Source organism: Macrotis lagotis, chromosome 1, assembly GCF_037893015.1.
Source record: "Macrotis lagotis isolate mMagLag1 chromosome 1, bilby.v1.9.chrom.fasta, whole genome shotgun sequence".
Lineage (NCBI taxonomy): Eukaryota > Metazoa > Chordata > Mammalia > Peramelemorphia > Peramelidae > Macrotis > Macrotis lagotis.
The window spans coordinates 802,477,607-802,765,964 of NC_133658.1; the positions used below are offsets into that span (position 1 = coordinate 802,477,607).

The window sequence follows — 288,358 nt, forward strand, 5'->3', positions numbered from 1 at the left end:
GCTTTCTGTCTTTTATTTATTTTAATTATTCTATCTTTTATTTCTTTTTACCCTGTATATGGCTTGTTTTGTATATATATTTATTTGTAAATATATATCCTTATTAGATTGTAAACTCCTTGAGGGCAGGGACTGACTTTGTTTCTTTTTTTATCCCGCCCCCCCCCCCAAACACTTAGAACTGTGCTTGTTACAAAGTAAGCACATAATATGTTTATTGATTGACTGGTTGATTTTTTGACTGCTACTAGAGTTGTCCTGAGGATACTTTAAAGTTAATCTGAAGATAAGTTTGTATCCAATAATTTTATTCAACTTTAAAGTAGTCATTTTATCCATTTTACAAAAATCTACAGACTATTAAGCATACAAGAATAATAGCAGAATAATGACTTGTCCTGGAACCATTTCTAGCCAAATCTGATCAAAAAAGATAAAAGCAAGATAATAACAATAATCCCTTCAGTGGTCAATCCATCAACTATATTATAAGGGGTGAGCAAATGCAAAGTAAAATAATAGGGTGTTCCTTGAGGTGGATAAAATAGTGATGAAGGCATTGCAGGAAGTTTAAGATGCAAATTAGGCTCTAGAAATAGCACTTATTGGATGAACACTCTGGATAATGTGATGAAATTGCTCTTAAGACTCTAAGATAGGCAGAGAACCAAGATGGTGAATTAGGGGCAGCAACTCAGTTTAATTATCCCAACATATTCCTCCAAATTCCTTAAAAATAATTACTCGGGTCAAATTTTGGAATAACAGAGCCAATAAAAAGATGGGGTTATATAGTTTTATGGCCTAAGAAAACTTAAGAGATTAGAAGGAGAATTCTAAAACACTAAGGTAGGGTCTGTCCAGACCCCACACAAGCCTCAGTGGCAACAACAGGGACAACATCAGCTTTGAGAACTTTCAGCCCTGAGACAGTAAGGGGATCATACAAATTGGTCAGAGATTAACAGGACCCTTTTTTTGGCCCTGAGGAGAGCTAGCACTGATTGGCAACTCTTATCACCCAAATGCAGTTCTGGATTATAGTTCCAGAGTAGTTTTAGGGTGGAGAGGAGTGCTAGGTGGTAGTCACAGGGGAGCAGGGACCCTGTTCACAATTCTAAGACAAAGATGAGTATCAATACATTCAGCTACAGTAAAGAAGAACCTCTTCCTTGGCAAAGACCAAAAAGCAGACCAGAAGAGCAGTGACCTTACCTTTCCCAGGATCATATCACCCTGGAAGTACTCCAAACTTTGGAAGTACCCAAAACTTGCAAACCCTAAGAACTGGCTCTAAAAACGGCAATACAAAAAAGTTTGAAACTTGGACAGGCCCACCCCACTCCAAGGTGAAAACAGTTCAACTTGAAAATAAAGTTAAAAGGGCAGCTAGGAGGTGCAGTGGCTAGAGCACCAGCTCTGGAGTAAGGAGGATCTGAGTTCAAATGTGACCTCAGACACTTAATAATTACCTAACTTTGTGACTAGACAAGTCACTTAACCCCATTGCCTTAAATAAATAAAAAAATTTAAAAAATAAAAGTCAAGAAATAGACTAAAAAATGAGCACATAATAACAAAAAATTAATCATCAAAAGCTTGGAACACCAAGACATAAACGTAAAAGAACAACATGGAAACAGTTACCAAAAGAAACCTCAAAGGAAAATACTATTTGGACCAAGATCAATAAGAATTCCTGGAAGAGTTAAAGAAAGTCTAAGAGTGGTAAGAGGATAATTGGGAAAAAGAAATGTGTGATGAAAGACAATTATAAAAAAGAATTAAAAGCTTGGTAAAACAGGCACAAAAATATTGAAGAAAATAATATCTTAAAAAAAACAGAATTGGCAAAATGGTATGAGAGGCCTAAAAATTCTCTTTAGAAAAGAATTCCTTTAAAAGCAGAATTGGCCAATTGGAAAAGGAGATCAATTGGAAAGAAAACAATTTCTTAAAAATTGAAGTAGAAATTAGTAGAAACTAATGATTCCTAAGAATTCCTAAGAAACAATAAAACAAAGTCAAAAGAATGAAAAAAAATAGAAGAAAATGTGAACTATCTCATTGGAAAAACAGTTCATCTAGAAAACAGATTAAGAAGAGATTATTTGAGAATTATTAGACTACCTGAAAGCCATGATCAAAGAAAGAGTCTAGATATCATATTTCAAGAAATTATAAAAGAAAACTGCCCAGATACCTTAGATTCAGAGTGTAAAATAGAAATCAAAAGAATATACTGATCACCTAAAAGAGATCTAAAGATGAAAACTCCTAAGAATATTATAGTCGGGCAGCTAGATAAAGTGGATAAAGCACCGGCCTTGGAGTCAGGAGTACCTGGGTTCAAATGCGGTCTCAGACACTTAATCATTACCTGGCTGTGTGGCCTTGGGCAAGCCACTTAACCCCATTTTCCTTGCAAAAACCTAAAAAAATATATTAAAGTCAAATCCCAGAACTCCCAGGTCAAAGAGAAAATACTTTAAGCAGTCAGAAAGAAACAATTCAAATATTCTGGAGCAAGAGACAGGATAACATAAAATTTAGAAGCTTCCACTTTAAAGGCACAGAAAGCTTAGAATATGATACTCGAAGGATGAAAAATGGATGTTTAATGAAACAGAGGACTCTCAAGTATTCCAGATGAAATGAAAAAAAAAACTTCACAGAACAAAAACCAAAAAACCCTGGGCTGAATAGAAAATCTAATTTTCAAACACAAGATTCAAGAGAAGAATAAAAAGCTAAACAGGAAACCACAAGAAATTCAATAAGATTAAATTGCTTACTTTTCTATATGGGAAGATTATATGACTCCTAAGAATTTTATAAATTTTAGGGTAGTTAAAAGGAATTTACTCAGTGGGCATGTGTGTGTGACAATTATGTTGGAATGACCTCCAAAAATAAACTTTTAAAGGAATGTGAACAGGATGAACTCACCTATAAAAATGGAAGTAGATAGCAGAATGGATTAGAAATCAGAATCCAAAAATGTATCTACAAGAAGCAGCGTTTAACATAGGGTCAAATACAGTTTAAATAAAAAGTTGAAGCAGAATCTATTATGCTTTAGCTAAAGTGAAAAAAAAGCAAGAGTTGGCAATCATGATCTCAGGCAAAACAAAAGCAAAAAATAAAAATAATCAGGGAAACTACTAAAATCTACCATAGTATTTAAAAAATGTAACTGAGTAATAAGGAAACATGCTTTGCATGATTTCACACATATAATGCATATCATTTTGCTTGCCTTCTCAGTGGATGAGGGAATGATGGGAGGGAAGGAGAGAGAATCTGGAATTCAAAATTTAAAAAAGAAAATAACATCTTAAATAAAGAATAATATTTTTAAAATTGAGTAAGTGAAAGAGACACAGAACACATGATTTCAGGCTAATCTTACTCAAAAGTCCTGATAATCAGTTCAACAGGGAGGAGTGATGCTCCTTCATATTCTGGTACCACAAGAAGGCAGGATAACTTGGAATCAGAAATAACCATACCCTACCCACTGTAAATGCTTTAGTAGAAATGGTGCCAACTATAAACATGAGTGAGGCAAAGTGCTCATAAAATAGGCTGAAGATATGAATGCCTTCTTTTTGTACTAGTCCTATATCAGAGAAAATTGAAAACATTTTACCAGGTAAAAACTACATACTGTGATTGCTACCATTACTCTTAACTCTAAGTCATATAATAACATATGCAGACCAATACAGGGTAATCATAAAAAAATAATTTCTTCCCTTAACTAGATGAACTAGCAACTAAAACTGTGGAAAAATAAAACCTGAGGTAACTGAAAATCTTTACAACACAAACACCAGAAATTGGGTGGGTGGGGAACCTTTTTAAAGTGCTTATTTGTGTCTGATAATGAAATGTATGATTAAATATGATACTAATGTCTCAAATGATTTTTGAAGGAGAAATTGTCACACTCTAAAGTGTGTCTGAATTTTTGATTAGCTTTTTTTGAGTTTGAGGGCAATAAACCAACTGGCAGATCAATTATGCATAAAAGAGTAATTTTAAAGAACTATTCTTTGTTAGATTAGAAACCAGCCCACAGGGATTCTTTATAAGAATCAAATAAAATAACGTATGCAAAATGTTTTGCAAACCTTAAATGCTCTATAAATGCCACTAGCTATTATAACCATCATAAAAACTCATGCATTCTCCCATACTATTTGACAAAACTATTAAAAAAAAACTTTTAAGTCCTAAATTTCATATTGTGTGACTTCATTCACAATAAGAATTATAGGAGAAAAAGTAGAACTTTGTTAAGGATGGACATCAAATACCACTAGGGCACAGGTGACTAAAAAGCTAGTTAAGAACTGCAAGAAATAATCAAACATTACATAAATTTTGGGCCCAAGATGCAAGAGAAAGAAAGCATTTCTTGAACAAAGTACCAGATTTATTTTGCTTAACTATGCAGTTTTGTTACAAGGGGTTTTTTTTTTCCTTTTTTGATTGGGAAGAGGTAGAAGGGAGAGAAAATAAATTTTTGTTAATTAAAAAAAACCTAAAAATTAGATTAAAAATGTCATATGATTATTATAAAGTTAGGTGGAAGATGCATAGACTCAAGGAACTGTACATGATTTTAAAGACCTAGTCCAAAACTCTTGGAGTAGAAACAAACCCAGGGATCAGATAGATAGCACAGTGCATAGAGCACCAATCCTGGAGTCAGAAGGACCTGAGTTCAAATCCTGCCTCAGATACTTGATATTTGGGCAAGTCACTTAACCTCATTACCGCACAGAAACAAAAAAAAAAAATGAACCCAGGTCTTCTTATCTAACATCCTTTCCACTGAATTTTTTCCCATCTTCAGATGTTAGTTGATCCTCAGCTTCAGCTGTTATTTCATCTAATCTGGGCTAAGGGGTGAAGTTATTTCTTATGATTGCTCTGCCAACATGTGGTTTTTGTGTTTTGGAGATGGAGAGTCAACAATAATTCTAGCTTGCTTTTTTTTCCTCTGGTAGTGCTATTTCATCCACTCTTCTACTGAGCACCTTCATATTAACTATTTGGTGATGTGATTTATTTCTTCAGAATCACTTTATCTAAAGTGTCAATAGCTTAGTGTGGCAGCATACCCACAAAGTTCAAGTTCTTGTGCTTCTGCCATTTATTAGTTGTCTTATCTTAGAAAAATCACTTCACAACTGAGTCTCTGTTTCTTTAATTCCACAATAAGGATATTAAGATCTTTCCAATTCTACATTTATCTATTTTAAGGTATGTATTTATCCTAGCCCTCTCAAATTTCCTTTAAAATAGGCTAATGCTTAACTGTGGTATATGTATGTCATGGAACACTATTGTTCTATTAGAAACCAGGAGGGACGGGATTTCAGGGAAACCTGGAGGGATTTGCATGAACTGATGCAGAGTGAGATGAGCAGAACCAGAAAAACAATGTACACCCTAACAGCAACATGGGAGTGAAGTTCAACCTTGAAGGACTTGCCCATTCCATCAGTGCAACAATCGGGAATAATTTTGGGCTGTCTGCAAAGGAGAGTAGCATCTGTATCCAGATAAGGAGCTGTGGAGTTTGAACAAAGTGCAAGGACTATTCCCTTTAAGTTAGGAAAAAAACAGACATCTTATTGTCTGATCACACCCAATTTGGATCAAGGTACAACATGGAAACAAAATAAAGACTGACAGAGTGCTATCTGTGGGGGGTGGGGGGAGGGAAGCAAGATTGGGGGAAGAATGTAAAATTCAAATAATATCTTTAATAAAAATAAATTTTAAAAATAGGCTAATGCTTAAAATGTAAATAGTTGATGTCCATTTATGTACTGATATAATATTTTTATCTTTCTATCTATCTATCTATCTATCTATCTATCTATCTATCTATCTATCTATCTGTATGTGTGAGACAGTTTCCATTTGTTTCCAATGGTAAATCCCTGAAGAGCAAGGAACATGGCTTTGTAGTGTAATGTATAATTAAGTTATCAATGAATGCTTAATGAGGAATCAAGCTTTGTTTGAGCATTCAAAATTGTGGGATTAAATGGATGTTTATTTTAAACAGATTTTAAAAAGATTACCTCAATATTTAGCGGTTCTTGTGGCAGAAAATTTTAATACTACACTGCCCAATTAAAAGTAACCATTAAGAAAAATGAAACAGAATCTGGAAAACAAAATTATATTAGGAATTCTATATTCCCTTAATTAACAATTAAGAGCAAGAATTTTAAAATTATGATGATTCTCAAAGCATCATAAAGAATATAAACCAAAATTAATTTGTAAAAACTTTCTATAGAGGGTTGAGAAGTAAAAAAAAATAGGAGAGGGTGATGGGAAGGAAAGAGGGAGGGAGAGAGAGAAACTGAGAACCCCTGATGGAGGATGTAGAAAAATGACTTCCATCTGAACTCCTTTTGAAAAGACCTCCAATGAGGTTAATTAACAATAATATCATTAATAGTTGAAACTAAATATAGCCCCTTTAGATTAAGTAAATATTTTATATATATGATTCAACTTGAGCCTCATAACTATGAGGTAGGTATCATAGATATTGTCCTCATTTTAAGATTAGGAAACTGAGAAATGGATCAAATGCCTTGTTTATAATCACATAATTTGTAAATGTTGGAGATAACATTCAAAGTCAATAAGTTTCCATACCAGGAATTCCCCATATTGATGAAATCATAGGTCCAAACCACCAAAAAATGTTCCCTAAGTCTTTTCTTCACCAGCCTAAATGTCCCCAGTTCTTTCAAATGATTTTGATATGGAAACCAGGTTCCATATCAATAATAATCCATTTAAGTCAAACTAAAATAACTCTTAGATTTTACTTCATGTCCAGGAAATTGGCAAAGTTGCCAAAAGATGGAAATAGTGCTGGAAGGGGTATGAGGAAATAGGCACACTAATTCATTGTTTGTGGATCTGTGAATTGATCTGCCCCTGGAAAAACCATTTGAAATTATTCAAGAAAATGCCAAAAGTTTTTGTACCCTTTGATCCAGGGAATCTATTCCTAGGTACCCTGTGGATATAAAAGACAGAAGGAAAGTTGCATGGCGTGGTAGATAGTATATGAAATTTGAAATCAGGAAGTTCAAAGACTGCTTCAGACATACTTGCTATGTGATCCTGTGTAAGTCACTTAACCTAATTCAGTTTCCTTAGCTGTAAAATAAGGATAATAATGGCACTTACAGAGTAGTAAGGAGAAAATAAATGAAAAGTTTTTTTTTGACTGCTGCATCACACTTTCCAAACACAAAATGCCTAAGGTTTTTTTTTTTTTACATTAACTGCTATCTAGGATCATCTTCATTTTGTAGTTGCATGGCTGAGTTTGTTTTTATCCTTATTAATTTTCATCTTAGCCTCATCCATTCTTCTAATCTAGTCTTTCAGATTCCAGTTCTGTTATCTAAAATATTAACTATCTTTTTCAACTGTCATTCACTTGAAAAAATTCAGATTTCATCTAAACCTTCATCCAAGACATTGATAAAAGTGTCATGGAGAAAAATAGAACAAAATCATATTCCTGCCAGGATTCTACTAGAAATGTCCTTCTCCATCTTAAGATTCACTCACTCATCTTGGAGTCAGTCAATAGATTTCAGACCCATATAATTGTTTTATTACTTGGTACATTTCTATATATTTTCCAAAAAAATATTTTGAGGAACTTTGTCAGAAAGCTTCCTTAAATCTGGCTGTAATTGAAGGGGACACTTTGTCAGGTGAAACCTTTTTCACTGGCACCAACTCTGATTCCTGATCTTCTAGCTGTCTCTCCTGGCTCTCAGTTTGTTTTTTTGTCTCCTATCATCCTGGTTTTTTCTTCACTTTGTTTAATGGGATGGAACTATTGCTCTACATTTCATCCTTTAGAATAAGGTTTGTGTTTGATTGCCACACCTCCCTGTTCCCTGGAAATTAGGGTGTTCTGACTACCTTCAAAATTAACAGAATAGGGGGTGGCTAGTTGGTACAGTGGTTAGAGCACTGGCCTTGGAGTCAGGAGTACCTGAGTTCAAATCCGGCCTCAGACACTTAATAATTACCTAGCCTTGTGGCCTTGGGCAAGCCACTTAACCTCATTGCCTTGAAAAATCTAAAAAAACAAAAAAAAATTAACAGAATAACCATTGCTGTTATGTCACATGCTATTCTGTAGCAAATCTTAGCCTTTTATGAAAGAGTTTTTGTTTGTTTCCAGGAACCCTATATTTTTGTATTTAGGATGCAGGATCAACATTTCATGGAATTTTAAAACGAGGAATGTACATATCAATGAAATCAAGTCTTCTGGGAGCTTGTGGTTTGGGATGGTGTCAAATGGTATGTTACTTAGGATCACTGTTCCCAATCTCTAATGCTAATATCATTGACAGTATACTTTTACTATAAAAATGTGTAATGAAATTTAAAATCAATCAGCATTATGTCAAGGCACTGCAATTACAAAGATAAAGATGAGCTATTCTTGAGGAATTTAATGTTCATTTGGAAGAGATAGCATGTCGTATATTTTATAGATATATACACATGTTCATGCATTATTTGTGCACATGTGTATACATACATATATAAACAACATGTACTGTATATAAAAATAATAAATAGGGGGAGAAGCCCTAATAACCAGGGAGAGCCAGGAAAGGCTTAATATAGAAGGCAGTTTTTATGCTGAGTTTTGAGGGAAATAAAGAATTGTAAAAGGTGGGAATAAAGAGGCCTGCATTTGGGGCATGGGGGACAGACTGTGCAGAGATATGTGAGAAACTGCATGAAAGCCAATTTGTCTGGGCTGAGGCCTACTTGAAGGGAAATCATAACTAGCAAGGCTGGAAAGAAAAGTTGCAATGACTTTTAAATGCCTGATAGAAGAGTTTATAGTTGTTTCTAAGGATGATAGGGCATTACTGGAGTTGAGTAAGGGAATGACATGGGCAGACCTATGCTTGAAGAAAATCACAAAAGCAGTTGTGTGAAGGAATGAATTAAGAGTGGGAAAAGACAAGAAAAGGTGACTAATGAGAAGGCAATTGAGAGGTTTTTAAAGGGCTGAACTAGGGTCAGGGATGGGGCAAGAGAGAAAAAGGAGACATTGTGAAGGTAGGAAGTAGGTATTATTAAGCACCACAATATCTAAGCTATTGAGCTAAGCACTTTACAAATATTTCATTTATCCCTTACAACCCCAGGGGATAGTTTGAGACAGTGGCACAAAAAAGAGGTAAAAGGACTCAATGAAGGTCACACAGCATTACCTAGTTGCCTCAGATTAATTAGAGGGGAAAATGAGGAATCTTAGGGATGACCTTGGGCATCTGGAAGGATGGACTGGGAGAATGAATTTGTGTACCAAGGAGAGAAGAGGAAATAGCCAGTGATGGGGAAGTCTGGCCAGTTTGAGGAAAAAGGCTGGGGGCTGATGCAAAGGATGTGGTGTGGGGACAGGCAGGAGATTGGTATTTGTTTAGGTCCTTGGCAATAAAACCAATATTAAAGGTCAGTCTGAATGGCAAATCTGAATTCTCTCTAGGTGACCTGTAGAGATGTACAGTTTCAGGAAACTCAACTGAGTGACCTGTCCAGTCGAAATGTTGCGCACAAAGAGAACAGCAAGAGGATATTGGGGTGATTCAATGTTAGAGTCATGGATTGACTGAGTATACTCTATGTTTGTGGGGTGACTTGCCAGCACATATTCTATGTATGTGCTCATTTTCTCACCAACACTTTGTATTTATGGGAGATTATAGCCCAGGTTAAGGGGAGAGGGGGAGGAAGAGGTGTTTTGGAATCACTGCTCTCATGTACTATCTCAGTAAATACCTTTGATTTGAGCTAATTGTGTCCTCTGGTTGACTATTAAAGGTAAAAGTGCTAATTGGGGTTTATGAGCTATACTTATAGGAGTGCAGAGACAGAGAATCTTGAATCTTCCCCTCCATAACTAAGCTATGTGGGTGGAGAGAGAGCTCCCAGAGGGGATACTATATTATGTTTAATATTTTTAAACTTTGTATTGTATTTTTGTTTTGTCAATGTTGTAGGCCAGGGGTTCTTAACCTTTTGTGTATTACAGATTTCTTTGGCAGGCTGAGAAGCCAAAGGACTCTTCTCAGAATGTTTCTAAATGCAGAAAATGAAAAAAAAGTAAGATGACAAAGGAAATCAATTATATTGAAATACAGTCAAAAAATTAAAAGAAATTTTTTTTAAAAGTTCATGAACTCGAGGTTAAAGACCCTTTTCTAAAGAAGCAAAGGAGTCCTAATAAAGCTCTCAAAAAAGCTCTTATCTGTGTTTTCTCATTTCTGGGTGTGTTCATAACACAATCTGCAGTCATGAAAGTCATCCCATAATGAGAACATTTCCCAAGGCATCAGCTCATTTCCAGATGTCCTGAAATTCATCTTTGTACTTCATTTATATATGCCACTGGGCTATGCCTCTGTGAGTGACGTTTCCATAGTAACAATTGTATTTCAGACAGGAAAACAGAGAAAGACCCTAGGGAAAGAGAGAAACAGTTTTCAAATGCAAATAGCAATAAAATGAGGTTAAAAATAAGACATGTAATCTATGGGGTAAAGTATGACTCTACTGTCATTAAGTGATACAAATTTATTGATTAAAATCCGTTTCTCTGGATATCATTATTCAAAATCTTTCTTTGGCACAGAGGTGACTATTCTGAGATTAATATGATGAAGTACAAGTTCTGGTAGTTTCTCTTTAAGATGAAAAGGCTTTGGGGTGGCTAGGTGGCGCAGTGGATGGAACACTGGCCCTGGAGTCTATAGAGTACCTGAGTTCAAATCCACCCTCAGACCCTTAATAAATTACCTACCTGTGTGGCCTTGGGCAAGTCACTTAACCCCTTGCCTTGCAAAAACTTAAAAAAAGTTTCTTGTAATATGAAAAGGCTTTAAATTCAGGCGCTGTGATTACTGTCAATCATATGAGGCCCAGTCTAGGTAGAGAAGCATTTGCAGAAAGGCTTTTCTTTTTTTTAGGTTTTTGCAAGGCAATGGGGTTAGGTGGCTTGCCCAAGGCCACACAGCTAGGTAATTATTAAGTGTCTGAGGTAGCATTTGAACTCAGGTACTCCTGACTCCAGGGCCAGTGCTCTATCCACTGCGCCACCTAGCCGCCCCTGCAGGGAGGCTTTTCACCAGAAGGTAAACTACCAGTTGATGAATTTTTTCAGATAGTGCCTCCTACTGAACCCGGATTCTTAACTGTTAGAGGCTACAATCCACACAAGTGAAAGTGTACTGGAATAAAATCCATACTACTTAAGAAAAAAGAATGAATTCACAAAACCTGAGTTGAATGCAACTCTATCACTTCAAATCTTGTGTCAGGAATCAGGGTTAGAAAGTAACAGTTTTAACTAGATTATGCAGTCACTGTTACAAGTAAAGAAACTGATACACAGATTGGTTTCCTTTATTATGTCAATAAATATTACTTAGAGCAATGTACTGAGTAATTGGGAAAGACCAAAAGTTTAGCTAAGATGTAAACCTGCCCTTATGGAGCTAGCAGACCTAGTTACAAACCAGTATCAGAAAAAATATATTGAAAAGATCTAGGGGGAAAAAAAAGTGCTATAGGAGGTCTAAGAGGAAGGCATTACTAACCAGGGCAGTGAGGGAGAACTTCCCTGGATGGATGGGATATGAGGTCTTTAAAGGGCAGTATAAATACCAATTACAAAGAAGGAGTGAGCACAGGTATGGAAATAGGAAAGTATAAGGCAAGTTCAATGGGGGCAAAAGTGGTTCATAGGAGCATAGACCTATTGCTTCAAAGGATCTGAAAGGGCATCTAATCCTATTCCCTTATTTCACAGGTGGGGAAATTAAATTAAATGATTTGCCTGAGGTCATACAGATAACAAGCACTGATATTAATACTATTACTACTAATTCCACTTCACAGTTAGAAATGAGTTTATAAAGTTCTGAGGATATATCAGACCTGGAGATACTGATGAGGACCAAACTTCATAGAAGTGGTAGCTGAAGCTATGAGAGTGAATGAGATTGTCAAGGCAAAGAGGAATAGTCCAAGGATGGAACCTGAGCCAGACTCATCTGTAAGAGGACAATGAGGACTGTGACAGCAGAATCACCTGAATGTGTAGATGATGGAACAGGGGCTAGTTGCAGAAATCAGATAGCAAGAGGCTAAGGAAATTATAGAGAGTGCAAGGAACTGGAGACATGGGGTACTGGCAACTTTTTGCAAGGAGAAGAGGAGAAATAGGAAAATAGTTGGGTGGGTTTAGGAGTATCAAAGAAGAATTTTTAATTTAGGATTGAAAAAGTTGACTATTTGTAGGTAACTGAAGAGCAGCAACAAGAAGAAATTGATATACTAGAGAAGGAGTTGCCCAAAACCAGATGATAAATACATGGCTAAAAATCTCTAGACCTCCAGTTTACCTCAATTTCCATAACATGCTTCCTCTCAAGATTCATTGAATCATAGACTTAGAACTGGAAAGGGATCAGAGCCCATATAATGCAACTCCCTCATTTTATACACGAGGAAAATGAAGGCCTGAGAAGATTTTTGTATCCATCAAGTGTTTTAGAAATCTTAAAGGACAGATTTAATGTAGTTTAAAGTAGTTTCGATTCACTTTTCTCATTAAACTATGCCCAGGTCTGCAAGGCATAACCATAATTTAACAAATCTATAAGAGATCATTTCCTTGGGTGGACAATCTATAAGAGAAAAAAAGTAATTTGCTAATACCATCAATAAATAACCAATTCAACAAACATTTGTTAATTACTTCCTTTGTATATTGTGCGAAGTGTTGGAGACAAAATGATTAAAAAAATAAAGTACCTAACTTTGGGAAACTTATTTTCTATTATAAAGATATGACAAGCACACAATTAGTTATCCTATAAGGTAGAGTCTGATGGGAACAAAAGAGAGACAAAGTACTCTAGGAAAATTTGAGCAAGGAGGAATAGTTGCAGTTGGGGAGGGAGGAGGAGACTATAGTCACAACCATAAACAAACATTCATTAAGTGTCTATTAAAAACTAAGGATTGGACTAAGGTAACAAAAAGAAGGAGAAACTAGTCCCTGCCCTTAAGGACCTCCTAAACTAATGGGGGAGACTACAAGCAAATAAATATGTGTAGACAAGCTTTATACAGGATAAATAGGAAATAATTAAAAGATAGAAGGCACTCGAATTAAGTGTGGTTAGAAGAGGCTTCCTTCCAAATTTTATTTGGAATTCAAAGGAAGCCAGGAAGATGAGATGAGGAGGGAGAGCACTGGGACAGCATCAGGGCCAGCCAGAGAACATGCCTTGGGGGCTGGAGAGGCCAGTGTCATTGGATTAATGAGCTCTTGTCAGGGAATAAAGTATACAAAACTGGAAAGGTAGAAAAGCACTAGATTATGAAGGGCTTTAAACACCAGAGAATTTTGTGGTTGCTCCTAGAAGTCATAGGGAGCTACAGGTATTTATTGAGGAGAGTGATATGATTGGATCTCCCCTTTAGGAAAATTACTTTTGTGGCTAAATCAAGTGAGTAGAGACTGGATGCAGGCAGATCCCTTAAGAAAGCTAATGCAGTCTTTCAGAGATAAAAACTGAGTTCAGGGGAAAATGGAGTTGTATGTATGCAATGGAATGATGAATTTGGGAAATTAGGTCACAGCACTGAATAAGGCTGAAGGTTCAGAGAGGGATAAACTGGCCATTATCTTGAGTCAAATATAGTGTTAAGATTACTAGATTGGGAATCAGGGAACTATGGTTCTAATCCTGATTCTGCCACCAAATGACTGTCTAACTAAGCGAAGGAGTTGAATTAGAATAACTAAGCTCTTGTCCAACTCTGACATTCTATACCTTCCTCTCAGGGCAGGAGGACGGTAACTACTGAGCAATAAGGTTTTTGGCTTTTAAAAGGTACCCCCCAATTGATGGTGACCATCTCCTCCTAGAAGTCCTCTGGGGTGGACATACCACTACTTCAGACAATGTTGTCACTGCACAAAACATTCTTGGAACCTCTTGGGGAATTTGCCTTGAGACCCAGTTTATGAACCACATGAAAAATAAATCAAAGTAATAGGATGTCAGTGCTGGAAGCAATCTTTGGAGATTATCTGGTCCAAACTTCTCTTTTGACAAATGAGAACTCTGACGACCAGAGCACCGCAGCAACTGGCCAAGGGTCACGCTCTGAATAAGTGGAAGGGTTGGAACTAGGATAAAGTTCCCCTGGAAGTCTCATTATTTCATATTCACCTTATTTTTGATCCAAATACCAATTCCCAGATCAGTCACCCAACATATTATAACCAAACTTGCCTTTGAAAGACTTTTGATTGTTTTGAAAAATCGAATTTGCTCTCAAAGGTCAAACATTCTCCAGCACTGGAGAAAGGCGAAACAATATGTTAGAGGCCTAAGGAGGAGTTACAGAAATATTTTGAGCAATGACAACATCATGGGAATAATCATATGGCATCCCAAAGGGAGTAGTTTGGAGGGGGCAGCACTCACTTGGAAGTGATTTCTGGTCTTGTTGACTTGATAGTTCCACTTCATGTAAAAGTCCATCTATTTCTTCTTGTCATTTTCCAATGGCCCTGGATGGGAAGCAGTATGGTCTGAACAACCACACAGCCATGTTGCAGCAGCACCACGAAATCAAATTAGGCAGTGAAATATAACCAACTGAAGCAGTACATTCAGGCCAGTAGAACACCAGTTTGTTCTGGGATCTATTTAGGTTGGGCAAATGATACTAAACTCTGATCTTATGTCTCTGGTTCTGAGTTATGTGAAAATAAGCAACTGGAAGGATGATAAGAACTCAGAGTATCTCAGGACTTATAACAGGAAGTAGTGTTTAAAACACCACTACAAACTCCAGATTAAGTAGAGAGGAAAGCAAGGAACTAGGAACCAGGGACCAGGGCCAGGAATGAGAGATGAATGAGTGTTTGCTAGGCAGGGAGCAAGACACAAATATTCAAGGGAATTGGGATAAAATCTTATGCAAAATGGGGAGTAGCAGTTGGAGGAAGCTAGTTTATATTTAGTGCCTCTTCACAATTCCATTTTTGTCTGCCCCTCCCCTCCTCTTTGGTGATGTGCTCCTTAAGATACTTAAGAGATGCCCCTGGGGTGGCTCACTCCTGCCTACCCTCTCCTGGCAGTAACTTAGGTTCTGAATTAAAGAGTCTTGCATCACTAGATTGGATTTTTCAGAAGCTAAAATTGGACTCTAAGATGATATGATGATATTTGTCCTTCATTCTCGAAGAAGAGCATGATATCAGGGAGGTAAGGCCATAACAAACACATGAATTGGATTTGAGTAAGGTGGTGCTATGCTAAGTCACCAGCCTTACTTTCTCCTCCAGAGCCATCTGGGTCCAGTGGCTAGATGTGAATCAAGATGACTGGAGATGGCCCTGGATGCAAGGCAATCAGGGTTAAGTGACTTGCCCAAAGTCACACAGCTAGTTTCTGAAGTGTCTGAAGCTGACTGGAATTCCTGGCCTCCCGACTCCAAGGTCAGTGCTCTATCCACTATGCCACTTACTCATTCTCTCTCCTTATATCTCCAAAGTCAATCAATAAACATTTTCTAAGGACCTACTAGAGATCAAGCACTGTGTAAACACTAGGGAGACAAATAGGAAAAAGAAGTCAGACCTTGCCATCAAGAAGCTTAAAGTCGAAAAAAGGAAGACAATAGTCAGGCAACAAACATTTATTAAATGCCTCCTATTTGTCAAGTACCCTTTGCTAAAAACTGTGGATACAAATATGAAAAAGAAAGATGGGACCTGTCCTTGAGAAGCTTACAATTGAATGGTGGACAATAATCTACAGAAGGAAGCTGCAAGTTAAGTGTAAAGTCAAATTCTCTGGCCCTAGATTTAAAAGTCAAGAGGTCATTGACTGGAGGGAGCAAGGGGCTATAGTGATTTGAGTGCTCAGACACTTGCAAATTATGTGACCCTGGACAAATTGGTTTGCCTCTGTAGGCTTCTACTATGAAATAAAAATGGTGTGAGGATAAAAGACAATATATTTGTAGGGTGCCTTGCAAATCATAAAGCACTATATAAATGCTCACTTTTATAATAGGAAATGGTGTGTCAAATGTCCTTGCAGCCTCTAAGTGGTTAGAAGGAACATTTTGGGAAAAGACAGTGAATGTAACAAGAGCGAAATATTTTTAGGGGAGGGAATGGAGTGGAACACTTCTCGAAATCAAAGACTGATTTAAGGCAAATTGGGGTTGGGAAGGAAACAAAATTGGTCTTTAGTGCCTCCCCACAATTCCCTTCCATGCCTCTCCCTGACACCTAGAATTATGCCTGTTGGAGGTAGTACATTGCGAAAATCAAGTCAATTAGCTCTCTCTATCCCCCAAGGTGATCCAGGTTTTTTCCAGGTACCCCCAGCTCTAAGTCAGGTTAATTCAAGCTGATTATCACCCATCACCCATCTACATTCCTTTTTTATCTCCAGCTCCAATGTTTTGTCTTCTGCCATATTACTATGTTGCTATATATCAATATACTTCCCCATCACCCTCCTAGTCATATTCAAGAAAGCAATACAAGGCTGCTCTTCATTGACTGGCTATGGAATTTTTCTTCACCCTTCTCCATCCAAATTTCCCTATTATATGTGTCATTCCTTCAGAATTCAACTAGGACACTGAAGTTTAGCTAATAAGACTATTCACAACAAGGTTATCAAAAGGCTTGTCTACAACCCTACTTTGGGAGAACACATAGCAAATAAACATGAGAAATGCTGGAACAGGAGCAGGGGTGGGGTGAGGCAGTTGTTCTGGAAACAGCCCATAAATTCTGTGGACCAATGATTCAATTATTTGGACAAACATGTAAAAATCAAATAAGAGAATGAACTCCATTGATGTATGTTTTGATCAGAATAAATGACTAGAGATTAAAATGTGAACAATGAACATGAATAAGTTCCCAACAGTCGACAATATATAATTACTACTTCCAGATATATTTGCATTTTAACATCTTCAATGTCATAACACAAAGGAATGACTTCTAAGGATTATAAGTTCTGTGGTAAGGGCCAGCTAGGTGGCGCAGTAAATAAAGCATTGGCCCTGGAGTCAGGAGTACCTGAGTTCAAATGTAACTTCAGACACTTAATAATTACCTAGCTGTGTGGCCTTGGGCAAGCCACTTAACCCCATTTGCCTTGCAAAAACTTAAAAAAAAAAGTTCTGCGGTAAGTCTAAGGCAGTTGTCTCAAACCATTTTTGTTCATCCTTAACTCACACTAGTTACTTTACCTTCTGTACTGTTCCCTAAAACCATCCCATTCTTTTCTACTTCTCAGTCTTTACCCCATATCAGGTCAACCAATGTATAATTTGGACTGTCCATCCATCCCCTGGACATTTCTCTATCTCTCAAATGTTACTTATTCTTCAAGGTCCAAATCAAATGTCATGACTTCCATGAAGCTTCCATTGATTCACAGATTCATAGGGTAGTATGAGTTAATTGTCATCCCTCTTTTAATTATCATCTCTCAAATTTATTCAGTAAATATGGAGAAGAAAAATATAATCTTCCCTTTTTGCTATTTATGTATTTTATGGGGGTCTTAGAGATCATCATTTTGTCCAGAGAGGGGTCTCAAGTCACACAACTATTCTTTGGTGGGTCTGAACCTTCACCCTTGCTTCTCTAATTGCTAGGTTAGTGCTCTTTCCCTGTACCATAGGGCATACTAGCCCATATGTCAGCTAGAAGGTCCCTCTCCCTTCTTTGAACTTTCCTGACCTCCATTCATAAATGTCTCATCCATTTATAAAACACTGACTTAAATAAAAATTATTTTTGCATGTATCTCACTTACTGGATTATAATGTTCATTTAAAGACAGAGAGCTAGTTTCATGCAACATTCTGTCTCCCCTTTCAGTTTTGAACCTTGCAAATAAACAATAGGTCTTTGATAAATGTTTGTTGATGAAGTGTCTGGTATGAAGAGTAAAGGAAAGGCAGTTAGTGATTCTTAGGCTATAGCTCCCAGGGAAAGACAACTGAGTATGTAGTGTTCCAGTGGTCCTAACAGCTCTCCTCCCTGCAGCATCCTACCTTGGCCCTACAAGCTTAGCCCTGACTTCTGTGGCAAAGGCTTTGTCTAATTCCACATATCAGCAGTAAACTGTGGTAGATATGCAGGGGAATTCTCAACTGTTTTCTTATCAAGTAGCATCAAGGAGAATTGGTTTTCAATTATTAAAGGTAAAATTTCATCTGTTCTTCTCATTCTTCTGCAAATGCCATCTGATTACATTTTTTCCCATTTCTGGATGACTTATCCTTGAGGGTCTTAAGGATCACCTTGTTGAAATACTTATATTTTACAGATGAGGAAACATGTCTAGAAAGGAGTTAACATAGGTCATTAGTAGCAAGGAAGGGCTGGAACCTTTATCACCTGAAATTCTCTGTTAAAATTCTCTATTCCTAATTTTTCATCGGCTAGAAGACAAAGAAAAAAGTTGTTTCAGTTTTTAAAACAAACTCACACATAGCTTCACCATAAAATACATAAATAACAAAAAGGGAAGTTTATATTTTCATCTCCATATTTACTGAATAAATTTGAGAGATGATAATTAAAAGAGGGGTGACAATTAACTCAAGCATAAAATATAGAAATAATAGAACTTATAGAGCAATCTATCCCAATTCCCTTCAATTACAGATGAGGAACCTGAAGTTTAGAAAGGTTATGCAATTAGTTTGAGATCCTACATCAAGAATGCAGCAGAATCAAGAAACAAAACTCAGAAGTTCCACTACATGCATTCTAATCCTCTTTCTATCATGTAGTAAATAGGTTTTCTGTTCTAAAGCATTTGTTGACAATGAGGGTGGGGAAGGGGATGGGGGGAGTGGAATAATGGCATCATTTATACTCCTGGGAAAGATCAATATATTCAAACTTCACAAAATATTTAAAAGGCACAGGAAAATGCTTGTGCTCTCCCTTTCCCTTTGCTTCTCTCTATATTTAGAGAATCAAGCTTCTCTAGGGACTTTTTTTAAGCTGTAAAATGGACAGTTTTTATTATATCATATTTTAAAAGTTTTTGCTCAAACAAAAACAATGCAATCAAGAGTAGAATGAAAAAAATCTGAGAAACAATGTTTTGCAAGAAGCATCTCTGGTAAAGGTCTCATTTCTCAAATATAAAGAAAACACTCAAATTTACTAGAATACAAGTGATTTCTCAATTGGTAAGTGGTCAAAGGATATAGACAGATAATTTTCAGATGAAGAAACCATAGCTATCTATAGTCATATGAAAAAATACTATATATTACTATTTTTTTAGGTTTTTGCAAGGCAAACGGGGTTAAGTGGCTTGCCTAAGGCCACACAGCTAGGTAATTATTAAGTGTCTGAGACTGGATTTGAACCCAGGTACTCCTGACTCCAGGGCTGGTGCTTTATCCACTATGCCACCTAGCTGCCCCTCTATATTACTATTGATTAGAGAAATACAAATTAAAACAATTCTGAAGTACCAAATCATACTTGTCGATTGGTTAATATGTCAGAAAAGGAAAATAATAAATGTTGGAATGGATACGGGAAAGTTGGTGGAGTGGTGAACTGATCTAATCATTCTGGAGAGCAATTTGGAACTTTGCCCAAAGGACTATAAAACTGTGCATATACTTTGATCCAACAATAGCATTGTTAGGTCTGTTTACCCAAGAGAGAATATTGTGGGAGTGGTGAGGGGAGAATCTATGTGTTCAAAATTATTTATTGTAGCTCTTTTGTTAATGGCAAAGAATTGGAAATTGAGGAAGGGATGCCATTAATTGGGGAGTGACTAAGTAAGTTGTGGCACATGATTATAATGGAATATTACTGTGTTATAAGAAATGATGAACAACTTCATTTCAGAAAAAAAAACTTGTAAAGACTTTTATAACTGATGGAAAATGAATTGCAGAACCAGGGGAATTTTATACAGTGTAACAGTAATACTGTATAATAACAAATTGTGAATGATGTAGCTACTCTCAGTAATAAAGTGATTGAAGACAATTACAAAGGACTCGTGATGAAAAAAAAATTCTATCCATCCCCAGAGAAAGAATTGGAGTCTGAATCCAAAGAATACTATTCTTTATACATTTTTTTTCCAGAATAGTAAAGACATTCATACATTTGTGAGTCTGCAAATTCTGGGGAAAAGGCACAAGATCTGGAGTTAGAAGACTCATACCTGGATTTTTGGTTTTACTATCTGGCACCTGTGATCAGTTACTTTACTCTGTATTACTCAGGTTATAATAATACTTCTACTATCTACCTCAAAGGTTCTTATAAGGAAAGCACCTTGTAAACCATATAGTATTATTATTATTAAGTTGTTTTTATTAGCATCATAAAAACACCCCATTATATATTCCCTCCTTTAGTGCCTCGATTTCATCTTCATTTTAGTAACAAGAAAGCATCTCTTTATAAAATGATTTCAAAATTGTCAACTAAGAATGATCAGTTATCTTATTTTTGCCCACATATAATTTTTAAGGTAATAAATTCCACAGATTGGACATTTTCACCAAAATACATTAAAAACATGAATTTAAGGAAAAAAACAAAAGGCAATTTACTTTTATGCCAACTTACATTTACTAAATGACTCAGTGAAGATTTACTGTCCTTATTTACCTCTCCTAGAAGAGAGAAAATGCATTGATATTGAATTGACTATAAAACAGTATCAGTAACAGTACATTATAGACAGCAAAGTCATTCTCACCTTCATTCCTCTTTCTCATCTCCTATTCCTCACAAATGCCACTACCCCTATCTCCCAGGATGAAATGGCTTCACTCTGTACCAAGGCTAACCCCCTGTACTTGTCAAGTGATTCCATTCCATCCAATATTCTTTAGCAGATCAGCTTTTCTGTCATCTCCACTCTTTTGCTTACTTTCAATCTCCTCCCCTGGCCTGGTTCATTTCCTTCTGCCAATAAACATCTCATGCCCAAGCCTCTCCTATTCTGAAAAGACTTTCTCACTGGATCTTTCCATTCCCTGTTATAGTCATAGCTCTACTGTACTTTACAAGGCTGTCTGTTTTCTCTCTTTTCACTCTCTTCCCCTTAATCTAGCTTCTGACCTTACCATTCCACTGAAACTACTTTCTCTAAATTTATTGATGTTTGTCTTTCATTCTCAAAGAAGACCTTGATATCAGAGAAGTGATGGCATGAGAAACACATGAATTGAATTTAAGTGAGGGGGATGCTGTCATAAGTAATCAGTCTTACTTTCTCCTCCAAAGTCATTTGGGCAGTGGTCAGATATGAATCTGATGTGAGGCAATTAGGGTTAAGTTATTTGCCCAAGCTCACACAGCTAATTAAGTATCAAGGTGTCTGAGGCTGAATTTGAACTTGAGTCCTCCTGACTCCAGAGCCAGTGCTCTATCCACTGTGCCAATTAGCTGCCCAAACTTACTAATGATCTCTAAGTTGCCAAATTCAATGGTCTTTGCTCAATTCTCATTTTCCTTGTTTTTTTTCCCCCACAGACTTTGATACTATTCATCATTTGCTCCTTCTTGATACTCTCTTCCCTCTAGGTTTTTGGGATACCACCCTCTCTCCTGATTCTTCTCCTACCTCACTACTCCTCTATTTTCTTTACTTGATACTTTTCTAGATCACATCCTCTAATTATAGGTGACCTGTAATGTTCTGTCATGGGTCCTCTTCTTTTCTTCCTCTTATCAATTTAATGTGGCAATCTCACCAGTTTTCATTATCATCTCTATGCTGATGATTCTCAAATCTACCTTTTTTATCTCTCTCTTTCTCTCTCTTTCTGCTAATATCACATTTTCAATTGTCTTTCAGACCACTTGAACTGGATATCTCATAGACATTTTAAATTCAACATCTCTAAAACAAACATTATCTTTTCCTTTTAATTCTCCCCGTTCTAATTTCCCTAGGGCATTACCATCCTTCCAATCTCTCAGGCTCTCAACCCAGAGTTCATCCTTGATTCCTCACTGCTCCCTCTTCCCCTCAAGCCAATTTAATGGCCAAGGCCAGTTGATTTCACCTTTGCAACATCTCACATATATTGCCCCTTCCTCTCTTCTGTTATTGCCTGGATTATAAAAGGTGGCTCTGCCTGAATCAAGTCTCTCCCCACTCCAAACCATTCTCCACCACTAAAGTGATTTTTCTAAAACAAAGGTCCAATAATGTAACTCTCTTCTGACCCTCCCCCTTCCCCCCCTCCCTTGGTAAGCTCCAATGGTTTCCTATTGTCTTCAGGAGCAAACATAAAATATTTTGCTTAGCATTCAGTCCTTCAAAGTCCATTCAACGTCCTTCAAACCTAGTCCTTTCTACCTTTCCAGTCTTCTTATAGCTTACTCACCAACCCATACTCTTCAGTCTGGTGATAATGGCCTCATGAACGCTCCACAAATAAGAAATTCTAATTCCTGGGTCTGGGCATGTTCTCTGACTCTCCCTCAGTCTGGAATGCTGTCTACTTCACTCTGATATAAGTTCCCTGGCTTCCTTTAAGACTCAACTAAAAATTCCATTTTCTGCAAGAAGACTTTCCTAACCTTTAATTACAGTGCTTTTCCTCTTTTAATAATTTCCCTATTTATCCTGCACATAACTGGCTTTGTATATTATATTTATTTCTGTACTAGCTTCCACATTAGATTGGAAGCTCCTTGAGGACAGGTACTATCTTTTGCCTCTTTTTGTATCTACAAAGCTTAGCAAAGTATGTGGCACACAGTAGGCACCTAATAAATGGTTACTAACAAAGTACGGAGATGCTTGGAGTAGAGTGAAGAATACCATCTAAGACTGTGTAAAAGTCACCAAACCATGATTCTACTACTGGGCAAATATTTTCAGAGGATTAAAGAAAAGAAATCATTCATATATATCAAAATATTCATGACACACCTTTGTGGTAGCAAAAAACTAGAAAAAATGGGTACCTTTTGAATGAGAAAAGGTTAAACAAATTATGATATAGAAATATCTGAAAGGAATTCAGAGAAACATGGCAATATGTGCATTAAGTAATGCACAGAAAGAAAGCAAGACCATGTGATTTTAGTCTAATAACCTTTCTTAATTCTCATTAAAATATTATAACTATTCCTTCCTTCAGAGTCCTTCAAACTCTTAAGGAAAAGAGAAGTTCCATGGAGATTAAAGAATTTCTTTAATAAATTTGGGTTTCAGTTTCCTCATTTGAAAAATGAGAGAGTTGGAATAAAGTCTCTAAGATTCCTTCAAGAATTAGAAATATTATAAAATTGTACAAAGAGACTATATTACATGACTTCATCTAAATGAAAATAATACAAAAAAAGCAGTTGAACTCAGATTAGCCCACTTAATTTTTCTCAGATTAAATATAATAATAGTCTTGATTTCAGAGGATGAATCTCATCACACTCCTCTAAGAAGAGATGGGAAACCTTGGGCATGGAACTCTGGCATATGTCTATGGAACCACAGTATCTCAGAGTGGGAAGCAATTTTAAAGGTACTAAATCCAGTCCAGTCCAGAACAAACAGGACCCCCCATGCAACACCATTGTTTTGGCCTTTGCTTCAAAACTTACAGTGAAGGGGAAGCTTCTACCTCACACAACCTGCACACTTCATCTCCCATTCTCCTTTGTGACTTGCCCAAGGTCATGTTTTGATGTCAAATTTGAACTAAAGTCCTTCTGACTCCAGGTTGGTTGATGCTCTATTCCACCCAGCTTACCCCACTCCTTATTTTTGAAAATAAAATTATTTTTTTAAGAAATCACATAAAACTTCAGGTTTTTAATAGATAAATATATTCATAATCCAACTGACAAATAAAAAGATAAAAAATGCAAACCTTAAGAGTCTGGCACACAATCACTCAGATTGGTAGGAATGCGGGCCTTTGCTAGGGCTGTTGGCAGAGGGAACAGAGAGGAGGATTAAGGTCTTTACAAATCCTTCCAGCTCTAAAGTGATGATTATAAAACTTCATTAGATAATTTAAAAAATGCTCTATGTGACTGCAGAATCATTACAGAAATGTCAGCTAGTTACATACTTTGATCTAAGTTCTCTTTCCATCTAACTCTGCTGCCAACATTAACCTTGACTGACATCACTTCCCTCAGCCTTCTCTACTGTCAACCTGAAGGGCTACAGGGTGCCATACCAACCCTCTCTTTCAGCACCATTACTTATGGAGAGCAAACACTGGATTTGTGGCTCACTCCATGTTATACCTCCCAGAAACAAAACTCCCTCCTGCCAGGTGCCCCTGGAAGGACCCCTCTTTTTCTGACTCCTTTTGTGTGTTATCTTCCCTACTCTTTATTCCTATGGGTTCTGCTTCTGATTAGTTGTTTTCTCTCAGAACTTCCATTTTAAGGACTCCCAGTCTACCCATATTTTATTCCTCTCCAGCTGCAGTCCTGATTCTCCTCCTGCACCTTCTTATGACTATCTTCTTCAGCACCTTTACTCATTTTCTTTCTCTCCTCCTTTTCAGATTTTTTATGCTTTGTTCCCTCTCTCCTTCCACATTTCCCCCGTCCCAGTTTTTCTTCACTTCCCACTCCCAGCAAACAATATGTGACCAAATAAGAGAAAAGATAAAAATGCTGAAGAGGGAGAGTGGAAAGAGGGAGGCACTAATCTAGTTATTTGTAACCGTTTTTGTGCCATGGATCCCCTCTGTCAGCCTGGAGATGCCTAGTGATATCTTCTCAGAATCATGTTACAATGTAAGCTCCTTACTCTCATTAGTCTAAATTCCAACCCCAATTCCACAGGATTAATGATGAAACATCTTTCTCATATCCTGATAGAGAGGTGAAAGACTCAGACTGCAAAATGAGACAATTTGACAGAAGGGGGAGACATGGCCTATGTGGAAACTTGTTTTAACTGACTTTACATCGATTTTTCTTTTGGTTTTAATCTGATAGGGCATGGGCTGTCTTTCTGTCTGTATTTGAATTTCCAGACCTTAATCCATAGAAAAGACTAGAATACATGCTTGTTGATTTGATCCGATGCAAAATGGGACCAAACTTCACCCCCAATTCCCAATCATGAAGAGGGATGATCTAACCAAGTTCCCTCTGCTGGAGGCGTAAGGATTTGAGACTGCTCCCTACGCGGCTGCCGCAGCACCAGGACTGCGCGGGAAACGAGGCGCCGCGCACGTGAGCCTCTTCGCTTTGCCCCGCCCACCCCTTCGCTTCCGCCCCGCCCTCCGCACCTGCGCACTCGCTCTTCCTGCGGGCGCTTCCTCGCGGGGCTCCGGGTTTTCCGAGGCGCGAGAGCTCGTGGCCGGGATGAAAGCACACACACACACACACACACACACACACACACAAACACACTCATCCCCAGATCCTTGACCGCGGGAAGCTGAAGACCAGGTTCAGTTGCGTGCTGCTTGGGGCTTCGAATGGCCACCAGCCCCCCGTTTTAGGAGAAGTCCGCGGGCTGCGTTGGAGGGAGGCCCCCGGCCTGGACTGGATCGGGAAGGCCCGAGAGCTGAGGATGGGTGACGTGTCTGGTCCTTCCCATGATGCATTCCGGCCTCGCTGTGGGAGCGCCCTCCCTCGCGCGAGTGCGCATGCTCCGGCTGGGGTTGAGGGCAGCAAGTGTGAGCGTGATTGGGCTGAAGAGCCCGCACGCACGTTGCGCAGGCGCACGGACTGGTTCGGAGCCAGCCGAGGAGAGCACGCGCCTGGCCCAGGACCTTTGCTTCCCGGAGGCATCAGGGCTTCCGCGGATCTGCGGGGCGGGACCTCCCAAACTTTTCCCCTCCCGGCCGGCTTTTTTTTGTTCTGCTTTTGTCAGTGCTTGAGAAGTTAGCCCGGGGCTCACCTGGATCTTGGGATTGTGTATTCATTCCCCTTTGCTGTTATCGCACCTTGCAAGGGCCACTTGGCATCCCTCTGAGGAAGAAACTATAAGGAAAGCTGGATGGTGTGACTAACTTAAAGAGGGAAGAAAAAAATGGAATTGGAACTGATTGTAATCTGGGCTGCCTGGGGTCACCCTGAGACTCCTCCTCTTTCTAATTCTTCACCCTCCACCTCATCTCTAGGGGCCTTCAGTTGGATCCCTATTGGAGAATCCTGTGGAAGAGATTTCTGCTCAAGGAGCGGGGTGGACAAGATGCCCTCCTTAGGACTTTCCAATGCTGGGATTACAGGTTTCTGAATTCCAACTGGATACAGCCAATTTAACAAAGTTGACCAGTTCATATTGTGCTGGGACCTGTAGCACAGTGTCTGATGTAGTAAGCATTTAATAAATGGGCATTTCTTTCCTTTTTTTGAGTGACTAGAGAAGTGCCTATTAATTTCAGGTGTCCCACACAAAAATGAGTAACCAATATTTAGAGCAAAGGATTAGTATCAAATTTTGTGCGAAGTTAAACCTGTAAGTGAGACACATGATATGGTTTATTTTTTGTTTTTTAGGTTTTTTGCAAGGCAACAGGGTTAAGTGGCTTGCCCAAGGTCACACAGCTAGGTAATTATTAAGTGTCTGAGGTCGGATTTGAACTCAGGTACTCCTGACTCCAGGGCCGATGCTCTATCCACTGTGCCACCTAGATGCCCTTACACATGATATGTTAAAAGAAGCTTATGGAGATGAAATAATCAAAAGCAAGGGTTTTTGACTGGCATAAAAGGTTTAAAATCGACAGGAAAGATGTGCAGGATGATTTGTCACTCATTGGACCAAAGAAAATAGTAAAAAAGTCAGATATTTGATTCATTCAAATAGATGCTAAACTGTAAGAACCATGTCTGAAGAGTTACAGTTAGATAAGGACAAAATCAGACTCATTCTGAAAGATAACTTGAATATGAAGAAAGTGTCTGCAAAGTCTGTGTCAGACCTTTGGAGGGATCAACAAAAGCAGCTAAAGCTTGATATTTCTTCTGAGAGTTCAGGGGAAGCCCCACCAAATGATGCTTTGTTGAGAAAGAATGTTCCTGCTTCTGGAATACAAGGTTATCCAGCGGGATTGTGTCAGGGAACTACCTCTGCCTCCTTCATCCTCCCTCCTTCACTCATCTGAAGGTCAGCTGTGGAAATCATCGCCAGTGAGCCTCCCAGCAAAGTTCACTCAGGATTGGTTATTCCCATGGTAAGAAGAATAGAAAAGATTATCTGAAACTTCCTTCCTTAGTCCCTTAGTAAATCCTTCCTTAGTTGTGTCCCAGTTCTGATGGCTGGTCTTAATTTTTTCCCTACTGCTTCCTCAAGTCCTTTGGACTTCCTGGTTACCTCCTTTTTGCAACCGTGCATCCCATCCCAATTTGTGTTATCTCCTGATTGTTGTTTATTTTAATGAATTTTGGGTGTCCATTCAGTAGGGCCCTTCTGATACTTGTATACAATACTCTTGATAGCTTTTGCTTATTAGACTACCAGTGCATCACTACTTGCCTTTATATTGCTGTTCTAATTTCGTCATCTTTCCTGGTGTTCCCCAGATCACTTGCCAGTGTTATATAGTCTGTATAAATGCAGAAACCATCTTCATTCCTGCCACCATACCTCTTCCTTTTATTTCTGGGAACCTCTCCCTCCCCAGACTGAGTATTCATCAACCAATATTGTTTGTTCTTCTAGCTCTTTCCCTTAAAATGCAATTTGGTTAGACTTAAAATTAGGGCATCAGTTGCCTAGGGCCTCTACTTGCTGGAAGGGAAGAAAACTTAATCCTAGGAAATATGGACCAAGAATTGGATGTTTGAGGAAAAGGAATTGTTTTTCTTTTGTTTGTTTGTTTAAGAGGAAGCATTCCAAGATCTGCAAATTGGAAAATGTTTAATGTTATAGTACATGTCAGATGTTCTTGTCTCTCTGTAGATAACAATTGTAATAATTATGTGAACTCTTTTGTTGTATCTGACTCTTTGTGGCCCCATTTGGTATTTTCTTGGCAGAGATACTGGGGGTAGTTTGCCATTTCCTTCTCCAGTTTATTTTACAGATGAGGAACTGAAACAAAAGGGATTAAGTAATTTACCCAGGGCCACACAACTCCTTAAGTGTCTGAGATTAAATTTAAATTCAGGTCTTCCTGACTCCAGGGCCAGTGAGTCACCTAATTCAGCCTTCATTATAAATGTATTATAAATATTATAAATATAAATTATAAATATAAATAAACAAGGTTCTCCCTGCCCAGATTAGAAATTTTTCCAATAAATCAGTAAGTGGCCAAGTGAATCTATGAGAATCTAGACCAAGAGCTGTTTAAGTTTTCCAGCTATACCAGCTTCTAGGGTCACTGTATGACCTAGCTGATATGGTGAGACTCTGCAAGTCAGTCCAACCTGACCAATATTGAAAGCTACATTACCTTCAATATATCATGACTGCAGAATCGGGATATTATTTAGCAGGTGGTCCCATGAGCTCTGCCTAGGAAAGCACTTTGTGGAAGGGAAAAGGGACACTTAAAAATAAGGGTGGAAATCACAAATAAAGCAGAAAGGTTATTCCTGATAGGAGCAGTGATAAATTGGCAGGTACAGAGGAGAAAATGCAAATTATAAGCATAGGGAAGAAGGAATAGAAAATTTGGCTACTGTTGAAGGTTTGTATAGTTGGAGATTATATAAGAAAATTATATATAAGTCATATTGTGGAGAGCATTGATATCACTTTGTCCTGTTAACCTTAGGGATCTGTGGGATTTTTTTAAGTGTGACAGTGAAAATGGTGTTTGAGGAAAATAAATTTGGCAATGGTAATGTAGGATGAACTGAAAGTTGGGAGACCATTTAGGAGACTTACAGTAGAGGTGATAAGGATTGAGACTAGAATAGTGGTAATGGACAGGTGAGCTCTACTATTTATTTATATGCAGGTATCTATAAGACTGGAACTGAATAATATTCATTTATAGAGAAAAGTCAAAGATGAATTTAAGTTTTTAGATCAGGGTAGAATAATGGTACTTATTAGCAAATAGGGAGATCCAGAGCAATTTGGGGAGAAAGTCCTTTGATCAGTATAATATCTTGCTACATTTCAGATAGAATTTTTCAGCATCTAATATGGAGGAACCACTATCAAAGCCGAGTGAAGCTTAATTGTCTTCATTAAATTCAAGAGTTTTGAGTGACATAGAATCTATGACTTGTCCTGGGTTACATAACTAGTCGTCGTCAGAGGTGACTTTTGGGCAGTTTACTTCATTTGAATAACTAAATCCCACAGAAAAAAAAAAACATAATATGAATTAAGCAAGTACTTATTAAGTATCTACTGTGGGTCAGGTAGCAATTAACTGGGGGAGATAAAAATTTAGAAGACATGTGCCTGTACTCCCATTCTTATAATTACCAGTCATTTAAGCTATGTTTGTAGGAGATGAGCACCTTGTTGAGAATGCAAAAAGGAAGGAAGAAAATAGTATCTATGAAGGCTTTACTATGTGCCCTTCAGAAGCTTATGTCCTAAGGCAGTAAAGGCAACATACATAAAGAAGTGAAAAGGGGGCAAGGAGAAAGTAGGAAGGTGGATCTGGGGCCCTCCACAAATTGAGGCTTTCAGAATTCTTACCAATGTGCAGAGGGCCTGGGTTTTGGCGGATATTCCAGGAGTGGTGGCCAGGCAGCAGAGGAGGCAGTTTTTGAGGTGGGGGAGGTTCAGCTTATATTTGTGGGAACATTTATACCTTAGAGAATCCTTAAATCCTATACTTTTGATTCCTTAGTTCCAACAATTTGTGACCAAGGGAACAAGATTCTTGTCTCCCAAGAATGAAAGGGATTTAAGTTGTAACAATTTTGTCAGTTTCTAACATGCTGGATCCAGATTTCCTTTGGGGTGTTTCTTACTTCAATGGTTCAGCCCCCATCCAGAAACTCAATCACTACTTGATAATATTCTGTATGCTGATATTATCTCCCCTTTGCAAGTATACAGCTCACAGAATTAATGCAAGAAGATTCTATTAAAAGAAAAAATAAAGACATCAAACTAGACACTATTCAGTGAGCAGCTCTATCCTGAAGATCTATAGAGCATCTCAGTCCAATCCTGAATAAGGTTCTGCTTTCAATGTGTCAGTAGGCAAGGCTTCCCTTATCAAATATTCCCAGCTATTGCTGTGAGTAGCGGGCTCCTCACTCCTCTTGTTTCTTTCCAGAAAGTACATATGTTGGTGTCTCAGATACTTCCCTCTCTGTGGTCTGGATGGCAGTGCCATGTTGTCTTTAGCAGGTGATACTTCCCAGTTATTGCTTTGCCTTCTCTTCCATGAGGCTCCTTTGAGATGGTGTTAGCCATTATTCTAAGGCAAAGCTGAAATCCTCTGCCAAGGAAAATCCCCTGCCTGGGCATAGCACTCACCACCATAGAGGGGAATGCTACCAGGCAGACTTTTCCTTGTCTGGAAGAAAATAGTCTCTTTTCATTACACACAGCTCTAATGATGCAGGACCATATTGGGACTTCCTTTCTTATGCATTGCCAACACTGGTTTCACAAAAGCCTACCTTTAGGTAACAGGACCCAGTTACCAAGTTTTTAAATGTTTCTTTCTCCATTTCTGGGTTAGCTATGCTAACTACTGTCCTTAATCATTTTTTTGGTGACTTGCATGAAGACATAGATAGTGTGTTAATCAAGTTTGTAGGGGCCACAAAGCATCAGATTTTTATTCCAGCAAAGAGCATGCACCTTTCAGGAATGTAGATCATCTAGACCAGAGGTGTTACACTAGGGCTTAGGCTATAAAATTATTGCATTCGGCCTGAAACAGATTAAAATGTAATTGGGAAATATTTAACAAAATTAATAAAAAAAAATAAGGTACAACATAAATAATGTTAATTTGTAGTTTTCTAAATAAATATGCAGCTGCAAGGATGCCTTTTTATTTGAGTTTGACACCACTGGTCTAGGACATATTGTCTCCTTAGAGATTTCAGATAAATGAGGGACCCCAGTTCACCTATTATTTTTGGAGAATATTATTATCACTGTCATGTGTCCAGAACTGCCTGTGTACAGGGTGATATTATCAAGCTGAAAGCAGATCATGCCCACATAAACAAAAAAAATCACAATATCTTACAGGTTTCCTGAATTGCTCAATTACTCATTACTCAGTTACTGAATCATGTCCATCCTAGCATTGCCATGTACCTATATACTAAGGCTGCTTTACAAAGAAATCTATTTAGTATTTTATTTTTCCCCAGTTACCTGTAAAATAATTTTTAATGTTCATCTTTAAAGCATTGAGCTCCAAATTCTCTCCCTTTCTCCCATGTCATCCCACCTCCATTGAAAAAGCCAGCAATTTGATATAGCTTATACATGTATAGTCATGTATATGTCTTTCATGCAAAAACTTTCCATAACACTTAAGTACAAGGGTTGCTTGACATTACTTCACTTAATCAGTCAATCACCATGAATACCACTTCACCTAATCAAGTGGCCTGCTTTTATGCTTCCAACCTAAATTATGCTTTCATCCTAAGTTACTTTTTTTTAAGGTGTATTTTTTTTTTTTGCAAGGCATTGGGGTTAAGTGGCTTGCCCAAGGCCACACTGCTAGGTAATTATTAAGTGTCTGAGACCGGATTTGAACCCAGGTACTCCTGACTCCAGGGCCAGTGCTTTTATCCACTGCATCATCTAGCCGCCCCTCTAAATTACTTTTTGAAATTTAATCTAATTTACTTTTTGTTACTTAAGTTCCCAACTATCTTCCTCCCTCCCTGTCTCACATTAAAGAAGGCCATTATTTGATACAGATATATAAATATATGTGAAACCATACTATGCAAACCTCTAAGTTCTTCTCTGGAGGTAGATAGCATCTTCCTTCATAACTCCTTTGTAGTTGATTTAAATATTATATTACTCACAATAATTTGGTTATTCATAGTTTTTCTTTGAACAAAATTGTTGTTACTATATACAAGAGGTAATAATGACCATGCCATCCTCTGGAATTGCCAGGTTCTCTGTCTTTTTTCCTCTAGTCAAATCTATCCCCACCCCCCAACCCAGATGGCAGAATCCCCAGTTTCAGTTCTACCAGTAGCAGGAATTTTGGTTTTCCAAGAGAAAGCAGAAGTTAACCATGTTTCCTATCATGAATCAGAAAGAAGAATGTAACATGTACTCACTTTGGAGAAAGTTATTATTGCAAGATTTTTACTCAAGGAAAAGAATAACATTTTAAAACTAACCACCACAGATCCCATAATTAGCCTAGCTTGCATTTCTGTCAGGGAGATAAGAAGGCCATTGTATATACCTATTTTACAGATAAGGAAAAAAAGCTCAATGATTTAGGATCCTTAGAGAATTTAGTGCTGCAAAGAGCCTTATTCTCATTCATGAGTAAGTTGAAGTCTAGTGATTTGACTAAGGATTGGGTATTCTTTAGGCAGTTGGGCTGCAGCTTTCTCTGAAGAATTTAAATCCTGCATAAAAATTACATAAAATAGAAGACATCCTTAGTTGGGATAAATCCAGTTTCCCGGATCCTTGAAAAGAACCTGGGTTCAAGTTCTATGCTTGCCATAGACTGACTTTATGATCTACCAAACTCCTTGCCTCCTCTGAGCCTCAGTTTCCCCATCTTCAAGATGAGATGTTTGATTTTTCTAAAGTCCCTTCCAACTCTGATAATTTATAATTTCTGATCCTTCCCTATTCCAAAACTACATTATTTTAATCCAAAATTTCAGCAAGTTTGTGTCACAGTTTTGGAAGAGCAACTATCTAGGTTGAACCTTGTTATGACAATGTGAGCATCATAAAATAAAATTTTAAAAAACCCAGTGAACAGTGAATCATCTTTGTTTTTATTCCAGTTTATGTAGTTGCTGAACTTCAGTACTGGTAGGTCTCTTAGAGACCTTCAGTACCATCCTGCCATTTCACAGATGAAAAAACTCAGAGTAGGGAAGTAATTTGACCAAAGTATAAACTAATTCAAACTTTTTTTCATATAAAAACATGATAGTAATTTTTCTGTGATATTAATTTCATAGTAGAATATTTCCTATTTAAACACAAAATGCATATGTGAAATTTATTTCCATTTAACATATATTTGTTAAGTTTCTTTATGTCAGAAGCAGCTTGGCAGAAAGGAAGAGTAGAATGCAGCAAGACTTGGGTTCAGATTCTGCCTCTAACATCCAGTTGTATTTCCCTGGCAAATCACTCAACCTTCAATATTCCAGGTGACTCTCTACAACTAATAGTTGCAGGGAAATATTGACTTCCATTGGCAGAAGGAATTCCCTCATCTAGAAATCCCACATACCAATAAAATCATAGATGTGATTCTTCTCCCCTTCAGCTATTGGTAGAGCCTTCCAAGCACCTTGTGATGCTATTTTGGTCTTCTTTGAAATGAAGGATAACAATCTACTAACAGGGTGATAGGGTAGGGGGAAGATCCCTTCCCTCTGGAAGGTTGTTATCTAATAGGGAAGATAAAACATGAATCAGAAGCCATCAAACAAAAATGGTAAAGATCTCCCTTGTCTTCAGAGAGATTGTATGCCACTTGTCAAGCAGATTAAATGGGGATTCTTTATTTTTTTTGGTATAAATTGAATTAAGATAATCTTTGAGGTGCTTTGCAGCTCTCATATTCTGTGATTCTGGTTTTTTTTTAAACTTAAGTGTAATTTTGCTTCTCTGGAGAATATACTGATGACATTGCTTTTGTGCTTTTTCAAAGTAAAGTATATTTCTTATTTATTCAATTGGTTGGTTGTCCTTTGTTCAAGAAGGGTCTACTATATGTACAGTACAGTAGGACTAGGGGAGCTAGAACATACAATAAAGACCTCCTCACTCGAAGAGCATATTATTACTCCTGACTTCTTACTGTTAGGTAAATGAGACAGGGAAAGACAAAACAAAAGGAAAACAGAAAAAAATTGTACTGAGATGACCTGATATGATCCTTGTTCCTAGGGAGTTAATCATCATTCATTCATTCGACCACCTCTTTTTATTATCTATGTTCCTCATAACTTTCATAAGTGAAAAAATAAAGTGGGCCAGTTATCCATAGCCAAAGTCATGTCCATTGGCAAACGTAATTTTTAGTGAATCAGAAGCTCTGGTTTTCCATTTCTTTTTGATTATAGAGATCTGACCTGATTTTGTGTTTTACCTGGAGCTGCCAAAATAAAGGAAAATAGAAATAAATAATAAAAAGTGCCACAGCCATGTTGATGGATCTGCCACAGAATTCTTGGATGTCTTAGAACAAAACTGTATTTGCTTTATCATCTCTTTTTGGGTCTCTTCCCATTTATGATGGCATCAACTGGTTTGTGCCCAAAAAGCTAAAAGATGTTGCACAGGGTGGTTTTCTGTTTGACCTTTGCAGATGAATTAGGGTCTTAAAACTGGCCAAATGGCCTTGAGTCCTAAAGCTGGGCCATTTGGCAGCTTTTGGATCCAGCCTAAAAAATGTGCAGTAAAAGAAATAGAGAATGTGAGAATCATCTTGCAAGTACATGAGCTTAAGCAGGTGTCTGAGTCTTGGGGAAGGAAAACTGAGATAAACAGGTTTTGTGAAAGGAAACAACTTGTCTTCCAATGGACTATGCCAACTGTCAGGAGAAAAAACATTTCTATTTTACCATATTAGATTGGTGGTATCTTTACACAGTGTGAAAGGGACCCTTGATTCTCTGGGGAATATCTAGCAAAACTGGAAGGATCTGTAACATAAATTTAATGATAGACTATATATGTTCTTTGTCCTAGTTCAGTTCAGAAAGTCTCATCACCACTCCTACTTCACTCCTTTGTATGGGGTGTCTTTTTTTTTTTTTTAGATTTTTCAAGACAGTGGGGTTAAGTGGCTTGCCCAGGGCCACACGGCTAGGTAATTAAGTGTCTGAGGTTGGATTTGAACCCAGGTACTCCTGACTCCAAGGCCAGTGCTCTATCTGCTGTGCCACCTAGGTGCCCCATGGGGTGTCTTCTCTCAATAGAATATAAACTCTTCAAGGTCAGGGAGTTTGTATTTGTACTTCCAGCACTTAGCACAGTGCCTGGACACATAATAAGCAATGTTTTTTTTTTGTTTTGTTTTTAGAAAGCAATGTTTCTTGACTGACTGATGGACCAAGTTGGAAGTAGTTTATGTATGTTTACACACATCTGATGGCAGTTTGAGGGGTTGTCTCTGTGCTGGGGAAGGAGGGTCACACTGAGAAATCACATTCTTCAAATTAAAAAATGTTAGAGATAGGTAGATTGTGCAAATTCTGCATTGGGTATGTAGTTTTCATGAATGAGCATTAACCATCAGATTGGAAGAAAAGGATTTAATTCTACTTTTTTATGGTTTCATCATCATTAGAAATTAAGTTAGTTTCTTATGATGATTTTTCTAAAACTGCCTTAAAATCTGTTCTCTTGGTTTCTATGACACTTTTAAAAATGTTGTTTGTCATACCATAGAACAAAGCAAGTTGAAGGCTTATTTCTATGTAGGTGCTTCTCCTACAGTGTTGAGGGTAGAAGTGACCTTCTAGGTCATCTAATCCTACCCCTAGATCCCATTTCTAGACCAAAAAAATTGTAACCAGAGAAGAAAGCCTCCTTCCTCAAAAAATCTACAACTAGTTGGGAAAATTATAACAAGTGTCTCTAATAAAGACCTTATTTCTCAACTATATATAGGACTGAGTCTAATTTATAAGAATCCAAGTTATTCCCCAATTGATAGTCAAAGGATATGTCTAAGGACAGTCAAAGGTTTCAGATGAAGAAATTAAAGCTATCTATAGTCATATGAAAAAGGTTCTAAATCACTGTTGATTAGAGAAATGAAAATTAAAACAATTCTTGAGGTTTCTAATATGGCAGAAAAGAAAAATGATAAGTATCGGAAAAGATAGGAGAAAATTGGGACACTAATCCACTGATGATGGAGTTGTGAACTGATCTAACCATTCTAGAGAGCAATTTGGAACTGTACCCAAAAGGTATAAAACTGTTCAGAACCTTTGATTCAGCAATACCATTACTAGTTTATCCCTAAGATATTAAAAAAATGGAAAAGGACCTATTTGCTCAAAAATTCTTAGAGTAATTCTTTTTAGTGAAAAAATATTGGAAGTTGAGGAGATGTCTATCAACTCAGGAATGGTTGAACAAGTTGTGATATAAGATATACTATTGTGCTATAAGAAATGACAAGCAGGATAACTTCAGAAAAACTTGACTTACATGAACTGATGCAAAGTGAAGTGAGTAGAACCAGAAGCACATTGTTCACAGGAACATTAATATCCTATTGTAATCAACCATGAATGACTTAGCTATTCTCAGCAATGCAATAATCTAACACAATTCCAAAGGATTCCTGATGAAAAATGTTATCTGTCTTTAGAGAAAGAACTGATAAAGTCTGAATGCAGATTGAGGCATTCTGTTTTTCTCTTTATTTTGTGTGTGTTTTTGTCTGTGTCTTCTTTCACAACATGACTGATATGGAAATATGCTTTCTATGATTGCATATGTTTAATCTCTGTAAAATTGCTTACTGTTTCAGGGAGAGGGAAGGGAGGAAGAAAACTTGAAATCAGAAAGAAAAAATTGTTAAAATTATTTTTGCATGCAGTTGGGGAAAAATAAAATAAATGAAATTGAAAATTTTCTTAAAAGATCATAGTCAGTTGGTGTCAGATCTAGGAGTTCTAACTCCTAGTGCATACTTTCCCTCTCTTCTTATCCCCAACAAAAGAATGCTTTACAAAACTATTCATTATAGAATATTTTTATCAAACTCCAATGGTGCATTTTATGATTTCTTTAACTAAGAAAACTTAGATTTTCATAAAACTTTTCAGGAAAATATTTAATGCACTGAATGATAGAATAATGGAGCGAGAGTAGACTTGATAGGTCACTTTTCCAGCTATTTCATCTTTACAGATGAGGAAACAGAGGCTCAGAACTCTCAAGGAGGTTTCTTGTCCAAAGTCACCCAGCATGTCAATGATGAGATCAGAATTAGAAGCTAGGTCTTCCCCCTTGCAATCTAGTATTCTCTCCTCAAAACCACATCTCCCCATATTTTCCTAAGGTGTATTCTTGTTTCATCCAGTTGCTTTGTGTTTAAAAGGATATTCTGGCATCCAGTTTTGCATTTTTCCAGATGTTCCTCCCACCTTGTTGAATGATGTTCCCTTCTGTATACTCTATGATGTATTTTAATCCTCTTCTCCTGTCTCTGCTCTGTGGATGATCTAGGCTTAGGAGAACCAATAAAGATCGTAAAGCTCTCAGCTGTTCCATCTCTTATTTCTGGGTGTGTTTATATTCATGACACAGTGTCTGCAATTGTGAAATTTACCCCCTAATGAGGACATCTATTTCCTGAGCCATATTCTTGGGTTTCCAGACATCCTGAAAATGGCCTTTGTACTTCATTTGTGGCCACCACCAGCCTTGCCCCACAAGAGTGATGTTTCCATGGTAACACATGCTCCTCAAATGGGAAAACAGAGGGAGACTCAGGGGAAAAGAGGGAAGGGGCTTTCAAATGCAAATAGCTAAAAAAAAAAAGGGACATAAATAAGACACTTGATGGTGTGTGGTGAGATCACATTCCACTATAAATGACATGGATTACTGACTCTCATCCATGCTCCAACTTAAAGTGTTCTCTCAAGTTTTCCTAGCCTGTTCCTCCTTCCTCTCCCTCTCAATGTACCTTTCTACCTTCTGTCCAATGGCTTTATGCATATCATCCCTCTCATTTGGCAAAGCAAAGGCAAGGACTGCATCTTGTTCTCATGTTTTACCAGAACTGAGCCCTTCACAGAGTGGGTGCTTAAATTTAGTCAGTTAAATATTAAGGCCCTACTATGTGGCAAGCACATCCAAACACTGGGGATATTTTTTTTAAAAGGAAAAAGACAGTTCTGTAGAGAAATTCACATAGCATATTGTAGCTATGTACAGAAAAACTATGTGCAGGATAAATAGGAAATAACAAAATCTAATTGTATAGCATTATGTATCAGACAGTGCTGTAAACTCTTAGGATATCTCTTTTAATACCCCCAACAAACCTGGGATTTAGGTTCTATAACTCTCTTTTTAAATATTTTTTTAAGGCAATGGGGTTAAGTGACTTGCCCAAGGTCACACAGCTAGGCAATTTTTAAGTGTCTGAGGCTGGATTTGAACTCAGGTATTCCCGACTCCAGGGCCAGTGCTCTATCCACTGTGCCACCTAGCTGCCCCCTATAACTCTCCCAGAAGTTGGGAAGATCTGAGTCTAAGACACATTTGTGGTTTTGAGCCTCAAGCTGGGATTTGAACTCAGTTCTCCTAGATCTAAATTGAGTACTCTTTCCATTAGCCCATGTTGTCCCTTCCCCAGTATCCATAGATATACATAGACTCTAGGAAGGAAGCATCACCTGAATAGCCACTTTGCATCAGGGCCATGAAACCAAGTTAGGCAGTGAAGTGAAGGCAGCAGAGAATCAGGCCAATAGGATACTAGCTTGTCCTGGGGCCCATCCAGGAGACATTGTTTGGACAAATAAAATTTCTCTCCCTGTCTTGTGCCTCTAGCTCCGAGTCATGTGGTGATAGCCCCCTGGAGGTTTGATTAAAAACTTGGAGCATCTCATAGCATCTTAGGTCTTATAGCCACAGAAAATGGTATGTAAAATGTCTCTACAACCTGAGAGGAGAAGGTATCAGAACATGGCAAGAGATGAAGTCTTTCAGGGCAGGGAATAGGACACATTATCCCTGGAAAGGAGGATCTGACCCTAGGCAAAATGGGGGAAGGACAGTAGAAGAGTGCTGAATGTGTCTTTAATTACTCTCCATAATGTGCCCCTCCCTAATACCTAAGAAACCTGAATTTCCCAGGTATCTTACTGTGGTGTCCAACTCATGCCTACCTTCTCCTGGAAATATCTTAGGTTCTGCATTGGGGTCCTCAGACATCAGTTTGGATTTATGAGTACAGTTTGAATTTGTTCTTCAAATTAGGTGCTACTCATTTTCTCTTGGTACTACCTTCCCTCTCCATATCTAAGGCTTTACTGGTAATCTAATGGTGAAATGAAAAATTCACTGAATATAGATTTAGAAGTCCAAAGTTAAGTACCAGGTAGACCATTTACTAGATAGAGGCTTCTAGGTGGTTCAATGGCCTTGGAATCAGAAAAACCTCAGTTCAAATCTACTCTCAGACACTTACTAGAATATGTAACTCTAAGCAAATCACTTTATCTCTGTTAAACTTCAGTTGCTTCATCTGTAAAAATGGGAATAATAGTATTAATAATAATTCTTATCCCTGAGAGTTGTGGTGATGATAAAAGGAGATGTTTGTAAATTGTTATACAGAAAAGCTACATCTTGGGGAAATTCATTCACCCCTCTGAGCCACAGTTTCCCCATATATAAAAATGGGGGAGGGTTGAACTAGATGATATCTAAGATTTCTTAGTTCTAAATGCTGTGATCCTTTTCTGAACTATTTTTTTAGGGGTTTTTTTTGCAAGGCAAATGGGTTAAAGTGGCTTGCCCAAGGCCACACAGCTAGGTAATTATTGTCTGAGACCAGATTTGAACCCAGGTACTCCTGACTCCAAGGTCGGTGCTTTATCCACTATGCCACCTACCCGAAGGAGAACCTTCTAAAGTGAAGACCAACTGTTCTTGACTCTTTCCACCATCAAAACTTTTCTTCTAGGAAACTCATCAACTTTCTTGAATTCAATAGGAAATAAGTAGATAGCCATTCAAGTTCTCTGAATAGTGAGTGCTACATGTAGCTCTATATTTAGAAGACTTAGGTTCAAATCTCACCTCTGTTTTTGATGATTTGTTGAAGTCTGGTAAGTCACAACCTCTCTGGACCTATTTATTTGTAAAATGAGATGGTTGGACTAGATGATCTGAGATCCAGTGATCAGACTGAGATATTAGGAAGGTTATCAGAAGCACTGGGGGATGATGCCTTGGAAAAGAAATTGACTACTGACAGGGAAACCACTTAGAAATATAAATTCAGTAGAATCTAAGCTCCTTGGAGGCAGAGGCTAGTTTTGTTTTTGTTTTGTCTTTGTATCTCCTACACTTAGCAGAGTGCCTTGCTCATAGTAGTTAACATAAGAAATGTTTTTTGGATTAGCTCAGAGAAAGCTAGGTAAAAAGAGCTGAGGGTCCACTAAAAATTAGATAAATGCAAATGAAAACAACTCTGAGGCTTCATTTCATACATATTAGATTGGCAAAAAAATGACCAAAAAAGGAGCAATGGCCATTGTTGATGGAACTGTGAGAAATTTGCTGTTGGTCTTGCCATTCTGGAAAGAAAGTCAACTCTCTATCTGAGAAGTCACTAAACTGGGACCTTGATTCAGCAAATACATATGTGCCCCAGAGAGATCAAAGGAAGAGGAAAAGGATCTCTTTGAATACATTTATTTTTGGCAGCTATTTTTGGTTTATAGAAAAGAACTGGAAAATGAAGAGAGTGTGCATCAATAGGGGAATAGCTGAAAAAAATCTTTTTAATGCCTTAACCTAATGAAATGAATCTCTAATGCTAGAATTTCAGACGCTGGTGACAGATTTGGGAGTGGGGAAGATCTTTTGATCTTTTGAAGCAGGAGAATCTTCTAAAATGAAGACCTCCATAAGGCTCATATTCCCCAGTGATATTGCAATCCCATAACTTTTTCAAGGAGCTATTACTTCATTGTGGGGAACCACTGATACAAATCCCAACCCCCTTCAAGCTCTAATAGTTTTGTGAACTGCTGTGACTAAAACAGTGTGACTGTCCCTGCTGGGAAGTAAGGAGGTACCATTCTAGTGATGAAGAACCTCTCAGAACTTAGCTAGGTTGGTCCTTGGAGGACAGGGATATACCCAAACCATCACCAGGCCTGTGCTAGAAAAGAAGACTTTCCAGTCAGGGGTGCTTTTCTCTATTTGGCTAGTTGAAATCTTTTTCTTCCTTAAAAGCTCAAATAAGGTGCTAACTCCTCTTTCTCCCCATGATTCATTTTTTTTTCTGTCCTCAGATTTTCTAAGATGAAGTAATAATTTTGTTTTTGTTCAGTTATGTCTTATTCTTCATGAGCCTATTTGGGGTTTTATTCAAAAAGATACCGGAGTGGTTTGCCATTTCCTTCTCCAGCTCATTTTACAAAAGAGGAAACTGAGGTAAACAGGATTAAGTAATTTGCCCAGGGTCACATATAAGTATCTCTCAGGCCAGATGTTCCATCTACTGTGCTACCTATTTGTTTCTACATTATGATGATGATGATGATGATGTTTGTCCTTCATTTTTGAAGGCCATGACATTAAGGAGATGATGACATGAACAAGCATGTGGCATCAGTGTTAAGTGACTTGCCCAAGTTCACTTAGCTAGTCTATCAGGAAGAATTGAACTCAGGTCCTGCTGACTCCAATGCTCTATCTACTGCACCGTCTAGCTGCTCCAGGATTCAATCTTTATATTCGTGTGTATAAATCATTTTCTTCTTCCAGTAAACTATGAGCTTCTTAAAAGCAAGGACTGGATCATTTTTCATGGATGAAAATGCCATTGTTTATTCTGTGTTAAGCACAGGCTAAATTCTGGGTATACATATAAAATGCTGGGGATACATATATCTTGCCTAAAGGACTTATATTTTAATGGGGGAAATAAACATATTAAGGAGTGGTGACCCAGAAGGAGAACTTTTGTCTTCAAAGTTCCAAGGCTAGTGATTGAGTCCTAGGGCACAGTTTAATGTAACCTATCCAGGAAAAAATGGCAGGATTGATTTGCAAATAGTTCATGTTTCCAGAACTGAAGGTATTCTGAGAGAAGAAAGGGTACTTTCAAGGAAAAGAGATGGCGCAAGGGGGCTATGGAAGAGTTGGCTAGAGAGAAAAATACTGCAAATTTCTTAGAGGCAGGGATTAAATAATTTTTCACGATTGTATAATACCAACATCAAGCTGGGGCCTTGGTACTTCATTAGGTGTATGTTTTTTGAAATGAACTGAACTGAATTGGTCGAACCTGCCAATTGTTTTTCAGAAATTCAATTAAGTTCAATTAAAAATATTTCTTTTTATTTAAAATTTTTTTTAAAATAAAGGCAATGTGGTTAAGTGACTTGCTCATGGTCACACAGCTAGGCAATTATTAAGTGTCTGAGGTTGGATTTGAACTCAGGTCCTCCTAATTCCACCATCTGTACTCTGTCCACTGTGCCATTTAGCTGCCCCTAAAATTTATTTATTAAGCAATTATGTGCCATAGGTCCTAGATGTATAATGTTAAAATAAGACCTCAATCCTGCTGCTTTCAATAGACATGGGGGAGGGGAGTATTTAATATTTTTAGTTATTTCAGTAGTGTTCAACTCTTTGTGACCTAATTAGGAATTTTCTTGGCAAAGATACTGGAGTTTGCCATTTCCTTCTCTAGCTCATTTTACAGATGAAGAAATGGAGGCAATCAGGGTTAAATGACTTGCTCAGGGTCACACAGTGATTGAGAGTAGATTTTTTTTTTTGGTAAGGCAAATGGGGTTAATTGGCTTGCCCAAGGCCACACAGCTAGGTAATTATTAAGTATCTGAGACCGGATTTGAACCCAGGTACTCCTGACTCCAGGGCCGGTGCTCTATCCATTGCACCACCTAGCTGCCCCCGAGAGTAGATTTGAACTGAAATTTGATGAGTTTTCCTGATTCCAAGTGCAGTGTTCTAACCATTGTACCACCTAGCTGCCAGTATAATTGGGTTGATTAGTTATAAAACATGTCAACAAGAAATTGTTATGAAAGGCAAATTTAGAATGTGTAAACATAAAAGTGTAAACATAAAAGTATAAACAGAAAACATAAAAAGTAAACATAAAAGGAATTTGTGGTTTCATAGGTACAAAGTCACCTTAAAAACTGTAGGTTGGGGTGGCTAGGTGGTGCAGTGCACCGGCCCTGGAGTCAGGAGTATCTGAGTTCAAATCTGGCTTCAGACACTTAGTAATTACTTAGCTGTGTGGCCTTGAGCAAGCCACTTAACCCTATTGCCTTGCAAAAACCTAAAAAAATAAATAAATAAAAAACCCTGTAAGTTGATACCTCTGTGAAACTTAAGTTTAAAAGAATTTCCTAGAGAACCCAGAGGTAGGTGACTCTCAGGGTCATACAAACTTGTCCCTAGATTTTCTTTGCTCTAAGGCCATTTCTATGATCATGATGGTTTGTTAGAAATCATGCTGGTAATATGAGCCTATACCCAGTTTGTTCGAAGATGTCCCTAAACTGAGGATATTCAGTCCTATCACAATTTCAACACTATAGAACCAGTTCACATCTAGGCTCCTGCCTGACTTCTTCTGGACTCCTCTGTTTTTGGAACCAATGTTTCACTCTTTCTCCACTGTCTCTGTTGGCTTTGGTCCTCTGGAGAACTTGTGGATCCACTGTGGACTCTGATTTTTCTTTCTTAGATTCTGACCAGAACCATGACCCTTCTCTTCTCCTCCAACCCCAACAGAGTTTTTTCTTTCTCCCCCATCCACTGCACCCTCTTTAATGTCCTGCTGAATACCTTTAAGTGTTGTTGTACCCTTTGTTGCCTGACCTAGGGGTCAGGTATTGATTAGAAATCCTGTCTTGAGTTTGCTTCTGTATTCTTTCTATTTTGGTCTGACCTAGTTTGGGAACTTTTGGTGGAGAAACATCCTCCCCTGGTGAAGATCAACAACTCTTCTGAAACTTAAGATCTTAGTAAGTTACCTGGGACCCTTGGGAGGTTAAGAGACTTATTTGCCCATCCATGCAAGGTAATGGAGAGAGACTTAAGCCTTGAGACATCTAGCTCACAGATTAACTTTTTATTTTTGTTCTTGCCTTGTGATTTCATCAGGGGGAATATCTCTCTCCGTCTATACTAGGTAGATTCAGCAATTCATTTGCAACTAAATCTTAGAGAGTTTTCAAGGCACTGAGAAGTCAAGTGACCTGCCTGTAGTCACATAGTTTATGTGTGTGTATCACAGGCATGACCTGAGCAGAGGTCATCTCAACTCTGAGTTGGTGCTTCTATCATCATCATCATCATCATCATCAGTAATCCTGCTCTTTCATATTCCTCCTTCTCATCACTAATGGTACTATGTCCACTGCTTTACAGCTATCTCATCAATCCTGGGAGGTAGGGACTGGTTTGATTTCCTTTTTACAGATGAGCCAACAGGCAAACAGAGTTTCAGTGACTCTTCCAGGGTCATACAGTTTGTGAGTGTCTGAGGTCAAATTTGAACTCAAGTCTTCTTGACTCCACTCCCAAGGCATTTGGGAGTCATCTTGCTACCCCTGGATCTCTCCCTCTCTGTCTGTCTTTCTTTCTCTGTATCTGTCTGTCTATCTCTTTCTGTTTTTTCTCTGTCTCCATTCTTTCTCTGTCTCTTCTTTCCCTTTTTTTCTCTCTCTCTTCTTTCTTGTCTCTGCATCCCCCCCTCTGTCTTTCTTTTCTCTCTCCCTCTTCCTTCCCCCTCCATATTTCTCTTCTTTCTCTCCTCTCTCTGTCTCTCTTTTCCTTCCCTCTCTTTCTCTCCCCTCTCTCCTTTCCCTCTTCTTTCCTACCTCTTTTTGTCTCTGTTTCTCTCTTTCCATCTGTCATTCTTTGTCTCTCATTATTTTCCTCTCTGAATAAATTATAATTATGCCTTAGAAATCAAAGTTTTTATACTGTTCTTCACATAGTAAATATTTATTAGTAGTAGTATTATTATTGAGAAAGCATCCTAACTTAAGAGAATCAGTAAGACCTGTGTTTATTTATGTCTTGCCTCTGATGCATATACCCAAAGCCACATGAACCCAAACGCTGTAGAAATCACTGCTTGGAGGCCACTCTGCCCATAGTGGGTCCTTTAAAACTTGATCAAATTATAATTTACTGCAGTAGTTAGGGACTCATGGCCTTGGGTGTACAGAGGAGACCCCTGCACAGCTTTGGAGAGCAGAAGGAATGGCTTCAGAGTCAGTCAAAATGGAGATATTTGTGTTTTCTGGGTCTTCATGGTCAATAAATTTTGAACTACAAGTGATTCTTTACCCCATCTTTCATGATTTTATGTGACTTAAGGGAATGAAAGCATAACATCCTGCTTCCCCATAAGCTCTCTGGCAGTGATGTTGGCACCAATTAAAGCTGAGTCTGTGTAATTAATCAAAACCAATTTGGAAACACTAGTGATTGGTTGGTCTGTTGTGCTGCCTGCTGCACATACAGTAGTTCCTCTGATTAGATGAGGAGACAGGCACATATGAACTTTTTACGGGTTTGTGGTGCTGGCTGAAAGTGTTGGCTATGTCATCCGAAAATGACTAATGAGGCCAGAAACTTAATCCTTGTGAGTGAGCTTATGAAGAAGGCCTGCTGTCTATACTTGGCTCCAGTTTTGTAATACAGATGGAAAAGAGACTGAATGGGTAGTGGAAAAAAAAACATGGGACTGGGGAGTCAGGAGACCTGCCTTTTAGCTCTGGTTTTGCTGCTAAGTAGCTGTGTGACCTTGGGTAAGTCCCTCCCCCTCTCTGAAATTCACTTGTTCCTAGCAAACTAGAGAAGGGCACTGTAGTGGAGAGTAGGCTTCAAGGTTTTGAGGGTTGATGAGGAAGCTGGGGGAAGCCCTTTCCAAGGTGTGAGACATAAAGGGAAGCCATCCTTAAGTCCTGATGAGACAGACTGAAGCCTACCCTTGCAGGGAACAATGAGCTGCTGTATCAGGAACAGCTCTGTGTGGACCACCAACAATAGTCACAGGCAGCTGCCATCAGAGGAGGCTCACTGTTCTGGACCCCAAACTCAGTCCAGGAGGGGAGACCCATTGAGAGACAGCATGTAGGCCCTGTTTAAGGGCTTTAGAAATAGTATCTCATTGGAATCTCACAATAACTCTGGGAGGTAGGTACTGTTATTATCCTTATTTTACAATTCAGGGAACTGAATCAGAAAATCAGTGACTTACTCAGGGTCTCACAACTATTAAGGCAGCTATCTCAAGATCATATATTTAGAGCTAGAAGGTGCCTTAGAGGTCATCCAGTCCCATTCCCTCATTTTACAGAAGAGGAAACTGAGGTCCAGTTATGTTAAATAATACATAAGTAATAAGGTTGTATGCATGGGAAACGGACAGAGCTGAATTTTAAACTATGGTACTCTAATTTCAAATCCAGCACTGACAAAGACAGCAAAGGTTTTATATAACAGACCTTCAGGAGTGGAGCAATTTCTGGGGCCACAGTAAGCCAACTTGTAGCTTTCCTGAGCAAAAGCCACCTCTGCCCCCTTCCTGACAAGCTACCATCCAGGTTTTACTCCTCCAGGGGATAATGGGGGAAAGTGGCCAAGATGGCAAAGGGTCTCAGGACCATGCTGGTTGAGAAGCTGTCTTATTCAAGGAACTGTGCATGTACAATCTAGAGAAGAGAAGAGAAGATTGGGGAGGACATGATAGTCTTCCTTAAGCATTTGAGGGACTGTCTTGTAGAAAAGAGATTAGCCTCATTATGCTTTGCCCTGGAGACCATGGATGGATGTACAGACTGGCAGATTTTGGATGAGTGCAAAAAACCAAAACCAAAAAACCCTTCCTAACAATTAGAACCATTTAAATGTGGAAAGAACTGCCTGGGGAAAAAACTGAGTTTCCCCTCACTAGAGATTTTTCAAAGAAAGATGAGATGATAATTTATCAGGTATAGAATGCCTCCAGCTACTAGAATGTATGCTTCTTGAGGACAGAGACTGCTTGCTTCCTTTTATTTTTTTTATGTTCTATTCAGGGCCTTCAGTACCTTGAAAATGTGTTCTCTCCTCCCTTCCTCCTCCCTTTGCTCCTCCTCATTTATCTATTCTTCTATCTTTCCATTTAGTTATCCATTTATTCTCTATCTTTTGTCTGTTCTTTCATCTACTTTCTATTCTTCCATATATCTCTCCATCTTTGCATCTTCTATCCATCCATTCCCCTCTTTTTACATCTTCTGTCTGTTATTCTCTCTCTCTCTCTGTCTCTCTCTTTCTCTCTGTCTCTCTCTTTCTCTCTGTCTCTCTCTCTCTCTCTCTCTCTCTCACTACTACTAGTCCTTCGGTATTGAAGAGGATCACACCAACCAAACAAGTTATTGGGGACATGAGTTGCACAATTTTGTTTATTAAAGTGAGGCATATGCTGGGCAAGGCATTCTTATCATTTGCCTTTACTAGAGTAGTTCCACTCCATGACCTGATTGATAGAAAACAGGACTATGGAATCTCTTGGCCTTAAATTGGTTTGCTTCTTCCTGGATCATGAAGGCACCACAGCACATCAGTATTGATATCTGGCAACTGGGTGTGATGACCCAACACATCCTAACTTGTCTCTTGATGGACTGCCTAGCCATTTTATCTTTCTGTTTTCTTTGTAACCTTGGTGCTTAACATAACTCCTGGCCCATAGTGGGTCCTTGTTTACTAACTTGTTCTGATATGGGTTGGACTTCTGTAGTCAAATCTGATGACAAGATTTTGGGCTTTTGGGGCAGAGCTCATAGCCTGCTGAGTTAGTCATTGGACTTTCAGATAATTTTTAACAGAGGTAACTCTAACTCTTCCATAGAGAGAAAGAATATATTCCAATCATGGAGAACATAAATGTGTTCCTAGGTGTGGCCAGACACACTCTAATTTCTCAATTTTGTTGTTGTTTTTGTCTCATTTTGAAAGTTGAGTTAGCTGTTCATTTAAGAACATTGAATTTAATTAAGTTTCAGATTTTTTAGTCTGATGAATAAAAATTAATGTTGCTTGTAATTGAGTAGTGAATAAGTACTCATCCTAAAAAACCCTCAGTATACCTTATAATGAAATGTGATAACAACAGTTAGAGCTCACATTTCTATGGTTCTTTAAGATTTTTTAAAACCATATATACATATATATGTATATACATACACTTTTTTTAATGACCTCGGGAGGTAAATACTATTATTATCCCCATTTTACAGATGAGGAAATTGAGGCTGAGAGGTCAAGTAACTTGTCCAGGATCACACAGCTTGTAAGGATCTGAGGTCAAATTTGGACTCAGGTCCTTGTATCTTCAAGTCATACCCTCTATTCAATGTTAACACATTGCTGCCTATGATAGGAAATCATGTGCATGAAAACACAAAAGCATGATAGCACAAGGGACATCTGGGAGACAAGGAGAGATCCCCTTTTGCCTAAAGCATAGAGTGTGCATGGGCAGGGGGGAATAATATAAGAAAAGGTTTGTAAGGTAGACTGATATCAAGTTGGGAAGCCTTGAATGTCAGGCAGAGTCATCCCTCTATAAAAAGTCACCTGAAAAAGTATATGCCCCAAATGTGGTGACCTAAGTAGATGTCTGTCTGGTCTGTCCTGCCATGGTCTAGTTCTGGGACTTATTGGAAGACTTGGCCCAATAACTTAAAAGGTGTATGAACTTAACTTATTTCCCCTGAGTTGTTTGGTTCTGAATCTCAGTTTTGTTGTTGTTGTTGTTGTTGTTGTTTTTACTGAAAAATGGCAATACGACTATCTTTCTTAGAGAATTGTATGACTCAGGTAAGACAACATGGAATCATCAATTACTAAAAGAAGGTGAACTCTCATCACAATTATCTTCTTTTTTGTAATTTTATTTATTTTTTTCTAAAAGAAAGATTTTATTTATTTTGAATTTTACAATTTTTCCCCTAATTGTGCTTCCCTTCCCCCACCCCCACAGAAGGTAGTCCGTTAGTTTTTACATTGTTCCATGGTATATATTGATCTAAGTTGAATGTGATTAGAGAAAAATCATATCCTTAAGGGAGAAAAATAAAGTATAAGAGATAGCAAAATTACATAAGAAAATAACTGTTTTCTTTTAAATTAAAGGTAATGGTCTTTGGTCTTTGTTCTAACTCCACAATTCTTTCTCTGGATACTGATGTTATCCTCCATCACAGATACCTCCAAACTGTGCCTGATTATTGTACCGATGGAATGAGCAAGTCCATTAAGGTTGATCATCACCCCCATGTTGCTGTTAGGGTGTACAGTGTCCTTCCGGTTCTGTTCATCTGGCTCAGCATCAGTTCATGCAAATCCCTCCAGGCTTCCCTGAATTCCCATCCCTCCTGGTTTCCAATAGAACAATAGTGTTCCATGACATACATATACCACAGTTTATTGAACCATTCCCCAATTGAAGGTCATTCACTTACTTTCCAATTCTTTGCCACCACAAACAGGGCTGCTATGGATATTTTTGTACAGGTGATGTTTTTACCCTTTTTCATAATCTCTTCAGAGTATAGACCCCCCCAGTAGTGGTATTGTTGGATCAAAGGGTATGCACATTTTTTGTTGCCCTTTGGGTGTAATTCCAAATTGCTTTCCAGAAAGGTTGGATGAGTTCACAATTCCACCAACAATGTATTAGTGTCACAGATTTCCCCCATCCCTTCCAACACACAATTCTCTTCTTATGGAGCCTAAGAGCCCTAGAAGAAATCATGTGTCTCTGAAGTATAAAATGGGTCCTAGGAAAGCCTCTAAGCCTTCAATGGGGCAGTATCACTTTTCAGATCTTGCCAAGGGTGTCCAAAGACTTTGTCCAGGATTTGGCAACTGAATATAGGACTGGGAACCTTTACACTGCTTTACATTGCCTTGTAAAAAAACAACTGACCATGTGTCTGCAGACTTAAGGCATAGTATCTAAGTTTCCTAAGATATAGTTCTGGGAGGATCTTAAGAGATCATTTAGATAAACTCTCATTTTACAAGTGGGAAACTGAGACCCAGGTTTTAGGGGAGTGACTTGCTGAAGATCCTGTAGGATGTGGGCAGGAGAGACAAGATTCTAGTCCAAAGTTTCTGATTTCAAAGCTTTACTCTTTCTTCAGTGTCCTGCCTCCCTATGCTTATCATAAGGTCAGAGTCAATAGGTGCAGGGCAGACAGGGAGTAAGGGAGTGGGAGTGGGGCAACAAAGAAAAATCCTTGAGATTTTACTTGGGAGTCCTGGCATGGATGGCTTCTTTTTTTATTGGACTCTTTATTGGTTGAGTGAAAACTGGCCTGTCAGTCCTGTACACAGTCAATCCCAAACTGGTCATTTCCTCCAGAAATGCTGAATGTAAGCCTGAGCCAATACTGCTGTCAACAGCTGACCTAGGAAAAAAAATCATCACAAAAATCACCCTCTTCCGAGTAAAATTGAAAAAGAATTGGGCCAGGAAGTACGCTGTAATTTCAACTCCTCAATGGCTGTCTGCTCCAAAACAGCTGATGTCAATGATGTGGCTAACATCTGGAGGACAATTAATGAGACCTGAAAGCTTTTTGGCCTTGTCTCTAGGCTGCATTTTCCTTTACCCTTCTAGTCTGTCCCAGGTTAAGCCAATTTCTTCCCCATGAGGTTCTCCTAAAAGGTCTCACCAGTCATGAATTGTTGTTTGGAGTTGAGGTGTGGTCATGTTTTCATGCTTTGGATTTAATTTGGCTCATCTTTTAAGCAAGGTTCAAAACATTTTCTCAGGCAGACCTTGGAGGGGTTCAGTGTTTTTCCCAATGAAAAATGGTGCTGTTTCTGAGCATCTTCCACAAGTTCCTTTGGAAGTGGACAGCATTTAAATGAGGAGGGAGTTGCAGTGACATTCCTCTAGTCTGTCTTCTCAAGAGTAACAAGGTTAGATCTGGAAGGTAGAGGTCATTTTATATCACCCCTTCATTTTATAAGAGAAAGCTTAAACTTTTTTTTTTAAGGCTTTTGCTCCAGTAGCTCCCTATTATCTCAGGGATCAAATATAAAGTCCTTTATTTGGCTTTTAAAGCCCTTGGCAACCTGACTCCTTCCTCCATTTCCAATCTTCTTAAACCTTACTCCCCTGCATGTACTCTGTGGTCCAGTGATACTGGCCTCCTATCTGATCCTCGAACAAGATACTCCATCTCCTGATTGTCCCCCTCACATGGAATAACCTCCCTCCTTGTGTCTCCTTCCTTCACCAGACCTCCATAATCTCAACAACTTCCTTCTGACGCTGCCCCAGTTTCTATTGTCTGTATTTTCTACATCTGCAGTTGGCTGCATATTGCCTCCCCCATAGACTGGTGAGCTTCTTGAGAGTAGAGACCGTTTTAACCTTGGCCCCTGGTAGGAGCTTACTCATTGTTAGCTAGATGATAGATTAGCTCAAGGCAGCCTGGCAGAGTGGATGGAGAACTGGCCTGGGAGCCAGAAAGACATCGGCTCAAGCTCAGACGATGTGACATACTCTTTGTGGAACACTATGCAGTACATGGAAACTCTTGGCTCTAAGAAACTGAGACTCTAGGTCAAGAGAGTTTCTTCAGCTGGGAATGAGGATGATAAGCTGTTGGGAAGAATTTCTTGGTGGATGAGGACAAATGGGGGGACTGCAAGATGGTGAGGATCTCCTGTGAGGCCAAGGGAATTAGAGGGCTTAAGAAAGGGCATTTTGGGTGTGGAAAGAAATACTTAGGTCAGATAGTCTAATGATTTAATCTTGCAAAGGATGAAACAGGAGCAATGATAGGCAAGGAGGTGGTTGATGCACAGGGGATAGAGTGCCAAGCCCTGAAGATCTGAGTTCAGGTGCAGCCTCAGACACTTAACAGCTGGCAACCACCATTTGCGTCCCACAGAAATTGTGGAATTGGGGATAATAACAGCTCCTGCCTCCTACCTCATTTGTGAAGATCAAACAAAATCATCAATGGAAAGCGCTTAGCACAGTGACTGGCCAGAGCAGGTGCCATATGAAATGTTAGTGATTATTACAACAAGGACTGCCTTGTCATTTCCTGTCCTGGGGCTCTTCCTCCTGCAACACCCTCACCACTTGTGCCTTTGGGATTTAACATTTCTCATGAATTCCTAGAAGGTCACACAGAACAATTTTGATTGTGGCGAGCAAAATGTGTATAAAGTGCTTTGCAAACTTTAAAGCACCATCTAAATGCTAGAGATTATTATCATCATCATGAAGTCCCCAAGGGCAGCTGCAAGTGTGCTGTCACCCATCTCTGGTGGTGACAGTGACCAAGAAGAAAAGCAGAGAAACTGGTAAAAATCAGAATTACTCTGTGTGACTTTCTAGGAATTTAGGAGAATTGTTAAATCCCAGAGTTACAGGCAGTAAGGATATTACAGAAGGAAGAGTCCAGGACCGGAAATGAAGAGTCAGATCTCATTATAATAGCCACTAACATTTCATATTTCATCTACATGGCTAGTGCTCTATCCCCTCTGCCAACCACTGTGCTGAGCAGTTTATAATAATGATTGCATTTGATCCTCACAAGAACCCTGAGAGGGAGGACCCATTATTTATCCCTCTTTTACAAGGTGAAAATTGAGGCAAATGGATGTTAATGAGTTGCTCATGGTCACATACCTTATTAAGTGCCTGAGGCGGGGTTTTGAACCCAGGTTTTCCTGACTCCAGATCCAGCACTCTGTCACCTAGCAATGGTCTGAAGGAGAACTAAAAAGGTTTCCATAGAAGAGGCAGTCTAGGCTGAGGTTTTTTTGATTGGAGAGCATTTTATCTCATGCAAAGGCATGCGTCCTAACTTGAGAAAGGGTCAAAGGAAGAGAGGGTTTGAACAAAGCAAAGGATACAGCTTCCATAGAGATAGATATAGCCATGTCACATTTGTTAGAGGAATGGTGCACCTGGATTTCAGCTTCGGGTACCGATGATTTTAGGATCATAGCAGGAGAAAGGGGATTGATGATGTGGTGGGAAGCCAGATGCTTGGATTACATATAGTGGTGTGCTATTAACTGTTTAACAGTTGATCTTATGGGGAGGGAGGTGATATATTCCTGACACACCTTTAATTTTTATCTTCATTATTAACATGTTCTCCATCACTTTCCTTAGCCTAGACATCAACAGAACAGTAAATCAAGCCCTGATCTGCAGCATTTGTCAGTATCCTAGATATAAATGCTCACAGTGAAAATTTAACAAACAGATCACAAATGCTCACAGATCTTGTGAGATCTGGTAAAATCCTTAGCATACCCTGGATACAAGACTTTCATCACTCTCCCTTTGGGTGTGGAAATACCTTGGTCCCATTCTTCACATAACAGGGCAACTTAGCAATGTGAGGGAAGGACAGGGGTCTTATAGGGAGAGGCAAGATGGTTTCCCACTTCTGACAACAGAACCAATGGATTGCTACCTAATGGCCCTTCAACTTTCCCCTGCTCTCCATGGAATATTCCTCTAGAACCACCACCATCATATTGGTGACTTCCTCCTGGAGCATCCATTTTGTGAAAGGGCCCAGGCTGACCTGACTTCATTCCCTTCCCATCCCTGTTCAAGACTTTTTGGACTTCCATGCAGGGCTTAATATCCACCCCCATCATCTTTTTCAGTTCCCTTTTGTGTGATGTCTTCCCCTATTAGAACAAAAACTCCCTAAAGATAGGAACTCTTTACTTTTTTCTTTTTAAACTTTTTGTATTCTCAACATTTAGTGAAATACCTGGCCCATAGTAAGCTCTTCATAAATGTGTGTTTTCTATTTTCCTTCCTAAATAAAACCAGTTATATTGAAAAATTTATCAAAATATCTCTTCAAAAACCACAAGTTCATACACTCCAAATTAAAGACCCTACTTTACATAGATTCTTCAATCATGCCTGTCAATTGTTCTTAGGTGATCTGTGGTGGTGATGATGATGATGATGATGATGATGATGATGTTTGTCCTTTATTCTCAAAGAAGACCATGACATCAAGGAAGTAATGCCATGACAAGCACATGAATTGAATTTGAATGAGGGGGTGCTGGGCTAAATCCTCAGCCTTACTTTTTCCTTCAGAACCATCTGGGTCCAATGGCCACAGACTGGAGGTGGCCCTGGATGTGAGGTAATTCAGGGTTAAGTGACTTGCCCAAGGCCACATAGTTATTAACGCCCATCCTCCTGATTCCAAGGGTCAGTGCTGTAGCCACTGCATCACCTAACTGCCCTACTTATCTGAATAGCTCTGGTTTGTACACTTAGCATGTTGTCTCTTTGAGGGAAGTCTTTGTCTTTGCGTTTCTTTATAGCTTTAGCCCTTAGTACAGTGTTTGACACTCAGATGATGCATAATAAATGCTTATTGACTTAATTCCTTCATTCTACTATATTGTTTCTCTGTTTTTAGTAGTGTTTAGACTTCCTCTGGGCATTCAAAAATGAATAATGATCACTCCATATACTAATTAGTATTTTTAATAAAAATAATGATTATTTACTTAGAAAAATCAAATCCCCTCAAATTCCTTTGTATTATTTGGTTGTTAATCAAAGAACATTCCTGTTATTTAACTGTTATCTCCTTCCCTAATATGATTATTTTGGATATTTGTTCACCATTGCCACCATTGTTTTGTTATCACTCTATACTCTATACTGTCTCCATCGTGAGAACTAATATTTAATCTCATAGTACCTTTTACTTTTCATTTCTAAATGAGACTTCATTCTTGTTGGATTTTTATGTTAAAAGCTTCCTTAAAGTTGGTTTTCTTCTTCATGATTCTTGAAATTTCTGTGGATTTTTTCTTTTATATTATAGATTCTTAAATATACATGTATATGTACATATGTGTATATAAATCCACATCTCTACCTATCTATCTATCTATCTATCTATCATCTATCTACTTGTCTATAAGTCTGTTTGCCTCTCTTATCTGTCCATCTATATCATCTGTCTATCTATCTATCTATCTATCTATCTATCTGTCTATCATCTGTCTATCTATTCACCTGTCTATCCTTTGAAGGAGGTGCAATTATTTCCCTTTATTATAGATAACAAAACTGAGACACTGAGAAATGATTTGCCTAGGATCACAAAGGTGATTAATGTCAATAGCAGGTTTTGAACTTAGGTCTTCCTTTGTTCACTATACCACTTCACTTGGGAGAAATAATTTCTCCACATTTTTGGTATGTGTGTGTGTGTGTGTGTGTGTGTGTATCATATTTCAGCTTCAGTCATTTCCCAAAATCACAATCACAGAATTTCAGAGATGGAAGAAGCCTTACTGGCCTTATCACAAATGACAAAAAACCATCTCCTGAAAAGTGGTCACCAGCTTTGCCTGAAGACTTCCAGGGAGGAAGAACCTACTACCTTTCAAAGAAGTTCAATTTTCTTTTGGACATCTCTCAGTGTTATAAAGTTTTACCTTATATTCAACCCAATTTTCCTCCTTGTAATTTCTATCCACTTTATGTAGATAAAATTGTATATAATATGTCTGGAGAGATAATCAACAGATATCCTGCAAAGTCCATTGATATTCATGCAAAAAAATGTCTAGAGTAGGTGTGTCCAATCTGTCTATGTGACCCTCAAATGTAATCCATTCATGCAGCATTTTATTATTATACTTATAGGTAATCTGTGTTGCCTTTTAGTTATAAATTCTATATGCGTCCCTTAACAAGTTTTTTTGTGTGATATAACCCTGAACAGACTACCCATTATCTAGAGCAAGCCCCCTGGCACAAATGTAAGGTTTAATTATCCTTATTCCTTCCTTAAAATCTTGTTCTATAATCTTATCATGATGTATGCCAGTGACCCCAGACTCTTGGACACTCTCCCTAAATCTCAGATTAGGAAGGGATTCCCAATGGCTCATGTTGTTTAGTTGTTTTCAGTTGTGTTTGATTCTTTGTAACCACATTTGGGATTTTCTTGTCAAAGCTACTAGAATGGTTTGCCATTTCCTTCTCTGGCTCATTTTACAGATGAGAAAACTGAGGCAAACAGGGTTAAATGATTTGCCCAGAGTGTCTGAGGTCAGATTTGAACTCGGGTCTTTTTTGTCTCCAGGTCTGATATTCTATACACTGTACCACTGAAAAATGACTCAGCAATAAAAACTTTATTTTATCACTTTATTGACACAGTCTCTTGATCCTCCATAACATACACACAGTATATTTGGTGCATTGGACTCTGAAGGCAGGGACCAGGTCTTGAGAAATAGACTTATAATCAGGAGATCTCAGATCAAATCTCTATTGTAACACTTAGTATCTGTGAGACAAAAATCACTTGACCTTTCTGAGCCTTGGTCTCTTCATTTGTAAAAAGAGGATAATAATATTTGCATTACCCACTCAACTTGATGGATTAAGGAAGGTGCTAAGTGAAGCATTATATATCTGACACTTCTTTTGTGTCATAGACCTCCTTGGTAGTCAGGGAAGAAAAGAAAGGAGGAAATAACCCTCTATTAAGTACTGACTATATGCCAGACCCTGCTAAGAATTTTACAAATAATTTCTCATTTTGATCCTTCCAGCAAACCTAAGAGGCAGATGCTATTTTTAACATAATTTTGCAGTTGAGAAAAGAGGATAAGTGACTTGGTCACATAACTAGTTAAATGGCTGAGGCCATATTTGAACTCAGGTCTTCCTCCTCACTAAGAGAGTTGTCCAAGAAAGCCTACAAACTACTCTTAGAATCATGTTACATAGGCTACAAAGGAAATAAATTATACTGAAAAAATTAATTTGTGAAAAAATATTTGAAATTTATTCATCTTGGGCAAAGAGTCTGTGGACTCCAGATTAAGACCTCCTGCAATATAAAGGTAAATTACCATTACTATTATTATCATTATCATTATTAATTATAATACTACTGTTACTATTATTCCATGTTCCCTTTTCCCTACTGTTTTCAAAGAATCCAATAGAGTGATCAGTTGACACTGTGTACTCAATTAATGATGTTGCCTGCCTAACTAGCTATATATAGCATCAAATGAGCTATTATATACATAAGGTTGCTAGGATAAGAGAACTATTTTAAGATAACTCAGAACACCACAGTCACTGTGGTATATGGAAAATAACATTGAATTCTAGTCCTGATGCTGCTTTTTATTGGCTCTGTGACCTGTAAGTGGGGCAATATGACTCAAAAGAACGAAGCTATATTATTGACTTTGAGGCAGGAAAGGGCATAGGAATAGGTTTAGAGTTGTCAAGCCCAACTCATCATTTGAGAAATGAGAAAAGTGAGTCATCCCAGCTCATAAGGGACTGAGTCCAATCCTTTGGCTGAAATCCATAGCCCTCTTCATTAAACCACATTGCCTTTCTTCTTGGTGAGGTCAGGTGGGGACGGAGGTTGAGGAGAGAGCCAAAGAGAAGTTGATTTTAGCTCAATAAAAGAGAAAATTTTCTAACAATTAGAAGCATACTAAAGTGAAATAGGTCAGGGTAATTAAAACTGTGTTTGTAAGAAAACTTTCCTGATCCCCCTTAATGTCAGTATCTTCCCTCTGAGATTATCTTCAATTTATCTTGTCTAAAGGCTGTCACAGTTGATTGTATGTTGTTTCCCTTATTAGGCTGTGAGCCTCTTAAGGACAGGGTCAGTGTTTTTGCCTTTCTTTGTATCCCTTTTGATGGTCCACAGTGAGTTTTTAAGTGCTTGTTGCCCAAATGAACAAATCAAGTGGAGGCTGAATGACCACTTGTCAGATATATTATAGTGGGCATTCCAATTCAGGAGTCCGTCAGATAGGTAGCTATCCAAAATCCATTCCAACTCAGACACTTCAGATCTGTGAACTAAGATCTCTCCTACCCAAATCCAAGCATGGCTTCTTCTATTCCAGTGACTGGAAAGGAAGGAAGGAAGGGACATATGAATCTGAAGCCTAATATCACCTGCTCCACTGATTCTGAGGAAGAGAAAGTTCACACTCCCCTTCCTCTTTACCAGGCAGCCTAGCTGGAGGTATTCTGGAGGGCTTCATCTCTCCCAAGAGGCATTTAAAGAAGGAGATGCATATGTTGAAATGAATAGTAAATAACCCACATCTCCCCCCAAAATGATCCAAGACATCCCATTTTGTGGTCAGCATGTGCAAACTCTGGAATGATTCCAAGTCAAATTAATCTTGGCCCCTGCTTCCCCTCTTCTTCCCCCAGCCCCCAAATCAATCTGGCTGGATTTCCAACATGGGCTGTTAGTATTTAAGTCAGTATGTTAGGAGGCAGACAGCCATCCATGGGGAAATTGAAAACGCCCCTACCATAAATTTAAGTGTTTTGGAGGAGTTCACAGCACTTGCCAAATTGGAGTCCAGTCTCTTTTTGGGGGGCCCAGAATTCCTTCCCACTTGTTCCATGTTTTTTTATTTGAATCGTCTCTTTGCTGGAATGGTTTCCCAAGGAAGTCATCTTGCCTTTTGCATGTTGGGATCCTGAGAAATGAAGGAAAGGAATAGGCATTCTGCCATTTTAGTGAGGTCAGTGTGGGGTTGTAAAAAAGGGTCATGTTTGGACTAGGCATGAGAGAAAATGGCTTTAGAGACCTGGCCATCTGACCTTGGGCAAATTATTCTTCCTCTCTGGACATAGTTTCTTCAGATGTAAAATAGGGATAATACTACTTCTATTAATTCCCTTATGCTATCGAATAAGAAAATGGATGGTAAATAAACAAGTATAAATTGTGACATGATTTATCCAGAGCTTATACAGTCAATTAATGGTACAGCACTATATGGGGTTTTATGATATATTATGTGAAGTGATAACATGTTATATTATGTGACATGATATTATCCATTCAGAGGGTCCCACTCCAGCAGCAGAAATTGGTTTCAATTCACTTGACATTCACTGGATTTTAGAACAACAAAAAGGATGTTGAGCAGGAGATGTTCCTTTTCTCATCTTGGGTTCTGCTCACCCTACTTGATAACGAATCAAGAGATCTAGGACAAAATCCTAACTGACTCTTACCAGCTCTATGATTGTGGACAAACCTTGTTAAGCTGCTTAAACATAGGGGTAAAATGAAGATCCGTGACATTGGTGCCAGAGTTTTGTAAAACTTAAAATCTGTCAAGGGTAATGGAATCCCAGCCAATTAGCTTCATTCTCAGAGCAAACTCGACCTACTCTACTTGCTACTAGTCCATGTAAGACTGGAGAAACTCATGATGACATATAATGGAAGGGCCCCACTCCTTGAATTGGGGCATGGGTCACTGACATTTTGGCTATGGTCTACTAAGTGTGGAGATGGACTGTGGATTGACTGCTAAGCTGGAAATGGGGTACGGTCAGGAAAAAGACCTTGGGCCTACCCCTCCTCCTTGAACTGATACCATGTGACCTGTGAATACATGGCCTTGCTATTCCTCTATTTCTGATGCTCATATACTTCCTTGATTTTAAGTGAAGTATTGGAGATAAATACAGTTCAAAATACATTTATTGATTGGTTGCTTCTTGTCCTTCGTCATCTAAGAAGGCCAAAATGATCACTATGTTAGAGCTGAGTTACAATATGTCTGACTGTGGCTGATTAGACCAAAACGAGCTCGGAATGTTCGACAGGTCAGACACAAATAGTCCACGGGAACATCTGTGGGTTTACTGTAAATTTATATATCTCATGGGTCTTTTGTGCTGCTTCCATTCTACCTTCCACATAGAGTGCAGCACTCTCTCTGATGAGGACATGCCATGCTGGTTAGTCCTGTACCAGTGTCTGCCATGCTGCACAATCAATTCCAAAGTTGTTAAGAGAGAACTTCAGGGTGTCCTGGTAGCACTTCTTCTGAACCCTGCCCCCTCCTCACTGTGAGTGCTTACACTGTGTGAGTTCTGGACAAAATAATCTTTTTGGCAAGTATACTTCTGTCATTCTAACAACATGACTAGCCCATTGTAGTTACACTCTCTGTAGTCATGTTGGAATGCTAGGCAGTTTAGCTTGAGAAAGGACCTCAGTGTTTAGTGTTTTCTGCTGACAGGTGATCTTCAGAATCTTCCTAAGACAATTCAAATGGAAGCGATTCAGAATGAATCAAGCACTGTGCTAAGTGCTGGGGATACAAACAAGAAAAAGACAGTCCCTGCTTTGGGGGAACTTACAATTGAATGAGGGGAGACAATACACAAAAAAGAAGCTGGAGGTGAGAGGGCAGGCATCACTGGGTATCTGACATGTTCTATGGAGTTAGAACAAGCAGAGCTGCAGTTAGAAAATGGCAAGTGACCTGGAAAGACTAATGTGACGTGAACTTCAAAATTCAGGGAGACAGAACCACTCAAAGTTCAGGGAGGTGGAGGAGTCCATCTGGGATGTGCTAGGAGCCCAGTGGTGGCCAGTGGTGGCCAAGCACAGAGAAAATGTAGCCAACAGGGAACCCCAGCAATCCACCCACTGTATTCAGAAGTAAGCTTTGTTAGAACCTGCTTTCACTTAGTGCTTAGTCTTCCCAGGGAATGAGATAGGATAGGGGAGAGAATGTTAAAGATGAGGGGGGAAATGCTTTGTTGCTTCTGTTCTTGCTATAACTTTACAGTGAAAATTCCTTTTGTAGAACCCACATGTGTTCCCATGGACTATTTGCTTCTGACCTGTGGTAGAGCATTCTGATCTCATATTGGTCTGATCAGCTATAGTCGGACACACTGTAACTCATCTATAACATAGTGATGTCATTTTGGTCTTCTTCAATAATGAAGGACAAGAAGCAATAATTGATATTAATTGGTTAAATGAAAATGGGGTGCTAATCGCTGGTGGTGAATGCTGGAGAGGACACACAGGAATGGGGGCTTAAGTTGATAGCATTAGATAAGTATCAATCCAAGCCCTAGTACCCTGGCAGAAGCAGAAGGCCATAGTCACTCTGGCCCCAGGACAGTAGGTTCAGAGTCTTTTTTTTTTTTTGCTACATGAATTTATGATTATTATGGAGATCTCACTGTTTTGGAATTGTTGACCATTCAGGAGGTGAAGGGGTGGGGATTGAAGCTTAGTTTTGCTGTAGTTATTAAATGGCTTACATTTCTGTAGCATACTAACTGTGAGGCTGGGGTTCTATCTCCTGTGATCTTCTAACTCACTGCTGGGACTTTCTCCTCTTTCCACTTCAGTTTTCTCATCTACAGACTGATGACCTTAAGATCCTTTCCAGTTCTGAAATCTATGACAGTGACTCTCTGGTGGGCTGTGGGTGACTATGCTGCATATTGATGTGGCTCTGTGAGAATATTGTATGAACATGCACAAATGTGTCTTAGTTCAAGATTATCCTGAGCTCTTGTAGGGACATCTCTATGCTGCTGTGTAGCTTTAGAATCTTTTGGTTCTATGGATAAATCTGCCTGGGAGAATGTGTCCCATCTTGGTCTCCACAGACTGGAAATAAATTTAGTTTGTTGTAAGGGGAAAGTGGCAACCTTGAGATACAGTCCTGGTGAATGACACAGTGGTGTTACATGCCAATGTCAAATAAGGTGGTGAGAACAGGTTGGTGAGAGTGGGGAGTCAATAGAGTAGAGGTAAATCTGGGCTACCTATGGTAGCCAAGAGTTCTCTGTGTAAGTCCCTCCATTTGGTTTGTAAAGGCTTCTCCAAATGAATAGCCATTCAGTGTCTACTAGGTGGGGAAAAAGGGAAAATGTCCTATCCATTTATAAGACTCATTAAAAAAAAGATTTATCAAAGGATATTCTGAATAGCTAACTAAGCTATCCTCAACAGGAATGGATAAAGGAGTGAGAGGGATACTGTGCTTTTCCATAGCCAGGTCTGAATTGGGATGGCAACTCAAAAAGACCATTTCCCAGCTTTCCCTATTTTAACAGGAAAAGTTCTAAATCTGACTTATGTTGAAAATGCTTTTACTTTTTTAGAGGGAGACAAGGTGTTATCTGAGACCTTTGCTTCTAAATCGATGAATGTAATAATTGGTTGAAGGGCTTCAAAATATAAGGACTTGAATGTTTTCCCAATTTATTCAAGGTTAGTTGTTAAGGGAGATATGGAGGATCTTGTCTATGGTGCTAGGGCTATTTGAACCTAGATGGAAACTTGCTTAAGAAGATATTTTGGGGAAGAGGGAAAGGACGTTGGCTGGTTTTAGGAGTAAAAGAAAAAAAGCAAAAAAAGCAAGAGATAGTGAATACCTACAGGATACTTGTCAAGTGATATAATAATAATAGTAATAAAAATAATTAGCATTTATATACTGTATTTAAGATTTACAATGCATTTTACCTCTACTACCTTATTTGATCTTTGTAACAACCTAGAGAAGGAAAGATCATGCTACATTTTACAGAGGAGGAAAACAAGGTAGAGAGAAGCCGTCTGTGGATTTGAACTAAAGTCAAATTCAACATGCTCTCTTTTCACTGTACCTCATAGCTATCCATCTACATGGGCAAATATCTTCCTATGGAATTTTGTCTCTTTAATAACCTATCAAATGACAGAAGAGTGGTTTGGGTTTTTTTTTACTCTAAAGTTAGTAATCAAATGCTTCTCTGGGCTTGTGTATTTCCAGTGCCTCTCCATTCTTCTCCTCACCCTTCTAATCTACTTTCCTTCCCTCTGTGATCTCCACATTTCAGCATCACTGACCTAATTGCTCATCTTCACATGTGATGCTCTACAAATGTTTACTTAGATTTCATAGAGGAGGCAGAATCAAATTTCCATGTACAAAGAGCTTGACAAAGGCTTATTAATTAATATATAACTATGTATAAATGTGTATATTAATGTATCTATTCTGCAGCAGGCAATTTTCATTTATTTCCATTCCTCAGATTGAGGAATGATGGCACTTGCAGTCACAAAATTGTAAGGAATATTCACATTATGAGCACAGGTCAAAGAAGCAATAAACTGGATGCTATAGAAAATGAATCATGGCAGTCACCATTTCACAGTTCTATGTCAAGGCTTATGAGGGTTGTGACAAGCTTTTAACCTTGGCAGAACTTACCCAGTACAATATTTTCTTAGTTAATCTATCTTTGAGTTGGCGCTTGAAAGGTGAACATTACTGTTTGGGCTTCTGTGTCCAGAAAGTTTCTCTTCCAGGAGTGCTTTGTATCAGATTGAAAGAGTAAACCTTTTCCATCTGAATTTTAGGGCTGCTGCTGCTTCTGCTGTTATTATTCATTTTCAGTTGCATCTGACTCTTTCTGACCCCCATTTGGCATTTTCTTGACAGAAATACTGGATTGGTTTGCCAGTTTCCTCCAGTTTATTTTACAGATGAGGAAACTGAGGTAGGCAGATGTTAAGTGACTTGCCCAGGATCACATAACTAATAAATAACTGAGGCTGGGTTTCATCTCAGATCTTCCTGACTCTGGGTCAGTGCTTTATCCATGAAACCTAGCTGAAAGTACATGGTTGGTCTTAAATACATATTTGTTGATTGTACTTGTCAGATCTTTCCTGTTAAACTGTAAGCTCCTAAAGGCAGAGTCTATACTTGTTTTTCACTTTTGTATCTTCATTGCCTGGCACAGAATGCACAGTAGACACAGTTACAAAATACCTGGAGAAGTCAGTTGAAGATTGATTTATATATTAATGCCAAATGAATGAACTAAATAAAAAGTAGCAAAAGTGAAAGAGTGCTGAACTTGAATCCAGAGGAGCTGGATTTGTTATCCATTAGTTATCCATTACCTGTGTAATGATCACATAGTTAACAGAAGTTAAGCCTTTTTTCTCATCTGTAAAATTGGAGGAGTGGTGTCCCAGGTGCCTCACAAGAGTAGAGCACTTTGTACCTGTAAACCACAGCACACATTGAGTGGTTGTTGTTATGGGAGGTCTGGGGAGTGAGACAATGCTCTGGATAGGGTTTCATAAGGGAAAGCTTTAACAGAATAGACAGAACTAGACAAGATGAAATTCCCTCCCTTTTGGTGCTTTTGTGACTTTTTACTCCAATTCTGGCACTTCCTAGCATTGATATGGTGATTCTTGCTAATGAAAAAAATATGCTTTATATGACTTCACGTGTATAATGGATATCATATTGTTTGCCAGTCAGTGGATGGGGGAGGAAGAGAAGTTAGAACTCAAAATTAAAAAAAATTAATAGATAAAAAAGGTTAACATGATGATTCTGTGAAGTGAAAGAGTCAGTAGGGATTTATTAAACTCATCACTGTACTAATCACTCTGGAATGGAAGTAGGAAGTAATCCTGCTTATTTTAGGAAGGACATTGATATGCTATAGTGTATCCATCCAGGGCAGGATGATTTGAATGAAGAGAGGAATGGAGACCAGATCATATGAGGATCAAACTGGGGATATTTAGTCTGGAGTAGAAAAGATTTTGGGAAGGGGCACAGAATCATCAGAGAAGGTCACGGTCTTCAAGTAATTGAGGAACATTATAAGAAATACATTAGACATATATTTCTTTGACCCAGGGGAGAGAATTAGGAACAAATCAAAGGTGCAGAGAATATTTCAGCTGGACATGAGGGAAAGCTTGGAAATAACTGGAGCTATCCAAATGTGGAACAGATGCCCTCAGGAGGTGGTGGGCTTCCCTTTATTTGGGTGTGCTATAGAATGATTCCTGCTCAGGTGTGGGAGCAGATGGCTTCTTCCAATTCTGAGAGTCTGTAAAATATCAGACATAGTCTTGCCTTGTTTAATCATCCTGTAACATGGTGCAAGCTCAGTTGGTGACCTCATCCTGTCTTCCCACAAGATTTTCGGAATTGATGATTCTCAAAAAGGAGCAGAAACAAAATCACTCCATTCCTTGGTGAATTTGAATGAAAATGGGCAATAAAGTCAAGTACAACTCCATTACCCTGGATAAGAAGAAAATGCCTATTTTGGAAGCTAACTACCCTGGACCTCACTTTTCCTATCTGGAAGAAGGGGAAGGAAGAGAGATTGTATCAGGATCTTACAGGTCTTCTCCAGTTCAAAATTTAGTAACTCAGTCTTGCCCAGAGAAAGAATTAGATCAAGGACTAATTAACTGTTATCATGAATATTTGATCATTGGAAGGAAGGCAGCTTTAGCAAGAAAAAGGCACAAAAGGTCCTGCCTAGTTAGCCACAAATGAGAGGCAGGAAGAACCAGAGGGGTAGTGTGCTACAGTGACTTAGGGTCAGAAGTCTTGGGCGCAGTTTCTGGCCCTAGCAATGGCATGTAGGATTCTTGGCCCTGAAGACCCTTTCCAGATGACACAGGATTGAACTAAAATGCAAAAAAAAATCACATACAACATTGGCTCTTTGCCCAAATCTGGTCGACACAGCAGTAGTTCCTACACCTCAAAGAATTCAGAAGCAAAGATGTCATTATAATTCAGGTCTGTTCTGATCTATTCTGTGCCCTGGCTCAGAAATAGCCCAGGAGCTGGCCACCCCTCTGCTTATTTACAGATATTTAAATTAGCCAATCAGCCTTTCTTAAATAACCTATCATGTGCGAGGAAATGTGCTGGAAGTTGGGCCAACAAAAACAACAAATGAAACAGTATGTTCTCAAAGAACTTATCATCTAGCACAGCAGTCCAAAATACCCAAAGTTTTAAAACTAGACTGAAACTTTTGAGAAATCTTTTAAAGCATATACAGAATGAATAGAAAAAAATGTAAGGGAGTTAAATTCAGACTAATGAGGTTGGGAGATGGGAGATCCAGTGTGAGGAGCACAGAAAAATCCAGTTAGGCAGGACAGTAAAGGAATAGATGTAGTGAATAAAAAGACTGGAAAGATCAGGTATATAAATACTGTCAAAGTGACAGTAGGTTCTGTCTGCTTCCCCCAGAGGGTTAGAAACAACACAAATGGAAACAGAACAGAAGCCAGACCACCTCATCTGGGATGCTACAAACTTGGGAGGGCTAGATTTGGCCATTCACTCCTATGCTTTCCCATATGCAGTATTATGGACCACACAAAAGATGGGCTGGTCTGACGATTAGGCACTAGAGCTGAATATGGTGTGAACCGTGTGTGTGTGTGTGTGTGTGTGTGTGTGTGTGTGTGTGTGTACACATATATGTATATGTATATATGTAGCAAATTCCTTCCTAATCTAGAGATAGAATCCCCCAAATCTATAAACAATATTTTTTCATCCCCATACCGATTACTAAAGTCATTTAGTAGATGGATGACTCTGGGGAGTGGCTCAGTCTCTTATTCTTTAGAACTTTTATTGGTAAAATGGGTATAAACTATCTACCCAGAGTACTTATTATTGAAAGTACCTTTTTAATAATAATAGCAAGCATTTGTATAGTTCTTTAAGGTTTACAAAGCACAGAGCAAATATCTCATTTTAGCCTCACAACAGCCCCTGGAGGTTTGGTTATTTATTTTTTTCTGCTGAGGTAGACTGAGGCTGGTGGTTATTCAAAGTGACTTGCCTAGGATCATCCAATTATTAAAAGTCTACAGCAGGATATGAGCTCCAGTCTTCCTGACTCCATGTCCTATGCTCTATCCATGCACTAACTAGCTCTACATCAAATGAGCTGATCTTATGAAGCTTCCCTAGCTCCCTCATCTCAGAGCAGAAATGTTGACAAGAAGATGGAAATCTTTTGTATGGAAAAAAGTGGAATCTTCTGGAGCCACAGAGAAGAACTGAAGATAGATTGAGATCAAGTAAACTTCAAAGAGACCTTGTCAATCTTCTTTAGAATCTTTAGAAGAAAGGTTGAGTTCAGGGAAGAAAAATCCAAAACAAAACAAGAGAGTCCCTGATTGGGTAGGGTGGGGAAGGGAACTTCCAGGGGGACCTAACCCAGAAATTATATGTATTTGAAGTTTGGGAAGAATATCTGAAAGAAACCTATTAACCTCATCAATAAAGATTCCAGGACAATTGCATATAGCTGGAGAGGGTGGCTGAGTCATCAGCCCTTGGCAGGGGAGAGGATTATTTTTCTTTCCTTCCAATCATGAACAGTTCCTGCATTTATATTTATAAATTTATTGAGGCTCCAGATACTCCATTTTTGTGTGAAATTTAACCAGATACTCATTATTTGTTCTGTGGTTGCTTTCACCTTGTATTCTCCTTGTTTTTCCACTGGTCCCTGGTGTTTCTAGTGCAATAAGAAACTAAAATGTTCAAGACATACACACTTTGAAGTTGTGTTTCCCATTTTTTGCTATTTTCATGTATTTTCAGTTCTGTCTGATTCTTCATGACCCCATTTGGGTTTTTCTTGGTATAGGTATTAGATTGGTTTTGTCATTGCCTTCTCCAGCTCATTTTACAGAGGAGGAAACTGAAGTAAATGACTAGTAAGTATCTGAGGCAGATTTGAATTTAGGAAGAAGAGTCTTTCTGACTCCCAAGTATGGTACTCTATTCATTGCACCACCTAGCTGTCTATGCTTCTCAGTACTTAACATTTACTCAAATTTTCATTACCTCCTCTCTCTTTAATGAATAATGGAGCAATATGTAAGGCAAAGTGGGCTTTACCTGGCAGGACCTCAATTAGCACTCCATCTCTGAGTTACTAGGATCCTTAGTACCATCCTAAGCTTTTCAGTCAAAGATATTTCCAACTTTTTCAGTCATCTCAGGTGGGGCCATCAGTTGGCAAATCTTTTCATTTATACCAGAATCATGTCCTCCTCTCACCACTCATGTAACCATCAGAACTACTATTGGCTTTTTCTTACAAACTGTGTGCCCTCTCTCCTGTCTCTCCACAATTTTACTGGCTGGCTCCTATGTCGGGAGTGTTCCCTCTCTTTATCTCTCCTTCTTGGAATCCTACTTTAAAACTCGATCCAAACATCTTCTTTAGGACCTTTTCTTGGTTCCCCCCTGAACTCCTCCCTCCATATTTTCTTACCCTACACAATTATCTAGTATTTGATTTGTAGCTATCAAATCATATATATATATATATATATATTCATATATATGTATGTATGTATATGTTTCTGTAATGGGGGATGGGGACTGGCCAGTGAGGGCCCCTCATTGCTCTGTGCACTATGCTCTGTTTGCCTACCCATGTGGAAGCCTCAGTGTGGGATGGATGGAGAAAGATATTAGCTTATTATATTGAGATGAAAGCTGTTTAATTGGTTGCTGAGCTCTGAGTGTGCGTTCAAAAAACTCAGACAGATGAAATCTCTCACTCTTCTATTCAATAAGTCCACTGGACCTTATCTCTTTCTTTCCTGGTGGTAAACCAACCAAGAGCAGTCATTAGATTCTGAATCAGGAGAGGGGCAGATGTGGCAATGGCTTACTACCTGCCTCTTCCCAGTGGCTATGTGGCCATCAAAGTATATTTTTGCCATTTCAGTTGCCTGTCAAGGCTCGATCTCTCCTGATCTTAAGTGAATGACTATCTGGAGACAAACAAGCAAGGTTATAATCTGTGAACTTTAAGTGATCAGAAGAGCCGTCAAAGGTCCAGTTACTAGACTAGGTATTCAAGCCTGTCAGTATCCACAGAAGCCAGGCCAGGGCAGTGGATTGAATGATTAACTGAATCAAGCCCATTTCTCTTCAGGGAAAGAGGTGGAGAGGAGAGTGTGATCTTGGTTTTTTTAGGTCATTAGTTTTTTGCTATACTTTTTTTTTGCTTTTTGCAAGGCAAATGGGGTTAAGTGACTTGCCCAAGGTCACACAGCTAGGTAATTATTAAGTGTCTTGAGGCCAGATTTCAACTTAAGTCCTCCTGAATCCAGGGCCAGTGCTCTATCCACTGCACCGTGCTACTTAGCCACCCCTATACTTTTCAGTAAATATATCTTCTTAGAGATATTTGGTGTTAATTGATGCTAATTAGTTAAATAATATTGGGGAGATTAATTAGTGATTGATGAAGAGGGAGGGACGCATCAGATAGGGACTTGTCAGCAGTAAAGATAAAATCCTCAACGTTTTACCTTGGGGACCTATTTTGAGGGTACAAATTCAAGGAGGCAAAGTAGTGCTACATGAAAATATCAGAGAATGAGAAGGTATGAATGTACTATGATTTAAAGTGATGGGGACACTACCTGGATGGATGATATGACAGATAACTTGAAAGGTTGAAGTGAAAAGAAACTATATTCCTATTTATGTTGCTCTTTTTCCATCATGGCTTTCTTGGATCAGAAATAAAACAAAGGGGCTTTGGGTTTAGTTAATTACTTTACTAGTCACAACTCCAGCCAGCAATTAGGGGAGGCAGGCTCATAGCACAACTTGCAGATGACCCTACCCTACCAACTGAGAGACAGAGCTTCATGCTCAGCAAGGTGGAGCCCTTCTTCCCTGCATCCTCATGCTGTTTCAAAAGGATACTCTCTCCTAGCATTCTACAATTATGATTTAAACAAGGGTCAAGGATTTTATAGATTCACAGATTAGGATGAGAAGGTACTTTAGAAGTCATCTAAGCTAAATTCCTCATTTTACAGATGAGGAAATGGCTTCAGAGAGATTTCATGATTTGCCCAAGGTCACAAAGATAAGAAGAGGTAAGAGGTAGGATCTGAACTCAAGTCCTTTGCCCCAGTGCCACTCTGCCAAGCAGGTCCTACTGTTCTTCCTCATCAATAATATCAGTGATATAATATAATAATTTGTTTTTGTTGGACTCTACACATTTGTTATGAAGGTTTTCTTTTCCTTTTTTGTTTATTTTTTGTAGGGCAAGGGATAATAAATTAATATATAAATATATATAATATATATATAATATAATAAATTAAATAAATAAGTAATTTAAGGGAAAAAATATCACTGACCTAGTCCTACACATGTCCAGTCCAAGTTTTGAGGAGTGTCTTTGTTGCATTTACCTTCCAAGGCTACCTTGACCAGTATGACATGACTATTAACTTCAGTCCCACCCCACTACTGATATCCATTGGGTCATAGTGATGTTTCTTTTTTCTTCCTTTTCTCTTTTTTGCAAGGCAATGGGATTAACTGACTTGCCCAAGGTCATACAGCTAGGTAATAATTAAGTGTCTGAGGGCAAGTTTGAACTCAGGTCCTCTTGACTCCAGGACCGGTGCTCAGTCCACCACACTACCTAGCTTCCCCAGTGATGTTTCAATTTCAAGAACTCTTTCTCTTCAGCATCACTATTTCTTAATATAAGTTATGTTCCAGCCTACCTCATCATCTAACCAAAACTGCTCTCTCCAAGGTTACTAAGAATCTATTTAATTGTGAACTTTAATGGCTTTTTCTCAATTCTCATCCTTTACATTGTTGATCCCTCTCCTCTCCTTGATATTCTCTTCTCTCTAGGTTTTTGTGTCTCTTTTGGTTCTCCTCCTTTCTATAAGGGAATTCTTTTTCGGTCTCCTTTGCTGGATTTTTATCCAGGTAATGCCTGCTAGTGGTGGATGCCACACAATACTTCTGGTTTTCTTTGCTTCTTTCTCTGTGATGAGGATTTTCAAATCTAGTTATCTAGCCCTAATCTCCTGTCTTGCCTCTCCACTTGCCTACTGGCCATTTTGACCTGAATGTCTCTTTGATGTGCCCTTCACAGTTCTTGCTCTGAAGTGAGATACATTCTGCTAAGGGAAACTGCATGTATACATATAAGCATATACAAACTAAAAACAAGGTGATGGGGTGGGGGCAGGAAGGCACTAGTAGCTGGAGGGATCAGGAAGAACATCCTGAAGGAGGTAAGTATTTGAACTGAGCTTGGAAGGGAGCTGGGATTTGAAGATGCCAAAGTGAAGAAGGGTCTTGTATTCCAGGCATTAAAAACTCATTATAGGAAAAGAGTATGTTTTCAGTACTCTTTATTAATATCAAGCAGGGCAAAAATCAGGAAGGCCTATGTTCACTAAAGTGTTGACCACTTTTATCATGGCAGATATCCAATGCAGAGTCCACAGGTAATAGGAATTCCCTGTGGATGATGAGGTTCTCTAGAGCTCCTGTTTGCAGGTGACATTTTGTTGATTACTTCAAGCTCTGGAATATTATAGACTAGAGCCTCAAACGAGAATTATAATTCTGAAGAAGACTCTTGCACAAAGGAAAACTATGCACAAAAGAAAAAAAAGTAAAAGGGTAAAGAATCTTACCATCTAGTTCATCAGCATATTTGTCTTGGATAGACATGGAAAATGGAAACTAAATTTGACCAGAAACTAAATAGATAATAGAAATTTTGTAGCAATTTTTAAAAAAGGGATTATAAGATCATGGATTTTAGAGGCCATCCAGTCCAGTCGTTTTACAGATGAGGAAACTGAAGCTGAAGTAGGTTACACAATTGATGACCTAAGGTTGCCCAGATTGTACTCATTCAAGATTAGATTTGAACCCAGCTCTGCTGATTCCAGAGTCAGTGTGATTCCCACCGGACCTTGTTACTTCCTTAAAGACCTTAAGCTTCTCCTTGAAATAAAAATCTCATCATTCTAACACCAATATTCTTCTGGTGATGCTATATGTCTAGGGATCATGGAATACCACAATCTCTGAAAAATCAGAATTACGAGTGAGCCAAAGGACATTGGGCAGTGAGATGCATAGTGAGGTAAACAGACTTTAACTTATTACCAGCAACTATGTGCAAAATGGTACATAAAAATATCTCAAGATACATGAATAGAAAAGGAGTGGAACCATTGATCTAGCAGGAGTAAAGCTAATAAGTAGACAGCCCAAGAACTGCATATGACAAGAGAACTAGAATAAGTCTTCTCTTTCCCCTCTCTCCATTCCAGCATGAGATGTGGCTACCCTGTGGAAGATTTATAGGAGGACATAGAGAAGAGTTGCACAAATTAAGGTATAGATATACTGCAATCCTCTACATGACTACTAAATTTTTATTTCTAAATCACAGATCTGATTATGTTATTCTCATGATCCAGAAGCTTCAATGGCTCCCTAATATTTATAGAGTAAAATGCAGACTTTCTCAAGAAGACCTCTAGCTCCCAGTCTAGAACTTGCCTAATTGGTGTGACTCACTATTTCTAGCTGGTTCTCATCATTCAACCATGTTTTACTGCTGTATTTTCATGCTCAATCAGAACCCTACCTCTCCCTCCCTTTCCATCTCTTGTTCCAGGAATCAAATCAACACTACCATTGCTACTAAAAAGGGTGCATGAATCATGTCAATTAATTGTCTTGTTGCATCACTCACCATCTTTATGGCTTCTTAGACCATAACTCTCCTCCTTTGCCACCATTTGCCTATAAGGTTTGTTTTCCCAGATTAGGATATATACTCCTTAAAGGGAGGGACTATCTTACATTTTGTTGTCTCTAGAATTTAGGACTATTTCTGTCACATTGGAAACACTTAATAATGCTCTTTTATTCCTTTGAGCACTTAATGTCCTTTATAATCTAATTCTAACCTAGTTTTCTTGCATGATTTCACATTAACAGCCTTCCACCCCCCACCCCTGCCCTCATTTACTTTATATTCTGGTCAAACTAGCATAGGTAATGTTCCCAATGTAAGAAGGGAGCAAACACCAGGGACAGATATTCTCATAGATGCATGATGAGCTTGCTTCTGGGAAGTATGGGATGACAAAGAATAGAGGAGCTCTCTACTTCAGGGCATATAGATACATTCTTTATGTTTCCTGTTGGCTTCACTGTAGAAAAGAAAAGTCTTTTAATTAACTATTTTTTTAGTTGTTTTTTTTTTTTTTGCAAGGTAGATGGGGTTAAGTGGCTTGCCCAAGGCCACACAGCTAGGTAATTATTAAGTTCCTGAGCTCGGATTTGAACCTAGGTACTCCTGACTCCAGGGCCAGTGCTTTATCCACTGTGCTACCTAGCTGCCCCTTTAATTAACTATTGAGCCAGAACTGATTATGTGTACAAAAGGCACTGATTGTCCACATTGCCACTTAGCTTGAGTGAAGAGGAAGAAATGATGTAAGTCTCCAGTTGGGGCAGTCCCAGTTACCATGTGACTTCAAATGTCCATGTCACTTCTACTCTTGTTGTGTCTATTCTTTCCTATTTTGATGAGTTTTTGGAGAGGGACAACTCTTGAGGGTCAGAATAGCCATTGGAGATCCAGTGACATGAGTTCATGATAGAGATAAGTCACCAAAGCTGAGTAATGCAGTGCCACCTCAAAGAATGATCTACTTGACTCAATTCTGCAACACCTCCACCTGACAGCTCCCATGCCATATCCTGCAAGCTAGGGAGAAACTTTGTCTATAGACTGTTAAATCTGAAACAGAATTTGGTGGGGCAAATAGTTTGTAGCCACTGTTTCCTGGGAATTAGGATTGGTAGAGGGAAAATTATGCCCTTTGTTTGAAGGGGCCTATATTTATACTTCTGTTCTTAGTAAATATCCTTTTGCAAAAGTTAATTGATGTCAATTGCTATTAATGATATTGAGGAGATAGAAATAGTAGGATAAAAAAGATAACATGAATATTGGGGGATTACACAAGAAAGGGGATTCGAACCAAAAACATTACAAAAATCATCCTAACTACTACCTGGGTTTACTTCTTAGATCTATTCTGAGTAGTGGTCATCTCTTTTTTCTAATCTCTTTTTCCTTCCAAAGAGCTTCAATGACTCCCTCTCTGTTGTCCTTAGCTTTTCTAGAGCATTCTGGGCTTTAACTCCCTGGCAGTATTCTTGTAGGACAAAGCCCTGCTTCCTTCTGAACAATTCTTTCAAAAAATCATTGGTTGATAAGTCCCTTATGGACTTATATCAATTTATATGGAGAGCTCCCCACTTTTCTCCTCAGTGGAGGTTGTATCCTTAAAAACTTCCTATCCCTCCTGGGTTATGAATCCAAAGGGTCCTACATAACCATTCACTGTATCTATAATGACCATCAAATTTCTCTAAGGTAATTAGAGAATTTCAAAGGTAGAATTAAGATCTTCATAATTTCTATTTAAGCAACTAGTTCTTTGTTGGGGAGAATAGCAATTCCATTTGTATCTGTCATCTGCCTTTTGAAGGATAACATTATCTTTTTTGGGGAGAGGGAACTCTAGAAGACATGCAGATCACTTGAATAGCCCATAACTACTGAATAATATGTCTCTGACAGGCTGTTTTCTAAACTTTTTATCTATATATTCTTTCTGTCCAGGTAGACTCTGTTATATTGTGATGCTGTCATTATTTTTATGTCTCCCTTAATCTTTACCCAAATGTTCTCCACCACTACCCCAACCCACAACTTCCTCATATGGCATCTTCTTTTTTTAAAAATTTATTTATTTTTAAATTTAACATTTTTCTCCAAATCTCGTTTCCCTCCCCCCTCAGAAGTCAGTCTGTTAGTCTTTACATTGTTTCCATGTTATACATTGGTCAAAACTGAATGTCTTGAGAGAGAAATCTTAAGGAAAAAATAAAATATAAGAGGTAGCAAGATTACATAATAAGATAATTTTTAAAAAATTAAAGGTAAGTTCAAACTCCATAATTCTTTCTCTGGATACAGATGGTATTCTCCATTGCATATACCCCAAAATTGTCCTTAATTTTTGCACTTATGAAATGAGCAAGTCATATGATATCTTCTTAATATGTACTGTTATTCTGCTTATTCTGTTGTTCCTTCAGTATTTATCCTATTTGTCTTGAATAAGGCATACTCTTTAATGTCATAGTCAAGGCATGATTACCCCACTCATGAGTCCTAGAGAATAACTGTGAAGACACATTTAATGCCTTCTGTTTGACTTTCTAGTTCACTTTGATTACTATCCATACTGTGTCCGGTTAACCTTACTTTGTGATTTTGAAGGAAGGAGATGACATGATGAAAAACTAATCAGAAAAGCTAGTCTTAAAAGGGCAGCCATTCAGCCTTGGGATTTACTTTGATTAAATGGTCCTGGCCTCTGAATATTAATTTGCTAAGCATGTTTAATATCAGGTTTATTTCAGGCCAATCTGCAGTCCATCTTCACAAGATCCTAAAACTGGGGCTATATCAGGACACAACCACAGATGTTAATCTCAATATTTGGAAGTTAACTACTACTCCCCAGATAATCATTTTGGCAGGGCAAGTCCAGCATTTCTCAAATACTAATGAGTAACTCACTTTGCCTGGGCAGATCAACAGAGAGAATTCTCTATAGTTTTCCATATATTTGCATTATTATTTTTTGTATAGTAAAACCAAATGAATATTTTTTTTTTTGGCAGCACAGGATTGAATTGATAGCTTTAGGAAGAATGAACTTAACTGCACCCTCATATGTAATATAGTGGAAAGGATGGTGACTTGAAATTAGGAGATTTAATTCACCTCTGTCTTCTTTTGCATTACAACCTGGGGCAAGTAATTTCAGCCTTAATGAATCTGTGTTATCTATGTTTGTAAAATAAGGAGGTTGGGATAGAGGATGTCCAAGATACTTTCCTACTTGAATGCTTAGAATCTCAAGAATACTACTTGTCCTTCAAATACACATCTGCTCCTACCAGATAGGCTGAACTGTCTGCCTGCTTATTTATGGGAACAGAAAATGGGCAAATTGCAGGTCAGGGATAAGATTTGTTCTATGTGTTGAAGACAGGAATAGGCTTTTGTGGAGGGCAAGAACTGGCCTTTAGAGTGCTAGGGGTTGGGGAGACACTAAACCTTCGCTCATTTGACAGAATTGTTGAGTCCCACTATGGCAGTGGCACAATTATAAGGGCTTTGGCTAGGTAGCATAAAATGGTGCAGTAAAATGTATTAGGGACTTAAAGTCAGAAGAGCTGAGTTCAAGTCTAGCCTCAGTCCTTTAGGAGCTATGTGAGCATAGTCACTTCTTTAATTTCTTTGAACTCTTAAGTTGCCATTTCTGCACAAAGGCTATGATACTATAATATTATATTCAACTAATAAGTACTGCTTTCAATATATGATGATGTGCTTTTAAGACTTTTTTTTAAAGGAAAGTCTTTGAAGAGGGCTATATAAATATAAGCTTATTGCTCACAATACTAAGTCATAGTCCTTTCCAAATGAGTTTACAGTGAGATAAGCAACAGCCTTGAACTAAGAAGACTTAGATTCTAATTCTGCCTCTTATCATCTGGGTGACCTTGGGCTAGTCATTTAACATTTTTGTGCCTCAGCTTCCTCACCTTTAAAATGAAGGGGATTGGAATAAGGGACTTTTAAGGTCTCTTCATTTCTAAATCTGTGATCCTATGTTGTACCCTTAACTGATGTAAATAGCAAATAGCTTAACAGATCATGTAATGAGTTGCTCTGGTCCAAAACCATTATCTAAGCTACCTGCCTTGCAATCATGACCTCTATTGATTTAGCTAGGATGGAATTAGGGATAACAGATATATTTAGTCCATCACTGGTTCCTCACTTGAATGGGCTCTTCTGACAGTCTTTGAGGAAACACAGCCACCTTCACCTCATTCAACAAACATTTATTAAGCACCTACTGTATACCCAGCACCATTCTTTGTATTTGGGCTTCAAAGATTAAAATGCTATAGTTCCTGCCCTCAAAGAACTTATAATTGACCATGATGTAGGGAAATAACATGTACACAGATAAGCTAATACAAAACACAGACCAAGTAAATACTAAGCAATATGGGTAGGGGAACATTCAGGAGTAGTCTCATGTAACAGATTAATAACTAACTTTGATACGGTGCTTTAAGATTTGCAAAGCACGTTACAAATAGAATCTCATTTGATCCTCACAAGAATTCTTGGGAAGTTTTCTCGTGGGTAGTTTTTCATTATGTCCCAACTCGTTGTAACCCCATTTGGGGTTTTATTGGAGTGGTTTGCCATTTTCTTCTCTAGTTCATTTTACAATTGAAAAAACTGAGGCAAACAGGGTTAAGTGATTTGCCCAGGGTAACACAATTGCTAAATGTCTGAGGTTAGATTTGAGCTCAGGAAGAGAAGTCTTACTGACTTCAGGCTTGGCACTCTATTCACTTTGCTACCTGCCCCTTTGGTAGGCAGGTGCTATTATTAAAGAAATAGCAAATGAGCTTGAAGAGACTCCCCAGAGGCAGAAGGAGGAAGGAAGAGAAAGTCATTCACAAGTTTATAGACATATTTAGAAGGGACTTTAGAGGCCATCCAGTTCAACTCCTCATTTTATAGCTGAGGAAGTAGTAACTGGGATTTGAACCTTCCACGTTCTGAGGTTGGCTCTCTATTATGCCAAGCTGCCTTTCTAGAGGAATGGTGGGAAATAAAGGACTTGGTTGAGGTGAGGTGAGCTAAGGACTTGGGACCCAATGAAAGCTTCTGATTAAGGGAATGTCATGATGAAGCTCCTTTTTAGGAGGATTAATCTGACCATGGAGTGGAGCATATTAAGAGGACAATGGCATTCATCCTATAGATGAGGGATGGTTAGCCTGGAGGAGGGAGTGGCCATGAGAAAGGATGGAGGGGATAGATGCCAGAGACATACCAAGGAGCAAAACCTTCTTTGTGTTGGGTGGCTAGGTGGCACAGTGGATAAAGCACCGGCCCTGGAGTCAGGAGTACCTGGGTTCAAATTTGGTCTCAAACACTCAAACACTTAATAATTACCTAGCCGTGTGGCCTTTGGGCAAGCCACTTAACCCCATTTGCCTTGCAAAAACCTAAAAAAAAACCCCAACCTTCTTTGTGTTTGACTGCATCACTCAAAAACTCTCAGGCTTGTCTTCCTCTCATTTGGACACAGGAATCACAGTTACAACTACTGAGATATTGGAATCATTGAATTTAGAGCTAGGATAGAACATTAAAGCACAGAATGTCAGAGCCAGAAGGGACCATAAGGATCATTAAGACAACTTAAGGAAGTGCAGGAGAGACTTGGAATCTGGAAGACTTGAGTTCAAATTCTGCGAAGACACTAGCTGGGTTACCCAGGGCAAGTGTGCCTGCCTTGTTTTCCTCACCCAGAAAAAGGGGGTTATAAATGGCACTCATCTGCCCAGGTTGTTGTAAGGATCAAATGAGATATTTGTAAAGTGCTTTTCAAGTCTTAAAAGCTATAGAAATGCTATCTATTGTCACTATTTGGAACATCATCCTTGCTGAATAAACTATCATCTACCACCCAGGGAACCATTCTTTGCTCCTTGGACCCTTTAGCACTTAGTGGGAGAAGACCTGTTACATTTTCTGTTGGTCTCTATAACCCTGGGGTTTAAGTGCTGCTCAGGTCACAATCACATTGCATCTCTCTGACTCATGCAAATGGTTATTTTGTAGCAGTTTCATTGCTAAGTGAGTTTCAGATGGCCAAGAAAGAAAAATGTTAACTGCTTTACATAAAGAGAGCAGTTTATCTGAAAAAGATCTGAGGTTCCTAGTGAATTATGTATAAAGTGCCTTTTTTAAAAAAAAGTGTTATTGTATGTGCATGTGTGTATGTATATATGCATGTGTGTGTATGTAATGAAACTATTCATTAATTTCCAATATATTTCAAATCTATAATCTAATGATATAATGGGATTGGATGAAGGGCATAAAATGTCCCTCACATCTCTTCCTTTTCTTCTTATTTCCTCTATCACCATCCTGGTTCAAGTCTTTATTTACCTTTAATGTTAAAAAAAAATTTGGACCTGTGATTTCAATAGTTCAGGGAGCTCCTGGTCAAAAAATAATTTCTTTTGTGCATCCTACAGTCTCAGAAAGATGCTTGGGACACTGAGGGGCTAAATTTCCCCAGGTTCCAATAGCTAGTAGGTGGGAAAAGTAGTACTTAAACCCAGGTCTTCCAGAATCCAAAAGCAGCTATCCACTAGACTAGTCAAATGATTTCTGACACAAAAGTATTCCTTACCTGGTCTTTGTGCCTACATTGTTCACAAGTCCTGTGTTTAAATTATGATTTTTCAGTAAGGTTTATAAAATATTTTCTAAGTGGTATAGCTTTGAGTTATATAGTACAAGTATTATTTCCAGTTTTTCAGGTGGGAGAATGGAGTTCCAGGGAAGTACAGGGATTTCTCCATGATTCCACACCTAAAGCCTTGAATAGTCTTTGGCACATAGTAGGTACATATTAATTGATTTAGAAAGCCAAGTTCTAAACTTGAATCTCTCACTGCTAAGAAGAATGTTCTATACAATGTTAAATAATTGGAGCTACAGAAGGATCTTTTCACATACTTCTCCATATGATTCTTCCCATTGATCTTGTACTTAAGTGTCCCATCCTCAGACTTGATATGTTCAATGGTTTACTTATTACTTTTGATTTCCATAGGCCAAGGATTTGACCTGTTTTCCTAGAAGTGACAAACTAAAGCTCTTGGACACCATCTTATTTCTCCATGTGTGCCCCTTTAGCCCAAGTACTCTCTGAGTCTGACAATTTTATGCCAATAAAGAAAACAAAAATGAAAACAATCCACTTTGGGGATTCAAAGAAAAGACACTGATTTGAAATGAAGAGATTCTGTCCTAAATGCTAAGCACATTAAAAATGAGTGAGGACACTAGTTCATCTTGCTGTATTTTAATACTAGTTTGTTGTAGAAGTCAAAATGAAATTGGAATTCATACTTTGCAAATATTAAGCAAATAACTAAATATTAAGCAAAACTTAATAACCAGCTTGAAACTCTCAGAAGTGAAGATAAGTTAGATGTTGTGTTTGGATTTACAACCCCCCCCCACAAGAGAATTTATTCCCATTTCTATGGAAGTTATTATTTCCACCTTGAGGAATTATTTTGGATCTCACCTTGAATAATTACTGATCACCATCAGCCCATCATCTAAGGTTTTTTAGCCCTTAAGTGAACCTGAAAGATGTTAACATATGTAAATAAATAGGAGAGCTATACATACATGGAATTGGGCCTTTTATTTTTGTTTGCAATGTGCTTTTGGTTTTCTAATGATCATGGCATTCATCAGTGCAAACTCATTGTTCAGCTCAAAGATTACTGATGATTAGAACATTGAGACACAGGTTAACTTTACCCAACTGTTATATATTTGTTACTATAAAAATACCATACTGATTCTCTGTCTGTTGTTACTGTAATGCTGTGGTGCCTTGATTACATGGCAAAAATCTACATCTAAAAGGCCAAGATCTCCCACTATTTCCAGATCAGCACCAGAAGTCCAGTTTCCTATAATATCAGGCCACTGGATTAAGATGGTTCTGGAAGAGGCAGTGAGAAGGATGTATTTTCACAACATTCACCTCACTATAATCAATATAATGTGCTTGTCACATCATCATTCACTTGATGTCATGTCTTCTCTAATTATGAAGGACAACAATCAATCAGTGCAGGGAAAGCATTTTTGCGGGGAGTCAACACTACTTATTCATTATAGATGGCTTCTGGTCTTTTGGCATCTCTACTGTGGTTCTGATGTAATCATAAAATCAAGAAATGTCAGAGCTGTAAGGCATCATCTGGCCCAAACCCCTTATTTTGGAGATGAAGAAACTAAGGCCCAGAAAAGGAGAAGTGGAGCCTTTCATCCTTTCTTTTTTGTAGCCTAGAGGGGATAATAGGTTACTCCTTTTGCATCCTATTCATTTAGCCACCTCTGGGGAGAGAGGTGCAAGCACATAGAAGGCATGCATATATGGGTTTTTTTGCAAGGCAAATGGGGTTAAGTGGCTTGCCCAAGGCCACATAGCTAGGTAATTATTAAGTGTCTGAGACCGGATTTGAACCCAGGTACTCTTGACTCCAGGGCTGGTGCTTTATCCACTGCATCACCTAGCTGCTCCAAAGGCATAATTTTTAAAAATTGTTTTATCGTCTATAAAAATGGAATAAAATAGAATAAAATTATTCTATAAATAATTATGATCAGTTAGCTTAATCATATATCATGGTCAGCTGTGCCTCTGATGCTTTATGAGTCTGAACTTCTATAAACTACAGGTCTCAAAGTTATGTTTTCTCAAACAGACTTACTTGAGTGAAGTTGGTGCTAAAAAATCAGTTGGCGCTAAAAAATCGGAACTCAAAAATCTTATAAACAAATTAGGGACTAAGGCACTATACTGTTCTCTCTGGTCCCATCAGTAGCTATGAGAAAGCAAGATTTGTGAGGCTGATTTAAGCCTCTTTGGTTTGAAGATGGAAGTTCTTGTGCAGGTAGACATCCAACTGAGAACCCAAAGAAATCAAGATCATACCCCAAGAATGCAGGCATCTTCAGGGTGGGAATTATGTCCTTTCTTTTTCCCTTTTTCTTTGTATCTACAGCACCAAGCACAGTGTCCATACATAGTAGGTATTTAATAAATATTTACTGATCAATACTTGATCAGTCTCAGGTTAGGAAGGAACCTCAAAGAGCACACAGTATAACCAACATCTGGCCTGAAATCTCAGGTCCTTTGTTTCTGACAGGAAGAACTGGGTTTGAATCCCCACTTAAACCCTAGATAGCTGTGTGAATCTGGATTTCATCTCTAAATCTCTGCATTTACTTTATTCTTTTTTTTTTTTTTTGCAAGGGAAATGGGGTTAAGTGGCTTGCCCAAGGCCACACAGCTAGGTAATTGTTAAATGTCTGAGACCGGATTTGAACCCAGGTACTCCTGACTCCAGGGTCGGTGCTTTATCCATTGTGCCACCTAGCCACCCCTACCTTATTCTTAATCTCTGAAATTGTGATAATAATAGTATCTGTGTCACAGAGCCATTATGGTGAAGCTCCAATAAGAGAATGCATGGAATGGACTTTGCTGGCCTGAAAGCCTCTGGAAGTGTCAGCTGTTATTTGTAGAATTATCCAGCCTTTGCTCACAAATCTCTAGTGATTGGGGGGACTCACTCAGGATAATCTTCAAAATAACAGTTAACTTTTATATAGCAGTTACTCTGGGCTGGGTTAGGCTAAAGGCTTTACAGTCATCTCATTTGATCCTCACAACCACCCTGGAATAGGGACTATATTTAACCTCATCTTACAGATAAGGAAACTGAGGCAAATACTGAGCTAATAAATGTCTGAATTCAAGTCTCTCTGCCTCTAGGCCTGGATGAAGGCAGCCCACCTCTGTTTCAAAGTTCTGACCATTGGAGAAACAGAAGGGAAGGGAAGGGGAAGCAAGGAGTGGGGAGGGACAAAGCATTCCTAAGTTATTCACTTTGTGCCAAATCCTGTGCTTTTATAAATATGATTTCATTTGTAAAATTTTTTCTTAGATCAAGTTGAAATCTATCTCTCTGTAAATACCATTCATAGCTTCTAGTTTTGCTAAGAGTCTGTGTGGGGTGGGGTGGGGCAGAAGGTAATGGGACAAATAGGACAAGTCTAAATTACATTTAAAGATAGTTTTCAACATTTATTTCCCTTTCATTTATTTTTCTATTACATGCAAAGATATTCAACATTCCTCCTTTTGTAAGCTTTTGAGTTCCACATTTTTCCACCACCCTACATTCTCACCCTCAGTCTCTGTGATAGCAAACACTTTGATGTGTAGGTTATACATGTAAAATCACGTTTAATATATTTCTACATTAGTCAAGAAGCTGTGAAAGAACTAGAACTAAGGGGGAAAATTTTTAATAAGGTTTTTGAGTTCCAATTTTTTATTCTTCATTCCTCTTCCCAAAGACAATAAGCAGTCTGATATAGGCTATACATGTGTCATCATGTTAAACATATTTCCACATTAGTCATATTGTGAAAGAAACAGAAAGGTGTGAAAAATTACACATACACCCCTCCCCAAAGTTAAAATAGTATGCCTTGATTTGGAGTCAGACTACCATAAATTCTTTCTCTGGATATGAATAGCATTCTCCATTATGAGTCTTTTGGAATCATTTTAGTCTTATCCCCCCTTTTTAGAAGACACTATTTCAAATACTTGGAGATGACTTTCCTGTCCTCCTTCATCTCCTCTAGATATTTTCTCCAAGAGAAGCCCCTACCTCCCCCACATACACTTTGGGGTCTGTTGCTGTCCACCATTTTAGAGTGCAATGGTTACTATTCCTGCACAATTCTGGTTGTCTTTCACAGGTGCCTTGGTTTTTGCCTTCTTTCTGATCTAAGACAAAATCTAACATTCAAAATTCTAAGCAGGCCAAGCTTATTAGAAGTATCACTCCCTCATGCTGGGATGGGGCAAATGAATCAACATTGAAAGAACAAGAGAAAGAATGGTCTCTAAAGTAAAAGATATAGGATATAGGAATCACAACAAAATCTAAGAGGGGGATAAGGGAAATGTGAAATATAAGGGCAAGGTCATTCTGTACTGGGGGCCAGGCTAAGATAACTCAGTTGTGGGTTATCTTAATACCCATTGGTCTGTGACCACTGGCATGTTTTGAAGCTGTCCTGTTTCTTCAAATGGAATTCAATGGCCTCTCTGTTCTTCATGGTAAGGGGAAGGTCTATGTGGCTCCTGAATGGCAAGCATCACAGCTACTTGGGGCAAATTACACTAGGCTATTATTAGTATGAGGGAGATAGGGAAGGAAGGAAAACACAGCACTACTCTTTATTTATTTATTTATACTTATTTTGTACAAATAATGTTATTTTATACATTATTAAAATATTCTTGTTTAAGAGTAAACATAATACCCCCTCCCCCCAAAATATATAGACCCACATGAGTGATAAAGTAAAAGGGAAAGAAAAAATTAATATTAAGATAAAATAATAATAATAATAATAATAATAATAATAATAATAATAATAATAATAGTAGGTATGGCCAGGTGGCACAGTGGATGGATCACCATACCTGGAGCCAGGAACACCCGAGCCCAAATCTGGCCTCATATACCCAACAATCATCCAGGTGTGTGACCCCATGCAAGCCACTCCAACCCCACTGCCCTGCAAAAACAAACAAAAAAAAAGACCCAGAATAAAATAAAATAGTAATAATAGTAGGGGTGGCCAGGTGGTGGACAGAGCAATGGCCCTGGGGCCAGGAGCCCCTGAGTCCAAATCTAGCCTCAGACACCCAACAATCACCCAGCTGTGTGGCCCCAGGCAAACTACCCAGTCCCATTTGCCCTGCAACCCCCCCCCCCATAATAATAATAATAATAAATGTCCTTCAGTTTGTGTTCCAACACTACCTGCTCTGTCACAGGTGGATCACATTCTTTATGATAAGTCCATCACAAAAGTTACTTCCATATTTTTCTACCATTGCCATTGCTGATCACATCTCCCTCCATTCATACTTCTCCACTACCATGTACTCTATTTTCTCTCTCCTTTCACTCTGACTCTGCTGTAGGGTAGCTGAGTGGTGCAGCAGACAGATCCCTGGCCCTAGGGCCAAGAGGCCCTGAGCCCACATACTATCCCTTAGGTCCAGCATCCACCTGGCCCTATGATCCCGGACAGGGCATCCAATCCTAGCCCCTTGCAAGAAGTAAAAAAGAAAATGTGTTATATCTAACCACCCCCGCCATGGTCCATCTTTTCCTCCACCATTCACATCACTCCCTGCCTTCTCCTTGTCCCCCTTCTCTCCTTAATCCAGATGTCTGTACCCCATTGAGTATATACGTTGTTTCCTTTCCTAGCCACCTCTGATGAGAGTGAAGAGTCCCTCATTCCCTTCCCTTTCCCCCTTCCATATAATTGTAATAGCTCATTGTAATAAAGAAAAATCTTATTATATGAAATATCTTAGCCTATTCCTCCTCTCCTTTTTCTTTCTCCCATTCCATTTTCCATTTTTACACCACATTATATCTTCAAATTCAGCTTTCTGCTGTGTTTCATCTATAAAAGCTCCTTCTACCAGCTCTATTAAATGAGAAGGTTCACGTGAGTATTATCAGTATCATTTTTCCATACAGGAATACATGCAGTTCATCATCATTAAGTCCTTCATATTTTTCCCTTCTCCTCCACTCTCTATGCTTCACCTGAGTCCTGTATTTGAAAATCAAACCTTCTGTTCAGCTCTGGCTATTCCAAGAGGAACATTTGAAATTCCCCTCGTTCATTGAAAGTCCATCTTTTTCCCTGGAAGAGGATGTCCAGTTTTGCTGGGTGGTTGATTCTTGGTTGCATTCTAAGCTCTTTTGACTTCCGGAATATTATATTCCAAGCCCTACAAGCTTTTAATGTAGTTGCTGCTAAGTCCTGTGTGATTGTAACTGCAGCTCCATGATATTTGAATTGTGTCCTTCTGGCTGCTTGTAATATTTTCTATTTGACTTGGGAGTTCTGGAACTTGGCTATAATATTCCTGGGGGCTGTTTTTTTGGGGTCTCCTCGAGGAGATCAGTGAATTCTCTCCATTTCTATTTTTCCCTCTGCTTCTAGGATATCAGGGCAATCTTTCTGTAGTAATTCTTTGAAAATGATGTCAAGGCTCTTTTTCTGATCATGACTTTCAGGTATTCCAATTTTAAAATTATCTTTCCTAACTTTTTTCCATATCAGTTGTTTTTTCAATGAGATGTTTCACATTTTCTTCTTTTTTTCTTTCTTTTGGTTTTGAAGTATTGTGTCCTGATTTCTCATAAAATCAGCAACCTCTCTCAATTCTATTCTTTGTCTGATGGATTTGTTTTCCTCAGAGAGCTTTCCTATCTCTTTCCATGTCGCCAATTCTGCTTTTTAAAGCTTTCTTCTCCTTAATAACCTTTTTGAACTGTTTTATCCCTTTGACCTATGCTGGTTTTTAACCTGTTATTTTCTTCAGCATTTTTTGAATCTCCTTAACTAAGCTGCTGACTTCTTTTTCCTGCTTTTCCTGCATCTCTCTCATTTCCTTTCCCAGTTTTTCTTCCATCTCCCTCACTTGATTTTCAAAGTCTTTTTTGAGCTCTGTCATAGCTTGAGCCCAGTTTCTGTTTTTCTTGGAGCCTTTAGATGCAGGAGTTTGTACTTCCTCATCTTCAGATTGAGTGTTTTGATCCTTCTTGGGATCACAGGCAAAGTATTTCTCAATGGTGTTCCTCTTTTTTTCTCTGATTACTCATTTCTCCAGCCTGTGCATGGTTATGGGGTGTTTCCTGATCTTTTGGGTATTAGTGGGACACCCCCACAAGGATCCCTGTGTGTGAGGCTCTGTCTTTCCTCTTGGTCTGTGAATGACCATAAGCGTACCCCCTCAGCCATGGGGCTGAGGTAGGGGGGCCCTGTTGTTCTATTGGGGTCCTAGACTGTGATTAGGATCTGATTGTGGTCAGAAACCAAGAGTCCTGTTCCAGGGGCAGAGGACAGAGCTGGGCAGTCTCTCTCCACTCGCCTCCCTAGGCTTAGCACTCATGCCCTGGGGGCTCCTGCTTACCAGCTCTGCCTGCTTCTGGTTCCTGGATCTGGGCTGCTGTGGCCACACTGCTCGCTGTGTACCCTGAGGGCTGGGCTTCACAAACTTGCTCTGGCAGAGGTGCCTCCCTGCTGTGAGCCACAGCTTCCAGGGCTCTGGGGCTGCCTCCAGGAGGCTGAAGTTCCGGAGCCTTTCCACTCTTTTCTAGGTTGCCTTGGGTTGAAGAACTGCCTCACTGGATCCCTCTGTGGGTTCTGCCTCTTGAAAATGTAGTTAGAGTCCTTAGTTTATAAGTTTTAAAAGAGGGCACCTAAAAGATGATCCGCTCTTGTCACCTTCTTGGCTCCTCCACAGCACTACTTTTTAATGACTTTTATAAAGGCACTTTTTTAGAAAACCCTTAATATTTTTTAGGAGAAATGGATGATCATAAGAACAAAATAAAAGCTGAGAGCTGGGTTTTATTTTTTCTTCAAAGCAGTTTCCAGGTTTGGACATGGTGGTACAGACCCATAATCCCAGATCCTGGGGAGACTGAGGTTGGTGGATCAAGGGAGTTTGGGAGTTCTAAACTGTAGAGGGATTATGGGAGGTATGCTGATAAGGTCTGAACTAAGTTGTTTTTTTTTTTTTTTAGGTTTTTGCAAGGCAAATGGGGTTAAGTGGCTTGCCCAAGGCCACACAGCTAGGTAATTATTAAGTGTCTGAGACCAGATTTGAACCCAGGTACTCCTGACTCCAAGGCCGGTGCTTTATCCACTACGCCACCTAACCACCCCTGAACTAAGTTTTAAGCTGAGCTTCAATATGTGAGCCCCTTCTTGAAAAATGACTAGGATGCCAAGGGAAGAATAAGTTGGTCCCAGTCAGAAATGAAGTCATTCATAATGGTACTGAATTGTGAGGAGCCCCTGTTCTTCTAAGTTGGAAAAGATGGGAATACCAGTTTAAAAAATCAAAACTAAACAAAACCAAAAAAAATCAAGAGTTGGTTCCAGGAGATATGCCCAGGTCAGTTCAGGATTAAGCTCATCTTCTTTTCTTACTACATCTACATTTTCCAAGCAGGAGTGTAGTTAGCCCCTGCTGTTACATTTTCACTGTGAAGCAATTATGCCTCAGAAATTGGCAAATTCATAAACTAAAATGTATACATCCACTCCCCAGCCCCCATTCCTTTACCAGCTGGTTGTTAAACATTTATCAGCATATTTCAGTTTCAAAGACTGTACAGAGGCAAATGACATTCAAATCAATAACCCTGAACTATTCATGATTATTGATCATTAATGTTAATAATAATGATAAGTTTGTATGAAACACTTTACAAATGTTTTCTAATTTGATCCTCTCAAAGTAGGTGATGTTATTATTCTAGTTTTACAGATATGGAAACTGAGGCAGGCAGTGATTAAGCGATTTCTCCTAGGTCATACAGCTACAGGTGTCCAAGGCTGAATTTGAACTCAGATCTTCTTAACTCCAGACCCAGTACTCTATCCATTGCAGTTAATATAGCTTTGGTATAACAGGGGAATTGATTAATACACTCTTGTAGATGACTTTCAAGAGAACATCACTCTGAACCATCTCTAAGGATCAGCCAAGGATCATAGACTGAGAGCTGGAAGGAACCCTTGAAGTTCACCTAAAACAGCACCCTAATTTTATAAGTGAGAAAATGGAGACCTAGAGAGGGCATGTGATGGGACCAATGTCACTTAATGGTAAGTGACAGGATTTGTAGCAGTCCAGTGCCTCCAAGTTCAACTCTACTCATAGCTTAAATGATCTCCTTGATGAGCAAGTCTGGAAGGGAGAGGAGGGTTGGACAAGGGACACAGAGGTGGGAGACTGAGTTTGGAGCTAATCTAAAATAAGCTACCAGTGTAACAAAGAGCAAGTCACATGGGAGCAAGCCCCAAACCTGGTTCCTACATCCCCAAAATAGTGATGATAGCACTTGCTCTACTGCTCTCCTGGTTCCATCCTCTCTGGCTATCCCTTAGGCCTGAAATGCACTATCTTCAGGCTTGCCTGGATTCCCTTAAGCCCCAGCTAAAAATCCCAGCTTCCAAAGGATAAATGAATAGATCTATTCATATAAATGTGTTTGCATTGTGAGTTCCTGGAAGGAATACCTTTTTTTTTTTTAAAGTATCCTCAATGCTTAGTATAATGCTAGGAGACGCTTAAATGTTTACTGTCTGACTGCTGACCTCAAAGGATTGTGTTGTTCTGCTTGTGATTGTTAGGCTAAGGTATCTCAAATTTCTACCCCTAGAGTTCACTCTTTGATTTAAACTTTAGTCTTTAACCTCCAACTCCTTAATGGAAATTCCCAGTTGGATGTTCATCCATGGTGTCTAAAATTCAACACTTATTAATATGATTCAATACTTATTAAGCACTTATTGTATACAGAGCACAGTGCTAGGCTTTGAGAGAAGATAAATAGCTTAGCCAAGAGATATTCTTTGTCCTCATAAAATATAAAGTCTTGTAGGGAAGATGTGTTTTGATCCCCTTGATCCTATAACATGGTACAGCCCACTTTTGAAATGGCAGGGCCCTGGGAATATAAGTACAAAGAATGAAATGAAAGTCTTTACATGCTTTCTTTCTTTGTTTCCCCCAATTACATGCAAAGATAGTTTTCAGCATTTGTCCTTTTTTCAAGTTTTTGAATTCCACATTTTTCTACCACTCCCCCTCCCTTCCTCCCCCTCCCCATGGTAGTGAACAATTTGGTGTAGGCTGTACATGTAAACATGTAATTATGTTTAACATATTTCCAACTTAATCATGTTGTGAAAGAAGAATTAGAACTAAGAGGATAAAAACATGAGAAAGAAGGAAAAAACAAAAGAAATTTTAAAAACTGAACATTTTTTATGCTGCATTTAGATGCCTCTTTACTCTGGATGTGGATGGCATTGTCCATAACAGCTCTCTCAGGATTGTGCTTGATGACTGAAAAGTTGAGAGGAGCTATGCCCATCATAGTTGATAATCTCATAATGTTGCTATTTAATGTGAACAATGTTCTCCTAGTTATGCTCACTTCACTCAGCATCAATTTATGTAAGTCTTTCCAGGCTTTTCTGAAGTCCAGCCTCCCATGATTTCTTCTTAACAGTATTCCATCACATTCATATACTATAACTTGTTCAGTCATTCCCTCAGTTTCTGAATCTTTGCCATTACAAAAAGAGCTGATATAAATATTTTTGTACACGTGTGTCTTCTTTTTTATCATCTCTCTGGGATATTGACCTAGTGGGGTGAGGCATCAGGAAAGGTTTCAGATGGTACTTGAGTGCATCTTAGAGGAAAAAAGATATACTATGATAAAGAAGGACTGGAAAATGCAGAGTCCTACATAAAAACGTAATGATCAGTTGGAGAAAGGCACAAATAGTGAATACATCTTTCTCAGATCATAATGCAATAAAAATCATTTGCAATAATGGACCAGGGAGATATAGACCCAGAACTATTTGAAAACTAAATAACCTCATTTTAAAGAATGAGTGGCTCAAACAACAAATTATAGAAAGAATTATTTCAACCTATATAATGACAATAATGATACAACATACCAAAAGCTATGGGAAACACTCAAGGCAGCTGTCAGGGGATATATTATATCTTTAAATGCTTACATGAATAAATTAGAGAGAAGAAATCAATGAACTAAATATGCAACTAAAAATTAGAAATTAAATTAGAAAATTAAAATTAGAAATTAAATTAAATTAGAAAATTAAAAACCCCCAATTAAATACCAAATTAGAAAAATCTAAAAAACAATTTTTTGCAAGGCAAATGGAGTTAAGTGGCTTGCCCAAGGCCACACAGCTAGGTAATTAGTAAGTGTCTGAGGCCCAATTTGAATTCAGGTCCTCCTGACTCCAGGGCTGATGCTCTATCAGCTGCACCACCTAGCCACCCCTAGAAATTCTAACAATTAAAGGAGAAATTAATAAAAAACTAAAAGCTGGTTTTATGAAAAAAAAAATAAAATTGATAAACCTCTGGTCAATTTGATTAAAAATAAGAAAGAAGAAAACAAAATTGCTAGTATCATAAATGAAAAAGGTGAACTCACCACCAATGAGGAAGAAATTAAAATAATAATTTGGAATTATTTTGCCCAACTCTATGCCAATAAATGAAATGGATGAATATTTACAAAAATATAAGTTGCCCAGATTAAACGAAGAGGAAATTAAAAACCTAAATAACCCTATCTCAGAAAAAGAAATTCAACAAGCCATCATTGAACCCCCTAAGAAAAAATTCCAGGACCAGATGGATTCACAAGTGAATTACATCAAACATTTACGGAACAATTGGTTCAGTTCTATATAAACTCTTTGGAAAAATAGGTGAAGACAGAACTCTGCCTAACTCTTTCTATGACACTAATATGGTGCTGATACCTAAACCAGGAGGAGTTAAAACAGAGAAAGAAAATTATTGACCTATCTCCCTGATGAATATAGATGCAAAAATCTTAAATAAAATCTTAGTAAAATGATTTACAAGTTATCACTAGGATAATACATTATGATCAAGTAGGATTTATCCCAAGAATGCAGGGTTGTTTCAATATTAGGAAAACTGTATACTATCAGAAATTATATGATCATATCAATAGATGCTGAAAAAGCTTTTGACAAAATACAGCACCCATTCCTACTAAAAACACTAGAGTGTAGGAATAAATGGTTTGTTCCTTAGAGTAATAAGCAATATCTATCTGAAATCATCAACAAGCATTATATACATCAGGGATAGGCTCAAGGCATTCCCAATAAAATAAGGGGTGAAACAAGGATGCCCACTTTCACCACTACTATTCGATATTGTATTAGAAATGTTAGCCTCAGCAATAAGACAAGGAAAAGAAATTGAAGGAATTAGAATAGGGAAGGAGGAGAAAAAACTCACTCTTTGCAGATGACATGATGCTATACCTAGAGAATCCCAAAAAGTCATCTAAAAAACTACTATAAATAATTAGCAAGTTTAGCAAAGTAGCAGGATATTAACCCCTCATAAATCCTCAACATTTCTTTTTTTTGTACTTAAAAGATTTTATTTATTTTGAGTTTTACAATTTTTCCTCTAATCTCTCCCCCACAACCCCCACAGAAGGCAATTTGCTAGTCTTTCCATTGTTACCATGGTATACATTGATCCAAATTGAATGTGATGAGATAGAAATCATATCCTTAAGGAAGAAACACAAAGTATAAGAGATAGAAAGATCAAACAATAAGATATCAGGTTTTTTTTCCCTAAATTAAAGTTAATAGTATTTGGTCTTTGTTCAAAGTCCATAATTCTTTCTATGCTTACAGATGGTATTCTCCATTGCAGACAGCCACCCCAAATTGTCCCTGATTGTTGCACTGATGGAATGAGCAAGTCCATCAAGGTTGATCATCACCCCCATGTTGCTGGTAGGGTGTACAGTATTTTCTGGTTCTGCTCATGCAAATCCCTCTAGGCTTCCCTGAATTCCCATTCCTCCTGGTTTCTAATAGAACAATAGTGTTCCATGACATACATATATCAGTTTGCTAAGCCATTCCCCAATTGAAGGACATTCACTTAATTTCTAAATCTTTGCCACCACAAACAGGGCTGCTATGAATATTTTTGTACAAGTGATGTTTTTACCCTTTTTCATCATCTCTTCAGGGTATGGACCCAGTAGTGGTATTGCTGGATCAAAGGGTATGCACATTTTTGTTGCCCTTTGGGCATAATCCCAAATTTCTCTCCAGAAAGGTTGGATGAGTTTACAGCTCCACCAATAGTGTAATAGTGTCCCAGATTCCCGCAACCCTTCCAACAATGATCATTCTCCTTTCTGGTCATACTGGCCAGTCTGAGGTGTGAGGTGGTACCTCAGAGAAGTTTTAATTTGCATTTCTCTAATAAGTAATGATTTAGAGCAATTTTTCATATGACTATGGATTGCTTTGATCCCCTCAGCTGTAAATTGCCTTTGAATATCCTTTGACCATTTGTCAAATGGGGAATTGATTTTTTTTAAAATTTGACTCAGTTTTCTGTATATTTTAGAAATGAGTCCTTTCTCAGAAACATTAGTTGCAAAAATTATTTCCCAATTTACTACATTTCTTTTGATCTTGGTTACAGTGGTTTTGTCTGTGCAAAAATTTTTTAATTTAATGTAGTCAAAAATCCTCTAATTTATTTCTAGTGATGTTCTCCATCTCTTCCTTAGTCATAAACTACTTCCCTTTCCATAGATCTGACAGGTAAGCTACTCCTTGATCTTCTAGTTTGCTTATAGTATTGTTCTTTATGTCTAAATCCTGTATCCATTTGGATCTTATCTTGGTATAGGGTGTGAGGTATGGGTCTAATCTAAGTTTCTTCCATACTAACTTCTAATTTCTCCAGCAGCTTTTATCAAGAAAGAGTTTTTATCCCAATAGCTAGACTCTTTGGGTTTATCAAACAGTAGATTACTATAATAATTTCCTGCTATTGCACCTAGTCTATTCCACTGGTCCACGACTGTATTTCTTTGCCAATACCAGACAGTTTTGAGGACTGATGCTTTATAATATAATTTTTTTTTAGGTTTTTGCAAGGCAAATGGGGTTAAGTGGCTTGCCCAAGGCCACACAGCTAGGTAATTATTAAGTGTCTGAGACTGGATGTGAACCCAGGTACTCCTGACTCCAAGGCCGGTGCTTTATCCACTACGCTGCCTAGCCGCCCCTATAATATAATTTCAGATCAGGTAGGGCTAAGCCACCTTCTTTTGCACCTTTTTTTTCATTGAATCCCTGGAAATTCTTGACTTTTTATTTCTTCATATGAATTTATTTACAACTTTTTCTAACTCATTAAATAATTTTTTGGAATTTTGATTGTCAGGGAGCTAAACAAGCAGTTTAGTTTTGGTAGAATTGTCATTTTTATTATATTATATTATGTTATGTTATATTATATTATGTTATGTTATATTAATATATTATATTTTTATTATATCTATTATTTAATTTGTGTGAGAAGTGTTTTGCAATTGTTTTCAAAGTTTCTGAGTCTGCCTTGGCAGGTAGACTCTCAGCTATTTTATATTGTCTGAGGTTACTTTGGGATTTCTCTTTCTAGCTCTTCCTGCTGTATCTTGCTAGTCATATATAGAATGTTCAATCCTCAACATTTCTATCCTCAGCAGTTTATGACCAAGGAAGAGATGGAGAACATCACTAAAAACAAACTAGATGATTTTGATTACATTAAATTAAAAAGCTTTTTGCACTGACAAAACCACTGTAATAAATATCAAAAGAAAAGTAGTAAATTGAGAAACAATTTTTGCAAATAATGTTTCAGCCAAAGGATTCATTTCTAAAATATACAGAGAATGGAGTCAAATTTTCATAAAAACAAGCCATTCCACATTTGACAAATGGTCAAAGGATATGAAAAGGCAATTTATATCAGCAGAGATCAAAAGCAATCCAGTCATATGAAAAATTGCTCCAAATCATTACTTATTAGAGAAATGCAAACTAAAGCATCTCTGAGGTACCACCTCACACCTCTCAGACTGGCCAATATGACCAGAAAGGACAGTGATCAGTGCTGGAAAAGATGCGGGAAATCTGGGACACTAAGACATTGTTGGTGTAGCTGTGAACTTGTCCAACCTTTCTGGAGAGTAAATTTGGATTATGCCCAAAGGGCAACAGAAATCTGCATACCCTTTGACCCAGCAATACCACTACTGGGTCTATACCCTGAAGAGATGATGAAAAAGGATAAAAACATCACTTGTACAAAAATATTATAGCAGCCCTGCTTGTGGTGGCAAAGAATTGGAAATTAAGTGAATGTTCTTCAATTGGGGAATGGCTTAACAAACTGTGGTATATGTATGTCGTGGAACACTATTGTTCTATTAGAAACCAGGAGGGATGGGAATTCAGGGAAGTCTGGAGGGACTTGCATGAACTGATATTGAGTGAGATGAGCAGAACCAGAAAAGCACTGTACACACTAACAACATCATAGGGGTGATGATCAACCTTGATGGACTTGCTCATCCCTTCAGTGCAACAACCATTGACAATTTTGGGCTATCTGTAATGGAGAATACCATCTGTATCCAGAGAAAGAATTGTGGACTTTGAACAAAGACCAAAGACTATTACCATCAAATTAGAAAAAAAAAGTTATATTATTATGTAATTTTATGATTTCATACTTTATTTTTCTTCCTTAAGGATATGATTTCTCTGTCATCACATTCAACTTAGATCAATGTGTAACATGGAACCAATGGAAAGACTAACAGAATCCTATTGTGGGGGTGGGGGGAGGGAAGCAAGAATGGGGGGGGAAGTTGTAAAACTCAAAATAAATAAAATCTTAAAAAAAAAGAAAAAATGCAGAGTCCTAGAAATGGGAGGTGGAGCTTCTGCAATTAGGAACAGAGAGACCAGTTTGTTTGGTTCAATTCCATAGTGAGGGAAAGGGAATAATGATGGAGGAATACATTATTCCCTTTCCCTCACTCTCGAATCCAGCCAACTTTGTCTCTCTCAAGGAGTCAAAAAGAATAGCTCTCCTCCAAGTGACTACCCAGTAGTCTGAGTGAAATGGGAGACCAGTCTCCAAAGAAAACAAACTAAACAATGTTGTTCACATTTCATCTTAGAGGCAAGAGGAATCTACTGGAATTCATTTGAGTAGTCAGATCTGAGACTAAGAAAAATCATTTTGGCAGGATATCCTGGAGTAGTGAGAGACCAAAAGTGGGGAGGCTAATTAGGAAGCTATTACAATAGCCTAGACAAGAGGTAATGACAGCCTGAGCTGAGGAGGAGGCCATATGAGTGAGAGAAAGCATCACATGGTAGAGTTGTTGTGAAGGAAGAAAAGGCAAAGTTTGGCAAATGATTGAAAATGTGGGATGAGGGAACATAAGTTAAGCATCATTATAATAATAATGATAGCATTTTAAGGTTTGCAGACTCTGCAAACCTTAAAATGCTATCATTGAATAAATTCTCACAAAAATTACATGGGGTGGGTCCTATTAATATTCTCATCTTACAGATGAGGAAACAGGTAGATAGCGGTTAAGTGACTTGTCAAGGGTCACACAGATAGTAAGTGTCTGAAGCTGGATTTGAACTCATGTCTTCCTGACTCCAGATGCAATACTCTGTCCAATAACAAATAGAACTGAAGTTAAGAGCATGGGAAACTAGAAATAGTCCTATGTCCTCTTCTCTTTTTCCTCTGTGTTCTTTTGTAACCTCAGAAGACTATAGATTTAATAATACTGATGGTGAGTCATGAAGTATAGAGAGGATCAGAGATGTGAACGTGTGTGTGTGTGTGTGTGTGTGTGTAAGAGACAGACACACACACACACACAGAGGAGAGCCTATATGAGAGAGGAAAATGAGGGGTGGTCACACAGAAAGAGAACCAGGAGAGAGGAGTTTCGCCAATACCCAAAGAGGAGATAGCATCCAGGAAAGAGGGCAGTCAATAGTATCAAATTCATCAGATAAGCTGAGGATGATGACTGAGAAAAGACCATCAGATTTGGTAGTATAGAAGTCACTAGTAACTTGGGACAGAAAAGTTGATGGATGGCAAAAAGGCTGAAGAACTAGTGACTAGTGAGGAGATGGGAGCCTTGAGTACAGACAGTCTTTTCAAGGGATTTGGCTAATAATGGAAGTGGAGATATGGGATGCTACCTTGAGGTGTCTGTAGGGTTTATGGAAAGAATTTTAAGGATAGGGGAATGTGGGCATATATATGAAAGAATTTTTTTTTTCCTCTGTGAGGTTCTATTTCACTTCTTCATCTTATTAAGGCTGAATGGAGATAGCAGCTTGTAGACCTCTGTCTTTAATCCAATCTGCTACTGCTTCAGGTTCATAGGGAAATGTGGCAGATTCATTCTCTGAGATTCTGATGCCACTTTGGCACTCCATTATAGTGCTGCTTTCTTGATATCTATGGATCCTGGGAAGACTATACAGTCCTACAGACCTCTCTTTAGGAGATTGTCCACACTAATAAAGGACTGTGATAAAGCTTAGACTTTTTCATCATTACTGGCTCTGCTCTGCCCAGAGAAGGGTAGCACAAAGGGACAAGCAGCTGAGAAAAGTGTGAGAACTGAAAGAACTGTAGGAGCTTTTTTCATATTTTTCCTACTGTAATGCAGTAGTTTGCCAAATAATATGAGGGCAGGTCTAAAACATTTGAACAATAAAGGGAGGATGGCACTGGAAGATGGATAATGGAGAAAAAAGGAACCTGAGTCTATGGGAGAAAATCTTGATTACAGGAAATTTCAGGGCAGGTACCATCTTATTGTTAGCCTGTGTTTCCTCATCAGCAATGATCTATCTTTTTTTTTTAAGATTTTATTTGAGTTTTGAATTTTACAATTTTTCTCCCAATCTTACTTCCCTCCCCCCACCCCCACGGAAAGCAATCTGTCAGTCTTTATTTTGTTTCCATGTTGTACATTGATCCAAATTGAGTGTGATGAAAGAGAAATCACATCCTTAAAGAAGAAACAAAAAGTCTAAGAGAAAACAAGATCAGACAATAAGATATGGTTTTTTTTCCCTAAATTAAAGGGAATAGTCCTTGCACTTTGTTCAAACTCCACAGCTCTTTATTTATCTGGATACAGATGGTATTCTCCATTGCAGACAGCCCCAAATTGTTCCACTGATGGAATGAGTCCATCAAGGCTGAACATCACCCCCATGTTGCTGATAGGGTGTTCAGTGTTTTTTTGGTTCTGCTCATCTCACTCAGCATCACTTCATGCAAAGCCCTCCAGGTTTCCCTGAATTCCCATTCCTCCTGGTTTCTAATAGAACAATAGTGTTCCATGACATACATTTACCACAATTTGCTAAGCCATTCCCCAATTGAAGGACATTTACTTGATTTCCAATTCTTTGCCACCACAAACAGGGCTGCGATGAATATTTTTGTACAAGTGATGTTTTTGCCCTTTTTCATCATCTCTTCAGGGTACAGACTCAGTAGTGGTATTGCTGGATCAAAGGGTATGCTCATTTTTGTTGCCCTTTGGAAATAGTTCCAAATTTCTCTCCAGAAAGGTTGGATGAGTTCACAGCTTCACCAACAGTGTAATAGTGTCACAGATTCCCACAACCCTTCCAACAATGATCATTATCACTCCTGGTCATATTAACCAGTCTGAGAGGTGCGAGGTGGTACCTCAGAGAAGTTTTGATTTGCATTTCTCTAATAATTAATGATTTAGAGCAATTTTTCATATGGCTTTGGATTGCTTTGATCTCCTCATCCGTAAATTGCATTTGCATATCCTTTGACCATTTATCAGTTGGGGAATGGCTTTTTTAAAACATGACTCAGTTCTCTATTTATTTTAGAAATGAGTCCTTTGTCAGAATCATTAGTTGTAAAGATTGTTTCCCAATTTACTACATTTCTTTTGATCTTGGTTACAGTGGTTTTATCTGTGCAAAAGCTTTTTAATTTAATGTAATCGAAATCATCTAGTTTGTTTTTGGTGATGTTCTCCATCTCTTCCTTAGTCATAAACTGCTTGCCTTTCCATAGATCTGACAGGTATACTAGTCCTTGATCTTCTAATTTACTTATAGTAAGCAATGATCTATCTTAATGAAATTACAGGTCTGAATTAAAAAGGAAATAAAGAAAGGAATGCATCTGGGAGCTGTGTGGCTAACAGGAGAGATCTGCAAACCATGCATGGAACATTTAAGAAACATTTCTTCAGAACAGGGAAGGAGTCAATTCAAGATAGTAGGAAAAGCATTACAGGGAACTAGGAGCTCAAAATAGCAGCTGAGTGGTAGCGTGGACAGAGCCCTGGGTCTGGAATCAGGAAGACTCAATTTCCCTAGTTCAAATCCAGCCTCAGACATTTAACTAGTTTTATGACACTGGGCAAGTCACTTAACTATTTGCCTCAGTTTCCTCATCTGTAAAATAAGAGAGAAAGAAATGGTAAACCACTCCAGATGCCTACCAAAAAAACTGAACAATTAGTACAGAGTCCCAAGTTCAAGTCTTGAGGCTGCTGTAGGTGACATTTCTTCCCTGGGTCTCAGGTTCCTTGATAGTCAACTGAAGGACCTTTTAAGAACCAGACCTCTAAACTCCAATGTTTTCAGTTGGAAAAAAAAAAACGATTCTCATGCTGAACTCCACACAAACACACAACTCACTTATCTTCTTCCTGGCCACAAACAGTGACAAATGAGGGACAAAGCATTTATTGATCATTTCCTAGTTACAGAGCACAAGGATACAAATAGAAAAGGGGTAGGAGCTCCCACTCTAAAAAAGCCTGGACCTAGGAGCCTTGGTTCATATCCCAGCAGCTTACTTAACCTTTTTAAGCACCAGTTTCCTCATCTATAAAAGGGGATAATAGTTACACTATGTGAAGAAAATACTTTGCTAATAGGAAAGCACTGTATAAATGCCAATGTTCATTTCTTTCTTCTCATTATAGTTTTAGCATGTCAATCTCTACTTGAGTTTTCCCTAACTTCTCATCAATTAACGTTCTTTTGCAGCCAGTTGGCTTAATGGATAAAACACTGGGCCTGGAACATTCAGACACTTACTAGCCTCAAGCTTTCTTGTCTGCAAATGGGGATAATAATATCTTCACTCTCCTACAGTTGTTGTGAGGGGTTCTGAAAATTTTAAAGTGTGCTGCATAAATACTAGCTATTATTGTTATTGTTTTATTATTATTATTATTATTATCATTATAATCATTATTATTATTCCTTCCTGGGAAATTTCCTTTTCCCATTCCCAACAGTTGGAATCCTGGTTTCTAATTCTGTGGAAGGGTATACATCATACTTCCTTTTATTTTCCCAAGAGCAGCCTGAGAGGGAGGGAGAAGAAGAGGGAGGGAGCAAGAGGAGAAAATTGCTCTGTCCTTCCCAAATTATTTAGTGCAGTTGGCAAAAAGTAGCCTGAAACTTCCCCTCCTAATTTTATGAAGTCTACTTGGATTGTTGAGAAGATTTCAGTACATTTCTCTGAGTTGTCCAGTCTGGATACTGGATTGAAAAAATTCCTCTTCCATTTCTTTCAGTCATATAATAATAAAAATTATAATATTAAAAACAAATGTAATGATGGCATATATTGATATATTGATCCCAAAAGTCTTACTGCCATTTTAAGCTGTAATAGCTTTGGGGACAAACCAAAAAGTACCTTAAAGTTAAAAACACTCAGCTCACAACAGCCCTATTAGGAAGGAAGTACAAGTACTTTTGCTCCCATTTTGCAAATGTAGAAACTGAAGTTTAAGGAAGAATGAAGTGTCCATTTTTCCAGAATAAGTATGGGATAAAGCTAATACTGAGCCTGAGTCTCCTACCTTCAAGTCCTTGCTCCTTCCCCTGATTTCCAAATCTCTCCCTGCAGTCTTTAAAAGAACTTGCCCTAGATCAATGATTGATAGATTTGTCTTACCATCATTAAATATTTCAATTTTTAGAATCAGCATTAAGTGGAAAGAATGAAAACTTGGGAGCTGAAGATCCAGAGAATCCTAGATCTGTCATTTACTAGCTGTGTGAGTTGGGGTAAGTACCATATATAGTCTCTAGGCCTCAACTTCATCTTCAAATTGACATATTTAGACCATCATTGTGAAGCTCAAATGAGTTGATAAATTTAAAGAGTTTGGTAAACCTTAAAGTATATATGCTTCATATCACTCTTGTCAACTTGTGAGGGGCAGGAACCTAAATGAACAGTATGTTGTTGGCATGGATCTCAAAGGATCTAAATCCTAGTGCTGGTTTTCCCACACCATGGATTTTGGGCAAGTCATTTGTCTTAATGACTTTATTTAACTTATTTGTGAAAGGAGGAGATTGGATTAGAAAATTTCAAAGGTCCCTTTCAGTACTAACAATCCTGTTAATCAATAATGCTAAGATTCTTATCTATATTTAACTTCCTGTGTAAGGCTAAACAGTCAGGTGTTTGATAAATGCTTTTTGGATGAAAACAGACATATTCAGTGAGCAGAATGTTATAGTGTAAAGAGTGATTAATAGTCTTGAATGTACACATGGGCAGGACTTGGCTTCCTTCATCAGCCAGGCTTGTCTGGATCCCTTACTTTCTTGTTCCCTGGCCCCTGGGCACCTGCCTGCCTCAAACCTTGTCTCTAATATTTATTAGCTGTGTTATCATGGACTAGTGACTTGTTTGTGTATTTGTCCTTTACTCTGATTCCCCCCTTCTGCATTCGATTAAAAGTTGCTTAAGAATAGGACCTGGGTCAAATATATCATTGTATCCTAATCACTAGTGCAGTAATATTATGTTCGGTCCTAGACACCATATTTTAAGGAGGATATAGATAAACTGTCTAGAAAAGGGTAATCTTGTTGGAGATTGGGTTAAAGGATGGACTGACAGATTAACTGGAAGTTGAGGCTGAGACTAGAAGAGAGAAGATATGGTTGCATACAGAACAGCTGTTTTCAATTATGTGAATAGCTATTATTTGAAGAATCAAGACTTGTACTTCTTGGGAAAATCCAAGAGCAATGAGTACAAGTTGTGGAGAGATTTAGGTTTATTGTAAAAAAATGCCCCGCAGATTAGAAATATGGGCTGCTTGAGGATGTTCACTCTCATTAAAAACTCTTGGTTTGGTGTGTCTTGAATTAGATGGTTTCAGAATTTTATAGAATCTGTTTAATAAGAAGAAAAGGAGGAAAATCACTTTCAACTGGGGTGATCCAGGAAGGCTTTACAGAGGTGATGAATGTGTAGGATTTCACCAGGTGGAGAGAGGTGGAAGGATAGTGTGAACAAAGGCACAGAGATGGGAGAAGATGCACCACAGGGTTTGGGTGCACACATCATGGCCAGACTACAAAGAATAAAAGAAGGAACTTAATGTGTGTTCATTGCCTACTTAGCCAGGCCCTAGACTAAGTGCTGTACAGAGTCTGTCTTATTTGATTCTCACAATACTCTGGGATTTAGGTTCTATTATCCCTATTTTACATTTGAAGAGACGAGATAGCCAAAAGTAAATTGCTCAGGGTTATACATTAAGTAACTGAGTCAGGCTTTAGCTCAGTCCTCTATTACTCCACCTAACACTCTCTAAAAGGGGAAGTAGTGTGAAATAATATCAAAAAGGCAGTTCTGGTGCAGGGGTATGGGTGTCATTTATACAAAACTGATAACATAGAAGAGGCCTACATCACAAAGATAAAGAGAAAAAGCCCAATGATAGAGCTTTGGAAAATACTTACATTAAGGAGGGACTGGAAGAACCCCAAAACAAATGATTGGTTGGAGAGATAAGAGACTCTAGAGGTGTCATGGAAGCCAGTGAAGAAGCACATTGAAGAAAAATAATGACAATCTCTAAAACTGCAGAAAGATCAATGAAGAAAAAGGTTAAGATATACTTTGAACTTGGGATGAAAGTCATTGGTGACTACCTAAGACTGTCCCAGAGGCCAAGTCTTAAAAAATTAGAGAGGTTAAAACCTTTAAGCACCAAAAGGAAAGAAATGGGCTAAAAATTTCAGGAGCTGCAAGCTCCTGTAGTTGTTTAAGATGGGGACACCCAACTGTGTAGAAAAGGAGCCAATAGTAGAGGAGGAAAACAAAGAGGCAAAAGGGAGAAAGGGATGGGAATGGAATAAAAGCTGGAAATGGAAGAGTTAAGCTTTCACTAGGAGAGTTAAGAGATAGAACAAACTGAAGTATATTTGGGGTCACAGTGTACTGCTCTACACCTGCCATTTATAGCTTAATTCCTTTGGGCTGAGTCCTGTTTTAAAAATCAAATTTTCCCTGGAGGAAGCCACATCTTAGACCCCCATCAGCTGTTGCCATATTTTCCTGATATTATCATAGTAAGGATACTGACAGGAAGAATGGGACACTATGGAAGACCAGAGTTGGCAGACAAACCTAGAAATTCTATCCAGGACCAGATCAAGAATTGTCTTACATTTACAAATAAATTGGAGTCACAGACCTGCATTTAAATCTTGATTCTGACTCCTTAGAGGCAGAATGGGGTTATAGATAGGACAAAGGGATTTGGAACCAGAAGATCTGGTTTAGAATCTTGGCTCATATACTCTGTTGCTGTATGTAGCTGTTCAAGTCATTTCCCTTTTCTGGGCTTGTTTTCTTACCTGTCAAGTGAAGGCTGAGATCCTTTCCAACTCAGATTCTAGTCTTAATTCTGTCTCTTACTAGAGCTATATTACTGCGAGCTATTAGCTCAAATCATCATCATTATTATTAGTTTATTAGCACCAATTATGTAATTCTGGGCAAGCCATTTCCTTAACTATTTTATATGGCTGATGTGGGAATCCTACTTTAGTCATTTACAAGGTCTATAACCTGAAGAATCATCTTTATGCTTCTAGGACCTTTAGTTTTCTCATCCATAAAAGGGGTTGGTGGTTTAAGAGTCTAACCCACAAGATTGTGGTAATGAGCAAGACTCATAAAACCTCATTTTTGTATGGTACAGGTAGCTTACAAGAAGGAACCCCTTTTATCAAAGCAGATGGACTCCTGCTCTTAGAGAGTGGCCTGGGGCCTCATTAGCAGACTTGTCCAGGGTCAATTGAGGAGGATAATGCTTTCCCTACAAAAGCATTATAAGGAATATCAGGAGTGGCTAGCTAGTTGGTACAATGGATATGGTCCAGAACTTGGAAGTCAGGAAGACCTGAGTTTAAATCTTGCAGCAAACACTTATTTATCCATATGACTTTGGGCAAATCACTCTCAGTTTTCTCATATATAAAATGGGGATGTAATATCACTTAACTCATAGGGTGGTTAAGAGGTCCAAATGAATATTATATGTAAACTGCTTTGCAAACTTTAAAAAAAAGTTAGCTATTATTATAAAAGCTAGTCCTTTTTTTTTTTTTTAGGATTTTGCAAGGCAAATGGGGTTAAGTGGCTTGCTAAGTAATTATTAAACGTCTGAGCCTGGATTTGAAATCAGGTACTCCTGACTCCAGGGCCGGTGCTTTATCCACTGTACCACCTAGTCGCCCCCAAGCTAGTCCTTATACACATTTTATAAAGAAACTGAATTTCAGGGAAGAAATATTGTTTAGCCTAATTCACATAAAGTTGGGCCAGGTCTTCTGAGACCTGAATTTTTTCCTTTTTAAAAAATTTCTAAATTACATTTTCAGGAAGATCTACCTCCCATTCCCCCTCCCCCCCATGAGAAAAGAAGAAAAAAATAAAACATGGCTAGCAAAACAAATTTCTGCGTTAGCCATATTACAGAAAAAAAAAGTCTCACAAACTACACTCTGACTCCGTCGTCTGTCAGAATGTAGGTAGCAGGTTTTTTACCATGAGTCCTCTAGAACTGTGGTTGATCATCGTGTTCCTCAGAGTTCTTAAGTCTTTGATAGTTGTGACCTTTATTGTAATTATTGTAGAACTTGTGCTCCTCAGTCTGCTCACTTTACTCTGTGTCAGTTCATACACGGCTTATTCCCTTCAGTATTCCTCACAGCCCGGGGGTGTCCCCTAACATTCATATCCTCTGTTTCAGCCGCCCCCATTTTGGGTGCTTGTCCTTGGTTTCCAGCTCTCCTCGGCGGAGATGCGCTTGCCGGCATCCCTGCGGCTGTCAGGGTTTGGGCCGGGCGCGTCTCCGCACGCGACCCCCGGCGCCTGCGGGCGGGCGCTCTCGGAGGGGGGGCGGCGCCCGCATCGGCGCAGGCGCAGGCTTCGGGCGGCCCCCGCCCAGGGCCCGGCAGCCGCCCCACCCCCCGCGCGCAGGCTCCCACACCTGCCCCGGGCCTATCCGGAGCGGCGGAGCGCGGCCCCGGCCCGCGCCCGGGAGGGGAGCCCAGGAGGGACGCCCAGGAGGAGGGGCGCCTCCGGGAGGGACTGCGCATGTCCCGCCGCGGCACCCGTACCGGCGGCTTCCGCTACCTGCCGCGGGGAGGCTGTTGTTGGCCGTTGACGGGACCGGTCCGGACCTCTGGGAAAACGAATGCGTTCGACCGTTCTGCGGCGAACGGCGCCGCCTCCCTTCGTCCCCTCCGCCCCCTCGGGAGGACAGACCGCCAGGCCCCCGGGCCGGACCGACCTACGCCATCTCCACCGCTACGTGTGACGGCACACGTAGCCGCGAGCGCGATTGATTGGCAGGGAGGAGCGAGGAGGCGGCGAGGCGCGCCAAGAGCGCGGCGGGGAGGCGGGCAGGGACCGAAGCAAACTACACTTCCCAGTCTCCCCCGCGCAATGTGAGCGTTCAGGGCGCCGGGGAAGGCTCGGTCCGATCTTCGCAGCATGCCCCTGCCCGGGTACCTTTGCCCCCGGGGAGGAAGGCCGGGCATGGAGCTCCCCACCACCTACTGTCCGTCGAGAGGCGGGAACGCAGAGCGCACTACAACTCCCAGGCGCCGGCGCGCGCCTGCGCCTGCGCCTTGGCGCCCGTCGCCATCTTGCCCCCTTCTGAGGAACCGCAAAACAAACCCAATTCCTGCTGGCCCGGGTCTCGTCGGAGGAACCTTTTAGATGAGCCGCGAAAGGCCAGGCAGGTGGGTGGCTCTCGGGCCGGGCTTCGGGGAGGGGTGGCAGGCCGGCCTCGGCTGCCCGGGCCCGGCGGCGCCGGGGACAGCGCCGCGTCCCCCCCCTCCTTCCTCCGCCGTGCCCATCCTCCGTTGTCTCCTAACGGGATTGGGGGGGCGGGGGACGAGGACCGGGGTCGGGGTGCCGCGGAGGACCGGGGCGGCCGGCAGGCCCGGCCCGGGGGCGCAGTCCGAGGGGGCCGGGGCTGGCGGGGCTCGCGCTGCCGCCCCTGTCCCCCCCCCCCCCCGGTGCCCGTGCCCCGCGCGGCCCCCGGCCCCTCCGTGGCCTCCCCGTCCTCCCCCGTTGCAAAGCCGGGGGCTCCCCGCGGACGGGCCCCGAGGCCCCCGCGGCTCCGCCGGCCGGCCTGGCCCGAGCGCCCTCCCTGCCCTGGCGCCCCGCGCCCCGCGCTGACACTCCGTGCGCTCCGGCCCCGGGACCCTCCCGGCTCCAGCATCCCGCAGCCGCCGCGTTCCCGAGCCCTGGCGGCTCCGACGTTCCCGCGGGGCTCCCGGGCCCCTTGGTCCCGCGCCCTCGGGTCTCGGGACCTGCAGGCTCCGGCATTGTCGTGCTCCCCTCGCTCTGGCTCCCGGGCGCGACTTCCTGCGCTGTGTCAGCCCGTCTGCCGTCCAGCCCCCAGCGGGCGTCCTCCGCCGCAGCGCTGGCACCCGGTGCCCTCCCTGTGCCCGGAGCCCTCGTCCCGATTCCAGTGCTCTGCCTTTGCCTTGCTCTTTGGCTTTTCCAGCTCCGGTATTCTACACTCTGTATTTTCTACGGTCCCTCCCGGCTCGGTACCACTCAGGAACATCTCTATGATGTAGAGCCCTTTTCAACTCTCAGGTTCTTTACTCTCGACGTCCCGGGTCCGTTCCAACTTTAAGATTTTGTGCTCTGGAGTCCTTCTCAGCCTGATAGCATTCTGTGCTCCTTCCTGGCTCTAGCATCTAATACTCTCCACGTTCTGGGGTCCTCTCCAACTCTTAGTATTCCGTTTTCTTTAAGTTCTGAGGTCCTTCCTAGCTTTAACATTCTGTACTCTCTATGTTGTAGAGTCCATCCTGGCTCTTCAATTCCTTGTTTGTTGGCTGTTTCCGGCTCTGACATTCTTTGAATGGAGGTGCAGGGGCCAAGGAGGCTACCATTGACTTCTGTAGGGGCCAGAATCCCTGTCATTTGCTGTCCTGCTGTGGCACTGGGGCATTGGGGGAGGGGAGGCAAAATGGGAATAGAGCTGGTTGGAGGAGAAGGAACCAAAAAGTGTAAAGGTGGGAAAGGTGTAGATGAGGTTAGAGAACATTGGAAATAGTGGGGGGGATGGGTGGGTGAATTCTTGTTGTTGCTGTGTGCATAGGTTTGGTGGGTGGGAAGCATGGGGGGGGGTCATTTTGTGCTTCTCTGTATATGTTGTGGGGGAAGTGGAAAAGGATGGGTGGCCTCTTGTGATGTTGTGTCTGTGCCTGTGTTTGGAGAAAGAGGTAGAGTAGAAATGGAAGGGAGTGTCTGGTTAGGATAAGGGATTCCATTTATGATACAGTGAATGATTTTTTTTTTTTTTTGGTGGAATGGAGGCAAAGTAAGAACGGCTGATTTGGATGGTTTGGTTAGGGTCCTCCTGGAATTTTGTGGGCATGCATTAAGGTGATGCTTAGTGGGGAGAGGAGGAAGCAAGAAGGAAGAGTGTAAAGGTAGATGTGTCCATCTTGGGTTTCTGAATGCTTGGGCTTATGGGGAGAAAAAGGGTAAGGGAATTGAGAAAGTTAACCTGGACATATAAAGGGCTCTGAGTGAGAACATGTGTGAGGGAGAGACATTGGGTTTTTCTTTAGCATAATGAGATAGTAGAGTTTTTGTGGTGATGTCATTGGGTTGTAAAGGTCTTCCAGTCTTTGTGTACTTTTGTTTTGGGGCATGGGAGAGGGGCTGTATCCTTTGCTTCCTTAACCCTTGTCCCCAACTATTGGGCAAAAGTTTCTTCTTGTTGTTTTGTTCCCTTTTTGAAACCTGCTTTTCTGTCCTTGTGCTCTTACCTTTGTTTTAATTGACCATTGATCATTTGGGATCACATTGGATCCAGGTAAGAATTGAACAACATTAAAGCAAATGTTGACCAGGGACATAGAATCCAAATCCTTATTCATTTATCTATTATTTATTTCTTTGCAGTGGGGTTCAGTGGCTTGCCCAAGGCCACACAGCTAGGTAATTATTAAGTGTCTGAGGCTGGATCTGAACTCAAGTACTCGTGACTCCAGGACTGGTGCTCTATCCACTGCCCCACCTAGCCACCCCTAGATAGTTTTTTAAGATTGGCAGAGAAAGCAAGGAAAATCTGTTGCAGCTACTGAAAGGCTTGTCTCCTCATTCCTCAATAGTGGGGGAAACTGTGTAGTGGAAAAAAGTGTGCATTTACTGGGGAGTAATATAATGTACGTTTTGGTGACTTGTTTTTTCCTTATTTGTAGGGAAGATAAGCTCGGTGGGGCTACAAAACAGGAGCAAGGATGCCTGTTGTGTGGCCAACCCTTCTGGATCTCAGCAGGGATGAATGTAAAAGGATCCTTCGAAAATTGGGTAAGTTCTCATTTGGAGCCTTGAATTTTTATGAGCCATTTTGTTCTTCTGGAACTGTGTTCATTTAATGGTGATTTTAATCATAATAACTTCCTCCTTTTGAGGTTTAAAAAGCACTTTGCCCATAATATCTAAGAGACAAAGGTAGTATCTTCATTTTTTCAGGTGAAGAAATTCAACCCAATAGAGAATCTCTGGGATTCCCATAGAGGAATTAATTACTTGAGTCAGGGTTTCTGGTTTTTCCTGACCCACAAGACCCACTAATGCTTTTTCTGCATTTTCTGCTAAAAATGGTGGAACTTAGAGCTCAGTTCAGTTCAATTAATATTAAATATCCAGTGCCCAAAGAGCTTTATGGAAATGAATGATAATGATGTTTATATAAAATGCCATCTCAGTCCTCAAGTTTTTATTTTGGTAGGAGGATAAGCTACATACTCAGATAATTGTAACAAACAATATATAAGGACATTAGCTAAAAAAATTTTAGACTTGATGACCTCTTCTGCTGTGCTTTTTACATTCCAGTTGTTTGTCATGACTTTACCGTATTTGTCATTTTGTTAGACTTGCTGTTGGCATACTTTTGGTAGTCCCATTTTAATGTCAACAGTTAGCACTAAAGTAAAAATTAACAATAACTATCAGTTTGGTCTTTATGGAATGATTTTTCCAACAACCCTCAGGTTGGAATCTTGATTTAAAACATTGTAGCCCTAATGAAGAACCTTGTTTGGAATCCAAGATTTCATGATCTTCAGTTGCATTTCTTCTTCTGAGTGGGAATGTGGAAAAATCACTTAAACTCCTTTTCCTTCAGTTTTCACATCTATAAAATGATTTAGACTTGATAATTTCTAAATTCCCTTTTTACTCTAATAGATCTCCTAAGAGTGCTATTTTAGCATTTATAAAATTTTGTTTTTAGTTATCTTCCTTTGTGCCAACTCTTTAGCCTTCAATGGGCTAGAAAAAATATAAATTTCTTAGTCTGGCATTGAAGACTTTCTACAGTTTAGCTTTAAACTGTCTACTGTTCCCATTCCCTCACAGTCTCTCCCTTTTAGGCAAACTGGATTTGATAGATATTCTTTAATCTTGACCTGCCTTCTTTTGCAACTACATTGTGGCACTGCCCTTCATGCCTTGAATAAATTCTCATATCTGCTTATTGAAATATTTTCTCATCCTCCACTTCTGTTACAATTTTCTTGATTCCTCTATTACCCCCAAGATGAAAATGATTTGCTTCCTCAGAGCATTTTGGTCTGATTTTCCTTTTGTTCTCATCATACTCTCCCTTTTGTCTTGTTTGTGTACATGCTATATTCCATTTCATTAAACTGTATGCCCCCTGAGGGCTCATCTTTGCATCTCCAGTGTTTAGATTACACGTAGATGTTTAATAATACTCTATACTGATGTTATGCTAGTTTGGTATACGTAGGAAATCATTTTTATTTCACAATATGTTCTCAATTATTTCATTTAATGGTGATCAACAAATAAATAGCTATAGTAAAACATTTGCCACATGAAATGGCAGCAGTGGGTCAGATTGAGATTTAAAGGTTTTTTTGACTTTGTCTCAACAGATTAAACTTAAATATTAAAAAGTATGACCTTTAACTCTAAATATATCCCTAATCACAGTCGGAGCTGTGCCAATAAGCTCCAGTGGAGCAGAGGCTTAACAAAAGAAAACAGATCCTAGAGCACAATGTCATTTATAAATAAGTGATCTTTGGCTTTGGAATGGTGAGGGTTGGCGAGAGTTTGCAGCCATTTCTACCCCCCAGCTCCTCCTTCTGCTTATTATCATAACAATGAAAACCTTTGCATTACTTTCAAACACCAGGGTTCTATTGGAAATTTTAGGAGAAAAGCACTATTTTAATGGTCAGTAATTTTAAAATAAGCCTTCCTTTCTTTCCTTTGATTAAAATTAAGTTTAATGCAGGATAATAAATTCAAGTTTGATTCAGTAAAAATGAATTGAGAGATAATTTCTTTCTCTTGCACCTGTAGGGGTTGTAAATTCTCCCCTCTCTCCAATCCCTGTATTTTAAGTGATGCCCAAAGAAGCACGCTTGAGAGAGAACTCAGTATTGTAGCGTGCTACAGTATAATTAAATGGCTGCTTTGTATAAATTAAAATGTTTAGGGCTTTGTGATATAAACGCTAATAACAATTTAGTTTATAATGTGTTTATGCTGTGATTTCAAAAGCCAATTAATACTTACATGTCTTTGGAGGTAACACTTTAAGATAGTTTGGCAACCATACTAGCAATAGAAAATAGATAACTGTACCCTGGATGCTGTACCCATAATGGTACTCATCAGACATAACCAAACAGTGTGGGAAAGATGGGGAAAATCATGGTTTTACAGTGCAGGTGGATTTCTGGAATTTTTCACAGGAGAAAGAGGGAATGATTTGAAATAAGTAACTGAAATCAGTATTCTGGCTTTGTGTGAAGTTCCTCAGGCTGCTTCTTTGCATGATGATTTAGTTAGGATTAAACCTATTTTTGTTCTCTTTAAAATTGTTGATCTTCAAATTACTTCAGACTCAAAATGTCCAAAACTAAATTTACTTTCCCTCTCTATTCTTCTTTCTGATTTTCCTGTTTCTGCTTATTATATTGAAATTCTCTTAATCATCTAGAATTCAGTCCTTGGAGCTGTCCTCAGTTCTTTCTGTGCTCCCAGTATCTATACTTTCAATTAGTTACCAAGTCCTTAATTTTTTTTAAACCCTCATAGTATCTCAAATTCAACTTCTTTCTATTCCTAAGATCAACATTGTAGTTTTTTACTTTATTACTTTTCTCAAAGATTCTTTCCAGTCTCCATACTACCAGACTTTACTCATTCTTCCAATTCCTCTTGCACATGAATATCACATAATTCTTTATTGTGATTTTGTTATTTTCCTGTTCAATATTCAGTTATCTCCCCATTGACTACTGAATATAATGCAAACTTCTTAGCTTGGTATTCAGATCCTTCTCAGATCTGGCTCAGCCTATCTTTCAACCTCATTTATAGCTACTTTGTTCTTCAGTAAAACTGGGCTACATGCTCTTCCCTAAGTTTACCTTTGCTTGTACCTACCTTTCCACATTTTGTTTCTTCCTCTTTTAATACTTCTCCTTACCACTGCCAGTGGAAATGTTATCTGTCCTTCAAGACTTGACTCAAATGTTGTCCCCTCTAATACTAACTTAATTCTTCAGCCAGTAGTTTTGTGTTCCTACTACATGCCAAATGCTCTTTGTATTTGTACCTTTTCCTAGGGCACTTATGTACTTATTTTCATTGCTTATTGTGTGTATGTCTACCTTTTACTAGAATGTAAAATGTTTAAGACCCAAAACCAGTATCTTGGTTTGTATCCTACTTTCCCTCCCTCTACCTCATTTCTTTCTTTTGTAGAATAGACAAGATTAGATTAGAGAATCATTAAGTACCGTTCCACCTCTGAAATGAAATTAGATTATAAAAATGTATGCTGTTTCATTCTATGGAAGGATAGTAAAATGAAATTGCCGGACCCTACGGCCTTGTCTAGGATGGTTATTCAGGCTCTCCTAATCTGAGAAAAGCAGAGGACGAATTAGAATATCTCTCTTGGGTGCTCATTCTGCCATCAGATGCAAAGGAGTAAGAACAGGATGAAACTGTTTAGAACCCTAGACTGTTAAACCTGGAAAGAATTTTAGGGATGGTCTAGTCCAACCCTTTATTTTATCTTTGGGGAGACTAAGGGTTAGAAAGGGGAAGTACCTTCTCTAAGATCCCATAACACATTATTGTTAAAGTCAGAGCTAGAAGGCAGACCTACTGAGTGATTTTGCTACTGATCAAAAATATATTTTTAGTCAGGATTTAGAGAAGCATTTGCAGGTGGCTGAGTGAATGAATGAATGCCCCATGAAATTTCCATAATCATAATTAGAGCATTTTTGGAATTCTGTAGCACCAGACACATGACCTCTAAATATCTCACATCATCCTCCCAGAATTATCAGCCTTCAGTCTTCTCTGACTCTTTCCTTTCTTTCATCCTAGAAAGCCATTCATTTGGCAAATCAATGAAATGTTTTTCGTTCCCAGTGGACTCTCATCAGGCCCTCATCACTTTTGCTTGCAACCAATCTCCTCTTCAGTTCATTTATATTCATTTGTGCCATTTGTATATCATTTCTCTATTCAAAAATCTTCAGTGGTTTCCCATTCTTTACCAAGTGAAATATAAACTCCTGACTTTGGCAGCCAAGACTCTCCATGTCTCAGGCTTCAGTTTACACATATAGTCTTATCTTATACTGCTCCTCTTCTCTCTTCTATCCATATTGGATTATTTTCTGTTTCTTTCTCATTTTGTCCTCTCCCACAGTTTTGTTTTTATATGGTCTTACTTCATGTCTGGAATGGTCTCTTCCAGTTTCCATGTGCTGAAATCTCATTTCTCCTTTGGGTCAACTCGAATGCCTCTTTATTCAGGTAGTCTTCTCTTCCCCCACTACAACCCCTAAAAATAATTTCTTCTAACTCTGTCTCTTCCCTTCCCCATCTTCCCCCACCCCCCCCCCTTTCTCTGTCTCTCCCTCCTTTCTCTCATTCTCTTGATCTACATTTTTATTGCCAGAGCCTAGTACAAAGACTTGAACATAGCAGATGTTTAATAAATGTTTATATTGAATTAAGTTGCCTTACTGGTTACTCAGTCATTGAGTATCTGATACCTTGGCTTTCTTAACTTTAGTGTCTATATAAAATGAAATATTTCCTTCTGGACTGTTTATGCCTGAGATTTGAACCAGAATCATTTGCGGCAAGCTGAAGTACTAATGTGTACATTTAGAATATTTTAGCAATAGGGTTTTTAGTTTAAAGAAATTTTTCTTTGACTTTGTAGCTAATATGAATATGTCTTACAACGAAAGTTTATAGTATACATTACTGAATTTATAACATTAAACGTTTGTGATAAAAGTTGATTTCTTCCTCTTCTAGAATTGGAGGCATATGCTGGAGTTATCAGTGCCCTGCGGGCACAGGGGGATCTCACGAAGGAAAAGAAAGATCTTCTTGGAGAACTCTCAAAAGTTCTTAGGTAAATATCTTTATTTTAAATGTGAAACAGATTTTTCATTATCAGATTGAAGTTCCTATTATGCGCCAGACACTATGTTAAACCTAGAACTATGAAGAAAGGTAAAAGACAGCTTCTACTTTCATAGAGCTCACACTCAGTAATTAATATATCTTTTATATCTAATTATAAAATCCACCAAAATACTTTGTAATAGTTTTCTTCTGTTTTCTCCTTATTGGTACTGCTAAGGGAGTCTTAAATTCTAGTCTTAGTTTGTAGTCAGCATTCCAGTAGGAATGTAGACTAGTTATGGGACTATAGAATTTTTGAGCTGGAAGGACCTTGGAGAAAATCAAATACAACTCCTTCATAGATAAGGAAATGCCTAGAGAGGGAGAATGATTTATCCAAGGTCAGATACGTAGTGCTAGCCAAGACCCCAGCCTGGATCCTTTAGTCTTCTTTCTATTATAGCATGGAGCTTATCACATCCAAATCAGTCTCTATTGAGACAAGTTTTTGTTAGGTCCATAAGATATTTGGTGGACTGATATGTCCTTAGATCTAGACAAAGACATGGGGAAAGCTGGCTGCAAATGGTAGAACTTGCTTTTGACTAAGATCATATATAACATCAAGAGATATATGATATTTGTTTGACGACTACATGAGACCTTAAAAATTATCTAGCTGATGGATGCATTGGGAGCCCAAGGGACTTGTCTGAGATCACACAGCAGATAGTGTGGAGCAGAGCTAGTATTTAAACTGAAGTTCTTTGTGTTGAGATTTACAGTGTGTTTTTCTCACAGCAACTCTATGAGGTAGATAAGTATTATTGATGTTCTGAATCGTTTAAATTATGTACTGTTAAAATATGTAAATACTGACTACTTTTAGAGCCAGAATTCAAACTCGGGTCTCTTTTTTCCCATTTATTTATTTATTTATTTATTTGTCATTTATTTATTTATTCTTATTTTGTACAAATAATGTTTTTTCATACGTTACTAAAATATTCTTGTTTAAGAGTAAACACATTACCCCCCCCCCCAAAAAAAATATAGACCCGTGTGAGCGATAAAGTAAAGGGGAGAGAAAAAAAATTAAAATTAAAATAAAAAAATAATTATAATTGTCAGTATGGCCGGGTGGCGCAGTGGACGGAGCACTGGCCCTGGAGCCAGGAGCACCCGAGCCCAAATCCGGCCCCATACACCCAAAAATCACCCAGCTGTGTGGCCCCAGGAAGACCACCCAGCCCCATTTGCCCTGCAACCCCCCCCCCCCCCCATAGTAATACTGAAAAATGTGCTTCAGTCTGTGTTCCAACACCACCAGCTCTGTCACGGATGGATCACATTCTTTATGATGAGTCCATAACAAAAGTTACTTCTATATTTTTCCTCCGTTGCCATTGCTGATTGCAACTCCCTCCATTCATACTTCTCCACTACCATGTACTATATTTTCTCTCTCCTTTCACTTTAAACTTGGGTCTCTTGATTCCAGGTCTAGCACTATTCTCACTACTCATTTGAATGCAGTGTGACTTGATTCAGAGATAAATGCTAACTAATCATAACTGTTTGATATTTTAAAGTAGAAGAATAATTGAAGAATCTGGGAATGTTTATCCTGGAGTAGAGAACTTGGAAGAATTTGATAATTATAGAAGGCACATATTGTTACTTATCAGACAGGAACTGCCAATTTCCATGTTGGATACTCCCCAACACCTATCATAATGCCTTGTGTATATAAGAGTCAAAGCATGAAGAAGTAGTTATTAAAGTAGAAAATATTTATTTATTTATTTTTTTGCAAGACAGTGGGATTAAGTGACTTGCCCAAGGTTGTACAGCTAGGTAATTATTAAGTGTCTGAGGTCAGATTTGAACTCAGGGCTTCCTGACTCCAGGACCCATGCTCTATCTACTGTGCCACTTACTTGCCCCGAAGAAAGTATTTATTAAACATTCACTGTGTGCTGTGCTGAGCATTCAAAAGCAAAGAATGGTCCCTGTCCTCAAAGAGTTTACATTCTAATTCTAATAAAAGATAACATATATATGCTATGGGGTATGGAAAGACAAGGGATAATGAGTGGACCCATTGAATATTAGATTTATATGAGTGGACCAAATGAAGGGTAGATTTATACCCTCCCTCCCTCCCTCTCTTCCTTCCTTCTCTTTGTCTTGTTCAGTCAAGAAGTATAGCAGCCTTTCATAAGCCCAATACCATAGCTGATTATCCTGGCGGCTTTAATCTGCTTTGTTTATGTACTGGGCCATTTTGCCTCTCCTTAGGTAGTCTGGTGAACCTCTGCTCTTTGAAGGCTCATAATACTGGTACCTGACTTTAATCCTGTTGCACCTCAGCAATCTCTGTCCCCCACAGCAGGAGTTGTACATAAGAGCCACCACATGTGGTTATACTCTTCCTAATAGCACTTGTGGTATTGATTTGATGATGGTTCTGGAGCTAGAATTCAGTTCAGTGGGCATTAGACATCAGTGATGTTGAAAGTGGGAGAAAGAAAAGAGAAAGAGAATGATCAAGGAAGACTTCACAGAAGAAGAGGCAGTTTCTGAGTTGAACTTTGAGGGAATATCTGAAAGGTAGAAATGACCTGTTAAACTTGGGAATGATCAGTTGGTCAGTTTGTCTGTAAATGTAGTGTGTATTATCTGAAATTTTGGAAGAATAGTCATTTAGTACTTATGTGTTGAATTGAATTGTTCTCGAGAAGAGGGAGTAAACTGTTTTGTGTTTCTAGAGGGGAAAATTAGGCCTAATCAGTGGAAGTTTCAGGGAAGTCTGACTTGGGGCTGTTAAACAAAAATTTCCATACAAATTGGAGTTTTCTGAAAAATCACACTGGCTGTGGTTAGAGGTGTTAGATATGTGTTTCCTCTCAGGTAGATGTTCACACTAGGTCTTGATGAATACTTATTTGAAGATCTTAGTGTTTAGAATGTGAAAGTATCTTTGATATCACTTAATTCAGCCCCTCTTTTTATAGTTGAGGAAACTGAGACCTCAGGAAGTAAACTGAGTCTTACCAAGGGGGTTCCAATTCAAACTGGTTGTCAGAGATGATAATAGGACTTCAACTCCTAAGAGATTCCAAGCCTGTCTCCTTGTAACCCATTTGGACTGTTCTTAGATAAGCTAAACAATTTATGGTGAATGTGATTCTATTATAACCTACCTTGATAAAGTCCAATTTTCTTTATCAGAAAATTTTCTATTAACTAAAGTCTCCCAGAAGTTTACAATTATTTTTTCTTGTTTCTTCAATGGAAATGAGTAATTTCTTTTTTTGTATTTTTCTTGAACTTGAGGACATTATTTATTCAATCCTCAGTTTCATCACCAACAATAAAGAGACAATTTTAGGACTGGTTATTAGTTATTAAATTATTTGTGAAATCTAATCTGTTTAATCTTTCAGTATTCATTTCATATTTCTTTATTCATTATCAGTAGGACACTTTAAAAATTATTAGCTTTAATGATATGGTAAGTAGTGAGTCAAATAAGGTATTATTCTGGTGTCAGTTTTCAGAGCAGAGAACCACATTTTGATTAGATTTCTACCGCTAAAGGCAGACAGAATATTTTACTCTCTCAAATCCCTTGTTTCATTGGGCTTAGAAGATGGTGGCCCATCTTCCCACCTGGAGTAAAATTCCTCACAATCTTTCTGCTATACTATCCTTTCCCTTCCTCTTGAACAAAGAGGTAATGTGTTATAATGGCAGCGACATTGGATTTTTAGAGTCAGAGGGTCTATATTCAGATCTTAAATTCTGTTACTGCCACTGAAATTATGGCTGATGGTGATTGATGATGGTGGTGATGGTACTGATGGATAATGGTCATGATGATGATGATGATGACATGTTAATTTCTATAGTACTTCCAAATCACAACCTTACTAGTTAGGCAATATAGTTAATGTTATCCCCACCCCACCCCCATTTTTTTTTTGTTAGATTTTTGCAAGGCAGTGGGATTAAGTGGCTTGCCCAAGGCCACACAGCTAGATAATTATTAAGTGTCTGAGGTTGGATTTGAATTCAGGGCCTCCTGACTCCAGCACAGGTGCTCTATCCACTTCGCCATCTAGTTGCCCCGTTATCCCCTTTTTACAAAAAAGAAAAGTAAGATTTCTAAATATGAAGGGACTTAGCTAGGGCTACAACTACTAAGTTTTTCAGATATGGGACATGAACTCTAGTCTTTGTTTCTTAAGTGCAGTGCATTTACCCTTATAGCAACTTAGGTTCATCTTTCTGGTCCTCTCTATAAAATGGGTCAGAATAGGTAGTCTCTAAATGTTCCTTCCAGTTCAAAAATTATATAGAATTTCTGCTGATGAAGAGTTCAACACTTGATGAAGCTGCTTATTCTATTGTTGGAAAACTGATTTTTTAGAAAGTTTTCCCTTAATTTATGGTAAAATCTGCTTTGCTTTAATTTCTTCTAATTTGAATTTCTTTCCAAATGCTTGCAGGGCTACTTTTACATAACCCTAAGTTTTTCTCTCTCTCTTTTTTCAGGTTGAACTTCCTTTTTTGTTTTGTGCTTAAATCAGTTACTTGTTTGGTCAGAGTAAAGTCTACTCTCCTCCTCCATCAAATGTGAATTGTCTAAAACTTGAATTGAGCCTATATTCTTTTCCCCCCTAGGCATACATGTTCTCGTTCTCTCTCTCTCTCTCTCTCTCTCTCTCTCTCTCTCTCTCTCTGAGTTCAGTAAACATTTAAGCGTTTATTTTGTGGAAAATACTGTTCTAGATAATAGTGTTGGAAAGATGAAAAAAGTGATAGTCCTTGCTCAAGGAGCTTATAACTTAACAGAGTAAATACAGTTCCACAAATAAGAATAATGCAAGATGTTATACTTATCCCCCAAACCTAGAATTTTCACATTACTGTTGAGAGCACCATCATACCTCTGGTCATCTAGATTTGACACTTTGGTAGTATTCTAAGCTCCTCATTCTCACTCTTATAATGTTCAGTTTCTAAACTTCTTAAATACATTCCCTTTCTCTCCAGTCACATAGCCACTGCATGTCGTTCAGGCCTTTATCATCTCTTGTCTAGAATACTAAGAGCTTCCTAATTCTTTTGCCTCAAGCTTCTCCTTACCACAGTTTACCCTTCACACAGCAGCCCAAAGTACAGGTGTACTTTGGTCACTTGTGGTCACTTCCTTTCTCCCTCCTCCCCTCCCAGACAAGCCCCTTTGACTCTTGATTGCCTAGAGAGGAATAGGTATAAATTCTTGACTTTCCTGTTACCTTATTACCTTATTCCTTCCCACTGCAGTGGTGTAGCCATCCTGGTCTCTTTATTGTTCACATACATACTTCCATCTCTCTTCATTATGCCTTTGCCCTGGCTATCCTTTGTGTCTAAATGCTCTTTTTTTTTTCTCTCCTCTATCTCTCAGAATCCCTGACTGCTTTTAATAGTTTACATGATAGTTTTTGCACAAGCCTTGGCAGTGCTCCTCAGCCGCTAGTTAGTGCCTTCTCTTCTAAAGTTACTTAGTATCTGCTCTGTACTTATCCACTGTATGGATATTATGTCTTTTCCCTTAGAATGTAAGTTTATTTAGGGTAGACTTCCTGCTTTATTTGTATCCTCAGTGCTTAGCATAGCTTTTGAAAGTGTTTAGTAAATATTTACTGATTGATTATAGTGTGTGAGAGACCTAAAAGAGAGGTCCTTATAAAGCACTCCAGGACAGTTTGAGAAGGAAAGAGAAAACTTCGCGATTAGGGAAAACTTTATTGGAATTTCCAAACAGAACCTTGAAGAATAAAAAGATTTCAATGAGTGTTGCTGAGAGGAGCTTGCATTCCATTTGGCTTGCATGAATTCAAAATGACAAAAAGATTGTAAGTCAAAATCAAGGAACAGTTTGTCATCCTGTTTGCCTATAGCAGAGTAATTTCATTCTAGGGGAGAGAGGAGGGTAAGATGGTACTTGTTGCTTTAAAACATAAATATAAATAAGAGACAGCTTAGCAGGATTCTACATTAACTCCTTTTTGGTTTTTGTTGTCTTTTGTTTTTTTGGACAGCATCTCAACAGAACGCCACCGTGCTGAAGTGCGGAGAGCAGTAAATGATGAACGGTTAACAACAATTGCACATAAGTAAGCTATTAGTCATATTACACATAATTTTTATAACAGCTAGGGAACAGTGTTCCCATTATATTGTAGGCACCTTTTATCTTAATGGTAATGTATTCACTTACTTAGGGAAGTTGACTGTAGAGTTGAAACTATGTTTAACTGATGTTTAACTAATATTTATCAATATTTTTATCAGGAAAATAAGCATATCCAGGTTAAATCCTATTGCATTAAAACCTCCATGCAGCTTGAGATTTTTAAGCTTCAGCTGATAGTCCATTTATATGGAATAATACTCAATTCAACCACATTTGATTGCATACAAAATTGGATGGTTCCTTCATTTTCTGTAATAGGATTTGACTTACATAGTATTGTATAAGTAGGAAATATAAATTATTTGTTACATGTATTTTCTTATTTGTTAGGTTTGGGATGCTCCGCTTTATGAGATTTGAACTTGGATTTATGAAAACAAGAAGTTGTAGATTAGATAAATCACGTTATAGATTGTTATAGCAAGCAACTCAACTTGTGCTTTTAAATGTTTTTAAATTTTGAATTTGTTGATAAAAGGGAATTGGGTGTGGGGAAGGAATGAAGGTAGGGCTCAGGCGTGGTTTGGCAGAGAATTGTCAGGACTGCTGCCACTTGAAGATGAGTCATGAGTAAAAATAGAGCCACTTGGCAATGGGGATTTAAGGCAGTGGAAAAATATGAAGTGAGATACAAAAATTTGCTATCCATACAACTTTTCAGAGGTATGTCCATTTTATAGAGTAAGGATGCTTACTGAAATGTATGTATTGTGTGTATTTTTGGTTAATAATTTCAGTGTAAAAGAAAGAGAACTGACTTGTTACTATGCTATATGTGAACCACTGAGTAGTATGTTTTAAATTAGTTAGAAATATTACTCTCTGATTCTCATTTTTCCTAACCTTAATCTTCATGACTGTAATGGTGATTCACATTTTATAGATAGCTAAACTGAGGCTCACATTCTTGTGCTAGTACTACTTTACTACATAGTTGATACTCTTAGGATTTATTAGCACTTTGAGTTACATGCAAAGAATGCAGTATAGAAATTTTGAGCATTTTCATTGTAGATATTTTTATTTAATTGGTTCACTGTCATAGTTTCAGTATTCATATACTATTGTATCCCTTCAAAGCTATAAACTTATAAATTGTAATGCTTTTTGAAAAGTGATTATTGAGCTACATTATAGTTTGAGAATAGGAAAATAATGTTATTGTTGATAAAGAGAAGTAATTTAGCTTTCAGAGGCTCTCAGAAAAAATGAGAATCTTGGTAGCATTGTTCTTGGACAACTAGTTGATAAGTTGATGCGTCAATTTCATACTTAAAGGATAACATTTATTTAGTCTCCTTTTCCTTTTTTCCCCCCTCAAAGAATGAATTTATCCTTATATTTGGGTGAGAGACCAAGTTACAGGTATGCAAATAGGTTATTATTATTTCAGGCTTTTACTTGTTTTTGTTTAAAAATTCAAAATTATAGCTCTCAATTATTCAGGGGCATATTTTTCAATGTATGAATTAGTCAGGCCCCTTGCTATTCCCTCTCCTTCTCTTTCCTTCCCTCTTCCTTATGCTGCCCATCTTTTAGCCACTTTGTTGCTTGGGGGAGTATCTTTAGTCAGAGGGTGGGAAGGGAGAGGAGTTGAAATTTAAATTAGTCAGTAGTCCTGGCAAAAATTGGTGGAGGAGGTGAAAATTAATTGTAAAAATATCACAGGGTTTTTTAATCTGTTTGACCTCTCCCTTTCCCTCCTCTCTACATTAGCATGGATAATTGAGAGTTGGCTTTTTTACCTGCCTTGTGTTTCTTTTTCTTTTTTTCCTCCCTTTCTGGTTTCTTTTTACACATAAATTTGACTTTTCCTTTTAAAGATTCTATTTTTAGTGTATACATATAAATCCCATGGGTGTTTAGTACTTTTAATTTAGTGTTTTATATTGTAATACTAGATTGCCCAGATGTGCTTTTCTAATGAATGGAAGGGATGAATGGCTCCCCCACTCTCTCCTCCCCCTTCCCTTAGAAGTGCCAGCAGAGCATACTGTAGCTCCTGAGATTACCTGCAGGAGGTCTCTGTACCCCCTGAGCCTGAGAAAACAACCAGAGCTGGGAAGGAATGCATCTGGGGAATCTTGCATTCACAGATTCCTCTCCCCAGGCTGGGAGGAATGGAGCAGAGGCAATGAGAAATCAAAGAAGACTAAACACAAAAGGAGGGCTGGTTGGGAGGAAGGAAACATGGGAGAGAGAACCTCAATGGACAGGGCTCTGAAAATCAAAGAAAAACTTCATTTGTGGCTCTGGGCACTTCCAAAGGATAATACTTTGTTATATTGTCCTTTACAAAGTTTATAAATGTTTGAGTTCAATTTAATTGAATCTTCAAAGAAGTTAGAGGGAAGAACTTTAGGGATTCTCTAGTCCAATCCCTTAATTTATAAAGGAATCTGCCAGACAGGTGAAGACACTGCTTCAGGTGACACAGGAATTATTCAGTAACAAGGACAGAATTTTAGTTCAGTTATCTTAATGAATTATACTCAGGTGCCACAGTATAATTAGAAAACTTGGAATCTGAGGGGCCCTGGTCCTTTAACAAGGCCAGCTCCAGCCAGCAAGCTGGGGAGGGAGCTGAAATCTCTGCTCTTTGCTTCAGCAGTTGGGCACAGATGAGATTCTTTTTGAGGACAGAGATCATTTTGCTAATGTTCTTAATGTTTTAGGACATAGGACTTTTTAAATAGCTCTTTAAAATTAGCTATTTTATTTTATACACATAGCATCATGCCTGGCACATAGTAGGCGCTTAATAAATACTTGTTATTGACTTGGCAATTGTTCCAAGGGGTGAACACAGCTGAAATTGTTATTATTACCACATTTTATAGATGAAGAAATTGAGACTTGGGGAGGTTAAATGATTTAATCACATTCAGCTCTTTGGCCCAAGAAAACCAAATTGTCTCTGTAGCACGCCTGACAGTTCCTTGTGGATTTTGTCTGAACAAAAGGAGTCAGGGATTTCTATCAGCCTTCTCTGGAATTTCTCTCAGGACATTTCATTTCATTTCTGAACCCCTTGATTTTATAGATAATTCTCTTTAGCCCCTCACATCTGGGATCTCTGATGCCCCAAAACTCTTTCTTCCAATAAATTACTCAGATAATTAAATACAAATTATATTCTTCATTTCCAATACAAATTATATTCTTCATTTCCAAACAAATGTGAATTTCTCTACAGTGAACCTAAGTATGTTTAACCTTTTACTTGCCTAAAATTCTATTTAAAAAAAAAACATTTTTGGGTATGTTGGAAATTTTTAGAGAATTTATAAATTCTCTGCCCAAGCTATAATACCATCTGCACTGTTTCTCTGAATTTTTGCTCTTGGAATTCATAGTCTTCCACAAATGTTGGCGTTGGCCATCATTTTAGTGGTACATTAGGGAGTAGCAAGGATAGAAATCTCATGCTTTAAAAGGTAAGTGAAGAAGAACCTTCTTAACATGAAAGTATATAGATGACAGTCTAATAAAAATTTATAGCTAAGTAGTAACAAATTTAGATTTTTCAGACACCAGGAAATAAAAGTGGAATAATTTATATGAAAGACCCTTAATTTTTTTTTCCTTTAGAAATACTCTATTGCTTATTCTTACCCCTCTTTGCTTCTCTTATTCTCCTTTTAAATCTCTTGCTTCAAACAGAGATTAGACTTCATAGGTATAACTTGTAACTTGAAAATTCATTTCTTCATTTTTTGGTAGATGGAACTAACCTTAAAAATGTTCCAGCACACTTTACCACAGTGTGAATATTGAACTTCTTTCAAAAAGCACTTTTCTAAACCCAGTTTTAATTTAAATAAAGCCCCTTCTCATGTTTCATGGTAATTCATTCTATTCTGAATAAGTGGATACCAGTAAGCTAACAATGCTAAATTAATGTTACTAAGTTGAAAGCTAAGTTATGTGAATATTTAAAAAATATATCATTCCTATTTATTATTGTATGTAGCAATTCATTTTACTCAAATGTTGTATACTTTTAAACTATCAGTAGTGGAAAGGAGCTGTTTAAAGGAAGCATTTATAAAACTTCAGTGCTTGTACATTTTTTTGTCAAGTCATTGAAAATACAATGTGTGTGTATGTGTGTGTGTACATATATATATATATATATATGTACACACATACACATACATGTAGACTTGGATTTTGTTTCAGCTATATCTATTTGAAACAAGATCCAGAAAGACTTGTATGTGAAATGAAAAGATTCTTTAACCCAATAGTCATTGATTGAGGGTGGGCCCTAAACTTTTAGATTAGCCAGTAGTCAAAATTATTTGCCAGAAAGATAGTGTATAACTATTTGTGGTTTCTCTTATTTCAAGGGCTGTTAGGTTTATCTAGAGTCAGCTTTGAACCTGAAAAGGATAATATATATATTCATACATACAGAAGTCATTCCCTGTCCCTCTGTACCCTGCTCTCTCAGTTACTGCCTTAGGGCATGGGTCTTAACCTTATTTGTATCATAGAACCTTTTAGCAACATAGTGACACCTATTTATCACTTAAAAGAATCATATTTTTTTTTTAGAAATTTCTTTCAGATATGTTGCAGATATAACCTTTTGAGGTTTTATTCACAATAGTTATTAGAGAAAGTAAAGGTGTAATTTTTTTATCCATGTTTATAGATACCTTTCCCCATCCCTCCCTCACATCTGAAATCCATCTATAGACATCAAATTAAGAATCTCCTGCCTTAGCCTTTGCTATAAAAGCTCACTTTGATAAAACTTAGTGGAAGTTTAGTTTTTTATCAACGTCAATAAACATCTGATAAATCTGATTTTAAAGTTGATTTTTTCATTTTATTGGTAAATTAAACCATATTAGGAAATTTTAAGAAATCCTAAAAAACAATTTTCATTAGTGAAATCAAATATAAAACAAAAAAGATCATTGGAATCAATTTGAAGGTTCAATATTTAAAAAATGAAATAAATATTAAAAATTTCATAATTTGCATTCTGGACATTTTGAGGTTTAGTATATAAGATGAAATTCGTTATTTCACACAAGTAAAGTATGAAATAACCTGAAACCCTAATTATGGTCATTGGTTTTGCTATTTCTTTCTTAGAACAACTCTGCTATGCCAGAACTGTCTTACCTCAAAAGTCATATTTGGTGGGAAAATGTATAGTTTTTTTTAGCAATGGAGAACACTTGCAGTGGCCTCTTCTTTTTTATTTAGTATGTCTGGACCCAATAGCTCTTCAGAATGGTCTATTGAAGGTCGTCGACTAGTACCACTGATGCCCCGGCTAGTTCCCCAAACTGCCTTCACTGTTACAGCTAATGCTGTTGCCAATGCAGCTATCCAGCACAATGCATCTCTTCCAGTGCCTGCTGAAACAGGAAGCAAAGAAGGTGAGAGGAATAACATATCTCCCAGGGGAGGTGGTTTTAATTATTTTCCTTTTCATTTTATGAAAATCCAATCTGGAAAAGTATTTTCCTTCAAAAGTTTAAAAGTTACAAGATGTAATGATGGACCATAGTGATTTAGGAAAATATGTTCAAATTGGAATCTTACATAGTTTGAAACTTCCCCCAAATAAAAGGTAGGAGAGGTAAATCACCTGTTGCTAAACAAATAGCAGAAACCTTTCTTGGCAATGTGATTTTAATCAATACCTACCTGTAAGAAGATTTTTTTGATTTCTTGATTGAATGCAAGGGGAATGTAAAAAAAAACAAACCAAAAAACAATGTGACAACAAAGGCATTTTGGTCACTTGACAAAAGGTGCTAGTCTGCTAGTTTTGCAAAATGAAGCTCAGTCTGTCTTCTGAAATCAATAGTTTGCTTCTGTGTTGTCTTACTTCTGACCACCAAACCTGATCAAAAGGCCTTTTTAGTTGTGATTTACTAATAATAAACAATCCTTATATAGATATATTCCTTAGATGACCAATATGATGCTCATATTTAGACATGTATAATGATTTTCTTGTGAGACTGACCTCAGAAATAAATGTAGTTGCCAGATTTCTTGAGGCAGCTATCTTTCCCTGCCTAATAGTAGAGCTGAGGAAAAAGAACTGGGTGTTTGTTTGTTTTTTTCTATTCATTCCAGGGTTTGGTTTAGTGACCAAATATAGACATTTTTCAGGGAGTGACATTTCCCAAAAATTGAATTAGACTTCCTTCAATTTCTTCCACTTTTTTTTTTTGTTTTGTTTTGTTTTTGTGGTAGGGATGTTCCCTTTTGATAGCATGTCTGCCCTTTTGCACCCACTTCTTTGGCTAGCCAGCTCTGGGATTTATTGTTGCTGCCTCCATTTATTCTCTTCATTCTCTTCTCAGATGATAAGGGAGTTGAAGGTGGAAACCTATTAAGTCTGAGTTCTGAGAGTTTCCTGATCATCTTACTTTGGTACCAGGGAACTGGGCACTTCTGAAAGAACTTGGCCCAAGCTCTCCATTGGTTGTCAGATAAGAATTTGCCATTGCCTTCTAGTTGATGGTTGGACATTTCAAAGCTTTGTCCATTGTTCCCTCAGTGGCAGGCCACTAATGCTACTAAAAGGAATGCAGTTAAAAAAAAGGTAATGTAATAATAATGATAACAATAACAACTCACATCTATGTGATGATGCCCTAAGGCTTATGACACATTCCTCACAACTTTGTGAGGGAGGGAGTGTAAAAATTATCCTCTCCATTTTACAGATGAGGAGTTTGAGACCCAGAGAATTGAAGTGACCCACAGAGGGTCACATTTAGCAAGTGGCAGAGCAAGGATCTGAATGCAGTTCTCTTCTGAAGTCCAGTGGTCTTTACATTATACCACTCTACCTGGACTTCGAAGCCATGAGTGTGCTGCTGCATTCTACTTTCCCCTGCCTTTCCTCCTGGTGTGGTGGATGGCTGAGACTTCTCAGGCCAGAGAACATCCGCAGAAGGGCAGGGCATAACCGTCTAGCTTTTGGTACCGATTACTGATGATAACTCTTTTCATTGATTTCTAGCTTAGTTATGTTAAATGGTTGAAATGGAGACTGTCTAGATGCTGTGAAAATTTATAAGATTTGCTTTCTTGTTTGTTTAGTAGTGGTTTGCTATTCCTATACGAGTACCACATCAACCCCAACCTCTACCCCAGTTCCAAGTGGCAGCGTTGCAACGGTAAAGTCACCAAGACCTGCCAGTCCTGCCTCCAATGTAGTTGTTTTGCCAAGTGGAAGTACTGTCTATGTCAAAAGTAAGTGACACTGTGTTGTCAAGGCTATCTTACAGGGGTACTGCATGGGTTTGGATTGACTCTCCTGGATCAAATTATTGGCTTACTGTCCAATGTTTAGTAGGGTTAATGTTTATGGGGTATGACCAGGTGTGATACTTATCCATCAGTTCTGATGCTAGAAAAGTCACTTTCTTTCCTCTATTTTTCTCTGTGGGAACTTAGATATGAGCAGGGCCTTCCCACAAGTACTTGCAATGGTAAAGAATTGCTACACAAATGACAAAGAATTTCTTTATGTGACTTGCTTACTATTTCCTATACTTGATGTAAATTATAATATTTGTTAAACTATATTAAATTCTGTAAATTCTTAAAGTGCAATTTCTGATCAGTTCATGATTATTATATTTCCAGTTGCCTATAGAATTTTTCATCTCTTACTATCACTTTGTAAGGTAGCTTAAGTAACTGTTGAAGATAATGGTTATTTCTTGTTCCTTGTTTAAAACAGTACCAAGACACTAATGAATACCACTCTTTGGCAACCTTTAAGGGACTGAGATCACAATCTAGATGGTCCTGATTTTAGTTTTAGTCTTATGGAAATGAGAAGACTGAGGGGAGATCTAAAGGATTTTTGTCTTGAGCTAATTAGCAAATATTTTTTGTCTTCTTTGCATTACAGCAATGCCGTAAGGGGTAGGTTTAATAGTTATTTTGATATTTAAAAAGTTTTTGCAAAAACAAGTGGATTATAGCGAATAAAGAGACCAAGAATTGAGTTTTCATTTTTTTGTGTGCTATTAGCAATTTTTTTTTGCTTTCTGATTGTTGAATCCATTTCAGACAACCTTTGTTTGAACATTTTTTTTGAGTCACCAATAGTATATTCATAGTCTTATAGAGAAGAAACAATCCAGCCACAGAGAGTTGGAAGCATTTGCTTTATCCTTGAGTCTCTTGTTGCATTTTATTTGCAGCTTCTCACATTCTAGTGATATCTGTCCTAACCTCATTTTGCCTTCTAGAATGCAGTTGTTTTGGAGACAGAAATGTGTCTTGTTTGGTATTTATATCTCTATAGGTATAGCACAAGGACTTGTACAAAATTGGTGATTAAAAAAAGATTATTGACTTAATTAAGTTTAGATCATTCAGAGTTAACTCTCTGCTTTCAGGAGGCATGGTTATTGTTAGTCATATAGAGGAAGTATATTGTAATGGCTAGAGCTCTGGGCTTGAGGCCAGAGTAGCTTGAGTTTGAGTCCTGCTTCAGGCATGTACTGGCTGTGTAACCCTGGGGAAGTTACTTTTGGCCTCAGAGCCAAAGGCCAATTTCTTAAGACTGAATTGAAGAACAGTTGCTGATCTAGATTGGGAGAAAGAATTTCCTCACTTTGGAGATTTCCTCCACCAATAAATTCGCAGGTCTAGACAAAAAATGTCATTGGGAAATCATGTGAAGTGTTTTCTAATTAACAGGCAACTTCATCATAGTATTAATGCCATAATTTGATCCCTTTTCAGGTGTTAGCTGTTCAGATGAAGATGAAAAACCCAGGAAAAGAAGACGAACAAATTCGTCTAGCTCATCCCCTGTTGTTTTAAAGGAAGTTCCCAAGGCTGTCGTTCCTGTCTCAAAGACTATCACTGTGCCTGTGAGTGGCAGCCCGAAGATGAGCAATATTATGCAGAGCATCGCCAACTCCTTACCTCCCCACATGTCTCCTGTGAAAATAACCTTCACGAAACCCTCCACTCAGACAACCAACACAACAACACAGAAGGTATGTATGTGTTTGGAAGGGTGGTGAGCACTGTCACAGCCCCATTCCTCATTCTTTTCTAGACATGTAGTAGAAGTTGATTTTTTTAAAAAGATTTTATTTATTTTGAGTTTCATAATTTTTCCCCCATTCTTGCTTCCCTCCCCCTACCCCCCACAGAAGGCATTCTGTTAGTCTTTCCATTGGTTCCATGTTATACACTGATCTCAGTTGAATATGATGACAGAAATCATATCCTTAAGGAAGAAAAAGTATGAGATAGTAAAATTACATAATATAACAGTTTTTTTTCCTAATTTGAAGGTAATAGTCTTTGATCTTTGTTCAAAATCCATAATTCTTTCTCTGGATACAGATGGTATTCTCCATTGCAAATAGCCCCAAATTGTCCCTGGTTGTTGCACTGATGGAATGAGCAGGTCCATCAAGGTTCATCATCACCCCCATATTGCTGTTAGGGTGTACAATGTTTTTCTGGTTCTGCTCATCTCACTCAGCATCAGTTCGTGCAAATACTTATAGGCTTCCCTGAATTCCCATCCCTCCTGGTTTCTAATAGAACAATAGTGTTCCATCGCATACATATACCACAGTTTGTTAAGCCATTCTCCAATTGAAGGACATTCACTTAATTTCCAATTTTTTGCCACCACAAACAGGGCTGCTATAAATATTTTTGTACAAATGATGTCCTTTTTCATCATCTCTTCAGGGTATAGACCCAGTAGTGGTATTGCTGGATCAAAGGGTATGCACATTTTGTTGCCCTTTGGACATAATCCCAAATTGGGTGGAAGTTGATTTTAACTTGAAACATGAAATATGTCTACTTTCTCCATCTCGTGATTTTAGACATTGGCTTTGTTTGAGAAAATCTCAGTATTTGTTTTCTTAAAATTATTGGAATATGTTGTACTAAAGTTCACACATTTGAAAGTGGAGACTTTTCCTTGCTTTTCTTTTGGTAATATCCCCATTACCTCCTCTTCGTGACCTCTTTACCTGCTCAAATGATTCCTCATTCCCTTTGAATCCAATTCACATGCCATTTTCTCCACGAAACCTTCCATGATTTCTTCCCTTTTGGTAATGAGCTACCTTTGGCATCCCATAACAGTTTGACCTTTTCCAATGTACTATCATGTATTATATTCTTTCTTATTTATTTGTCATGTCATATTCCTCCCCTCAGTTTGCAAGTTTCAAAAAGGCAGGGCTGGTGTACAGATACTTTGTATCTTCTCCAGTGCCTGGAGGGGGACCTGGAGGCTGCAGGCACTTAATGTCTGGAGAGAGCAAATGATAGCAGCAATCCTGATCACAGTTGAATATCTTGAGTTCTATGCTCTCCATGATCCTCCCCTTGCCTCCCTTAGAGGCTCAGAGGATTGAGGAGAGCCTGCCTTTTCCCAACCCCTTATTTTATATGCAAGGAAATGGAGACTTAAGAGAGAAGCCTCCTCCCCCTCCCCCCCCCCCACAAAAAAAAGAGAGAGAAGCCAAACATTTTTATCTAGATTTGGATTTGGTGTTAGGAGGACCTGTCTTCTCATCCGCTCTAAGACCCTAGGCCAGGCCTCATTTTCCTTTCCTATAAAAATGGGGATAATAATATATTACTACATCACAGGGTTGTCATGAGGGTCAAATGGAAAACATGTAAAGAGCTTAGCAAACTCTAAAGCTTCATATACAAGCTAGCTATTTAGTTACTCTTATCTTGCCCATGGTGACCTGTTAAATGGCAGAGCAAGCATTTGAACCTGGCTCCAAGTACAATGTTATTCCTAAGGGGTAGGCACCAGCTAGGTGATGCATTGCATTAGAACACTGGCCCCGAGTTCAAATTTGACCTTAGACACTTATTAGTTGTGTAACTTTGGGCAAATCATTTTACCCTGATTGCCTGGTATCCAGGACCATCTTCAGTCATCCTGATTCATATCTGGTCACTGGATTCAGATAGCTCTGGAGGAGAAAGTGAGACTGGTGATTTAGTATAGTACCCCCTCACTCACCTCCCTGATTCTTTGAGAATGAAAGGCAAACATCATCATCATATGGGGGGGGGCACTTTCATGATTAGAAGTCTCTACCTCCTATGCTGAGGTAGGTCATTCATCATCTACTCTTTATAGTCTAATGAGTCACATGATTTTTTTTTAGCAACTCATTGTTAGGAATGATGTTTTTCTAGAAAGTGAATTTTCTCATGACTGAAGATAATCTCTTCAAGTTCTAGAAGTTTATAATTTCTACAACTATTAAAAAGCATTTTTAGATGGAAGTTTAAAAAAGTAAATTTCACTTTTTTGCGTGTCATTAATCATTAGGACACATTCATTTAATTATTTATAGTCTTAGTATCTTAACCTCGTGAACACTTGTTAACTATCTACTGTGTTCAGGGTCCTATGTTCATTCTTTGGGTATATAAAATTGAAAAATGATCCTTTTCTTTCAGTAACCATCTAAATGTTTCATATTTATTTGTCATGTTATATTCCTTGCCTCAGTTTCAAAAAGGCAGGGACAGTGTGTAGTAACTTTGTATCTTCTCCAGTGCCTTGGTATAGGACTTGGATGGAAGGTAACCATCAAAATGGGGTTATGCTATATAAAATTTAGTGTGGGATAGGATAGTATAATAAAGTGTGATTAAAAAATGGGATGGAAAACTTTTACAGATTTCATAAAGGAGGTGGGTTTTATCAGAGCCATACTTAATAGGAAAAATGAAGATTTAAACAATAGAAATCTGAAAAGGATGGGGCAAATGGAATTGGGAGAGGGCAGAATGAGATCTGGGAGTAGCTAGCAGTTCAGGTTGACTATATTGCATAATATGAAAGGGAGGAGGGAGGGGTAGAGTGAAATAAGGTAGGATAGGAAAGTTAAAGCCAGATTGTTGTGGGCCTAGATGCAGGCTAAAGAATTTGTAGTTTGTTTCCTAGGCAATATTAAATTCCTGAACGATTTTGAGCATGGATGGTCATATTTGAACAGGTTCTTTTAGAGAATTATTTTGGTAGCAGCATGAAAAATGTTTTAAGAGAGATAGGGAAATCAGTTAGGAGACTGTAAAGAAACAGTCTAAGTAGGGGTAAGAGTTTGTTCTTGGGTTGAAAACTATTAATGGAGATCAGGGGACTAATGTGGTAGTGCTTGTGAATTTCAGGCAATCAGCAGGCCTTCTTAGAAAATGCAGCTCAGGTGCTGGTCAGATAGCTTGAAACAGCAATTTGTATTCTCAAGGAGCTTAAATTTTGCTGAAATGTGATAGAATCAGTAAGTTTGATTGTATTTTGAGGGAGAGGAAGGAATCAAAGATGACTGAGATTTTAAATCTCTTCAGTGGTAGATAGAGAAAAAGAACCAAGAACCTTGGGAGAAATTTCTTACCTAGGGGACAAGAGGAAAGAAAGGAACAGGCAGCAACAGAAAGGAGGAGCAACAATAGAGAGCAATATTACAGAATCCACCACAGTCATCTCTTTATAGAAAGCAGAGTGTTTAGGGGAGGCTTAAGGAAAAATTTTAGAACAGTTGTAGAGGGGTGTGTGGGTGTGTCAAGGAAGACTAGAAAGATTACTCCATAGTAATGAGAGAACAGTTGAGGTTACCATGAATTTATGCTGGATCCAGTTAGCATGTTTTCTTTTATTATTTCTTTTTAACCTAAACAGTCAGTGACTCAAGAATAAAAGGAGAGAAGACGGTAGTGTTGACAGAGGATGAGAATCGATAGGATGTATATGGCTAAAGCTTCCCATACCTTGTGTAACCTTCATCCTATGTAGATCAAGAGGGTAGGCGATGTTGCATTGTCACATTGTTGAATTGGTTGACTAGATAGTCAGGATTTTGAAGGGAGAGAAGTGAAACCAGTAGAGGGTTAATGGGTTAAGAGAATAGGGTAGGAGCAAGGGGCTGATGATTTATGATGAGATAGTAGAGTGATCCAAAAAAGGAATTTTAGATTTTAGAATCTCGGAGATGGAATATTTAGTAATGAAATCTAAAGGTGTATCTGCCTTTTTGGATGTTTGAATGAGGAAGTCTTGGGGATAAACGCATAAACCAGGAGGGTTAGTACACTGTGAAGAAGGGAAGCTTTCTAAAATTTCTATGTAATGTAATAACCTGGAAAAAAATGAGGACCATAAAACAGACTCAGTGAAAAAGGTTTTCAAACAGAAACTGAGGGAGTTCTTATCGGTGATGATGTAGGAGGAATGCTTGAGCTGGTATGGGTTAAGACTGCATGATCTATAAGTATCCTTTCAATTCTCAGATTCTGTACTTTTGTATATTAAAAATAGAAAAAAATAGAGAAATTTTCAAGTGACTACACTTTTCAAGAATTATTTTAGTGAAAAGTGCTTTGTAAATCTTTAAAGGCTGGAGAAATAATACATTCATCTAGAGACAGTATGGTATAATGTAATGGTGAACACTGGACTTATCTAGCCAGAAGGCAAGATTCCAGGCCTAATTAGCTTCTTTCTTATCATTGTGGCCTCATGATCTCATGATGTGTATCTGAGTGCATGTGTCCGTGTGTAAAAAGAAGATTTCAGATCTTTGTTTTTTGACTATCAATTTATTAGTTGTGTGAAGGATGGGTTAAAGAAGGAAGAGACTAGATTCAGGGTGACTAGGGCTTTATTACAGTAATCTAGGTGAGAAATGATGAGGATCAGCATACTATGAGAGAGGCTGTGTGAATGGAGAGAATGGTATAGATGTGAGAGTTATCATAGGAAAAACAATTGACAAGGCTTGACAACGGATTGAATATACTGGTTGAATAAGTAGGGAAAGGCAAGAATGTTACAAAGGTTGCAAGCCATCAACAGAAATGAGGTAGTTTAGAGGTATAGATTTTGAGGAAATATATTGAGTTTTATTTTGGACATGAGTTTGAAATGGTTGTGGACATCCAATTGGAGATTGCTAGTTGGCAATTGGTAACTTGGGACTGGAGTTCAGAAGACGAGTTAAGGCTGGATATATAAATTTATGAATCATTTTCATGAAGATGGTACCTAAGGGAACTAAGATCATTTAGAGAAAGACAAAGAGAACCCAGTCCCTCCCCCCCCCACCCCCCACAGAAGGCAGTCTGATAGTCTTTACATTGTTTCCATACATAGATCAAAATTGAATGTGTTGAGAGAGAGAAATCTTATCCTTAAGGAAAAAATAAAATATAAGAGATAGCAAAATTACATGATCCTTTTTTTTTTTTAATTAAAGGGTTTATTCTTTGGTCTTTGTTTAAACTCCACTGTTCTTTCTTTGGATACAGATATATCCAACAGATACCCTAAAATTGTCCCTGATTGTTGCACTGATGAAATGAGCAAGTCCATTAACGTTGATCAATCATTTCACTTCCAAATCCTGCCCTTTTCTATTTTCCTGACTATTTCTCACTTGTTTTTTCCTGACCAATATAAATTATTACATGTGTGCACATTCATTAAATTCAAACACAGTGAAATATAGAATTAGGCCTTTTTATAGGTTTGACTTCAAAAGCCAAAAGAAATTTGCCTCTATCTTTTAATTTTACTCTGATTCTCTCCCATTTTATAGAAATTTTATAGAAAAGGAATTTAACATTCTTGCTTTTCGATCAAGGTATCATTGGCCTAGCATTATGGTCACAACAAAATAAAATTCCATCCTTTTGTAATGGACTTTTAAATTGTATTTGCTAATTCATATTATGGTGCAATTTGAATATGTGTGTGTCAAAAAACTAATTTTTTTTTCTTCTTTAGGTGATCATTGTAACCACATCACCAAGCTCAACCTTTGTACCCAACATACTTTCGAAATCTCATAATTATGCTGCAGTCACTAAACTCGTTCCCACTTCAGTCATTACCTCTACAACTCAGAAGCAGCCTGTGGTCATAACTGCTTCCCAGTCCTCATTGGTCAGTAGCAGCAGCAGTGGCAGCAGTAGTTCCACTCCATCCCCTGTTCCTAATACTATTGCCGTAACAGTTGTGGTGTCCTCAACACCATCTGTGGTTATGTCAACAGTAGCACAAGGTGAGAGGAGACTGAAAATTCATTCATACTGTTGGAGTGTGATGATATGGGGGAAAGACTTTTTGGAATTTGGGATATGTTTTCCACATGGGGGAATGAACTAATTAATTTTTGAGAATCTTTCTGCTTGTAAATCCTGACTTTTTAATCTTCAATTTTCTTATTTATTTCTGTGTTTTATCTGATTGGGTGGTTTGGGAGTTTGCCTGAATTGGGTTATTGAAATACTTGATATGGGGAAAGGTGAGACATGCCAAGAAGTGTCATTTAAATTTGGTAACAGGAAAGAAAATGAAAATCTCAGCTTCACTTGTAACTAAAATAACTTCAAATCAGGATTTAATCTTACACAGAATTCACAAGAGGATCAACTACTCACTTTTAACATGGGCCACCTGGAGGGACATGGAAATTGTCTGTTTACCCAAAGTTTTCTACTCATCTCCCTTTCCATAAAAGATTTTATATCTTTACAGAGGAAATTGAAGCTATCCAATGCTCTGCATTTAAAAACTCTACATTTACCCCCTTTATATTCTTCTTTGCTCTGGTTGCTAAGAAAAGGGTGATGCTTCTTTCCATTCAAGATCATTTTCACTCATTTCCCTTGACTCCCTATTTCTATCTGTGACTTTTGTTTTAATTAGTAAGGATTTTTTTTCTTCCTCCCAACTTCCCTATCCCTACATTGTAAAACAAAAACTCGTTTGCCAATCCAGGGGAAAAAAAAGATCCTGTATTAAGCCATGTCCAAATCTATCTCATTCTGCTTCTTGAGTCCATCAACCTCCTTGTCAAGAGGTAGATAACATATCATTTGTCCTTTTGAATTGGGGTTGATCATTGCATTGATCACAGCTAAATCTTTCATAGGTGTTTATTTGTATTGTTCTTTATAATGTTGTTTCCTATAAAATCATTTTTTAAAAGACAATAATATTCTATTACTTTACATTGCATTATAAATGGTCCATTTATAGACCATCATTTGTTCAGATGATGAGTATCCCATTTGTTTCTATTTCTTCACCATCAAAAGAGTTGCTCCAGATATTTTTATATGTCCGTATTTTTTTTTCTTCTTTTTGAAAGTATAGATTTATTCATTTTTGGGTTAAGAGGTATACATAGTTTAGTAACTTTTTGAAGCATAGTTCTAATTTGTTTTCCAGAATGGCTGAATAATTACAGTTCTTCTAGCAGTGTAGTTAATTAATGTGTATGTTTTCTCAGTCCAAAATTTAGTATCTATCTTTTTTCAACAACTTTTTTTTTTTTTTTTTTTTAGGTTTTTACATGGCCAATGGGGCTAAGTGGCTTGCTTGCCCAAGGCCACAGCTAGGTAATTATTAAGTGTCAGGGGCCATATGTGAACTCAGGTACTCCTGATTCCAGGGCTGGTGCTCTATCCATTATGACACCTAGCTGCCCCCTTTTCCAACAATTTTGCCAATCTGATGAGTGTGAAGTAGAACCTCAGAGTTGTTTTGTTTGTATTTCTCAAATTATTAGTGATTTGGAGAATTTTTTTAATAATGTTATTGATAGTTCCCTAATATCTCAAGGATAAAAGATAAAATCCTCAACTTGGCATTGAAAAATTCTTCACTGTTCAGGTCTAGCCTTCCTTTCCAGACTCATTTGACCTTAATGCTCTTCATAAGTTTTACATTACAACTAAATTGACCTTCTAATAGTTTCTAGACCCATGCCTTTCTTTTTGTTTCCTCAGTAGGCTGACCTCTATGCCTACCTTCCTCTCTGGTAATGAGAAGCCTTCAATGACTATTTAACTTTCTTGTTATCTTCTGTTGGAAGACTTTCCTGATTCTCCCTTTTTTTTTTTTTTTTTTTTTTTTTTTTTTTTTTAACGTTTTGCAAGGCAAATGGGGTTAAGTGGCTTGCCCAAGGCCACATAGCTAGGTAATTATTAAGTGTCTGAGGCTGGGTTTGAACTCAGGTACTCCTGACTCCAGGGCTGGTGCTCTATCCACTGTGCCACCTAGCTGCCCCTTCCAATTGTTAATGCTGTCTCTGTCCTCAAAATTATCACGTTTTTAATTATTTTTGCCTAAATTTTATCCCTTCAGTAGAATGTAAGAATCTTCAGGACAGATAATGTTTAGATTTTGTCTTTTTTTCTTCAGTGATTTGAACATAGCTTTATAGGTTTATAGAATTCAATAAGAACATTTATTTGGAAGAGTATTAGATTTAATGAAACTTTATCCTTGTATGTTATGGTGTGAAAATCGTGGGCAGAGACTTGTAAGTCTTTTGTAAATTTGGAGATTTTGTTGACTTACAATTCTGCATGTATTAAGTTTAACAACTTTCATTCAATCAGTTAACTTAGAGTAGGTGTTTATTTATCTAAACTGTTCTGTTCTTTACCCTGATTCATCTTCTAGTCCACACTAATATGGATAATACTTATTTAAGCTCAGAAAATAAAAATATACAATTTATTAGATGTTATTCTCCCTCTCTATTACTCATGTTCTGGTTTCTTTTCCTACACTTCATAGATTTGCTCCCTTAGCTTACCAGTTCAACAATATATTGTTCTATCTTGAGTCTTTTTTCCCCCTTTCCCTCTATGCAGTCTATTCTCAATTCCTATAAAGAACTCACTCATCATTTCTACTTTTCAGAATCCTTCCTGGCTTAATTCAGATATTACCCACTCTGTAAATGATTTCCTGATTCCTCCAGCTGAATGTGGGCTTTTCTTTTTTCAGATTTTCTTGAACCTTTTGTGGGAATCTCTACTCTGCCTCCATCCTCCTATAATCTTTCCTCTCTAGAAGAATAGTAACTCCTTTATTTAAATTGTGTCCCTAGAATCTAACACTTAGTAGAAACTTAATGTTTGTTAAATTTCAAAACAAGTGATATGAGTCGTCTAAAAAATATAGACTTAAGTATTCATCTGGTCCAGCTCCTCCTCTTACAGATAAAGGAATTGTAGTGCAGAGAAGTTATATCATTTGTCTGTGGAAGACTTTGTAAACAGGTTAACATTTGAGTTGAACTTGAAGGGATGGATAGGAATTCAGTAGACAGAGAAAAAGAATATGTTTGATCTATTTTTGATTATGCTACTAATTAGAAAAGTACAACTATTTTAAGAATGGTTTCATTAACACTCAGTGACTAGCTGAAGAATGTTAGAAAGGAAACTGGTAATAACATAATGCTTTCTTCATTTGCAATCTTTGTGGCAGTTCTTTTGAGGGCATCTGTCATTAAATGCCTCAACTCAAATAGTGTTGGAAGTAGCATTAAGGAAGACCTTAATTATTTTTTTGAGACACTTCTAGCCTAGTCCTTTCTGTGCCCTGAACTAATAAAGGGAAAAATAAATAACCTTGCTAATTTAACCCATAATTAATGGACTAAAAAAAAGACACTCTTCTACATAAGTGATTTTAAGGAAAGAACATCAGTTAAATATTGTAATAATGTTTCCTGTTGGAGCATATTTCAGGTTTAATTTTTCAGAATTGATTGTGAAGGGGAAAGAAACTAATTGATTCCTCATCTGCCCATCTCCAGTATTATTCATAATGTGAACCATCATCTGTTAGGACATTTTTCCTTTCTCTAATTCTCATCACAATTTGTTAAACTATGTCCATCCAGAAAATAAAGGAAACACTATATCTCTTCTTCCAAGAATGATGTATTCTTTTGACTCTAGCAGGAGATTTTTCTAAGGGATTTAAGGGATTCACAGTAGAGAAATGCTTACTCTAAGCCTTTATTTTTCATTTGTATTTTGCCAAGAAACAGGTATTGCTTCAAATCTCCCCAGGGACTCCTGGGATTTCCCAAATCATGTGTCTTCCTCTTTTGATTCTTACTCTAAATGCCCCTGTATCTCAACGATCCTTTCTTTTATTTTTCCCTTTTTTAAAAAAAGTTTTTATTTTTTCCAACTATATGCAAAGATAGTTTTCAAAAATCATTTTTTGGTAAGATTTTGAGTTTCACATTTTTCTCCCTCCTTTCCTTTCCCTCTTTCCCCTCCTCTCCTGATAGAGAGGAATCTAATATAGGTTATACTTGTATAACTTTGTTAAACATATTTTCACACTAATCATGTTGTGAAAAAAGAAGCAGAGTAAAAAACAAGAAAAATCCCATGAAGCATAAAACAGATTTTAAAAATGGAAAATAGTAAGAATCAGTCTGCATTCAGACACCATAGTTCCATCTCTGGATGTGGATGGTATTTCCCATTTACAAGTCCTTTAGAAATGTCTTTGTACTGCTGAGATGAGCAAGTCCATCATAGTTGATCATCACACAATGTTGCTGTTAATGTGTATATTGTTATTCTGGTTCTGCTCACTTCACTCAGTGTCAGTTCATGCAAGTCTTTCCAGGCCCTTATGAATTCTTTTTTTTTGCCCTTACGATTTCTTACAGAACAATAATACCCCCCTGACATTAATATACTGAATTTGTTCTTCCATTTCCCAATTGTTCAGCAAAAAAAGAATCTAATGTATCCAAAGGTTCCCCTCTATCAAGAAGTGTAATCCCAATGGACATGGGCTTTATCTGTTTGGTTCAGTAGCACATAGAAGCTACTAAGATTTTGAAACTATATTGTTGCTAGCCTTATTTAGACTTTATAATGTGTGTTTAGATTAGCTTGACTCCAGCTGCTTTCTGTACATTTGAGATATACATTAACAAATCTCCTTTGCTAATCCTAAGAGAAATTTTATATGAATGAGGTTTTTGATAAAATTTTCTATTAAAACTTTGGTCATAAAAAATGCAGTAAAATGAGCATTCAAATTGGAGAATAAAATATTACACAAAATAACATAACAAAGTAGCACTAAATGAGTGGCCAGATATATCAGTGTCTATTCAACATTTGTCTTGTTGAAGTTTCATGAAATTATTTTCTTAGAACTACTTTACTTGAAACAAATTACAAATTGACTTTTTTAGAGTAATATTTCATAATATACATTCTCACTGGAATCCAGAGTCAGGATTAAATTCGTTAATCTACTTGGATGTTGTGTTGAGAAAAATGAAAAAAAACCTTTTTGTGGTTTGCAGGCAGACACTATAAAGGAGATCTCAGTATCTTATTTGTTACTTAATTGTAATTTTTTTCAGTTTATATTCTTAAATTCATTTTTTTCCCACTTGCTGTTAAAATATTATCCACATTAACTAATAAGATGATTAATTGAATGTAAGAGAGAGATTGTGGTATAGTGGTTATAGAGGACTTGCTCCAGAGTCAGTGTGACCTGCGTTAGATTCTGTCTGATATTTTCTGGCTTCGCTACCCTGGGTAAGCCACTTAATCTTTTTGGGCTCCTGGGAGTCTCCAAGGTAGTAAGGTGGTAAGGCAGTTCCAGTCTTGTGTTGATGGAGACTTTCTTTCTCTGGAAATTGAAATGCAAAGTACAAACTTTCCTTCTCCCCTCCCCTCCCCTCCCCTCCCCCATGCATAAGTACTTACAATGGCAAAAACATTCAGATAAGCTAATGCCTTCTTGGGTTACCACCAGAGAGGCTGCATAGGATATTGTCTATCTCGTGGTGTTCTGTTTGGGGATCACATTTTAAGAGGGACATTGACACATATCCAGAAATATATCCAGGGAAGATGGAATTGGAAACCATTTGAAGTTTGGAACTGTTTAGCCTGGCAACTTGGTAACACAGGGGTAGAGTGCTTAGCCTGAAGGCTCATCTTCCTGAGTTCATATCTAGCCTTAAACATTTATTAGCTGATGTGATCTGGGTAAGTATCTTAACCCTCTTTGCCTCAGTTTCCCTATCAGTAAAATGAGCCAGGAAGGAACTGACAAACTACTCTGATGTCAAATGGGTCATAAACACAACTGAAATAACTAAACAACAAAAAACCTGGAGGGAGAAAAAATCTCTTTGCTCTGGTGTGTGTATATATATTGAGAGATGATCAAAATCATAACATTTATTAGGCATCTACATTACATTATTGGGGAAATAAGTATATCATTATACACATAAAATACATATAACAGGTAAATACATAGTAGGGTGGGAAGGCCCCAGCATTGGGGAAATTGGGAGACTTCAAGTAGATGCTTGGTGCTGGGTCTTCAAGGGATAAATTATATGAGGCAGAAATGAGAAAGGAGGGCATTCCAGGTAGGAGAGATGGCCATTATAAAAGTAGAGGCATTATCTTCAGATTATCAACATATATTTGAAGGACTGCCTCAGGAGAGCAGGGAATGGACAGGGTAACTGATTTGCTTTCAGTATATATACTTTCTACAACTCAGCACAGCTCAACTGAGAACTGTCCAGTTATGGAGTAGGCTGTCTCATGAGCTAATGAGTTTCCCCTTCAAATACTCATTAGTCACAGGCAGATGATTCTTAACTCTGCTTATTTTGCCCTAACCTCTCTTCTGACTTCCAGTCTTGGGTCTCCAGCTGCCTTAACTCAAGATTTAACAAAGTTGTACTCGCTATCTTTCCCCCTTCTCTACCTTGCATATTACTGTTGAGAGCAAGACCATCTAATCCTTCATGTTCCAAACCTAGGTGTCATCCTTGACTTTTCACTGTTTTTCACCCTCACATCTAAACTGTTTCCAAAACTTGTCAATTCCACCTGTGCGTCTTCTTCGTCTACACCCCTTCTCTCACAGTACCAGTCCCTGCTTTTCCTCCCACCCACCCCCACCCCCAAGCCCTCTTAACCTCAAGCCTAGACTACTGCAAGAGCCCAAGAGCCTGCTGGTGTCTGTCAGCCTCAGATCTTTCCACACTCTAATCCATCCTCCACTCAGTTACCTCTCTTTATTCTAGGGCTTTCTCTTTCTAAATTGCTTCCTATTTATCCTGAGTCACTTGTTTGCACAGATTTGTATGTTGTCTCTCCTATTAAGCTATCAGATCTTTGAGGATGGGTACTTTCTTTAGGCAATTTTTGTATCCCCCCCCCCCCATCTCTTAGCACAGTTTCTAGCCCATGGTAAGTGCTTAATAAATGTTTATTGATTTGTTAAGACACCAGAGTGTCACTTCAGAGAAAGGTATAAAAAGAACGGAAGAAATGGACCTGAGAAGTTATATAAGCTAGTTTCTAATAATGAAGTTTGGTGAATTTCATGATGGGGTTTTTTTCCTAATATAAACACGCACACAGAAGGTGACTGGAACATTGATCTGATATTTTTCGTGTTTCTTTTTTGATTTACTGAAGTCTCAGCAAATCATCTGTCACCATATCCAGTGATAATTTTTACCTTTTTTATTCTTAAATCCTTTTTTCCTCTCTCTTGTTCTTTTATAGGTGTATCCACATCAGCAATTAAGGTGGCATCAACCAGACTTCCTTCCCCTAAAAGCTTGGTGGCCACTCCCACCCAAATTCTAGCACAATTCCCCAAACAGCATCAACAGTCCCCCAAACAGCAACTACATCCAGTACAGCAACAGACCCAGCAGCAGTTGGCCCAGCCCACAGCAGTGTCTCATCAGCAACAGCCCCAGCAATCTCAATTACCACCTGGCATCAAGCCCACCATCCAAATCAAACAGGAATCAGGTAACTGGAAAATAGTTTTGAGATAATAATTTAAACCCAAGGGAACCAGAATTTACCTTTTAAAATTGGTGGTAATTTCCAAATCCTATTGAGGACAGCTATTAAGTCTTATTGCCAAAGAATGTAGTACTGCATGTTTTAATTCTAAAGAATATTCCAGAGAGCTTATGGTTTGCAGTGTGGAAAGAGGTTTCCAGTGTCTATAGGTTGGAAGGGCACAGCAGTGTTTCATTGATTCCATGTGGGAAAGTCAGTAGTTTTAGAATGATCCTCAGATATCCTTTGGAGTGTTGTGTTTTGGGTTTTTTTTTTTTTTTTTTTTTTTTTTGGTCCTAGTGTCCTGTGGCTTAAATGTTTGAAATGGCTTTTTATGCTTCCTTGGATGGAGTAGAGGCAGGGCTTCTAACTTTATACCTTTAAATTTATTAAAGCACATTTGAAATGATTTTCTTTTGATTGATAAAAAGGTTCCACAATCCATATGATTGGTTAATGTAGAATGCTTCTTATATCTATACTATTGCAGCTGTTAAGGTTTGGTTTGGGAATGTTTTTTACTGAACCAGCTTTGCAACTCTTCCATGAGATAATATCAAAAGATAATTGTTTTACACAATGTCATTGTTTAGTTTTTCTTTCAAGTTAAGAAGACTAAATCTGGAATTCTTTTAGATGATTTTTAAAAAGTCATTTACCATGAGTTGAAATGATACTAATAAATAAATGGAGATTCTTTCCTTCCTATTTAGTCAACTTAAGAAGTCATTTCCCCTAAAAAAAATAATGCAGTTCTTAGCTTTCCAATATATTTCTTTTATGATTTTGCTGTCTGTAGAAAAGATCCTAACAATAATTTCATTCTCATTTAGTTTTGGTAATTATTAATTTTATAACTAATACACATTATTATGCATAAGATTCCTCTCAGTTTTTAATTTGACTTCATTGAAGCTCTCCTGCTCTATGCCCTGTGTTTCTCCTAGAGGCAGCCATAAGTTTTTAAACTTGCCACTGGATCTGGCAAGGTCTACCAGTCTAGAAAGAAAGGCTTAGGGCAAGTAGTCTATAATGGACTGGGGGCCAGACTAGTTCAGTTCAGAAAGGCACATCTATAGGTTGACTGTAAGGGAAGGAATTTTTCAGTTAATGTCAATTCTCAGTCATTCTACTAAGATATTGAGGGGTTGTTAACTGCCTCAAGATTTGATATTTTTCAAGCTTTGAAAATAAACATTCAAATTCAATAAATATAATTTACTAAGACAGTTCAAAAACTCTGATTTTCAGGTGTGTTGTTCCCTGCAAAAATGCAGTATGCACCTAAGACTATCTGCTTCTCAGGCCTTACCCAGATGTCCTCGGACTACAGGCATGCCAGACTAACATTGGCTTCCTCTTAATTCCTTTCCACCTCACTAGGGTTGTGCTTTGTGGGCCCAACCCTGGAGAGGATAAGGCCACCTCCATAGCATAAGAAGAGGGTACCAGTGTCAGACTATAGAAGAGGAATCTTTATAGTGCTGGAGTTGACAGACTGATGCCTTATTTTAGTGATAAGGAGATTGATGATAGTGTTTAAATAAAAGAAAGTATTGGAAATCTGTAAAGCCCCCTTATCTTTAACTTGATCCTTGACTGTTGAGCATGATTTTCCTATCCAAGAACTTTTGTATGTGATATGTTACATAAAATAATTGTTTACAGCTTATTCCTCTGCAAAAGCCATTTCTAGTGGTTAACTTGATCTTTCATTTGATCTCTGTAAGATTTTAAGTAGCTTAGGGCAAGAATAAAGAGAAAAATTGTTTCTCCTTTGCTTAAATACTTAGCAACTTGTTTTTTCAGGAATATGGGATCTGAAAAAGGGAAGATAAAGAATTATGTAATTTTAAGGGGGGGTGGCAAGGGGCTGATATAATATGATATAAAACAAATATGTGAAACTACTGCCCTCTTAGGTCCATGTGAAGGAAATGTTTCAGAACTTTAAAAACATTTGTGATTATATGTATATGTTTGTGTGTGTGTGTGTGTGTGTGTGTGTATACACACACACATACATATATATAATTTTTCTTTCATAGGTGTTAAAATCATCACTCAGCAGGTTCAACCAAGTAAAATCCTACCTAAACCAGTCACAGCAACACTGCCCACCAGTAGCAATTCACCCATTATGGTGGTGAGCAGCAATGGGGCAATTATGACAACTAAACTGGTTACCACTCCTACTGGTAAGTCTTGAGTCTTTCTTCAAAGATCACTTCTATACATTGTTTATTTCATTAGGATATTAAATATGTTGAGTTTAGTATAATAGAAGGAACACTAGACCAAGATCAGGAGATACCAGTCTAGTTTTGCCTTTGCCATTTTTCATCTTTGTGACTTTGAACAAACCCACTTCACCCTTTGGCTTCAGCTTCCTTCTTTAGGAAATAATGGAATTCGGCTAAGCTGTCTCTAGGTTTTAACTTTCTCTAATTCTGTTGGAGTAGAAACTTTGCTCATGTGATTCCCTTAATAGAAGCAATTTCAACACTCAACTTTAGTGTTGAACAGTCTCTTAATACCACTACTGCTTCTTTCAATTGACACAAATGATACTTTTAGAAAGAATATTTTATGTTTGAGTCTCCTCTTAGACTATATAATTCACGAGTCATCTTAAATCATTGTTTATTTCAGTCAGTGAATTATAAACAAGAGTGAGATACAGTAAAAAAAAAATCCTCCTTAAATCCTCTTGTATGCTTTAATGTTTCATTTACATTTTAGAGCTTAATTTATCAAATTATTAGTGACATTTAATACTGATCTCTTCATTTAAAACTCATTTAAATATGATTGAAACTAATTTAACTTTGTACTAAAAATAGTTCATTAGGTCCATTTAACCAACTTTCTTTTTTAAAAGGAAAAATTAATTATAGTTAGTACCTTTGTATATATATAATTAACCTTAGAAATATTAGTTCTTACATGTTGGGTTGGCAAGAATCTATATTAAGTAGACCCCATTGATGCTAAATCCTTGTACAATGGATTTTTAAAAAATTAGAGATATTAAAATATCAAAGAAAACCCTAAGATACATATGAACAAAAATGTTGAGTCACTTAAGAACTTAAGTTGAAGGGGAGTGTGTTTTGTATTCCTGGCACTTCTTATGGACAGTCTCCAGCCAGATCCAGCTAATTGTTCTTTGTTATACACAGCCCCTGAAACCCTTCCCCATCCCTTCCCCTATTCTTAATCATTCTATCTTCAAAGATCAAAAAGTTCATTTCTCTTTTCTTAACTTCTCTCTCCTGCCTCTGCAAATTCTGATAAATCTTTCAAAGTCCAGTTTAATACTTGCTACCCCAAGAAAGAGATTCCTATTGTACTGACCCTCAGGAATATTTTCTCTCTCCTATTGAATACAGTTTCACATTCTGCCTTGAATTGCATTATTTGTACATTTCATCTCCCTGGCTAGACTATAGCGTCCATGTAGGGAGGGAAGTATTATCTTTAGGTGTTCAAATAGACTGTTTTTTTTTAAAAAAAAAACACATTTTAACACTTTAAAAAAAAATTTTGAGTTCCAAATTCAGTCTCTCCCTCCAGTCCCTCCTCTAACCCATTGAGAAGATAGACAATATGATATCAGTTTTACATATGAAATCATGCAGAGTACATTTCCATTCATTATACTTTTGCTGAGTAAATGACTAGTGTTGTAAAATAGTTATGGAGTCTATTTAGAGTGTAATGCAAGCTAAACATTAAATGGGGGTTTTTTTTGTCCTTCATTTTATTTTATTTTATTTTTTGGTTTTGTTTTGTTTGATTTTTTTTGCAAGGCAAATGGGGTTAAGGGGGTTGCCCAAGGCCACACAGCTAGGTAATTACTAAGTGTCTGAGGCCGAATTTGAACTCAGGTACTCCTGACTCCAGGGCCAGTGCTTTATCCACTACACCACCTAGCCATCCCTTTGTCCTTCATTTTTGAAGAAGGCCACAACATCAGGAGGTGATGTCATGACAAGCACATGAATTGGTTTATTGTGCAGGGAGTGCTCACTTTCTCCTCCAGAGATGTCTGGATCCAGTAACCAGATATGAATCAGGATGACTGGAGATAGCCCTGGATTCAAGGCAGTCAGGAATTAGTGATTTGCCCAAGCTCACATAGCTTGTGAGTGACAGGTGTCTTGAGGCTAGATTCGAACTTCTGTCCTCCTGACTCCAAGGCCAGTGCTCTATCCACTGTGCCACATAGCAGCTAGTTGGTGCAGTGGATAAAATATTGGCCCTGGAGCCAAGAGGATCTGAGTTCAAATCCGACCTCAGATACTTAATAATAATGAGCTGTGTAACCTTGGACAAGTCATTTAACCTTATTGCCTTGCCAAGGGAAAAAAAAAAAGGACTGTATATAGAATCAGGAGGATTACTGGGAAATTACTGAGGTGTAAAACACAAAAAACTTCAATATAACTTTTAAAAGAATATATTCTATTCTAAAATATAATCCCCCAAAACAATGATAGGATTTGATCTGCAGGTCATGGTTTGTTGATCTTGATCTATTGCAGATATTTTTGATAGCTTTGGGTAAACAGTTGTGCATAATTTGTTCAGTGATGATGCTGATGATTTACCTTTCCAAATGCTCTGTGATCCAATGACATTGCCCTCCTTGCTCTTCCTCTGACACACTACACTCCCTCTCCTAATTCTAAACATTTTCTCTGGATGTCTAGAATACTCTCCTTCCTCATCTCTTCCTTCTGCTTCCCTGGTTTCCTTCAAGAATGAGCTAGAGGTCTATTTTCTGCAAGAACCTTTCCCAGGCTACCTTGATCTTAGTATCCTCTTCTCTCTGAAATTATCTCCCATTTATCCTGGAGATACATAATATCAAATTATATCCAATTTACATTACAGATGTTTGTATTTTGTTTCTACCATTAGAATGTGAGCTCCTTGAGGATAGGAATTTTTATTTATTTATTTATTTGCATTTCTTTGTATTCCCAGTGCTCACCATAGTGCCTGGCACACAGTAGTTCTTAATAAATGCTTATTGAATGTCTGAAAATATGAAAAAAGAATCAACTATTAACCAAGTAGTTTAAAACTTATAACTTTTGAAATGTACTTGCAGGAATGATTATTAGAAAAAAGAGAACAAAACAATTGTAAAATATTTTTACTTAACAATTTCATTCACCTATAAATATAAATTTATGTGTTTAAAATATGAATATTTGTATTCAAATAAAGTTAATTTTGATTCAGGTAGCTATGTTCCTCTGCATACTGTAAAACTAGAAATTAATGATATGACACACTACAACCTTATTTGGGGAAAAGTGCATCTAGTTAATAATTAAACATTTATTAAGCATTAACTCCATGCAATACATTTTTTGGCTTTGGAGGTAAAAAGATGAAAAACTAATAGTCCATACCCTCAAATCCTAAAATTTTTATAAGTTTAACCTGTGGTGTTCAGAGCTATCCTGCTTAGTTTATGTTTCTTTGGGCATTCAACTTTTCCTTTGCAAAATTTTAAAAAGATGTGTCCTTCCCTTCCTTCTTTCCCTCTTTGTCTCTGTCTCTCACCTAGAACTATCTTCTCTTGCTTTGTGTCTCATCTACTCCATTAGAAAAATCCCTTGTAATAAATAAATATAGTCAGACTAAATTAATTTCCATGTTGGCCAGGTCAAAAAATGTATGTCTTCTATTGCACTTTGAGATTTTTTCTTCTCTAGCCAAAGAAGTTATTTGGAATCATAATTGGATAGAACTTAAAATCTAATGGGAGGGGGAGAAAATATTGTATGTATTGAAGAATAGTGTATGTATGTATGTATGTATGTATGTATGTATGTATGTATGTAAGTAAGTAATTGAAGATAGAAAGTGAAAGTAGTAAATGAAAGATGCAGACAGAATACTCTTTTTTTTAAAGATTTTTTTTTTCAAGGCAATGGGGTTAAGTGGCTTGCCCAAGGCCACACAGCTAGGTAATTATTAAGTGTCTGAGGTCGGATTTGAACCCAGGTACTCCTGACTCCAAGGCTGGTGCTCTATCCACTGCGCCACCTAGCTGCCCTAAGACAGAATACTCTTTTTATTTTTAAGTTTTTTCAAGGCACTGGGGTTAAGTGGCTTGCCCAAGGCCACACAGCTAGGTAATTATTAAGTTCTGAGGCTGGATTTGAACTCAGGTACTCCTGACTCCAAGGCCAGTGCTCTATCCACTGTGCCACCTAGCCGCCCCAAGACAGAATACTCTTAAGAAAATTTTTGGAGAAAGAAGAAATTAAGGGAAGACTTCATGGTGGAAGTGGCCTTAGATTTAGGGTTGTAAAAAAAGCAAATTATCATTAGGTAGAAATGGGGAAGATGATTATCCCAGTTAAGAGATTTCCTATACTAATACACAGGATGAACTTTTGGTAACAGTATTTTACTTTGGTTGTAAACTAGTATGTTTGAATAGTACACATAATTCTTTTTAAATTTGTAAATAATGCCAGGTTTTGGTTTCTATTTTTCTTTTTATATAGGCACACAGGCAACCTACACTCGACCAACAGTCAGTCCTTCAATAGGGGCTCGAATGACTGCAACCCCTGGAGCTGCCACCTATGTGAAAACAACCAGCGGTAGCATCATTACAGTAGTACCCAAATCATTAGCTACTCTGGGAGGCAAGATAATTAGCAGTAATATAGTCTCTGGTAGGTACATATTATATGTTATGACATGAAGTATATATTATCTCATATAGAATGGAAAAAAAACACATTGTTTTCAAGTGAACAGATTGCGATCTCTTAATGGTTTAATTATATGACCTTGGGCAAGACCATTCTCTTTGAAACTGCTTCCTTCTCTGTAAAATAAGGGGAGGTTTTATTAGATGAGCCAAAAATACCCTTTGAATTTTTAACTGTGACATAATTTTTGTAACTTCTTCTTGTATATTAGTACATCCAGAGTTTGCTTTTCTACTTTGAATGGTTATAAGTCCAGTTTCTGATTCTTAATTCTGACATAGAGAACACTTAATACTTTAACTATGTTAACTTTTTGATTTAAAATGAAGTGTATATAACTATTTTGTTCAGATTGAAAAATTATTGTATAGCTATTCTCAAGTAATATTACTTTAGATGATTAAAAAAACAAAGCATCAAAAAATCCTGTTTACAATTCCTCCATTTATGCTCCACTTTTCCTATTTTAAATTTAACAAGATTGTAGAAATTGCTATTTATTCTACTTTTAAAAAATATTTGGAATTGTCTCTGGTTTATTTTGGCTTATCTAATGCTGCCTCTAAAATAGAATGCTTTCATGATAACCCATTTCCATTATTATTATTTTTGGGGTTTTTTATTTTTTCAAGGCAAATGGGGCTAAGTGGCTTGCCCAAGGCCACACAGCTAGGTAATTATTAAGTGTCTGAGTCAGGATTTGAACTCAGGTTACTCCTGACTCCAGGGCCAGTGCTCTATCCACTGTGCCACCTAGCCACCCCATGATTATTATTTTTTAATTAAAGTATAATAACATAAATCTTCTCTGATCAGACATCCCCCATGGATTCATTTTTGCCAGTGAGAAATATTTTCTGCACCTGTGATGGTTGGTTCTCACTTGGTAATATCAGGAAATGTGATTACTGGCATTTGATCAGTACTTCTTATGTCTAGAAGGTAGAAACAAAAACAAAAGCATGGAGTTGCCATAAGGCACTTTATCCTAAACCTGATTATAATTGTAGAACATTTAATTTTTGTCAAATTGATGAATGTCAGTTTATGAAGAAAATCATCTTATTCTAGTTTTTAAGGAGAAATTATTAATATCTGTTAAAATTCAACGTATATTGATAATGACTTTAAAATGTTACAAGAGTACAGTGATTTTATTCTGCTTAAAAACACTTCTCCCATATTTTTATAAATTTTGAGTTATAAACATTTAGAAGATTAGAAAAAATATTCCTAGATAACAATAGATTTCTTTTCCCATTTTGTGTCTGATTCAGGTATACCAAATCTCTTGCTTATTACTTCAAGGATACTTAAATTTTTTAGTGTAAATACTCCCTCTGCTGACACAATTTGAAATTCCTCTGCGTATTTCTACACTATTTCTTAGATAATCTACATGTGTTGCTATGGATGAAATAAATCACCACTAATGATGAGTATACCATCTTGGTTAGAGCTTTGCTATATAGGTTATTTCTCAGCTACAGACTGTCTATGGACCTTTTCAGTTTGGTAAGACTTGTCAGAACATATTTTCATGCTCCAGTGATGTATCCTTCAAGAATTTGGGAATCTCTCCATGCTTAGAATGAATCATTGGAAAAGGACTTCAGTAGAACTGTCTTTGACTATGTTAGAGCAAAATAACTACATTTTTAGAGAAAGATAAGTGGTTTTAATGCACGTAGTACATGGGTGTGTTTCCTTGGCCTTGATATTTGAAGATAAAGCAGTTGATAATTGTAATTATTGTGTTTGTGTGTGTGTGAGAGAGACCAAAAAGATTAAATTATAACCTATAATCCTTTTCATTATTTTGCATGCATACACATTTCATCTGGGCCTCAAACTTTTCTTACACTCCTATTTTAACTCTCTTGTTTGATTTTTGTATAGTAGGTAGGTTTGTCTGTAGCAGTAGGATCTTGCCGTTCTTCCTTTTAGGCAGTTCTATTTGTCTTAGGCTCTTTCATCAATAATATTTGATAATGTTCCACTGCTGTGAGGAGTTTTTAGCAATATCATCACATCATCATTCATATTAAAATTGCTAAGTAAGTTTGTTTGGATGATGTTGATGTTTTGTAGGACAGTTTTTCTTTATTAGTGTTTTTTGCCGTTGTCGTTTCACATTAACATAACATTGTGATTACCCATCACTCAAAAGAGAATCTACTTAGTTTCAAATAAGTACAGTTAAATGGAATAGTCTAATATATTGGACCATTGACATTTCTAACAATATATGCCTCATTCTGTCCTCTAGTTCACTACTTCCCTCTGAAATTAAGGTTGGTTAATGAATTGATCTGAATTCTGATATCTTTTATTTATGTTTTCCTTTACAAAGTTTACATTATTGTGGTATTTGTGTAGATTGTTCTCATGATTCTTTGTCTTAAAATTTTATTCTGAACTTAAATATCAAAAAAAGAACATTTCCATTCATATAGTAGAACACAAAACAGGATCCAATATGTAACTGATCTATACTTGGCATTATTTTTTAAGTATCAAATTCATTTCTATTTATTTGAATTTGAATATTTTGGTTTCTTCTTACAAAGTCTAACTTATTTAGATAAAGAACCAAATTAATTTCTATCTTTTGAAGTTGAGTTCTTTGGTAACAGCTTACAAAAGAACCAAACTCATCTCTTGTTTGTTTTAAACCGAATTATTTGGTAGCATCTTACATAGTGAATATGTGGATAAAGATAGGGTGTAGGAGGGACTGATACTTTGTTCATTTCATTAATACAGAGAACTCTAGATTTGTGATATCACACATATAATTGAAATTAAAGCTTTGGAGGCTGATTATCCTTTTTCCAGGTCTGTGACATGAGGCAGTTGTTTGGGGAGGGTTGGGGAAAGGTTAAATTTTGTACTCTCTATGGTAGTCTAGGGACTGCCTTGTGTGCTTCGTGTTCCTCAGGTCTTCCGACAGTTTTCCAGATCTTTGATCCATTCTTGTCTAGTCAAGACATCTTCCATTTTGCTCCTTTTTTGACTCCTTTGTCATTCCTAACTTCCTAGCTAGGTTTCCAGCTTTCCATTTCTCTTCCTCCTCACCTTCTGAGAATTTGCTTGGGACTCTCACAACAGCAGAGCTAAAAGCTTAAGAACTATTGACCTTCTTGAGCTTTGAGGAAGCCTCTGGAGTCTTAAAATCCCTGGAAGGAATGAAGATTCATATCTTTCCTTGTTGTCTGAAGTGTTCTCCAGGGAGAGAGGCAGTTTATAAAAGCACGTGGAATAAGGTGTTACCAATCTTTATTTCAAGGTAACTTTTGGAAACATGATTTAACTGGTTGCTTTTTTAAAAAAATGTAATAAATTCTAATTGGTAGTTTCAAAACTGACCTTTCCTGTGCTTCCTTCTGAGCTTCCTTTTGTTCCTTTTTGTGCATTTAAAATAAGTGTTTCAGTGGCCTTTTTTTTTCCCTGGCATCAACTTCTACCAACTCCTTTTCTTCCCAAACAGTTTCCATCATCTGTTAGTTGAGAAGGAAAAGAAAACCCTTGAAATAAATATAATCAAACAAAATACAACAGAAATACTCAAAAGGTGTGTATACACCTTGCTTACCACCTGTCTGGAGGCTGGTAATGTGATTCATCAAAAGACTCTTAGAGGTGTTGGTCATTGTTTAGTCTTTAAAATTTTTCTTTATAGTGTTTGTCCATGTATAAATTGTTCTCCTAATTCTGCTTACTTCACTTTGCATCAGTTCATATTGCTCAGAATATCCTGAAATTGTCTTTTGGTCATTTTTTACAATTACATTAATATTTCATGATTTATTCAGCTTTTCTCCATTTGTCTAAGGGTCAATCTAAACATCCCCTTAGTTTGTTTCTTTTTCCTCCTCCTCAAAACTGCCCCTTCATGGAGCAGCTAGGTGATGCAGTGGACAGAGCACCAGCCCTGGAGTCAGGAGGACCTAAGTTTAAATCTGGCCCCAGACACTTAATATGTGCTTAGCTGTGTGACCTTGGGCAAGTCACTTAACCCCATTGCCTTGCAAAAATCCCAAAACAACAAAACAAAATTGCCCCTTTATACCTTCCCTCTCTCCATCCCTGATTTTTCCTGTTTGATATATTTTAGCACCAAACTCTGTGTTTGTACTCAGCCTATATTTTGTGAGTGAGGTTCATTAGGTGTGGTGGCACACACCTATATTCCTTCCTGCTGGAAGGATGAACCTGATAGCTTGAGTTCAGGCGTTCTTAACTTCAGTAGGATGAAAATTGATTGTATGTCCACACTAAGTCCTGTACCAATATGATAAGATTCCAGGAGTGCCTATAGAGGGTTGAATTGACCCAATTTGAAAATAGAGTGAGCAATTCAAAGGTTCTGTACTGATCATCAATGGGATCAGTCTTGTGAATGGTTTGCTGTACTTTACACAAGGTTTAGGTGAGAGAGAGATTCAATCTCAGAAATAAACAGAGAGGTTTTGTTCTCCCTACATCCTTCATGTCTGTATATTCTTGACCTAATGTTGGAAAATAGCAAGTCCTACCCCTGTTTTCCTTTCTATATTCATGTACTCCTCTTTTTTGCCCTCTCTCCTCTTTCCTTTCTTCAGCCTTCACAACAGAACCAGTCTACCACTTACTCTTTTAAGCTAAATAGCTTTCTAGAACTTTCCACTTAGCACTTTTATTAATTTTTAAAAATTTCTTCTAACATGTTCATGTCATCTTTGTAGGAAATCTACTTTTTCTTTGAATCACTACTTGTCATTATAGCATTGGATTTGCTATAATTTTTGATGTAGTCAAATGTTTTGTTTACTTAACTCTCAAGTTTTAGTTACTGAATTGGGGTTTTGTGCAAGGGCCAGGCTCTATCTCATGCTCTACTTTTGGGTGCTGTGGTTAACCCTACTTGGTCTTCCTCTGGGTCCTTGTGATACTTCTATCTCCTATGATTTGCTCTACCTCAGTCTTTGAGGTTCGGAATGCTGGATTTTCAGGACTTCTCTGGTGGGTCGGGTTAGAGAATTTTGAATTCTTGGGTCTGTCCTGTCCTAATCCAGGTTTGAGCTGTTTAGCCCTGCCATGTTGCTGTTCCCCAAGGGTACTGATCTCCACCCTGGGGCTTTCTCAGGAAATCTTCTGCTCTTGTTGCTTCTGACCACACAGCCTTTAGTCATATTGATGCTTCTCTCTCTCTCTCTCTCTCTCTCTCTCTCTCTCTCTCTCTCTCTGTAGTTCTGGAGTTGCAAAACATTACTGTAGTTTTTCATTGGATTTCTTGATCATCATTGAAGATGGTGTGAACTTGATTGCTTTATTGGAAGGAGTAAGTTATTAGGGAGTTGTGCAAGTTTACCCCAGATAAACCAGAAAGGAAATTTAGAGATCATCCAATTTAACCCCTCTATGTTACAGAGAAAGGGTCTAAGCGTCTTAAGAGAGAAAAGTGATTTTCCAAAGATTACACTGTTATTAACTCACCACACAGTTTAATTCTCAGGGGAGTTAATATCACTGGAGTTCAGTCACTAGCATCTCAGTTGATTCATGAATGAAACTAGGAAATATTCTGATAAGGCAGTGTTCTGTGGAAGCTGAAGGATCACTTGGACCAGATGGTCTTTGATGTCTCTTCTGCCTCTTGTAATTCTGTAATTCTCTGAATGTTCCTAAATGGCAAAAACACTTTGAAAACTATTTTTAAACATTGTACATAGGGATAAAAACTGTTAGGATCATTATTTATAATAAAAGATATTCTTTTTGTTGTTGTTAATTTTGTTTTTTAAGGTAATGGGGTTAAGTGACTTGCCCAAAGTCATACAACTAGGCAATTTATTAAGTGTCTGAAGTCACATTTGAACTCAGGTCCTCCTGACTCTAGGGCTGGCGCTCTATCCAATGGGCCACTAGCTGCCCCAATAATAAGCTATTTAGTGATTGTTCATTGAATTAATAAATGTCATTGTGGCCAATTTGATAGGTGTAAGGTGATACCTCATAGAGACATTTTTCTAATAATGATTTGGAGCATTTATTCATGTGACTATAGATAACTTTAATTTCTTTGTTTGAAAACTAGCTGTTCATTTACTTTGACCATTTATCAATTGGGGAATAACTTGTAACCTTATAGAGTTGATTCAGTTCTCTATATATTTTAGAAATGAGACCTTTATCAGAAGCCCTAGCTGTGAAAATTGTTTTCCAGTTTTTCATTTTCCTTCTAATCTCAGCAGCATTGGTTTTATTAGTACAAAAACATTTTAATGTAATATAGTCAAAATTATCCATTTTTCAATTTGTAATGTACTCAATTTCTTGTTTGGTCACAAATTTCTTCCCTTTCCATGGATCTGACAGAGTATTTCTTGATCCTTCTTAATTGGTCTGTGGTATTGCTCTTTATATCTAAATTTTATATGGAGAACATTTCATAAAGTTTTAGGATGGAACTCAGGATGAACTTTGAAGTACAGGTAGAATTAGTTTAGGGAAAGGTCATGAGAGAGAGGGTATTTAAAGCAGGGTGGTGTTTAAGTAAGGACAAGAACAAACAGTATGTTTATGGAATAGAGAAGTCACTATTCTGAAGAAAAAGGAGTTATATGTTAGGGAGCAGTAAAACGCTATGGTAGAATAAATTAATTGGAGTCTAAAATTTGAAGGGATTTGCAAATTAATTTAAAATAGCTTTTGAAAACCCAGTCGCTTCCACTTCTCAGTGAGGTATTGGAGGAAACTCTTACAGTATATCTTAGATAAATAGTTACTGATTTTTACATTTGGTTCCTTTTTTATAGAGAACTTTAATTGCTCTAGAAAAACAATTCTTAAATTGAAGTGACTGAAAATTCTCTTTAAAAATTTGATAACTGTATTTCAACATTTCAGCATTGTTTTGTAATTCTGTGTATTTAAAAACATTCTAAGAAGAGATCCCTTATTGAACAGACTTTCAGAAAGGGGTCTATGATATAATAAAGGTTTTGAACATAATCCTTTTATATAGATTATCCAATAGTGACAACTTCCTAAATACCTTCATCTCTTATATAAGAAATTCATGGACTAGGAGTCAGAAAAATGTAAGTGAATCTAAGATATTTGTCTCCTATTTTACAGATGAGATAACTGGGGTCTTAGAGAGGTTAATACTCCTTGTACTACTTATGTCACAGGGCTCCTGTAAGGATCAAATAAGAAAATATATCTAAGATACTTTTTAATTCTAAACACTTTATAAGTGTTTATTATCATCATCATCATCATCATCATCATCATCATCAGTAATAGCATTTTCTCATCTGGCTGAAGTTTTATGGTTATAAAACCAGATTTAATGGGATTTTGCTAATTAGAATTTATATAATGATTTATCACTTAATGACAAGAAAAAAAAAACTTTGGTGAAAGGGGATGCATAGTCATATTTTTAGATTTTGTAGAAAATACCTTGACTTCCAGATTCCAGTCAGTATTATTGTTTTGACAGTTTAATTTTTCATATCCTGCCATGATAAAGACCTTTTTCTTAGTACTGAATTGTTCCAAAGATAGTCTGTACTTGTATGTCAACTATGTGTCCGATGTTAAAGAGTTGTTCCAAAGATAAACTGTTCTTATATATAAACTGCCTAAATTCAAATAAAAAAGTACTATGTGTTGTAATAAAAAGAGTCTTAAAGTGAAAAGACCTTTAGTTCAGTTCTGATACTAGTTCTGTTTTGGGTAAGTCACTTTACTCAGTTTCCTCATCTGTAAAATCTGAATATTGATTACCTTCTTTCCCAACGAGGTAGTTTGGAAAACGTATTGAAAATCTTAAAAGTACATATAAATGTGAACTATTACTGTTTATTTGAAGGGAAAAAAGTAAAATTAATTATACATTGAAAAATTACATGAATGAATTATATAGGCTATAGAAATAGACTGATGACTATTGCCTAAAGATTAGCTTTAGCAAGTGTGGAAAAGATTATTGCTAATGAACATTTCTATTCACAGCAACTTTCGAAGACTGTCTACGAATGCTTGGAGGGGTGGATCTAAGTTGGTAGTGGGAATTCTCATACAGAAGTAATGGATTCTGGGAATATTGAAGTATTATAGGCCATAGGAAGCATGCCACAGTAGAAGGAGCGCTTGGAGAATCTCAAGGCAAATCTCAGGTTTTCCACTTACTCTGTATGTGACTTCAACCAGCTGTCTGAGCCATTATTTTCCTTTTCTGTAAAGGGTTAGGTATTGCTGTGGTACCTTTCAACCCCAATAAGCACAGTGTGTTGCATATAGAAGACACTTAATAAATGTTGGTTGAATTGAATTAAATCACATCAGGTTTACCTTGAGCCAAATTTGGGAGTAAAAATTGATGACAGTAGTTGGATCTATAAGATATTTGAAGCCTTTGTCTTCATCCAAAGGAGACACATGATTAAGGATATGAATTGTGTGCAACCTAAGTAGAATTGATCCAACATCATCACTCTTAACTTGGACCTCCTTTTCTTCCCCCTTCTCTAAGGAACGACCACCAAAATCACCACCATCCCAATGACTTCCAAGCCCAATGTGATTGTTGTACAAAAGACCACAGGAAAAGGAACGACCATTCAAGGCCTCCCGGGCAAAAACGTTGTCACAACATTGCTAAACGCTGGAGTAAGTAAGAGCTTGACCTGTGGGCTCAACAATCCACCGAGGATCTTAAAGGGCCAGCTACCCAAATATTTGCTTAAAGAAGTCAAAATCCCACGATGGCTTGAACTTTTGATTTGCTACTGCTGTGCTGTGATAACTATAAAGACACTACCTACGGATGCCATTTTTCACAGCAATTTCTAAAAACTGTTGAATATTGCTATGATGGCTCTGCAACAGCCTGCTAGATTGTGAAGCATGGGTCCTTGTTTCACAGGCTTAGCTTGCTTCCAGATGGAGAGTCTCACTGGCTTAATAGCATAGGAACTGTTCTCAGAGGGCATCTGTGTGCCTCTGAGTGATCAATGGATGCGGGTTTCAGCGTATGGGCCCAGGCGGAGGAGGAAGGAGGGCCTGGGCTGGGGAAAATGGAATTCTTGAATGAAAGAGGATAGAAGAAAACACAGAAACAGATACAGAGAGATATCAAGAGATAGACACAGCCTCAGAAAGGAGAAAAATGCATAAAGGAAAGAGAGTGATACAGTCCAACAAAGGGGAGAGCTGTGAGGAGGCAGCCCTGACTGGGCCTGAGGCCACATCAACTCAGATCATAAGACTTAGGCCTCCCTATGCCTGTGCTCTATTATAGCAGTCATAATTCTTTATTAATCTGGAATAGGGACTCATTCTAGTTTGCATGTTTAAAACTGGAAGAGCTAATGCAGTCTTAGGCTTCAAGACAGCTAGTGTCCAGAGCAAGGGAGCTGCTAACCTACAGTGCTTTGTTCTGGTCATATCACATATGAGGAATTATGTCTAGTTCTGGACACTATATTAGATCAATTTTTGATAATGAATTGGCTTTCATAGGAGATAATCGAGTTCCTTAACGCAGGAGGTCTTCAAACAGTTGCTGGAAAACCATTGAGGATACTGGAGAAGATATCTCCTCAGGTTTGAACTGGATGATCTCTGAGGTCAACTCTTGAGAGTTTGTAATTCGAAGATTTACATAACTAGTGGAGACTTGGTTCCATTTCCTTTTCATTTACATTTCAGAGCTAATTCAAGAAGTCAAGAAAATAACAAAACAAATTTTAGTTTGATATAGAGATGGGCTTAAAGATTTATTCTTGAATAAATACTTATCAATCATAGATAGAAAGTAGAATGTGACAGCTTCTTTAAATGTAAAATAAAGAACTTCTCAGGCATAACCTTAATCTTGAGTGAGACGGCAGTCAGGCATTAGCTTTATTTTATATCCAAGGGAACCTAGATTTTAATTTGTCTGAGGTCTCTCAGCAATTAAGGAGAATCAGAACCCAGCCAACACTTTAATCTGCTGGACTATCTTATTCTTTACATTCATATTTTCATGGCAACCAAATTTGTGTTATACCTAAAGCTTGGGTTAAAAAAAATAAACCATCAGTATACAATGGAGAGGGGACATGTGGATAGCCAATAGTTTCTATGAGAAATTTTGGTGAGTTTGAGAGAAATGAAAGCTCAAAATGAGTCACTTTGCTTAGTCAATAAACTTAATGCGATGTTAAAATACTTTAATAGAGGAGTAGTGTCCAGGATGAGTTATATTGTGTTAAATTTTTGACCCCCACTTTAGGAAGGGTAATAGCAATATAGATTTCATCCAGAGGAAGGTGACCAGTATGGTCAGGGCACTGGAAAAGCCACCATTGTAAGAGGAATATTGAAGGAGCTAAATATTTGTCCTGGAGAAGAGAAGGCATAGGGAAGACATGATCACTGTCAAATAGTTGGATGCCTTTTATGCAGCAGAGGGATTAGGTATGTCCAGGCAGGACAAATGACTCTAGAAAGCAAAATTAGGAGCAGTAAATGGAAGTTGCCAAGAGATCTACTTGATATGATACAAAGGAAAAACTTGTTCACAATTATAACTCCTAAAATGGAATGGCCTTCCTTGAAAGGTAGTGAGTTTACCCATCCCTGGAGGCCTTATGGTGGATGCTGGCTAACTATTATAGAGAATGTAGAATGAACTCTTGCTCAGGTCGGAGTTGTACTACTTGTTCCTCTGAAATCTTTGTGACTGTTTCTGTTGAGGAAATGAATCGATCATTTTTAAAAAATTTAAAGCTATGTGGGAGGAGTACTTAATAAAATACTCATTCCTTTATTCTGCAGTGACTGAACTCCTATTGTGTGCACACAGGGGACTCTTGTTGCTAGGAAATTAGGCAGATATATTTGACACAGACCCTGATAACAAATTGTTTATAGCCTACTGTATTGTGACTTTTGTAGTAAAATGGATCCAAACAAATTATAATGTGAGACTTTGATCCTGGATCCCGTGACTCCACTAAGATCTGAGAGCTATTTGAATTCTGTGATTTCCAATAGCCACTCGATAGTCATACTGATAGACTGTTACTCTAGAGATACTCATTTAACAAATGATTTGGGAGGGACAGGCATCCCTATATAACAGGCTTTCTACTAAATATCTTGCAAGTTGGTTTTGAGTGGTTGTAAATGGCTCCATATTTGGGCGACACCTCCTCTGGCCATAATAGGTAAGTGTACTTACCTGCAAATGAGTAGATATCTGTATATGGACTATATCACATATACCCAAAGATACGTCTCTAAAGATTGTTTTGTATATATGTATATGGGTAATGGAGACAGAGAAGGAGAAGTAGGAGGTAGGGAGTAGAACCCTAAACTTAAATTTTTTTCCAATAACTATAGCCAGTTAGTGCTTTTGACCCTTACACTCAAGAACATTGTTTTTGTTAACCTTTAACTCTGCAGCATGGTATGGTGGAAAGAACATTGTATTGGGAGATTGGGAACCAGAATTCTAGTTCCCGTATCTATCACTATTTGGGCAAATCTCCAGACCCTTTCTTGGCCTTAGTTTTTGCCTCTTTAACTTTAGATGATTGGACCAGTTGATCTCTCATTATCAATCCTGACTTTTAAATTTACTATTTAAATCCTGTATAAATACCCTCTGAGTGATTGCTTTATGCCAGTTCATTCAAAGGTCTTACAGATTTCATCAATACAGCAATTTTAGTTCTCACAATTGTATGTTAAGAACAAGGAAGTAGCTTAAAAAAGTGAGAACGAAAGTAAAGACAAACATGATCTGTGATTTCACATTTTTCAGGTTTTTAAAATTTCAAGTAAGTGACTAGTTTGGTTGGATTTCCTTGCACTGAAATCTAAATGGAATGTTCCTGAAGCTGTGAATAATATTGAAACACAATTGACTTCAGTTTATGCAGAGGAAAATGGTGACCAGAGGATAGTGGTAAATTCTTTAGCAGTCATACTTAGAAGCACCTTGAATTTTCTCTTGGACTCCTCTTTCCAGTAGTCCAACCTGGAAGGACAGTTAGTTGCCCATCTGGCTTCTGTATTTGTTTTTTCCCTACTCTGTTCCATCCATACAGTCTGACTCAGTGTGATTTGATATAGCCTCAAAATAGCTGGAAGGATATAGGCAGGGGCTGTAGCAAGAAGGGCATTGGATCCAGAGCCCTAAGACTGAGGGGGTCAAGCTCTGGCCTCTGTTTCCTCTCCTCTTTACAAAGATAAAAGTAAAAGATGCACTACCCACTTCAGGTAGACTTTCAAGTGTTTGCTGTTCCTTAAAAACTACTAGGTCACACAGTAGTCAAAACACCAGGCCTTGGAATCAGGAGTACCTGAATTCAAATCCAGCTTCAAATACTTCCTAGCTGTGGGACCCTGGGCAATCCACTTCACTTCTGCCTGCCTCAGTTGCTTCACCAGTAAAATGGGAATAGTAATGCACCTTACTTCACAGGGTTGTTGTGAGGATCAGCTGAGATAGCCCTTGTAAAGTGCTCTGGTCCACAATGAGCACCATCTAAATGTTAGCATGATGATTGTGAGCTGTCATTATCTGTGAAGTGCCTAGCAGGGCAGGGTACGGTACACAGCAAGTGCTTAATCAATGCTTGTTTCCTTCCTTCCTTGTAGCACTTCAGTGAGAACTAGCCATGACCTGCTCAGGTTGTTTTCCCATGTTGGCAGGGAATGGATTGGAGTCTAAAATTTTAGTGTTACTACTGGCAAGCTGGATTATCTGTTGGTCAGTGTATTTTAGTGATTTATGAGAAAGTTTTAATTTTCTCTATTAACTTGAGCCTACTCACTGGGCTGTGGATGATCTTGGACATGTCATTTAAGCATGTTAGATGATGTGCTTCCTTTTAATGTAGGGAAATAGAATGAACATAGAAAACCTGAGCTGTCATTCCAGCTTTGCCTTTTCTGAACTGTGGGAAGGTGGTAGAGAATCAGCTGAACTTCTTTCAACTCTTAAATGGGGATAATAATATTTTTCCAACACATCTAACAGGGTTGTGGGGGAGGTAAATGAGTCAGTGCATATAAAACTGCAGTGAAAAGTGTCAAGTCTTAAAGGAATATAAGGGATTAATACTCTTAATATGAATTTGAATTCATCCATCAGTCAACAAGCATTTATTAAGTACCTTGAAAATGAGCAGCTAGGTGGTAAAGTAGATAATATACCAGATTTGGAATCAGGTTGAGTTCAAATCCTTCAGATACTTATCCTGGACAAGTCATCAAAGTTTTTTTAGACTCAGGTTTCAACATCTTTAAAATGGGAATGATAATGGAACCTAGCTCATAGGTAATGAAGTTCAAATTTCATTCATATACATATATACATACATATATGTATATTTTTATGTATGCACATATAAACACACACATATCTAATGTAATATATCTTTGCAGACTTCAAAGCACTATACTGGGTACCCCAGAAATTTTAGACAGTTTTAATGAAAGCTTTAATAACTTAATATTACACTGAGACTTCTAGGATATCTTGTATAGCACTTTGAGGTCTACAAAGAGATTTACATATTATATAACATACTAACCATTGGAGATACAAATATACTAATGAAACTGTCCCTGTCTTCAAGAAGCTTATATTCTATCATTTAGATAAAGGAAGAATATCAGGGATTGTTGGCATGGGGGGTGGAGTTGGATTGGATGAACTAATATCCAAAGATTTAGAGCTAGACATGGTCATGGAGAGAAATCCTCCAATCCAACATGATCTCAGAGAAGGGAAGGCCTTTGACCTGCTCTCCCTGGTTAGGAAGTGCAGAGCAAGACATTAAAGTATATCCGGACCTCCTGTATTGCTGTAAGGACTAGGAAGAGAGGGCTCCATAAATCTTAGGGTTGTGTGGACAGGAGGAGTTATTAATAAGGTCCTTTTTCATACAATCCTCTTAGCTTAAAAGATTTAATTATTCAAATTCCAGCAACTAGCTGAGTGCCTTTTGTGTGCAAAGCCTATACCTTGGGACTGGGATGCAAAGGTAGATTGAGAGAGCTTCTACCCTTACATTCTAGTACATGAGATTTTTTTGTGCAAATTCTTGTCAATCAGAATAATCCAATAGGATATAAGAGACATCCAGCTAAGATGCAAGAAGGGAGGAATCACTGCTTTCAGAGGAATTGGGAAAATCTTTATTGAAGTGATAGTATTCAGGTAGGGAGGGTTAAGATTTTAATGGGTTGAACTGGAGCTTAAGGCATAGGATATAGGGAATGATATGATCAAAGGTTTGGATTAGAGATGAAGCAAAATTTGTAGAAGTATGTTGGACTATTTTTAGTCCTCATATTTTAGAAAAGACTGATAAATGGGAGTACATCAAGAGAAAAGTGGCTTACAGTGTTCGAGGGACTCAAGACATGGGAAGATTAGTTGAAGGATCTGGGAGTGTTGGATCTGGAGAAGAGAGCTTAAGGGGGGACATGTTATTGTCTTCAACTTTTGAAGAACTGTTCTGTTGAAGGATTGGATGTCCTGATTGGCTCCACAGGGCAGGACTTGGGAAGTGGGTGGGAGTTACAAAGAGGAAGACTGACTCAATGGGAGAAAATGCCTCTTAACCAAGTTTTACAAAGAAGGAACAGGGTCAGTTCACCAATGGGCTACAGACAAAGACTGAATGACCACTTGTTGGAAATACCATAAAAGGGAAGGAAACATGTGCAATTCGAGGGGTTGGCGAGGGATCCTAGAAACCTTCTGAGGTCTGTTCCAACAATGCTTTGATTCTTTGAACACCTCTAAAGCTCTAGTTTAAATTCAATTCAACTCATTAAAGATTTTTTTGAGTACCTACTATGTGCAAGACCCTGTGCTAGGCTGTGGGTTTACAAAGATATATGTGACCCAGGTCCTGCTTCTGAGGATTATTCATCAACCAGACTGGATATTGTATAACACATGACAAGGAACTATGAAATAAAAGCTGAACAGGTAGGTTGGGTTCAGATTATGGAAAGCCATTAATGTCATTGTAAAACATTGCACTGTGCCTCATAACATTTTGTTTTTTCCCTTACTTTGAACCTATAAAGGTTCAAATCTAATATATATAAACTTTGGCTTTGCTTTAGGGGGAAAAGACCATTCAGGCGGTCCCAGCAGGAGCAAAACCAGCTATTATCACTGCTACGAGACCCATCACAAAAATGATCGTGACTCAACCAAAAGGAATAGGCTCTACAGTTCAACCAGCAGCTAAAATCATCCCAACAAAAATTGTTTATGGGCAACAAGGCAAAACACAGGTATATGGATCAAATAAACACTATAATTTCATTTCTATATATTCTTTTTTGGGGCTATCCAAAAACTCAAAAAGTTTTACCGTATCTAGTAATCTATCATCTGTATCATAGAGAAAAGAACAGTGGATTTGTTATCAGAACATTGCAATTCTAATTCTTTGTTTGCTACTTTGCATCATTAAGTCATTTACTTTTCTGTGCCCTGGTTTCCTCATCTGTAAAAGTGAAGTTTTATCTAAATGATCTTTACAGTTCTAAATCTTCTATCCAGAATAAAAGCAAATTATTTTAAATTGTGATTGGGCCCATTAAAATACACACACACACACACACACACACATACACGTACATGTAAAGCTATTTATTTTTTAAGGATTAGTATACCCCAGCTCTTTAGATTGACCCAAATATCTTTAGATATTTGTGTTTTCAGGGATGTGCCATTGACTGGAAAAGGAGAAAGAATCTCATCCCATTGAAACCAACTTTGCTGGTATTTGAGAATATTGAGGATGGTGAATAGGGGAGGTACAGATCTTTAACACCCTCAGAGTAAATTCTTTGCATCTTAAATTTAACCTGTGCTATAACCTTACTTCATCAAAAGAACCATGATTGTATTAGTATTAGGATCACTTCAACATATATTAATCACATCTCCACAGTCTTTCTAGATAGTCATCCTGGGTTACTGTGATACACACTGTCAGTTCACCTACCAGTGATTATCCTTTATTCACAGAGTTAGACTGATCCTCAGCTGACAGACATATCATCCATTGCTTGGCCAGTGATGGAAGCAAGTCCCTTCAGTACATTAGAGGATGGTACTTTTTTTTTTAAGGAAGGCATATTAATGAAAATAAATTTTGCCAAATGTCTAAATTTGCTTTTGAAATAATCTAGAAAGTTTCAGAGGCAAATTTGAAAAGAGCAGTATCAGAATTGGGTCAAGAAAAGTTTAGCAAGTGATATTTACATAACATTTTATAGTTTATAAATCTCATCATTGTTGAGAGGAGGTAACAGTAGTTACAAAGAGATTATGCATGTGAACCCAAATAAAATCTCAGCTCTTTACATTTTTTTTGTTGAAAGAGATGAGGAAAATAATAATAATAATAATAATAATAATGGTAATGATATATACTTACGAATGGATATGTAAGGATACATAGTAATTTAATATCTACCCACATATAACTTTGCGGGAAAGTGTTGTGTGTCTGTATATTCATACATGGTTAGAGGAAAAAGGCAACCTTGAAGCCAGGAAAACTTGGAATCAAGTTTGTCTTCCATATCTACTGATTGTGTGACCCAGAGTCACTCTCTAAGACCTAAGTGGCAAAGAAGGTGCCAACCTGCATTAGTAGAGAGAATTTCTTCACCAGAATTTTCTCTGTAAGTGAAATCATAATTCCAGTCTCCTTTCCCTAGATTTCCATAAAATACTAGCAATCATAGTTTGAGAGATGTTTTCCTTCTGGTTGTTTCCATCTGTGTATTTGTAAATATTTGTTGCCATTCTGTTTTAAAAGATACAGTTGGAGTGTGGATGGGTGTGTGTATATGTGGGTATACTTTGAATTCTGCTAGTTTTGCTTTGCATCAGTCTATCTGAATATTTCTTTGTATTCATATCGTTTTCAAGGTACTTAGTATTCCATTAACATTTAAGTACTACCGATTATTCAGCCAGTCACCAATTGTTTGTCATATAGATTGATTCAGTTTTTCTACTTTTAAAATTAAAACAACCACAAACATTTTGACTGTTAAGTCCTTTTTCTTCCCACAGTAACATCTTTAGCCTATGGTGCAATAAGTGGGATTGCTGGATTAGTAATTTCAATTTTTTAACTTTTTTGTGTCTTGCCAAATTGTATACCTTTTTCCCAGATTTAATTTTTGTTTGTTTGTTTGATTTTGGGAGGAGGTTGCAAGGCAATAGGGGTTAAGTGGATTGCCCAAGGCCACACAATTAGGTAATTATTAAGTGTCTGAGGCCCAATTTGAACTCCAGTACTCCTGACTCCGGGGCCAGTACTTTTATACACTGCGCCACCTAGCTGCCCCTAGATTTAATTTTTAAAGTATTTTTTGTCTTCTCTTTTTTTTTTTTAGATTTTTTTTCAAGGCAATGGGGTTAAGTGGCTTGCCCAAGTCCACACAACTAGGTAATTATTAAATGTCTGAGGCTGGATTTGAATCTAGGTACTCCTGACTACATTGCTCCACCTAGCCGCCCCCTCATTTTTCTTTAAAGAATTACTTTTATTTTTTCCAATTATATTTAATGACAATTTTTAGCATTCATTGTTTCATAAAATTTTGAGTTCCAAATTTTCTCCTTTTCCTTCTCCCATTAAGACCTTTCTCTTTCATTTAATCAGAAATGACATACCCATCCCTTTCATGAAATTTATAAGCATCCCATTTTCTCATAATATTTTTCCCCTAATCTTCAAAGTCTTTAGGTTACTTATTCCTTCTTGTATTTAATCTTTATGCTCATGATTTCACTTAACATTTGAACAGGAAGAGATCTTAGAAAAAGAATACAGACTGTTAGAACTAGAAAGTGATCTTAGAACATTAGAAGTTAGAGCTGGAAGAAATCTTGTGAAATGGTATATTGGTATAAATAGAGATGTTGAAACATTAAACATTATAACACATACATCATCTGATTCAAGCGTGGTTGTTTGATACATAAGGAAATTGGCTTAGAAAGGGGATCTGACTACCCTTAGTCACATAGCAATTAGTGTGAGAATCACATCCAAGTGTCAGCTCAGGAGAAGCAAAATTATCTGTCATCACTGCTATGGAGGAGACTTGTTAAGAAAATGATCATGACTACCAATTGGAGTTGACTTTAGGCTTCTAGGTTCACTGACTACCTGTTCTTTTGCATTAGGTTGGTTACAAGCCAAAAATCTGTGCCAGCAACTTTCCTTTGTTATGAATGTTTTCATACTGGAAGGACAGTAGGAACAAATTTTAAAAATTCTTCTACTGCTTGTTGGCAGTGATTTATTGATTCCCTACTCTGCTTGGCTTAAACTAACCCTTTATAGTTCAAGAGTCAGTCTTATTCTTTGAGTATGCATTGAAGAATTTTTTAAAATAAGAAATGTGCTGCTTGGTAAGCTGGACATGGGTTTCTTTATTTGAAATATAAAATAAGTTACATTCCTATAATTTTGTAAGAATGATACATGAAACACATTGTCTTAATTTTATGTCAAAAAAAAAATTCAAGCTTAGACTTGCTAAATATGAGCCTACCTCTTTAAGTGACTTGAAAATTACAACCTGATAGATTTTTACCTTTCTTCCAGGTTCTCATCAAACCAAAACCAGTGACATTTCAGGCCACAGTTGTTAGCGAGCAAACAAGACAGCTTGTAACAGAAACTTTACAACAAGCCTCCAGGGTTGCTGAGGCTGGGGCTGCATCTGTTCAGGAGGTGAAAGAAGAACCACAGAGCTACACAGACAGTAGCTCCTCTTCTACTGAATCCTCCCAAAGTTCCCAAGGTAAGAGCTAATTTCACTTCCATTTTTTCAGTTTTTTTCCCCCCTTAGTCTTAGTGAACTTCAGTTTCCTCAATTATAAAGTATGATTACTGCTTTTCCTCCCCACCTTAAAAGCTTGCCAAAATGAAGTACTATTGCACATAATAATGAAAACTACTTGCATAGGTTTTTTAAACTATTAGATCATAAACAAAATTAACTTCTATTACTCAAAATAAATGCATGCAATTATCAAAGCTAGGAAAAAACTCCACAAAGAACATATGGTCCATCTTCCTTCTTTTAGAGATGTAGTTCCATTTCAGACAAGGAAGGTGACTGAGAACATTGCTAAAAGACTGGCAACTCAACTAGTCATACCCTTTCCTTGAACCTCATTTTCCTCCCTGGAGATAGAAAACTTGATTTGATCTATCCCTTAGAACTATTTGGAAGAAAGCCTTCTATGAAGGCCATCAAAATGGCCTTAAGACTCCCCATGTAAGCTAGGACTAGAACCTAGGTCTTTGGACTATTTGTCCAGTCTTTCCATTAGACAACAAAGCTGGAGAGCAACTTGATGACTGACTTTAGGAGAGATGGGGACTCCTTGAGAGCAGGAACAGGTTTACTTTTTTGTCTTTCCATAATATTTAACAAGGTGCCTGGCATATCATAAGCCATTAATGTGTTCTTGATAACTAAATGAATTGAGCTGAAATCATAGATTTATAGAGCTAGGAGGTAATTTACTGAGTCCAACCTCTTCATTTTGCAGATGGGAAACTGAGACTCAGAGATTTACTCAAGGTAATATTAACAATCTAGTGGCAGAGACAGGATTAGAACCCAGGTTTCCTGTCTCCTAGTCCTGGCCTCTTGTCCCACAATGTAAATTGGTTTTAGCCTTTATCTTACTATATTATCTTAATCATAGTTTTTACCTAAGTATTTAAAACTTTTCTTCGAGGTTTGGGAATTTTGAGGGGGGACTGGGAGAGCTCAGTCTATTCAGCATGTCTGAATGTTTTATAAGAGGCAAGATCATAGAACGTTAAGTGTTGGAAAGGAGCCTTAAGAGATTATCTAGTCTATTCCTCATTACCAGTGAAGAAACTACATCCTAGAGAAGGGAACAGACTTACTCAAGGTCACAGAGCTGGAAATAATCTATGTGATCTAGCATGAATTCAATAAAACTTTTTTTTTCCTGGCCTGTATGACAGTATTTATCAAGGAGCTATGTTAAATTTTAGATCATATTTTTGATAGGTATTTATATCTGTTTAATGACATGATTCCCAAGTGATTAGCCATAAATCTGCTTTCCTACCTATTTTGGGTAGTTAAAGAGAAGGACATGAGTAGATACAATCTAATACTATTTGAAGTCCTTATTTCTTGAACTGAGGAGGGATAAACTTGACCATGGGTGAGGAGTGAGAGAGGCAAATGTTTGACTAAGCTACATGGAAATGTACATCTTAAAATATCAGAAGTCTATATTGACTCCAACTTGGCCTCTTAAATTTCTAATCATAATCTTATTAGCCTCTCACTCCTTATTCAAGTCTACCTACTGAAGTCCTCCCAGGTTCACTGTGACCATGTTTAGATCCTCTGCTCCAGGGATGCAGCAGTGTGGTTGAAAAAAGATCATAAAACTGATCTGGAAACTTGAGTTTGAATCTCAGCTCTGCCACTTGCCTTGGGCAGTTACTTCCTCTCTCTTAGTGGACTAGATCAAAAGTGTCAAACACATGGCCCCAGCATCCTTCAGTGTGTCTGAAACTGGAATAAAATGTTATTTGGACAATATTTAACAAAATAAATAAAACATATTAAAATAGGTAATATTCCATGTTAAAACTAAGTCAATATGTGGCCTGCAGGGATCCTTATATACAGATTAATGGCCATCATTTCTATTTGAGTTTGACACCAATGGGTTAGATGATCTCTTAGGGTCCCTTCTAGCTTTGAATTATATAATTTTAATGGTTTAGTGGGAAGTACTCTGGCAATCTGAAGAGCTAGAGTTAAATCTTAGTCCTAAGACTTTCTACTTCTATGGACATGTTGCATCATTTCTCAACTGTGAAATAGAAAGAATTATCCTTCCACCGTTTACTTCATAGGGATGTAATAAGAAACCAAACCTAAATCACTCTAGAAATTTTTTTTTGTATCTGCTTCACTATACTCATTCCTATTTCTCTTTGAAACATCACTTTCAATCCCATATATATTCCCACCTCTTCTCTTTTCCAAACCATATACAGTCCCTTCCTTCAAACCACTTCTGAGAAATTTCTGGAAAATATAGTCTTCCAGGATTCACTCTTGCCTGTTTCCACTGTTACTTTATTACCTATTCACAGCTGTAGTTGGTTATATGCTTATTTATGTACTATCATATGCTGATATTTAGAAATTGCATTCTAATTGTCAGCTGTTTGACTTTTAAAGCCCTTCCTTACCTGACTCCTTCCCACTTTTTCAGCCTTCTTCCATAATATGGTAACCTCCTAACTATTCCTAAACGCTCCATCTCTTGACCCTTTGCATTTTTATTGGTAATTCCCCATTCCTGGAATTCTCTCCCTCCTCATCTCTGCCTTCTAACTTACCTGCTCTACTTCAAGTCTAGCAAAAATCGCACATTTGCAAGAAATCTTTTGCAATCTACCTTTCCTCTGCTGATTATCTCCAACTTATTCTCTATATAGCTTGTTTTACATCATTGTATGCATTAGAACTGAAATCTAATTCAGGGAGTATCTTTACCTTTCTTTAAATCCCCAGCACTTAATATAGTGTCTAGAATATAGTAAGCATTTAATAAATTCTTATTAACTTAATAACTAGCAGACTATTTTATTTATTATTTTTATATCCATATTTTTTATTGTTTAAATAGAGAATTTTAGAATTGTAAGGGACCTCAAAGGTGAGTTAATCCAAATCCTGCTTGAATTTGACTATCCCTTTGGCTTCACCAGCAGGTGGATATCTTAAAGACATCTAGTTAGAACTCATTACAGCATCTTTGGTAGGAAACTAGTTTGCCTTTACAGTAGAAGCTTTTCTTCTGCAGATAAAATTTTAAGTTTTCCACATGGGAATAAAAAACAGAATCGTGCCTACATTCATATAGAGTATGATCTCAGCCTTTTTGAGTTATCAATTCATGCCATACTCAAATCAATGATTTTCAAATATAAATTTCTCATTTGCAGGTAACTCTTTTACACATTGGGAAAAACATCTCTCATATTTTTTGTACTTAGGGCATTTCAAAATACCAAGTTATTGATATTCCTAGTATTTTGTTGTATCTAACATTAGCTTGCTGTGCAGCCTTGGGTACCTGTGCTACATTTTCTGTATCTGTGAGCTGAAGGTCTCTAAAGTACCATCTAGTTCTGATATTATGATTCTGTAATAGATTACTTTTTTGAGATGATTTGTTTTTCCATTATTTTTATTGGATCATAAGACCTCTAGAACACAAATCATGTATCCCACTTTTGAAATCTGCTTCAAGTATTTTCTTACCATGCAGAAGAATGCACAAGAATTCTAAATGACAGGTGGTAGATATTTTTCAGCAAAGTGGGTTGACAAACGAATTTGCTTATATGATAATACTTTACACTAGAGCAGTGCTCATGCAAAGAACTTTCATATGTATAATCCAATTTTATTCTCATAACAGTTCTTTAAGAGTCTATTAAACTCACCTCATGTGATCTTGGGCAAGTTCTTTTGCCTCTGGTATTCAGTTTCCTTATCTTTAAAGCTATTAATTTTTTGAATTAGGAAGAACAGGGATTGTCATCCCCACTTTATGGATGTATGTGTCCTTGCTTAAGATCACTAAATTAGTAAGTGATAGAACCAGAGTCTTTTGACTGATAACTATGTTCATTCTACTTTATTTTCCTTTGGGGCAAGGAAGTAGGGTAAAAAGGAGATTATGTTTTTGGTATGAGAAAGGGATGCAATATGACATAGTGGAAAAGAGCACTTGATCTGGAGTCAGGTAGCCAATGTTTAAATCTTGACTCTTCTACTTAATACCTGTAATGACCTTGAGCAAATCACTTTCCTTCCCTAAGTCTCAGTTTCCTCTTTTCTCAAATGAAAGAGATTGAACCAGATAGATCTCTAAAGTCCAACTTTAAATCATATGATCTCATGATGACTGGAAGTCTTATAGAAGAATAAGTGTTGTGCCAACAGAATCACATCTGGCAGGAGTTATACTCACCACACACACTTGAATTTCCATTTGAAATGAGTTTGTTAATTTGCAAGTTTTCTGGCCCTAGAATTTTCTCTTCTCTAAAGATTGCTCCAAGAGCATAAGACTTTTTCCCTTGCCTAGTTATCTCTTGATTTCCCACATACATTTTAGAACTTTAATAACTGCTCTTGTGGACTAAAAGAGAAGAAGAATTTTAAGACTTACTCCTGGGATTATTTTTTGAGATTCAGACTTATAGAAGAATAATCAAATATGATGCAGATGAAGCACAAGATACATTTGTTCAGTGTGAAGTTACATTTGACTTTCCTTCTTTGACTATTTGTTAGTTTAGGCTTGGTTAACTTTATATCCCTTCTCTTGTTAGAACTCAGTGCTCTCTTGTGGCATGAACAAGATCATAGCCTGCTTCTGAGGCATAAGGAAAGAATATTGAACTTGGAGTCAGAAAAACCTGGAGGTTGATTCTTGATTCTGATACTGAATTTTTGACTCTGACAAAATCATTTCATTTCTCTGAGCTTCAGTATGCTCATTTGTAAAATGGAGATTAATAATACTTCCTTTACACATACCTCACATAGTTTTCTGGACTATAGGAAGGGGAGTTGCTGCTATTATGTATTACTATTATTCTTATTGTTATTGTTGAACAAGACTAGACTGATTAGAACCAGTGTCTTGTACCTTCCTTTCATGATGGGTTTAAATATGGGTCTGAGGTGACTTACGAACAATTAGATTGGGCTTACCTCTTGTCAGTACTCCAGTTTTCTCTAATTTAGAGAATTAGCATTCTTTAAGAAAATTTCTTTTTTGTTTTTGCAAGGCAGCAGGGTTGCCCAAGATCACATAGCTAGATAAATATTAAGTGTCTGAGGCTGAATTTGAACTCAGGTCCTCCTGACTCCAGCACCAGTGCTCTATTTAGTGTACCTACCACCTAGCCACCCCAATAAGAAAATTATTCATGGGAGATTAACCTTAACCTACATAGGAATACATGAAAACATGATAGAAACCCAGGCTTACTACCTCTGTGACTTTGACTGAGAATTTTGCTTCTTGGGTCCTCAGTTTCTTCATCTGTAAAGTGAAGAAGTTAAAAATAGATGATGATCTCTAAGGTCCCTTCTGCTTCTAAAACCTCTAAAATCTTTCTCTTTTTGAGTACTAGTGAGCTTCCTAAGTTATAGGGTATTCTCTAAGAAAAGAATCCTGCCTTCCCTTCAGTCAAGAAGATAAAGAATGAAAAATAGATAAGATTAGAAGGAGGGACTTGGGTGGTGTTCAATTTAACCTGGTCCTGCTACAATCTAGTTCTCTAAGTGTGGTGCCTGAGGGTCTTGTGGCATTTGGGGATCCATCTGGATCAAGGACCAGCTACCTGGCAGCAGAGGGAAGAAAGTTTAGGAACTGAGGTTAGTCTTGGAAGCATTCAGCAAAAGTTTTAGTCAGCACAGAATTCAGGGAGTAAGAGAGACAAAATTTTGGTGGGCTGAAGTTGTTGGCATCAAGGTGGTAAACAGTGGGTCCTGACAAGGGCAGATTGATTATCATCAAGAGCCAAAGGAAAGTCAGTGACTCTGAGAAGGCAGGTCAAAGAAGACTCCAAAAATTTTGTAAGTTTCATAAAGAAAGATGGATCATATCCAAAGAGGTATCGAATAGGAGGCATCTATGTTAACAGAGACAGCTAGGAACATTGTCCAGGTATGTGCTTTCTAATTAAGAGAATCTTTAAAGTAAACACCAGTTTTAATCAATGCTAACTGTACCTATACATTTAGGTGATACAGAAAAGACCGACTAGTTGGTCAGGCAGGAGATGCTGACTAGACCTTGATAAGTGATCAATTGAGAAAAAAATGAAAATGTGGATTGTGGCCAGGCAGTTTGTGACTTAAGTGCCTACTATGTGCTGGGAAAAATCTAAAATAAATTAAGTTGCCTTTATGCTCTAATGGAGCTTATAATTGGATAGTGCCAGAAATATTTTAGTTCTTGCTTTCCCATCTTTTAAAACCACTTACTGTACTGAGCACTGGGAGAGAAGATCATAGAATCCTAGAGCTGGATGGAACCTCAGATTCATCTAGTTATAATCCAACTGGAAACATGAGTCCTGTCTGTGATACCTCTGATAAGCAGTATTCTAGTGGCTATTTGAAATCTTCTTGCAATAGGAAACTCATCCATGAAGCAACCCATTTCTATTTTTGGATAGCTTTTAGTACTTAGAAAACATGTGCTAGTATTGAACAGAAATTTAATTCTGTGTATCTTCTCCCCTTTCTTCTCTATTTTCTTATACTTTTGTCTTCCATGCCAAACAAAAAAAAAAAAACAAATCTGATCCCTTTTCATTAAGGCAGCTCTTAAGATGTTTCAAAAGTTACTTTTCTGTCTCCCCTCAGTGTGCTCTTTTTTATATACCCATTCATAGTCCCTTCAGTTAAGCTCTCTTTTAACATGGTTCCAAATCCCTTCAGTATTCTCTCATTGATAGGATGGCATATGTCCAGAGAAAAGTAATTACTTTTAACATGTGACTCTTGAGTTATAATATTCTCTGTGTAATTCAGCATTTGCTGAGGAAAAGAATTGGTCAGATTTTCATTTTAGCATTATAACCTTTTTTTTTAGTTTTGTTTTTTTTTTTTAGTTTTTTGCTAGGCAATGGGGTTAAGTGGCTTGCCCAAGGCCACACAGCTAGGTAATTATTAAGTGTCTGAGACCGGATTTGAACCCAGGTACTCCTGACTCCAGGGCCGGTGCTTTATCCACTGCGCCACCTAGCCACCCCCCATTATAATCTTTAAAAAAAATTTTTTTTGTTGTAGAAATTTCCTGTCCTTTCCTCTCTCCCAGTTTCATTCCTGGTTTAATTCTTCTTCCCTTTTCTTCTATTTGGGTATTTATAGCATCTTCTATGGTTGAACTGTATAGTCTCAGCCTGCCAGTCAGTATTACCATGTTCTGCCATTTAAATATGTGGTACATTAGTCAGAACATTTCCAGAGGTTGGAGATTTTAGCTTATATGAAAAGAATTAGCCATGATGTAGTAAAAAGGACCTAGGGTTTAAAGTAAAAGGATTTGGGTTTGAATATTGACTCTACTACTTAATAGATATTGTTGGACAAGTCACTCAAGCTTGGGCCTCAGTTTTCTATTTATAAAAATCAAGAATTGAATTAGTTAATTTCTAGATTTAAATCCTATGAAACCTGTATTATTAGTTTTCTCTTTGGAATTTTACATATTTAGTTTACTTAAAAGAATTGATATGAATTAAATTTTGCATATGGAACTCAGAACTGACCATTAGCATTGATTGTAAACTTCATGCTCTTATATTGACAAATAATTTCAAAACTGCAAATAAGGGGAAGTTGTATATTATCAGAAGAGACTATGAGTGTTATGGAAACTCCATTCTTTACATAAGAAAGAACTCTCTCAAACTCTCAAAACTATATATTTTCCAGACCCCATTTTGTATTGATTTTGTTTAATTTTTTCACTATGTTTCTACCTCCTCTTTTCCTCTTTTGGGAACTTTGTGGCTTTTAGGAAAAATATATATATATATATATATATATATATATATATATATATATATATATTACATAGAGGATTGAAAGTTTGCCATTCTTTTCATTAAAAAAAATATATTCCATCCTGTGACCCAATTTTAAAGTCAGCTCGTGTGGGATAGAGCTAATTTATCTGTCTCCTCTCTGTTTATCTGAATGCTGTGATTCCTTCAAGGCCCATCTAAAGCCCACCTCTCTGAAACATTCAATACCTACCCCTTAGGTCTTGATGGTTTAATTGAGTTTCCCAGAGATTCCACTTCTTTCTTGGAACAAATCCAAAGGTCCTTACTCCAGATTCCAATGCTTTTTCCTTTCCTAATTTCTGAATCTCCCCAGATTTCTCAGCCCCAAACTAAGGCCCCCAAACCTTCTGACCCCTGAGGTTTGACTCCCTGGGTTCAGAGAGCTGCTGCATCAGATTCCTAATTCCCTGTTCTTTCATCTTTTCTTGTTTTCATTAAAACCAGATGCCCAACTCTGAAATCTGTTCCTCTTTTCTTTCTTCTCACATTTCTATACAATCCAGGCAATAAGAGTACAATTCTAGGGTTCATTTCAAGGAAAAGAAAATGTGAACTTAGAAATACCATGCATGTACACTTGTGTGTGTGTTTGTGTACTACCCAATTTCAATGATCTTAGCTTTTCAGCTATTGTCTTTAGCAGCAGTTCTCTAAGTTGAATCTAGTTCATTTTTTTTTTTTTTGAGGTTTAGGACTTCAGACATTATCAGAATTACACTTCAGAATACCACTTGTGTTCTAGTTTGAGATTCATTCTACTCTATGCTACTTCCTCTTGTCCTTACCTCTTTGCTCTCCAGACATTTAGTGCTGTGCCATCCTGTTCCTGTCCCTGGAATATTTTCCTTTTTTTCCTTTACTTATTGTATTCCTACTCATCATGTCAAGCTCAATTGAAATGCTCCCCCCACACACACTTTTTTCCCCCTCCTGAAGCCCTTTCCTGACCCCTTCTTTCAAGGGAGTTCAACATGGCAACATGTTTGCCGCTCTATATACTTAGCATGTAATATCTAGTTATCTCTGTTTGTGTCTTATATCTTGTTTGAATTCTATGAAAGGCAACAATAGTTTTATCAAAACTTTATAATCCTCCTGAGGGCTAACATAGTATTTTGCATATAAGAACAAGTACAACAACAAGGATTTATATAGATTAAGATTTTCAAAGCACTTTACATATACTTTCAGTCTAGCAATCCTGGGAGTAGGTGCAATTATTATCTCCATTTTCCAGATGAGGAAACTAAGACTGAGAGATCTTAAGTGACTTACCCTGAGCCACATGGCTAATTAGTATTTGAACTCAGATCTTCCTGACTTCCAAGTTCACAAACCTTGTTGCCTCAGTTAGTGAATGAATACATGCTTAGAATTTTCTCCCTCCTCATCTCTGTCTTCTCTTTTGTTTGGTTTGCTTTAAGTCCTAGTTAAAAGCCCGTCTTCTAACAGAAACTTGCCATTCACCTTTAATGCTAGAGCCTTCTTTCTGTAGATTAGCTCCAGTTTAACCTGTAAATAAATGGCTTGTTTGCACATTGTTATTTGCTTATTGTCTTCCCCCATCCCATTGAAAGCCCCTTGCACCCTGAAATAGTACCTGTCATATTGGCTGTCAGTACATGCTAACTGACTGATTACCAGTGAATGTCTTATATTTTTAGATGTCCTTATGAGTGCATGTTTTATCTTCTCTACTATACTTCAAGTTCTTAGAGCAGAAATTCCAAAACTTTCTTGATTTCTAATATCCTTTAGTAACTTAGTAATATTTTTACAGTTCTCCCAGGCTAAAAGAAATACCTTTTTATTAAGTTCCATTTATTAAGTACTTGGGACCAATCAACTTAATAAATGTTTATGTTCTAACAAATCAGTAGCTCTTTGAAAAAATTATGCACAAAAATTGAAGGAAAAAATTAATCTTTCTATCATCCTTAAATATAATTATCACTGGGATGTAAGAATCTGTTGGACACTGCCCAGCTTCTCAAACCTTGGAATCAGAATGAACATCACCACCCTCACTTCCTGCTCCTCACTGATTTTCATGCAGTGCTTGCTTACTATCACAGTAGATGCTGAAAACCCAGCTTCACAAAAATATGATGTAGTAAATAAAAATATGAGAAGTTACTAACATAACCAAAAGTATAAGTAAACAAAAACATCTCATATAATAAAAAAAATTGAAAGAAATATTGTTCTAATATTAAAACTATGAACTTCTTTCAGCTAGTTGTTCACACAGTGACAGATGTTGAAAACTTTATGATGTCTTTGTGTAGTGGTCTAGAGAGCACAGTACTGCAGAGTTGAGTACAAATTGCATTTTCAAGAGGCAAGAGATGTACATTGTACTTTTCTTCTGCATTTGATTTAGCATGATGCCTTACACAAAGTATAAAATTATAGAACTATAAACCAAACAGGGCTTTACAACTTATTTAGGAACCTTTAATGATCATTTAATCCTATTCCTTCATTTTTAGAGATGTCTCAAAGCCCAGAGAAGAAAGTGACTTGCTAGCTTATTAGTGGTAGAGCGCCAGTTCATTGTTCTTCCTACTATGCCAGAAGAAACATTTCATTAAGAACTATTGATTAATTCTGACATATTCAGTAGATATTTACTTGGAGATTTATTATTTCTCTGGTCATAATCTTTCCCTTTGCCTCAATTCTTTTCAACTCTTGTCCATATGTTTACTGCCCAGACAGCTCTCATTGTGAATTTTTCCATAGAGCATCCCTACAATCTGCTGGATTTCTTCTTATAGTTCTTTTAGTATCTTCAGCATGCCATTTTCTAGGCCAACTGTTGTTTTATCATTACATGATCAACCCTCCTTTTTTTAGCCATACGTATCCTTGTTTTTGTTTTTGTTTTTTAGTTTTTTGCAAGGCAGTGGGGTTGAGTGACTTGCCCAAGGTCAAACAGATAGGTAATTATTAAGTGTTCCGGATTTGAACTCAGATCCTCCTGACTCCAGGGCAGGTGCTCTATTCACTCACTGCACCACCTACCTGCCCCCACACATATCCTTAATAACATCTTTCATTGCTTGTCATGTACAAGTCATTTTCAGAAACAGGAAGAGATTTTGATATATGGAAATGATTTATTATACACATATGACTGTGTATACATATAAGTAGACATGTATGCATATGAGGTAAAGTTAGTAAGCCCTAAGTCAGCTTTATAATATTGAAGATCTCTTTTGTGTTATTTGTCACCTAACATCAAGGTAAAAAAAAAAATTAAAAAATGCCAAAATTTTATAAAAAGTCTTTGTTTATGAAGATAATTTTGTTTTGTTTTTATAACTTAACATAAAACAGATTCCCAGCCTGTAGTTCATGTTATTGCTTCCCGGCGTCAGGATTGGTCAGAACATGAGATTGCAATGGAGACTAGCCCTACAATAATTTATCAGGATGTATCCAGTGAATCGCAGTCAGCTACTTCAACAATCAAAGCTCTCTTAGAACTCCAGCAGACAACAGGTATGAATCCGTCTTCTACCTTGAATGAAGCACCTCATCTCTTCGTGGATTATCTTTACATATTACTGATTCCATATTTTCATTGTTGCATCTTTGGCATATTTCATTCAGTTACCTGTCATCATTGAAGCCAGTCTGTTTGTCTCTGACATGCATAAGTTCTCTAAAGGACTAAAGAACAACATTTTTGATAGAGGAAAGAAAGGAAAAAGTAAAATATTTCTCTTTCCCCTTCTTTTTCAACATGACTACCCTGTTAAAGTCCAAACCACTGAGGAATTTGTCTGCTTTGGGCATTGGATTTAGGATAGTTACTATTTTCAATCAAGAGGAATACAGAAGTGAAAATGAAGGCTCTCCTTTCCTCTTTTCTCATGTTAGCTGAGCCATTATAAAATCTTAGAAGTAAGTTCATTATAGACGTTTGCTTCATGGCTTATTCTCATGGTGGAGAGGCAATGCAGAGGTCTGGTTAGTTCTACCCCTTCCTGATGTGTGTGAACCTATTTGTTTGATAGTTTCCACTTGAAGACCTCAAGCATAAGGTACTTCCCTTCTTACCAAGATTACTTATTCCCTTGTTGGAGAGTTCTCATTGTCAAAACATCATTCCTTATGTTGAACTGAAGTGTGCTTTCCCTCTCTTCCCTGTAAAGGATGAACTCCTTGAGGATGCAGGGATTATTTTCATCTTGATCTTTGTGAATAACATCAAGTGCATAGTGAGGACATGTTGATTCATTAATGCTTGTTGATCAGTTGATTTGATTTCCCCCATTTGTTCTAGAACTGTCCTCTAAGGTTAATTAGAATAACTCTGATCTCTCTTCTGCGCATACTAACTTGTTAGTTGCCAGACTCTGGTTTGTCCATGTTTTAAGTATATGGCATAGAAATTATATTGTTGATATAAACACTCTTCTGGATCCATGCATTAGAACTCTAATAAAGGAACGCCTTCCAATAGTTTGAGTAGTGAAGCATTGTCCGGTTTCTAAAGGTTTTAATGTGACATCAGGTTATATTAAATCCCAAGTCTAATAAGTCTTCTTAAATAGAGAGAATTCTTTGTCTTTACTAAGTAGTTAGCAAGTCCTTTGGATTGGAATTCTGTGGGATTCATTTAGTTTAATGTAAGTTGTATTCTTGCTTCTCCTCAGAGTCTTCTAATGCTTCCTTGTGGCACAGTGGTCCTCTTGTCTTCCTGAGAGATGTGCCCTTGGCCCAGGCATTCTTACAGGGTCTAAGTTTTAAAGACAGGGAATAGACTGGGTATGTTGGTGAGTTTGTATTTGGCCACCACACTTGACAGAGGCTTATGGATTTTTGGGTCACCACAGGGAGTTGAATTCCCTGAGGAAGCTCCAAGAATAGCCAGATGATTTCATTGTTTTCTGTTTGTGTAGTATCAGCTTTATACAGATAGGCACCAAATTCCTTGCCTAGAACAAAACTCAGTGACCATTTCTCTGTTCTGGTTTGACCCTGTCTGACACAGTCCCTTTCATCAATCAGTTTACTGATTTCTCCCCACCTCACCTAGCCCCAAACCATTCTTAGTCCAATTATCTAAGCACAGATTTAAAGTAATAAGAACAGCTTACATTTGTGTAGAGCACCTTGTGTCCTTTATATATGATCTGCTCCACAAACTCATGAGTAGTATGAACAGCATTATCCCCAGAGAAATTGAATAAGCAACTTCATAGGGGCAGATCTGAGACTCAGACCCAGCTCTCCTAATTCCAATCTTTGCCTTGATTTTCCATTACACAAATCCAGTGGATGAGCCTGGAGAGAGGGGGATGTACTGCCCCCCATTGAAGTATTTTTCTACTCTATTTTTTTTCCTGGCTCTAGCTACATCTATAAAACTGTTTAGAACAGTCACCTGTTAACTCTGTCATATGTTTTCATTCATTGACTATTCATTCACATACTATTATGTGAAAAACTGAGTTATTTGTTTTTGTGGTTGGTTTTTATGTTTTAGTAAAACAAACTAAAATGTAAGTCCAGTTTAAGGTTATCCCAAAAAATTGTGGCCTGAGATAAATTTCATCTATTTGTACAGTATTTTAGCCAAGTAAAATCAAGAACAGACATCCAAAAAAGACCTAAAGGGTAAGGCAGTTATGAGAGGGGTACTTGTGAAAAGCCAGAGGCAGTCCCATAGAATCTTACAAGTTGGAGTGAGATTTCAGAGGTTATCTTGTTTAAACTGTACCCTAAATAGGAATCCACTCTATACTATCCCTAATGAAGGACAAGAACCAACCAACCAGCCACCTGAAGAGAGCCAATGAAGTAGTGAAAAGAGCTCTATATTTGTAATGAGATGACATAGGTTGAAACAATGCTTGTGTTCCTTACAACCTGGATGATGTTGGACAAGTAACAGCCTTTCGGAGCCTCAGTTTCCTCATCTATAAAATGGGGGTATTGGGCAAAATGGTCTCTAAATCTATGCTCCTTTGATCCCCTTTACCTCCTCAGTAGCCCATTTCTCTTAGGTAATTAAGAAAGATTTTCATCATGTTGAAACTGCATCTTCCTCTTTTTAACTTTTTCCTAATGCTCCTCTTTATACTCTCTGGAGGCAATTGGTTGAATCTTATGTCTGTTTCCCATAACTATACTTGAATATTTGAATCAATGTTCATATTTTCTCTAAATTTTCTCTCCTTTAGACTAAATACCCAAGTTCCTTCAACATGCTGTGCTTAATAGGTAGTTATAGGGGAGAAGGGAGAGGAGGCCTTGGTTGTTCTTTTCACTGGGAAGTCATCTTTTCCCATTCTGTCCACTGCCTGAGTAGCTTCCAGGACTTTCCTCCAGAAAATTTTTGTTCCATATCCCCAGGTGCTACTTTAGTTTGGGTATTTGAACTGCAAATGAAATTCCTTCTAACTCTCTTGAACAGTGAAGGAGAAATTGGAATCCAAACCAAGACAAGCCACTATTGACTTGAGTCAAATGGCAGTTCCTATTCAAATGGCCCAAGAAAAGCGGCGCTCTCCTGAGAGTCCGTCAATCGCTGTGGTGGAGTCAGAGCTTGTCACTGAGTATATCACCACTGGTGAGTGACAGAGTCATGCCCCAAGACTGGAAAAGCACCTGTTCTCTTTGAACCTGCCTCATGTTCACTTTTACTTTAGCTACATGGAAATAGGTTTTAAAGCTCTCCTTGGACTCTTAAGTTCCTCAAGAGCAGGGTCTGTTCTGTATCTGTTCTGGTGCATACACACAGTCAACACTAAAATGTTTCTTTTTTGGATTTTTGGATTTTATGATATTAATGATTATTCAAGAGGAAAGAAAGGATAAATATTTATCTTTAACTTCCAGTAGAATTACAGTGCTAACCTATATGATCTTTGGAGTATGCCCTGTCATTAACATCTGAAAAGTTCAGATAGTATGTTAACATAGTTTGTGAGTAATATAAGATCGTGAGATGATCATAAACACATCCGTATGGATAGGGTAACAGATGCAAAAAGAAATGGGAAGATGAGGTTCATCTTTGAATGAAATATTTTGATGTAGCTATTTAAAAACAAACAAATCCTAGCACAGTTATTTAATGTAAAGGAGAAATATGAATAGCTATAAATCCCCCTAACTATCTAGGGGATATAGGGGAAACAAATGAAATATTTGTTTGAAATACATTTTGGCAGCGAAAAGACTAATGAGATTTTTGGATGGCATACATAGAAATGTTAAACAGGAAAGATAATATAGTTTCTCTTTCTCCTTCTCTGTTGAGACCACACCTGGAATACTGCTTTCTGTTCTGAACACTTCATTACCCAAAAGGTTTGTATAAAGTGGAGAGAGTTCAGAAAATAGCAATGTGAGTAATTAGGAGGCAAAGAGGAATGACTTATGAGGCAATATTTAAAGAATTGAGTCTGTATGATTTTCTTAAGTGATGATTAAGGGAGAACATAAGCTTCCAAATATTTGAAGGATGTTAATACCAAAGAAAGAAAGGAATTACTTGGCATTATTCCAGAAGCCATAATTAAGAATAATGGATTGAAATTACCCAAAGGAGAAAATCTAGTAAAAATTTTGCTTTAAAAAAAATGAGTAAATAAATAATGAAAAGAGTGTAGGCTAATCATAAAGGAAAAGTAGTTTTTTTTTTTAAAGCCTACTCTTTGGAGACATTTAACAGAAGGCTTGAAAAGGCAGTAGCAGACATGCTTGGGTATCAGTACTTACTGCTTGGGGATGAACTAAATGACATAGGAGGAAAGGTAGAAAAGAACTATGATTTTTTTTTTTCCTTTATCCTTTTCAGAAAGAACTGATGAGGGAACAGAGGTTGCTTTCCCCCTTCTAGGTAAGTGGTATACTTCTCTGTAGTATCTTTATAAATGAAAAGTTGTGGTGTCATATATGCTTCATATGAATGATTGGTTAGAGGAAGAATAAGCTCTGGATAAAAGGGGCCAAGACCTGTGAATAAAAAAGTAGAAGCCATTTTAAAAAATGAGTATTATCCATTATGAGAAGATAAGGGGCATGAAAAGAAGCAATCATCACAGTGACTAGATATATTAGACATTTAATAGATGCAAGTTAATTAACTTAAGCAATCTACATGTTTCAATTAACATCAATATCATTTCTACAATGCAGTCTTTTTTACTTTCCCTTTCTTCAACCATGTCCAAAATAAGATTTGCTATAAACTAAAATCATCTAGTAGTAATTGTAATAGTTTAAGTTTATAAAATGTTAGCTCATATTTATGATATGCATAACAATTTACAAAACACTTTCCACATAATAACATTGTGAGATTATTAGCACATTTTTGCAAATAAGGTATCTGAGGTTTAGAGAAGTTAATAAGAGACATTTGAGGCAGTTGGGTGATGTAGTGGATAAAATTCTGGGTCTGAAGACAGACTTGCATTTAATTCCTGACTCAAACATTTACTAGCTTTGTGACACTAGGCCAAGTCACTTAACATCTGTGTGCCAGTTTCCTCAAATCTAAAATGGGGATAATAACAACAGCTCCCTCCCATGGTTGTTGTGAGGATTCAGTGAGTTAACATCTGTGAAGGTCTCTGCAAACCTTAAAAGTACTCTAAGCATGAGTTCTCATTTTCACACAGCTAGTGAGTGTCAGGACTGAAAGCTGTCATGTCTGAAGGCTGATTCTGTCCACTGGACCTTTTGTATTAGCTCACATTTCTATTGCTTTTAAAGTTTACATGAGTCTTTTCTTTTTTAACAAGGCACTGGGGTTAAATGACATGCCCAAGGTCACACAGCTAAGTAATTAAGTGTCTGAGGTTGAATTTGAACTTGGATCCTCCTGACTCCAGGATTGGTGCTCTATCCACTGTACCACCCAGCTGCCCCCATGAGTCTTTCTTAAACTCAACAACTCTGTAAGATATAGAGGAGATCCTGAAGCACAGAGAGGGGGAATGATTTACCCATGTCATCTAACTAGCAAGTATCAAAGCTAGGATTAGCTGAATCTAGTGCCATAGCCACTACACTAAGCTACCTCTTGTTTATCTGCTTCCTAGCCATTGGGACTGATTTTCTTTGTCTCTTCTGCCACATATACACGGAATTATTTTGAAAGGGATTAACAATATTTTGGATGATGATCATTGTGATTACACACCCCATTTTAGAGACTTTTGTTAAATCAAAAATTTTAATTTATCAATAAGTTTCAAATGAACAAATACAGAACAAATACAAAGACACAGATATGCATTCCATTATATCTTCTAGTTTTATCAGAAGCATACTCATTTTTCCTTTTGTCTTTTAACTTCTCTTGATGTTTCAGTAGAAAATTTTAGAATAGGCTTCTTATTTTTAACATCATACATATTTCCTCTCTAGTAGTATTCTAGAAGAGTATTTGTTTTCATGTGTACTCTAACCCTGATGTTTAGGTTGGGTTGAGGACATAAGAATATGACAGCTTTGGTTAAATTACATCAGTTTAAAAATATGTGTGCATCACAGTGAAATGTGAAATATAGTAAAATTTTGCTATATTAAAATGGGAAATATAAAATCAATAATCATGTGTAGGCTAACAATTTTACCTTATATGGTATGTTTTTGAATACCAGTAATGTAAAATATATATTTTATATGATATATGGATGAATATATATGAAATGTGTAATAAAAATAGATTAACCTTGTTTTCATTTGCTGGAATCCTTGAGGGGTTTCAGATTTCAATCTTAATGTCATAAGAATGGAATTTTCTGCATTAATTTCTCTTGTGATATTTATAATTATATATATATACATTAGTGTGTTTGTGTGTGTGTGTGTAATTAGTCATATAGTCATCTGAGCACTCCTATCATCAGACTATAGATGAAGTAGAAAAAATTAGACCTTTGATGTATAAATGTTTTGTAGCTCATACTTGGCCCACTTTATAAACTGGTTGATTCAGATCATTTTTCCTATACCTTATGAAACATTTCTAAAACCTTATAGAAAAGTAGATATCAGATATTACTAGTTGTTTTCAAATTGTTTTCAAATTTTTAAATCAAGCTGAAAAAAGAAACTTGATGAACATATTTTGATGTGAACTTTTAATTTATTCGTACTACAGCTTAATAAACTTCTTTTCTTAAATCTATATTTTCTAATGAACTTTTTGTCTGGACCAGAAGAAAGAATAGTTCATTTTCTGCTGTTTCACATCTAATTTATTTTTTTCTATTTGTATATTGCTGCTTTCCAGTTTTCATAATGCTTTAATATCTATTTTCTCATTTGCTCCTCACAACGGCTCTTTAAGGGAATCAGGGCTGACATCATTTGTTACTCCTGTCCTCTCTAGAGGAAACTGAGACTCTAAGACACTAAATGACAGATCTAGGTCAGTTCATTGGCTAAGTGGTGAGCCAGGACTCTGGAAAGAACCCAAGCTTTAGAATATGAGGGTCTGGATTGGAATCCTAGTTCTTTCACTTACTCCCTTTGTGGCATTTTCCCCTCCATAAAACAAGAGGTTTGGACTAGATAATCTCTGAGTTCCATTTCAAATCTAAATCCTCTGATCCTGTATCTAAAAACAAGGTCTGACTCTTTAAGTTCACTGTTCTCTCTGATACACCATAATGGTGTTTTATTTCTTTAAGAGCTCTGAGAATGCTAAGCAGTTGCATTCCAAGTGGCAGTCAACTTTGAAAACCTTTCAGCAATTTTAGAGTTAAATTTGGAGTGAGTATTGAGGAATTTAAAGTCCTTGTAGCTCTCCACACTAGTCTTGTAAACATTTAGTTTAGCAAATGCTTAGCAATATGCAACTATGATCTCAGTAAGATGAATGGAATAAGAATCATTGGAGAAAAGGAGGAATGATCACTCAAACATCTATTCTCCCAGACTAGGAACACTAAGGGCCTTCTTTCCTTTGCCATGTAATCTCATGTACATTTGCTTAAAACTACTAGCGGTTTCAGATACTGTGGTTATTTCTGAAGAAATACCATTGCCTACTGTATTTGCAGTTAGCCATCGTTCCCAGCCCCATCAGCAGTCCTCCCAGCCCCAGCGGACTCTGCTTCAGCATGTGGCCCAGTCTCAAACAGCTACACAGACTTCGGTGGTGGTCAAGTCCATCCCTGCATCATCTACAGGCGCCATTACCCACATCATGCAGCAGGTTGTAACTACCCTCTTATTCCTTCTCTTCCATGCCATCTACAACTAATCCTTTCTTATTTTTAAGATTTCATCCTGCTTTATGGTCACTGTCTTCAGATATCTGAGGAGTTGTTTTCTGAAAAAAGGGGATCAACTTATTCTACTTAGCCCAGGAAAGCGGCACTAGGAGCAGTATTTGGAAGTTGAAGGGCAGTTCAATGTAAGGGAAAACTTCCTAATAATTATGAGCTGTGCAAAATTGGAATAGCCAACTCATGAAGTAGCAAATGTCTTGTTACTGGAATCTTGACAACTAGAGGCAACTCATCAGGGTTGTTTGTTGGGGCTTGTGATTGGGGTGGTGGAGGAACAAGACATGATGACCTCTGAGATGCCTTCTAGCTCTAAATCTAGGATCCTATAATCCTTCTATATTTTTACATCTCTAATTTAATTTTGAAAGTAATGATTCAGTGATATCTATAAATCATAGAATGATATTCCTTTTATAAGGAAGGTGTTTTGCAAGAATTGGCCTTCCTGAAAATAATTTGTAGATTAAGAGTATTCTCTGTCTAGCAATGAGCTCTCATATTTTAAGGCATGTTGCTGTCTTTAAATCTTGTTTCTTTTCTGATATACTATATTTGATTGATAACTTTACTTTTTTTTTTACTGTGAGGGAACTTAGAGGTGAGTAAAGTTATAAAACCTAATAGTGTTTAGTTTGTCTGATAGTCTAGTTGTTTTTGTAATCAATAGTTAATCCTTATAGCTACCAGGAGGCTGAGGCTGCTAGGTCTTAATAACTTAGGAGTTCTGAGCTACAGTGAGCTGAGCTGATCGATTGTGTCACTGCACTAATAGAGCATCAATATGGTGAGCTCCCAAGAGTGAAAGACTGCATGATTGTGTTATAAAGGAGAAACCAGCCCAGATCAGAATTGGAATATGTTGGGGTTCTTGTACTGATTGGTGCTGGAATGAGATAGTACATGATAGTCTGCTGAACTAGCTTGGACAAGATAGGGAGTCACCCACTTTAAAAAAAAAAAAAAAGCATTGTCAAGCTTATTCAGGTGACCATCAGGGAAGAAGTGAATCAAAATCAAGCAAAGGAAGGACTTACTTAGAAATGAAAAAGGTTTTCAGATGAAATATTCCATTTTTACTTGAGAAAATAATCAACAAATGTCTTAATGTTTACAAAATTCTTTATTTTGTCTGCTTCTTGAGGTTGATTCTTCAAGAATTATTATCCCCACTTTCAGAAAAGGAAACTGAGGCTTAGAGTGGGGGAATGATTTGTCTGACGGCTCTTAATAATCATTCAGACCAAAGTTTCCTTATTTCAAATCCATTGCTTACATTGTATTGCCTGGCCTTGGTGGTCTGTACTGCCTCATCCATCATTCTAACTCAAATAGAAGATCTTGGTAGTTGTCTCCTTGTTAGGATCACATAAACCTGCTGTAGCTTATCATAATTGCAAATAAGCTACCCCAGAGAAGGAAAAAATAAATAATCTACCTTAGAAGAAATAAAGAAAACTTGGACTTGAAACTGAATTGTCAAAGTGATAGCAACATATAATCCCTAGAATGTCAGTGCCAAAATGGGTTTTAGAAACCCTCTAGTCCAACCCTCCCTTTTTGCAGAAGAGGGAAACAGCTTCAGAAAAGAAAGTCACAAATTCACAGAGTTGGAAGGGTCCTCAAAGATTGGCTAGCTTAATTCTTGCTTGAATAGTGTACCGTCTACAACATCCCCAGTTGATATTGACCCTCTGAGCTTGAATGACTCCAGTAATGGTGAAACCCACCATATCTTGAGGCAATCCATCACATATTAAAATAACTGATTACTGTAAGGTTTTCTTTACATGAATCCTAAATCTATCTCTCTGTGCAACTTCTACTTATTTTTCTTAGATCTGCCCTCTGGGACCAAACAGAACAAATCCATGACAACCCTTAAAATACTTGAAGACAGCTCTTTTACTCTCCCTGCTGGTTTTCTTTTCTCTGTACTAAGCATTCCCAGTTCTTCCAACTGATCCTATGTCATAATTTCCAGTTTCCTCACCACTCTGATCATCTGTAGTCTCCAGCTTGTCACTAAAATGTGACATCTCAAAGACTTGTCCACTTTTCACACTGGCAAAACTATGCAAGTCAATTAAATATAGTAGGGGATACACCTTGAAGTAAAGAGAACAGACTGGTCCCAAGAGAAATTATGATTCTTCTGAAGAAACTGGGATAATTTCCTCCTAAAATAATAATTTTTTGAAGGCTCATTTTATGATTTCTGAAGATCTCAAATCTTGGACAAATTTTGAGTGACTCTTTAACTTGTTAATTTATGGGCTTTTATGTTTTGTAGTAATGAACTTGCACAAAAGGATTCTTCTGTGCCTCTAAAAAGGGTGAAGAGGCTCTTAGACTCTTGATGTTCAGGCCCTGGCAGGTTTTCAAAGGTTGGGAAAGCTTTGAGTATGAGCCCATTGACATCCTGTGTCTGTTGTTAGAGGAACAGGCTTAGCAGAGTGTAGAAGGCTCTTTACCAGAGGGTTAGCCAAAAGAAAATGCAATTTTTTTGGTCATAGCAACTCATAAGACAGCCCAGTAAGGCTTCTAAAGGGTTGTTTCTGTACCAGCAAAGGAAACTTCTTTAACAGTAAAATCACAGTTTTTTGGAAGTTGAAGAAGTAGCAATGTAGGTGTTTTGTTTCTTCTAATATGTTCCTCTCCCTTCCCCTTAGGCATTAAGCAGTCATACAGCTTTTACCAAACACAGTGAGGAGCTTGGAACTGAGGAAGGTGAGGTAGAAGAGATGGACACTTTAGACCCTCAGACAGGTCTGTTTTACAGATCAGCCTTGACTCAGTCACAAACCCCCAAACCACAGAAGCCCCAGTTGGAGCCAACACAACTGCAAGTGAAAACTCTTCAATGCTTCCAGACTAAACAGAAGCAGACCATCCACCTGCAGGCTGATCAGCTCCAGCATAAACTCCCACAGATGCCCCAGCTTTCCATCAGACACCAAAAGCTCACCCCCCTTCAGCCAGAGCAAGCACAGATCAAGGCGGAGGTTCCTCACACCCAGCATCATCCAGGGGCCAAAGAAAGGCAGCTGCCCACGCTAATGGCCCAGCCCCAACAGACTGTAGTACAAGTTCTGGCTGTGAAAACCACACAACAGCAGCAGCAGCTCCCCAAACTCCAGCAGGCACCGAATCAGCCAAAAATCTACGTGCAACCCCAGCCCCCGCCCCCTCAGGGTCCCCTGCAGCTCCCTGCAGCTTCTGAGAAACAGCCGACGAGCCAGGTAACGGAATATTGATAGCATGCAAAGTTAACCTGCTCTTTCAAGGAAAAAAATGAAAACATCACGCACGGCCCAGGCATGGTAGCGGGGCTTTCTCCTGGCAAGAGGAAAAAAAAAACCACACAACCTCATTGAGCTGGTAATACTTGTCCTGCCTGGAGGTTGGAAGTAGGAAAAAAATGTACTCATTAATATAGGAAGAAAAAAATTGTTAGCACACAGAACTTGATTTTTTCAGTTTTTATTTTTTTTGTTTTTTATGAAATTACTTCAACATTGACCAACAGTGCATGGCATCCATGTCCCTAATTATTTTTATTTTTGTTTTTTTAGGTATAAAATATTCATTTTCATGCCCATAATTATTTCTGTGGCAATAAAACTTAGTATACTGCAGTCTCCTAAGGATCTCTATTGTACGTCTTCCTTTGTAGTTTACATTACCATCTAGTTAAATATGTCTCCTATTTTGCAGAAGTACAATCTTATATGTGGGCAATCAAAAAAAAATAGACCAAGGAAAATCAGTGACTTTGGAATGATTATATCCATATATCTGGTTTTTTTTAAAGCAAAATAAAAAAATTAACTCTTTCTAACCTTTTTTTGAAAAGGCAAAAAGTGTATGCTCACTATATATATATATATATATATATGAGATTATTTTGAAAGGGGACAGTAGTGTTCCATGCTGGGATGTAAATTCCAAAGGAAATTGAGGTTGCTAAGACTTTTTTCTGTTAGGAACCTTGGCTGGTTGTCCCTGGAGTATTTCAATCCTTTTCTCCTTCTCCAGGCTCCTAAAAAAAAAAAATGTTATCCGTATTTAAAACGCTGAGCTTCAAACTGTCTTCCTAGTTTCGCAAATGTTAACTTTGCCATTTTATCCAGGTGATATTGATTAGATGTAAATCAAAGAGATCTAGCTGTAACACACAAAACCCAAATTTGATTTTCAGGTGGAGCAGCCAGTTATAACTCAAGGATCCTCTGTTACAAAGATAACCTTTGAGGGGCGGCAGCCTCCCACTGTTACAAAGATAACTGGTGGCAATTCTGTGCCTAAGCTGGCAGTGCCAGTGACAGGCATATCTCCCATGCAGGCATCTGAGAAGACAGCAGTCTCAGACATTTTGAAAATGTCTATGATGGAAGCTCAGATTGACACAAATGTAGAACATATGGTAGTGGATTCCCCCAACAAGGCTATTGCCACTAATAAGCTCCCTGGTGAAGCAGACTCGTCACCCTCTACCCAAGTGGTGGCAGTAGGGCTGGCGACTTCCACTCCTCAGCAACAGAAATGTAGAGAGTCCTGTTCAAGTCCTTCTGCTGTTGGCCCATCTTTAACACGGAAAATCGAAGCACCAGGAGTACCTACAACAGGCCAGTTCATACGTATTCAGAATATAGGCCAAAAGAAAGTTGAAGAGAGTCCTGCAGAAATTATTATCCAGGTAAGAGTTGGCAGGAAAATGAGAAAGTCCGGGAATGTTGGAAGAATGGTTATGCATGTGGGTTAGGAAGTTAAAAACTACCTTTTTTTAAATCCCCTGACAGCAAGGAGAAAAAAGAAATATTTTTTAAAAAATTATTTGATGAATGTAATTTTTAGGATAACAATGAAGATAGCACCATGTAATTATGAACTGTCTTTGAAGAGGATCAAAAGTATTTGTAGTTGTTGCCTAATTCCCACCATAATCTTGGGAGCTCAGGATCCTGTTTTATATGATTAGATACTCAACTACCATACCTGTCTGCTGTCATTTCAGCAAGCTGGCACAAACATCACCTTAAAAGAGCCCTTATCTCTAAGGCCCTTTTAGGTGGTCCCCTAATTCTTTTCCATGAGCTAAATTACATGTATTTTTCAAGTAGCTCCTTAGCAACTACTATTCTCATTCTTGGCCATAATTTCATTATACAGCAAAAACCTCATTTAACTGATTTGGAAAATGGATGAATAAGATTCTAGAATCCTAGAATCAAAAATTACCTCATGGTTTACCTAGCTTAATCCTTTACCCTAATGCATGAATATTCTTGTACAACTTCTTTGACTGTTGATCCTTTTACCTTAGTGTGAGCACTTTCAGTGATGAAGGACTAGATGCTACCTATAATGTGCTGTGGAGAGGCACTGCCTCTAAAGGTAGCCAATCCTATTTTAGCTAATTACTGTCATTAGATTGTTCTTCCTTCTCTGGAATTAAAATCCCCTTCTCTAGAGCTAAAATCCCCCTCTCTGAAACAGCTTCTCTTGCTTACAGTTTGGCCTTCTGGCTCTTACCAGAATGCATCTACTCTGCCCTAGGACAACCTGGGAAGACAGATGTCATCTTACTTCCTTTGCTCACCTCCCAAGTTGTCTTCTAACAAATTAGCTGTTTATCACATAAGATGATTTTTACTCCCCATTTTACCTTACTTCCTTTGGATGGATCCCAGTTTTAATTCATATAATTTTCTATTATACCTAGGGCTAGCCACAAAATATTTTTGTTTCAGTTCTCATTGTTGGATTAGCTTCCAATATGTCTTCATCCTATTTCCTGCCCTGGTAAGCACAGACTAATGAATATTATTCTTGGATGGCAATCTTGCAGTTTCTTTGTTTTATTTGCTTTAGCTATCATTTATCATTATACAATGATGGAAAATTTAAGAGAAATAGAAATGACTGAAGGTTTACAGCTATTTGTCAGTGAGAGAAATATTGTTTAGAGGTATGTAGGTGGGGACAGGAGAAAGCAGTCTGAATTCCTGATGTTACCCTGTTTATTTTCTTTTGATTTGCAACTTTCTGGTTCTTAAAACTAGAATACCAATGGCACATTGGTACATTGGATTTAAGTTTGAAAGAAACCTTAATGATCATTTTACAAATGGGAAAATTTACATCTCAGAAAGGGGAAGCTAGGCAGTAAGTAGTAGAGTTGATATTTGAATCCAAGTCCTCTCACTCCAAAACCATGCTCTCAAAGGGCATGAAGTGGGTAAGAGTTTCACAGTATTTCAGTTAAAGATTGGGTTAAATGGATTCCAGTTCATCAAGGTTTTAGAGGAAAGTCAGCCATCATCACTCATTCTGGGTCATCTTCTATGATGAAGTTGTAATGTCAGTCTTTACCCTGACACTTACTGTTGTTCTGATCCATATCATCCTGTCCACCATCAATTTGTCAGAATACTAATGTTAGCTCAAAAAAAGTAACTAAATGGACAAATGGACCATGGGGGAGCAAGACTTTTAAATTATTCTAAAGCTAAAGAGATTATTTTAATTATCTACACTGTTTGCACCCCTCTCTAATAGCAGATATTTAAGAAGCTTTATGTAGCAGAAAGAGGAGTGTGCTGGGAGTTGAGATTGCTACTCCTGGGCAAGTACCTTCCCTACTTGGCTTCTCTATCTGCTCACCTTTAAAAGGAATGAGTTTAACTAGATGATCTTTGAGATTCCTTTCAACTCTTTACGACTAATACTTGAATTGGCTTTAACTTTCACAGAGATATTTATTGATGGCACATACTTCTAATCTCTGTAAGCAATTAAATCACTCTATTGGCAATAGAATCTGATTTAGAATTCAGTAAACAGTCCAAAGAGGATTTATGAAAGCACTTTGCTTTCTCTAAGGGAATAATAATAATAATAATAATAATAATAATAATAATAAAAATGTAGGTAATCTGAACATAAATAATAGTTTTAGAATTTTAAAAGGTTTTCTACTTAAGTACAATCCCCTCATTTTATATATGAGGAAACTGAGACTAAGAATGGGGGTTTCCCCTTAGAAGTAGCTGCATCAAGTTAGTAGGATGATTCTGATTAGAATTCCAATGGTCTGCCTCCCAGGCTACATAATTCTAGCATTAGACTTTTTTCAGTGATTTTGGCCATGGAGAAAGATAGAATAAAGCAGAACCAATACTTGATTATGTTGAGTTGCCATCGAGATATGATCCAATAACATAATTTACTTATATTTAGTATGTATATGTACTTTCATTCAACATGAATTATCTCTGGCCCCTCATGATAACAGTTTTCAGATTTTAGTTGGCTTTTTAACTTTAAAGAACTGTTGTTATTTTTTACCCTTATCAATAAATATGTTAAAATATTTGACTTAGGTAATATGTCTTAATAAATGCTATTTAGTAGTATTTTTAAAGATTATTTACATATATTTCTTTAGTTAAAAACAGTAATTGTTTTCAATTTTGTTATTGATGCTCATAACATAACATCCACCCACAATATATAAAGTATAAATTGTAATTTGGCCCTGGAAGAGATCTTAGAGAATATCCAATCTCTCTGCTATCATGTAATTGTATGATAAGTGAGGCATTTTCCCCCCTGTAGGTCTCAATTTCTTCATCTTCAACTATAGAATGAGGCCATCAGACTAGATCTCCAAAGTCATTTCTAACTCTTAAGATTCTGTGATTATAAAAGTCAGAAATGAATCTCCAGTTCTTTCCTGGCTTTTAGCCTTATGCCTTTTTTAAACATAATATGCTGCCCTAATTAATAATCTATAGGAGATACCTCTAAAAAAACATTTATCAACCTCCATGCTGGTCTTTTGTTGAGGCCACCATCTTTTTTAGTCTTTACTCCCCATTACTCCTGTCCCACCTCACCCCCTGGACTAATACAGAGGTTAAATCCTTGTCATGTGTGTCTTCTGTTACAGACCATCCCACAGTATTCAATTCCTTGTCACTCCAGCTCCAATGTGGTGGTAGAGCCCAGTGGGTTTCTTGAACTCAATAACTTCACTAGTCAACAGCTGGATGAAGATGAGACGGTACTGGAGCAGGACTTGGACAGCAGCACAGAGGAGGGGACAGAGCCCAGCCCTTCTCAGAATTCAGCGGAACGATCCTAGTGTTTTGGGCACCAGAGTGCACTTTAAAACCTGCTGGGTTCCCTTCCCAGGTGTCCAGAGAATCCCTTGTATTTTGCTGTATAGAGAGCACTTTGCAATTCGTTATGCCGTGGATCCTGAAATGACAGGTGCATTTCACCAAGATGTTGCTGCCAAAGCACCATTTCAAAACTTGAGTTGTAACTCACAAGGGTGGCATGGCCTTTTTTTAAAAAAAAAAAGAACAAAATAAAATTTTAAAAAAAAGGAAAGAAAAGGAAAAAAATTCAAATTTGAAACAACTTGAGACCTAATATTTGAACTTCTTCTCTTGGACTATGACCAGATAGAAAACTTTGTCCAGCAGCAAAGAGAGACTTTTCCTGTTTTTGTTTCTCAGTTGGCATCTGCTAAACAAAACTCCAGTTGGAAAGGAATGTGAATGGACATTGTGTTTTTGGAAAAGCACACCAGGGACAGTTTTAAATCTCAAGCTCGCTCGCGCTCTCTCTCTTTCTCTCTCTCTCTCCCCCCTCCCTCTCTCCCTCTCCCTCTCCCTCCCTCCCTCCCTCCCCCCTTTTGCAAAGCCACAGGAAATGTTGAGCTGGTGACAATTTTGCACTTGGCCCAATTCATATTGAATTACTAAAAACTTAGGAAAATATTAGCACTAAAGTTCTTTTGGGATCCTTAAAAGAGGTTCAGTCATTCTCTATTGGTCACATGTGAATTTAGTGGCTGCCTTTGAGGCCTGTGTACTTTTACAAGTTATATGCTAATTTATTTACAAAACAATATTCTTAGAGCCACAGGCAGCGCTATTCACTTTCTGTTTAAATGTAAAGATTTCAAAACAGGCCTTGCCCTTTTTGACATACTCCTTTTAACTAGGAATACATTTTTTGAACACACCTGAAAGAATATTTCACTGTGATGTGGAGGGAAAGAAACTTTTTGAGCCTAAAGAAAATGTTCGTTCAGATTAGGAAAAATCATAATTATTTACAGGATGAGTTCTTACTGTGAAATTGCACATTTATATTGAACTAAGGCTTTGGGAAAACACACACATATATATGTATACTCACACACTCACCTCTTTCATGTGGTTGTCTACCCCCTTGTGAATGTACAAATGTTCAGTTGCTATTCTAAGCTTACTATGTTTTAAAGGTGTTCTACCTTTTTAGGGCACAGTCTATTCAAGCAATATGTTTGGGTCTTGTGATCACTGTATGTCACAGATAGAAAGGGGGTGGGTGGAGGAGGGAAATAGACTGGAGGGTTAGAGAGTCAGTTTTGACAAGTTGTGGAAAAACGAAACAGTACTTTTCATTTTTTTAAATAATGTAAATAAAATAAGTTTTTAATGGTTTTATATAGATTTCACTATAAATAAGCATTTTAAGACTTTGACAAATTGTTGACCTGTATATACATATATCAGCATAACTGCCCAATTTTTTGGTGCTGAGTACTGTAAGTAGAATTCATCAGCAGTCTCCTAATTTTTGCGTCTGCTTTTTTTTAACTTGTGATATTGTAGTTAATAAATTCCAACTTAAAGGAACACTGAGGATTCAAATACAAGAATTCAGAAGGTGTACTGTTTTGTTGGTTTTTTGCTGATGATTGTAATTACTTCCAATTAAGTAATAATTTGACTTAGTAACCTATAGATGGAGCTATTGTATATCATTTAAATGTGTTGACACTAGTCATAGTCTTTGAAACTGTTTCTAATAACTGGTAGCAGTGGAGCAAGATTTTAAATCAGTCTAGGCCTATTTTTACTGTCCATATTTAATTCATAGGCAACATGAATGGGTTTCTAAAGAATTCCTATACCCCAACATTATCTTCTTCTTAGAGTTTAGCAGTAATAGATTTTAAAATGGTTGTGCCAAATGGAATCATTGCTATGGCCATATTTTCTATTTTTTAATATTGATACTGTCATATTAAAACCATAGAACCTTAATGCTTGAAGAGATCTTAGGATATGGATTATCAGAGCTAGAAGGGACCATTGAACACATAATGTTAGCACTGAAAGAGATATATCTAGTATTTTTATCAAGACCTTGGAAAAGAATAAGTGTGGATATCATACTCAAATTTTCAGATGTGAGTACTCTTAGGAATGCTAATCTTGGGCAATGGATCTAAGAAAATTTTGACAAGCTCAAACATTTGACTGAATTGAAGATGAAATTTAGTAAGGATCAGCATAAAATTTTATAGCTGTGAAGCCAATTTCTTGTGAAAAATATGAAAAGATGAGTCCCTAGTGGGATGTAATATTCAAGAGACCTTATATAATTTTAGATTCTGTTTGACAGTCCTCATATTCTTTACACTAGTAAGACCATATATGGAACACTGTCTTCAAGTTCTGACCCCACATTTAAGAAAATGCATAGATAAGCCAGAGAATAACTAGGAAGGTGAAGGACTTCAGCTGAAGGAACTGGGGATCTTTAAGCCTAGAGAAGGTTGAGGATAAGAGGAGTTAGGAGAATATAGTCATATGGATTAGATTTGTTTCCTCTGACTTCAGATGGCAAAACAAATATTTTGTTTTTGTTAAGTCATTTTTGACATCCCTATTTAGGATTTTCTTGGCAAAGATACTGGAGCGGTTTTTCATTTTCTTTTTCAGTTTATTTTATAACTGAGAAAACTGAGGCAAATAGTGTTAAGTGGGTCATAGTAGCTAGTAAGTATCTGAGGCCAGATTAAAATGAACAAAGTTGAGTTTTTCTGATGCCAGGCCCAGCACTCTATCCACTGTACCATCTAGCCGCATGTAAAACAAAAAATGCTTAATAGAAATTGGAATGATATTTTTAGAATCTCTGTTGGAAAAAACTTGTTAACAATTAGAGTTGTCCCTAAGTGGAATGGACACCTCTTGAGGTAGCAGATTCCCTTTTGCTGAAAGTCTTTAATGTACATGTTGCATTACTTGGCCACTAAGGTCCATTCCAATTCGGAAATTCTGTGATTTTGGAAACTTACATGCTATCCTTTTACCTTACAATAAGGTTACAGATGCAGAATAGGGAGAGGAGACCCTTGCCTTTGTTTACATACGTTAGAATCAGTGGCAAAGTTGGGAGCAAACTTTAAGTTTTCTGACTCCCAATGCAATTTACTTGTACATGCTTTTAGAGAGGCAGTGTGGACTAGATATTAGAATGCTGGAGTTGGGACTGCATTCAAATCCTGCCTCAGTTACTTAACTAGCTATGTGATCAATGACAAATCATTTATATTCTCAGGGCCTCAGACAACTAAGAGTATAAATTAGAAAAAAGATGAATATCTTTTGAGAGGAGTTTACACATTGGGAATTCCTTTTCTAATGAAATCAAAAGTCAGTACCCATACATATAAATATATGTATATTTTTGTTCACATATGCATACATGTGACATTTATATAATACGTTTTCCGCATAAAATTCCTTATATCCATTATTTTCAATTCTCACAAGCTTTTGTTGTAGGTTGTGTCAAAATTCAATTTCCTATATTATTTCCACTATCCACTTCTCTAAGGTCATCCTTAGGTCAGGGCTATCTAAAATATGGCTGGTAGCCTCACCTGCATTGTGAATTTTATGCAGCCCCCTGTGGGTTTACTAAATGCTTTAGTAAATGAAGCTGAGCTACCACAGAGCTCTCACTAAAATAGCAAATCAAAATATATTGTCTATTGTTTCAATAAAAACTTTTATTATAGGTGGGACAGCCCTGCACTAGGTGAATTAACCAAGTTTTTTTTTCCTTTTCAAGGCTATGGAAAAGGAAGGAAGTAGCTAGGTTATTTTTAGTATTAACTCATAAATAGATAGGCAGTTGCTCGAGGCATAAAAGTGTTTCTGGTTAAACTTTGCCTCGAGTTTGGCTTTTCTATCTTTTTCTTTACAATTCAAAACTCAAGATTTCCCTACCCCCTTCTTTTTTTGAATTGAGTACATATTTCTGTTGATTTATCATTTTTTACTGTATGGTCTCATGTTTCCATAGAATCCTAGATCAGAGGGGATCTTGGAGGGCATTCTGTCCATATGGGTCAGTCCCCTCAACATCCCAACAAGTGATCATTTTTAGCATTATTTGACCACATCTACGAAAAGAGAACTTATTAATTCCTGAAGCAACCAAAACTCATTTCTATAATGCTGTTTTGCAAAGCACTTTTCTTTGTGAGTTGAGTGGTACCAGCATTATTATCTTCATTTAACACATGAGTATACAGACCCTGGATGGCTAAGTGACTGATCATCACTTAACTAATCAGTGTCTGATGGAAAATTTGAACTTATTTCTCCTAATTGGATGTCCTATTATTGACCTATTTACCAGGCTCAAGTTCAAATTGAAATGTGCTAAGTGTCCAAAAGTACTTAAAAAGTGCCAAAAGGGTTTAGCTTCAAGTCAGGAGACCTGAATTCAGATCCTCCTGCTGTGTGATCTCTGGCAAATAACTCATCTTCTCAGAGTCTTAGTTACTTCATCTGCAGGAGATAATACCTGTACTTCCTACTTTGTAGAGTTATTGCTAAGAAAGTGATTTATAACTCTTAAATAGCTGTAGAAATGTGAATTATCAGTGATGATTAACACCTGATAGGAGTATGTATGGAGGAAATGATGAGATAAAGATCATTACAAGCATATGAAACTATAGAAGCAGGAATGGGGAATATTATTGTCAGAGTCATAACTAGCCAACTAGGAGGTTTTGTCCCCAGGATAGGTGACGTAAAGTATGCACTTAGTTAAGCTTGAGGAGTCAGAGCTTGACTAAGATACTTGATTGTGGATGCTGCTGGAGAGGGCATTTCACTGAGAGTCCAGGGTCAAGATGAAGAAGTGGGAAATTGGTTAGTAGCTCACTATTTTAACTAAAGATTTTTGTTATCTAGGTACTCTTTTATTTCTATGTTGCTGAACCACTTCGTGTGATTGATACTTCTTCATTCTAAGACAGAATTGTGGTCATACCATCTTAGTGACATCAGTAATTAATCTGAAAGTTGGATGTATCCACACAGGAGAAAGCAAGTGAATGAAGTGTCTGTTGTTCATAAGGATAGGCAGTTGAATTATATATCCTAGAACTTCACCATAAGAAAACAATTTTGGATACCAAAATTGTGCCCCAAATTAAATAGTAGAGTGATTAAATTCACTCAGCTTGCATATGGGAAATTTACAAGTTTTTAAAATAACTGGGCCTCTTTTTGAAACAAGGGTCCACCCATCCTTCTAAACCAATATTCTTTCAGTGATATTGTATGGCTACCTTAAAGGTGAAACATTAAAGAGTGTAGAGTGTTAAGGGAAGATTAGTACCTCTGGTATGAGAGCTGTCAAACTTTTACCAGGGCTTTCCACTTTTGGTGTCCACATGGTTCACCCAACTCTCACCCACGACCCCAAGAAGCTACAGCACGTTCAATGGCCATACCTACATAATCATTTTGGCAAAAGAGCTAAACCAGGTTTAGGGTAAACAAGGGGTCTGAAACCATTGGTGAATTATGGAGGTGTCTACCACAAGCCTGTAAAAACTTCTGGAAGAACTGGCAGATGAGAAGTTTGATCCAGTAGCCACAAAGGTGACTGAAGCATGCACTATGGAGTATTTAGATCTTGTTGAGAGTAAATTAAAGATGCCAACATCATCCACTGCATCCTGAGTCATCAGTCATCTTGATTTTGTCTTGGCAGTGAAATGTGATGACTGGAAGAGTGAGGCTGATGATACAACTCTGCCTCACTTAAATCCAATTTATGTGCTGTGAGTCAAATGACATCATGCCATTTTATCATCTTTACCTACCTCAAAATTTCTGTGGCATCAGACAAGTGACAAAGCAGCAGGTGCCAATACATTGGTAACCAGTTAGAACCCTGCATAGAGCCAGCCTAGGTCATTCGGTTTTTTCACTAGACTGAAACAGCAGTGGGATTCAGTAATCTTATGTATCTGAGTAGCTTTTTAAAAGGACTGCACTCTTCACCTCTTGATGTGAGGAAGGGACTAGAAAAGTTATCTTAGAAATTATCTCATTCACTCAACCTTGGTCTACTTGCAGAAAGGGATCTCACACTATGGTAAAAACAGGCAAAAGAAATGTATAAACACTGTTATGAAGATGATTCCACTCAACATCAGTTATATGTCCAAAAAGGTTATTATGGATATCTGGTGAACCTGAAAGGTGAGAGAACTCAGCAGGTATTGCATCCAAATAGCAGCCCTGGGTGAAAAAGGACTGGTAAGCAAAGGCCACCTTACCTAAGTTAGAGCTGGGTACTTGTTTTCCTGCAGTGGCTGCAGTGATGGGGAGCACTGTGAAGCTGCAATAGGTTTTACAATCAGAACTAATGTCAACAAACTTAGATGGCTACCAAAATGAATGTATGATGGACCCATGACAATGCGATTGCTACTTATGGGAAAATATGCTAACATCAGTGCATATGCTCTTAGGAAGTAAAAGAAAAATTTTATAAAGACATGGAAGCCCTCCTCATCAGTCAAAAAAGTACAAACTTAGAATTTTGGGTGACTTAAATGCCAAAGAAATTACAGAATGGCAGGGAAACCCTGGGAGAAATGGAGTTGAAAACAGTAACAGTTATAGGTATTGTCAAAGTACTGTGCATCTCATGACTCATCACCAGCACTGAATTCCATTTATATAAATGCAACAAAACTATAAATGCATCTTTGGAGCAAGCATTGGCATTTAGTCGACTTTTAAGCAGAGGAGATAGGATATGAGAATGACAAAGGCATACTGGGCTAATTATAGACTTAATCTCTCCAAGTTGGACATTCAGCTAAATTGATGGCCTCAAGGTAAGATGATGCCTAGAAGACAATGTCAACAGATGAGAATTCTTTTCCTAGAGTTAACAGTTTGTTGCTAACTTGGAGGGAAAGCTGAACCAACACGCCTTGGCGATAGTGAAGCAGAAAAGGATCAGTCATTTTTCAAGAGAGTTGGTACATAGCATCACATTTATTCATCTGGGGTAGAACACTCACAAGACACCAAAATTGATTTGATGAAAATGATGAGGAAATTCCAAAACTGCTAAATGAAAAATGAGAACATGTAAGATTTACTAAGAATAATTCATCCATTTCTAAGAAGCCATGTTTAACTCTATCAAGAGTCAAATGCATAAAAAAGCTTAGATTCTTGGCTCAGTAAGAAGGCAGATAAAATTTATTTTTATGCTGATTATAACAATCTAAAGTACTTTTATGATGTTCTGAGGGCTATTTATGGGTCAAAGACCTATAGTGCATTCACCTACTCAGTGCTGATGGAACCACATTGATTGGTGAGATATGAATATGATCTTGGATAGATGAGCTAAACATCCAATAGTATTCTCAACAGACCATCCTCAATGCTTAAGCCATTGACTTGCAGGTTGAAGTCAGTCATTCTTTGTCCAAACTTGCAAATGAAGTTATTTTGCAGCCTCTGAGACTGAGATGCAACAGAATATGGATTGATTTTCTTCTGCCTGTGCTGAACAACATTAAGAAAACAGGCTCCACTATCCAGCACCACACCATCATGTGTGGAACCATTGGTTACAACAGATAAATTTTGAATGCTAACCTCATTGTTGTATGCCAATGGATAATCTACCAGTGCTCTGTTTTAGGAAGGTAAGGTACTGGACACTGAGATCCTTTCTGGAACTGAATAAGCACTCAAACTACTGCAGAGAGCTCAATTCTAATGTGTTGGCTGTAGTGCTTGATTAAAAGACTATTTTATGGAGAATTCACATAAGGTAAGCACTCACATGGAGGTCAGAAGTGATACAAGAACACTCTCAAGATCTCTCTAAAGAACTTTGGAATTGTGAAACATGGGGAAACACTGATGCTGGACCACCCAATTTGGTATGCTCATATCAAAGAAGGTGTGGTGCTCTATGAGCTAAGGAGAATTGCAGTAACACAAAAGAAATGTTAGATGTGCAAATTTAGAAATGTCTCACTCCAAATGATCTTATGACCTATTTTTACGTGACCTGTGGCTTACCTTTTTACCTTCTGAGCTCATATTGATCTGATCAGTCAGAGTTAGACATACTGTACCTTGATTCCCAACATAATGTCATTTAATTCTCTAGATAAAGACAGCCTGGTGGAACACTAGTCGACCAACAATTAAACAAGTTTCTTGAGGCACTAGATTTGTCCATAGTGACAGAGGTAGGACTTGAATTCCAAAGGCCAGCTCCCTAACCTTTCCCAGTCTACTTTTCAGCTATCAAAAATACCAAAATATTTATTGAGTGCCTCATTCTAAATGTCAAAAACTTGTGGAAAATCTTTAAATGCAGGGTATATATCTCAGAACACTGACCCAAATAACATTAAAATTTCTTTAATGTCAGGAAGATGTAAACAAACTTCCATCTTGAGATACCTGCCACCTATATATGTACTAGTATAACAATTATACTATTTACATTAATTTGCAAGTTTAATATTATACCAATTAAACTTTATACCAGATATTCACAAATTGAAGCAAAATTCATATAAGGAACAAAAGATTTAGAATCTTAATTTTTAAAAAAATGAAAAAGATTTGGACCAACACTTCCAGAACCTCAAGTTATATTGTAGCAATCATCGGAACTATTTTGTGCTGGTTAAAAATAGAAAAGTAGACTAGTGGAACAAACTAAACAAGAATTAGAAATAACTGAATTCACCCAAGAAAAGCTACGTGAGGAAGAAATCCTTATCTGAAAAAAAATAAAAGAATACTAGAAAGCCACATAATAAAAAAGATTCAGACTAGCGTGTTAAATGATATACTGCAATAAATTCCAAATGGATGCTTGATTTAATAAAGAGCCATTGTGCTCATCAACTGTGCATTAGTGTCCCAGTTTTCCCATATCACTTCCCAATATTTTGTCATTTTGGCATAAAAAATTGGAGGAAAATGGATAGAAATATCCTTCAAAACTACATCTGAGTGAGGAAATTCTTAAACAAGTTAAGAATATTGTCAAAGATACAATAGACAAATTTTATTGAAATTTACATTTTCATAAACAATGCAAATAGGACAAGAAGGGCAACTCAATTGGGGAAAAATGTTTGCATTAAATTACTCTGAGAAGGGTCTGATGTATATCTGTATAAATGCATGCACACATATGTGTTTATGAAATTAAAAATATGGACTATCAAGAGACATGCCTCAGTGGAAAAGTGGTTAAAATAAGGCAATCAAGAAGTTCTTAAAAAAAGAAAGAAATGTAGGGGGAAAAACTATTAAAGCTGAACAACAAATTAAAAAATAAGAACAACTTGATGGTATATGGAATGTACCACACCCCAAGGACTCCGACGTCTGGAAAGGAACAGGAATCTTTTTTAAATAAAATTTTATTCTTTCTAATTATATGTAAAAACAATTTTTAGCATTTGTAAAAATTTGATTTACAAATTCACTCAAAAATTGAGTTCCAAATTTCCATCCTCTCTCTTCCCCCTACATTGAGAAGGCAAACAATTCAATATAGATTATACATGTTTAATTGTGCACAACATTTCCATATTAGGTTTGAAAGAAAATATAGTCCGAAAATAAAAACGTGAAAAAAGTAAAAGTGAAAAATAGTATGCTTTAATCTTCATTCAGACTCCATCAATTCTTTCTTTGGAAATGGATAGCTGTCCTAATCATAAATCCTTTGGAATTATCTTGATTATCATATTGCTGAGAACAGCTAAGGCATTCAAGGTTTATCATCATATAATATTATTACTGCATACCATATTCTGATTCTACTAACTTCAATCTTCATCAGTTTATGTATGTCTTCCCAGGTTTTTCTGAAAGCATCCTGCTCATTATTGCTTATACCACAATAGTATTCCATTACAATGATATACCAAAACTTGTTCAGTCATTCCCCAATTGATGAGAGTCCCCTCAATTTTCAATTCTTTGCCACCACAAAAAAAAAAAAAACTAAATATTTTTGTGCGAATAGGTCCTTTTTTCTTTTAAAAAAAATTTGGGGGAGGCATATAGTCCTAGAAGGACTATCACTAGGTCAAAGGATATGCACAAGTTTGTAGCCCTTTGGAATTAGTTTCAAATTGTTTTCCACAATGATTAGATCAGTCACCAACTATGCATTAGTGTACCAATTTCCCATATCCCCTCTAATATTTGTCATTTTCCTTTCCTGGTCATAAGGGTGTGGTAGTACCTCAAAATTATTTTAATTTACATTTTGCTAATCATTAGTGATTTAGAGCATTTTTTCATATTCCAATAAGTAGCTTTGATTTCTTCATCTGAAAATTTCATGTTCATATCCTTTGGCCTTTTATCAGTTGGGGAATGACTCATATCTTAAAATTTTGATTCAGTTATCTGCATATTTGAGAAATGAGACCTTTATCAGAGACACTTGCTATAATGTTCCCCAAATTTCTGCTTTCCTACTATCTTGGTTGCATTGCTTCTGCTTGGGTAAAATGTTTTTTATTTAATATAATCAAAATTATCCATTTAATTTCTTAATATTTTCTAGCTCTTGTTTAGTTATAAATTATTCCCTTATCCAAAGAACTGGCTATGGAATAAACTATTCCATGCTGCCCTAATTTGCTTATGATATCACCCTTTATGTCTAAATCATGTACCCATTTTGACCTTATCTTGATAGATGGTGTGATGTATTGGGCTATGTCTATATTCTGCCAGATTGGTTTCCAGTTTTCCCTGTAGTTTTTTTTTCTCCCTGTAGTTTTTGTCAATTAGAAAGTTCCTGTCCTAAAAGCTTGGTTCTTTGATTATATGATCTTAGATTATAGATTACTATGGTCATTTATTACTGATTCCACTGATCCATCACTCTATTTCTTAGACAGGTTGTTTTGATGATTATCATCTTGTAATTCAATTTTAGATCTAGTACAGATTTTGTGACATCCATTTTCCATTGCTTGTAAATGATTGTTCTTTTTTTGTATTCACTATTATAATTATTGTGCATATTGCTTTCTAGCCCTGCTTACTTCATTTACATCACTTCATATAAGACTTTCCATGCTTTTCTGTCTCCATATTCATTGTTTCATATAACCCAGTAATATTCTATTATATTCATGCTTTACCATTTGTTTAACCATTCCTCAATTGAGGGTCATTTACTATTGTAATTTCCATATTTTTACTACAAAAAGGATTGCTATATTTTAGTTTATATAGAACCTTTCTTTTTGTCAGTGACCTTGAGGCACATATCTAGCAGTAGAATCTTTGGAAATGTACATAAAGATTTAAGGATATTTTAGTAATTTTACTCTCATAATTCCAAATGCTTTCCAGAATATTGATGCCAGTTCATAACTATATCAGTAATTTATCAGTGGACCCATCTCACTACAACTCCAATATGGGTGGCTTCTGGTTTTTGTCATCTTTGCCAATTTTGAAGGTGTGAGGTAAAGCCACAGGGTTGTTTTGATTTGTATTTTTCTTATTTTTAGTGATTTGAAACTTTTTTTTTTTTTGCAAGACAGTGGGGTTAAGTGACTTGTCCAAGGTCCCATAGCTAGGTAATTATTAAGTGTCTGAGGCAGGATTTTAACTCAGAAGCCTCTTGACTCCAGGGCCAGTGTTCTACCTACTGCATCACTTCGCTTCCTCAATTTGAAACATTTCTTCGTATAACCATTCTTCTTATGAGAACGATTTATTCATATTCCTTGACCACTGAGGAATGACTTTTGGTCATATATTTCCGTTAGTTGTTGGAATATTTTAGATATCAAGCCCTCATCAGAGATATTTTATATACATATTTTTCCAGGTGATTGCTGCTTCTTATTCCAAATGCATTAATTTTGATTGTGCAAAAGCTTTTCAATTTCTTGTGATCAAAATTATCATTTTATCTTTTGCAATTGCTACTATCCCTTGTTTAGGTTTAGGTTTAGGATTCATCCCCTATCCATAGTTCTGAAAGTAACTTAATCTCTTCCAATTTTTCTTAATTATGTGATCCTGAATTTTCAAGTCATGCATCCAATTTGAATATACTGTAGAATATGGTGTAATATGCTGTTCTGAGCCTAATTTCTGCCAGTCTACTTTGTGATTTTCTCAGCAGTTCTTATCAAATAAAACATTCTATTCTAAGAATTATACATATTTAACAATCTTATGAAAGAGTGCTTCAAGTTACTAATAAGAAACATACAAATCAGTTATAACTCAGGCTTTGTTTTCACCCAGGAAAACAGCAAAGATGACAAAACATAGGAGTAGTTGATGTTGATGGGGAGTAGGAGATTGTGGCGAAACAGACACATTCATGCACCATTTGTGGAGCTAGGAATTGGTCTGATTACTTATGGAAAATAATTTAGAATGATACTCCTTGAAAGTAGGGTTATTTTTTTCACCTTTGAATCCCAAGTGATTAGTAAGTGCTTAATAAATGCTTGTTGAATTGACATGATCTAGTAATTGGATGGATCAATAGATATGGATTTCTAGATCAAAGACAGCAAAAATGGCCACCTATATACCAAAATATGCATAGCAACTTAGTGGTGGCAAAGAACTGGGGGAAAAGTGACTATCCATTCATTTTGAAATGACTAAACTGATTGTGGTATGGTATTGGAGTATTACTCTGTCTTCACTGAAAATGAATATGAAGAATTCAGAGGAGTCATAAGATGAAATGATACAGAATTGAATAAGCATAAAAGAACATATATATATATATATATATATATATATACACACACAAAATGATCATATCAGTGTAAAAAATGAAATGACCTTGAGTGCTCCATATTAATAATGACTAAATTTGGTCTTGGAGAAAAGTTGAGAAAATGTAGCACTTCCTGTTGAGGTTCATGCCAAGTAGGTCTTTGTTCTCAGACAAGGTAAGGTATGAGATCCCATTTGTTTCCCCTCTGCAAGATGAGAATCAAAAATCCTTTAGAATCACTTTTCTGTCTTGTGTCCTTGTCTATCCCCATAGGCCCTTCCTCTTTTATATACCAATCTCTATTGTCAGCCTCAATCATCACCAATCATGTCTTGGATAAGATAGACTTTATTATCTTTTTTCTTCAAATAAGAGAGGGAGGGATATAGAGAAAATATCCTAGAAACGGGTATATTTATGCTAGTAGAGTTGAAGATCATATTAGTGTTATTATTATTATTGTCAGATCACACTCTTGGTTCATGTTGAGTTTGTGGTCATTAGAAACCCCATACCACTTTTTACACAAACTAGAGCCCCAAGAGTTCTACTATTTCTTCTAATCTTGGCATTTTTGGTAGACTAGAAAGAACATAAGATAAATCAGTCATTAGACTGCATTAGTTCCTAGTCCTGGCTCTGCCCTTATTAGGCCTGGGATTTCGGGCAGGTCATTTCCTTCAGCTTGTTTCAGTTTTCTCATCTGTAAAATGAAAATAGCAATCCATGTTTTTTGTTCTTCACAGGTTCGTGGTGAGAACCACTTACCTAATGGAAGTGAATGTGCTTTGTACCATACTAATGTTAATGCCTGGAAAGACACTGTCTCTGGGGTCAGAAGACCCATGTTTGAGTCCCAGGTATTCCATTTATTAAATGACCTTAGGCAAATTTCATAGTTTTATAGGTTTAGATTAGGGAGGAACCATAAAGGTCCTTCAGTCCAACCCCCTTATTTTACAGATGAGGAAACTGAGGCCAGGAAAGATTAAATAATATGCTCAAAACTACTCAGGGAGTAACATTTAATTTCTTTGGATCTAAGTCTCCTCATCATTAAATGAGGATAATCATTCTTTGTCTATGAGGATCAAATAAGATCATGTTTGTAATAAAATACTTAGGAAACTATAAAGTGCTCTATCAGTGTGGGTTATTATAGTTATTACCTTTATGATGATGAAGATTCTTCTACTATGACCAGGTTGGGGGTAGTGCAGGTATTAAAGTTTTACTATGAAGGAATTTAATTGAGAGAATTCATAGCATTGTGCAACCATGGGAGGGAATATCTCATGTGAAACTTCATGCAGAGGTGCAATTTGAACTGTGTTTTGAAAAAACTCAGAGAAGTTAGGTGACCTAGATCCTCATCTAGGAAGAACATTTCAGGTATAGGGGGAATCAGACACAGTATTCTGTTGTTGTTTGACTTTCATTTTTGAAAGGGACCAGTGACATTACAAGGTTATGTCTTGAATTGTGCATGAATTGGATTTAAGTGAGATAGAACTGCGCAAAGTCATCAACCTCACTCTCTCTTCCAGAGTCATTGGAGTCTAGAGAACAAAAATCAAGTTGACCAGTGATGGCTTGAAATGCAGTAGATGACCTTAGAGTCTTCAATTGGTCTCATCTATTCATTCCTACCACCACCACCACCACCAGTGCCCTGCATGCTTGGAGTAGACTTCTCTCTGACTCTTGGATAGGCTTGAAGCCTCTTGGTTACTTCAACCTAGTTTAGTCTTTTTGCAGAGGCAGTTTGTGCTGCTGCTATAGATGCTATAGCTTCTTGGAGCCATAGGTGAGAGCTGAGTGCCAAGTAAACACCAAAGATGGAGTAGCAGTCATAAAAAAGAGCTCAGCAAGTCCTTACACGAGAGATGCCAGTCCTCCCTGAACACCCTATACAGCAAACTGTTGTAGGAACAGCTAGAAGGCCAGTGGCACTGGATTGTTGAGTATATGTAAGGGAGTGAAGGCAAAGAGAGGCTTTCATATTTGATCCTGGAGGTAATTTGAAGACAGTACTGAAGTGGGGGTGGGAGATGGGGGCAGGATAACCTGGTCAGATCAGCATTGGGAAGATCACAATGGCAGCTGAGTGGAGAATGGTTTGGAGTCAGGAAATACATTAGGCAGGTTAATCTACCAGTCAACTGTTGTAATAATTCAGGAATGAAATGATAAAGACCTTCCTCAAGATGGCAACTGTATGAGTGGAGAGCCAGGTACATAGAGGAGGCAGCTCATTCTACTTGTGGACAACTGTCATTTGGGAGGTTTGTCCTTATGCTGAGATGAGATTTTTCTCCCTTCCCTCCTTCATCATGCCACACTTAAGTTCCCAGGCAATTTGCTCTTTGTCCTATATTCAAATTGATTGGATAAATATTAAGAGGCCTTTTTTAAGACTAGACTTAAATTTTGTCAGTCTTAGTAACTCATTCCACTAAATAATCCTAGCACCTTCTGTTTATATAATAATAGCTCACTTCTCTCTGAGGTGACTGATGCATTATGAAAATAATATAAACAAGTTTAGGAAATTTAAAGAACTTGCTTCATTAGTTGCTCCTTTTGCTCAATTCTGGGGATTCAAAGATAAAATTAACAACTCCTGCCCTCAGGGAGCTTACATTTTACTAGCAAGGATAAAACATGTTCACAGAGAAGTCCAACACAAGGAGCATGAGGAGGACAAAGAGAAGATTTGGACAAAGGAAAATTTGAGAGAAGGGGAGAAAAAAAGACTTTCTAGAGTAGATGGTCTTTAAGCTGAGCCTCAAAAGGATGGAAGGATACTGAAAAATATGAATGAAGAGAGTGAACTGTCTAGGTACTAGGTTTTAGTTTTCAGAGGTGGAGATTGAATTCAGGTTGAATTCAGAAAACAGTGAATTGTGGAATGGGAAAAGTACAAAATCAAGGGTCAGAAAACCTGAGTAAGACCTAATCAGACTTCTGGCAGTGACTTGAGCACACTTTTTAATCTCAGTTTTCTATAAAATGAAATTAATCATCTTTGTTCCTCTTTGCTAAGCTGTCATGATTCTGGGAGATCAGCAAGTTGCTGTTTCTCCAATTAAACCATAGGGGAATCATGTGAAATAAACCCTGGAAAGTCATATAGAAATTGTGGAATTATGTACCAAAATAAGTTGTAGTTTTCCTAAAGGCAACAGGAATCAACTGAAAAATTTTTAGTTGGGCTGAGTGAACCTGAGTAAAAGAAAAATTATTTTGGCAGATGTATGAAGAATAGATTTTCATTTTGGTAGGAAGGATCTTAAGGACAGATTGAAATTGGAAGAGATTGGAGTTAGGGGCATATAGTAAGCCTGATGAGAGGATGTGAGAAACAAAAATCTTTTATTGATTGGACATGTATATCAAGAGAATGGGTCAGATATAAAGGACATAATGATGGTAGAATTGATGAGACTTGACAGCCGAGTGGATGCTGCCAAAGGCCTGACTTGGAGTGGGGGTAGAGTTATGTAGATGAGAAGAATCACAATAGAAGCAACCTGCTTCCACTTTTCTATGATTGCCTGTTGGGTACTTTGGCGAAGACAATTCCCCAAATATGAAATCTGTTTTATGATTTTCAAGCACTTTTATGCCCATTATCTCACTGAACCACACAGACATCACTAAGAAGCATCATCACCCTTTTTCCTAAAAGAAAATTAAGAATCAAAATGAAGTATCCAACTATAGGGCAATTCAGTTCAGTGCTACACATATTTCCCAAATACAGAGTGCTGAGCCATCCCAGACATAGCACAAAGGGTTAGGGCATTAGGGTGTAAGACAAGATCCTTGGCTTCATGGATCACACAGTTTAATAAGGGCATTGGAAAAACACCATGACTATTATATAGTGCATACTAACATGGATTATTTATATTTTCTATAGAAAGGCATCCTAGAAATAATTTAGAATTGGGAGGCATATGTCCTAACAGCTAGTCCTCAGACTAATTGTGTGGTTTGGGGCAAGTCACATCCCCAGTCTCTTACCTTGGTGCCTCCAGCTACAGATACACTTGCTTCCCCTCACCCATGTCTACCCTTCACACACACCCCCCCCCCCATCCACAGAAAAGGAACATGACTGTTTGCCCTGGTGTCTCCTGTAGCATCAGGTCTACAGCTCTGCACACAGGTGCTCCCCCTCTGTGACTAACCTCCTCCCCCTTCACCTCCTTTTAAGCTGCTTGCAAAAGCATTGTCTTCATTTGAGACATGGAAGTTGCTTGAACATGTTAGCAATTCCTGACTCAGGCAAGTCTGCCCATCACTCATTCTCTCCTTTCTTCTGGTATCTTCAGGCAAAGGAAAAACCTGGGTAGTGGAAAAAAACAATAATAGTGGAAATTGGGACTAGAAGACATGAATCTATTTAACTCCTATCTGCTGCCTATGACTCTGTGTCACCAAGGACAAGACACCTCACCATACTCAATTGCCTCCTCTATAGAATGGGGGCAGTCATTCTTGCTCTCCCTACCTCAAGAACACTGCAATGTGGAAGGTCCTTCATTAGCCTTAAAACACTATAAAAATAGGAGGTATTAATCTTATGATCACATCCTTGTGATCTAATTCTGTCCCATGAACCTTTATCCCTCCTTCCTATTTCTGGCCATTGATGGTCTAGCCATGCTTTGGTTGGTTCTTGTCCTTCATTATTGAAGAAGACCAAAATGACATCATCATGTTTGAGACAAATTACAGTGTGTCCTACTGTGAATGATCAGATCAATGCAAGCTTGGAATGCTCTACCACAGGTTGGGCACAAATAGTCCATGTGTACATCTGGGGTGCCACTCTAAACTTATGGATGTCATGTTTCCTTTGAGCTGCTTCAATTCTACTTTCCTCATGGAGTACAGCACCCTCACTGAAGTGGGCACCCCATGTTGGGCAGTCCTGGGTCAGTGTCTCCCATGCTGTACAATCAATTCTAAAGTTTTTCAATGAGATCTTCAGAGTGTCTCAGAATCACTTCTTCTGACCCCCTTGAGAGCACTTGCCCTGTGTGAGTTCTCCATAAAATAGTTTTTTGGGCATTCTAACAGTGTGTCCAGTCCATCACTCTATAGTAATGTTGGAATGCTCGGCAGTTTATCTTGAGAAAGGACCTCAGTGTCTGGTATCTTCTCCTGCCAGGTGATCTTCAGTACCTTCCTAAAACAATTTGAATGGAAGTGATTCAGTTTCCTGACATGGCACTGGTGGACTGTCCAGGTTTCGCAGGCATATAGCAATGAGATCAGCACAACATCTCTATAGACTTTCAGTATTGGGGAGGCTCTTCTCTCCCATACTTTCTTTCAGAGCCTCCACAAATACTGAGCTAGCTCTGGCAAAGCAACTGTCAACCTCATTGTCAATGTACCCCCTTGGAAAGTATACTGCCAAGTTAAGTGAAATTTTCCACAGAACTCAAAACTTCTTAATTTACAATAATTGAAGTTTCCACATATGGATAGTGGGGTCCTGGCTGATGTGTTTTCTTGAAGTTAATTGTTAGACCAAAATTAGCACAAGCAGCAGAGAATCGATCCATATGTTGTTACATCTCAGCTTCAGAGGCTGCATTGAGTGCATGATCATCTGCAAACAGAAGATCACGCACCAACACTCCCTCCGCTTTGGTCTTGACTTGTAACCTTTTCAAGTTAAAGAATTTGCCATCAGTGCAGTAACTCATCTTGAGGCCATGTTCATTTTCACTGAAGGCGTTTGATAACATGGCTGAAAATATCATGCTAAAAGGTATGTGAGCAAGGACACATCCTTGTTTTACCCCTTGGTGACTGGGAAATCTCAAAAGCATTGTCTGCTATCCAGAACCCAGGCATGCATGCCATCATGGAACTGATGAACTTCTCCAGACAACCAAATTTTGATATAACTTTCTATTCCATTTACCAGGTGCGGTTGACAGTATCAAAGACCTTGATCAGATCTACAAATGTATACAGACCTCTATTCTGTTCATGGTATTTTTCCTGGAGTTGGTGAGCAGCAAACACCATGTTGACTGTTCCTCTACCCTTTCTGAAGCCACACTGGCTTTCAGGGAGGTGATCAACTTCCAGGTGAATAATCAACCTATTGAAAAAGACTCTGGCAAGAATCTTACCAGTAGTGATTAAAAGAGAACTACCCCTGTGATTGTCACAAGGCAATCAATTATCTTTACCTTTATAGTGGTGAACAATGGAGGCAGCCTTGAATTTTGGGGGGATAACCTCTTCATTCCATATAACCTGGAAAATTTCAATCAATTTTTGGATGAGCAATGGACCTCCCATTGGAATAGAATCAGCACCAGATACTTTGTCATTTGAAAGGAGCCTGATGGCATTCAAAAACCTCTTCATTAGACCTTCAGCTAGGGGCTGATTGACTTCAACTTGATATAAATGGTCAATGGTCTATTAAGAACACTGTGGCAATGTTCAGACCATCTCTTTAGGATCATGTCCCTATTGTTAATCAATGTGGATCATCAACACTGAGTAGTTGAGATGTACTATGTGTCTTTAGCCTATAAATAGCCTTCAGGAAATCATTAAAACATTTGGTTTGTTACTGTCTGCATAAAATTGAATTTCATCTGTTTTCTTACTGAGCCAGGAGTCCTGCATCTCTCTAAGCTTCACTTGGACTTTATTTTTGATGGAATTAAATGTTGCCTTCTTAGAAATGAAGTATCCGTGGAGTTCTCTTTTTCTCATTTAGCGACTTCTGTATTTCCCCTTCATTTTCATCAAACCAGTCTTGGTGTTTGTGAATGTTTTGGCCCAACTGAGTAAATGTAGTGCTGTACACCAGATCTCTGAAAGCTAACCTCTCCTTTTCTGCTCCACTGTTGTCAACTGTATATTGTCTCAGTTTTCCCTCCAAATTAGTAACAAATTGTTCCTGTTCAGAGAGACACTCTAATCTCTTGACATTAATTCTGCTAGTATTCAGTTTGCCTTGGGACTGCCTCTTTGGTTGAATATAAATATTTAGCTTAGAGAGGATGAGTCTATGATAGGTCTAGCCCTCTGCACCATACATTGCCTTTTGTCATTCTCACATCCTTCTTAACAATCACAGTCTAGTAGATGTCAATGTTTTCTAAAAGGGTGCATCCAGGAAGTTTTATTGTTTTTAGGTAAACAAAAGATAGTGTGATAAGAAGGTCATGAGATGCACAAGTCTTCAATAGAAGGTGACCATTGCTGTTGCTGTTTCCAACTCCATTCCTCCCAAGGACTCCCTGCCATGTCTGGTAATCTGAGCCTTTAAGTCTAGCATTAAAGTCATAATCTAGCATTAAAGTCACCCAAAATTATAAGCTTGCCCTCTTTTGGTATATTGATGATAAAGGTCTCCAGGTCTTCATAAAATTTTTCTTTATCTTCATCAGTGTTTGTCGTGGTGGGAACATAGGCATCGATGATGATGGCATGGCATTTTCCTGGAAATGGCATTCTCAACTGTCATGAGCCTGCCATTCACTTTTTGGTAAGCATATTGACTGGATTAGTTTTGATTGCAAAACCTACTCCAGCTTCACAGCTTTCCCTTTCATTGTGACCACTCTAGAAAAACTAGTATCCAGTTGGCCTTCATTTGCCAACTTTGTTTAATTCAGGGCTGCTATTTGGATGCCATACCTGCTGAGTTCTCTCACAACAAGAGCTGCTTATCTTTCAGGTATATTGGATCTTGTGTTGTCTATGAGTGTATGCATGTTCCATGCACCATATGAGTGAAATCTTTTTTGAAGAAATTTTTGTAGAATTTTTTGTGTCTAGACCACACTGTAGAATTCTCTGCTTGCCACAGTAATCAGGTCAGGGTTGGGTAAGCCGGCAATGTTTAGGCCACCTTTTCTTGCCCCTTCCTTGCATTAGGAGGTGAGCAGTGCAATCCTTTAAAAAAAAATTAGGGGGTGGAGCAGGAGAACAGCCTTTCTTAGAAGCCCTCTTCAAAATATTTCAAAAACCTTAAAATTATGACTAACTAAATTTTTGAGAGACAGGACCCACAGAAAGATCCAATGAAGCAATTCTCCAGCCCAAGGTAACCTGCAAAATAGTAGGAAGGCTCTGTTCCACAGGGTTGGAGGGGGCAGCAGCACACCAGAGCGAAGAAGCTTCACCCTTCTGGGAACAGTTCTAGGACACCTGGGTACCTGGGAGCCCAGATCCTGGCAGCAGAAACAGTTTCCTGACCTGCCACTCCAGGGAACACAAAGCACAACTTGGAATATCAGCAGGGAGACCGCTGCCAGAACGAGAGCAAAGCCCAGGCCAGTGTGACTTTCCTCAGTGTGGTTGTAGCCCTCAGCATAGCCCAGATGCCAGGAAACTAAAGCAGGCCTATGGAGCCACCCAGCAGGGAGCTATTTGGCAGCTGCTCCCTGTGTGCTCAGCCCACGGAAGGTAAAGGAGTGGAGGGAGACTGTTGAGGTCTGTCCTGTGTCCCTGGGCTTTGACCATATTCAGTCCCTTGTCACAGTCTGGGGCCCCTATAGAGCAGGGATCTTCCTCATAGCCCTAGGGCAGAAGGGTGAGTTTGTGGTTATTCAAGAGACCAGGAGAGCAAACAAAGCCTCTCATAAGACCTTGAAGGAGCTGAGGTCCTTGTGGGGGTGTCCCAATAATACTCAAAAGCTCAGGAAGCACCCCCAAATCAGTGACAGGCTGGGAAAATGAGTAAGCATTAAAAAAAGGAACCTGACCATAGACAATTACTTTGGTCCCATGGAGGACCAAAACACACATTTTGTAGATAAGAAAGTTCAAGCTTCTGTATCTAAAGACTCCAAGAAATCTAGAAGTTGGGCTCAAGATATGACAGAGCTCAAAAAATATTTTTAAAATCAAGTAAGGGAGGTAGAAGAAAAATTGGGGAGAAAAATGAGAGAGATGCAGGAAAATCATGAAAATGAAGCCAGCAGCTTAGTCAAGGAGATCCAAAAAAATGTTGAAGAAAATAACATATTAAAAACCAGTTTAGATCAAATGGATAAAACAGTTCAAAAAGTTATTGAGAAGAAGAATGCTTTAAAAAGCAGAATTGGTCAGATGGAAAGGAGATAAGAAAGCTCTCTGAGGAAAACAAATCCTTCAAATGTAGAAAGATGACTTTGCGAGAAATCAAGACACAATAATTTCAACACCAAAAGAATGAAAAACTAGAAGAAAATGTGAAATATCTCATTGAAAAAAAACCAACTGATCTGGAAAACAGAGGAGAGATAATTTAAAAATTATTGGGCTAGAGCCTTGACTTCATTTTTTTTTAAGGTTTTGTTTTGATTTTTTGTAAGGCAATGGGATTAAGAGGCTTGCCCAAGGCCACACAGCTAGGTAATTATTAAGTGTCTGAGGCCAGATTTGAACTCAGGTACTCCTGACTCCAGGGCTGGTGCTCTATCCACTGTACCACCTAGCCACCCCCTTGACTTCATTTTAAAAGAATTTCTGCAGGAAAGTTGCCCTGATATCCTAAAAGCAGAAGGTAAAATAGAAATTGAGAGAATCCACCAATCTTCCCTGGAAAGAGATCCAAAAAAAAAAACCCCCAGGAATATTATAGCCAAGTTCCATAACTCCTAATTCAAAGAGAAAATGTTACAAGCAGCCAGAAGGAAACAATTCAAATATTGTGGAACTACAGTCAGGATCACATAGTATTTAGCAGCATCCACATTAAGCACTCATAGGGCTTGAAATATAATATTCTGGAAGGTAAAAGAGCCTAGAATGCAACTAAGAATCAATTACTCAGCAAAACTGAACATCTTCTTCCAGAGGAAAAGATGAACTTTCAGTGAAGCAGGGGAATTTCAAATGTTCCTGTTGAAATGACCAGAGCTGAACAAAAAGTTTGATCTTCAAGTATAGAACTCGGGAAGCATAGAGAGAATGGACAAGAAGGGTAAATTATGAAGGATTTAATGATGATGAATGCATATATTCCTGCATGGGAAGATGATACTGATAATAGTCATATAAATCTTCTCATTTAATAGAGCAGTTAGAAGGAGCTTATATAGACAAGGCACAGGAGGGAACTGAATTTGAAGATATAATGTATTATAAAAATGGAGTTAAAATGGAGTCAATGGGTGAAAAGGAAATGTACTGGCAAAAAGGAAAGGAGAGGTAGAATAGACTAAGATATTTCACATAAGTCAAGAAATAGCTTTTGCAATGGTATGGAAGGGGGAAAGTGGGGGGGGGATGAGGGAAACTTTATTCTCATCGGAAATGGCTCAGAGAGGAAATAGCATACACATTCAATAGGGTATAGAAATCTAGAAGAAAAGGAGAGTAAGGGGACAGGGGGAGGGAAGGGTGGATGTGGGTGAAAGAGGAGAGGGTAGATCATAGGAGAGGACAGTCAGATATAACACATTTTCTTTTTTTACTTTTTGCAAGGTGGTGGGATTGGGTGGCCTGTCTGGGACCATGGGGACAAGTGGTTGCTGGGTCTCTGGGGTGGGACATAGACTTGGGACCTCTTGGACCCAGGGCTGGGGCTCTGTCCACTGTGCTACTTGGCTGCCCCACAGCACACTTTTGAAGAGGGACAGAGTGAAGGGAGAGAGAAAATATAATAGATGGTAGTGGGGAGGAATGGATGGAGGGAATTACGATCAGCAATAGCAACTGTGGGAAAATATGGAAGTAACTTCTACGATGGACTTATGATAAAGAATGAGATTCACCTGAGACAGAGCTGATAGTATCAGAACACAGACTGAAACACATATTTTTTCTCTTACTTTCACTTTATTTCTCATGAGGTTTTATATTTTTGTGGGGGAGTGGAGGGGGGTATTGTGTTTACTCTTACAACAAGAATATTTTAGTAATGTGTAAATAAATAAATTTTTTTAAAAAGAGAAAAAAGAAACAGATGAGTATTTTATAATTTTAAAAAATTTAAATTTTTAAAATTTTAATTATTTATTTATTTTCAGCCATACCCACATGCATATTTCCAAGTTACAAAATTTCCCTCAACTCTCCCTTCCTACCCCTCTCCCTTCAGCAGGGAACAGTCAGGTTTGATAAATTTTGATAAATATGTTTACAAATTAGTAATTTTGGGCATGAGGAATTAGGATTAAGGGAAAGAGATACATAAGAGATATTTTTTGTAAAGTGTTCATCAGATTCAAAAGGGTTTTTTTTTTCTGTGTGTTTTGTTTTGTTTTTCTTCCTCTGGATGGGGATAATATAGTCTATAACCAGTCAAATACAGTTGCCCTAGTTCTCTGGACTGCCAAAAGGATCTGCTTCCATCAAGGTTGTTCATCTCATAATATTGTTGTTGATGTGTACATTGTTCTCTTGGTTCTGCTCCTTTCACTCAGCATCAGATCCCATAAGTCTTTCCATGCTTCTCTAGAGACCCACCATTTATGGTTTCTCATAGAACAATAGTATTCCATGGAATTCATGTACCATAACTTGTTTAGCCATTCTCCAATTGATGGGCATCCCCTCAATTTCCAGTTCTTGAGCAGTGCAATCCTTAAAAGGGCTACTCAGTCACCCAGGGGGCTATCAAATTCCACTGCTGCTTTCAGTGAAGAAACAACCCTATGGCCCTGGCCACCTGTGTGCAGGGTTGTGACTACAGCTCCCAGTGTTTCTGTACCTGCTGTTTCATTGCTTGCCTGTCACCACGGACTTCGAGGAATGGTTATGTGATGTCTTTTATTGCATGCATAAATTGGATTTAAGTCAGTTGGGGCTGCATGAAATCAACTACCTCACTCTCTCTTCCAAATTCATCATGATCCAGCATAGCAAGACAGAGTCAAGACAACAGATGATGGCTTTAGATGCAGTGGATGACCTTGGCATTTTTGATGTCTACAGCACCAGCCTCAACTGGGTCATGGCTGTTGGAATGAATTGTTATTCTCTGCCCATTCTACCAGTGGAAGACCTCACATGCTGGGGGTGCAGGATGTGTTCAAGGAAGACTAGTACCTTTGGTGTGAGGGCTGATTTCCACATTTGTTGTCCACTTGAGTCACTTAACTCTCACCTGCAACTCCAAGGCTAAAATAGGTTGAGGATGACTGATGGAATCTCAAACTCATCCAGGTGAATAGTGAGGGGTGTCTACCCCAAGCATATGAAGTTTGTGAAGCATGTAGTCATCTTTTAAGTCAGCTCCATGAAGGCTTACTCAGCTGGCATGATTTCTCTCTCCTCTGATCCCTCTTGTATTGAGCCTTTGAGGCAATCATTCCCCATATGGTTAAAGGCTCTATTCTTGGTTTGTGATCTCTTTCATGTCTTCTTTATCTTGATTTTTCTCAAAAGTCCCAAGCACAGAATAGCAGGCCCTCAACAAATTTGTATAGTGACTTAGATTATGTCTCAAGACAGCAAGAAGCAGTAAATGGAAGACAACTTGAAGGCAGGAGGTCCAAGTGTGGGTCCTGGCTAACTATGTGATTTTAGGTCAAACATGACTCTATCTCAACTCTGGGCCTCCCATTATTTCTCTGTCAAAACTAAGAGATTGGTGATGATTTGAAGGAAAACAGCATCAAAAGACATTTGAACTCCAATCAATTTAATGACCACGTTTGACTTTAGAGACTGGTTCGCAAACATCTCTCCATCTTTTCATTAGAGAGATAGTGGACTTGAAGGCCAGATGAGGCATATATTGTCTATGTTGTGGAAAGAGCACTAGACCTGGGTCAGGAAGGTCTGAATTCAAATCCATCCTCAAAGCTTTGTGACCCTGGGCAATCCACTTCACCTCTGTCTACCTCAAGTTTTCTAATCTGTAAAATGGAGATAATAATAACACCTACCTCCTGGGATTGGGATGATCAAGTGAGATTATGATTATAAAGCTATTACCACAGTGTCTAGCACAAAGTAGCCACAATATAACTATTAATCATTACTATTACAGAGGTATGTCATACCATTTTCACCTGAATTGAAGTAGCCAGACTTTCTGCATTTTGGCATTTTCCTGTCTCTGGCATCAGATCATCAACCATCACTTCCATTTCCCTTTCATCTTGTTTCTAATTTTCTTTGAGCTAGGAACCTAAATAATGAAGCCTATTAGTATTTATATAAAGCCTGACAACAGGATTTAACTCATGGCTCTAAGGGCAGGCTATCAGATTGGGGGCCTGGGCTTGGTGATAGCTCTTTTGACCACTTAGGTAGCACTTTTATTCTCAGTTGGATTCTAGATAGAAGAGGCCAGATGAAGTATTCAATGAATAGATGAAGTGTTAGTATTTTCATATCATGTCTTCCTCTATATCAATTCTATCTCAAGAAACTAGGCCTTCATTGTAAATGTTAAGTGAGACCCCCTCCCACTTGTCAGAAGAAGTCACAGTCAATGTAGTTGACAGAAGAGTCGAGCTCCCCTGTCTAGGAAGGTCATGGATTTTATATTGCTGCCTCAGAGGACCTCTATCCAGGATTTAGGTGAGTTTGGGTAGCCCTTCATCACGAAGTAGAATCATAACTATTTAGGTCATAGATTTAAAGTTAATTCAATTTCCTTAATTTATAAAGGAGGAAACTAAGACCCAGAAATTTTAAAGGACCCAAGGAAAGTGATGAAACTAGATTTGAATCTAGGAAAGAGCATTAGTGTATTTTTCCTTTTGAATTATTTATTTATTTTTCCAATTATATTTAAAGATAGTTTTCATTTTCATCCATTTTTGTAAAGTTTTCTCCCTTCCTTCCTTCCTTCTCCCTCTCCACCCTAAGATTGCAATTAATCTAATTTAGGTTATATATGTGCAATTATGTTACAAATATTTTCATTTTAGTCAAGAGCATTAGTCTTAAAGTCATGGTATTTGGGTTTTAATCCCAACTCTGTCCCCTGTTATTTGTGTGACCTTAACCAAATCACTTAGAGCTTCAGTTATAAAAGAAAGAAATTAGATCAGATGACCTCTAAGGTCTTTTTTGGGATCTAATATTCTGTAATCCTATGACAAGTCCTAATCATTCTACTGGACCATGGTATCTCTCAACAAGTTCTGTCCGTAATGGATATAAATCCCACCCAAACCAATTGCCTCCTCCTTCAAGAAGCCTTCCTTGGCTACACTAGTTAAAAACAGCAACATATATCTTCTAAGCCCTTAATGAATTTGTACCAGGCCCAGGATGAGGTTTCAGTGAGGGTGTGAAGATAATGAAGCAATGAGTCCCTATCCTCAAGAAGCTCACAATCTAATTGGAGAATGAAGATGGAACGTGACAATGATGTAAGATTAGAGGCATCCTATCAATGGGGAAGGAGTGCTGGCTATGAAGTTAGAGAATCTGAGTTGTTACCTTCCTGGTAGCAGCTGTAAAATAAGGCATGTTGGACTGGGATGTGATTGCTCAGTTCCCTCCCCACTCTTCATCAAGACTCCTTTCTCCCCCCTGGGCTTTGTAATTCCTAGACCTACCTCAGAGAAAAATCCTTCTGGAGTTTTTATTTCCCTTTGACCCAATCTCTGACCATTTCAAAGGTCAGAGTTCTCCCTTGTTTTCTGGTTCCTAGTTCTAGATACCTCCTAACCTGCCATTGACATTCAGGAACTTTTGCCACTACTCCCCTGATATTACTTTTGGATGTCTCTTCATTACATGGGGGGACTATAAGTTCTCAAAGTCTTTTCTGTAAGACTCAATTTGGCTGGAAAGATTTCTAAAACAACCCACCCCCACTCCCTGTCCATATCCCAGACCTAACCTAGTCAAGTATCAGAGGGTTGAATGCCAAAGGGATGATTTTTTTCCCCCCAATCACATCAATTTGTGAAACTTGCTACTCTTTAGTGTAATGGGAGGTGGGAGATGGGGCTGAGGTATGAGCTAACTGCACTGCTCAAACACCTGAACTTTAGAAAATACATCTCTATAGATCCCATGGAACAAAATGCTAATGGAATCATAGAATGTTGGAGCTGGAAGGAATCAAGGAGCTCATTTAGTTTGGGGATTCATTGTCTTTTTTATGTCTCTGTCTTTGTTAATCTGGTGAAGCCTGAGGACCCCTTCCCAGAATCTTACTTTGAAATGCCTAAAACAAAATATAGAGAATTACAAAGTAAATCAAATCATGTTGAAATACAATTGTCTTAATATATTTAAAAAACAAGCATATTTATAGGCCCTCTTATAGCAAGTCATCTTAAACCCATAGCCCATGAGGAAGTGCTGGCTTTCCACCCATATGATCATAGGGCCAAGAAATGTGTGTTCAGGACAGGAGTTTCAAAGGACTCTTCCTGGTCTAAAGGCATCTAAAGAAACATATACCTTCCTTAGTGAAGGAAAATATAATAAGTCTACCAAGCTTGATATCAAGACTCCTGGATTCAAGTGCATAAGTGGTACTTATGACCTGGTAGGATCATGGGATTTCTCTGGGATTCAATTTCCTCATCTGTAAAATGGGAACAGTACTTGTGCTTCCATACCAGGTTGTTATGAGTAAAGTATTTTGAAAACCTCAGTGTGCTGCAGAAATGGGAATTGCATTATTCACATTGATGATTAACCATCATCCAGGGCCAAGATCCAGGGCTCTTTCTACCATACCACCTATAAACTTTGCCTTGGATAAATTGTCCTTAAAATCATAAGAATGGGGGTGGCTAGGTGACATAGTGAATTGAGCACCGGCCCTGGAGTTAGGAGTATCTGAGTTCAAATCTGTCCTCAGACACTTAATAATTACCTAGCTGTGTGGCCTTGGGCAAGCTACTTAACCCCATTGCCCTGCAAAAACAAAACAAAACAAAAAAAAATAAACTCATAGAAATGTTGAGCTAAAAGTAACCTGAGAGAATTTGGAGCACACAATGTCACAGCTAGAAGGGATCTTGGATTATCTAGGCTTAAGAAAATGATAGCGTAAATGTTAATCATACAATTTAAACTTACAGGTATGTGTGTATACATTTCCCCCCCACCCCAGGGAGTCTGGTTTTTAAACATTTACTTACTAAATTTACATTTACTTACTTATTATTATTCAATTGTTTTGACACATCGAACTCTTCATGACCTTGTGAACCATTCTGTTCATAAGCTTTTCTTTGCCATTAAGAGAGGTTTAAGTGATTTGCCCAGATTACATAGTTATGATTGTATGAGGCTAGATTTGATTCCAGACTCTATTCACTGAGCCATCTAGCTGCCTCATGCACACACACATGTAAAACTATTAACATTGTTTGATCTCAACAGGAATATAAGAGAAGAGAAGGGTCAGGAAAGGAAGCCATCATTAGATAACAGGCCTGGTTGAGTAACTACAACTAAAATTCACTTTAAGTTTTTTAAGATTTGCAAAGCTCTGTATAGCCATTATCTCTTTTCAACTTCATAACAACTCTGACCCAAAGGACCCTCAAATCATTGAGACTAGCCCCTTAATTTATGGAGGGCAAAACTGAGTTTTGAAAAGTTGTACAAAGTCATTTAAGCAGTAAGTAGCTGAGCTTAGATTTGAACCCACTTCTCCTGGTTCCAACTCTCAATCTTAACAAGCCATGTAGTCAGACTGTATTTTTTAAACAAGAAAAATTGTTAAGATCTTTTGTTTTTGACAAGTCACTTACCAATATGCTCCTCTTCTTTTGAATCCTTCCTTGTTATAGAAACAGTTAATCAAAACTAAACAGCATAGGAACTGAATTTGAAAATGTAGTCAACATTCTGCATCCTTAGTTCCCCATCTATCTACATAATTGAGGGAAGGGTTTCATTATCAATCCTCTGGTACCAAGAAGGGACATTGAATTTAATAGATAAAATAATAATAATAATAATAATAATATAATAGCTAGCATTTACATAGTGAATTAAGGTTTGCAAAGCACACAAATATCTTATTTGATCTTCACAATGATCTTGGAAAGTAGGTTTTTATTATTATTCTATTTTATAGATTCAGAAACTGAGACCTACAGAGATAAAGTGACTTACTTGCCCGGGAACATAGGTAGTGGTGTCTGAAACTGGATATGAACTAAGGTCTTCTTGCCTCCATTTCCAGCACTCTATCTCAGTACTGATGCCTATTTTTTTCCCCATTTATATAACAATACTCATTGTGCCTATTGTTGTTCTATTTCTGCTTTCTTCATTTTTTTAGTTTACATACACTTCTCCATTTTTCTCTTAATTCATCACATTTATTGTTTTTATGACCCTTTTTTCAATCATTCACCAATTCTGTTTAATTCTTTATGGCCATCTTCTATTATTTAATAAAGCCCCCCAAACCATTTGTTCTTTGTAGTCCTTCCCTAATAGACAATTTCTCTTTTCTGGGTATTTGGGCCCTGGTTTTGGCTCTACCTAGAATCTGACCTCTGGCTTTATTTCACTAGTGTGTTAGCAAGCCATCCCATAGCCCATGAGCTGGTGCTGGCTTTCCACCCATGTGATCATAGGGTCAGAAATGTGTGTTCAGGACATGAATCTTAAAGGGCTTTTCATGCTCTAAAGCAATGGTGAAGATCCATGGAGAAGAAAACATTTGAACTGATTTTTAAGGCTGGAGAGGAATTCAACAGAGGATGACAGGGAGGAGGCATATTGCAAACATTGCAAGCATGAGCAATGACTTGGAAGTCAGAGTGCTCAGACATACTGGAGGCATGTTGGGTTGGAGTTGGGTTGAGTTGGGTTGGAGTATAACATGGGGTGGGGGACAAGTATAAAGAAGGGAATAAGGAACTAAAGCTGAAAAGGTACTGCCCAATTGGGAAGGTCCTTGAATATCGGGCTAACACATCAAAACTTTTTTTCAGTAGACACCAAAGACTTTGGAGTAGAAGAGTTACATGATCAGATTTACATGTTTAAAATAAATTATGCTGGCAAACCCTATGGGGGGGAGGATTAGAGGAGGTAGAGAGTGAAAATTGAAATACCTGTGAGAAGACTATTGCAATTGTCCAAATAGGAAGTGGGTAGGGGCAGGACTGTAATGCTCATGGATTGGTCATATATGTTAATTAGCAATGCCCAATTGCTAGTCTTTGTCCTAAGTGATATCAAAAATCCTCTTCTCCCATTCTTCCTTTGTTTGAAGAGGGAGAGATTACTTAAAACAGGGGGTACTTGGAAAGTGCCTTGGAGGTGGTGACCCCCTGAGCTTTGAAGAATGAGGATTTCAGCAGATGAAAAAGAAGCATTCTCAGGGCCCTGATCTCTAACACTTTCAGTCATCTGGTCATTACAAGACCATGGCATCCCTGATCCAGGTAGGAGAGTATTTCAGGCACGGGGACAGAGCCAGATTGGTAAACTACAATTCTGCTCTCAGGGCCCCGGTGCTGAGAAGCTTATCACCAGTAGAAGAGGTCTACAACAGCAGACAGAGGAGGTGGTTGATTATCTGAAGGCTTCTAATTAATTTTAACTAATTATTTTTGCTAACTTGAGCTTAGCTCCCTTATTTCAACCTGCTAAAGGAGTACAAGTTATGCCAATGCCTCTTAAATTTTGACTTACTGAGACAAAAAACTTGATTGCCCTCCCCTAGGTAGGTCTCTGCAGTTTGCTGACCTTTTAACCATTTATTTAGCACTTACTACATATTCCAGACATGTATTTTAACTTTGAGGATATAAAGAAAAGGCAATAGCCATGTCTGACCTCAAGAGGCCTAGATTATAATGAAAAAGACAACATGTAAATAACTAATTACATACAAAATATTAGCAGAGTAAATGGAAGGTAATCTGAGAAGGGAGGAATGGAAATTCTGGGGAGAGGTTGAAGGAGGTTGAGAAAGACCTTTTGCAAAAAGGTGATTTGTCCTGAGTCTTGAAAGGAGCCAGGGGAATTAAACAGGGAAGATGAAAGCATTATAGGCATCAGAAATAGCCAAGACAAAGGCAGGGAGATGGGAGATGTAGTGGATGAAGTGACAGATTTGGGAGCAGTATAAGCTGGATTTCAGGAAATATGAAGGAGAATAAAATGTAAAAAAAATGGAAAGATAGGGAGTGGTCAGGTTGTAAACGGCTTTAAATGCCAAACATAAGGATATATATATATATATATATATATATATATATATTTGATCCTGGTGGGGGCAGCAGTGACTCACTGGGATTGGGGGATGGGAGTGAAGAGAGTGATACAGGTTGACTGTTATCTTGGCAGCAGAAAGAATGGAGGATGTATGGTAGTGGGAAGAAACTTGAAGCAAGGAGACAAGTTCTAAGGTCATCGCAATAGTTCAGGAAAATTGTGATGAAAACCTGAATTCAAGGTGTTGGCTGTGAATAGAAAGAAGTGAATTTATACACAAGAGACATTGTGAAGATGGGAAGGAAAAGATCTGGCAATAGATCAGATATGTGCAGTGAATGAAGATGAGGATGATGGGGCTGGGTGACTGGGAGGATGGTGGCACTATTCATGAATAAAAGAGAAGTTGGAGAGATCGGAAGGTTGGGGGTGGTGTGGACAGAAGGAGTTCTGATCTGGACATGGTGACCTTGAGATGCTTCTTTATGTAGCTTCTTTTTCCTAAAACTTAGTATAAACTCCTTAAATACAAGGACCCCTCTCCCTTATTTCCAGGAATTTCATCATCACTTCATTTCCCTTCTAGACAATTCTGTCTCTGTCTTTCTGTCTTGCTTTCTTTCTCTCTCTCTCTTTTCTCCCCCCCTTCTTACCTTTTTCTTTCTTTGTTTCTCTCTCTCTCCCTCCCTCTTTTTCTTTCTCCTTCCCTTCCTCTGTTTCTCCCCTTACATTCCTCCTTGTCTGTCTCTCTCTTTTCACCCTGACCTTCCTTTACTTCTTTTCCCCTCCCTCCCCTTCCCTGCTCTCCTTGGTTCAATAATTTCAAAACTCAGGGATAATTATAAATAACTAAAGCCCTAGATTGGCAGAAAAAAGACCTTGACATCTGGTGGGATCATAGAACATAGAAGGTGAACAAGTTAGAAGGACTTTTAGTGTTAGAGTTGAGAGGGACATCAAACATTGAATATTTCCAAGGGAATTTAGACTTTAAGAAATATATTTATGACATTTTTTTTAACTTTTGCAAGGCAATGGGGTTAAGTGGCTTGCCCAAGGCCACACAGCTAGGTCATTATTAAATGTCTGAGGCCGGATTTGAACTCAGGTACTCCTGACTCCAGGGTTGGTGCTCTATCCACTGCTCCACCTAACTGCCCATGAAACATATTTATGACACTTTTGAGATCTTCAAAGCATTTTCCTCACAACAGATATGTTTAATGCAAGTATTGTGTTCCCCATTTTACAGAGGAAGAAACTGAGTGCATGGATATGAGACACATTGTACAGGTAGAAATGATAAAATTTCGCAACTGATCAGATCAGAATTTGAGAGTGAGGAAAGAAGTCAAAGATAATCATAAGGTTGTGAACCTGAATGGTACTGGAAAAATAGTGACACTTTCAATAGAAATGGGGGAATTTGAAGGACAGGTGGGTAGAGAGGAAATATCCAGAATGTAATAATTGCTTAACTACTCAAAGTTTAACTGTTCAAAGACAGTGATCCTTCCATAAGTCTTCTCTTTTCTAGGTTAAACATTCTGAGTTTCTTCAGCTGTATGGATTAGTCTCTAATTGGTTTCCCTCTCCTGATAATACTCCTCTTGAAAGGTTCTGGTTTGTCAATGTTTCCCAAAATGTGACTGTAGAACTGATTTTTCAATTGAACAGACTTGCCTTGAGGATATCAATACAACCTGTAGGGAATACTGTAGGGAAATGATTTATACATCACCATCCTAGATGGGCTTGAATTAAATGACATCTCAGATCAAAAAGGATTCAAATTGTGAGGCAAGGACAATAGGAATCATTTTGTCCTGCTTAGTCCCAGAGGACAAAATTAAGATTAGATTATGCCAGCAGTGACTCTGTGTGTGTGTGTGTGTGTGTGTGTGTGTGTGTGGTTATAAAGAGGATGTCTACAGTAATAGTTTTCTAAAAATTAAACCAATGCTATGGACTACTTTGGCAGGTACCTTGGAGATGAATAAAATATATGAAGGACTTGGAGAAGGAGAAGTGGAAAGTGCACTGTCTCTACAGTCAGAGGAACAGAGATAAGTTCAAGTCTCTCCTCTGATATTACTCTTTGTGTGATTGAGTGGATAGAGCACTGGGTCAAATCTGACTTCAGATGCTTCCTAGTTTGTGACCCTGGGCAAGTCACTTAACCCTGTTTACCTCAGTTTCTTCCTCTGTAAAATGAGCAGGAGAAGGAAATGGCCAACACTCCAGTATCTCTGCAAAGAAAACTGCAAATGGGATCAGGAAGAGTCAAATACAACTGAACAAACATTATCAAACTTCCTGGGCCTTAATTTCATCATTTTAAAAAATAGGGAGTAGGGCAGACTTTGCTGGCCTCTGAGCTCTAGAAAGCTCTGCTCCTAAGATTTTTGGAAGTGTTGAAAATTATGGCCTGGAAACCAAAAGATCTTCTAACTCAGGCTTAATCATGAAAAATCATGGGATTTAGAGCTGGAATGAACCTTAGAGATCATTTAGTGCAATCTTTTCATCTTTTTTTAAAATTTAAACTTTTTTTTATCATGAATGTAATAATCATCCACAACCATGAACATTTCAATATATAGAGAACAAAAAAAGGGTTATATATGAAATCAATATCTGTTACACAGGTTTTTATAAAGTACATATTAATTCTAACCTGATGTTAAAAAAATTCTCATTTCTTTGGGACCCTTTGTGAATTTCTTTTTGTTTTCTTATGTACAGATAGAGACTAGATTATGAATTCATTCATAGCACCATGAAGGTTGGTACCATCTTGCTGAGAAGGTGACTTGCCCAGAGTCACCATCAGTATATGTCAGAGACAAGATTTGAATCCTGCTCTTCCTGAATCCATGGGCAACTTCCTAATTACTATGCAATCTCTGTCTCTCTTTCTTCTATTTACTTTCTAAATGTGTATTTAAATGATATTTTCTCCTTCCTTCCATTCTCCCTCTACCTCCCTCCTTCTTTCCTTCTTTCTTTTCTCATTCCTCCGTCCTTTTTTTTCCTTTCCTCCCTCCCTCCTTTCTTCCCTCTATTCATTCCTTCTTTCCTTCCTTCCACTTTCCTTCCTCCCTCTCTCTCTTCTAGTCTTCCTTTCTTCCTCCCTCTTCCCCTGGCTCCTTTCCTTCTTTCCCCCTACATTTCTGCTTTTCTTTCTCTTCCTTCTTTCCTTTCCTCTTTCCTCCCTTGTTCTCCTCTTTTCCAAATCTGAGCCTGACTTCTATGCTTCCTAATCCAATTTTCATTTTTTGCACCAGACTACTGAACCAGCATGTGATTTTCACAACGGATTTTTTTACTCTCTCTGGATCTTAATCTGAAAACTAAAGAGTTTAGAGCTAGATGGGGAACCTTAGAAATCTTCCACTTCCCTCATTTTATAAAAGAAGAAGCTGAAGGCCAGAGGAGGGGATGAACCATAATTAGAACCCAATTCCCCGGACTCCAAAACTGCCCTTTTTTCCATTGCACCAAACTTCTTTTCTCTAAGATTCCTTCCAGCTCTGACATTCTTTCCATCCCTAAAATTCTGATGTTATCTCAGAGAAGGCTCCCTGGTTGGGGCCCCTTTTTCCCAGATGGGATCTCTTTCTTTGTCTAGAAGGGTGGGCTGCTAGACCTCAGACACTCCACCCAGCACCTCCTCCTACCCTGGACAACAAAGAAGTGAGGCTTTGAGACAGTTCCATGATTGATGGCTCCTCAGTTCACTCAGACAGAGGGAATATTCCACAGCCTGTCCTTCCATTCCCTCACACCTCCCATCAAAGACTTGTTTGTCTAGTTAGACTTCAGTGAAGACAGCTCAAGAACACAGCTGATTGCTCAATTCATGGCCCAAAAATGTGGAGGCTCCATTCAGAGCTGAGAAAGAGGACCTGAAAATGAATCCAGATCTTAGTCCAGTCCCATTTAGGGGTACTCAACTCTCTCAAGACGCTGGAGTAGATGATCTCTAAGGTCCCTTACAGTCATAAAAACCCATGATGATGTTTGTCATTCATTGTTGAAGAAGACCTTTACAAAACATGATGGAGGTGATGCCATGAATTGGATTTGAGTGGTGGTGGTGGTGGTGGGGTCTGTGCTAAGTCACCAGCCTCACTTTCTCCTCCAGAGCTTCTTAGATCTAGTGACCAGATATGAATCAGAATGACTAGAGAGGGCCCTGGATACCAGGCAATCAGGGTAAAATGACTTGTCCAAGGACAAACAGCTAGTCTCTGAGGTCAGATTTGAATTCAGGTCCTCCTGACTCCAGGGCTGGTGCCCTATCCACTGCATCCAGTGGAGACTCTCTGAAAGCCCATATTCAATTCAATAAATATTAATTAAACATTATATGCCAGACTTAATAAGAAAAACAATCTCTGCCCTCAAGTTCTAATGGGGAAAGGCCACACCCAAAAGGAAGTTGAAAAGGAGATACACAGCCAAGGGATTACTGGTGCTAAGCCAATGTGTTCTGTAGAATCAAAATCAAGCAGAGCTGTTGATGAAAAGTGGAAAGTTAACTGGAAAGCTCAGAAGTTCCGCTCCCACTATAAAGGAAGGCTTTGGAAACTTACCCCTTCAACTTCTGGCTTTGGACACTTGCTAGTTGTGTGAACCTGAACAAGTCATTTTAGTACATGTCTGGTGTTCAGTAGGCACTTAATAAATGTTGATTGATAGATTGAGTTCGATTTCCTCCTCTGTATAAATGGGAATAACCATATGTGTACTGCTTACCTCCCAAGGCTGTTGTGAGGAAAGTGCTGTGTGTTATCACATATAATAAAGGCTAAATAAATGCATTATTGTTCATCTGTCATCACCATCTCTTTATCTACCTATTTATCAATCCTTTCTCAATCCAAAAGTGCTATCTAAATGAAAACCATTATTATCTGTAGATTTTCTTTCTTTCTTTTTTTTTGAAAGACAGTGGGGTTAAGTGAGTTGTCCAAGGTCACACAGCTAGGTAATTATTAAGTCTGAGTTCAAATTTGAACTCAGGTCCTCCTGACTCCAGGGCTTGTGCTCTATCCACTGTGCCACCTAGCTGCCCCAACCTATAGAAGATTTTCAAAAAGAAAGTCTCGGAAGCAATTTGTTGACAGCAACTTATCTTATTATTAAAAATCCTTGACTGGGGAAATAGGTAGTTGAGAAACTGAGGCACAGAGAGGTGTCTTACCCAAGACTGTGCAGCTAGTAAGCATCAAAATCAGAAACTGAAGGATCATAGGATTTAGTGCTGGAAGGGACTTTGAATGTCATCATCTAATCCACTCCCTCTTTTTATGGATGAAGAAGTAAAGTCCCAGACAAATTCAATGCTTTGTGCCTTGGCCACCCAGAGACCTGAATTTTGAGCCCAGCTCTTTCAATTCCAATATTTTCCCATAGTACCTCAGCTGCTTTCCAGAAATGGAGCCAGGTGACTCAATCTAATCAATTAATATTTATTAAATGACTACTAGGTACCAACCTAAATACTGGGGATAGGAAAAGAGGCAAAGGACAGTCTATACTCTCAAGAAACTTAAAATCTAATGATACTTGTCCTCTGTTCTGAAAGAAGACCGTGATGTCAGGGAGGTGATGCCATGAAAAGCATGTGAATTGGATTTGAGTGAGGGGCTGCTGTGCTAAGTCACCAGCCTCACTTTCTCTTCCAGAGTCATCTGGATCCAGTGACCAGATATGGATCAGAATGACTGGAGATGGCCCTGAAGTCGAGTCAATCAGGGTTAAGTGACTTATCCAAGGTCAAACAACTAGTATTAAATGTCTGAGGCTGGATTCGAATTCCTGTCCTCCTGATTCCAAGGCCAGTACTCTATCCACTGTACTACCTAGCTAAAATCTAATGGAAGGTTAAGAACTTCATTTTTGGTTTTTCTGTACCATATAGACATGGGTTATAGGAGATATGATGAGACATGAAAGATTAATCACTCTTTCCATCCTGTCTCCCTCCCCCCTCCCCCCACCCCATGTAGTTGAAATGGAATCTACTAAGATCCTTGCTGTGACTAGTTTTCCCTAAAAGGAATAATAGACAGTGAAGTGATGCAGTAGATAGAGCACTGGGTCTGGAGTCAGAAAGATCTGAGTTCAAATATGACACTTACTAGCCTTGTAACATTGGGTTTAATCTCAGTTTCCTCAATTATAAAATGGAGATAATAATAATAATAATAATTATCCTCCCAGCATTGAGATATTTGTAAGCTCTTAACAAGGTTCCTGAAGCATACCACAAATGAAATGCTAAAATACACATAAGTGCTCATTTATAGGTGCTTAAAACATGAAACAATAACTAATAACTCCTATCTATCATACTCTCCTTGAGGTTGATACTTAAAATATTTAAACAAAATGCACTTTTTTTTGTCTGCTAACAGAAGTTTCACCTTACCCTTGAGGCAGGTTAACAACGAATAGAGTCTGGGTCTGGAATCAAGAAGAAATGAGTTCAAATTTGTCTCAGATAGTTACTAACTTTGTAACTTGGGGCAAAGCATTTAATCTCTGTCTTGGTTTCCTCACCTAAGGAAACTGTAAAATGAAGATTATAAAACCTCCCTTGCAGGTTTGCTGTGAGGTTCAAATGAGATCATATTTGTAAAGCCCTAAATACAGTGCTTAGTCCATAGTAGGAGCTCTGTAAATAATCTTTCCCTTTCCCTTCCTTCCCCAAGATCCATATCTTCCACCAAGCAAGTTCATGACTTTGGATCATTCTCTATGCATTGGTCATCTCTGGGAAGTTGTTTCTGAAGTCAATCTACTGGGAAATCAGCACCTAGACCCAAGAACTCTCATGAGTTGTAACTCATAAAGTTTCCACTGAACCAGAAAATATCAGTTGCCAAATTAAAATTACTCAAAATTACTGCTTAGTTACCTCTGCTCATGGACAGGATCACAAAACAGAAGAGGCAGCTAGGGCCCCCAGATCCAGGTTTAGGCTCACCTAGATAACAAGGACACCCACCCTTGTTACCTTCTAGGAGCAGCCACTATTACTACCAGGGTGAAGAGAGAAGGGGAGAGAAATAGCATCTTTATCCCTCTCTGACTCATGGGAAATCCAACTATTGCTATCTGAATCCAAAGTCACAATGCTTCCTCTTCAGTGGCTAAACCAATCTGGAAATTTCCTCCCCTCCCCCTTCTGCCATCTTGGATATCAAGGATCCAAACAGGATCTTCTGGTCTCACTTCTCCTCCAGTCAGAGGTCAGGGAACATGTCTCTCTAGAGACAGATTATAAGATAGTTAGAAGAGGACAGGGAACACATTAAGTCTTCTCACTTATATAGGTGCATGTTATTTCTCCTAAAAGAATGTAAGGTCTTTGTGTCTCTACCTAGTTACAGTACCTTACACAAAATATTAAATACTTGTCAGTGAATTGAATAATAATCCTTGTTGAATTGAATCAAATGGGACTGTGATGGCTGAAGGTCACACAATTAGTTAATAATGACAGAGTTCTGCTCATAGGCTTCTGAACCAGAAAAGGGTTCAGGGAGGCCTTGTTATAAGGTCAAAAGTAAAACAAGTCTCAGGGCTAGGATGCTAACCCTATTCTACTGATTCTAAATCCATTACACTTCCCACAACACTGCTCTTTCTTTGACTAGATCCCAGGTCTTTTGACTCAGGTTCCAGTGCTCTTTTTACTGGTCACACTGTCCTTAGAAGCCCTTCAGAGAAAGAACTTGTTTAACCCCCTTCTCTGGGTCATTTGTTTCTGTGACCACTTGAACTGAACAGCATCAAACCCTAAATATGCAGACACTGGGAAAAGAGTGGGAGTCACTCCACTGATCTTCCTGGCCCCAAAAGAAAGGGAAAAATTGGGTTTCTCAGTGGGAGGCCATATTTTTTTCTTTTAAAAATTTTTTTGGATTCTTGCCTCCTTGGGATTTGGGACTGTTTGGTTTATTTTATTTTATTTTTTTTGTGAGAAATAAGATGGGGGCAAAATATTTCCATGAGTTTGGGAGGCTATTTTTAGCAAGGGAACTTTAATGAAGGCTCTTGGCTAATTGTTTGGCTGTTTACAGGATGCATTAGAGTATCCTGCTTCCCTTCACTTTTACTTGGACTAGACCACCCCTAAATTCTCTGAACCTTCTGGACCTCCTTGCTAGGCAAATAATTCACAAGGTCAAGACACCTATAGCAAGGTGAAATAGCAATATTGAACCAAATATTTCATGAACTTGGAACATTGCAAAGAAATGGGGGATATTAAAGAAAGAGACTGCCTTCAAGGAGTTTCCATTCATTAAGGTTCCTTGCAGATCTAATAGTCTATATATATTCTGTTCTGACATTCTCTCTTCTAATATATGTTCTATACTAACATTTAATAATACTCAGAAAGGTAGGGAAAGGTATTGGACTTGTAATTTCATTGATACAAGAAAAGGTAGGATAGCCTCTTCTCTGCCACTCACAACCATAGAAAGTTCTGGAGAGTGCCTGGGCCACTGAGAGATGAGGACAGTTGCCCAGTATCACACAGACAGTATATGTCAGAAAAGAGATTTGAACTTTAGTCTTTAGGTCTTAAGGGAAGCTCTCTGTCTACTATGGTATTCTGCCTCTACCCCCACCTTAGGAAGAGGAGCAGTAATTATTGCACAGCCCCTATCTTTATATGCAAGTAAATTAGACATTGTAATGTAAGGGGATCAGTTGTATCTCATAGCAATCATGAATACTTGGTGGACAGGACTTGGGATCCATCATAATTAGATGACACCTCTAAGAAGACATTGGTTTGGATGTGTGATTTTCTGGGTATAGGGAACTCCTGGTGGAGAAATGTCCTCTTCCAATGCATATAGCTAAGAGTTTTTCAGCTTAGAATCTTAGAGGGGAACCTAGAGACATTGAGAGGTTAAGTGACTTGTCAAAGTCACACAGTCACATGTTAGAAATAGGACTTGAGCTCATGTCTTCTTAACACTAATGCTATATATTGATTCACTACTGCCACTTCTGGAAGGGATATATCTTCATTAAAAGGAACAGATAAGATTTTTTTAGAAGAGTGCAGGAGTAGCTCTACATTATTCAAATTTAGCAAATCTTTGCTAAATATCTACTATATGCTTGGCATCAGTGGCTAGACTGTACACTCCTTTCACATTTGTCTCTAGTATTACTAGTTCCTAGTATTGTATGAGGTACATGTTTGGTTTTCAAAAAGCACCAATGACATCATGAGGTGATATCTTGATTTGTGCAAAAATTGTATTTAAGTAAAGAAGAGTTTAACCTCACTCTCTCTTCCAAAATCACTGAAGTCTGGTGGCAAAATAAAAGTCAGCATGACCAGTGATGGCCCAAGTTGCAACATATGACCTTGAAGTATTTGGGGATCTAACCAAACTATAAGCACTCCAAAACTTCTGCTTTAGCTCCATTCATGACCTTTGGAAAAAAATTGTTCTCATTTACCCATCATCCCCACCCACACCCTGGGGGTGAGAGGGAGGGAAGTCTTTACATACTTGGGTTAGCCATCCCTCACCAATGGGTTGCAGGCCTACTGGGTTTCCCTAAACCTGGCTTAGGCGGTCTGCCTAGATGGGCTTTTTTTTTATGAAACCAATGTTTATTTTCCATCAGCATTTTCCCAACACTATTAGAGCTTCTGGGTAAAACTTAGGACCACTCTGTGGTAGTTCCTACCCATTCAGTGGCTTGAGCAGTAGTTGCTGCAGACCAGTCCTCAGTAGCCGGCTGAGCACTCCAATCTTCAGTAGGGAACTGCTGAATGGGCACAGATGGCACCTGGATGCCCTTAGACCAATCAGCCACCTCTGGCTGAGCAGCAGTGAATTCTGGGCAGGTGCAGTCCATTCACCCTGAAATTCCTCCTTTGTCACTGCCTTCTCAGCTATGGCCTGATCTTCCTTTTTCAACCTCCTCTGGATCTCTGTAGAAGTAAAGATCAGGCATGACCTCCCATGGGTGCTTACAGGAGATGGTACCATGCATCCACAGGACTTCTTGGGCCAGCATCTACCACATCAGACCCACTGAGTGAGCTCCCTTGTTGTTACATGGAATGGCAATGTTCACATAGCAAAGTGGGGAGTCTGTGTTGCACAGTGCAATGGTTGGAAGGTTAACATATGATGCTTCAGTCAAAGGCTGATGATCTGCACGAGGATCAGTGACCACCAAGAGGTGAGGCTCCCTGAAAGCTGCCTGGATCTGGTTAGTGAAGGTGCCTGGGGTGAAGCATCCAGCAATAGGTGTGGCACCAGTGGCAGCAGCAAATTTCAGAACAGCTCTCTGGCCAGTGTTCTTGGATGAGATGACATTAACATCAGCTAGATTTTTTAATGGCAACAATGGCATGAGCTTCCAGCAGAAGCTTTTCCCAAGTTCTCTTCAAATTAATGATATAGATGCCATCACTCTTCCTTTTGTAGATATACTGTTTCATCTGGAAGTCCAAACTGGTGCCACCCAAATGGGTGCCTGCAGTGAGGAATTTGAGGACATCCTCCTCCTTCATCTGCAAGACATCCAGGGCTCCGGACATTGTGAAAGTTTCCCTTGAAAGTTACGATGGAAACCGTGAACAATGCCATATGGACCCCTCCTGGGCAGCATGGAAAGTGCCCAGATGGTTTTACCAGGGTGTGTTCACTGCAGGTGCTACAATTTCTTGGAGTCACAGCTGAGAGTTGGGTGACAGGTAGACACCAAAGTTGGATGAGCAGCCTTGAAAAGGACTGGGCAAGCCCTCTTACCAGAGGTGCTAGTCCTCCCTGAATGTCCTATACACCACACAGAAGGGGCTTAATGAATCCTTGCTATTGCACTGATTAAAGATACAAGGATGAAATAAAACTTAGCTTCTGTTTTCCAAGAATGTTTAATTTACAATAGAAATGGGTCAGGATATGACATATTCTAAAAGAATATGATGGGACAAAGGAGAGATCCAAATAAAACACTTTAGGAAAATTTGAGGGGAAGGCAAGGAAACCTTTATGGAGGTGGAGGTCACTTGAATTAGTCCCCGAGGAAAGAATAATTTCAACAAACATGTGGAAGGGTCCTTGTGAATGGTCAGTTTTATTAGACAGCAGGATTACAACACAAATCTTATGGTTCCACTGGTTCCAAAGAATTTAATGTCAGTAGTAAATCAATGTCACACAGAAGAAATCTGTGGAGTGTTCCAGATTCAGTATCTTTATTAATGACTTAACTAAGGCTGCACTCATCAAACTGACAGATATTACAAAGCTTAGAGCATGTATGGGAATTGCTACAAAAAGGGGACAGCTGAGTTAAGAGGTCAATAGGTGAAAATATTGGGATAATTTTTATTCTTCCCCAATTACAAGTAAAACAATTTTTCACATTTACTGTTAAAAATGTTGAGTTCTGGGGCAGCTTGGTGGCACAGTGGATAGAGCACTGGCCCTGGAGTCAGGAGTACCTGGGTTCAAATCCGGTCTCAGACACTTAATAATTACCTAGCTGTGTGGCCTTGGGCAAGCCACTTAACCCCATTTGCCTTGCAAAAAACCTAAAAAAAATTTTGAGTTCCAATTTCTCTTTCTACCTTCTTCCTTCCCTTCTCTTCTTCCTCATTGAGAAGGCAAGCAATTAAAATAGGTGCAGTCATACAAAAACATATTTTCATATTAGTCATGTTGTAAAAGAAAACAGAGCAAAAACTCAAGAAAAATAAAGTTTATAAAATATACTTTGATCTACTTTCAGACTATCAATTCTTTCTTTGGAAATAGTATTTTTTTTATCTTACACTTTCAAAATTGTTGTGGATTATTGTATTGTTGAGAAAAGCTGAGTCATTCACAGTTGAGCATTATACAATATTGCTATTTCTGGTTACAATGTTTTCCTGGTTCTGTTCATTTCACTTTGTATGGAGCATACTCCTCATTTCTTATAGTTAAACAGTATTACAACATAATCATATACCATGTCTTAATTTCCACCACAAAAAGAACTGCTATATATATATCTTTATACATATATGTATATGTCCTTTTCCTTTTTGCTTTGTATCCTTTTGTAATACAGATCTACTAGTGGGATTGTTGATTCAAAAGGTAGTCACAGTTTTAAAGCTCTTTCAGTATAGTTTCAAATTGCTATACAGAATGGTTGAATCAGTTCATAGCTCTACTGGTACAATTTTCCCATATTCCCTCCAATATTTATCATTTTTCCTTTCTATCATATTAGACCATCCAACAGGTGTGAGGTGGTACCTCAAATTTGTTTTAATTTGCATTTTTCTAATAAATAGTGACTTAGAACATTCTCATAATTATGGATAGATTTAATTTCTTCATCTGAATATAACTTGTTTATATCCTTTGACCATTCTCATTTGAGGAATGACTTATTTTTATAAATTATTACTTTTATAAATTTGACAATTCTCTTAGACGTGAGAAATGAGGCCTTTATAAGAAAGATTGAGAATTTTTCACATTTCTGATAGCACATATTTTTCCCTCCATCCTATTTTTCCTCCTCTTTAACTTCCTCTCTCTCTCTCTCTCTCTCTCTCTCTCTCTCTCTCTCTCTCTCTCTCTCTCTCTCTCCACCCTGTCCATCCTCAAAAACATTTTGCTTTTGACTACTGTCTCCTCCAATCTGCCGCCTTTCCATCAGCCCCCAGCCCTTCTTTTTTTCCTTCCTCTCCTATTTTCCTTTAGGTTGAGATAGCTTTCTGTACCCAACTGAATGCGTATGTTATTTCCTTTTTGAGCCAATTCCTATGAGTAAAGTTCATCTGCTATTTTCCTTCTCCTCTGTCTTCCCTTCCAATGTGAAAACTTTTATGTAAGGAACTTTTATGTAAGAAACCCATTCTGCCTCACCCTTTCCCATCTTTCAATTTATTTTCTCATCCCTTAATTTTATTTATTTTTAGATAGAATTCCATCATATTCAACTCACACCCATGCCCTCTATGTATACTCCTTCTAACTGCCCTAGTAATGTTAGAATTCTTAGGTGTTACAGGTATCATTTTCCCTTGTAGGAATATAAGCATTTTAACCTGTGATTTCTTTTTCCTGCTTGATCTTTTTATGTTTCTCTTGAGTCTTGTATTTGAAAGTCAAATTTTCTACTCAGTTTGGGTTTTTCCATCAGGAATGCTTGAAAGTCTTTATTTCATTGAATATCTTTTTTTTTCTGAAGGATTATACTCAATTTTTCTGAGTAGGTTATTCTTGGCTATAATGCTAGTTCCTTTATCTTCCAGAATTTTATTTTTCAAGCCCTCTAGTCCTTTAATGTAGAAGAGGCTAAATCTTGTGCTATCCTGACTTGCTTCACAATATTTGAATTGTTTCTTTATGGATGCTTGTAATATTTTATTCTTGATCTGGGAGCTTGGAATTCAGCTAAAATATTCCTAGGATTTTTCATTTTGGGAGATGATTGGTGAATTCTTTTAATTTCCATTTTCCCCTCTTATTCTAGACTATCAGGATAGTTTTCATTGATAATTTCTTGAAAGACAATGTCTAGGATTGACTATGGTTTTCTAGTAGTCCAATAATTCTTAAATTATTTTTCCTAGATTTAATTTCCAGGTCAGTTGTTTTTCCAATGAGATATTCTACATTTTTCTTCTATTTTTCATTTTTTCATTTTATTATTTCTTACTGTCTCATAGAATCATTAGCTTCCACTTGCCCAATTAATTTATTTTAAAGAAATATTTTATTTATTTTGAGTTTTACATTTCCCCCCCATTCTTGATTCCCTCCCCCTCCCCCCACAGAAGGCATTCTGTTAGTCTTTACATTGGTTCCATGTTATACATTGATCTCAGTTGAATGTGATGACAGAGAATTCATATCCTTAAGGAAAAAGAAATAAAGTGTGAGATAGTAAAATTACATAATAATATAACATTTTTTTTTCTAATTTGATGGGAATAGTCTTTGGTCCTTGTTCAAAGTCCTAATTCTTTCTCTGGATACAAATAGTATTCTCCATTGCAGATAGCCCAAAATTGTCCCTGGCTGTTGCACTGAAGGGATGAGCAAGTCCATCAAGATTGATCATCACCCCCATGTTGCTGTTAGGATGTACAATGTTTTTCTGGTTCTCCTCATCCCTCTCAGCATCAGTTCATGCAAATCTTTCCAGGATTCCCTGAATTCTCATCCCTCTTGGTTTCTAATAGAACAATAGTGTTCCATGTTATATATACCCCACAGTTTGTTAAACCACTCCCCAATTGAAGGACATTCACTTAATTTCCAATTTTTTGCCACCACAAACAAGGCTGCTATAAATATTTTTGTACAAGTGATGTTTTTACCCTTTCTCATCATTTCTTCAGGGTATAGACCTAGTAGTGGTATTGCTGGGTCAAAGGGTATGCACATTTTTGTTGCCCTTTGGGCATAGTCCCAAATTGCTCTCCAGAAAGGTTGGATCAGTTCACAGATCCACCAACAATGTATTAGTGTCCCACATTTCCCGCATCCCTTCCAACACTGATCCTTGTCCTTTCTGGTCATACTGGCCAGTCTGAGAGGTATGAGAGCATCTCAAAGATGCTTTAATTTGCATTTCTCTAATAGGTAATGATTTGGAGCAATTTTTCATATGACTATGGATTGCTTTGATTTCCTCAGCTGTAAATTGTATTTGCATATCCTTTGACCATTTGTCAATTGGGGAATGACTTGATTTTTTGGAAATTTGACTCAGTTCTCTGTATATTTTAGAAATGAGTCCTTTGTTAGAAACACTAGTTGCAAAAATTGTTTCCCAATTACTACATTTATTTTGATATTGTTTACAGTGGTTTTGTCTGGGCAAAAGCTTTTTAATTTAATGTAGTCAAAATTATTTAATTTGTTTTGGATGATGTTCTCTATCTCTTCCTTGGTCATAAACTGTTTCCATTTCCATAGATCTGACAGGTAAACTATTTCTTGATCTTCTAGTTTGTTTATAATATTGTTTTTTATGTCTAAATCCTGTATCAATTTGGATCTTATCTTGGTATAGGGTGTGAGGTGTTGGTCTAATCTAAGTTTCTTCCATACTAACTTCCAATTTTCCCAACAGTTTTTATCAAAGAGAGAGTTTTTGGGTTTATCAAACAGCAGACTACTATAATCATTTCCTGCTATTGCACCTAGTCTAGTCCATTGATCCATGACTCTATTTCTTAGACAATATCAGATAGTTTTGATGACTGATGCTTTATAATATAATTCTAGATCTGGTAAGGCTAAGCTGCCTTCTTTTGCACTTTTTTTTCATTGAATCCCTGGAAATTCTTGACTTTTTATTTCTCCATATAAATTGACTTACAACTTTTTCTAACTCTTTAAAGTAATTTTTTTGGAATTTTGATTGGCAGGGAGTTAAACAAGTAGTTTAGCTTTGGTATAATTGTCATTTTTTTTTTATATATTAGCTCGACCTATTCATGAACAGTTGTTTGCCCAGGTATTTAAATCCAATTTTATTTGTGTGAGAATAGTTTTATAATTGTTTTCAATAAGTTTTTGAGTCTGCCTTGACAGATAGATTCCCAGGTATTTTATTTTTGTCTGAGGTTACTTTGAATGGGATTTCTCTTTCTATGAATGGGATTTCTCTTTCTAGCTTTTTCTGCTGTCTTGCTAGTCAAATATAAAAATGTTGAGGATTTATGAGGGTTTATTTTATATCCTGCTACTTTGCAAAAGTTGATAATTATTTTTAGTAGTTTTTTAGATAACTTTTCAGGGATTCTCTAGGGATACCATCATGTCATCTGCAAAGAGTGAGAGTTTTATGTCTTCCTTCCCAATTCTAATTCCTTCAATTTCTTTTCCTTCTCTTATTGCTAAGGCTAACATTTTTAATATGATATTGAATAGTAGTGGTGATAATGGGCATCCTTGTTTCACCCGTGATTTTATTGGGAATGCCTCTAGCCTCTCCCCATTGAATATATTGCTTGTTGATGGTTTCAGATAGATACTGCTTATTATTCTAAGGAACAAACCATTTATTCCTACACTCTCTAGTGTTTTTAGTAGGAATGGGTGCTGTATTTTCTCAAAAGCTTTTTCAGCATCTATTGATATGATCATACAATTTCTGAATGGTATGCTATTGATATAATTATACTAACAGTTTTCCTTTTATTGAAAGAACCCTGCATTCCAGGGATAAATCTTACTTGATCATAATATATTATCCTAGTGATAACTTGTAATCATTTTACTAAGATTTTATTTAAGATTTTCACATCTATATTCATCAGGGAGATAGGTCAATAATTTCCTTTCTCTGTTTTAACTCTTCCTGGTTTAGGTATCAGCACCATATTGGTGTCATAGAAAGAGTTAGACAGAGTTCTCTCTTCACCTATTTTTCCAAAGAGTTTATATAGAATTGTAACCAATTGTTCCTTAAATGTTTGATAGAATTCACTTGTGAATTTTTTCTAGGAAGTTCAATAATGGCTTATTGAATTTCTTTTTCTGAGATAGGGCTATTTAGGTTTTTAATTTCCTCTTCATTTAATCTGGGCAACTTATATTTTTGTAAATATTCATCCATTTCACTTAGATTGTCAAATTTATTGGCATAGAGTTGGACAAAATAATTACAAATTATTACTTTAATTTCTTCCTCATTGGTAGTGAGTTTACCTTTTTCATTTATGATACTAGCAATTTGGTTTTCTTCTTTCTTTTTTTTAATCAAATTTACCAAAGGTTTATCAATTTTATTGGTTTTCTCATAAAACCACCTCTTGATTTTATTTATTAATTCAATAGTTTTCTTGCTTTTGATTTTATTAACTTCTCCTTGAATTTTTAGAAATACTAATTTGGTATTTAATTGGGGGGTTTTAATTTGTTCTTTCTCTAATTTTATTAGTTGCATATTTAGTTCATTGATTTCTTCTTTCTCTAATTTATTCATGTAAGCATTTAAAGACATAATATATCCCCTGGCAGCCACTTTGAATGTATCCCATAGGTTTTGGTATGTTGTATCATTATTGTCATTATCTAGGATGAAATAATTCTTTCTATAATTTGTTGCTTGATCCGCTCATTCTTTAAAATGAGGTTATTTAGTTTCCAATTAGTTCTGGGTCTATATCTCCCTGATCCAGTATTGCATATGATTTTTATTGCATTATAATCTCAGAAAGATGTATTCACTATTTCTGCCTTTCTGCAGTTGATCATTAGGTTTTTATGTCCTAGTACATGGTCAATTTTTATGTAAATGCCATGTACTGCAGAGAAAAAGTATATTCCTTTCTATCCCCATTCATTTTCCTCCATAGGTCTATCATATTTAGGTTTTCTAACAATCTATTTACATTCCTAACGTCCTTCTTGTTTATTTTATGATTCATTTTATCTAAATCTGAGAGTGGGAGGTTGAGGTCTCCCACCAGTAGAGCTTTGCTGTCTACATTTTTCTGTAGCTCTTTCAGCTTCTCCTCTAAGAATATGGATGCTGTTCCATTGGGTGCATACATATTTAGTATTGAAATTACTTTATTGTCTATGGTACCTTTTAGGAGGATAAAGTTTCCTTCCTTATCTCTTTTAACACTATCTATTTTTGCAGCTGCTTTGTCTGAGATAAGGATTGCTACCCCTGCTTTTCTTCACTTCAGCTGAAGCAAAATGTATTTTGCTCCAACCTTTTACCTCTACTCTATATGTATCTCTCTGCTTGAAATGAGTTTCTTGTAAGCAGCATATTATAGGATTCTAGTTTTTAACCCACTCTGCTATTTGCTTACATTTTAAGGGAGAGTTCATCCCATTCATATTCAAAGTTATAATTATTAACTCTTTATTGCCCTCTATGCTATCTTCCTTCTGTTTGTATTTCCCCCTTTTCCCCCTTTATCCATATTCCCCAGTGTTTTTTTCTTAATATTGCCACCTTCAGTGTGTTTGCCCTCTTATATCAACCCCCTCCCCCCTTTTCCCTTTTTCCCTTCCTTCTGTTAGTTCCCCTTTTTCCTCCCCCTCTCTGTCCCCCACTCCCCTTTCCCCCTTTTAATGCTTGACAGGTAAGATAAGTTTCTTAACTTGATTAAGCATGTCTGAATCAACTTTAAGCCAAGTCTGATGAGATGAAGATTCAGGTGGTTCTAAACCTCCTCCCTTCTTCCCCTCAATTACAACAGGTCTTTTGTACCTCTTGATGTAATGAGATTTACCCCATTCAGTCTCCCTCCAACCTCCCTTCTCCTTACTGCCCCTCTTTTTAAGGAGTTATTGTTTTTAAATCATTCTAAGTCACAGAAAAGTTATGAGTGTCCATCACTTCTGGCTATGTATATTCTCTCTAATAGAGTTACAATTCTCAAGAGTTATGAGACTCTATCACCCAAGTGGGTATATAGCCAGTTTCATCTTATTGTATAGTAGTATTTTTATTTTTACCTTTTCATGTGTCTCTTGAGCCTCCTGTTTGATGTTCAAATTTTCTATTTAGCTCTGGTCTTTTCATCATGAAATCTTGGAAGTGTCCCATTTCATTAAATGTCCATCTTTTTCCCTGGAAGAGAAGGCTCAGCTTTGCCAGGTAGTGGATTCTTGGCTGCATTCCAAGCTCCCTTGCTCTTTGGAATATCTCATTCCAGACCCTTCAATCCCTTAATGTTGATGCAGCCAGGTCCTGTGTAATCCTTAATGTGGCTCCTTGGTATTTACATTTTTTCTTTCTGGCTGCTTGTAAGATTTTTTTCTTTTAACTGATAGTCCTGGAATTTTTGCCCAATTCATTTTTTTAAGTGTTTTTTTTTGCAAGGCAAATGGGGTTAAGTGCCTTGCCCAAGGCCACACAGCTAGGTAATTATTAAGTGTCTGATGCTGCATTTGAACTCAGGTACTCCTGACTCCAGGGCAGGTGCTTTATCCACTACACCACCTAGCTGCCCTGCCCAATTCATTTTTAAAGAATTCCTTTTTCCAACAACCTTTTGTATTTCCTTTTCCATTGAACTAATTCTATTTTTAAGAAGTTCTTTTCATCAGTAAATTGTTGTATATATTTTCCTATGTGGTCAATTCTGGTTTTTAAAAAGTTCTTCTTGCCGATGAATTTTTTTTTTACTTTTTATCATTTAGTGTAGCTTGTTATGTTTTTAAGATGACCATAGAAAATTATTTTGAGGTTGTTTGTTCATTTTGCTAGCCTGTTTCTTGACTTTTAACTTTATATGTTAAAGCTGAGATGTACTTCCAGGGTGGAGGTGGCACTGTCTCTGTCTTCAGGTGTGTGTGTGTGTGTGTGTGTGTGTGTGTGTGTGTGTGTGTTTGCAGTTTCTTTTAAAGCTAATTCTGGGGTAATGTCAAGTTTTCCGTTCTTCCAAAGTGATATGATCTAAGGAAAGGTGTGTTTACTACTCTATTGACTTGTGTTCTGGTCTATGATTGACCACAGGCACTTCTTCACCCTGGAAATGTGACCACAGTCCTCATTCCCCTGCAACCACAAATTTTGGTCTGCTAGTGCTTCTTCTCAGACTAGGACTTTGACCCAAGACTGCGACCTGGATCCTTGTACAAAGCAACAGAGTTCTGCATCTTGTGCTAGCAAAGGAATCCCTGTAATGTCCTTCTCACAAGTTGTCTGGCTCTGTTTAAAGTTGTTTGGAGGGAAATTTGAGAGAACTTAGGCGAGTCTGTGCTTTTTCTCCACCATCTTGACTTTTTCAACAATGGGACAAATCTAATGAGATGAAGTTTAACAGGAACAAATGTTAAGTTCTATGCTTAGGTTGGGCATCTAGATGGTACAATAGATAGATTGCCAGGCCTGAGATCAGGAAGATTCATCTTCCTGAGTTCAAATCTGGTCTCAGACACTTATAACTGTGTGATCCTGGGCAAGTCATTTGACCCTTTTTTGCCTCATTTTTATCATCTGTGAAATGAGCTGGAGAAGGAACTAGCAAACCACTCCAGTATCTTTTTCAAGAAAACCCCAATGAGGTCACAAAGAAACAACATGACCGAAACAACCAAACACCAGCAACAAATGCTTTGTTTAAAAAAATACACAGCACTCATGTAGAATAGGAGAGGTGTGGTTAGACTACAGTTCCTGTGAAAAAGAATTGGGGTTTCAAGTGAAATGCAAAATTAATGTGCATCAACACTATCCTGCAGCTGCCCCACAAGCTAATATAATTTTATGTTGTATTATGTTAGGCAGCCTATGTGGATAATGACAATTCTACTACCTTCTATCCTGATGTTGGATTCAGTCTTGAGTATCTCATTTTAGGAAGGACATTGACAATCTTAAACTGGTTCAGAAGGAGGCATCTAGGACTGGAAACTAGTGTCATTGGTCAAAGGAACTAGAGATGTTCAGCTTAAAGTTGAGAAGTCAAGGTGAGAACAATATGATGACTGTCTTCAAGTATTTGAAGAACTGTCCTGTGGAAGAAGGGTGAAATTTATTTTTCTTGACTCCAGAGGGTGGAATTAAGAATAAGGTTTGAATATGCAGAGGAGAAGCTTCTGGTTTATTTTCTTAAGTAAATGACTTCCTAAAAATCAGAGCATTCCCAAAGTAAAGTGCCTAGATAGTGAGTTATCTATCAGTCAATGTCCTCAAGAGAAGTTAGATGACCAATTAGTTACCAAGGTATGATAGGGAATATTGTTGGTCTTGTATGTATTCCTTTTGAGATAGAAACCTTTGAACTTGACATCCTATGATTCTTTCATTTTATGTTGCCTTAAAGCTCTAACACTGTTTTAATTCAATCCTGTTGATTCCAACTGGTGGTCTCCTGTTCTCCTAGGTAGCTGCACATTTCACATTACTACTCCCTAGCTCAAAATTATCTTCCACACTATGAAAGAGGAATTCTATGTCTTCTAGGTTTCCAAGAATCCACTTTAATAATGTAAATACACAAGAGTAATAATGTCATAAGTCATTATAATCCTATTTCTATTACTGATAATACAATATTTACATAGGGTTTTACAATTTATAAAAGTATTTTATATATCTATTGTCCTAGTGGATCTTCACAATATCTTTGTGAGTTGGTTATATAAAAAGTATTGTCCTTGTTTTAGAGATAGGAAAACAGAGGTCATTGCAGTTAAATGTCTTGCTCAAGGCTATACAACAAGTAAATGATTGTGCCCTTACAGAAAATCAGGCTTCTGGATCTTTGATTTGAACAACAGAATGGGAGAGGAGGAATGAACGGGACACTGGAGGACAATTGATCAATAATCACAGTGTGAGTGAGACTCTTCTGATGGTGCCTCAAGTTCCTGGAAAGCTCTTCAGGATTCAAATTGGAAGTCTTGTTTATAGTATAAAGAACTTTGGAGTTGAAGCCAATGGAGTAGTATGAATCTCTGCTTCAGTTTCCTCATCTATGAAAGCTGGACTGTTTTACTTTTAGAGCCTTTGACCCATGACCCTTCTACTCTGGCCCCATTCTGACCCTCATGCACTGGCCCCATTCTGACCCTCATGCACTGGTCCCATTCTGACATCTGATCTGCTGAAGACTCTATTTTCAACAAGTTGGGAGGTGGGCCTGCCAAACCCAACACCCACCCCAGGGGCCACAGCTGCCTGTATAATCACAGCTGAGCTGGGCTGATATACAAAGGGAGGAGGTAGATTGAGACATGGCCCATGAGGCTCTGAGACCAGTTTTGCAACTGATCTGAGGTAAGAAGAGCTCAGTTAACCCTATATAGGATTTGTACTACCTAATGCAAAGAAATTAAATTCTTTAATCTGACATTCTAGGCTCATTACAACCTGACCCAGTTCATTCATTTATTTATTCATGAAATCATATGATTTAGAGATAGAAGGAACTTTGAGATCATCTGTTTCCAACCCCTCGATTCTGTAGAAATGTCAGTGAGTAATCATTTATTCATGATCTACCAGGAGGCCCCTGTACTAAGCACTGAAGATGAAAAAAGAAACAAAAGACAACTTCTAACCCAAGTAGCTTACAATGTAATAGGGAGCCAACAAGCAAACAAGTATATCCAAACAAACTCTATACAGAATAACTTGAAAATGATTAGGAAAGGGAAAATACTAGAATTAAGAGTTGTTGAGAAAGACTTCCTGTAGTAGATAGAATTTTAGTTGGAGCTTAAATTAAGCCAGGGAAGCCAAGAGACAGAAATAAAGAGGAAGAACATTCCAGCGATGGGGAACAGCCTGAGAAAATGTCCAGAGTCTAGAGATGGAGTGTCTTGTTTGTGGAATAGCCAGGAGGCCAGTATCACTGGACTGAGTCAGTTTGTGGTGGGCAGGAAGGTGTAAGAAAGAAAGGTCAAGGTAGGGGGAGGGATGATTATGAAGATCTTTGAATGTTAAACAGAAGATTTTATATTTGATCCTGGAGGTATTAGGGGTTTTTTATTGTAGTTTATTGAGAGTGTGTATGTGTCTTGGGGAGGAGATGAGGTTGGTGACATAGTTTTCTTCAGAGAAGGAAAAGTTAAGTGATCTTTGAGAGAATAAATGATTTGGGTTCAAATTCTTATTTAACATTTGCTAACTGTATGATAATAGATAAGTCATGTAGTTAATTTCTCTGAGCCTCAGTTTCATCAAATGTAAAATGGTGATAATTCCTTGTAGTACTTATTAGAGAAGGTGGTAGGAGAATTTTTAAGGAACTACATAAAGGTCAACCATTATTTTTGTCTATGATAATGATCACAAACTGTTGTATGCTGGCCCCAACCTTTCCAGTATTATTATTATTATTATTATTATTATTATTATTATTACTCCCTCTCTCAGTCCATATAGTTAGCCAAAGTAAATTTATTGCCATTGTTCACATAGACACTGCTCTGGTCTCTGGGCTAAGTTGTCCCCCTCAAGAAATGCCCTTCTTTTTCTTTATCTTGACCTCTTAGAATCCTTATTTATCCTTAAAATAATTATTTTGATTACCTTGTAGGCCCCTTACAGAGCTCCAACTACTACTAGTGTCTCCTCTCCCTTATTCTTTATCTTGCATCTTTTGTGGGTGTTTATTTTTTTCACATGCTTACATATTGTTTACTCTGTTAGAATGAAAACTCCTCGAAGGTAATGATTGTTTCACATTTTGTCTTTGTATCCTTAGCTCCCCAGAGAGTGACTAGCCCTGACTGATGGTCAGTAGATGCTTGGTAATTAATTGATCAAGAACCCACTCTTATTTTCATATCACAAGGAGACATAAGAAGGGAATATTTAATGGAGTAAGATGCTGTGATTATTTCAGTTATTATCATGTGGTTCAATGACCACTGAATGAACAAGAGTGGTTCTCCAATACTTTAGTGCTTGAGTTTTTGAAGCATAGGACTCCTTTGCATCCTCACTGATTCAGATTCAGAGAGGGCTGTTGGCTTTACTATAATGCTGTAGAATTCCACATTGGTGATATTCTATGGAAGCTAAATTCCAAGGGACAAAAATGAATCTGATAGCAATTGAAAGGAAAGAAAAAATCACTGGGGGATGAGGTAGCCAGAAAGGATTTTATCAGGTGGGAGGACTGGTTGAAGGGGAAGTACTAGAGAGATAGGGAGCTGAAAAAGGGGGAAAAGCATCCTTCCCTATTTCCTTTTTAAGAGTTTTTAAGAGTTGAACATAGAAATGTAGATTTAGATCCAGAAGGGACTTAGAACATTGGGTCTGATTATTTAATTTTCAAATGAGGAAACTGATTCTGAGATAGGCTAAGTGACTTGTCTAGGGTCACATACTAGTAAATGTTTGAGACAGAATTTAAATTCAGATCTCGCTGATGCCAAGTCAACCACTGTACTACTTAGCTACCTACAGCCAGTGCCAATCACCCTTTGTTAGCACTGGAAGTTCTTCCTTGGATCTAATGTATGTTTCTTCTAGCTGTCCCCAATAAGTTAAAACCACAAATCTCAGGCAAACCCTATCCCAGGCTGCTGAAAGATCTGAAAAGTATAATTACCACCCCTCTCTTCTTGATCTTTCAAACCATTATGGGCAATACAAATGATGCTGCAGAACCAGAGTCTGGTGGATATTTAATAATAACAATAATTCACACTTACATGGTACTTTAAGATTTGTAAAACTATAGACTTGGTGGGGGGAGAGGTCCAGACCAATGATTTCATTAGTGTAGATGGATGCTTTAAGGAAATGTATTCCACCAACACAGACTAGCAGCAGGTCTACAACTTAATAGTACCTTTTGGGGAGGAGGTGAAGTGGGGGGCACTAAGAGGGACAAGAGACTTGTCCAGGGTCATACAAATACTATGTTGGAGAAAGGATTGGGACTCCATATATGGATTCTCAATCACCAAGCTCCTACTACTCTTCCATACACTATCTCATTTAATAAGAATATGTGTACAGTCTCATGTACTTAAAAAGCAAACTCATGTACAAAACAGGGATAGGGACTGGTCAACTAGGAGCTAGAGAACTCTTGAATAAAATACTTGGAGATTTTTAGGGAAGATGAGCTCAAAATGAATTAATCATGTGATGAGGATGGGGGGTCCAAAGAACTTAAGTTCATTAAGATACATGATGTCCCAAGCAAGGGAATGACCCATGAGAATGATGAGAGTGTCAAGAGGATCAGAACCATGACAAAGGAGGATGTATTGAAACTGGTGGGGATGTTCACTCTAGAGTGGTCATGAGATGACCAGAGATTATCCCTGTTTCTTAGTAGGGTTTACATGGGAAAAGTATCACGATTGTCCTATGTGACTGCAGAGAACCAGGGTAGAATTAATTGGAATATGGGGGTCAGTAATAAAAGGAAACTGATTTCAGCTCAGTTCAAGGAGAAACTTCCAGTCATAGAATCATGAATTTCATAGCTAAGGACAGATGGGTAGGTAAGATCTCCACCTGCCCTATAACTTATAATCAGAGTTGGAAGAGCTCTTAATGACCATTAAGTAGCCAACTTGTTTTATAAGCGAAGAAGTCACGGTACAGAGAAGTAAATTAACTTGAGGATAAGTTGTACAGCTAGGAGCATTAGAGTCTAAATTCGAACCCAGGTCTTCAAACATGCTCAAGCACATAGTAAGTGATTAGCAAATGCTTACTGATTGATTGTTCTGATTCAAGGAGTTTCATGGCATATTGGGCAGTGATGGAATTTAATAGTGGATAAGGTCAAGAAGTCCTGTTTCTAATCCTGCTTCAGACATTTATTTGCTGTGTGACTTTGTGCAAGTCACTTGCCCACCTCTCTGGGTTTGTTTCTTCTTGAGAAAAATGAGGTGGTTTCATTTCATCAGTTTTAGGATCTCTTTATCTCTAAATTAATGATTTTCTGACTCCTAAGTCTACTGTTCTTTCTACTCTAGAATGGGTTACTTCTGGAGGGAGCGAAGTCTTCAAGCAGAGACTGATTGACCACATGCTGAGGATATTATGGGGGCAAATCCTATTCAGGCCTAGATTTTATGACTCCTGAGGTCCTTTTAAATTCTGAGCTTCTATGATTCTATAAATCTTTCCTAGTAGAGTCTATAGAAGACAATTTCCTCTGCTATCTCCTGGGAATTGGAGAACAGTTGGTTCCCCTTTCCTGTAAATCAGTATGGCATAATGGTAAGAGTTCTGGATTTATGGTCAGAGGAGTTGGGTGTGAATCTTCAGTCTTACACTTATTACCTGTGTGATCTTAGGAAAGACACTCATCTCTGAGCCCTCACTTTTTCCTCTGTATGATAATAATAGTAATAGTAATAGTAATAGTAATAATAGTAATAGTGATAATAATAATAATAATAATAATAATAACTAGCACTTACATAGATAGCACTCCAAATTTTGCAAAGTGCTTTACAAGTCTATTATTATTTCCATCATATAGATGGGGAAACTGATGATGGGAGAGGTTAAATGACTACCCAGAGTTATAAACATCTGAGGTTGAATTTGAACCAAGGTCTTCCTGATTCTGAGTCCAACTCTCTATCTGCTTATTTTCCTAGGTTATAAAATAAGAGACTATGATTAGATGGTTTTCAAGGTCTATCCAGATCTCAGTCCCATGATTCTGTAAATAATGTCTTGGACAACTCTGCTGTGACAGTGAGAATAGGAGATACAACTTCAGTGTCTCATAAATGAATAACAGGAAGTGTCCTTTACGACACGGGCACCAAATGAGTTTCACTGGCGTCTCATTTCCAGGAAAGCAATTACTCTGTCCCTGAGCTGCTGACTTGTCAGGTTGGGGGTTTCTCAGCCAAGACTTTCTGGAAAAGTCAAGATTTTCTTAGGAAGAGAAAATATACATCTACTCACCCCCCATATATCTTTTCCTATTTGATTCTACCTTCTGACCCTTTGGAGAGTGGTTCCCTTGCCCAATTTGCTCCCTTCTCACCGCTCCATCATGTCTTGCTAGAGGATGGGAGTAGGGAGTAAGAGTGAAGAAAGAGTGACCACAGGACCATTCCTTCTGCTCTGCCTTTGATGAGGTCCTCAGCTTCCAGAACTGGGTCTTCTAATCATTTCACTCAACAGAATCAATCAGTTGTTCCAGGGATCCATTCTAGAGTGATGACTACTGACCCCCAAGATAACAGGCCCACAGTTAGACATCATTTTAATTTAGCTAATCTCTAGCCAAATTCCTTGGAATTCCTCTGTCAGCATCTCTTCACTATTTTTTTTTCCACTTATGGACTGTACTCTAGTATGCAAATCTGTGGTATAGTGTTAAGAGCAAGTCCTGAACTTGGAGTCAGAAAATCTACTAAAGAGAATCAAATGTATCTTAACTGTAGAGCTCCAAGTGAAATCAACATGGAGGGACTATTATTTACTCCCTCCTATGGTCTTCTAGTTTTACCATCTCTGAGGTGCATAGTCCTGTTCTCTCAGCTTTCCTCAGGTTATCATCCTGAAAGCTTCCATTGCTAAGAAGTCAATCAGCTGGAGCTCACTTTTCTTTGTTTTCTTGCTACCCTCTCATCTTGCCTCCACCTGAGAGTCAGAGGTCATCAGTTATGCCATGGAGGCTTCTTAGATAATTTGGGAAATGAGAAATCTTCTCACCCAAAATAGAATTTAGTCCAGTACCCAGAATTTTTAGTTCAGCTCTATTAATGGTACTTATTAGTTTTATGAACTTTGGTAAATGACTTAATCTTTATTGCCCACAGTTTCCTCATCTGTAAAATGTATAGTAATGATCAGTCTGCCTTACTATGTATTATCATGGAAAGAGTACTGAATTCTGAGAACCTTGGTATCAAAGCTAGTTCTGGATGACCTGTGTGACCCAGAGGGAAATTATTCATTGTCACTGAGTTTCAGTTTTCTTACCTGTAAAATGAGGGGGTTTGAATATATGTCTCTTCAACTGCCAAATCCTATATTTCTCAGGCTTATAGTGAGGATCAAGCGAGATAATACTTGTGAAAGTGACTTGAAAATGGTCAGTCTCAACAGATATGAATGAAGCATCATTCTCTTGTGCTTGTAAACCACATTTATTCTCTTGAAGGTGATTTCCAGGTAGGGATCTTGTCTCTTTCATCAGAATCAGAATTTTCTACAGAGTTTTGTACACAGTGGACTAGCCATCTATACTTTGACTAGCTCCAATAACAAATCTTAAATGATGAACAGCTTCTATAGAGTGGTGATCTGCAGCAAGAAGTAGGCCACAGGGAATCTCTCATGCTGACCCTTTGCCAATCTGCTGTCTTTGATCTTTCAGTTAGAGTCACAGAATGTACAAATGCTAAGTTAAAAGGGACCGGAAAGATCTTTTTAATCAGTGATCCCAAACCTGTGTTATACTTGCTATTTTTCAAATTTTGAAATTTATTTATTGAAATAAATGAAATTACAAGTTCATTTAAATTTATTTATTGAAATTGAATTTATTTTATTTGTTTATTGAAATTTATTTATTGAAATTATTTGACATAAATGAAATTACAAGTTCACTTAAAAACATTACTAAATCCAGGGTAACTGTGTAATTATATGTTTTCTCAGATTGGTATTGATACAACTACTATCATTTGTGGATCCTCATTTTACAAATTATAAGCGAGGATTGATTTACCCTAGAACACACAATTAATGAATCACAATATCAGACTAGAGCTCAGGGAGTATGACTTCTAATTTATGCCACACTTCTTCCCTTTTATAGGCTTTAATCTCTCATGATGAGGAAATTGTCTTTCCAAACCCTAAAGTTCATAATCACTATATCATCATTACAATCAATATTACTATCATTACCCTTACCATTGATATCACTATTTCTGTCACTTCCAGCATCACCACTACCGTCATCCTAACACTTTCATTATCTTCATATATATACCCACCCTCATTATCATTCAATAATTTAATGTGGCAAAAATTTAATAATTGCCTATAATAGGCAGTGTTCACCACTATGGCTACTAAAGATGAAATGAGACAATCTCTTCCTTCAAGAAACTTATATTTCAATGGGGTCAGGGGATAAGATGTGTTGTTGTTCAATTGTTGCAGCTATGTCTGGATCTTTGTGACCCAATCTGGGTTTTTTTTTTTTTGGCAAAGATACTGGAATGGTTTGCCATTTTCATCTCAGCTCATTTTACAGACAAGATAACTGAGGCAAACAGTGACTTACTCAGGCCCACAGAGTTAGTAAGTGTCTAAGTCTGGATTTGAACTCAAGTTCTCTATCTTTTATGCCACCTAGCTTCCCTACGTTGTACAAAGTACCCAAAATACTTCTTTTAAAAAAATCTATGATTTAATCTGAAAGGGTTCCTTCTCCACTGATACATAATAAAGCTCTTCCTATCAGGACAAAATCAAACATATCCTAGCACATGAATTCATGAATTGCTGGGATCTAAATTAATTCCCTGATGGTCAGTCTTTTAGTTTTGCTTTTCTTTGTTTGGTTAAGCTGGTTCTTAGAAGACATGATGCATCATTTAGAGCTCTTCCAGCTTGTAGAACTTGTCAGAACTTGTACTTTAGAAGTATAGTCATGGAGAGCTGAAGATCACCAGTACAACCTGTTACCATCATTACTCTGCAATCACCCCTATTATCAACACAATCCTTCCCACTATCTCCAGTCATCTTTATCCTCATGACCATCATTATTGCCATCATCTCCATCATTACCATCACTTTGCCCTATTCCCATTCATCTCTTGCCAAACCCAGTCCCTGAATGATTATCACCATCTGACTCCTCTGATCTTAGTTACATACTCCTGAACAAAGCTAGAGAGTCAGAAAATTGTGCAACCAGGTCCATTACAGTTTTATATTATCTTACCTCAACTGTGTCCTGAATGTATTAGGCAATCCTTTAATTTCTCTTGGACTGATTTCCTATCTCACTATTCAGACTCTTCCAAACTTTCTCTTCTCATACTCCAACCACTAAATACTTATGCTTTTCTAAGATGAAGCACTTATCTCTTACTTTCTTGAGAGAATTAGGACCAACTACCATGAGGTCTTTCTCCTCTTTTCTTCTCAAACTTCATATTACTGCCCCCTCCCCTACCTAGACCAGTGTCTTCTCCTTTCCTCTAGTCTCTGATGATGAGGTAAACATTTTCCCCTCAAGACCAACCCCTCTACATGGTCCCTTAATTTAGTTCCCTCTTATCTTCTCCAGCAGATTTTCCCCTGATTCCCTCTTTTCTAATCACCAATGTGTCCCTAAAATTTGTGCCTTCTCCACTTACTCCAAATAGACCTATTTCTCCTTTCCTTAAAAACTATCACCATGTCCTTCCATCTCAAACTATAACCCTATACATTTCCTCCTTTTTACAGGAAATCTCTGAGAAAACTGACTACACTTATTTGCCTCTGGCAGTTTGGCTTCCAGTCCTTTAACTACTAAACCTGCTCTCTTCAAAATTAGAAGCCATTTCCTAATTGTTTGCTCTCATGGTCATAATTTCTCTGTCTCCACACTTCTCAAGCCCACTTCTTTTATACTGTTCATCACCCTTATCCTGGTTCTCCATCTACTTGTTCAAATATTTTTTCAGGCTCCTTAGATCATAAATAATATTATGCACCATAACTGAGGCTTCTCCAAGGTTCTCCAAACCATATTTATTCTCTTGAATAAATTCCAGGTAGGGATCTTGTCTCCTTCATCAGAATAGGAGTTTTCTTCAGAGAGTTTTGTATACTACATTTCTGTTTCCTTGGCCTTTTTCAAACTATTAAGCCATATAAGCTCTCAATTCCTTTTCAAGGTAAGAAAGGCTTCCCTTAGATCTAAAAAAGGGTTACCCTTTAGATTAGAAAGTGCAAACACAATATGAGTGGGGAAATTCCTCAAGTAAAAGAGGGAAGTCAGGGAAGCTTTTGATATGTTTCCCAAGTTCTTTGTGGATGAGATAACCTGAAGTTTGCTAGATTTGGACCTGTCTTCTGGGCTTTCTTCTTTTTTTCTCTCTCTGTACTATCTTTCTCCAGGTGAGCCCATCAGTTCTCCTAATTCCATGTCATCACCTCCTCTACCTCCTCCCTGTTTTTCCATTCTTTATATCCATTCTCTTTTCTCCCCTTCACAGCCTCTGTGGGAAGATTTGCTCATGTCATTTCCTATAAAACCACACACAGTCTCTCAGAGTTAGAAAGAACCCTAGAGGTCATCCAGTTCAACATTTACTCAAGTAGGAATACCCTCCACATTACTGTTATCCAGTCTTTTGTGAAGATCTTCATTGAATCCATTCACTCCTGAGGCAGCTGTAAAGACTGAATTATAATAATGCCTTGACTGACAGAAGTGACTCCATATTAGACTATATATTGACCTACCTATATATCAGGAATTGCCCATATGGACAATAACTGATTTAATCAGCTTCATGGAGACAAATTCAAAGTGGTCCTTACCATAATTAATATAGCAAACTCCTTATAATCTAGGTAGACAAGATTAGCAAATACTCTTGATCACAGTGCCCATGCGATTGATGAGAAGGATCAAAGTCCAATATACTCACTGATTGATTTCCCCAAGGTCCCTCTCTCACTAGGTCCTTGTGAATCTGCCTAGCAAGAGCATCAGATAGAAGAGCAGAGACTGCTCTCTGTGCTCACTCATTTACTTCATGCACCCTTGGTACCACCTATACTATCCCAAGAGATCAAAGGGCCGGGGAATCTAATAGTTGCATGTCTGTGAATTTGTAATAAACTGCCTAAGTTGTGTTCCTTCTTGGCACCTCACCTACCATCTCTACTTTGAGATATTTCTAACTGTTGTTTCTCCTTATAAACTATCTAAAATTGCCTCTTGCAACTGTGCCACCCATTGGTCCTAGTTCTGCCTGATAGGTCCAAGCAGGGGAAAAAAAAACCTAATCACTCTTCCACATGACATCCCTTCTAATGCTTGAAGATAACTGTAATATTACCCTGGCTTCTTTTTTTTTAAGAGTCAACATCCCTGGGTCTTTTGACCGGACTGATCTCAAAACTCGAAAATGTGGTGCCCCAGACTGACCATGTCACTGCAGATGTGGCCTGACCAAGGCAATCTAAAGCAGGGTTCCGGACTCTCATCTCATTTTATCTGTCAAAAGCCTCTTGTAATGTAGTCTAGGACTCTATTTGCTTTTTTGGCTTCTGTGGTATACTCTTAACTCATGCTGAGTTTCCAATCCATGAAAACCAGTCCCTTGTCTTATATATGTGTAGTTCATTTTTTAAACCCAAGTATAAGATTTCATATTTAATCCTAGTTCATTGAGTGGCACATTCTAGCTTGCCAGACTTTCTTAGATTCTAACTCTCACACTATGCTTTAATCATCTCTTAAATTGATAAACTCATTACCTTTGTCTTTATCCAGGGTATGGAAAGAAATATCAGTTTAAGGAAAGGTGCTTTGGACATGCTTTAGGAGATTTCACACCATGCTGACATTGACCCATCGATAAATTAATTTTTTTATCTTCTCATTTGGACAGGTCCAAATCTACCAAACTGCATTATTATCTCCCAGTTTATCTTATTCACAAAGAACTTGAGAAACATATCAAATGCTTTCCTGAGTTCCCTCTTTTACTTAAGGGATTGCCCCACGCATATTGTGCTTGCACTTTCTAATCTAAAGGCTATTCCTTTTTTAAATCTGAGGGAAGTCTTTCATACCTTGAAAGGGAAGTGAGAGCTTATATGGCTTAATAGTTTGAAAAGGCCAAGGAAACAGAAATGTATCCAGAAGAGAAAATTAACTTGCCTCTGAAGCTTAGATCATTGCCTCTCCGTTTTAGGACCCCCTTGTTTGCCTAGAACAATAGGAAACATGGAATTTAAAAACAATGGGAAACCATGAACCCCAGAGTTGTTCAGTGAGTTCACACATCTCCCTTGTCTGATTGGCCTATTTTGCAAAGAGGAAGATTTGGGTGTGTATATGAAGAGCCCCAGCACTGTCCCAGTGTGTGTGTGTGTGTGTGTGTGTGTGTGTGTGTGTGTGTGTGTGTGTGTGTGAGAGAGAGAGAGAGAGAGAGAGAGAGAGAGAGAGAGAGAGAGAGTGTTTGTGAGTTTGTGAGGGGGGGAGGCTAAAAGTGAAAGGGCATTAGCATCATGAGACAACTTGTCTTCCCACCTCCTACTTGGGAGGTGACAAGCCTCAGACCGGAGGAGCTTCACTGGTGGAGTAGAGCTAGGAAGCTCCTGCCAGTCCTAGTTAAGGGTAAAGAGCACATGAGTGAATCCAAATGTTCCGGCTGAAGTTGAGCATGTGGAAGTGAGGGCGAAACAGCTGCCTAATGAGGTCAGTTTGAGTGAGTCCATGAAGGAGCCTCACTGGAAGAGGATCCCAACTCCTGAAAAGATAGGAGGAAATGCAGAAGAAAGATCAGGCAGCTTGAGGTGGGGCTGGGAGCAAGGAAGCCTGGATAGAGGCATCCATAACCAAGAGGGGCCAGGACTCCAGAGTGTTGGAATAGACACTGTTTTGCTAGAACTCTTTAGACTATAGACCCCAAGGTGGGAATTCTGTATCTCTTTTCTCTCCTCAGGCTCCCTTGAAGTGGGAAAAGTCTGTTAACCTTTCTTTGTTTTAAATGTTTACTTTGTATTTATAAACAGTGTTAACCACAGGCATTTGCTACTCTGGGTAGACTTCCTGGGAATGAGAGTTAGGGGGAGGCAGTTGAGGGAAGAGAGAGACTGAGAGAAAGAAGATGCCTGTGTTTGTGTGTGTGTGTGTGTGACAGAGAGAGAGAGAGAGAGAGAGAGAGAGAGAGAGAGAGAGAGAGAGAGAGAGAGAGAGAGAGAGAGAGAGAACCACAAGAGACCAAGAGATGGGGGGGAGGGAGGGAGAGACACAGAGACAGAGAACTGCACACAGAGACTGATACAGTTAAAGAGAACTGGAGACAGACAGATAGATAAACAGACACACAGTTACAAATCCTTTGATACACTGTATCAGATCAGAGGAGAATTTGTACTAGGAAATCCATCTAAGTAGGGTAAAGGAAGGACAAATTGCAGTGTGTGAACAAACCAGCTCACCATCTCATTTTTGCTCAGCTGCTCATATTCACCTTTCTAAAATCTAATTATTACTTCAATCCAAATTCTAGTCCCATCCTCTTCATGACACTACTCATTTTCACTGTTACCCTGGAGGTAGTAAGGCATGTTCCTTGGGCATTAAAGCAGAAACTACCCTTAGATACTTTTACTCAACTGCTATGACCTGTATCTTTATCTCAACTGCAGAGATGGTTGTACCTCAGATATAACTGTCACCTATAGCTATGCCAATTCTATGATTCTGTGCTTTTAAATTGATAGTCTCCTCTCTGTTTCTATTCTCTTATCCTTCCATCTTTTGCCTAAATTAATTCTTAAAATTATTCTTTACCCTCATGGCAACCTCCAGTCTCTAATGAGTCTTTGGACTCCCTGTACCACTACTTTGACTTCATTTTCCTCCTTCAAAGTTCAACTTTAAAATTAACCAATTGTCATCCTTTACCCTTGGCTCCTTTGACTTCCCATTCCTCTCTTATTATGTTTTGGGAATCCTCAACTCTGGATTATTCTTCTACCCACTTTCTCTGTTGTTTGTCCTTCAGTTTTGAAGAGGACCAGTGACATCATGGGGTGATCCTTTCTTGTTCATCAATTGGATTTAAGTGAGGCACACAGTTGTCAGCCTCACTTTCTTTTCTAGAGTAATTGAAATCCAGTGGCAAGACAAAAGTCAAGATGACTGGTGATGAATGGTCAAGGATGCAGTGGATGACCTTGGCATCTTCAATTTCTGACCAAGCTCTAAGTCTAAGCACTCTACAATATTTGCTTTAGCTGTCTTCGTGGCCTTTGGAACAAATTGTTTTTGTCTAACCATTCTGCCTCCACTCTACCCCCACTCTGGGAGAATTCTTCACATGCTTGGGTTAGACACCTCACTAACTCACTATTAGATTTGAAGCCTTTTAGTTACCCTCAGCCTAGTTTAGCTCACATGCTCAGAAAGTTTTATTGGATTGTGGATGCTGCATATGCTACAGCTTCTTAGAGCCAAAGACAAGAGGTGGATGATGGGTGGTCACCAAAAGTGGATGTGTAGCTTGACAAGCCCTCATAGTAGATTTATTAGTACTCCCACACAACCCATACCTTACTTGCTTTGTGACCCTGGTCAAGTCACTTCCTCTATTAAAACACTTAGACTGCTGAATATTGCCAAAGGAAGTCAAACCACTTCCAGAATGATTGAGTCTAACACAAATTCACATAATCTAATTCTAACTGATCCTTCACTGCTGCATTACTCTTTTGGATGGACTCATATTCATGATGATTATCCTATAATTCCCATTAACTGTTCCAAAATTTATCTTCCTTAGATTCTCAATACTTTTCATAACCCTCAGAAAATTTCCTCACCTACTACTGTAGTGAGAAAATCTAGGCCATCCATACTGAGCCCTCTCATTTCCCCCATTCCATACCTTAAAAAACACTTCCTCTACCCCCATCCTCTGTCACTTTGTTCTGGCCTCCAAGGGAGAGGTGACCTTTCTGCTGCCTTTCAAACATTCTCAGGTTAACCATATCTTTTTTTTTAAGTTTTTTTTTGTAAGGCAAATGGGGTTAAGTGGTTTGCTCAAGGCCACACAGCTAGGTAATTATTAAGTGTCTGAGACCGGATTTGAACCCAGGTACTCCTGACTCCAGGGCTGGTGCTTTATCCACTACGCCACCTAGCCGCCCTAACCATATCTTTTAAAAAAGCTGCACTTGAACCATCATCTCAAAATATTTAGACTTCTCCTTTTGTTTGTGAAATTATTGGAAAGAATCAGGTATGGGATATGACCTCCACTTTCTCATGCTATACTTTATTTCCTGATAAACAGATTCCTGCTTTCTTGGAGTTGTTATTGTCTTCTAGTCCTCTCGTCATCTTGGTTGTTATACCTTCTGAAATTACTCGAGCTTATCATTGTCTCTCCTAAAATATGGGTCCTAGAACAAAGCACAAATCCTCTAGAGATTTCTTGCTGAAGACAGTGGTCAATGGAATCATCACCTTCTTCATTCTAGAGACTTTTTTAAAAAGTATAGTCTATGTATGATAAAACAAGCTTTTTTTATTCACTGTTTCACACTTTGAACTCACATTGAACTTTCATTCCACTAAAACTCCTGAGGCTTATTTGTTTCTCTGTCTTGTGCGTTCAATTTTTTTGTAACTTAAATGAAGAACTTTATATTTGTTCCTACTGTATTAATGCTGTTAGGTTCCACCCATTTCCATAGCCTAAAAAATTATTTTTGGATCCTTACTTTGTTGTCAAATAGGTTTAGGAATCCCTCTGAGTTTTGTGTAATACTCTGATTTGAGCATACCTTCTGTTGGAAAGATGGCATAGTAGAAAGAGGAACCTAGAGATTAGGGATGTTTCTTTCTCTAAAAGTACTAAAGTGTACTGAAACATCCTTTTTAAAAAAATATCATGCAACCTTAGAATTCTTCATAGTGAAAGGTTGATTTTGGTGTTGCTGTTATTGCTGTTTTTGTAGCATCTAAGCATGGTTAATGGCTGTCATGGTCATGTCATTTTATTTCTGAGTTTCAGTTTCCTTGTCTATCAAATGGAGATAACAATACTGGTTTTGCCATTCTCATAGGTAATGCTCTTGTGTTCTGAAAAGATTTCTGCTACACTTAGCTTTAACCCTTACTAGCTGGATGACAGTTTAATTTCTTCTCCTTTTTGAACCTCAGTTCCCCCAGCTATAAAGTGAAAGGAGAGATATTTCCTAAGGATTATTGCAGCTCTAAATTGTACAAATTCTATCATAAGTGTTTTTCTTCTGGTGGTTGTACATTTCTACCCTGACAGATTCTTCTCTTCCTGTGTGTATGGATGGGATCTCTACATCATTTCCACCAGAGAAGTTTCATTCACAAGATATGCCCTTCAAAGACCTATAGAAGAGATGTGTTCTTTTTGACTCTTTGTTTCCCCACCCAACTCCCCACCTCTATCCCTATCACAATCCTTTTGAGTTTCTCAGTCTGTCTTGTGCCATCTATGCTTTGGTTTTATTGGTCTCTTCCTCTGGTTCTTGATTTTCCCTACCCCTTTGTTTCTATTAGTCTCACTATCTGTCACTGTCTGTCCTTTGGTGTCTCTGTTCTTTCTTTCCTCTTTATACTTTCTTCTTTCCTCTCCTCTTCTCTCTCTTCTGTTTATGTCTGTCAATTTCTTGATATCTGTCTTTTATTACTTCATTTTCTCCTTTCTGTCTTTCCTTTCTCTATACTTTCTTAGCTTTCTGATTTTGTGCCCATTATGATTTCTGTATTTCTGTCTCCTTCCTCTGTCTCTGTCTGTGTCTCCTTTCTCTCTCTCCTCTCTTGGAATCCTTGGGAATAATGCTGACCTCCATTTCACATGCCCTATCTTTACCCCCATCTCTTTCCAGATCTATTTCTTTCTCTCACATTGTTTGTCCTTTCCCTTCTCACCACTATGCTTATTCCTATCACTATCCAGCTTTCTTCATACCTCTCTCTCTTTCCTTTTCTCTCTATCTCTCTTTCTTTTTCCCTCCTTCCTTCCCTTTCTCCTCTTCCCCCCCCTCCCTCTAACCCTGGAAAGCCCTAGGAAGCACTCTGACTCCATTTTCATGCTCCAGCATCTTTATACATATTCCTGGTAAATAAATGGTCAGAGCTGTACATTTAGGGGAAACCTCAGACTAACCAGTCACTCACAGGGTAGGACATAAATTCAGGAACCCCAATTGTGTACCCACATATGCCTCAGGTCAGGCCCATAGGTGCATTATGCACCTATCTTTGTTCTGTCATAACCTGCCAGTCCCCAGTAACTTAGATTAGCATCCTGATCATGAAATTCTCTATGGGCTGATCACTGGTTATCAGACCTGGGAGTTCATCTAGTCCAATCTCTTTATTTTACAGAATAAGAAAAAGAAGCCCAAAACAGGAGAGGAATTTCTAGAGTCAAGGTCACACAGTAATGTGATAATAGAGCTGGACCCAGAACCAAGGCCTCCTGACTCTTAATGAAGGTCTACTTCTTGTATGCTAGATATTCCCAGGGAAGAAAAGTTATAAAGGTTCTTCTGAGTTAATGTGGTTCAGTCTTGTACTATTATGTTCAGTGAAACTCATTTTGATTCTAGTCAATAATGTTGGGAGATTGTTGGATTAGGGAGTCAGAAAAGACCTGTGTTCAAATATCGCCTTCAGCAGTTAATGGTCATTGTATCATGGTCAAGTCACTTCATTTATAAGTTTCAATTTCTTTGCCTATCAAAAGATGGTATCAATACTGGAATACCTCAAAGGGATGTTATAGGAATCAAATGAGAGAAGGTATATATATATATATATATATATGTATATATATATATATATATATGATTTGATAGATCATAAAGGACTATACAAGCAATAATTACTATTATTATTATTATTATTACTAATGTTATTAAATTCAGAGGTAGCTAGTGGCTAGAGGGTTGGTTCTAGATCATTCACACCTGAGTTTAGACACTTGACTAACTCTGTGACCCTGGGAGAGTCACTTAGCTTCTGTATGTCTTGGTTTTCTCGGCTGTAAAATGAAAATTATAATAGCACCTACTTCCCAGGGTTACTATGAGGATCAAATGAGATAATATTTTAAAACATTTTACAAACCTTAAAAAGTTATGTAAATGTTAGTTACTATTATAATTCTCATTCAATATTATCAATATTAATAACTTGGTTAAATAATAATTACATTCTAAGATCTTTCTCCTCTCCACTCTATAAAGGAGGCAGTAGGGCACGGTAGCCCTAGATAGGGAACCAGGTAGCCAGAATCCCAGGTACAGTTCTGTCAATCCTAGCTATTTGATAGTGGACAAATCAAATCCCTTCTCACACTTCTAGGAAATAACAGAAGCAGGATTCAAGTGTGTTTTTATTTTTGTAAAACATGTTTATTTCTTTACATATACATGTCTATTTGTCTTTATGTAAATGTATATTTATTTTTTCCCTCTGTTCTTACTCCTCCTCCTTTCAACTTAGAATCATTTTGCCGGAATTGTGACCACACATGAATCCTGCTCACAGCTGGGGACTTTCCATAAGACATTCTATCCTGGGAAACACGTCTGTCAGAGTCCTGGACTATCTCAAAATAACCTCAGCCTGGGAACTTGGTGTCCCTTTCTCCTCTCTCCTCCTCTCTGGGGCCAGGTGTGTGTGTGTGTGTGGGGGGGGTGAAGATTGGGGGAGGGGAAAGAATGTAGGCTCAACCACCTGGAATCTCAATGTGGGGAAGGATGAGTTTAGTTGTTTGGAGAACTAATGAGGATGGTGGGGCAACTAGGTGCTACAGTGAATAACGTGCCAGGTCTGGAATCAGAAAGACTTGAATTCAAATGTGACCTCAGGTACTTATTAATTGTGTGACCCTGGGCAAGTCACTTAAGATGAACTGGAGAAGGAAATGGCAAACATTCTAGTATCTTTGTCAAGAAAACCCCAAAAAGGAGTCATGAAGAAGCAAGCATGACTGAAGAAAAATGTTTCAGCAGCAACAAATGAGGATGGTGTTGGCTGACACCTGGGGATGCACTGTGGGGGAGCTCAGTTCTGGGAGGGGGGCAATATCTGCCTGGTATACAATAGCAGGTATTAATTTAATAGCTTCAGTCACTAATAGTAGAGCATCAGGACAGTCACTAGAGGAGTCAACCTATTACTTTGAATTTAGGGGCCAGTGAGATCCACATAGTCTCTTTTAAAGGGAATTGGGTGAAAGGATTTTGAATAGGAATTTAGTTCAATTCAGTTTTCATAAATCAATCAATTGAATTCCTAAGCACTGGAGTTCTGCAACGACATGCCCCTTCCATGCCACCCCTCAGATTTGTTCCCAAAGAGGATAATGCAATCTGCTTCTACTCAGACTCCACATTTTACTGTTTTGATTCTCTCAGAACCACAGAACATTAGAGATAAAAGGGAGCTTAAAGAATATTTAGTCCACTGGACAGTGTCTACAGAGAAATGGTCAGGATATTGAAGGGCCTCAAGGATGCATCCTGTGTATGATGACTGGTTGAAGAAACTTTTGGAGAAGAGAAACTTGGAGAAGAGAAAATTTATATGGGACATGCTATTATAAGGTTGGAAGGGCTGTGACCTTCAAAAGCACAGTACTGGCCCATAGGAGGCATTTAATAAATATTTATTTACTAACTGACTTACATTCTTTGGAAGAGAAATTAGACTTTGTAGTCCCAGATGTCAAAATCAAGAGCAACTTGGGGATGGAAGGGGTCAGAAATTGCAAAAAATCAAATGTCAACTTGATGTAATGAAAAAACTTTTTAACAATAAGAGCTATCCAAGAATGGAAGGGCCTGCCTTGGAGGGTTGTGTCTCAGAGTTTTCAAGAGTGAGAAGGGACTTCAGAGGACATCCAGTCTAGCCTCCACTTGAACAGGAAACCCCCTTTACAATCTTCTCAATAAGTGTTCATCTAACCTCCACATGAAGAACTCTAGGAATGGGGAACTCACTATCTCCTCAAACAGCTCATCCCCCCTTTTGTATATCTTTAATATCTTTAATTATATCTTTAATATCTTTCAGCAAGTTTTTCTTTACACGAATCTGAAGTCAACCTCTCTTCAACTTTTCTCCCCTGGCTTCTGGTTCTTGTCTTTGTAACCAAATAGAACAAATTTGATCCCTTTTCCTTCACACAATCCTTCAGACACTTGAAGGCACCAATCACATCTCCTCTTTTCTTGTGTATGGATGGGATGTCTTCTCTTCATGCTAAACATTCCAGGTTCATTCAATTAGTCATCAGTTCACTTCATCTCAGCATCATAACTTAAAAATTAGGAGACCAAGTGGCTAGGTGGCATAGTGGGATAGAGCACAGGCCCTGGAGTCAGGAGTACTTAAGTTCAAATCTGGGCTCAGACACTTAATAGTGTGCCACTTGACCTCATTGCCTTACAAAAACCTAAAAAAAAAATTAGGAAACAGAACAAAATGATATTAAAGATCTTCCCAGAGTCACACAACCCATCTAAGGTGAAATTTGAATGCAGGTCTTTCTGACTTCACATCCAGTTCCCTATCTATTATGCCAATACTGCCTCTAGCCTTAAAATGTTTCTCTAGTAGAAATAGAATGGATCTGATATCATGATATCATGTCTGATATCATGAGACATGGGTCTGACTCCTGGCTTGTCTATTTTTTATTTTTGTTCCTTCCACATGTTACCTCCCAACTTTATGCATCTGCACTGGCTATCTCCTCTCACTGGTGTGTACTCCCTCTTGGCTTCAGCCTCATGGAGTTGCTTATTTCTTTTAAGATTCAATCCAAGCACTATTTTCTGCATATAGTCTTTCTGATCCTGTCCTTTCCATATCTCCCCACCTGTTAGTGTCTTCCATCCTAAATTATCTTGTATTTAATATATTGTATAGATTTGCATTATTTACATACATTATGCTGTATGTAAATTATGACTTTATTATGTATGTATGATATATAATATATAGTCTATATGCACAATACATTATATAGTATATAAAATGCTAATAAATAAAATATAGTATATGTAATACTAATAAATAATAAATAAAATAAAATAAATAAAAATAAATATACTAATAAATAAAATAAAAATTATAATAATACTAATAAGATAAATATATGGTATATATAATACTAATAAAAATGCATATACATGCATAGATACACACATATATGGTTATTTCTCCTATTAGAACACCTATTGAAAGGATGAATTATTTCCTTCTTTATACTTGTAAGTTCAGCACATAATTATAGTATCTGGCTCATATAAGGTATTTAATAATTACTTGTTGATTGCTTTACTACCTTGGTGGCAATTTATTTAACTTCTCTGGGCCTCAGTTTCCTTATCTGTAAACCAGGAGTTTGGACTAAACTATAGGTGAGTATGTCTCCTCTATCCCTATCTCAAAGAAAACACCTCTATTTATGCTCTAATGTCAAAAGATAACACTCTGTAGTATTATTTCTTATTGCAGAATTGGTTTCATTCAGATAATAAACTCTTTTTTTTTTCAGGCCACTTCCTGGGACTTTTTAGAAATAGTCTTGTTATGCAGAAACTTTCTTTGAAAACCCGTTGTGCAGAAAATTTCTTTGGCTAGACAACAGTTCCTTTGAAAGAGTTTGGGTGGGGAGGGAGAGAAGCATTGTGTGAGGTGTGGTTTAGTGGACTTGTTATACATTCACTATGAGTCAACCTTAAGGGGTGGAAATGAAGAAAGTTAATGTGATTTTTTTTGACCAAATTAAGAAAGTTAGAATGTCCAGGACTAGGGAGGTGATAGCTCTGCTGTATTCTGCCCTGGTCAGATTAGTTATAATCTTGATAGCACATGAATGAATCAGAGAGAAGAGGCATGGGACTAGGAGGTCAGCTGGGAGAATAGTATAAGAATTTACCAAATATTATTCAGTTCAAATGGGGCCCAACATTTTAGAGAGGTCATTGCCTAGTCAAAGAGTGTCTAGGAGAGGAAACCATTATGGGACAGTGCCTCAAGATCATGATAATCTGAACATCAGCAGGAGGAACTGGTTTTTTTATGTTTAATTTTTTTTTCTTACTTGACAAACACCAAGAAACATGAATATTTCCATATAAAAAGAATAGAAAAAGAGAGAATTGCCTATAAAATCACAAATCCATATTATATACAGCTTGTTTTTTCATTTGTTTCAGATGTATTAAATTCATAGTGCTGGTTCTCAAGTTTTTGAAGTGGGGATGTTCAATCTAGAGATGATATGCTGACTGACTGACTGTCCCAAAATAGAGCCACAATTAGGAAGAAAGAATAGATTTTTTCTGTTTATCCCCAGAGGGAAGCATGCAAAACATTTCCTAAAGTACAGTAATATTCCCTTTACACTCATGTACCATAATTTGTTTAGCCATTTCTCTGAGTCATTTGAGATTGACTTTGTTTCTAATTGTGAAAAGTACTTCTATAAATATCTATAAATATTTTGGTGTATATGAGGCATTTCTTTTTGACCTCCTTGGCATATAAACCTACCAGTGGAATCACTATGTTAAAGGCCATGGACTCTCTTCGCATAATTACAAACTGCTTTCCAGAATTATTGGACCAATTCACAGTTCCACCAGCAATGCATTAGTGTTCCTGTCTTTCCACAACCCCTCCCAACACTGATTATTTCCATCTTTTGTCATTTTTTTCATTTTTGCTAGGATGAGGTAAAGCCACAGAGTTAATTTAATTTGTACACTTTTAGATGGTCTGAAGTATGTGAAGTTCAGGGAGAGTATGAGTCAAGAGGCAAATACTAGCTCAGGAAGTCCAGTTTTAGTGTAACTATTATGAGAAGGGAAATACAGAGGAGAGAATGGAGACAGCAGATCTTTGACTCCAGAGAACTAAGTAGACCAGCAAGGCTAGGAGGCTCAGTGGATCAACATTCAGCAGAGACTTTAAAAGTCATTTATAATGAATGCTCTGGAATGAAAGCAAAGATTCTTTAGAGTAATTCTGAGGAGCCAAAATCTCTGGGCAGTTGACCAAGGTCAGCAAGGCTTAACGTCCTTGGCCCGATCCCTTATGTATAATCTCCTCCCAGGCCTTTCCTACCCCTCAGTTCTTTAGGATCCAAACAAAATTTTTATCTTTTCAATTCTAAGCATTCCATTTCTTCAGAAGGTGAAGTGCGGGGTGGAATGGAATAGAGAGATAAAGATTTGGTTCCAATCTACTTTCCCAGGCTTATTTCATATTACAACCCTTTAAAAAAGGGAATCTAGGTGCTACAGTGGAGAGAGGTCTGGATCTGGAATTATGAAGACTCACCTTTCTGAGTTTAAATGTGATCTCACATACTTATAGCTGTGTGACTGTGGCCAAGTCACTTAACCCTATATGCCTCAGTTTCCTCCCATATAAAATGAGCTGGAGAAGGAAATAGTAAATCATTCCAGCCTCTTTTTCAAGAAAAACCCAAATGGGGTCACAAAGAGTTGGACATGATTGAAAAATGACTGAGCACAAACAAAACCCTTCAAGCATTATGACTCATCCAAAGGAGACTTCTTACAATTCCTCACAATTAATATTTTGTCTCCTGTCTTTTTACTTGTGCATAGAAATAAACTACGCCTCTAATGAAGAATTGGACAACAGTCAGAGGGGATGGTAGAATCAAATTAATTTTTCTTAAAAAAAAAACCCTCTGATGGGGCGGCTAGGTGGTGCAGTGGATAGAGCACCAGCCCTGGAGTCAGGAGTACCTGACTTCAAATCCTACCTCAGGCACTTAATAATTACCTAGCTGTGTGGCCTTGGGCAAGCCACTTAACCCCATTTGCCTTGCAAAATCCAAAAAATAAACAAACAAACAAAAAAACCCAAAACAACCCCTCTGAGTCTTAGAATCCCTAGCTTTCTTCAAAACTCACCTCAAATGCCATTCAATACGTTAGGCCTTAATGGATTTTATTGACTGATTTCCCTTCCCTAATTGCCTTGTATTTATTTTGTATATCTTTATCTATGTAGGACAGAGAAAGACAGACACACAGGAAAAAGGAGAGAGAGAGAGAGAGAGAGAGAGAGAGAGACAGAGACAGAGACAGAGACAGAGACATAGAGAGCTATAGACAGAGACAGGCAGAGAAAGACAGAGAAAGGGAGAGAAGAAGGTGGGAAGAGGGAGTGGGTCATGTTGTATTCCACTGTTTCTCAAAGAATTGTTTTATTTTTGCCTTTGTATCTCCTCAGTAGATGAATCATATACATAAAGTCATGAAATGAATGTATGGTTGTCTTGGGACTCAGATGTGATGCTAGTCAGTCAACAAGTGTTTATTAAATGAGTACTATGTTCCAGAAGCTAGAATACAAAGAACAATTCCTTTGTTTTTGTTTTTGTTTTTGTTTTTGCAAGGCAGTGGGGTTAAGTAACTTGCCCAAGGCCACACAGCTAGGTAATTTTTTTTTTAAGTGTCTGAGGTCACATTTGAACTCAGGTCCTCCTGACTCCAGGGCTGGTGCCCTATCCACTGCACCACCTAGCTGCCCCCAAAGGACAATTCCTGCCCTCAAGAAGCTCACAGTCTAATAAGGAAGACTACATGGGGGAGAAGCCTTCATATGGACAAGATATAGAGAGGATCAACTGGAAATACGACAGAGAAAAGACACTATCATTAAGGGGGACCAGGAAATGTTTCCTACAGAAGGTGAGATTTTGGCTAAGACTTGAAGGAAGTCAGGGAAGCCAGAGATGTTGAGGAATGAGAGAGTTCTAGGCATTGGGAACAGAAAGTAAAAATGCCCTGGGGAGGGGGATGGAGCATCTCATTCAGGAAACTACAAGGAGATCAGTGTTACTAGACTGAAGAAGGGATAATGTATAAGAAGACTTGAAGAGTATGAAGGGAACAGGTTGGAAAGGCCTTTAAAAACTTAACAAAGGATTTTAAATTTGATCCTGGAGGCAACAGTCACTGAAATGGATTGAATTGGTGCCTTGGCCTGATTTGTGCTTTAAGAAGATTAATTTTCCAAGTGGGTCAAGGTGGTACTAGATAGAAGAGAGACTTGAGGCTCAACTAATTAGCTATTGCAATAGTCTGGGCATGAGAAGATGAAGCCATCATAAGGATGTGACAGTGTCAGTAGAGAGAAAGAGGTGTGTGGGAGAGATGTCATGAAGATAGAACTGTTATGAGTTGGCGACTTATTAAACATAGGGGATTAGAATGTGAAGGATAATACTTAGATTGCAAGCCTGGGTGACTAGGAAGATGGTGGCTTCCACAATAATATGGAAATCTGAAAGGGAGGAGAATTTAACATACTAAGTTTAATATGTCTACAAGAAATAGTTTGAAATGCTATATTTTCAGCAGAGGCAGATGGACATGTAAGAGTGGAAGCTAGGAGGAAGGTTAGGGTGGACACATAAAACTGAAATTCAGCTGTTATAGAGATGATAATTGAAACCATGGGAGTTGGTAAGATCACATATTCAAAGTGTTATAAAAATGTCATTTTTTATAATTATTAGATGACTTCTTTTGTTTCTTTCAGGACTAGGTCTCATTTTGTATCCCAAGGGGGCTGCCAAGCCCAGTACATGGATGAAGAGAAGTCTTTCTCCCCTGACTCCTTGGGACTTTTCTTTCTAAGTCAGGGAGTCAGGGAGTCTTGCCATCCCATTTACAGATGCCTCAGGAACTTTGAGCTTCCCAGGAATGTCAATCGCCTTAAAGTTGTTCATGCCCTTCCCTCTCCTGGGATACTTCTTTCAGAGATTTCTCAATGTTCCCCAATACCTCCCTTGCCCTTCTTCTGCTGGACCCTTTCTCTTCTGATAGTGGATGGTAGCTGTTTAGATTGGCACCCAGAGACTTTTACCCCATCAAGGCCAAACTCAGCCCCACAATTTCCATCTCCTTGTATTCTTGGTGTTATAAAAGCTATGTGGGAATTTCACTGAACCATTTTCTCCCTCCCAGTCTGGAACTTGGGCTATAATTCCATTGCCTCAGACCTCAGGGAAGCAGGGAGGTCTGGGGATGAATCAGTTCCCTGGAATCTCTAATTCCAATAGGGATGAGGGAGAAAGACTGAAATGGGTCAAGGATACATTGCAAATGTCAAAGGTTTGGCCAATTTTATATAGGCCAAGAAATTGTGGTAGGGCTAGTTCTTTCTTCCTTCCTTCCTTCCTTCCTTCCTTCCTTCCTTCCTTCCTTCCTTCCTTCCTTCCTTCCTTCCTTCCTTCCTTCCATGTTGTCCACAAGAAGAGTATGCCAAATTCTGTCAAAATGTTTTGCTGAAATTTAGCTAAATTATATCAACATTTCCCTAATGAACTAATGGTGGAACCTATCAAAATGGAAATGAGGCTGTCTTGAGGAAGCCAGCCTAGTTCTCTTTGATCATCTTGGCAGAGGTCTTTGCCTCCTACTTCATTATGAAATTTGAGATCATGAGCTCCCTTTCCATTTATCCACACCTCACAAACACTCTACATCATCCCCTCCACCATCCTACCTTCTTTTACTCCTGTCTCCAATGAAAAGGTGGTCCAACTTGTCAAGGAGATCAATTTCCTCGGGAATATTGTCCCGAAAAACATACTCTCTTTCTCTCATCTTCAGTCTTCTTTTTCACTGGCTCAATTCTCCTCCATCCACAAAATATGTTCAGGTCTCTCCCATTCTTAAAATCATAAAAAAACATAAAATTAACCCTGCTATCTCCTCACGCTATTGTCCTATAACTCTTCTCTCTTTCACAAGCAAAATCACTGCAACATTGCTTCCAAATCCTCACTTCTCAATTCCTTGCAATCTGAATTTTGATCCCATTTTTTTGGGAAGTAAACTGGTTCACCAAAATTATCAACAATCTCTTAGCTACTAAATGGTCATTTCTCATTTCTCAGAGATGATCTCTCTGTAGCTTTTGACACTGTCCTTTCTCCTAGACAGTCTTCCTGACTCATTTTCCTGTATATTATCCTCCCCTTTTCCAAGCCATTGTTTTTTCTTACTTTTCCTCTTACCTATCAGCCAGGTCTTTTTTGGTGAGCTTTTCTACTCCATTCTCCTCTTTCTGTCCCCTCCATCTCCCAAGACTCTGGTCTGAACTTAGAATTCCTCACCTCTCTACACTCTTGCCCTTGGTGATCTTACCAAATCTTATGGGTCTAATAGTCATATTTATTCTGATGTAGATTGCTACCAATATCAATCAACACCTATTTACCATGTGCTACACATATCATCACCTGCCTACTGGGCCTGAATTTTTCATCAGCATCTCAAACGTAAAAAAAACCAAAATAAATTTATTATATCCCCCCCCCAAAAACTGATCCCTCTTCCAAACTTCCTAGTTTTTGCATAGCATCCAACTATTTATTCAGTCATCCAGAATGACAACCATGAAATTATCCTTGTTCCTTCGCTTTCCTTCATCTCCCTTGTCTGGTCAGTTGCCAAGCTTGGTCAGTCTTTTCATATTCATTAACTTTTCTTCATTACATGGCTGCCACCTTGATTCTTGTCCCCATTACTTCTTCCTGAAATGATAGTGATAACCTCCCATAGGCTCCATTTCTCTAGGCTCTCTCCTCCAATTCAAACCTGCATACAGCTGCCAAGTTTGACCACATCATTCTCTTACTCAAAAACTTTCATTGTTTTCTTATTACTTCTAGAAGAAAATATAAACTCCTCTTTTAGAATTTTTAAAATTCTTCACTAATAGTCTCTAATCTATTTTTTTTTTTCGGAGTGAATTTCCCTCTACATTATACATTTTTTTTTAGGTCTTTGCAAGGCAATGGGGTTAAGTGGCTTGCCCAAGGCCACACAGCTAGGTAATTATTAAGTGCCTGAACTTGGATTTGAACTCAGGTACTCCTGACTCCAGGGCCAGTGTGCCACCTAGCTACCCCTTACATTATACTTTCTAATGAAAATGGTCCATTTCTATCTCCTCCAATCAATGTCTTTGCAAAGTCTGTCCCTCATGTCTGGAATGTTCTCCTTCACCCTCCACTCAGTGGTTAGTGTTCTTTCCCTTTGTAATTACTTTAATATATATATTTTGTTTTTATCCTGTATGCCATTGTTTCCCCTACCCATCTCAGTCACTTTAAGCTTCTTGAAGACAAGATTATTTTCATTTTTTCTATTTTTGGTCTATATTCAACATCTAGCGGAGTAGCTTGTATACATTAAGGGATTAAAAAATGCTTGTTGAATTGAACTGAGTTGTGATCTCAATCTTCCCCTTCTTCCCTGCTATTTCTTTTAAATAATGTCTGTCCTTCCATAGCCATATTCCACTTCTAAGTCTCATCCCACCAACTCAGTTATACCCATGAAGTCACATTTACTGTCTTCTGTTAGGATTTCTAGTTCAACTTTCTTGTTATGCATCTTTATGCATTTTGTAGAAACATCTAAGCTATATAACATATCATTGGTTCCTTCCTTGAATTTTGTCTCCAGTGGGTTTCTGGCAGTTTCTGTTACTATATTCATTTCTTTCATTCTAACCACTCTTTTTTATTCTAAGCTTTATAGATAGATGATTTTTTCCCCTTCCCCTTCCCTTTTAACTCAAAACCCTTTTGATTAGATTGGCAATACTCTAAATGATGAACCAGCAATCCTTCTATTTTAAGAAATCATAATCTTGTTCTCATACACTATCCTTAAACAGCAGTTCAATCACCAAACTGCCTTCATTTTCTGAAGCCCTTGGCATAACAAGCCCTTGCCTTAGCTCCCTAGTTTCTTGCCCAATACTTTGTTATCTTCAATAACACTTCCTAGATTCCTTTGAATGGTATCATTTATCATCTGTGAGTCACCAGAAGTGAGTGGTAATAGTCTGGCTTGTGGATATTGTAGGGTTTTCCTGTTACTGTTTTTATAATAGTAAAAACTATCATTTATATAATGTTTTATGTTTGCTCTTTACATGTTATGTCACTTAATCCTCACAACATCCTTGGTAGGCAGATGCTATTGCAGTAGAAAATTAAGGCTAAGAGAGATTAAGGACTTGCACAAGCTCTGTGGCAGGATTCAAACTCATAGCTAGTGTCTGGAGCAGGACCTGAATTCAGGTCTTCCCTACTCTAAATCCAGACTCCACTACACCCATCTAGGTGCCTGACCCAAGAGAAGAGCTGATCTTTTAGTAGTGGGAGAAGGTTTCCTTCTTGCCATGGAACAGGGAATCACAAAGCACCACAGTTCTTTCTGTCTTTCTCTGCCCTGCAGTGAATGGCCTCTCACCTGAGGGCACCTGCTTCCACTGCATCATTTTTTGAGAGCTCTTCCAGTACAATTCAAATTCTTGTAGAATCTATTTGAATCAAATCCCTCCCACTAGAGCAGGGGTGGGGAGCCTTTTTCTTCTAAGGACCATTTGGATATTTATAGCATCATTTACCTGCTAGTTTTGGTCAAATATTTAATTAATTCATCTCTAAAAGTTCCTAGTGGCAAGCCTCTGGTTGCTGTGGCAGCATCAAACCCAATGCTTTTGTAGGCCTTATATGTCCACACCACTGCTCTAGTGGCTGGAGAGTTTCCCATTTGTTACTTCTAGTATGGGTGGTCCTTGTTTTCACTGTTTTCCCAACTCCCCCAAATTGAGTAACCCAGATTTGCAGCCTCAGAGTGCCCTGCTTTTCATCTCACAGTCTTTACTCTTTTTCATACCCCATAAGATTGCCAAGGTGACTTGGTGGATAGAACCCTATACCTTGAGTCAAGAATATCTGAGCTCAAATCCAGCCTCAATCCCTTAGTAGTTGTAGACTTTAGACAAGTCACTGCTGCTTGCCTTAGTTTCCTTATCTCCATCATTTGTTAATCTCTCCTTCTTTGAGGTTCATGTTTTTCATCTCTATCACCCAATTAGCATCTTGCAACCTGTTTTCTGTAGCCCTTTGGGTCACCCTCCTTCCTTCCTCAATGAAGTCAGCACCTGGTTCACAATTTTTCTCTTCTCCTCAATGCCTGCTCTCATATTGGGAACTTCAGTGCATACTAACTCTCCCTCAAACACCCTAGCCACTCAGATCCTCAACTCACTCACTTCTCATGACCTCCTCTACACCTCAGTCACACACATTGTTTTACCCTTGATGTTGCCATCACTGTAAATGTACAACCTTCAAGCTCTTATCTTTATCCTTTATATAGGTTTTTATACACAATTGTTCACTTGTTGTCTCCTCCTTTTAAGCTCCTTTAGGATAGAGATTGTCTTCTGCCTCTTTTTTGTATTCCCAGTGTTTAGCAGGGACTGATTGATTTATTAATGATTGATTTATTAAGGAATAGCAAAGAGATTCAGTATTGGATCACAGAATACTTGGAAGGAAGTAAGGTGTAAATGACAGGTAAGTGCACATGGGGTCAGTAAGTCCTGATTTTAAATCCAGTCTCATACAGTTACTAGCTCTGTGCCCTTGGGCAAATCACTTACCCTCTATTTTCCTTAATGCTCTAGAGAAGGAAATGGAAAACCACTCTGTATCTTTGTGATGGGGTCATGAAGAATCAAACACAACCGAACAACAACATAGATGCAAGAAGACTAGAAAGTTAGCAAAGTGTCAAGGTTGTGAAGAGCTTTGAATGCCAAACAGAAGATTTTATTTTGATCCTTGGAGGTGTGATAGGAAGCCACTGGAATGTTCAGAAGGGGAGGTGGTGACGTGATTAAATTTGCATTTTAGAAAGTCTAACTTGACATCTGAGTAGAGGTTGAACTGGAGTGATAAGACTTTGGGGAGGAAGACCAACAGACTATTGAAGATAAGATTCAAGATGGAGGTGATGGGGGCTTGCACCAGGGTGGGTGGTGTCAATGTCAGATGAAGGAGGGTCATGTGTGAAAGATGTTTCAAAGGTAAAATTGATAGGATTTGGCAAAAGATTGACTAAGGGAGATGAGGAAGAGTGATAAGCTGAGAATGACACCTAGATTGGAAGCCTGTGTGACTGGGAGGAGGATGGTAACTTTCACAGTTATGGAGAAATTATGAAAAAGGAAGGACTTGAGTTAAAGATAATGAATTCATTTTGGGACACATGGAGTTTAAGATGGCCATAAGACATCTAGTTTGAGATGCCTTTTAGGCAGTTAGCAATACATGTTTGGAAGTTAGGAGAGAGTGAGATCTGAGAATCCGTAGCAGAGAGATAACTATGGAAATGATGGAAGCTCATGAGATAGTCAAGTGAAAAAGAATCTGAGGCAGGATTCATCAGTCTGGGCTTTTCTGCTCCAAGTCTAACTAACCTTCTTTTCCTCTGTCATCTGGCTTCTCAGAGGAAGCTTCCTGGAAGGAGCTGCATTGACCTGAGCTTTGAAGGTTGGGATAAGGTAGAAGGGAGAGGGAGCGCATTTTAAGCAGATGGAAAGGCATGGCCTTTAGGCTTTTTAGGGGGTTTAATCTGGGTCTGGGACCAAGTTGCAAATTGTTTCAGAGCAGGAGTGGGGAATATCTGGTGTGTGGATCATATAAGGTCCCCAGTCTGGCACTGCCATGGCAACTTCAGAAAGTTAGAAATCCAATAAATCTAGGAGCTTTATTAAATAAATGTCTGACTAAATATAGCAGGCAAATGATGCTATAAATATCCAAATGGTCCTTGGAAGAAAAAAGGTTTCCCAGCCCTGTTCAAGAATCAGGGTTTAGTTTGGGGTTAGGTTCAGTGCTTAGAATGAGGTCAAAGCCTATAGCCAGTTTAAGTCTGGGATTCAGACCAAAGCTAACTCATACCCTGTGATTAAACCCATAACCTAACCACAGAACACACGTCCAACCTGATGCCATGCCTATGGTGAACATGACCTGGTGAGGCTGCCCCTGTATGCTATGAGGACATTTTCTTTTCTTTATCCTTCACCAGCTTTCAGTATTCAAAGACTTCTGTGGCTCCTGGAGATGCCTGGTGAATGACATATTGCTTTAGCCTCTCATTGACTTTTTGAAAGAGTGCTGGGAATGTGGGTGATTCAAGGTACTGACACAGTCAGTTATCTCTGAGCTTACTCTGACCAGACCTTGTAGCAATATTTTCTAGGCCTGGCAAGGAGAGCTACAGAGTTGGTCCTTTGAATATTTATAATAATAATAATAATAATAATAATAATAATAATAATAATAATAAATAATGTTTGTCCTTCATTTTTGAGGAAGACCACATCAGGGAGGTGATGTCATGACAAGCACATGAATTGGATTTGAGTGGGGGATGCTTGTTCAATCACCAGCCTCACTCAACTGGAGATGACCCTGGAGGTGAGGCAATCAGGGTTAAGTGACTTGCCCAAGGTCATGTAGCTAGTTAGTCAAGCTGAGGTGGGATTTGAATTCCTGTTCTCCTGAGTCCAAGACAAGTGCTCTGTTCATATGCCACATGGCTGCCCCTTTGGAGATTTAAAGCCCACTTGAAAAGTGACGATAGAGCTTGACTATGCCCCCTGACTCCACTGACTTTCCTCCCAAATAAATTTGAATCTGAACTAAGAGTTAGGAAGCCTGGGTCCTCAATTTGAATTTGCTGCTACTTTGCTATGTGATTTTTCCCAAGGTTATTTTTCCCTCTCTGGATACATTTTCCCCATCTGTGAAATGACCTTTATAGTATCTTCCAGGTCTGACATTCTTTTATTCTCTGAGGGCCCTTCCAGCTCTAATATTTTATGTTAAACTATCCATTCCAACTCTTACATTCTATTATCTAATGTCTCTTTCAAATTATTGTTCTATAATATAATGCTGGAAAATCAGGGGAGAGAGGAATGGAGAGAGAGAGAGAGAGAGAGAGAGAGAGAGAGAGAGAGAGAGAGAGAATATTTATAATAATAAATCAGTAAATAATAAATAATTGATAAATCAGTAAAGTTAACAAACATTTATTATGCATGTAGTGTATACCAGTCACTATGTAAAGAAAGAAATGCAAAAAAAGGTCTTCCTCTGAAGGAGTTTAGAATCAATAGAATACCCCAATCCCAAACTATAAAGTTCTAAATATGGAAAGTTCAGACATTTGGCAAATTTCAAAATTCACTTTGTGAACTTGATTGGTGAGGGGAAATATTTTTAATGGATTATGATGAAATATTTCCTTTTCTCATTGCATTAATGGGATAGAGGGAGGACTAGAAGGAAAAATAAGAATGGGAAAGAAAAAAGGGAAGGCAAAAAACCAAAACAAAATCGAGGAGAGAAAGAGGGAAGAGAAGTAAGAAAGGGAGAGGCAAAGCAGAAGAGTAGGATAATTTCATTCAACTGAACAAATATTAGCATCTACTGTGCAAAGTTCTATGCTAAGGGCAGGGGTTACAAAGGCAAAAATAATGAAACCATCCCTATCCTGAGAGAGCTTATATTCTACTAAAGGAATGGAACATGAACACATATGAGAATAATATACTCATCTGAGAAGAGAAAGGAATACTAAGAAGAGAAAAAAATACGAATACTTGAGAAGGGAGGAGAGAATGAAGGAAGATTTCTCAGAGAAGATAATTCTCTGGGGGCAATTGCAGGAAAATTAATTTGGTCTCAATTCATAGAAACATTCTAGAATAGCTGAATTATGATAGATGAGATAATGAGAAGACTAAAGGATAGCTTGCTAAGGAGGATTCCATCAAGGTCAAATCATGTTCAGCTAACCTTCTTTCCTTTTTTTAAACAGGATTACTAAAATTCTTTTTTTTTCAGAAGAATAGTGATAAAATTTCCCTAGATTTTTAGCAAAGCTTTTGATACTTGGAGTACAGTGAATCAAGAGCTTGATTTGGACTCAGTAAAATTTAAGTTCAAATCTGATTTCAGACACTTAACTAACTGTATGACCCCTGAGCAAGTCACTTAATTTTTTCTGCCTCAGTTTCCTTCTCTGTAAAATGAGGGTAAGGATTGTTGAAAGGATGACATGAAATATTATCTATAAAATGCTTTTTAAACATTGAAGTGCTATATAGTTGGATATGGAACTGATTGAATAGGCAGATAGAAAGAATTACTTGACCAGAAGTCTTCTGCTAGACTCTGTGCTATTTTAGCATTCTTATCAACTCCTTGGATAAAAGTATAAATTAAATGCTTGTTTTCATTGCAGATGACTCAAAACTGGGAGAAATAAGTAGAATAACAGAGTCAAGATCCAAAGAGATCTTGGGGAGATTAAAGTACCTTACACATTTTGTTTTTTTAATGCAAGAATTGTTTTATTTTAATAATTATATAAGGCAAAGATTGTAGCTTTGTTTAGAGCCATTCCATATATTTGGGACAATGGCATTCACTTCCACTAAATCTGTTAGATATGGTGTATGGTCTTATTTCAGATCATGTGGCCCAATTCTTGTACAATCCCCAAATTACTAACTCTATGAGATTTCAAGTCCACCATAGCTGGTGAGACTAGAGACTATGGTCACACCCCAAAATATAGTAATACAATTTGACAAACATTTTACAAAATTATCATAGGCCCCAAAGATGATGAAGGCAAAATTAAAAAAAGAAAGAAAATTAATCTCTTTCCCTCTCCTCCATCTTTGAGGGAAAGACTGACTCCACTAGAACTTCTAAAAGAAATAAAACACTTGATGTTGACATGATGTCTTCTGTTTGCCTTCAGATTAGAAAGCAAGCTGTCCTGGCAGAAAATTCCTCTTGGTTCCAACAATGCATGGAACATCCCAACTGGAGATCTTAACTTGCTCTTTACTAGGACAATAAGGCTAGCTTAAAAAAAAAGATATGTGGAAGTGAGAGACCTCTGCACTCATTGTTCACATTGAAAGTCCTGGGTTCAGTTTGCAGTGGAACAGTTTAAGAAGGATAAACTGGAGATTGTCCAGAAAAGAGTAATCAGGACATTTTGGGGCCTTGAGTTTGTCATTTGGCAAATCAGGCATTGTAGAAATATTTTGCCTGGAAAATTAGATTCCACGACCAGTATAGTGACCATGGCACAGTCCCAAAAATTTGGTTTTTCTGGAGTTGACAGTCTTTGAAGACTCAGATTTGAGATGCAAAATTTACCTGTGTACAACTGGTGAACCAGTCATAATTTGCCTTTTTCATGCTCCCTAGCTTGTAGTATTGTGTTCAAAAATCAGCACAGGAAGTGAGAGACTCAGGTCTCTGTGTGAATGGAGGTGTTGGAGATGATTTGTTGTTAGATCCTGTGGGACAGTATAAGGTTGTTTTTTAGGGCCACATATTTAAGTAAATGTCTTTTGCTTTTTATTGGTTGTGCCCTCTAGTTGGGGCACAGAATAGTGGTAGATACTGGCCCAAAATTTACCTTGAACCCAAGAAGGTAGCTTTCAGGGGAACTGCAATTCAAGTCAATAAATATCTATCTAGCATTTATTATGTGTGATTCACTGGCTAGTGCTGGGTACAATTTTTCAAAAATTGTTGCAATCTCTGCAGTCAAAGAAATATAAATTAAAATGCAGGAAGTGGCAAGGAGACAATGCCAATGATAATACAAAGTAATATAATTTTGAGTGGAAGAAAGTGCTGAGGTGGCAGAGGTAGAAAATCAGTAGGTGGAATTGCCTGAGTTGTATACACATAAGTCTAGAAAGATAGGTTAGCTTCAGATTGTAACAGTACCAGGCTGGTATTTGGTATTGTATGAGCAGCAGTAGGGGGCTACTGAAGGAGGTGGGTTTGTTGGTTTGTCTTTGTAAATTGGTAAGTTGCAATGATCAGATCTATATCCTAGAAGAATTGCTTTGGCTGCTGTGTGGAGAGAGAATTATGGAGAGGAGAGACTTGGAAGCAAAGAGACTAATTTTTAAATTAGTCCCAATCAGTGAACAAGTCCTAGAGATACTACCTCCCAAACATCTCTGGAATCTAAAGCAGTCAGTATGGTGTGATCTGAAGAATTGGGAAGTCAAGAAGAGCCAAATATAAATGCTTCTTCTGACCTTTGCTAGTTGTGTGACTTTACCTCTTCCAGCCTCAGTTTCCTCATCTGCAAAATGAGAATAATAATAATAATAATACCTTATGGATTTATTGTGAGGCTCAAGAGATAATGTATGTAAAGTACCTTGCAAACTTTAATGCATTCTGTAAATGCCTATTATTATTATTACCATTATCAGTAATCAATTAATACACATTTATTAAGCACCTATTATTTGCCAGATACTGTATTAAATGCTGGCATTATTGATGATGATGATGATGATGATATAACTATCTCTTCCACATAATAGTGGATTGGGGTTAGTTGTATAGTTTGTTTTTTTAAACAAATCTTCAAAAAATTACTGGTTTTATGTACAAGAGACATCTAAAGTATTTTGGTATTAAAAGATAAAATATGTTTATGTTATATAATACTTATACAAATTTTATTCATTTCTGAGTTTCTAAATGTTTTCTGTGTCATCTGCTAGCCTTTACATGTTGTCTGCAGGTTGACTCCCCACAAATTTCCATTTAATTTCTTTTTTTAAATGCAATCGGGGTTAAGTGACTTGCCCAGGGTCACACAGTTAGGAAATATCAAGTACTTGAGGTCACATTTGAACTCAGGTCCTCCTGACTCCAGGATTGATGCTGTATCCACTGTGCCCCCTAGCTGCCCCCCCCCCCCCCACCTTATGCTAACCCAAGATATATCAGCACTGAGACAGGGAAAGTCATGATATGGAAGGGATAACTATAATTATCTATCTGGTTCTTCCCATTTATATTTTAACCTTCAACCCCATTAGCTTGGACTACTGTAATGGTTTACTAACTAGTCTTCTTGTGAGTACTCTCTCGCCTCTCCAATCTATCCTCCATAAGACTGCCAAAATCGTCTTTCTCAGGCACAAGTCTAACTGTGTTGCCCCCCTGGGAAGATTGTGACACATTACCATCATTGCTGGCACTGGAGAGTATCATGGTAGGAGGGAAGACTTCAATTACTCAGCCATCTGCTGATGCATCTTCTCTTCCCAAAGTGGAGCAGCTGGAAGATTCTCTTGTTTTAATGATCATTGCATTCTTCAGAAGCTAGAGGAAGTGGCAAGAGAAACTCCTATTTTGGATCTGACTGACCAACAAAGAAGAAGTGGTTATTAAATAGATGGTAGGAACTTTGGTGGTCAATGGCGATCAAAAGAAACCACAATGGTGCTTTACTCAAAGGGCAAAGGAATGTTCCTTGAAAGCTGATATTAGGCTACAATATGGAACCAAGAAAAAATTCTTCACTAAAACGCTATAAAAAAGCATCATTGAAGAGATGCACAGTCAGAAAAGGAGATGCGCTGCCTTCTTTACAAAGTCCTATTTCTCAACCTATCTATGACTCTGAGGGCTCCCAGTAGTCATGTTAGTCTGCCATTCAAAAGTTTGTTTGACTCTTGCTATTGTTTCTTCAAGTCTGTTCCTTAAATAGCTATGCAACATCAGGCCCAGCAATCCTCCAGCAATCCAGTGTCTTCCTAGGCAGGAAAACCATGCCACACATATGGGTGGAGATATGGGATAACATATAGACACCTCTGATGCTACAATATGAAGAAGCTGAAGGGAAGCCTCCAGCACATTTGGTGGACGCTTTTATTATGGAGGCCTTAATCTTTTTATCTCTGGAATTTTTTCTTGTTCTAATTGATGAGTGTTTCATATCTACTCAACCAATCCCATTCTTGCATAAGACATACAATATCTTCTTGGAGCTCCTACTATGCCCTCAATCACCTGCTTTCTAGTTCTTGAACCATAATCAAATTATTGATGTTATTGCTACTTTGTTTGATATGTTAATTTACTCTCCAATGTCTTCACTCATAGTCTTAGGAATCTTTTAAAAAGAAATTTAAATTTTGGGAGTATTCAGCATTTATTTTTTTCTCAGTTCTACTATGCTTACTAAAAAAAAAAGATAAAGTAAATCCTTATAATAAAGAAGCAAATTCAAGCAAAACAAATTCCCATGTTGGTCATGTTAAAAAATATGTGCTTTTTATTTCAACTTCTCTGACAATAAGTAAGTTACATTTTTTATTGTTGCTTTTCTGGATTCTTTGCATTGATCAGAACTCTTGGGTTTTTCAAAGTTATTTGGATTTTATAATATTTATATTACAATAAAAATTGTTATCTCCTGATGCTGCCTACTTCATTTTGCTTCAGTGCATACAAATCTCTTCAGATTTCTCTGAAACTCTTTTTTATAGCAAAATAGCAAAAAAAGTGTAGCGTTACATTAAAATATCAGAATTTGTTCAACCATTCTGTAAATTATGGATTCCCTCATTATTTTTTACTACTACAAAAAGAGTTGATATGAATAATTCTATAAATGATGAACAGGTAAATTTCAAGAAAACTAGAAAGACATGTATGAACTGATACAAAGTGAAATGAACAGAATCAAGAAAACAGTGTACACAGTTATATTGTGTGATTATCAGTTGTGAATGACTCAGCTCTTCTCAACAACACAATGATCCAAGTAAGTACAAAGGACTCCTGATGAAAAATGCTATCTACATCCGGATAAAGGACTGACAGACTCTAAATGCAGATTGAAACACTGTTTTCACTTTATTCTTTCTTTGTGTTTTTTCTTTTGCTTGTTTCTTCTTTTGTAACTGTAACTAGTGTGGAAATGTAGTTTACATAAAAGCAAATGCGGAACCTATATCAAATTGCCTCTCATTTTTGGAAGAGAGGAGGGGGAGGAGAGAGAAAAATTTGGAACTCAAAATCTTGTAAAAATGAATGCCAAATGAGTGAAGTGAGCAGAACCAGAAGAATATTGTACAACTAACAGAAACAATGGATGATGATCAACTATGATAGACTTGTTTGTTTCAACTTTACAATTATCAAAGACAATTCTAAAAGACTTGTGATGGAAAATACCATCCATATGCAGAGAAGGCACTGTGGAGTTTAAATGTAGACAAAAGCTTACTGTCTTCAATTTTTAAAAGTCATCCTAGGTTTTATGGTTTTTTTCCCCCTCTAATGTTTTTTCATTTTGATTTGATTCTTCTTTTATAATATGACTAATATGAATCTTTATTTCACATGGTTATGCTTGCATAGCTTGTATTAGATTGTTTTCTGTCATGGGAGGAGGGAGGAAAGGGAGGGAGAAAAATGTGAAACTTAAAACCTTGCACAAAAATGATTGTTGAAAACAATCTTTGCATTTAGTTGGAAAAATAAATAAAATATTAAAAAATAAATACTAAAAATTGTCTTGATATGTAATTTGGGAAAATAAAATATTATTAAAAATAAATATTTCTATAAAGATATCACCTTTTAAAAATCTCTTTGAGGATATACCTCTATCAGTGGAATAAATATATTAAAAGGCATGCACAGTTTAGTAACTTTGAGACACAGTTAAAAATTGCTTTCCAAAATGACTGAACTAGTTCATATTTCCACCACCAGTGTATTTGTGTATCAGTTTTCCTGAAGCCCCTCCAACAAGGTGCAGTGGATAGAGTACTGATCTTGAAATCAGAACAGGAATCCAAATCCAGCCTCAGACACTTGACTCTTACTAGCTGTGTGACCTTGGGCAAGGCACTTAACCTGGTTTGCCTCACATTCAGAGTCATCTTCAGCTGTTCTGATTCATATCTGGCCACAGGATCCAGATGGCTTTGAAGGAGAAAGTGAGACAATCTTCCCCCTCCCCCCACATAAATCTAGTTCATGTGCTTGTCATTGCATCACCTCCTTGATGTCATGGACTTCTTCGAGAATGAAGAACAAACATCATAATCATCATCAGTTTGTCACATAATCCCTGTGGCTACCTTGGAAGACAATCTGTCAAATATTTTATACATTCTGCAATTATTTTAAATGGAATTTCTTTTTCCCTTCAAGATTTTATTAGTAACATAAAGAAAAACTCATTAATTACATAAAGAAAAACTGAACTGATGTTCAATCATTTCAGTCATTTCTGACTCTTTGTGACTCCATTGGGGTTTTCTTAGCAAAGATTCTGTAGTAGTTTGCCATGTCCTTCTCCATTTCATTTTACAGATGAGGAAACTAAGGCAGACAGACTTAAGTGACTTGTCCAGGATTATGCAGCTAGTAAGTGTCCAAGATCTGATCTAAACTCAGAAAGATGAGTCTTTCTGACTCCACTCCTGACCTGGGAAGGGGTCTATGTACTATATGTGATTTATATATTTATATAGATGATTCATATAGTTTTATTTTATATACAGTTGCTAGGCTATACTGGATAGAGTTGGAGTCAGGAGGACCTGAGTTCAAATCTAACCTCTGACACTTACTAGCTATTTGATCCTGGGCAGGTAACTTACCACTTACCACTCACCAGTAAAATGAGTTGAAGAAGAAAATGGTAAACCACTCTAGTATCTTTGCCAAGAAAATTCCAAATGGGTCATGAACAATTGGACATGACTGAAATGAAACCAATGTTTTATATGGATAAAATAAATATGAAACATTTATTTTAAACATATATAAAATAAATATACCCATAAATATATAAGGGATATTTATTTTACATATAATAAATGTAAAATATTTTGTATTATAATAAGTATAAAAATAAATAATACATGTATGAATATATTTTAAATAATATAATAGAATATATTTATACATATATACAATAAAATAAAATATTTATTTTGTACATATATAAGTGAATACAAAATAACACAAAGAAGTAAAATGTATTTGTTTTATATTTACAACTTTTTACTTCAGCTAACTTAATAGCTAACTCTCTAAGAATCTCTAAAGTCAATAATCATTTGCAAAATCAATGCTTTTGTTTCTTTTTAGCCTATTTTTTCCTCTTCATTGCTCAAGAGACTGATTTTCTTTTTTTTTCCCTTAGAAAGATTTTATTTATTTTGAGTTTTACAATTTTCCCCCTAATTTTGCTTCCCTCCCCTCATCCCCCACAGAAGGTAGTCTGTTAGTCTTTATTGTTCCCATGGTATACATTGATCAAAGCTGAATGTAATGGGAGAGAAATTATATCCTTAAGAAAAAAAAATAAAGTATAAGAGATAGCAAAATTACATAATAAGATATTGGGTTTTTAAGAGAATGATTTTCAAACCAGAATATTTCTCTCTGACAACCCCTCCCCCTATATATTTTGGCTTATAGGAATAGAGTGTGATTCCACTGGGCAGTACTCTACTAGGGTCAGTTTACATCTGAAATTTTATGTTTATTTCTGGGTGTCATAGTTTAGGACAAATAGAGAAAAACTGGAAAGGGTATAAAGGAGGATGGGCAACTGGAGAAATGACAGACTGAAATGGAAGTTTACTCCTTATGAGAATTCATTTGAGACACAGGAATTTTTCATCTGGAAAAGCCTTGTGGTAGTGGTAGGATCCATGATAGTTGTGTTCGAGTTTTTCAGGGACTGTCACATAGAAAAGGAAACAGATCTGTTCTCTTTGGCTTCAGAGGGCAAAAGTAAGGACAATGAATGGAGACTGAAAAGAGGCAATTTGAGATTTTATGTCAGAAAAATGTCTCATGATAAGAGTTGTCCATAAGTGGAATGGTCTGTTCTAAGAGGCTGCAAATTCTTCCTCTGTGGAAGGTAAAGGCAAAGGCTGGATGATGACTTCTCTGACATGGGGTGGAAGGGATTCTTTTTGAGATTAG

General features: G+C 37.8%; 1 protein-coding gene and 1 pseudogene across 9 annotated transcripts; one reads left to right on the forward strand and one right to left on the reverse strand.

The window, feature by feature from the left end:
• The first annotated feature begins 25,875 nt into the window (after positions 1–25,875).
• EMSY (EMSY transcriptional repressor, BRCA2 interacting) lies at positions 25,876–209,831 on the forward strand. Of its 9 annotated transcripts, none has more exons than XM_074216919.1 (23): positions 25,876–27,324; positions 99,897–99,984; positions 107,470–107,578; positions 112,607–112,706; positions 118,795–118,869; positions 120,273–120,314; positions 124,173–124,348; positions 126,033–126,185; positions 127,695–127,954; positions 133,744–134,020; positions 141,351–141,605; positions 143,690–143,839; positions 148,175–148,348; positions 156,915–157,051; positions 163,526–163,699; positions 167,047–167,245; positions 178,465–178,629; positions 181,553–181,708; positions 182,942–182,983; positions 186,162–186,316; positions 189,062–189,631; positions 190,591–191,088; positions 194,344–209,828. In XM_074216919.1, exons 3-23 carry the CDS (start codon positions 107,509–107,511, stop codon positions 194,536–194,538), a joined length of 4,023 nt encoding a protein of 1,340 aa, XP_074073020.1. In that variant the 5' UTR covers positions 25,876–27,324; positions 99,897–99,984; positions 107,470–107,508; the 3' UTR covers positions 194,539–209,828. The 9 variants fall into 9 exon arrangements, with proteins under 9 accessions (XP_074073020.1, XP_074073022.1, XP_074073021.1 ...); XM_074216920.1 differs by lacking the exon at positions 25,876–27,324 and adding an exon at positions 69,857–71,898; XM_074216921.1 differs by lacking the exon at positions 99,897–99,984.
• A 26,192-nt stretch (positions 209,832–236,023) lies between these two features.
• Positions 236,024–238,174, reverse strand: LOC141488639 (small ribosomal subunit protein uS2 pseudogene; annotated as a pseudogene).
• Positions 238,175–288,358: the final 50,184 nt, after the last annotated feature.

Coding starts and splice junctions, on each gene's coding strand:
- EMSY (XM_074216919.1), top strand. CDS start 107,509: ATGCCTGTTGTGTGGCCAACCCTTCTGGATCTCAGCAGGGATGAATGT. Junction 134,021..141,350: donor TATGTCAACAGTAGCACAAG/GTGAGAGGAGAC, acceptor GTTCTTTTATAG/GTGTATCCACATCAGCAATT. Junction 167,246..178,464: donor ATCCTCCCAAAGTTCCCAAG/GTAAGAGCTAAT, acceptor AACATAAAACAG/ATTCCCAGCCTGTAGTTCAT.